A 281141-nucleotide genomic window follows, 5' to 3' on the forward strand; every position below is an offset into this window, starting at 1 on the left:
TTCTGTGGAGGAACAGAAACAGCTTACAAGTAAAGAATAATACTGAGAAGTTGAAGAACATTTTTGTCAAAAGCAGATATGAAATATCTGTTTAAACTAGGAAAACCTGAATACTAATAAGAACAACATGGATGGAATAGAATCCAAAATCCCTTTAAGTACTTGTTTTCCTTGTATAGAAATACCAGACCAGAGTACTTTGGATAATTTGCAACCATGGGCAGGAAAACTAATGGAATACACAGTCCCTGCTGGAAGTCCCCATTGCTTATTTCAGCAGTGGAATGCAGATTACCATTCTCTTCCATTAGGGACTCCCACATGTAATGCCAAGAGACATGGCCATGGTGCAGCTCAGTAGTGCAGCAGCATCTGTTCCAAGGACTTTATGGGTAGCTGGGCAGGGAACAAAAGGACCAGAGGGAGGCACAGAGGTACAAAGAGGCTGTGCTGGCAGCTCACATCCAACAGCTCAGTGCTGCAACCCCACTTCACAGATCGCCTGACTGACCAAACCAAACAGCATTTCTCTGTGGAACCGACAGCAACACTTGTTTGCAAAGCAGATGTAGTTTTCTAACTTTTAAACTAAAATCTTAATTTTCCAGCATTGATTCCTATGCAGGTTAAGGGGTTTTATGCACAGTGCTCTCTGCATTTCTTGGCAGCAGCCTGGGGAGGAGCAATGTGGAAATCATGCTCAGAACTACCCTGAACTACAATAATCTATTTTTATTTATGATGACATGCCCATCTGTTAGGCTGCTTTTTCCAGTGAGGCAAGAAGGGTTTGGCAGTCTATTCCTCGTCTACCAAATGGCAGGTAAGGAAAGCTCCTGCATGCTCTTCTTAACATTCCCTTTAGACCAGTTCCTTTCCCAAATCAATGCACTGGCAGCAGTAGGCCTGAAACAGGGAACAGGAAACACGGAGCACTGCCAGTTTTATCAAGTATGAGTTGGTTACAAAACACAGGTAACAACTATCACAAGTTTTTGAAAGCAGGTTGTAGTTGACTCTAAACTTTGAACATTTAAAACCCAACCTGCAACCAAACAGGATGAAAATTATCTAACCACAATACCATTTCTGAAATAATTTCTACGGAGATAACAATCAAAATTACAGTTCAGCAAGAACATAAAATAAGCTTTTACTTTCAGTAATGAGTGGTTTTGACCTTTCTGTTGCAAATACAGGTGGCATGAAAATTTCCATCTCCATTTTTCATTCATCAAGGCAAAGTTAGCTTTAAGACAAAACACACATTAATATGAAAGGGAATAAAGATCAACCTTTTTCAGCTTAAAAAAACCAACTCAGTACTTTTATGACTTGCGCTAACATTTGTACAAGAACATTCTGAATTCTACAGCCAAGTAAACTCCAGCTTCTCCAAACTTTTTTTTGTGACATCTAAAATTTCGTTCCTCTGCATGTCCAGAACTATTCTGTGAGTGGGCATAAAGGAGATCTTGGATCCCCAACAATACTGGAACAGCCAGTATTAAACTGCCAAATAAGAAAGCAATAGAATGTTTAACACATATGAACTAGGAAAATCAGAATGAGACAAGACTGGGTAATTAGCACTCTGTACTGATTAGCAGCCAAGCAGACAGGAAGACTACAACAGCTTTCAAACAAAACAGATGCAAAATGTTATGTAACTAAGGTATAACAGAGAACAAACCTCTCTCTCTGGTCCCCATCACTTTACAGGTATGCATTTCAGTGACAAATAAAAACTCCAGGACCCCCAGTTCCCAGCCAAACACCCCAAAAGAGCCTTAAAGTACAACAGTTCTTCTTAAGGACATCCACACTGTAGTAGGACACTGTGCCACAAGACAATGACCCCAAAGCTGGCTCTCAGTGACTCTGCTGAACATCTGAAAAGCAGTCAGTCCATCAGCTCCTTCAGTCATACTCTCAACATACCCAGCTTCCCACAACCAACCAGCATGAGCCCAGTGCCAAACAGCTAATAATGGTCCTAGGATCCAGCCTAGCTAGTCTGGAACCAGCTCAAGCATCTCTTCATGGCACTGGATGATGCCATTTCAACGAACCAAACAGGATGAGTCCAGGAGGAAAAAAGGCAGTAACACACTGACACCAGCTACCTTCCTTAAACTTACTACCTTGACATGACAAATTACTTTCAATGTGGTACCTGATATAACGTGTTTGCAATATGACTAATATTAATACAACCACATTTTTCAAAGAGCTTTTATTTGTCTGCTTCCTTTTTTGGATCTATGTAACACAGACAGCACATAGATTTTATGTTGGTGCATCATCCAGACATGAGATCTGAGTCCAAATACAAAACTCAGTGATCCTCTTTGCTTTGAACCAAGAGGTTAACTTCCTATTCACATGAAATCAAGTATCAGAATCCCTCTAGACTGTAACATTTCTGGAAGCAGAGTATTAAAACCTAGTTCAGAAATACATAATGTCATAGTACAGAAAATATATTACCTTTACAAGAAAGAGTTTTATAAGAATTCCTTCAAAAAAGTAAACATTCGTGTGAGCCTCCACTCCATCAATCTCCCCAAATCTACTGTAGTCAAAGACCACTCTGGCTGCCTGCGCCTTCTGGCCATACAGCCATTTTAGAACAGCACCATCATAACAACAAAATTGTCAGTCAACCCTTTAGCTGTCATAAATATACTTATTTTGTAATTAAAAATACAGGAATCTCACATTTCTCAATTACAATTTTTCAGCTTGAATAATATATATATATAAGCATATAAAGGACCCTCTAGCACAGAAAATCCACAAAGCCCTTACTGTCCATTGTAAGCAAAGTCAGATCAATGTTTTCACAAAACATAGTATTCCTGACATAAACTAAATTCTAGCTTGGCAACAATTGTGGTAAAAAACAGGAAAAAAGAAAAAAAAAGTTTAAAGTAGGATATGTAAAACCTGTGTTAAGCAGACCATTCTGAAGTACATCTCTCCAATGACCAGACTCAATGATCTCACAGAAACAAGCATAGAATGTTTCACAGGAATTGTTCAGCACTGCAAACAACAGCACTCATGTGCTCCACCTCACTTTCATTAAATCACAGGTTCTAATAATTCAAATAATTTATTATCCAGATTTTAAAACCCCAAGACATCAAACATTAAATGTGCACAGGTTAGTTTTAAAATTCTGTTCCCAATCTTAGCACATATATTAAAATGTGCTATTGAGGCACTGCTGAAAAATCCAAGCAGGGATTGATTGTCTTATATATAACCATCAACATTCAAGAAATAGTTGGTCTATTTTGTGTTCAAAATGTCAGTGTTCCCATGAAAGGGAAGAGTCTTGATGACTTGATGTGCTGTATTCTATAAATGTTACAGTCAACGTTAACATACAAAACTAGAACTGCCTCTTTCAGAGCCATACAGTCTCCCCGTGCACTGTAACCTACAGTCAAACATAATTTCCAACTGTGCTGGAAATTTTCTATTATTCTATATCTGACTTTTCTATTAAAAATAAACGTAGGCTGGATTTTTGTTTAAAAAGCCTATCTTCCCCCACAACTTGAAAAAGAAGTATCAAAAAAGAACAAACAGCAAAAATAGAAGAAAGAAAGACGTTGTGCTAGTTATGAAGCTCTGACACCTGACAGCCACGCTCTGAGGAACATTTAAAAAACTCCTATATACAAATTTTATATACACACTGAAAGCCTAAGAAAATTACTATATCTGATTTTGCATTTATTTCAACCACTCTGCTGCAGCTGCGACTCATGCAAATGCATTTTGAAATGTATTTTTGTGCAATATCTCGTTGATATGATCTGGCAACAGAATTAGGGCAGCACTTTTACCTACAGGTATCTGAAAGTACACACTTCTTGTTTACAAGCTAGGCTTTAGTTTCTTGGATAAAACATGGCGTATTTAGAAGTGCGGAAGCCAAGCAGGTCTCTCATTTCATTGCGGAATTTCGACAGGTCTTGCCGCAGCTCGTTGAGGTTTTCCACAGTTGCCTGATCCGTACTTTGCATCTTCTGTCTCATGGAAGTCAAGTAACGGTGGACTAAGCAACACATCACCTTTTGGTAATTCTCATCTCTCTTTTGCTTCAGATTTCTCCATTCCTTTAAACAAACATCACACATTTACCGTGGAAAAGTGAACTTTGAGCCCTAAAGCCTATATACAACTATACAGAGAATAAATATGAATAACAAAGCTATTTTATAAATACATGCCGATGTGCACAAACATACAATGCATCTAAACTGCCTGCAAAATTTAAATTATAATCTGCTGTACCATCAAAACTGAAATTTTTTTATCTACCTGTCTTGGTAATTGTCCTATGAGCAATTAAGAGGTTCCATAGTCCTGAATGTCTCTCAGTGCAAATTCCATGAAGTGTTTTAGTTTGTTTATTTAATGCTATTTTTGTCAGCAAGAAGATGCAAAATTAGTATGCAAAATTACAGGGTACAAAAAAAGTTTATTTAAGAAAAAAAAATAAAAATTCCTCCCCCCAACAACGAAAGGCTTCAGTGATCGTTTTCGGTTATTTATTTTGACACTTCTGTAATGTGTTTAAAACCAATTACCTTCCCCAAAGAATACTCTAACCTCACCATTTTTGAGATTAGCACATACTTCCCTGAGGTTTCTATGTGTTTTCATTCAATCAAAGCATTTTTTTCCAGACTATTTTTGGGGGAACTGGGTTGAAATTCCCAAACCAGAAAGTTATTAGAACCTTACTTAAGCAGAAATAGGTGCCACTTATTTATATTTCAGATGCAATACACATTATTCTGTAGTTGGTGTTAATCTTAGCAGCGTTCACCTTATGACATTTCATTTTAGCAAGCAGGACCTCTCCAGCTTCAGAGCCTGGAGCTTTCCCAGTCATTCCTTACCTTCAGGCTGTTCTGACGTTTCACTTTGCCACTTGATGTATGAGAGCAGATCCATTTACTGAGACTGTTGAAGAGGTAACAGATAGTCTTGGGAGAAGGGATGACATTGAAAGGTGGGGGGAGTGTGCATTTGTCATCAAAGTAGCTGAGCCAGAGCTTGGCACGAGCAAACTTCCACTCCTTGTCTTCGTGATTCTAAAGCATCACAAACATTAACAGAGAAAAGAAGCAAAAATATTAACAGGATATTTTTTAAGTTTTATTTTCTCATACCTGTAAACTGACCATAATTTAATTTTGGTTATATAGCATTTTAAGATATAGGTTACGTAGTATTTTAATAAGCTTGTTTTAATATTATAATATTAAAGACATAAAATAAGTACACTCTCTTTAATTCACTATATACTTTATGTAAGTATAAAATTCAGCCATGAAGGTATAACCCCCTTATCAAATGCCAAAGCACCACACATATCAAGAACAGCATCTTGAACAGCCACTGTATCAAGAAAGTCATCAATTCCCAGCAGGCCAAAGCCCTGCACACGTTCAACGTGCAAAGCACCCATTTTATTTGGATCAAAATAAATAAAAAGTTCTTATTTGAAAGAAAGATGACCCTTGTGAGCTCACTGACAGAGCTCAGCCATGAAGGTCTGTAGATTAGTCTACACATCACAGGAAGAAATTTGTACAAATCCAAACATACAGCAAGCAGTTATTGGAAATTAATCAGAAACCACTTACTGCTATCAGCTGAAAACTTTTATGAAGCATTGCCACAAGGAGTTTAGTTAATACTATCACAACCACCACGTTGTAGGTACCAACAATAACAGCCCCCACAAATGACTGTAATTCTTCACCATAGCTGAAACGTGTGACAAAAATTGCTACATGTGCCAGGGAGAATATGTACCAGAACAGAGCAAAACACGTGCCAATGAACCTGCAAAACCAAGAAAAACAAAAATCTGGTTAGGGAAAGCAAACACCAAAAGTTTTTAATGTAAAATTCAAGTTCATTGAAAAATTCCAATTTTGTTTAATTACTAAAGAGTAAGGGGTAAAACAATCAGCTATTTTATAGATATCAGACTCACGAATGAAATGTGTCATTGCTCTGTTGTTCACAGAAAATACCCGCACAGTCCTTTTCTTCATTTACAGTAAATCCTTTATCATAAAGTTGTGTCAATCCAATTGTGAATGAGAACAAGACAAGAAGAAACATGCCCAGAAATTTTCCAAAATCTTGCAGCATCTGCCCCATTGAAATCTGTGAAATAGATTTATTTCCTATTTTAGTAAAACATGTAGTTATTATTTGTATTCTCTCCTTCAGCCTCTAATCAGCAAAAAAAAAATCTATTTACATTTTAAATATTTAAGTTGAATTTTCACATGCTTAAACAGATCTCAAAATCAGGAGATATCCTTGTACTATTTTTCAAACTAAAATTCTAGATACTAAAAAGAAAATGTAAGTAGTTTTAACATCACCTGATAAGTTAATATCCTACATATAACCGTAAGCAATGGTATTTAGACCTTAGTATTTATCTGCAGTACCAATGGTAGTAAGGAACTCACAAGACAACAGACAAAAGCAGTAAATGAAATGCATGTGAACATAAATGCCACCATAGAAAGCTAAGAAAATACTTATAAGGCCACTGAATTAATCAAAATATTTGGAATCATAATTCATCGCTAATAAAAAAAATTTTAAAAGTAGTATACCAAAGCCCATCTGCAGAATACAGTATTAATTTACTGTACATTCTATGTAAGATTTTAAATAAACGTGTGTGTAAGCACATAAAAACTGAAGGATAAAGTATAGAAGGTATGACAGGAAATTCTGATCATTAGTTTCCAATTCAAAATATCCTATACAGAACTTCGCAACATTAGTACAACAGCATCTTTAAAAAAAGTTACAATATATGCTTATGCCTTTTTCCAACACAGAAAAGACTTTGCTTTTGACATAAGGATAAATTTTTACACAGACACAACATAAACTGTTTATATAATTTAATTACTGTTCCTAAGAACTTCTTGAGAGCAATATATCATTATAAAGAATGCAAATATATAAAAAAGGATTGGGTCAATGTAATCTTCTATATAAATCAGCATGTGGAAAGCCTAATCCTGTATGAATCAAAACTGTACCAAATCATAGTCCAGAACTGTAACACAGCTCAGGTTTTGCAAGTACAACTTCACTGGGAGATGAACTCCTGCTCCTGCTCCCTCCCATGCTGCTGGGAACTCCCCGAGTCCCCCCTGCAGCACAGCACACCCTGAGTCTGTACAGTTTGTCACAGTCAGGGAGACCCTGCAAGTGTAGCAGAGCTGTGCACCAGTTATATGCACATCAGTCAGGATGACTGTCATCCCCATCCTATTTTTTGGTCACATCTAAGCCTTTAATGGAAAATAACCCAACCCAAATCCCAACAACAAAACATCTACCCTACACATCTACACAGTCCCAGCCAAGAGAGAGACAAAGTAGATGAAACAGGAACACATAAGAAGTGCAAACCACCCAAACTATTTTGTTTGGAACAGAGTGTAATACCCATCCCAAATGCCAGTTGCTTTCTTCATATATTCATGCTTGCCCTCTCTAAGCATTTACAAGTTCTAAGCATCTGAAATCTAATTATCTAATCTAGGGGAATATTATTCTACCTTCTGTTAATAAAAAACCACCACACACAGCCAACTTACAAATCTGTATTATAATAGGTTTTACTAACCAATGAGTCAAGTAAGTGAATGCTTAAAAATAACTCTAATAGCCAAGAGACCGTGGTAGCTGCCTTCCCCCACCCCCACTGCTGGGTTTCCATGCCATATTTGATTACCACCATTTGAACTTTGTGACCTACTTTCAGAAAATACTGTAGGAGTTGTTGCACCAGCCCTACTGGCCAACAGTAATAACATAAGCTCCTGTGTGCCTCTGAATGGGGCACTGTTGACTGTTTTTATTTACTTGGAGAATTTCATAACAGAGTCTCCTAATAAAAACTTGTGCAAGTTCTAGTACATAAATAAATATACACATAAAACAGTGAATCTCTTTAAAATGTGGAGAGACTTCAGCGTTCAATCAATTTGTACAACAAGCCTAATGCTTAATGCAACATCAAGACTTTAGTATTTTTTTCAAAGTATGCAAGTACATTTCCACCTAAAATGTATAACAGAAAATTATGTCATTGAAACGTGGGGGTTTTTACTCTCATCATTACTCACGGGAAGGCTCCAGCAAATTCCAAGTAAGAATTTGTAAGAAACCTGTTCTCCCTTCTTATAACTGCCAATAAATAGATGATTATTTCAATACTCTTGAGAGATTTCTATTTTTCAAACAAAAGCAACGTGCACAACTCAACATGCAGCTTCAATGAGATCACAGACAAAACCAGAAAGGCTTTTGATAGCTCTTCCTTGCTACACACCTCATTCAGCCATCTCTTTAGAGATAAGAAGTTAAGCCAATTATTGTATACAACTTTCAAGAAGAAAATGATCCTTACACTTTTCAAACTGTGGACACTTATGCAGTATGTTAAGCTTACAACAGATGAAAACAAAAAGACAGTATAATTACAGTTATCATGGAAAAATATCATAAGAAAGTGAACTACACAAGGTCTTTCACTCTTTTTCTTACCTTTTCCCATCTCAATCATGTTCTACATGAGAGATTGAAAAAAAAATCAAACTTCAATGCAGTATCACTTCTTTCTACTTTTCACTTTCCTACTTAACTTTTTTTCATTTATTCTCAATAAGACTCTTGATGGCAAATTAGGTTTAATGTTTTCTCAGGCAGAAATGATACTCACCTGGAGTGGTCCCAGAATAGAACTGGTTGTGTACATAAAGAAGAGACGCAGGTAACTAAGAACATTAGCAAAAGCAAAAAGTCCTTCTGCTACTAGGGTAGGATGGAATGCATCCCAGTCCTTCCTTTCAGCATAGTCATGGAACTGAAACATGAAAAGGACAAACAGAGATCAGTGACATTACAAATACAGAAATGCAGCCATGAACCACTCCCTACTTCTGCCTCCAAAACAGGCAAGAGCATAAAAGAAATTAACATGTATCATTCATGTCTCACCTCTTTTAGAAATTTCATTCTTTTTAGACAAAGGCAGTTTAAAAGGCATTCCAGAGGGAGCCAGAAATCAGACAATTTAAATTCAACACCTAACTCTGCCACTCACTTGTTGAAACCATTTATTCCTCTATTCTGCCTCCTCTGTTTTGCATGCTTTGTTGAAACAGGGACTCATGTACTTCATAAACATGTGCATATGTGTATAACAGGCCTCAGTCAAAAACAACATTAAGATGCTGTAAAGAAAACTAACACACACAGGTGCGATTGCAACATGGTGACAGCTGACCTTAACCAGCTTTAGAAACACTTATGACTTGGGGTTCCTTCAACAGATTTTGTGAATGGCTACGGAGAATGGAAGTCACAAATAAACTGTTGATGTAAACACACCCTTCAAGTACTATCCACTAGGTACTACTATTCAACTTATTCATGGAATATCCACAGATCCCAACTTTCGGCTTGGCTGAAAGCACTCAGCATTTATATTACCAGCTTCTGCTGCCTCAAAATCGACATTCAAAAACTAAGGAACTCAAAGCTGCTTTAAAATAACTTGCCCAAAAATCTGCTGCATAAAGATGGCAAGAAACAGGGATAAACATGTTTTCATATATTGCATTTGCATGTGTACAAATCCTCCTGCTACAGAGACTCTTCCTTTACTTCTTACAGCTTAAGTGCCTATAACATGGACCCAAGATGTAAGACAAACATTTTTATTTGGATTCCTAAATGATTTATAAACCATAAAAATAAATTTTGTCATATAACAGTGGCAAAAAAACCATTATGTGCCTGTTACATAGGAGTCCTGCATCTTCCCAAAGGTTACAACTCGAATTAGCAGCAAAGGGCTCTTATCTCAGCAAAGGAACTGCTACTCGAGACATGCTGGTTGCAAAGCAAATGGCTGGGAAGGCAGCCCAACATGGCATTCTCCCTCTATTTTTTTTTCCAAGAAATGGAGCCTTCCTTTCCAAGTGATTACCAGTCTCTGAATCAATCCAAGGATAGGGAAATGAGCCAAACACCAAGTTGGGAAGAACTAAACCAGTTTATTTCCCTCCCAACTGCCAGACAGCTGTCAACTTACAGTTTGCAAGATAAAATAATGGTGCTACTGCACTGGCTTGAATTTTGCTAAAATTGTCACATTCAATTGGTCTGGCAGCTTGCCATATGCTGTGTGGCAAACAACACATGCAACAGAATGGCAATGATGGTCTGCAAAACTCACATCTTCAACCAAATCCAGATGGCTTTTCATAGAGAAAGACAAGGCTCCTCTATGGTCTCGGGGCTTTTATCCTTACTACCATAAAAAACTCCAACCAAAACAACCCCACCAAGCCAAAAACCAATTAAAAATCCCCCCACGACCACTTAGGACATTTGAGTATATGTAATCAAAAGCTAAATAAAACTTTCTGTAACAAAATAGCATTAGGCAATCCAAATGCAGAGATTACTCTTAGCTTTCTGTATGGTACTATGGACTCGGGCAAGCTCAAATGCCACATCAGGTGAAATGCACTTCCCTGAACAAAAATCAAGCCCCTGGAAGACCAGCCAGTTCTTACAAGGAAGACAGTAGCTCTGTTTGAGGTCTCCAAGTACTCGGACATGTCTAACTCCTATCTGCCTCATCAACTTCTCTCCAAGATGCAACAAGACCTGAGGTCTTGACAACTACATGGCATATACCTCATAGAACATTTAACTCCAAAGCCTGAGCTGTACCCACATAGTAGGGCTGTTGCTAATGTTGTGCCCTTCACCACAACCTGCTGCTGCCAAGACATCACATGTAACACATCTTCCTGCACTGTGCAGCACTGCACTACTGTCAGATGTGCTCAGAGAAATGGATCTATGAAGACAAGTGCTCACCTTGTTATGGGCAACGACCTTGAGGGCAAAAGTTGCCAAATACAGGGAGTTCATGACAAAACTAAGCTGATTACGGGATTCTTCTAAAAAATCTTCTAAACCCTCATACCAGAGTCTCTTAACATCTGACCACACCATTCCTGCAGGAAAAACAGAAAAACCCAGGGAAGTGAAGCCATTGTACTGAACAGATATTTTTTTACATACAATCACCATGTATTTTACAGTGAATTTGTTACAGAATCAGTAAAAGGAGATGGAGAAGATGCTACAGGTGATGTTATTTACACACACAAGAACTGGAGTTCTGTTGCTTTATTTTCCTGTGGAAGACACTTGTATGATTTACGCTCAATAAATTAGAAAATTACTTTATTCTTGATTTTGAAAGTTAACCTAGAAGAACACAAAACTTACTACTAACTTTATGTGTTAGAAATTCTGCTGTGGCCATTTTGACATTGGTTTTTAGAACGCATTTTAATGGAACTATGGAATATCATTCGGAAAATGGAATATGGTGAATCCTTGTTACTTGGTTCTTTTTATTCCAGCTGATTTTGTAACACATTTTCTAAATACATTATTTTTCAACTTACTGAATATTTGTAAATAATAAGTACAATATGTCATTACAAAAAAAGCATTTAAGCTATAAATGCAATTACTATTTTAAAAATCTGTTAAGATTCAGTAATGTGAAAAGTAACCCAATTTTAATGATTATGTTGCTCAGAGGTCATATTTCAATCTTACTTGAAATCCACATTAGAATGCTACACGAAGAAAATAAAATGTTTATAGTCAAGACCACCTAAGGACACACTTCATCTACAGTAGATTTGATGGAACAAAATCATTTCTAAAATCAGATATTTAATCTCAAAGTAAAAGAGGAATCTGTTTTGCATTCAAAAGTTGAAGTTTTCAAGCTTTAAGACCTGCCTGTGTTTGTGGGGGGTACTGAGTATTTCCAAAATCTGCATGAACTACTCAACATTTTTCATGTAGCTCAACAGTGAAAGAAATCACCATTACACAAAAAACCCCACCCTAAAACATCAAATAAATCACCCAGAACTATTTAGATAAAAAATCTGTTGTTTTTTTTTACCATGTCATTGCTTCTTATGAGTCTGGTCAAACAAATGATACATATCTAATCATCACATTAAGGTAAATTTTAATGTAAAAACAAACACATGCCATCCAACCAAAAATATGGTAAAAAGTTTTATGAATTTTCAACTGAAAGTTCCTGAGAACTCAACAAAAATGATACCTGTGCTCCCTCTGCTGCATCAACCAGAACTGACATGCAGCCTTTCCAGTAGTTATGATAATCAGTGGCAATGACATTCAGAAATGGAAAACCATACCTTGAGAAAATACTACTTGTTTCTGTGTTTTAAAACAAGCACGAGGTAAATGCACACCTTCAATTAATTAGACTAAGATGGGGTATGCATGCAGACATAAACATATACAACATGAATAACATGCTGGTTTCCTAAGAAGGTTACACAAGTCATTACTGTGCCATCAACATCAGCAATTGTCTTCCAATACACTCAAATCACACCTACCAATTAGCCAGATTATCAGAAGATAGTCTATTCTCTCAAGGGCTGGTCCCATTGTATTCTTCTTATTCTCATTGTAGACAAGGGAGTACAAATTAAGTAATAAGAGAAACGTGAAATATGAAGCTCCATGAATAATAAACTTCATAAAAGGAGTGTGAATCATTCGACCAACTCGAGATTTAGGAGCTAACAAGTAACACAGGGACAGAACTGGCCAGAAAATGCCAACCATCAAAACAGTCAAGATCTTCTTGCAGGTGTGCTTGCGGCGATAGCCGGCCATCTGCCCGAACCACACCGTGTTCAGGAACTGCTGGCAGTTTGACTGGGCAACAAACTGGGGGGAGAAACAAACAAGAAACCAGTCTCAGGTTTCTTACTACACATTACTAATTTACATTATTAGTTTTCAAACTATGTGTAGATACCAATTAACAAGAAAAGGCAAGAATATCAACTTGAAATAATTATCTCGTAAGATACCAAAGCAATATGGAAGCCTAGCCATGATGATGATGATGGAACCACTATGCATAAAACCAGCCATTATTCTAAGAATAAGATATTGTTATTGTTGAACACTATGTACAATGTAAAACACAAAACATTGTAAGATGAGGACCAAAGTGGTCAAGCAGTTTTATACATATGAGTTCTTAAAATCACTATGGCCCTATTCAGCAGGGTTAATTTTACATCAGAGTAAGTTATACATATCAATCCCTCAAAAAAAGGCAAGTTTGTCCTGAAAATTATGTATATTATGCAAATATAGTTTTAAACTTCAGGTGCTTATCTGCGTGAGTTACAAAACAATGTATTTCACCAGAGAATGGTCTGTCGTTTAATCAAAGAACCTTGCTGTTACCATAATATTCTATAAAGCATCATAAAAACTGTCACTACAGTAAACTTGCCAGGAATAAAGCACATTCTGCAGATACTTTCCTCATACCACAGAAAAAAGTTGTTATTTTCTAAGCACTGTGGTAAAAACAAGCTATGCTCAAACCCAGAAGAACATCTGAAACACTTTAGTGTGCTTGTTGAATGCACACCAGAAATATGTAATGCTGCTTCTAGGGCATTCCATAACTATGGCTTATGCCTTTTAAACATCACGTGTTTCAACAGTTTCACAAACAGTTTAAACCCAGACAAGTAGAACAGACAGAATTATATCTCCTTCTGCAAATGCTAACTAAAAATGGATTTTGCATGGAAAGCAAACTTTCTGTCCTTGGTCCTTGTACTGGGAATCCCACAAATACCCATTTGCCTTCTAGCACAGAAAACTAGAGTTATAATTTGTCAAGGGACAAAGATGACAATAATCTACTGCATGAAATAAGTTCCATATTGGTGGCATAAAAAGCACTGCTATTCTGGAACAGAGGCACTATTCAGTTATACCAGCACAGGTCCAACTTAATTACTGAACAGCTCCAGCAAGGCTGAGACAAAGCTGAACAGTTAATGACTAGTGAGAGGATGATAAATCATGTTTGGCATCTAAGGATCCATGCCTCCCTAGGCAAGGACTTAATGAGGATCTGAACAAATAATTACACTACCAGAGCTGTTCATAGAAAAGCAGTAGTTTATACTCCAAAACAGAAAATACCACATATTCTTCTCCACAGTAAGTACTGAAGAAACACTCAGTATCTTGCAGCATCACTTCCCTGTTTTACATGCTGGTACTCTGTGTATTACCATCTCTTCTATAACTCCTGCACATTTATTTCCATTTCTATGTCTAGAGGCTCAACAACAAATTAAATTAATTACTAGCAAAATATGATATGGAAAGTCTATCAAATTACCGCAAAGACAAACCTCTTTTTGATTATACTTGATTGCAAGTTTTAGGCGGCTTAGGTTCATCCTCTCTTCCAACAATCCTCGCTTGTCTACGTGTTCATCGCTGGATGTGTGATTCAGAATCACTTCCAGCTCCCGGGAATTCCGTGCTTGTGCAAGCAGATCTTTAGCAAAGGTTTTGCACTGTTGAGCGAGCTCCTCATAATCATTTCTGAAAGACACAGAAGCAGAACGTACTATTACGCTGTTCTGATATTATCCGTTAAATAATTAACTACCCATTTTTGGTTGGGATTGTCTGTTATGTTCAGACAAATTAAAAGAAACCACCCCAAAAGTCATGTGTCAAGGTCCAAGCACTCCTAAGACAACTCTGAGTAGTTCTCACCACGTGACATGACCATTACACTTCAGTTTAGTTTGCAAGACCACTAGAGAAAAACTGACAAACAGACTTACAGTGTACAAATTCTCATCTCATGAGTTTCATATACAAAATGAAAGCTTAGAATTATTTCCAGGAGATAAGAAAGTGTGGTAGGCACAAAACATAGCACTGCTAAGTAATCACTCGGACTTGCCACTTGACAGGAAGTTGTTTTGGGTTTTGCTTTATTCCTGTAATCTGAAAATTAAATTCTATTCACTGAATACTAAGTATTAATACAATAAACACAGGAAAAGAAACCACATGACTTCCTTGTCTCACCTTGCACACAGTCCATTTTAGTGCCAATCTGTACCATAAAAATGCAACAATTGAGCTCTTTTTAAGAAAGACCAGCAGATAAAACACAGAAAATTCACATGTTGTTTAGGAAAGTAGAATTTTACCTCATATAAACACTTGCTTTCACATTCTTGGAAAGCTTTTGTGCTGGTAAGTTACAAAATGGTAGAAATCTGCATAGTTCAAACATGAAATTATACTGACCATTTGTTCATTAAATAGAGCATTTTCAATATGAAATCTCCACATATATGCATATTTCACATATATATATACACAAATGCACTGTTCAAAGTCTTATAAGGGGCAAACTTAAGAAACAATGCTCTAAACAACTCTCAACATGAGTCAGATCAGTATAAACAAGTTATTGCATATTTCTATCTTGATACAGGAAAAAATGTGCAGAATACTGGTGAGATACTGATATGATTAATAGGTGTGTGATTTTCACATAAGTCAGCCTTTAGCATAATTTCTGTTTTTCAGAGTAGAGCTGAAATTTGAACTGTAGGTGCAACTATACAGATTGAACTGTCTACACCTAAAAGAATTCAAAGTCATTAAACTGTCAAAATAACTACCAATGAGGCATAAATTATATTATATAACTTGTTATTATGTCTATCAGTTTAAACACTCCAATTAAAAAAAATTAAGAATAAACCTTTTCTAATGCCTACACATTTCTGTACATGTAATTTCATAAGTATTAAAATTAGTTTGTATTTTCAATTCCTACCTGAATTCAACCTCAACAAGGCTTAATTCTTTCAAGTCTGCACTGAGTTCAAAAGCTCGTAGGATTGGATCCTCCTCTGTCAACATTATTAAAGCAGGACTGGCCAAACATCGATAGATGTCAAGACGAAACCTGTGACAGAAGGACAGCCAGCAAAATGAAGGTGTTTCACTTCATTGGCAGTTTCAAATCAGAACCTATTCCAAAGGTCTGCATAAGCAGCTGAAAGACAAAACAATCTGCTTTCTTAAAATTAGACACTACAAGCATTAAATGTGGTATGTCACGGAAGACACAGTTCCATGATATATTTAGAATCCTCAAGTACCAAAAATTGGCCAAACTGGTTCCCTCTTCTTTTCCTCACTACTTTCCCTGTTATCAGCACAGCAGCAGAAAGCCATCACTCAAGGTAAGAGTATTTGTAAAATTCAGACATTTTAAGTCAGAGACTGGATGTGGCACTTGGTGCCATGGTCTAGTAACCACGGTGGTGTTGGATCAAGGGTTGGACTTGATGATCTCGGAGGTCTTTTCCAACCTGGTTGATTCTATGATTCTACGAAGTAAGGAGCTTTAATGTGCAACACAGAAAAAACATCAGGGAATGTGTTTGAAGGGATGTTCTCCTCTTGCAAACTGAGTGACTCAAGAACACTGAAAAAAAGGATGCTATCTGTTCTAGTTTAAACTAAGAGCTGCTATCTCAAATGTTTCTATTTTTTGTCTGCTTGGGATACCCTGACACCTTTTCTCATACTGAAGCTGACAACATGGGGTATACGATGGAAACCAGACTGTGGCCTGGAGTAGCCAAATACCAGTAACAATTATGTTTTCACTTCTCTTATTTTTTAGTATTTTGCATACATACTGAGTGATTACACAGTAATTAACTGCATATTGTAATTGCAGTACCCTTATGATCTTTGAGCTCTGTGATTTTTCATCCCAACTCTTACATATAAATTTTATTCAACCTTCACACATGTTGTCAAGTTAACCAGGCAAAATACTTACCAGACTGGTAAATCCCTCTCCTCACCTGAATCTTTATTAAAAAGCTTTCTACTTTTAAAAATACTGAAGAAAAAAAGAAAAAAAAAGTGTTTGCATACATCAATCCCTGATGCAGAATTACCTACCTCCTCATTCTGGTTCAAAATCCCCCAAATATTAAGTAATTTGAGAAAAATTTTATTTCCATAATCCCTATGCTCCCAAGCCAAAGGTAGCCAGAATGTTTGAGACACAACTGGTAGCAAGGAAAGGCATGTAGCTTAATATGCACAGTGACTAAGAGTATAAAACCAAAATGGAAAAAAAGCCACTACTTCTCACTAGCCTTTTCAAGCACAACCCATCTCCAAGAACTACCATCTCTCACAATATGGGCTACAATGTATTACAGGAATTCACTGGTAAACTTCACCTTAAAAAGAAAAAGGAAACATACTGAATCTGACCCAAGCAATACCTGAGGACTGAGAATTTTTTTATTAGGGACTATGACTGCTGAGTCTCACCTGGAATGTCGTAGACTATCTTTCTTGTTCTTGGCAGTACACAGTGTGCATTCACAGCCTACAGCATGAGGTTTGGGCAAGGATATATCTTGCTTTAGCAGCATGGTGAGAATTTCATAATTGTTCCGATGAGCAGCTAAAATGACCGGTGCCACATCCATGGTCGTTGAGTACTCTGGGTTCTGAATGCGTTCCATTAACTTCTGGAATAAAACATGGCAAGTGTCTAAATTTATTACCCACAGTTCTACTACACTGTTTACATGTAAGGGTTTTTTTGACTGTTTAACAGTGAACCTGCTCTTCAAAATGCTTTCCAATGTTTCGTAACACAAGAAGGAAAAATTTGCAAAAACATTCAAACACCTCTCAGATAAATACTAAGAAAGAGACACAGAAATGTTTCTGATTTATTTACACAGAAAATCTGACATTCAATGTCTGCCTTCTCCAATATACGTGTGATATTAAAAATTGTTCTCTTGCTGTAATATGAGAAAAAATTATTTTATTGACTAAGTGCAGAAAAAATACCTTGAATGTGTCGTACTCTGTCACACAATACCTTATTCCTTCCCTTCCTCCACCTCTAGTTGTATACTTTTAAAAGTTCTCTGACAATTAAGCATTGCCAAGTTAAGTTTCAAGTGATTAATTTCAAGGTGAAGATCTGACATTTATAGATTTGCTCAAAAAATCTATGAAGCTTCAATACATGAATAAACCCTTTCTAGGTCAAGGCTGCTAACCAGCTCGCAAACAGGCTACAAGAAAAGATTTATAACCACTGTTTTCATTCTCTTCCAAACTAGGCACCTATTAGCACTGGCAGGTATAAAGGTGCTGTATTCCTTAGGCCATAAAGCAAAACAATGTATTCTATCTTTCAGACAAATCAGGCTACAAAAATGATCCTCAGTGTCCAGGTTCTATCACCTCGGAGATGCAGAACTTAAGAACATTGTTTTAAATACCCCAGCTACCCAGAATGAGATAGCCCCCACTCCCCAACCAAAAACCAAGGACTAACAACACTCAACGACAATGGTTGGTCTGGAGGATCTTTTGGGCCGATGATTAAGTAGAATGTCCACAGCTCCCACCACTTCCGAGTCAATAGCCACCAACAGTGCATCCGATGACTAAGGAAAGAAAACAAATCATATGTGAAAACAGCAGTAACTTAAAACAGCAGAAAGAGTCAAATGCAAGGCAAACTGCATTTTTTAATATACTATTTTAAATTCATATTTCAAGTACTAAAACAACGTTCTGCATTATTACCAGGCCAGTGATCAGGATACAAATGGGGGCTGTCATTCCAGGAGTTCACAGAGCCTCACTGACAATTTGTTTCATTGCACAAACAGCAAAAGAACAAACTGCAGAAACTGCTTTCCAGCAAAGATGATGCTGAATACTTGCAAAAATCAAGTTCTAAGGGACAGTTTCCTGTGGTACTAAAAACGTTAAAAGCAAGTGTCTGTGTGACACAGCTTGGGCCTATGAGATACTTCAGCCCTGCATTTGTAGTAGCTTTTTCTTCTTGGCTGGTAACTCCTTCTGCAACTTCTCCTAAGCTGAGCTAAGCAGCTTTTCATTTTCCCTTCAGTTGATATTATTCTTTTTAATTCACTTCCAAAAATTCAAATTTTCACTTTAAAAAATAAAAGACACAGCTTTTATTATTGCCACTGATCCAGGGAGGGGAAAGCTTGTTGTTTTATTCATGCCCAATATCAAAAAATGTAGTAAGAAATGCTACTTCTCCCTGTCTTACTTAAGCCATCATAGCTTCCACTCTCCCAGCAGCAGCAGAGATGCTGCATACAGTTAAGGAAGCATTGCTGGCAGGGAACTATTCTGCCATCAAGCACAGATCAACTTTAATAAGAAAGCACTTGCAGCAATGCACATTTGTCTTAACTTAAAATCAGCTAATATAATGTGCATTTTTCCGTGTTACCATTTAAAAAGTTATTATACTTCATAGCCAAAGGGATATCTGCATTTTACACTTTTAACATGATGCACTGACTATATACTGTTTATTTTGCTTAAAGATAATGCATGCATTTTATCTGCAACAGGAATAATATTTAAAATAAAATTCAGACTTGTTCATATGACTGAAAATGTTACTTATACATTTATATATACTTACAAAAAAGTAAAATTTTGTGGAAAAAGCCCACTTTTGCAATTATTAAATGGAAAAAGAACTGAACTGCCTATAAAGGCAGATTGTATTCCCTTCCAAATTCTGACAGATTAACAGAGAACATATATGACTACACAGAAAATTTTCAATAACGTGTTGTATACCTGGCAGCCATAATCCAAAAGGAGCTGCAGTATGTCCAAGTTTTCATTTTCAATGGTTATGGTAACAGCATTTCGTCCAAGCACATCCACACAATTTATGTTCATTTCCCCCGAGCTGTTTTCCTCCAGGAGTTTCTTAACCATATAATAGTCACCTGCACAAGTAATGCACGGATATCATTCTGTATTACCATAAAGCATGTGAACATTTTAAGTACCAGCTACCCACAAACAAGACAGCATTCCATAGCTGACAACAAGACACTGACAGACAAGCAAAAAGTCAAGGTAAATAAGCATTCTCTCATCAGGCAAAAAACTAAAGATTTACGTCTTTTCAGGAAAGCAATAGATAAGTACTTCATCTACGCCCTTAGTTCCAAACACACACAAAAGCACGGGTAGCTTTCAAAACTGTCTCAGGGGTAACCCATTATTTTGCAGCATAGAAGACCATGATCAAGACAGACCTTAGTGTAGCATACTTACAGAAGTATATATAGAATACTTCTACGTGGAATAAAATACATAAAGAGCCTTCAAGAGCACTGAATCAGCTGTTATATGGACAACTAGGTTTTCTACATTTTTTTTACCATGCATCATTTTAGATCCCTCAGCCCCTGCTCATACTTAAGAGAGCAAGCTGTGGCTTCATCCGATGTTCGGGACAGCCTTCACGGGCAGAGCACAGTTCCTAAGCTCGCTGGCTGATGTCACCGCAGAAATACTCCCACGGGTGCGAGCAAACCTAAACTCAGGGCCAGCACACATGTCAACACCCCGCAGCCGTGCCTGTGAACCAAGCACGAAGGGCGGCGCAGCACATCGGTAAAAGCCAATCTCAGAGTCCCAACATTTCAGACGTGTTAACATCAGTTTTATTTAAGACCATATTTCTACTCGAGGGTAACTAAATACAGGCATAAAGAAGCATATTTTAGAAAGGAAAATCTCTGCCCGTCCATAACCACGGATACAAATCGCAGGATATCGATCGCGCTTATTGCAGTGATGTTAAGATAAGCCCCGATTTTACAGCAGCTCCACACGCACAGGCTCTTCTAACAGCGAACGCAGCAAATAAATACCTTACGAATTGCTCTGGCACAAACCGAACTCCCTCAGGAGTTACTTCCCGGCAGAAGGACCCGGGGCCGCTGGCTCTGGGACAGCGGGAGGCGGCGGGGCCGGACCCGCTCGGGGGTCCCGCCGCCCCCGGCAACAGGCGCGGCCATGGCGGGGCTGACCCCCGGCGCCGGCGGGCAGGGGGGATTCGGGCCCTCGGGGCGAGCGGCCAAGGCCTCGCGGGGGGGGGCCGGGCCGGTACCTTTGTCGCAGGCCAGCAGGAAAAGCTTCTCGTCCAGCGTGGTCTCCTCCTTCACCTGCCGCACGTCCTTCAGCGCCAGCAGCTTGTTGGGCGAGGCCGAGGCGGAGGGGTCCGCGCTCTGGTACAGGGCGGCCATGGCTCGGCCAGGCCCATGCGGGCGCGGGAGGGGCGCTGTCGCGGCGCGGTCCCCGGTGCCCACGGGCCCCGCGGGGAGCGGGGCAGTGACCCCAGCGCGGTCACCCCGCGGGCGGGCGGGCACGGGGCAGGGCGGGCAGGGCCGGGCAGGGCAGGGCCGGGCCGGGAGGCCGCTCCCCGCCGCACTGCGCAGGCTCCGGGCCCCGCGCTGAGGGCAGCGCCGGCGGGCGGGCGGAGCGCGGGGGCTGCGGCTCAAGGAAGCGCCGCTGCCTTGTGGCGTCCGCGACCCCCCGACCCCCGATCCCTCTCGGCAGCGCTCAGAGGCCCGCGCCCCGCAGGCTGCCTGCGAAGGGAGCACGGTGAGGCACGGGGCGCACACACCGCGCCCCCCGCCTGACCACTCTCAGTTCTGCGTTTTCCCTTAGAGAATCACACAATCAGTTAGGTTGGAAAAGACCTCTGAAATCATCTAGTCCAACGTGTGACCCAACACCACCGTGCCAATCAGACCATGACACGGAGTGCCTCTTCCGCTCTTTAAACACCTCCAGGGACAGTGACCCCACCACCTCCCTGGGCAGCTCATTCCGGTGTCTGATCACCCTTTCTGTGAACAAATTCTTCTTCACGTCCAATCTAAGCCTCCCCTGTGCAGCTTGAGGCAATGTCCTCTTGTCCTGTTGCTGTTGCCTGGGAGAAGAGGCCGGCCCCACTTGCCTCCCTTTTGGAGCTGTACAGAGCAATAAAGTCACCTTTGAGCCTCCTTCAGCCCAAACACCCCCAGCTCCCTCAGCCTCCTCACCAGACTTGTGCTCCAGACCCTTCACCAACTACATGGTCCTTCCCTGGGCCCACTCCAGCACTCAGTGTCCTTCCTGAATCTCTTTTATCCCAGCTGCTTGGATCCAAATCCAAGCATTTAATTCTCTGAACTACCACTTATCCTCTTATATAATAGAAACTGAATGGATGGATCTCTTACTGTTGATAAGTTGTGTGCGAGATACTGAAGATGTAAAGCTTAGTACAACTGTTCACTCATCATGATTCTTGGGTTTTGCCACACTTTGAACTGGTTTCAGGAGCTGAGAGAAAGTAGCAGCTTCATACTTTAAAAAAATTGCTGTCATTTTAATTTAGTTGTCTTATTGTTTGGCTTCTGGTAACAACTTTATTAACTGTCCAGCTCCAGCAAGTGAAAATTTACAGCTGCAGAGAAAGGAGTACAAATACATACTTTAAAACTACTAAGAAAATAATTATGGACTTCATCTCATCCAGACAATGCACCAGTCTTTCTACACAAAACCTTTGCATCCAAGATATACAATTTAGGAAAATCAAAGGAGTGACCTGTAAGGAAATGCAGTACAGTAACATGAAGCCCCAAACTGGACTAGCCAGCTCTTTATTGTTTTCTTGATACAATATTTTATGAAAAATTAAAAAAAACCAACCAAGAGATGTTTAGTCCAACTGCAAAACTTAATACATATGCAGACCTAATGATGACATGACATTTCTGCCTTCTATTGCTGTTTTTTTCATATGACACAGACTGTAAGAGTTCCTGCAGAACAAAACTACTACTTTTTTTGAAAGATTATTCCCACAAAAAAAAGTTTCATCAGCTTAATCAGTATTCATTAGTTTTCAGACATTATCATAGGCCTTCACTTGCTCTCCCTGAAGTCAATGACAAGACTCTCATTGTCTCCAACAGGAGTGAAGCTCTCCGAGAATAAGGCAAGGATGATAACTTCTGTGCAGTTTGGAGTAATAGGACAGGATTGGAATGCACCTTGAACCGTGTATGACTACATGTAAGTAACACCCACAAAAATCAAACAATGTTTCACAATTGGTCCTGAAATAACATATGTAAAAAGATGCAGATTCTTAAAATGCTATGAAAACTAATACAAATGAAGCTTGATTAATATGGTGAGGTTTTTTCCAAGCAATACAAATCTATGATGTTAATTTGGTAATGAATGGGTTCTGAAAACAGCATTAGCCATAAATAATCCATGTGTTATGAAATGGAATAAAATTAACTAATATAAACACATTATTAAAAGGTAATTGATGAGTGTATTTGTGCATACACTTTTTCTCATTTCATACTAAGCTTCAGAACTCTGTAAACTGTGAGGCATTCATCGTGTTTAACGTGGCAGAAAGTTATATTACGGGTCTTCATTATTTTATTTTGTTCAGTCCTCTTCCCATCAAACATGCAAACACTGTCATCACCATTTTTGGCTTCACTTCAACCAGATCATCTGGGAGAGCATAAATACGAGCACCAATTTTTCGAGCAACCGAAATGGCATACCTTGAAAACGAGAGAAAACAAAGACTGTCATTTGTCTGGCATCTCTAATGTGTCACGGTCCACAACAACAAAACGAGATTTTAATAGTGGGATACATCTGCTCAGTCAGTACTTAGGCTCCACTAGAAAATGGATATTATTGTTTAGAAAGCATATATTAGCAATTCTACTGGCAGATGTTTTCCTACTGGCTATCAAAGCATTTATTTTTGTCAAAACCAATATGGGTTATGGCAGGCTATTCAGAAACCAATTGTAGTGCAGTGGTGGGAGGTCATATCACCTGTGAATTTGAGTTTATATTTTAGATACTCTAGAAAAATAACTCAGTAATGTTAGAATTTATAATATATTCATTTGAAACACATCAGTTAATATTAGTGTAATCTCTCTCTTAACAATTCAGTAAATCGTTAATTACACCATGAATTCATGCATTTCCTGCATTTCAGGAAAATACAGTGCATTCATTTAAAACTTACTTGGCATTATTCAATTTGTCTTGGTAAGAAAGGTCTTCCCTCTTAACCATTTCTGGACGAACTGCTTTTGGTGCAATGGCATCTATTAAATCTAGGACAGGTAAACTAGTGCTAATTGATTTGTCCTAAAAGAAAAAGACTCAATAGATTAGTTTAAGGAATTTGCTTTGATTATTCCATCTTCATAATGCAAAAGACTCTACAGCACATCTTGCATACATACTGTTTTGTTACTTTATAATGTGAAGGTTTTCCTCACTCTTTATGAGATCTAATGTTCTTTTCTGCAATCAGAATTATAAAGTTCACTGTGCTGATATGATTATTACACCAATGGTTTAAATTTATTTGATGAAACTTCCCCCCTTCCCTAAGGAAGGAAGGGAATTTTGATAGAAGTCCAAGGACCAGACTTTCAAGACAACATCAAGATATTTACATTCCCCAGTACTTTTGGTTTTCTCTTTTTCTTGCCATGGAACTGTTTTCTGCAGTAGTTTATGGCTCCTTTTTATAATTTTTCAACTCAGATGGTATTCTGAGCTACTAGGAGCAGTCTGTGTTTCGTATTTAATACACAGACATTCTCAAAAAAGCAAGTGCTGTTGCTGCAATTATTCCTTCCCAGCTGTTTGGGCAGAGAAGGAGCTGCTGATGCCAAACCAAGAGCAGACAGCAGCAGCCAAGCACAGGCCACGCAACACAGCTGCCTGTCACCAGGTCAGAGCTATGATTCCCAATTCAGTGAAATCCCACAGAGCCATCATATTAATTATACATCTAAAAATACTAAGATAATTCTGCTTGAAGACATTAAATGCATGGACTATATGCCCAAGACCATAGGACACACCTTTGTCATTTTTAGTGTCTGAACTAATGGCAACTCAGTAGCACTTGGCTTTCATAGTCCACAGTAAAATATCAGGCATTTCTGCATTCTCTACTATCTGTTTGCCATAGTAATGCCAAAATCCAAAGAGTGATAGACAATATATACGAGAATATCGTAAAAAAATTAGTAGTAAAAAAAAAAAGAATATTGAATAATGTCACTTTACATCAGTACCTCCTTATCTTTAGTGGTCAAGCACCAGTTGAATTATCTTAAAAACACCAGTTGAATGACCTTAAAAACAAGCAATGTCCTACCAAAAACACAGGCATACCAAAAGCAAGATATTGGGACAGATTCCCTTCAGACTTTCATTTATTTAATACCAACATTATTACAATTTATGCAGAAATAAGAGAAGCAGCAATCTCTCTTAAGAAAAGATCTAAGTTACCTCCTAGAATGAAAATGGAATATTTTGCTCTACAAAATTATATTACCTGTTACCTAATAAAGCTTACCTAATTAAAGTTCATACCACAGTGAGCTCTCAAATATTTAACTTACATTCCTGTTGTGGATCACAGACATAACTGCTGCTGATTATACAATGAACCTGTATAAGAATATTATATTTGCATGCAAGTGCCATTATTAATCTGCCATTTCTAGAGATTCACACAGCATAACACATCTGGCACACGTCTGGCTTCCTTTGCGTTTAGCACTTTAATAATGTGGAAGGAAAGCTTCCTTTATCAATTTGTTCCTATTTGCTGCATGGGAACAGCTCCTGGTTGACACAGGGCTGCTGCACGTGTCACAAGACACAAGATGTCGCTGGTTACCTTGGGCTCCCTCTCCTGGCTCTGTCACTCTGAGAACACCTTTTTAACCAGCTCTCAGTGGAACCGGTGAGCCGCCCTCAGCATTTCCTAAATTGTTCTTCATGCCAGTACGAGCATGTGTCTATATCTAAAAATTTGAAAGATACACGACATGCCACGCCCAAAACATTGGTAACTTCAGGCAGAAGCCCCTTTGAACGCTTAAACTTCTTTTTCTTTTTTTTTTTTTGTTGTTGGGGTTTTTGTTTTCTATCTTATTCCAGCTATTAAATTTCTTTTTCTTATTAACAAATTCGTAAAATACTTTTGAGGATTCACAAACTGTCAGAAACACTTCCTTAAAGAATTATGATAGCTGATGGGAGAGCCACTGTTAAAGCCAAACTGTTAACATACAGGTTTAAAATCCCAGGTGTGATTGTATATGGAAGGAAGAGTAAATAAATTTGATTACCTTAAAACTTGTAATTGAAGCTTTCTTATCTGCTTTTGCAAGTGTCTGATTCACCCACTTAATAATAATTTCATCATTTACTTTTTCCCCCTCTCCAAGGTCTGATAGTACATTCAAAGTATACCTTCAGTAAAGAAAACAAGAGCCCAGGTTAAAACAAGTAGTAGAACTCAACTCTTCAAACAGTACAAAGCTACAAGCAAAAGTAAAATATTACTTCATCACAGTAACAATGCCAAGTACTTCTCTTCATAAGGTACCCTTACCTAATAAAATATTTAGTACTTTAAATCACTTTTTCAGTGGTTGCAAGAAAAAAATAGTATCCCAAACCTCATAATATTCACTGTAACATCTTTTTCATATATTTAACTCAGCACACCATAATTAATTTTACTTTATGATTTTAAATGGCTCCCTACCATCCTAGTCACCTTGAAAACTGAATCACAATAGTCCGAGGAAAAAAAGTATTAAGTGTTTTGCAATCAGTCTAAGAAAACTGCCTTGTGGAAAACATTTGAAATAAAAAACTTTATTGAAATCACTTTATAATTTTTTTTTTCTTCAGTACACTAGCAAGATTTTGATTTTATGATAGTTACGTTGCTATAGCTGTGATAACCTACAATTGTTTTTACCCTTTTAACTTCTATAGTATAAATTACTTCTTCCTTGAGTTTTACAAATATTTAAATTACTCTCTACTTACAGAAAGATACATGGAATCAACATGAAATAATCTGAGCTCTTTTTACTTGCTGTAGGATTTATAATTTTAATCCCAGTTTCTAGTTTATAAGGTTTTAAGAGTTGCTGTAAAATGTTTTTCAATCACTACACAGTATGGAAAATTACAAAACACATATAAAAGTTTATCTTTGAGAAGAGGGATATTTAGAGATCGTTCTCTAAAATACCCATGGGGTGAACTGACCACTGGCCTTAATTTGCCTTGATATACAAGACACATAAAGGCATGCACAGACACATATATACACATTTATCATATATTATGCCCAGCTTACCTTCTCATCAGCTGCCATACCAAAGCCAAAGTCAGAGTTGGATTACCCTCATTTAGATCGTGTCCAGCAATACCAACCAGTGAGAATTTGGCTTTTGCCTTCCCAAGTTCCACTGCATAATTGCAATTCTCAATCTAAAAATAAATTTTGTGTGCAAATAATGAAAACACCTTAATATTTCTGCAATACAGACCTATAATCTATGTGTATTTTGAATAACATTGGCTTACTGTTACCTATGGTGAGATTTGAAGCTAGAGAAGGATTTCTGTTCTACCTCCTCTGTGATTAAAATAACACAGTTTTTACTATAAATGCAAGTGTGTAATATTCAAATGATTATATTTTTCCCACATTTGAAAAAAACAAGTTCACTTTCACTAGGGCGGTGAATTAAAATACACCTATATCAAAACTATACTTGGAAAAATATTTAAATGTGTTCTTCTTAAACATACAGTAATCTTTATCCTCTACAGTCACAAAAGTAATGGAAAACTTGGATTCTGCAAGTCCTGCACAAATCCTCTGGGCAGCTGTGAGGAAACACCTCACAGGATAAGAGCACCACGCTGTGATAGCTGTGTCAGACCTGAAACTTTCACTTATATATCCAAACCAGACCATAAAATACATGTTGCCAAAAGGTGTCCACATTTATAAAGTGATATATGCTATAACTACTATTTATTCCTTGGGATAATATCTGGAAGATATGCTTTCTTCTTCTTCCCCCCCCCCAGGACTGTCTCAGTAGCACACGAATCCAGACAACACAATCAGCACAAAGGAGACAGTGAAGCTGGGCTGTGTTCCAGAGCATCTACCCACCTTTTTCATATTCCCACCGAGCAGTGAGTAAGGAGGTTTGTTGACATGGTTCCAGTCAACCGGCACACGAGTCATATCATACAATTGGAAGATGATTAAAGCATCAGAAAGGTCACTAAACCAGAGGAAAACAACGTTTTAAAGCACAAAAGCTCATACTGGTAATGAAAGTAAGTACTTGAGACTCCTCAAAGTGTAATTAGGTCACTGAAAAATTCCAGACATTTAAATAAAAATGTGTGTTACTCTGTAGAGAAACTGGCCTATATTCTATTGCTTGATTTCAGCAATTATATAGATCCAATTCTGCATTTAATTTCATTATTTTCACAAATCTTAGTGAAGTAAGCTCACCCATAGGCTCTACCAACTTCAATTAAATAATTACTTTCATAGAGTGGGCACAGACAAAATAGCTGCTAAAGAGTTTTAATTTATTGATCTAGTTTTAGTTTCCTCAGGACTTTTCCAAATGTTAAATACTGATGCTTTATCTGCATCTACAGATGTATTTTGCTAAAGAATAATCAAAACCAAGGTACTTATCTTGTGAAAAAAGAATAGTAGTAAAAGTATTATTTTCCCATTATATATTGCATTCCTGATAATCCCCTTGAGCTACTCACTGAATGAAATTCTCCACGTTAAGCTACCTACAGATCGCTTTACAGAGGTCAGAAAACAGACACAATGAAACCTAACAGCAAATACACATGGAAGCAGATGCTCCCAGTTTCTCTCTGTGTCTCATCTTTTATTGACAAGATTTGAATCAACTGCTGGCACAATTTGAAAGTGACCAGAAGCATCTAAAAAGCATGTTATAAAGCCCTTCCTTTGAGGGAATACCCCACTCTGCACTGCTCCTTACAGTCTACTGAGAAAAAACCCCACGCATCATAAACCACAATTATCTCAACTTCTAAAAAAATGTAACTCAAAGCACAACTGAGTGACGGGACAACATAAAAACCTTCTTAGGTTTTCTAGTATTTCTAGATGATGGCTAGACTAGTCTTGAAGTTCCTATCACATTGTTTGGAAACCTGGAAATCACCGTTCTAGTAGAAATACAACTTCCCTCTCTTCTTCCCTTGTTTCTTGCCCTGTCATCCAAGGGAAGTCCAATAATTGTTTTAAAAAACCCTTACCTGTATAAATGGTTAACATATGGGCTTACACCCAGTGAATTCATCCAGTTTCTGAAAGTCCTTTCTTCCTTACTTTCTCCTATGGTGACAAATATAATTCTCAATAAATTATTGGAGAAAACACTTTAATAAGCAATCTTTAAATGGCTCTCATACTCCTCATACCCCCTTCCCTCCCTAAAATGAGTTCATACTTTCCCTAACAGTGTCTATACTGGGTAACACATGAGGCAATAGTGTCCAATTCGGACTCACTTAATTCTGGCCACAGGGACAGAGGCACTAGTGGGAGTACTGTTAGGCTACATTTTTCTGAGTAAATACAATTTGATGAATTAAAATAGACTTCTTTTGTTATATTTTATGTAATTAATATATCATGAAGAAAATAGTGATGATTAATAATAATTTCCTAAAACTAAAATGAGTGACAATTGCATTCAACAGTATGGTTACATCTATTTGAAATGGCATCTTTTTATTAAAAGTTAGTACTAACACACATATTGCAACTGCTCCAAGCTGCAGACACTACAGCTCGACTCTCTCCACACAGAAGCTGCCAGGGTTAATTTGTGAAGGGCCTCCCAAAAGCAACAGAATTCACTTTTTTAGTTTTTAGCACTGGAGACTTAGCAAGGCAGTGATGTATTGGTTACATTTGTGAAGCTGCCAAGGGGACCAGTTACCCTCACAGTTTTAACCAGCAATTCTGCTTATGAGAACTGCAGAAAAGTAATTAGGAAGTAAAACCCAGCCTTCACTTTCCTGACTTACATTGCTTTTATCCATTGCCACCATGAGTCCTAAACCAACCCTCTTTATAAAGTTACAGCTTGTAACAGTACATTGACTTTCTACATAAACACTACCTAAATTTTAACAATGTAATTGTGGCCAACTGCCTGTGAATCAGTGCTGCATAAGCTGTTTTCTCTTACAGCAAAGAAGCACACTTAAGAAAATATTTTGCCTGAATATGTGAGCTTGGAATAACCTCATCACTTCATTCCTACAGTTAAGAAAACAGAGAGGACACTGAGGAGGGAGAAAACCTCCCCAAACAATGAAAGAACAGATTTCTCTGGACTGAAGCACAAATACCTAAGTAAGATTTTTCTCTGCTGTTCTCATTTGCTCCTCAGAGGGTAACGATACCAAGTTTGTCTGATGAGGTTTATATAGCATGACAACTGTCTCATTTAGTACTGCAGTTGGAGGCTGACTACACAATAATGAATGTTTTTCCAAAATGAAACTACTGCGTAAACATGTACTTATGTTTAGACTAGAAAGAAAACCTCTTTAATATTATTTTTCCATGCATAACATTGTCATAACATTGATTTTTACATCAAGGTTACAATTTTAATCTAGGTCTCTTACCCTTTTATACAAAAAGCTCTGGACTTCAGAAATTTCAGCTGTAGTTCACAATTTCTAACAGAATAAATGTTATTTAAAAAGTTTCAGCCAGCTTACCAGTTACTCTCCTGTAATTATGAAATAGTTTATATTCATCCTACTGACACATTTTCTAAATTATGAGTTTTTTCATATGCAATTTGAACTAGTGTTTGTTTCAAATATTTACTTGTAAAAATAACTAAAGAGTTACTGATGAATATATGCTGAAACAAGGAAAAACACTATTTTGCAAGGTCATCAGTCAGCTTTGTTTCTCATATTTCTTCCCACATTAAAATTTAAAAGAAGAATCACATTTTGTGACAAAGTTTTTAAAAATATCAGTTTCCTATTTTAAAAAAAAACAAACATCACAACTCAAGAATGAGATATAATTTAAGTTTATAAAGAGTATTTTTAGAGGTTATAGTATTTTGAAGCAAGTACCTTTTGCTTTATTTTTAAAAGTGTTTAAGGTTACCGAGCATTGAGCAGCAGTACCTAAAGTACTGATGGCAAAGTGCTTTTAGGAACACTTGTCCATTGCAAGGACAGTACCAGGGTTATTTAATGAACTCTTACTAAACAGTTTAGCTACAAAAACACATACTCAGCAACTGCACTCAGAGTGAGAGTTTTAAAAGGCATGCTTAACATTGTTGAAAGAATCCAAAGAAGCCAAGCAGGAGCAAGAGCATGCAAGTTGGGCTGGACCCTTTTGAATAGTGGGAATCCAAGAACTAAACCCAGCATACTATATTTAATATGCCACTCTGAACAAATCCCTTTATCATGCAACACATAAGCGTTTGTAAGTTTTCCAGATGGCTGAGAACTGATCAATTTTTTCTCTCTATTCTTTTATTCAAAATATACCTTGTGATCCTATCAGGAGCATATCTTCTGCTGAGTGGTGCAGCAGATAGCCAAAATCATTGGAAAACTGCAGAAAGGGGGCAGAGCTACACAAAAGAGAGAGGAGCAAATTTGGTAGTATCCTTTATATTTATTGCCATCTCTTTCTTTGAGATCACTATACCATGGAACTGAGTGGGGAGTAGCCGTAGCGCGGGGGTCAAGAATCCAAAGAGCTGCAAATACCTAAGATTCTCTCTGGAAGACAACAGAGCTCAAGATGCAATTGCACTCTAAATTCAGCCAGCCTGAGTGGCAGTAATTCACAATAACAGCCCTGAAGGCTGCAGTAATCTAAGCAACAGCAGAGGACATTGACACTGGAGGAAAGGTGGGTGGGGTGGACACAGGTCCCTCCTCTTCCTCCCCCCAAGAGCTCAGCTTTCTGTATGACCTCATCTCCAGAGTGCTGAGGTTCCTCAGAACAGGAGCAACATGCAAAGGTTGTGCATTAAGTGAAGTCAGGGCTGTCCCCTCCACCCCCACACAATGTCAAGTGTTCATTTGGTTGTGTCAATATTCCTGAGGGATACACTCTCTCTGTACAAGTGCACATCACCAGGCTTGTTCACTATTATCAGGGCAGATGTCAGTTTATGCCCAGAATTCATTATCTGAAACTCAGGAGAACTGCCACATCATACCCTTTGGGTGGAGCAGTCACTGAAAAGATGGAATTTATGCAGGAAAATGAAGACTTTCAGAAAGCTCTACTCACCCACGCATGCCTACAGCTTGACATCTTGTTCATGGAAAGCCCTTACTGGCTAAACCCACTGAAATAACTGTATGGCATTTGACTTACTGCAACTCTTGCCCCCATTTTATGTGCATCACACCTGTGGGGTTTTTTCCTTCTCTTTTACTTATGACGGCATATTAAAACAATAGAAACATGTAAGAACAATGCAAAAAAATCAACCAGAAAAGGACAGAGATGATTAAACACTAGGAAAAAAAAAAAAAAAAAGAAGAAAAATTGCAGAATAAACACTTTTATGGAGTACAGAAAAGTACTAAATACAGTACCTACATTAGGAGGGGTCAAATCTGCATTTCATGAAGCAAAACAGGAAAGCATTATAAATTATGAGTCAGATTTCAACAGACAATCTATGATGAAACTATAGAGAAATTAATGTCATATTTTATATCACTACCTTGAGAAAATAACAGTAAAAACACAGGACTTTATGGAAAGAAAATAAAACATATTAACAGAAAAAAAACATTAACAACATTGTCTTTTGGCTAAAATAACTGTTTTGATGGTTTAGGTCTACATGACACCATGGGAGTTGTTATTTGGGGCAAAGAAGGGTCATCTACTTGCCTTTGAACAGACAGCATTGGCATGATTACCCATCTCTAAAATATCTACTATAAATAGTAAGTTAATTTTGACCAGTATTTACCATTACGAAATGGTAGTCTAGCATTCAGGTGATTTTAAGTTTTTACAACTGTTTTTAGCTGAGATTTGATCTCATCTAAATATTTCAGCAAAGTCCAGAAACTAGTTCAGCTGTTTTTTTGCCATGCCAATGAAAACTTCCAAATTTGACCAAGTTTTCAGTGTTTTGAATCACATCAGCAACTTTGTCTTCAGAACACAGAAGCTGAACTAAACATATTCCACGTCCACGCAGCTCCTGTATCAATTTGCGAGAGCATACATTTCTAATAAAATTGCAGCAGAGGAAGACCAGACCTTTCCTTCAATCATTTGTCCTGGCCAGCAGGGACTGCAGTGACTGGGGATATCACAGCTGAAAAGGGAAGACTGTGCTCTGATACCTCTATCACAGCTGGCACCCAGCTGAAGCGAGAAGAGCAGGAAGCCTGACACAGGAGTGGTCTGGGGGATACAAGATTTGTGACACAGGGATGCAGCAGCACAGACAAATTATGAAAAAACAGGAGCAAAGGAAGATGGACTCACCTAGATGGAAAGGAAACCTGATAGGAACAGTAAGAGGAAGGCAGGAGAAGGCAGTGCAGAGGAATATGTGAACATTGCTGATGATTCTCCCGAGTGCGGCACCCCTGATTCTCACATTCCTTTGAGATCAGTGAACAACTGTGAAACACACTGGCAGGAGCCATTTCATTATCCTAGATTAGCTGGTCCACAGCAAGGGCAACAGCCAAAGACTGTTACCAATCATCCCTTTATCTCTAGCATTAGAGATCTGAACTGTACAGTTAAAGGCCAAACTCCCTGCTACAATAGGATCTATACAGGTTGTTGATGCAATAGATTAATATAGGTTGCTGATACAGAAGCCTTTTTTTAAAAGAAATTTCCTGCCTTAAAAGGCAACAAACAAACACACACAAATATATATCAGTGAAGTATGGGAAAAATACTTTTAAAGACTATTACAGTTGCTGTGGGAACAAGTTAAGCCAGCAGCACCTGCATAAAGTTAATTAGAATCAAAAGGGAGTGTTTCAGCCTTGGAGCTGAGAAAGAGTGTGTGAATCAAAACATCGAGTTTGCAAAAAGTCCTGGGAATTCTGGTTAACTGAATTCCAGGTGCTACTGGCTTAACTTGTTCCCACAAGCTGCATAGTATGGCACTGTAAATTAGGAAAAGCTAGAATTTGTGCATCAGCTAATATATAAATAGTATGGAAAGAAGCATAGGAAACTGGAAGGAAAGTAGGAAGATAGCTTTTGCTCCTGCAAATGAATAATAGAAGGTTATTCAGGAATAACCACTTGGTCAGGCTAACACTTGGTCAGGGAACAATATACACAGCAACAGGCACTTCTAAGGTTTATATTGATTGCTAGTGAGAAAAGACAGGCACCATCACACAGGGATCCTACATCACAACCTAGAAGGAATACTTAAATATAAATCACTAATATTCTTATCTTCTGTATGCTTAGTAAGTTGAGTACCTTCTAATAAATTGAGATCGTAAGATGAATTGTCAGGCTTGTGTAGGGCTGGATAGGTGTTAAAGAGATTTGCAACAAAAGCTAAATTGAGTTTAGGGTTGCCTGCAACCACATCAGCTGAAGTTACAAACTGCCTGCAGCCCAATTTATCTGCCTGCTGGAGCATGTATTCAGCTCTCCTCAAGTCATTTTTATCCTAAAAAGAGAAACAAACAAACAAAAATTAATTTGCAGTGAGTAGCTGCACATTTTCGGTTTTTTACCAGATCTTCAGGTAGGAAAATCTTTAAATGACCCATGTCAGTTCCTCCCTCATTCCTCAATGCCTGAGCTGTCTCTTGCTGATGATGTGACATGACAATTCCCCTCTTCCTTCCACCTTTTTTCTGTCCTTCACTTTTGTGGCTGCCAGCACAGCATTCCTCATGAATCCCAGCAACTGCAGCCAGAACTGTAGTGATTATGTTTCCATTTCCAGACTGTTGATTCCCATATTACATATTTTGCCAAAGGTTCACCATCACTGCTTTAAACTGATATTCTCAAGCACAGTAATTACAGATGATGCCCAAAATCCTAAGAGAAAGTTTGAATGCTTCAGGCTTGTCTTCCTTTTAATATTTTTGCCTCTGAATCATCGTAAGTTGGCAACCTGTGTGTTTTGTACATTGGTATTTATTATTTGTATTGAGGCTTATAACTCAGAACATGATCATATAAACTGTAGGAAACTACATAGAAAAACTAACTACTATTCTTTCTCACTCCCCAAAAAATCCAAAGCAAGAGCAAACAAAGAAAACAGAGCTCTCCTTATGAAGAAGTTTGAGAGAACTAAAGCCTGTAAGCAAACAACTTTGCATATGGGTTTCATTATTATAATGAATAACAAGATTCTACTTTAGATTCTGATTGATATATAGATATCTCAGGCATGCAGTTCAGCTTTGCATCAAATGCATTCTCAGAACAACCCTTCCAATGAGCACCATATTGCACCTTAGGCAAAAGTGTTTTCACATCCATGTAGGCTGGTTTTAGACCCTCTATCCCTTTACAACTTCAAGCTTGATGGATGTCACACTGTCCTGCTAGTTATTGGAAGGGCTCACGTGTTTTTTCTGAAATCTGTTTGAGGAAGGATCACAAGGTTTGTGAAGTCTACTCTTTTTCCTTGTCTGAATTCCAAAAGAGGAAGACTGAGCAGGATGTTGTAATATTTGTGTTGGATGACCCTGCTGAAAATAAACATACACTACTCCAAGTAAAACACAGCTCCACACTTCAGACTGCAGGATGCATTATCCTGTTTCGGCAGCACTCGGGGACTTTACAAGTTTTTTCCCATTTAAGCCTTTGTAACACTGAGGAATCTGAATTCTTGCACATGTTAGAAAACAAAAGAAGATTCAGGGGCAGCCTGGTAACCAGGATGTTGGACACATACACAGAGGTCTCAGATAATTCCAGTCTATTTTCCCATTTCTGGATACTCACATGAAATCCTGAAAAGTCAATTTTAATGGGCAGTTGATCAATGTCATCTCCTTTGGGTGCAATCTGATTTAACAGATGGTAGTATGCTCTTGAATCCTAAAACGAGCAGTGTAATATTTAAAAAAATAAAAAGCAGCAAGTATGTAGCCTTTCCTAGCCATTTATTGCTCTAATAGTCCAATCTAAAAGCCACATAAGTAAAAAATACAGCACCCTAATTTCAGTGAATATGAAAGAGGTCATACAGCCATTTTACTACACTATTTCACATAGAAGTTATTTAGCCAGATGACAGAAAAAAGGAATGTCTGCTAATTATTCTGGACAATGCTAGTTTTATTCTGCTGAATATTAACTAGACTGTTGTAATTCAGATATTCAGGGCAAATTAATATAGAAAAATACCCAATTTGCATCTTATATTCAGTGTTGGTATTTTACACCTTTACTGTCCTTATCAAATAGACCGGTTTATAAAAATTTCTCTTTCTTAATCAGTGAGGTAATGGAAATTAAAAAAGGAGAGTAAGGTGGTTCTTTTAGGATGAATCTATAGTGACAAAACAAATTATATTAATTTGATGCAGTTTTCAGTGTGCTTCTGGGGTCCCCCCCAGTAAGAAACCAGGAGAAAAAATAAAACCCTACTAGTTTTAGAAGTATTTAATACTTCTCTTAAACAGCATATATTTTTACCATAGCAGCAGTTTTCATATAAAACCTTAGTTAAATGCTTGCTTTAATAACAGCTTTCTTGGTGGCATTTCAAAATACCTAACTAGCCATTAATGATATGGTTTTCTTCAGTGAAAGGAGGTTTTATCACCTTAGGGAATCTTCCTCCTTTGCTTTTAGTTTTAAAAAGTTGGTGTTTTCTCTCTTCAGCTGGACTACTACAGAACTCTGCACACCTTATGCAGAGTGACTGAAGAGAGAATTATGCAGCTCTGCCACCTGCCCTGAGGAGCAAGCACACCTTTCAGTCCCCTCTGTCAGTCACTTGGCACACCAGCATAGCAGTGGCTGGGAGTTATTAGTTAACTAATAAGGTAGTGCAAATTGTCCTAAATAACTCTAATCAGCACCTCAGAACATTAGAACTTCCCTGAATATGAGCATGTTGGAAGTGTCCACATTGTGACGTGATAGTATGAGCAACTGAATAGGATGTGTGAGATCAAAACTCTTTCAGAGTTGAAAAATGCAGGGTGAACCTATAGCTAGAAAAAGCAGATTACTATTTTATCTAAATTCTTCTGATCTGACTGATTTGTTTTTATGCATAGTGTGCATAATATTTTAATAGCATTATGTTCAATTATCAGAGCAAATAACTACAAACCTTTATGTCTTGGCTGAAGTTATTGATTTTCTGCCACCCTGCATTGGCCAGATGATAGTTCACCCAGCGTAGCAAGAGGTCTTCTGGGGAAAGCTTCATCAACTGATCTAGTTCTTCCCCTTCATTTAGCAAGGCAATAAGAGCTAAAAGCAAGTTTGAAAGAAAGCTGAAATCATTGCTACTGTGGGCTCAGCTAATTCCAAGTGGCTGACATTGCTGTACCTGGCACTGCTCTTACCTTCATTTCTGGAGAGCTCAATATCAGCAAAAAGACCAACTTTAATGATCTGCCACAGGAGTCCTAACACCAAGTGTGGCTTCCCTTCTTGCAAATCTTGTGATCCAATATTGACAACTGTACAGCCAATGGCAGATGCTGAGTTCAGAGCCAGGTTTAGGTTTTCCTATTTGGAATATCATTGTTTGACAAACTCATGAGGCTGTAATTCTTAGTAAATTAGTTCATATTAAACTTTGGAAGAAATAATGCATTAGTTCAATAGAAAACTGCACTCCAGAGATTTTTTGTGAACTACCTCATATCTTACCAAAATTTAGTAGAAAACATTATTAATACTGTTTAATACGGACTCACAAAAAATTGTGGACTACCTTCTGCAGCTTGGATCACTGAGGAATACTCTAATCAAAACAATTTTTGTAATTCATAAGTATTAGATGTACAAATTAAACAAAACTGCTCAAAATATCAGTGGCCTGATCCAGTGGAAAACCATGTTCATATGGAATTCTGCGCTGTGCAGAAGGCTACTGACATCACTGCCATCCCATCTTGAATCTTATACAGGCTGACACACTCAAGCAACTGTAAAACTGGAACTGAATGGAGAGCATAAGAAAATCATGACAATTCAACACCCTGACACTGAAAGTAAAGCCAATGATTGTCACAGATGAAACACTCCAAGGAAAAATAGCTGGCAGCTCTCATCAATATTACGATTTTGTTGTGTCACATTTTAACTATCTACAGAGACAACATAAACACACATAGTATTATCTTTGCTGACAAATCTTCTTAAAAATAAGTAGAGATTACAGAACCCACTTGGAGGATTTAGAACATAGTATGGTTTAACTTTTTGTATTTTAACGTCACAGCCTGAAATGAAAAGTCTGCCAATTAATGGAGGTTTTTAATCAGTATTTTTGTCTCTCTGGGCTGGTAGCTTATGGATCTACTTCCTCTTCCAGACCTATTTTCTTAAACCCAAGATCATAAAAACTGTTTCTCTCAAATTTTTTCATTACTTCATACACGATTAAAAATTGAGGTTCTCATTTTTTGTCCAAGGTGCTCTCCACTTTGAAGATACATCATCCTGCCATACAGCCATGCAGGTACTTTCTGCTTTGCTAAAGTACAACCTGGCCATCTACTTGGAAGTCTAAAATTATTTTCTTCAGGTACTTAGTAAAGCAAAACAAAAATAGTGAATATGGGAAGAACTAGGGAAAGCATGAAAAATCCAAGTTTTCCTGTAAATCATATAAGAAACAGGAGAATTTAGCAGAGTATTAGAATATAGAATTTCATGCTTTACGATTTTTTTATTATATAGGAGTTTTAATTATTTTTTTTTCTCCACCAGGAGAACTGTCACTAAATCAGAAAAATACTTTTTCATTTGTGGCGAGTTCCTATCCATGCAGTACTTACAGAAATAGTGAAAGGAGTGAGTTTTTTCTTATTAATAGCCCTTTCATCAATTGTATCTGGTTGTGAAAAATTGATCATTTTGCTAAGGAAGAAAAATCAAGAGTTAATTCAAACTTTCATTTTACAGAAAATATACTATTTGATTATAAACTTGTAACACTTCAAACTAGCTGAAAATACTTATGACAAGATTTAAAAAAACCCTCATCATCCTCTAAATCTCCTCTCCCCGTTAAATACTTGCACATTCATTCAGAACACCCCAGATAATGTTGCTAAAAGAAACTCGAGCATTTGGCTTTTATAATTAATAGAGCATGTCTGTACTGTCACAAAAAGGTCCTGAGAAGATTATAACTGTAAACCAAAGTCAGTTAAATGGTCTCTACTGACAAATTTTGTAATATAGTCAGTGTATTTCTGCATTGCATTTTTGTAGTACCTTGTATGTACATGGATCTCAAAGACTAATTCACATCAATACTAACATGCTGATCCCTTCTTAGCATGGTGTATGAGTAAGTACTATTAATCCACTTTAACTAACTAGAAAGTTACAGCAAACTGAAGTTAAGGGACCTACTATATGCTCTCTGTTTTGCCATGGATTTAATTCAGATTTCTGTTCCTCCCGTTCCATGATTTAGTGACTATAATAAGTAACTTCTAAAAATATTTTAAACATTTTCTAATTATTTCCACTAATGAATATATGAACTGCGGAATTATCATCTCCTTTATAAACAGCCTGCACATATCTGACGAGCATAATTACAGGTGTGAAGTGGAAAACCACTTCTATAACATATGCACAGAGTCATATAAAAAATTTGCTAAAAATCACATTTCTATGGGCAAACAGATTTTCCCCATTTTACACATTGGTTGAAATATTTAGGAGTGGAATCTTGATGTTAAAGCCTATCAGAAGTTTTCCAATTCATGTCACTGTGATCAGCATTTAACCTTTGAGATTAATTTCTTTTCTTTCTTGGACTCACCAAAGAAGGATGCCATCTGCAAGGGATTTAAACAGACTGGCATCTGATGGGTTCATGGGGAGGAGGTGCTTACAGTCTGGGTCATCTTGTAGAGCTTTATTTATCCAATTAACAAAAGCAACTTTTTCTTCCTCTGAAAAAAAAAGACAGCATTAAAATAGTGGATTATCATTTCCATGAACACATACTACTAAACATCATACATGGGTCAAAGAGGTTCATCTGCAATAAAACCCCTGAGTTTCACAGAGGCCAATTATGAAAAGAATCAGACCAGTGGGAAAGAACACAAAAATGGCAAGTACAGATTGATCTTTCTCCTACTGCACCCTGGAAATATCTGGTGATTTTCTGAAGAACATAAAAATCAAAGGGACATCATAGGGAAGGCATCCTCGTGGCTGACTTCAAATTCAGTTTCTCAGCAATTACAAAGAAAAGAGGAAGATTTCTGATCAGAAATGTGCAACAACAGAATTTATACACCATTGGTTTAAAACACAGCATTTCATTCTGAGAGACTTGCAATCTTTTTGAGACTCTGATCTGGACTGCTGAGCTGTATTTAGCTTTGAGAAACTTAAGAAGTTTAATATCTCAGTTTTAAATTCTCTTTATATTTAGTGCAGAATTTATTACTGTGTATCTAAGAAAGCTTATCGGGATAACAGTCAGTCAAGTATCAGTATCCACATTCCCAAACAGCACAGGTGGTATTCCTCTCACCTCAAGAAGCAAACAAGAGAGGTACCTACACCTGACTCCTTACACTTCTTCTACTGTCAGTGGGAAACAACGTGAAATTCTAGTGCACCCTTCATCTCATCATAAATGAGGTGGTGATGAGGCCAGGCCACATGAACTGCACTTCAGTGGGGTCTGTTTCTCTCCACCAAAAATGAAAGGGAGTCTAAACCATTACCTCTGATGCCCTACAGGCATCCTTTGAGATGGAACATATTCCCAGCTTTGGAGATCTACCAAGTGCAGCTGGTGCTATAAGAATCATACTGAAACAGAGGGTATTGCCACCTCTGGCTAACCAAAATGATTCTTTCTCATATATGGAATCTTAACACAGTCTGGAACCACTGCAAATTCCAGACTCAAATCAATCAAAAAAAGTTGCAATATTGCTGATAGCAATGTGATCCTGGAAGGTGGTTAACACTCTGGCCAGGAGCTGCAATGCAATTAGGCACAATTACCAACTTAAATTACATGCAGCAGGGGGAGGCAGAAAGAAACGGATCAAATATTAAAAGCAGCTTCTTAAGTGTAAGAGAGGCTATGCAAAAACCATGCAGGACTGAACAATTCTGTAATGGCAGAGACAACTGAGGGGGCCATTCCACCCACAAAGGATATATGGTGGTTTGTTAAGGGTTTTTTAGTTTATGCTATTAACACTGTGGAAATGAAAATGAGAATTCATTTTTATCTGAATGTAGGAATAAGAGTAGATTAGCATGTAATGAAGGCAAAAGCTTGACTACCATTACTAGAAGAAGGCCAAAGGGGCCATTTTTCTCCCCTTACATGCTGTCACTGCTTGTTTTGCTCTTTTGCTCTTGCAAAGAGTCCCACTTGCCTCCAAGTACAGCATGAAACTAGTAACAACTGAACATAGCTAATAAACTATTGTCCACACTTGTCTATCTCCACATACTTTCTCTGTGTTAATTTGCTTTCAACACCAACATTTTTCCATTGTTTGGTTTTTTTGTCTGTAGTGCAAATTTAAAGAGTTTCCTCCATGCAAAATTTGCTCATGTTTCATTATTTCTTACCCGAATAAGAGTGCTGTGTCCCCTCACTAGAGATTGCTGATGTTCCTCCAATCGCTGTAATACCTTGCTTTTTGTTTATTGATTTTCGGAATGATTTGCTGACATCTTTACTTTTCAATTCCTGAATTATCTGAAATCAAAAGAGTAGAGAGTATTTTGTGATTGATCATACTTTCAGATAACTAAGTGTTAATTCATATAAGTACTCTAGAGTTAGTAGTTAACCTGACTGCCTATTTACACTGACTTCTGTTCTAAAAGAAAAATTTACTGTATGGGTAAAACTAGTTTAAACCCTCTCATGAAACTTGCATAGTGGATGTCTAACATATTATTTCTCAGTGAATAACTTTATTAAGCCATGGTAACTAAAAAAGTAGACATACAAATATTTACACAATTTTTCCATAGATGTTTTAGTAAACTGAAACACACATCTAAAGATATGCACATTTTCGATGCCTATAGCATATTTCTCCCGCTTATTTCACCACATGCTGCACAGTAAAAGGTGACAACATGACAGTTACACATGTCCTTAATCAAGCTAATACCATTTATTCACCTGCCTGCAATGTAAACCACATCCTAGATTTGCCAAAATATTGTAGAGATCTCAAACTGACAAGGAAGTAATACAGTTCAACATGTGGAGGCAAATATTTGCATCTCACCTATGAACCACTTCAAATTAGAATCTTGAAAGATCAATAGCTAGTTTAACAAGCATCCTGCTGCAATGAGCTGCACTACTCCAAATTGGAAGCAGAAAATAATCATCCCAAACACACACTAATCAACGGCCTGATAAGCTTTTGTTTCTTTTAAAGCCCACTAGTGAGTAATCCTCATTTAAGAAAGTCTAAACCTTTGAAATTTGTTCACTGAAAGGGAAAAACTGTGCCTCAGTCCCAGTAATAAACAGCCTTTAGCACAGAGATTAAGCATAGTGATAGACTAATGTTTGCACTACTAAGAGCATTCAAAGCCTGGTATCTAATTGTCTGCTCTTTTGTCAGAGCAAGGGCTGGCCCAACAGCTCCTAAAATATGTAGTCCATCTCTTCATCTTTGAATAAACAAAACAGGACTATTTCAACTAAGGCACTCTCACATGCTGCTCATGTCAGATCTATTAAATTAAAAAGGAGAGTGAAAGAGTAAAATAACTATATAGGATATTCTAAATTGTCACAGAAAACTCAAAATAATAGTTATATCTATCTAAAATAGTACTTAGTTATAGCACTTAATTCAGTTTTCTATCCTAATTCTTAACAGGTAGCAGACAGTAGAGAAACATCCAAAGAGAGTGTCTTACAGAGACAAATTCTTCGAAGTTGATTCTCCCATCCTTGTTGCTATCTGTCACTAAAATGATTTTTTCTACAATCTCCCGGACTTTGTAACCAGGCAAGGGCAGACTTGCTTCTTTAAAGAGGTCCTGAAGTTCATAATCGCTGACATACCCACTGTTGTCAATGTCTGTAAAATGAAGGCACAAGTTGTTACACTTACATAAAGAACCAAGTGTAGTAACTGTAAAGAATAAATCAAGTGTGAGAAATGCAGTTCTAGCAGATAAGTATTTCTTTTCCTGGCAGACATAAGTAAGTATGAAGGAATGCTTGTGGATTAGAGGGACAACTGTCTGGGCCTGGTGCCATCTTGTGATGTACTTTCTCAGGAGCTATCTTATGATCCAAAGCATAGCTATAACAAGATAGCAAATTTTCAAGTAGTGAAGTTGAAGCTTTTTTTTCTTTTTAAGACGCCCAACAAAATTATCTATAAACCTTCAAGTGAGAGGGAGAACAATTAATATATGCTTCCTGTCAATATTATACCATTTGCAATCAGGAAACTCAGACCTGATGCATGTTGTTATTAGAAGAGCACACTTACACAAGAAAAACTACTTACACAAGAACTCTGCCTGACTCTGCATTTTGTTTCTTATCCTAGTATCTGATAGACATTTTCTGTTCTTCAAAACTTTTGATGTGGTTAGGCTTACCTGTGAAGAATAAATCCAGGATGATCTGTATCTGTTTATTAAAGGTGACCTTCCTTAATCTATTAACTAGCTCTGTTGGGAACAATTTGTGCTGCCACCTTCACTTACACTTGGCTCCCAAGACCACATGGCAAGAATGTTCAGGTACAGCAAAGTATTAGAATGCTTTTTTTTCCAAAAGAAGTACAGTACAGCTTCACAATTGTGGAAAGAAATTAATGGCTGTATCATAAAAATAAATTAAGAAAAACTGAGTATAATTTGTGTTACTCATCATGAATAATGCAGCTGCAGAGAAACAATCAAAAATACCCTTTGTACTTTCACCTTAGGCCAATCTCTGTGCAGAAAGCTGACTTGAATTCATCTTAGTATAATAAAGCATCATTTTACACCTATGTTTTTACCCAGAGTAACATATAAATGAACCAACCACATTAACTGTTCCTGTTTTTTTAAATCTATGCATATTTCCATATATATGTATACACATATTTATACAAGCAGAATTTGAATATGCCAGTAAAATAGCCTTACCTGTACCTGTAGTGCATTGGCTATACAATGGAGAGAGGTACTTTTAAAATCAGAAAAGCTATAGTCCATACACAGTATAGATGAAGTTCAGTCAAATACAAGAAATCATATCCAGCCTAAGTAACGCTGGATATAATGCCCATCATTTTATATATTTAATGTTAATATTTTCCATGTTTGACAATAATTTACAATGTCTACGATCATATTAAAGCTCTTGAAAAATATTAGTTAATAGTATTTTCCCAGCTCTACCAACAATCAATCTAAGGGAAGCAATTTAAGAGAACATCACAGTCAGTCAAAAAGAGAAGCAGATGATGTGACCACCTTTCTGACTTATCAAGGTGCTCCCACTTTTGGGTTTTTTTTTTTTGTTTCCTAGTTAAAAACCTCTCTTCATATTGTCCATGGTATCAGAACTCAGCCAATAATACCACAGTGGATGAATGTGCCTCTCACTGCAGAAAGGCAAGCAGAGAAACATGCTTTCATCTCTAGCCATAATTGATTGCTGTACAGTAATTTTCTTGTATTCATACTACACTGTGTAGCTTCTGTACAGCTTCACAAGGCAGCCACATTTCACTGCTGACAAAAGGCTAAAAACACCTGATTAAAAAAATAATTTTGTGTTTTCAATACTATCAACAACTCATAAATCACTACACAGACAAATTTTATGTCTGCAACTGCATTAATTCATCCACTGGCTTGCAGACATGTAAAACTACAGGTAATAATAGGGATGGTCTAAACAGCAGAGGACATGCTCATGAGCTCACTCAGATTACCAGCTATTTTATTTCTCTAGGTTCATCTTTCACGGGGGGTAAGTTTCCATGATGACAAGCTGAGAGTTAAATACATGCCTTCTCTCAGTTTACCAATGTAGCTGCAAGGAATTTATCCATAAAGACATTGGAAAAGTAAAAATGAAAAAAAAAATAAAATAATGATGCTTAATGTCTGTATTTTACAGAAAGCATAAAGAAGAAAGTGCTTTTCAGTGAACAGGAGCAGGACAGACAATTCTTACAGCAGAAGTGTGAAAACACACAGGCAGGAAATGGAGAAAAAGAAGGAATGCAGATGGTGAAAAACCAACCAAACAGAAAAGCAGTTAGACAACACCAGTGAGTATCTACCTATCTTAACATCTCCCTGATGTTACACTGATACAGGTATACAGTGCTCTTCCCTTTGGCCTGTTGTTCCAGCACCTCCAGGCTACAGATTCCTTGAGCTACAGATGTCATGAGGAGTCTTTAACAGCAACTCATGAATTACCTTCCATGGATGTATCTTTCTCCTTTTAGGATTTCTACTCTTTTTTGGTCTCGAGTCAATGGGTTCATGGTTTAATTATTTATAATGAAGAGAAGTTACTTCTTTCTCTTTTAAGCTTTCTGACTCTATTGAGCATCACGTGATACCTCTATTGACAGAACCTGCATAATTCCTTCTTCACCTCCTCCTACTCATTGTCTTAAATCTCTAACATACAGTTTCCCAATAGCTTCTTCACCAAGCTAAAGACTCATAACATTTAAGACTTCTTGCCTGACATTCCCCTGTTCCCCCCATTATGACTGAATGCAAACATGTCTGTTTGATTTCCTGAGCTGCAGTCACACATCACCCCCCAAAACTGCAGCAAATAGGAAATAGAGCAGACATGAACTTTAACAACAGCAGTGCAATCTGGAAATAAGGGTTAGTTGCTATCTAATTTCTCACTCTGTTTACTCTGATTAATCTGTAAACATCCTGTCAAACATAGAAAATTGTAGTTATTTATTAACATCTGCTAGCTACAAAAGCAAGACTAAAAAATCTGCAAGTTTGGCTTACTTAAAATGTAAAATCCAATAGAATAAATGAAAAGAGGAATTATTAGTTCACCAAAGCATGAAAGTAAAGTAAAACCCAAGTGCCAGTAATCTAACATGAAAATATATAAGACCCGAAGCTTAATCAAACTTTTTTTGCAGATTTAAGGAAATCAAAAAACTGAATTTTGAGACCTATTATGTAGCATATGCAAAGGCACAAATAATGCAACTGCCCAGCAAGAAAATACATCTGTTTTCAGTGCTGAAGGTGAAAGAAATTAACACACATAGTTTTAGTGAAAATATGGGGCTCTATGCAAACATTCTTATTTTATTAGATATTACCGGCAACACAGAGGGAAAATACGTCCCTATCAAAATAAGGTGATCCATAAAGATTTCTTCCACAAATCATAAAGTTTTGCAATGTTAATGGCATCCTTATTGTTTTATTATTTAAAACATACCTATTTTGCCAAATGCTTCTCTTAGTTCTTCAAGCTCTTCCCGAGATATAGTAGTTATGTTGTTTTCCATCTTTGGGCAGCAGGAACTGTTGTCCTCAATTGTCTCTACCTAATAATAATAAACAGGAAACATATAAGGCTGTAATTCCACATACATATAAGTTACTGACCTTTTCAACACAAGGTACCAGAACTTGAATGACGTGTCCAGGCCTAGCACACTTAAAACATTACAAACAACACTTTAAAGTACCTCAAATACCCAACAATTCTTTTCACTCAGTAATAGGGACTGAGAATTCACAACAGCAGCACCTGTTCACATACACTTGGTGCTTCCATTTGCATATAAGCACGGACCAGTAATCTACCTCCATGCTTGAGTGGTTTTCCAACATTAAAGTCTCCTCACACTTCAACAAACAATTTTTAGAAACATCAATTCCTAAGTGCAGTGCAGTATCATTGCCAAGTAGTGGTTAGTGCTAGGATCTAGTCCTGCCAAGCACTGAGCATTCCAGCATTTACACAGCAATAAACCTCAGTGGGACACTTTCAAGTACCTGCCTACAATCTGTGGGTGAACACTGAGGAGCCTTTTCACAGCTCCTGACCTGCACCACTCTTTTGACACCCTGTTGTCTCATAACACTGTCAAAGAGCCGAATGAAGGCTTTTACTGAGCAAAGACTGGAGTCTCAGCGTGAATCTTTCTCTACTGACCTCCATAAAAAAGCAAAACAAAACTGAAGGCAAGAGGTCAATAAATCCCCATGACAGATCTTTGCCCATTTCCTCTTATTGAAGCTTTACTGCAACAGGATGATTCAGACTTGTTGGTACTAAGTGCAGCTTTGTACAGAAGTCACACACAATTGTCTCAATACACAAGCTTGTATTTGCCATTTCCCACTGTGCCCGTGCCATGGGCACACACAAGGCAAGCCAGGGCAGCACCACCTGCCTGCACTCAGCTCTGACAGCACCTGGTTGGAGACAGAGAACACAACGTGCTGCAGGTGGGGCTGTGCCTTCCATAAACATCAAAGTTTAATCTTTGATTTTACCTTATAAGCCAAAAGGGGCAAAAATCCACCTTACATAAGTATTTCCATCAAAGTTGCTCTATACTTGTGAATTATTCCCCTTCTGGTTTAGTGGTTTTGCATTAGAGCAAGAAAAAAAATAGTCCTGTAATGACCAAGCTATCATTTGCTCATAGTAATTAAATTCAGATCTGCTATATGCAGCTGCTTGTTCCCCAAAAATTGTGCATATCAACAGAACAGTACTGTTACCCACTGGACAAGACTCTAGAAGGGGAAACCTGCCTTCAACAACTAGTTTTATTATGGATCATGCTGGATGCCCTTGGGAAAGACTGTCCCTTTGTTTCCCACCTTTTGTGGAAAGTTTTTCTTCCACGATGCTATGTAAAAAGAGTTCTTAAACAACACTGGGTTATTCTAAATAGCTCCTGTCTGCTTTACTTGGGTTAGTATTTTCTGTGTCTTCACTGGGACTGTTCCTGCAGGTCACACAGGATATGGCCTTGAGAGTGGGTGGCAAGTTAAGTCTTTTTCCTTCATGTCACTAGATCTTATTTAAGTACTAAAATCCTACTTATCCATTTTGCTAAGCTTACCAATAGCATGTACAGTCTTCATATTCAAAAGAAAAAAGATATTTAAAATATATATTCAGAAAAAAAAATTACCCTTCACACAGATGTTTCTGGAAGTGCAAGTACCTTCACTGGAAACCTGGTTTGGCAATTAAAGAAATAATGAACTGTGGAAAAATTGGTGAAAAAATAAAACACTTAAATCCAAATTACTAAGGAAATTTAAAGGACTCCAAATCTGCAAAAAACCAGATGACAATTCTCTGAAACACAGAAACAACACGACAAAGCATAAGTGAACTATTTAGCCATGCAGGTGTAAAAGACAACATCTCTTCTGTCGTCCTATTAATGTTTTTAACTATTTACCATTATTATGAGTCAGATTTTATGAGAAACAACTTCTGAAAAGTTGCAATGCAATTAGTTTCACTGCTGCCCTTTTATGATTCATGATTTAGATTTCACATCATATTCTACTTCAGAAAATAGCAATCTTTGATTTCCAAAGATGTAGATTATTTCAGTTACACAGTAGAAACATCTGTTCTTGAATGAAGCAGATAAATAAAGCTAATAATTCTGCTCTAAAGAGACAGCCTTAAATAGCCTATGATATCATTACAGGGTAAATTAGCTGGTCAATTAAATGGCAGAAGTACTGCAATCATGGTTCTGGCATTCAGGAGAGACAGTTTGAACCATCAGAGACAACACCCAAACTAGTCAGACATTTCAGACAATTTCAATACAGAAACAGGGACCTTCTATCTAAGCTAATAAATACCTTGCACACCCAGGCTTATCAGCACCCAAGATGACTCAGTGCACAGGCAATTCTGACAAGATTTAGCCTCCAAAGGTACCTGTCTTGGAACTATGACTACCTGTTGGAAAGTACATTCGTTTAGAGAGAACGTTTCTCTGTACTCTGGTGGCGTTCAGATGACACTTTGATTGTCTGTAGTCTGTGCTTACATCTCCTGCTGTCCCAGGACAGGGTAGGTACAAACACTGTTTTAATGATGAAAAGGCACCCTTGATCCTCTTTTTAGTCCTTGACAATATCCTTAACATGAACTGACAATATTCATGTATCCCTAGCCTGCCTTCCACGCCTGGAAGGCTTTCTGTGTCTAAAGACAGTTCCCTGGAGTCTCCTGGAAATTGTCCACATCCAACACAACACAAGATACCAACCATCGTGGTATTTCTCTGTGTGCAGTGGAGTATCTGTGGCTGAGCAACCACACAGGATGAAGTGAATAGGTCAAGGAGCAGTTCCTGCCATTTTTTTGACCTGTTATCAAAGCTGTCAGAAAAAAATAGAGCAGTTAATTGGCAATCAGGCCCAATAGTTGTCTCCATCCCTGCAGGCAAGTGGCAATTTCTTTTCCAGCTCTTCATTTCAAATTCTATTTGCCTCATTTCCACACGCAGCTGCTACTGCAATGACAATGGACTTTACAAATGCTGACTCGAGAGCTTATTTTCTTTTGTCGCTGTTCTTTTTTCTGGCATCAGGGACACACCTCCTCTGTCCCTGCTGCAAATACCATCTATTGCTGCATCATCCTTAAAGCTGTTGTCTCTAATGACAGTCAAGATAGCCTAATTTGCATATACAGGTTGTGCTTTTATGTCAATAACCAGCTGGTTATTACTATGTACTGTCTATAATTACAAAACGTGAAAATTCTGCTTCTCTTGTTGGGCTTTGAATCAAACTGCTATAGATTTTAATAGAAAAAAATCCCCACAAAAATACATGGTTTAACTTATAGTATTCCTGTGTTAGCTATCCATGATTCTTTAAGTCGATGTGATGAGAACAGAACAGCTTTTGAGCACTACTACTGTTTTTTAATCTCTTGCCAGATTGAACTAGGAGTTCTATCCATTCTCAGAAAGAAAATAATGCATTATAAAGTATAAGACACACAAAAAGAACTTTAAAGCAAGAATATGCATCACATATTCCCTTTGGTCAGTAAGGATAGAAGAGGAAATGCTAATTAAAAATTAGTTGAAATATTTGCATATAATAAAGATTTGAGCAGTGAAACAGAATGTTAGCTCAATATGAACACACAAAGGTTTCTGATGTATTTTCAAGAAGATAAAACTTCCCAAGTTTGTTTGTTTTATGTTTTGGTTTCCCCTCCCAAACTGAGCTGGAAAGATCTTTTTACTTATGCCAAAATTATTCTTGACCTCCAAGTATAAAGACGATTAGTGGCCAAATAGATCAGTTGTTTAACAACGTGAAAGCAAAAATGATTGTATGTGTTTCACTAGTGGTCTGTAATAAAACAGCAGTGGAGACTAACTCTTTTTTAAACTTACTAGAGATTAACTTTTTATCTTACTGTGATAATGCTCTTAATCTTTATGACAAAATGAATAATCATTAGACTTCAGTGACTTCATAATTTTTTTATTATTATTATTGTTTGCACTAGCATAGGATATGGAAAGATAGCTTATCTTTCCCATATCTGTGAAAAAGCTGCAGGAGACATTCATATGAGAGAAATATACTCTATGTTATCCAAAGTGAGAGAAGCCTTGACTGCAGAATACAGTCACAGAACCACAGAATAGCAGGTTGGGAAGCATCTCAAGGATCACCACTCCGACCTTCCTTGGCAAAAGCACAGTCTAGAAAAAATGGCGCAGCAGCCTGTCCAGTCAAACCTTAAAAGTGTCTAGTGTTGGGGAATCCACCATTTCCCTGGGGAGATTATTCCAATGGCTAACTGTTCTCATTGTGAAAAATACTCCTCTTGTGAGCAACGGGAATGTCCACAGGAGCAACCTGTACCCATTACCCCTCATCTTTTCCATGGGATTACTTGTAAGGGAAAGTCTCCATCCACTTTGTAGTCACCCTCTAAATATTGGAACATTGTAATAAGGTCTTCCCTAAGCCTTCTTTTCTCAAGGCTGAACCAACCCAGTTCTCTCAGCCTTTCCTTCTGTGGCAGCTTCCCAGTTCTCTGATCATCTTTGAGGCCCTTCTCTGGACCCTTTCCAGCCTGTCCTCATCTTTTTTCGTGAGCAGGAACCAAAACTGAACACAGCGTTCCAAGTGTGGACTGTTCTCTAAACATAGAAAGAACTAATCTAATACACCTGTAGAATAAAGAGCACTGGGTCTTATAAAGGAAGAAGGTACAAAAATAGATCCACTCCTAATGCAGCAAAGAGGATGCTTGTAAACCCTAAAAACAGGAGAGCAATATACAATTAGCTATATGCATACATATACCTGCATATATATAAAAATGAGATATTGCAAGCACATTGCTAGTTTTTGAAAAAAGAGACCAGGTATAATTATGGTATCAGTTACAGTTATTAACAGAGTAGTATAAAGAGCAAATGTCTTTACATACCAAACACTCAATCTGAGGCTTCACAACCTGGAAGACTCAGAGTAGGTTTCTCAGCCTGGGCTTGTAAACATGGCTGGATACATTTATGACAATCAAAAGCATGTAATTACTACAAGTTAGATGATTACAATGAAGAAATGTTGCTCTTCAACATACAAACTAATAAACCACAAAATTTTCCTCAGTCTTTTATCCATAGCGTTACATAGTGAATAAGGTGCAATTTAAGGTGGGAAAAATGGTATTTTTAACTTCTTCCAAACTGTATGTACTGATCTTCGCTAGAGGAAGGCTATCAAACCAGCCACTGTGATAAATTCTGTGTCCATGAAATATGTATCTCTTGTAAAGAGGACTAGATTTACAGTGAAATTAATTATTCACTCCATATTTATCGTAGTGCAGTAACTCTGGTGAATAATAAAAGCAATATCTCCACTATGCCTTAAGGATAAACCTGGATGACTTGTGAATAAAGGGTAAAACAAGCCAAGATATATGTTAGACTGGTCGTGGGCCTGATCTGAATTCACTTACTCTGGTATAGGAACGGATTAATTTCATGAAGCTCGGGTCAGGATTAAGAGTAACTCTCTTACAGAGCAGATAAAAGCTTACTTCAGAAAGATACCTTTTCATCCAAACAAAATGCCTCCAGCTTCCTCTGGCTGCCGGGATACAGAACAGCCACGCAAATGTATCCCCAGGATCAGTTTCAGGCCGTTTCCTCTGCATGCATCATTGACGAGCAGCTCAAACTGCCCGGGCTTTGGGTTGTTGCATTCAGGACTCCAAACAAAAAATATCAATGGAAACCTTACCTATGCCAAAGGGACCACTTCTAGGCAAGCAATTTTGGAAAAAGGCTATTGCATGCAGAGTTTGTGGAAGCAGCTTTCCTGAAACGTCCTGCAAACCTCACATGTTTACAATCTAGCAACACCAACATTTTGGGTTGAATTTGCCCAAATGGATTATCTCAGATCCCATTCTGCTTTGGTTAACTAGGAGTTTACAAGTTTCACCTGCCTCCAGCACAGGGCTGAGACTGTTGTATCCCCTGTTGTGACAGCAAGAGCAAATCTGAAATAGTGCCATTCTCTGTGAAACTGGGACACTGAGGTGACACAAGTCAATACCCCCAACCCTGCAGAGCCATGAGCACAAGTTACTAGATTCTAACTGTGTTTTCTGAGGTTTATAAATACAGTCATTCCTAACACTGGTTGTAGTTAGATCACTTCTCCAGGTAACAGAACAGCAAGTTCAATTTGTGTATTTCCACAGTACAGTGTGTCCAGGGCTCCCTACTGACAGCAAACCATTTCCAGATGAAACATATGTGAACAAAGCTGCTTCCAAGCCACAGGCAGATTTTTCTTAGGTAGTTGTCAATTCCAGGCAAACCAGTGTTAGGAATACAAAACCAAGATTTTTCTCACAGATCTGTTGATAAGAGGCAACACTTCTGTTTCTCAGAACACAAAATCAGATTGGCTGCAAAACCAATATACCCCTTAACCTGAAGCAAAATCATCCTACTTTTGAGAGGAACTTTATGTTTTACATGATGGAAGTGTCAAGACTCAGTATTCTGGACAATCTGCATATTTTCTGTAATTTAAACATATTGCCTTTCCAATAAATTATGGCGTACAGAATCAAAGTGTACATAATAAAAGAGTGCCATAATAAGCTACAAATTAAGGGACACAAAAATAAATTTTCCCTGCATGGAAGTAGGGAAGTTTTAACATGGGTAGATTCAAAAAGCTCTGATCCAATGTAAGGGCTGGATACAGTAAATCTGCTAAAGGGGCACTTGCTTTCGGTTTTATTACCAAGAACCTTTGCCTTGGTAAAAGTTCAACACCAGCATGTACATGGTATCCAACTTCTGTCAAGAGAAGTACAGGCACACAGGGAAAATGAAAGCATAGTAAGAACTTGAATACACTCACACCATAAGTCTTAATTACCTTTTATGCTATCTCAACATCTTTCATGTTTTTCATTCCTCAACAACATAAATACATTCTTCAACAAGATAAATATTTAATCAGGAAAAAGAACACAAAAGGCATAAGAACTTAATTTTTAACATAAACATACCAACTATTCTCTAGTAAGACTGTTTTCACTAAAGTGTTCTCAGAACTCATTGTGAATAAAAGCAGCCTATGAAATAGAATAAACAAGAATAGAGTTGCTACATTTTCCAGTGGGAAAGAATGGTCCTGTTATGCCTTTTAAAGAAGTTTGAGCCTACTACTTGTAGGCAAACAGCTTGGAAACAAGTTTAAATGTATGGACATCAGACACTCAGGTGTGCCACCAACCTACAGCAGTTCAGCTCTGGAACACCCTAATCAAGCCTTCCCGTTGCTCTAAAGGAGATTAGTTACTTTTGCATTCAGGTGCAGGACACCCATCAGAGGCTCACCGTGCACTTTATCGCATATTACCCCAGCAAAGGTACCAGAGTACTGAGAACAAGTTTTTCAGTCCTATTCCAACAATTTCAGCTGGAGTCAGCTGGATATGTGACTTTCAGCATCTCTAATAATCACACTATAAATAAGCTAGTGAAAGACTTTAGAAACAAAAATAACTCAAGTACAACATAACTGCAATTAGAAGGAGATTGCAACTGCAGGAGAGAGAGAAGCAGCTCTTGTTTGGTGCTGCTGTGGAAATGCAAGTGTAAACAGAAAGGTTCCTCAAAGTCTCAATTCCATAGTTCATTATGCACACAGAAAGTCACAGACATACTAATATTTTGATTTTACAATAGGTAGGTCTTGCATCCAGCAATAAAACCTGCACACTGTTAATGGCACACAAGGACAGGAAACAGCAGGCAAAAACAGTGTCAGGAGAAGTGGGCCTGGGGAATTCCCTTGGGAGACACAAGATTATGCAGAAGACCTTCCATTTGTTGAGGACATCCTAAAACAAGTGTCTCCTCAAGCCTATTGGAAAATGTACATTTGTAGAATCCACTAGGATTGTAATACGTGTGACCTTTGTGGGCGTGGTACTAATGCTGCCAATGTAAATCATTTTAGTGTTGCTTTAGCTTTCACCTTACTGTCCAGAGTCTAGAATAATTTTTATCTTTTACTGATACAGTTCAAACTAGTGCTCACAAAGGAAATCCACAGGTCCTGGTATAAAACTCCTGAAACTTGCCACTCATTCCTGAGCGCTGTGTGGCTCACATTTGAGAGACCCACTTTCACCTCTGTGATTCTGGTATATAACATAGTTACAATTGGGTCTGCTCCTTCTCACAATTAAAGTCACGTGTATTTCCAAAGAAAAACTTTATTCACACTAATCATTAATGTGTTTTCCTTAGACAGCTCAAAAACACTACCAAGCCCGCCCACAATAACCCAAAATAATAATGGTAACAGAAGTGAGGCAACCCCATCATCTCATCTTTTTATCCAACAACCTGAAGCGGGGGTTTTGAATATAAACTAAACATTTGAAGGCACTGTTCTGAAAGCAAAAATCATGCTTTTCCATTTCACATATGGCAGTGTCTGTATTCAAGTAATCCATTATTGCAGAACTACAGTCAGATTAATTAGCAAGAAAGTAACAGGATTAAGGTGAAATCGTGGAAGAAATTTCTTTACATGTGTAAACATAATAGTGTTTACACTGGTCCAGGAAGCATCTGACTGAGCCTTGAGCAGAAATTGTCTTTGTTTCAACAAGTTTAATCAATTTAACGAACTGTTTCATTTTATGTGATCTTTTCTTATCTCTTCTCACCAATCTCACAATATCATTGGCCCTCTGGATGGAGCATTTGCTCCTCTCCAAAAATCAGTCTATTATACTGAAACCTGTGTTCCAGGCTAACTCATCATTTGGGCTCCCTGTCCACAAGCGTGCTAGACCCTTCTTCCGGGGCAACTTGTACAGGCTCCCACCAAGCACCTCTTTTGCCCTTCCTATTTCACAAGGCTACCCTTACCTCCCTGGCTGGGTCCCCATATCCCCCATCTTTACCCATATGAGTATCTTGGCTTGCATATCCCTTCTGAATGCATCCACCCAGTGACCAGGAAAATGCCCTGTCTCTGGAGGGCCAGAGTTGGCAAGGATCATGCTTTCCAATTAGCACTGGAAGCTGGTGCCTCAGATGCTGGGGCCAAAAGCAAGGAAAAAATACAGTTTGTACCAACAAAACAGCCACCGAAGCCAGAAATTGTGGCAAGAAGAATTCCTACTAAGGTCAAAGCATCATAGGAGTTTTAACATGCAAATGCATGTTAGATGGAAAGAGTCTGTAATTAACATAGAGAAAATTTGATAAGAAACTATGAAACAGTTTCTCATAAAACCCATTTGATTACCAGTAATTGCTCTGAAGAACAGAATTATTATTTTAAGTCCAAACTTGGTGTCTCCGTGGCATTTCATTAGAGCAAACCACACTAAAATATAAATGGAAAGGCTACACTAATAAAAGCAAGTTCGTTCAGGCACTCCATTCTCAAGTCACTCTTTTGTGCCTAGGCTGCTGTTACATATCAAGTTTACAAGAGCAAAAGAGAGCAAGTTAAAAGACACACCAGCAAATGATACTTAATCTCTTTCTTTCTCTGTCTAGGTTTAAGAATATGCAGCTTTTGTTAGCATGCAACCACAATGAAAAATAAAAACTGCATTATTTTTAAAAGAAATTTTGATTTAAAAAAATCCTGAAGTTCTTATTGAAATATCTGCATCAGTAAGAAATTCATGCTCAGAGCTCATGATGTGTTGACAGGATCCTCATTTGACAAAGGGGCTTTCCGGGTGTCCCAGTACTCTCAAATAAGATTCACAACTTGGAGTTTATGTTTTAATTATTCCTGTACTTCTCTAATAAGCTATAGCACTGCTAGCTAATTACTATACAGAAAAGCTAACCAGAAGCAATAGTCATAAACCCAACTTTTCAAAAACAATCACAAGTCAGAACCTAAGCAACTAAAAACCCCATGAAATACAGAATGACATCTGTCTTCTGTTTTCAGATACTTCTCATTATTATAAGATTAACTTTTCAAGCTTTTCTTTGTAACTGGAAGGACTAGAAATTTGTTTTAAAACTGTGACAAATTACAGTTTCGCTTGTTTCACAGTTTTTCAGAGTTTGCTGGATTTTGCATTCCATCTACTACAACCAAGTGTACTCACCTTCGACTGTTTAATCTGTCACAGTGTCACTGATAGTTTTACAGTAACTTTTGCAAAGCTGTCAGTATTTGTCCCAAGCCTCTATTTCTTCCAGATTCGGTGCCGCTGGAGAGGTAGGACATACTGTACTCTCTACCCTTTGCTAAGGAAGAGGCTTTATCCTTCTATGGCATTCCTAACTTCAGAAGAGTATCCTTTTCTTAAGCTAACTGGAACATTATGAACCATTTTTCAGTTCTCTGAGCACGAAGATTACATTTAGTTAGCGTGTAACTTAAAAAGCAAAACTACAAACAAAGCTATTGGTGAAGAAACAGCCCAAGAGGCAGAAGGGGAGGGAGATCTTAAAACAGCACAACTGCAACACTCCAGAAAACTATTGCCTTGATCCTCCCCTGTGCTGCTCTCTGGTATCCCAAAGCAGGAAACCTCAGCTTGCTACAAATAGTAAAACTCCAGCAGAGAGACACAAGCTAACTCTTACTAATGAACTTAGTTTTAAGGTCACCCCAGAAGTTAATCATGTGAAGATCATTAAGAGTAACAACAGACATGCATTCATTCTGCCCTCAGCAATTGAATTTACAGCCACATATTCTTCATACTCCAGCTAACTGCAATTACAAAATAGTACCAAATAGATGTGTGTTGCCAGAGTATTTTCCCCATTTCCATTAATTATCAGATGGCAGTATGGCCTTCTGACACCCACTAATGCCTCCTTCAGCTCCACATGGTTCAAAAGATTATTAGATTAGACTGATCAGCTACTATACTGCAAGCAAGCCAGGATTTTCTGTCATGGAAAATTCATAGGTTATTTTTGGGTTTCTTTTTTCATTGGTCAAGCTGGAGAAAAAAGGAGGATCCTCTACAGTACATGGCAAAAGCAACTGGCAGCATTTCAAAACCCGTCTCTGCAGAGTCCACAGATGCAGAAGTGCTACCTGTTTGCCAGTTGAGAGCTTTAAGGAGCTATGTTTGCACAAGTGCTGAGGATAAAAGCAGCACATTAGTGAATCTGAGTAACTAAAGCTAAACAGGGTATTGTTGGTTTGTACCTTCCAAACTAGAGGACTATCTGGGGCATGCATGAAGTTCATTTGCTGGCACTGTAGTTCTTAATAATTACACCAGAATAAAACATCTACGGTTGTTGTTGCCAACTGTCATTTTTAATCATATTTTGAAGATGAAAAATAATTAAATTTCTGAGCAAGTTTTTTTAAAACTAAACTACTCAAAATCTCAGCCTTAGGATTCATATGATTAGGAGATAGCATCATATTATTAAATTAAAACTATTTCTGATGCTTCAGTGAAAACTTTACCATCTTTCTTAAAAATATCAGAAACCAAAAAAAAAAAACACCTTTAAAAATCCTGGGTTTAAACAATTTTATTTTTAATAGTTTGAGCTGGCAGCATGAACAGACATCCCTAAGCATTTAAACCATACATTGCAACTATGCAACAAAGTCATGAGTTTAAAAAAAAGAAGTCTAAATATAAGATATATCCATGCATTTCTACTGAAACAATGAAAATCTAACATTTTATTCATCTGTTGCAAAACAATGCATAAAAGTGTTTATGATTTTATTAACTAGAATTTCTATTTCCTTTTTACAAGTATCATAAAAACATTAATCTCACAAAAGAGTGTTAGGTTAGTAACAACCCTTACCGACCAAAAAATCATAGTTGAAAAAAATTACTTGTTGCTTTAAAATTAATGACCTAAAGTCCCATAAAGTGACTTTTTTTTTTCCTGTGTTGTTTTCTTACAACACAGAAAATACTGTAAGACGGATTACCTCCCTAAGGAGTCTCTCTGAAACATGAATTCTGAGTATTCCTAAATTTAATGTATTTACATTTCCTTTGTAGCCATTTTAAGATGGCCCACGACAAAGTGACAACTGTTTGCTCTCACAGCCTGCAGTACATGCTACAGTGTTCCCAAGTTGCCAGATTACAATCCAAAGCCTTTCCAAATTGTAACACTTTCAAAGGAAAACCTTACCATTTCTTACACCACTTGTAAGTCATAACACTTGTTAGGACTTTGAGAGCAGATTTCCACATGTTCAGCAAATGAAATACATAAATGATAAACTGTGATCTCTCAGATAAATCAGCTTGTTGGTAAATCAGCTCTTTTACAAGGACAAAACCTGTCTCTGAAGGGGATCTTATCAGATAAGCATTTTATTTCACATAATATTTTTAATGAGACATTTTGTATTTTAAGCTAGCTTCAAGTCTGCACAAGGAGCTCATGTTCCTCCCACAAAAACTGAGTAACTCTGTCACACTGTTTACTGTCACTTTACAGTGACAATTCATGAAAAATAACTCCTATTTCCAAGTCTCCAAAATTAATACTCTTAAACAATAAACAATTATCTATACTTAAATACCTATTTTTAAATTTCTAAACATGACACAGAAATACTCATTGTGCTACTAGAATCAATTAGCAAGTCGGTGCCATGCTCACCTTCCCAAGCTTTCCCACTATTGCTGGTCTGTCTCCCGCTGGGTGAGGAGTCCAGCAGGAAGCAGCACAACTGAAGTGACATCTTAATGAAGCACTTCTTAGTGCCCACAGACCATATAGCACCCAATCACTCATCCCACATATGCCTGTTTCCTTGAGGAGGACTGATATGGATTAATCCTATTGAGTTTAAATGCCTAGATCTTAATTTACTTAGTAAAAAGCAGAATGGTAGCTTAAACTACATGGCAGAAGAGTCTGTTCCACAGATTTATCACCACCAAAAAAAATGAAATTTCAGGAGCGAAAGCATGCAGAAATTTTGGAGTGCAGCAGAAATATGTGCTTCTATTGTTATAGACAATTTCATAATTTCTCCTTTCCCCAAGGCAATCAGTCTATCAGACAGAACCAGATTAAAAATCCCAGTGTGGCTGACCCAGCAGCTCTTTCCCCACAGCATAAGAGCTGCCATTTTAGGGTGCAAACCACCTTATGAAAACAATCACAGCACACAGTGCCAGAAGTAGGGATTTGCTCTGGCATGACAAACAAGTCTTGTGTTGCTGCCAAGCTTCTCTTGGGAGCAGCCTTGGTAGGACGTGACTAAACCACCTTGCCCATGGTGAAGAGACCAGTCGGGAGGTTTGAGTTTCAGGCCTCAAAGACTTTGGAAATTCTGAGGAGTGCACACATTAGTTTAACTATTTTTTTAAATCTCTGGTAACAGCAGAATACTGAAATCCCTTTGGAAAGATCAAAGATACATAAATGTCAATGATTAAGATGAACAAGATATCAGCTTTTAGACAAATTTATCCAACAGGCCTTAAACTAGTGAAACAGTTATTTGTGTATGCAACTCTAAGCCCACAATAACTAACTCTTTTAAAACGAAGGAATTATTGAGAAGATTTAAATTTATGTGCTATAACATTTTATAACTTGGGGTATGAAAAATATTCTGCCTCATACAATTAAGTATTCAGACACAATTAAGTGCCTGATACAGGCAATGACAAGTAAAATGAAATGTATATTCAGTTATTCCTCATTGAATATATCATACTACCTAAGGGGGGAGAAAAGAAAGAATGAGAGTCCATACCTGATGCCAGCTATGTCACTGGTAAAAACCTCACTAGCTTCAATTAAATATATCTTGATTCTATACACCAAGCTTGGAAGGACTAGAAACATTGCAGAAGAAAAATAATCAGCTCAATATCATCCTAACTTTAGTTTCCCTTTGTTATAAGGGGATAAATTAGTGCAAAGAGAAACAGCAGGACACGTGCAAACAAAATGGGAGAACGGGAGATGTGGAGTTAAAAAAAGGAGCTTGATAAATCAGCAAACATTCCAAACTATAAAAAACCTGGAAAAGAAAACCTATCAGGGAATACATGGTTTGAAAAGAGCTAGGTCCTGACTCTTACATAGAGATAAATCCTTTAAATTGCATTCAAGTAAATATAATCTTGTCAGTAACATACAGCCTAATATTTCAGCTTTTCTACATGGCAGTGTTTTTAATCAGTCTATTCTACCACTGATTATTAACGAGATGAAAGGATGAATACACTAATTGAATGAAAGTGGGAAATACTGGATCTAGCATTATTTTTTTTTTGGTAGTGCCTATTATTATTAAGGAAACATCTGCCAAGAGAGCCCTGAAAGTGGGTTGATAATCCTTTTCTCACCAAAAGCATGCATGTAGAAGCACACAATCTGCTTTATGCATAATTTATTTCTGAGGCTTAGCAATACCAGTCTCTCTGATGAGCTATTGTGAAGAACTACCTTTATCCTCCTTGGACACCTGGATGTAACAGCAGTAACCAAGTACACACCTCCACATAAAAAAGCTACAAATTCATCCAGTTACATTTAGAAGCACCAAAACAAATAATTATGTAAATAATAAAGCCATGACATACATTTAGCATTCCCTCCATGTGACCAGCTGAATCAAAGCTGAAATCCTATAATTAGTAATTTTATCACAAACATAATACACTGGAGAATAGAGAAGTCACTCTTACTGCTTCATTTTCAAGCCCCTTCTGAAAGATTTAGCCACAGCAAAAAAAAGCCCTTAGTAAAGTAACCAATAATGCAGAACTGGTTGTGTCCATAACCTGGAATTCCTGATCCATCTTGAACTGACTAATGTTAGTTGCTCTTTCCATTGTTAGTGTTGTTTGGCACATCACACCACCATCACTAGTCAACTGTTGCCCTTTGAATGATGTCAAGGCTGCGATGAGCTAATAACACAACATCTCACACAGAAGGTCTTCAAACCTGCAGTTTAGGTTGAACAGCAATTGCAGTTGCTTAGCTCAGTATCTTTCCCCAGAACTACATTTACAATTTATTGCTTCCTTATTACCTGCACAGTCCAGTGGAGCCTTTCCCAGTAATAATTCTGTTTGTTAGGGTCAGATCCTGTTACTCACTGGTACTCCTCTTCTACATTTATTTAATCCATTTATGTAGACCTGGTGATTTTGGGAGTTTTTATGGCAACAGTTATCACTGATATGAAGTATTTCACACATCATGGTGAGTGCTATGAAAGTATTTTATTTAAATAATTACTGCAATAAGAAGAGTGGAACTAAACATTACACTCAGACTTTATGTGATGTGTTAAGTGTAAGGGTACCTAAACTTTCTAGTTTAGGTATTGTATTGCATGCTGTTAAGGTGATGTTCTGTTTCACTGACACAATCCTCAAGCTCCAAGTACTGGGAAAATACTCACCAAGGAATATATCCTCCTCCAAAAAGTAATGAGTACCGTTCCACCATATACAGGTTTAAGTTATTTGACTTCCAAAAAAAGAGGGTAAAAGGCCAAAAACATGAATCCCCCTTCTCTCTCCTCTATTGCATTGACTTCTGTGGTAAGCCATGCAATGGAGAAGGTGGACATTTAGCAATATTCCCAGGTATAAACTCTATTCTAGTTTTAATCAGTAGAGAACACAGAATCAGATGGAAAATTTTATCTCCTAATAATAAATCTCTCAGAAAACAACATCTTTTCACTATGAAAACTGTAGCAACTGTAGCTAGTACTGTTTTTCAGATTTTCATTGAAGAAATATTTGAATAAAAGAACCTACATAATTTCAACAGCCACAATCTTCAAATGTACTTTAAATGACATTTTAAATGCATATTTCTCCTAGCATGACTAGTACAGAGTTTTGCACTTCATTAAGGGATTTTTAAGCATCACTGTTACTACAAGTTTTTAAAAAAGGAGTAATTTCCAGATTTTGTAAATTTTGCGCTAGGAAACTAAATTCCAGGCATCTTACCTCTCATTCAAAAATGATCAACTCAAAACGTCTTGATGTTATACACTGATCCTGCTAGTAAAAACATTTCAGTGAGTCTCCTCCACAGCTACTAGCCTCAGGAATAATACTTTTCTAGAAACACTGGGAGGCAAGAATCAAGTAAGAAAAAAAAAGAAATATATAGGCAACAATTTTTAATAGTAGTAAAATTTTTGAAGATAAGCAAAAAACAATCACTCCTCCTACACAAATAATAACACCATGTTCCAGAGGAATGTATACTCTAACGTGCTATCTCTCCAAATACTCAAATACTTTACTTTGCATTATCAGTAGTTTCAAGTACCTAACCAGATCTATTCACAAAAAAACCATGGATAAATGCTTGCAGGACTAGGACCTGTTGAGATTATACACAGAAGTCAAAAAGATTTTAACGTTATATGTTTTCTTTCCTCACTTTTTTCCCCCTCTTTTACATGTTTTAGTTTTTGCTTAGTAGTTGGGTGTACATAATCCACTTTTAGGTTTCTGGCTTGCCTGTTATCCTTACCTTTTTTTTTTTTTAATCAGCAAACCAATATTCAAGTTTTAATCTGTGCCACTCCACTCCAGCCCAGTTGATTAAGCAGCCCAGGCACAGATAAAACCTGAGAGTGCTGCAACACACATTCTTACAGTGCACAGGAGCAATGCCCTGTGTCCAAAGGTCAGGCACTGTCTTGACAACCACTCGCATGACTCTGGACAGAAATTTGTCTTTGAGTCACCACCCAGCCTGTGGGTGTCAGCACAGCAGCCGTGGGGATGATAAACTGTCAGATACCTTGATATTGAAGGAAATGACTTAGCACAGCTCACAGCATCTCCCTGCACCATCTTGGCTGCATTCCTCTGACCACCCTTATCACGTATGTTCACATCTCACAGTTCATGAGGAATACACTGGTGCATTTACATGTCTTTAGTACACTCATTACCTACCTGCAAGACAGCTGACATCAAACTGCAGTTACACTAACCACCATCTCACACACATCCACAGAGTGGATGAGCCCCAAGAACAACAGCAATTATACCTGAGAATTAAACAACAGAGGGAACAAAAGTACAATTAACATGCTCTTGTACTGTCGGACCTGCTGGTCCAAGGCAAAGTCTCTCAGGATCTTAAAATAAGTACATTGACCTGCAAAGGCATGTGGCAAAGAAGTAATGAAAAGCCAAAGAAGACAGAGGCCTGGGTATGGAAGAATCATGCAACTATACAGTGAGAGGACTGCTCAAGTGGGGAATGGAGAAGAAAAGAATAATTAAAAAAAGAGTAACCTCAGTTTCAGCAGAAATCTTGGTAGTGCCGCATACTCTGAATTTGATACTTAGTTCTACCTTTCCACATGAGCTTCTCTGACCCGTCCCAAGTTCTGCAAGCTGGGAGCTCTGCACACCTGACTCCTTTCACCAATATGAACAGCTGCATTGGAGAAAAGAATAGAGAAGGGTCTCAAGGCACACTATTTTCATAAACAATTACGTCACTCCCTCCAGATGGATGATAACACACCTCCTTCTCCTGCTGGGGGCCAAGGGACCTAAAAGTACAAAATAATTAGATAAGGAGGAAATGAGATGATTTAAGAATTTATTGAGCTTATCATGTGCTCAAGCAAAGGAAGAAATGAAATCAGGTGTTTCAGTTGCTGTTTCTGTGGAGGACAGATTTTGTGAGTGCCCATGAAAATTTTTATGGAAAGCCTCTAGAAGACTTCTTATATCCTCACAATACAATGGAGTTGTTATTATGGGCAGTCTCACGTAGAGTTTTCCAAAACCATGGTAGCTGGAGGAATTTGATGATATGATAAGAAATCAGTAGATGGGAATTCACAATTGCAAGGGAAAATAAGCCTCCTAACTTCACTCCCAGTGAAGACTGGGGAGCAGGAGATCTCTTTTTGGTGAATTGTTAGAAATGCTCATTACCAAAAAAAAAAAACAACAATCCAAACCAAAAAACACCTGAATTCCATGTTTGGTAAATGCTCAAAGAAACTGCACTACAAATTCATGTAGCATTCTACTTATCACAAGTGAAAGCATTTCTACAATACCTATATTAATATGATCTCACTGGTGACTCAGGGCAGCTCCAAGCAAAAGCATTTTTTTTATTAAGCACTTCATATGCCCCATTTACACTTTACCAACAATAATAACAACAAAAAAAACCCCTATAATTCAATAAAGCCTGTTTCTTAGGATTGAAAGCTAAAGAATAACACAGGCTGCTCCAACTCTCCTAAGATACCAACAGCATCCTACTATCTTTCTTAAGTTCATCAAGGATGACCCTGGAATTTTAACTCCCCAACAATTTAGCAAGCAGTGCAATTTACACCTTTCTTAGTGTGATTGTTGTCTCAGGCTTGGAAATTCACACTCAATGTCGTTTTCACAATAACAGATATTTTAAATTGAAACTATGTAGAAAATTTCGTGTTCAAAATAACATCGATAACAAAACCCAGATGTACTTCGTCTTCCTGGACCGTTAAAGTTCTACTTAACAGAATATACAAAGCTACATGGTTCTTGCTTTCTTTCTAGGAACTACTCTTGGAAGACTAGCATTTTATAAAGTCAGCTGATATAAGACATTGCAATATCTACTGAAAAACAAACTAAGATAAAACCCAGTTATGTTTCGTGAAGTTTCTTGAAGTACTTCAGGTTCTTGTCAAGTTACCAGCCTTTAAAAGGCCAGGAGAATTTTAATGAAATGACATACGTATATCTCATAGGACAAAAATATTCATCTATGAACAGTTAGTAACAGGTTCCCTTAAAACATCCACTTGACATGGTTCAGTAACTGAAACACACGCACGCTCCTTGTGGGCTCTTTTACATGCACGAGAAAGAGCCCTAGCACAGTGGAAACAGGCAACAGAATTAGAAGCCTCCGAGAGGATTTTATTTCAGCCCAGAAACAACACTAAGCAAACTTCATAAACAAATGCAGAACGAGCCGTAGCTCCTAATGACAAAAACAAAGCTCAGAGCTCGGTGTCCACCGCACACTCTCTCTGCTGTTCCTCCCCGCACGCAGCACCCGTGTTTCACCCTGTTTACCCCGCTCTCCCGCAGCCTCGCTGCCCAGGTGGGGCACACGCGGGTCACCGGCACCGCCCGGGGCCGCGCCCGCCGCTCCCTGAGCCCCGCGCTGCTCCAGCGGGCTTCGCCGGCACCGTCCGAACTGTACACGTTTACACGTTTCGTGAAAGAAACATAAACAGAACGCAACATATGGTAAAAAGAAAAAGTAACGGTAATAAACCAGAAAACCAGTAGTGTTTTAAACGCTGCTTACGCACCGCTACCTGCGGGGCGGAGCGCCGAGCCCGCACCTGCCCAGCGCGCCCTCCCGCTGCTCCGCGCCCCGCTCGCCCCGCACACGACGCGGGGGAGCAGCCGGGGAGCGGCCCCCGGGCCCCGCTCGCTGCCCACCTGGCCGGCGGCCGCAATGTCCCGCACTGTCCCGCACTGTCCCCGCAGCGCCGCCGCCGCCACCTGCGCTGCTGGTGCGGAGGCCGGGCCGGGCGGGCGGGGCGATGGCAGGGGCGGGCCGGGGCGGGGGTCGCTCGGGGCCGGTCCCCGCGGGGCTGTCCCGCACCTGACACCCAGGTGCGCCCTGCGGGGGCGGGCCGGGAGCTGCACCGAGCGGTGTAGAGGCGCCTCCTCAGCCTGCTTCGAAGTTTTTTCTTCGCCGCCCCTCACACTGGGGCCGCTCTGCTCTCCTCCTCACTCTCAGCCCCCCTCAACACTGCGATGCTTCTCCCCTCCAGTCCCCTGGAGCCCCGTCCGTCGTGGCTGGGCTGCGGCTGTCACTGCCGGCGGCCCCTCAGTGCCCCGGCTGGGCGCTCCCCGTTCCTGCCGAGCCCCGCGGGGGCAGCGCGGGGGCAGCGCGGAGCCCGCGGGAGCCCCGAGCGACCGTGTGCGGTGACGAAGCGGTTAAAGCCGAGCGGCTCCGGGAGCGGGCGGAGGTTTGTGCCGTGCCGGCCGCCGTCCCGCAGTGCCCGCCCCGCGGAGCGCCGCCCGATTCAAAGCGCAGCGATGGCGGAGCAGGGCCTGGGCATGGCCTCCATGATCCCCGCGCTGCGGGAGCTCGCCGGGTAGGACGGGCCGTGTGTGTGCGGGGCTGCGCTGTGGGGCGGGGGAGGAGGAGGAGGAGGAGGAGGAGGAGGTTCCTGCCCCGCTGCTGTGCGGGGTGTCCCGGAGCCGGGCCCGCGCCTGCCCCTCAGCGGGACAGGTCCCCTGTCCCACCACCTACCAGGGTTTGTGTGCGCTCACTGTAAATCAAACGACCTGGAACATGTTTGGCTCTGAAGTTTTAGTGGCAGCACGAAATGCGCAGCTTTGTTCTATATTAGTCAGGGGGCTGATGTAAAGGCACAACTGTATGTTGATGTGACCTGAGAAGAGCTGACTGCCCTCTCAGTCCCCTGAGCAATCGCTGCTGACACTTCTTACCCGGTCATCTGTACCTGGTCAGTTGAATAATTCTAGTTAGTTCAAAAAGTGAAAGAGGTTCTTAATCTTGCTTTTTTTCTGCACCAAAGCTGGTTTCTTCCATGGGGATAAATCCTTTGGTTTGTTAGATGTGGATTTAATATATATCAAACATAATTACATAACTAAAGGCACTTCAGGTCATTATAAAACTTTTGTACTTCTGAAGACTAAAGAGAAGGAGTGACAGGCTGGTCACTAAAACAAGAAAGTTAAAAAAAAACAAAACAAAAACAAGAAATCAATTTGTGTTTCCTTTAGAAGACTCTAGAAGAAAAAAAATCAGTGTTTAATATTGTGTTGTTGAGATAGACTTCAGATAATTACTTTGTACTTTAAAATTCATAACATCAAAATATTGTACTTTTAATTTTAGTGCTAGCCCAGAAGAATACAACACAGTTGTGCAGAAACCAAGACAAATCCTCTGCCAGTTTATTGACAGAATTCTTACAGATGTAGATGTTGGTAAGCATTGCATCCCTGTCTTTTAAAATTATCTGCTATATGCTTTAAGTAATTCCTGCCAAAAATACAAGTTACAATTCTCATTCTCAGAAAGATTTTGTTGAATACAATACCCTTTGTGACTTATTTTTGTAATAAATTCTGTATTTTTTGTTATGATGTGAAGTTACCTAAGTGAAAAAAACCTAAACACACACACATACACACCCCCAAAAAAAGGAGGGGAAAAAAGCAGTGCAGGCTTGTATGAATACAGGTGCTGGCAACACTGAAAAGCAGGAGTATCATGTACTGTGATTGTTAATGAATAATATAGCTTGCAATTCTTAATAATCACATGTGTTCTTTCAGAATTTAAATACTTGGATGTAAACAGCTTTATTTTTAATATTAGAATTCTAACAAACTCTTATTTTAGTACTCCCTAAATAATGTTAAGGTTCCAATTATTACAGTATTTCACCGGCATTTTGATAATTATGAAATACATACACTATCAAAGTATCATTTCAATTATCTGTACACTTGCATCCAAGAGAATCAGAGTAAGGATAACTTACTCTTTCCAAGCTATAATTTCTTGTAGCTGTCTCAGTAAGACTGATACTTTCGCTAGTGAATTGATCAATTCATGCTCATGTTACTCTGTAGGTGATGCATTCATTAATTCTTTTATAGTACTGAAAGGAAAGGCTGTAAAAATAAAAATCCAATTTGCTTTATATAGTACTTTGAATACGTAAGTGTTGTATTTTATCATTGCCATATCAATTTTCTGGGTAACTGCTGTCTGAATCTCAGATAGTTTCCTTCTTGTGCTAGCTAACCCTGTGGAATTCAATGTGATTCAGATACCCTGTTTCAAAGGAGCAGCGTTAGATATGTTTAGTGTTTTGTTAAACTTTCTGCTTCAGTAAGCTGGATTTACCATTTAAAAACTTGTATTTCCTGAAGATTTAGAACAATTCTCAGAGTTGTTTCTCTACCAAGACTATAAACCTAGGGAAATGTTAGGTATTTGCTGTTCTTCACTCATCACACAGTTGGATAGGATGTTAACTGAATGTTAGTGCATGTGGTGTTAATATTATTTAGTGAGGAATTTATATTTCTCTTCAGACAGTTGGGAGTCACACAGAGGGTTGTACATATGCACAAAATCATCTTCATGGATTAAAAAAGCATACTCTCAATAAATAAATAATTTGGGAGGTTCAAAACCATATCATAGTGTTTTATACATATAAAAATATCCTCATTAGGTGTGAACAAAATTTGTGAAGTTGATTTATTACAATGCTAATTCAAATATTCTTGTCTGCTTTTTCTTTTTAAAGTTGCTTTGGAACTAATTAAGAAATCAGATTCGCAGCCAAGTTCTGTAATGTTGCTTGATTTTATTCAATATATCATGAAATCTTCCCCCCTTATGTTTGTAAATGTGGATGGAAATCAGGAGGAAACAGAATGCAGTTGCATAGGTGAGTTTGTTGAAAATGTTATGTTGAAGCTTGGTATTTTCAAGATTTAAAGTTGTGGACATCATCCAAGAGAACAGAAATGGGAGAAAGGCAGGTGTGGAAGTTTGTTACAAATTTATAAGTGAATATGATGATTAGACTTAGAATATTGTGAATGGATTTGCACTTGTGATAATGGCAGTTTATTGGGACAGATTTTGATGTTACTCATTCCCGTTGTGTAGTGGTATTACCTGGCTCATGTTGATGAGAAATGCTGTACTCATTGCCTGAGGGGTTTTTTTAGGCAGAGGAAAATGGCTGGAACCACCCAGTGAAAATATGTGTCTTCCATTCCCACCCCAACCCCGGTGTGCTGCTCCCTCCTCTTTTCCTGTTTTTCAGTGGGATCTGCTGAATAAATGTCCCAGTGAAGGCTCTGTTTACTAGGCCTACATGCATTTATCTCAAGTTTTCCTTTGTTTTACTGATAAGCAATATGCTCCCAGGGAGGTGCTCATTAGGAGACGGTGGGTTTTATCTTAATAATTTTCCGTTTGCTGTTTCTCTTTCATTGTCCTAGAATTTAGTAACTGGATCATAACAAGGCTTCTACGAATTGCTGCAACTCCAAACTGCAACACATTGCACAAGAACATTTGTGATGTCATTTGCTCTCTACTTTTTCTGTTTAAAATGAAAAGTTGCTCCATTTTTGAAGTACTAACTAAAGACTTGCTGCAGCTTTTCCAAGACTTAATCATCTTGCATGAAAGAGATGCACAGAAACATCCCAGGGGAAATGGACTGATCTGGCCAGTGACTGTAAAGAGATTTTCAAGCAGTATAAGTGACAAAGTGGGATATTTAAGATTGGCACCATTACAGCTGATGGGTATGCCCAATGTAGAAAGTTTGGAGGTTATATTAATGTCTATTCTGACAGATATTGTTGCAGATGTGTTTTTTGTCAGACAAGATATTATTCTCTGGGGGATAGGCTGCTCCCTGTTGGAGTATGGCAGTCCTAAAGTTAAAACTTTGGCAATGAAGTTTCTGGTGAAGTTAATTCATTTAGGAGGACCTCCAGAACAACTGGCCAGTGTTTTCTTCACAGTCTTTTTTGAAATTCTGCAGTCAGCCCTTGAAATGGATACTGAGGAATCAGAACTCTTTGGAGAACCCTTCTTACTGTTAGTGAGGACATTGTTGCCTTTTGAAGCAGATTCTTACAAAAAGATTGAACCTGTCTACTTCAATATGCTGCTGGAGAAGCTCTGTGCACTGTTTGAAGGGGATGTGTTTAGGTGTCTTCAGTCTGAACAGCTGAAAACTACTTTTTGCCATATACTGCAGTATTTTCTGGAATTCGTTCCAACTGGCTATGAATCTGCCTTACAAGTAAGAAAAGCCCATATCAGTACCATATGTGGGATTTTTGTGAATGTGGTTGGAACTCAGGAGGAACAAGAGGTAGGTTAATTTTAAAAACAGTATTTGTTGTGTGAATAGATCAGATACAAAAACCTACACCTATACAAAGAAGAAAATTCAGGAAATGCTATTTTTAGTTGCATATTTAGGCTGATACTCCTTGTTTTTTAACTGTTTCATATGTTTGTACAGGTCAGATTTCTTTGATCAGTGGAATGTAGCTGGACTCTTCTGTTTTTTAGATGTATTGAACTGTTGATAAGCTATGCAGGCAGAACTGTCTGTAATCATAAATAACATCAGAAAAGTATAAAATGGGAGTAAGGCCCAGAGTACACTCATATGAGGGCAGCTTTATAAGTAATTTCCATTCTTCTGAGTTCTTACTTTCTAACCATGTGATTTTATCATGTTTGTTAGGGACAGGAAGGTGTTGATGTGCTGAGTGTTCCCTCTACCCCATGCATTCATGTGTGTATTGTATCTGTTGTCTCTTAAACTTTGTGTGTCTGTCCTGATGGCTTTGGTAGCAAGGTATTATGGCAGGAACTGGGAAACAGCTGTACAAGCTGCATCCTCTCTGGTAGTAACACAGGAAACTTCATTGCTTATAAGAGCTTTCATCTTATAATTAAGTTTTTGGACAGAAAGGTTTTTAAGAACTTTGTAACCATAATATTTTGAAATTTTGTATTTTAAGTCAGAAACAATAATAGCACATCTTTGGGAAGTAAGGCAGAGCATACATCATGGTGCCTCTGTTGTTTGTCCATCCCAGTATCTGGTGAGTCCACTTTATACGGCGTTAAAAACACAAACAGAAGAAATCCTTCAGGAGCTTCATGAGAACCAGCAAGAAACTTCTGACACTGATGGGTGGAGCAGCAGCAGTGATGAAGTTCCAGAGAAAAGGCGACGACTAAGCCTGCCCACAAAGCATCCAAAGAAATCACCCACCCCTTCAATGTATGACACTTACTCAATAAGTACTTTTGTAGTAATTTGGCTCTTGAATAATAAATAACAACTTTTTGAGGCAGTTAGTTCTTAACAGCCACATTGAAGTATCTTCTGGGGAAAAAAATCCAAGTGATATTTTGAAGGATCAAAATCTACAGTGATTTTTAAGCCAAGCTTTAGTTAAAGAGACTGTATTTTTAATATGTTCAGTGGAAATTATTTTCATTTTTACCTACTGAGAACAGAAAAGCTGAGAGCATCCATACAAAGTGACAGAATCATGTGTTTGGCTGTGCTATTAAGCAGGATGTACTTAAAGCAGATCTACTTAAGTCAGGTTGAGAACAGGTAAACAAAGCCAGTTCTCTCAGCCTCTGCTTGTGCTGTGCTTCAGCTCCCTGATTTTCTTGGACTTGCTCCAGCTGTTGATCTTTCTTGTATTTGGGCACTCAAAGCTGGCTTCATGCTGTACTCCAGCTGTGGGCTCTTGATCAGCCTTCATTCCTGAGTACAGCCCAGTATGACCTTCTTTGCAACAAGGTCACACTGCTTATAGTCAACTTTTCCACGAGTCCACCGGGCCACTTTCTCCAAAGCTCCTGTACAGTCAGTCAGCCCCCAACTGGTTCTGTTCCATCAGGAATTTTGTGTCAGTTGCAGGACTTGTCCTGTGGACCTTCATGAAGTTCTTGCCGGCCAAGTTTTGTAGCCAGTTGAAGTCTTCTGAAATAACAGCTCTCCTTTTCTCCACAGAGCTGCCTCTCTCAGTGTGGAAAGAAATCGAGGGCAGGATTTGCCCCTGGTAAATTTGTAATGGCCATTTACAGTCACCTTCCTGTCCCTCATGCAGGTAGATATCAGTTCAGGGAAGACTTTTTCCATAACCTTCCCTGGGACTGAGGTTAGGCTAACAGGGCTAGAGGATTCCTTGGATCCTCTTTGTTTTGCCTTTCTCAAAGATGAGTGTAAGTGTTTGGCTTTTTATGGTCACCAAGACCTTCCAAGGATTGTAGAGTTATGGCTTTATAGCCTTTCAGATAAGTCTGATTTGAGTCATACTTAAATTCAGAGTTAGTCTCTTTTCCTCCCAAAGAGCACATTTAAGCTAAAGCTTCATTTGGTATATTCCTAATCCTGTATCAAACATGGCTTAGCACTGGTTTTGCTCTGATGATTTATCTTTTCTGAAAAAAAGTATGTGTTGGAAAATAATTAATATGGTCAAATTACAGACGTAGCCCTGTGAACGTGAAACTGAAGAGCTCTCTCTGGAATGCCATCACTGAGAAAGCTGCATCCTTAATATCCATCCTTGAGAAAGAAGTTCTGCCAGTGGATGTTCTCCAGACTGTGGAAGGGATTGCTGTGGTTCTGCGACTGGCTGCTCTGGGCATAGTTCATTGTTCTCCCCCAACAAATTCTGCCAGGTAAAGGGACCAAGGAGAAACTGTGAGACCAACAGTTTCTTGTAACTGTCCTTAAGATTGGCATAGATTACTTTAATGCTTGTCCATGTATCAGCATAAGTGTTGGTAAGTCCTGTGTGTTTCGAAGAAATACACTTTCATAATAACTTCGCTTGCAAGCAGTACAATATTAAATGTTTATAATCTGTTGAATTGATCATGTGATTTCTGTTTTAACAGTATAGATCATAAAGTATTTCATCCGTGTAACTCTGGCACATGTAAGAGTTCTCCAAGCTCCTCAGATTCAGTGGTGAATACACAGTTCAAGTGGATTTCCTCTGATTTTATCACAAGAGTAGTGAAAGTCTGCAGAAACCTGTTAGAGGCTGCTACACAGATTGTTAATCTAGAACAAGTGATTGACAGAATAGTGAAAATCTTTGATGCCTTGCTGTATGCACAAGGTGAGAAATCCTTTAAACTAACATGTCTTTTACTGTATTTGTGAATTAGGAATGCATCCGACTGTGTTAGTCTGTTGTGGTAGAGGTACTGAAATTCTAGATCTTGTGCCAGTATTCAAAGTCTTGTAAAAAAAAAAAGCTAAATAAAGTAAAAAAATAACATTATTCTCTTTTAGGGAGCTTAATTTGCATTCCTTTTTGAACATGTTTTACTTCTCTTTGTCTGTACTTCTTTTGATTTTTATCTGACCAAGAGAGTAAACGAGGATAGTGAAAATACATAAGAAAGGAACAAACTTCAGGCAGTTTTCTTTTTAAAACACACAGAGGCAGCATGCCTTATTATCTTAGTTCCACTCAATTTCCAAGCTTGTGACCAGCTTCAGCAATGTGGCATGCAGGAATTGTACCAAAAATATAAAATACTTGCATGTTTTTTAAAAAAGTAACCAGGGTGTAGGATGGAGGACAGACTCTAAGACTAAGAGTTATTTTGAGTTTAGCTTTTTAGACATCCCAGAGTCCACCTGAGAGTCTTCACACAAATCCAGAAATACCCAACTTCATTCTGCTGCTCATGTATTACATTCTGTCAGCTGTTTAATGAGGTTTTTAGGTTATTTTGCTGTAGCACTACAAGATTTATTATTACATGTCTAAAATGTAGGATATCAACATGTGGGAATAGTGATACTAATCTTCATTGATAGAAAAAGTAACGTTTTGTAGCAAATTAAGAACATAAAATGTTTTATAAACTATACAGTGCTGAAAAAGTATATTTTTCTTGTTGTTTTTTGGTTTTTTTCCCCTAGTGAAAACTCCACTGAGTGATCAGACTCTTGATACCTTATGTGCATTGCTGTCTCTGCCCTGGATTTACAGCCATCCTGATGATTCTTGTTTTAAGCCATCCATGTTTGGGTTTGATCCTCTAGTTTTGAGTCAAAAAACTGCACAGAGTTTCTGTAAGTATGTTAAAGTATATAAAACCCAATATCACTTTGGAATGATTTTTCTAAAGCAAAATTATTTTCTTTACCCTCTTATGGTGATTGATGGTATTAAAAGTTTAAATCAAGTAATTGCTTGCTTTGTTTTTTCCCTTTAGCACTCCGAACTCAGTCATACTGTGTGCTCCTTCTGTCTCTCTTCCCAAGAAACATTCATCTGGATTGGAGAAAATCCATTTATCATTGGGCACTACAAAGTCCCCATGAAGTAATTCGGGCTACTTGTGTGAAAGGATTCTCTCTTCTGCTTCATCCCACAAGTGTGCAGTCCTGCAGCACGATTCCCAAAGCCCTTTTGTATGTATTGATGCTGCTTTTCTGGGTTTGGGCAAGAAGAAAACCAGAAAATAAGAAATGTAGTACAAGCACCAAAAAAAAAGTTAATTTCTATTAAATCCAGACTTTGTTAGATCTCAGTTACAGAAGTCATAAGATATCAACAGGATAGGTGTGTGTGATGTCTATATGACAGAACAGTGTTCAACTACCATGTCAGTATGCAAGTTCCTTTCCTGGCTAGAGGACCCCATTTAAATTAAAGAGAGAAAGGAGCTATCTTTGTCAATGAAATCTATGCCATATTTGTCCATGTGTCTCTTATAATTTTTCCAGTTTCTTTACCTTTTGTATATATGTCTTGGTGTTCTCTGTCCTTTTGTGTTAGTCTTCAGTTCCTGTATGACCTGCCAGACTCACCATGCCCAGTGCTATTTCAAATATTTAACAGAATGTGAGGGTACTCTGAAAAGGACAAAGATAATTTAGTGAGACAGATCCTTAAATTGTCCTGATAATACTGTCAGTATAGTTAGAGAATTCAGACAGTGTAGAAAAACAAATTTCTAGGTAAATGATCTACTAAAACGATTTCATTTTTGTTTCCCTTTCAGAAATCAAATCAAAGATGAGTCTGAGCTGGTCAAGGAGGCTTGTGCTGCTATAGTGGGGAAATTATCTTGCTGCCTTTCTGGTACATTCTGTGTACAACCCTCCTTGGCAGACTCTGCTATCAAACATGTTACTCATGATATTCTGTGTAGCAGCCTCACTGTGACTTCTACTCATGGAAAAACTTGTTCTGTGCAAGCCTGTGTTTTCAAGCCATTTCTTGTTCTCCTTGAGAGTAAAGCACCCAGTTCAGTAAAGCTAGGTATGTGGCTTTACCTTTATTAACATTTTATACTTCCATATGAGGTACTAAGTCACTGCTTCTGTACCTTTCTCCATTCCTTTTATTCTATATTGGGTTTTTTATAGCTATAACTTGAAGTGTTATATTTCAGTTGATATCACTGCTAATGTTTAATATTGTCATTAATATTCTTTTAAACTACCTTGGCTTAATTTTGGTCTATGACTATATCTAAGACTGTAATAATTGATAAAATCTGAGTTTTAAATAGCTTTTCTGTTTTACAGTGTTTACTCTTTTGATTAAAAAAAGTATAGTGTGCTTTATGGCTCGCTTGCATCACTGTTTTGTGCACTTCAGTAGATTTTGAAAAGGTATTAAAAATATATTTTCCTTTCCTCCTCCAACCATACCACCCAGCATTTATAAAAAATATACCTCATCTTTGCAAACATCTGGATTTTAACACTGATGAGTCCAGTGTGAAGATTCTTGTTGGGTCTTTATTAAATCTAATGGAAGATCCAGACAAAGATGTAAGAGTGGCTTTCAGTGACTGTATAAAGAACATACTAGAATCCTTAGACTCTGAGGAAGGATTCATAAAAGAGGTGAATTCATATTTATTTTTGGGTTTTTGAGTTTGTGTGTCTTGTTTCACTAATGTCAAACACTAAAATTATTTTTTTGTTTGTTTTCCTGTGTACCAGCTGTTTGTTTCAAGAATGAAAGAAGCCTATACAAATGCCAAATTATCAAGAAATAATGAGCTTAAAGATACCTTGATTCTCACAACAGGAGATATTGGAAGGTATTTTTGATAGGGTCTTGAAAATTGCCCAGTCCTGTCAGTTTGTGGTGCAAAGTAACCTTTTGTTCAAGTGTAAGATTAAATTACTGATTTTGAAGTCAGCCTTTGTCCAGAGCCTGCTGCAACTGCACAGAGCTGTTGATTCATATGGGCTGTTCCTCAGCTTCTTCTGCCCTGCCATAGGAGGTGCAGATAAGCCTTGCAAGTACAATGAAGAGGCATTTTGCGTATTTCTTTTTCTTCTGCTTGCTTTGTAAGGGCATCAAAAGGAGAGTTGGTGCCATTTGCCCTCTTGCACTTGTTGCACTGTTTGCTGTCCAAGTCGGCTGCCGTGGCCGGAGCAGCGTACGCAGAAATCCGCGCCCTGGCAGCAGCCAAGGCTGTCAAGCTGCAGGCTTTCTTCAGTCAGTACAAGAAGCCCATCTGCCAGGTAAAAAGATGGTGGTTTAGAAAGGCATGTGTTTAGGTTCTTTCTGTGTATTTTGAAAATGGTATTAAAGGTAAAAGTTGCAGTATTTTTACGAGGTGAAATCTCATAGGTTGAGGGAGATGATTTCAAGAAAAAAAAGCCCTACAAATATTCAGGAAGGAATGAGAAGTCTTTGACTTTGTCTTGATCTTCCCTCGACAATATTGCTTCTCCGTTTTATTCCCTAGATGCTGTCATTCCGAATTAGAGGGTCTGTATAGTTTCTTGCATTATGTAGTTCTATTGCTGCAAGACACTATGATTTAAAATTGGAATTGAAGTCAGCATTTTACAGGCATGATTCTGACATGATTGATTTGGGTTTTTTGTTCTACCCATTACCTAAAGACAAAAGTTCTCTTTAAAAAAAAGTTGTCAAAAGCAAACTTTTCTAATTTTGAATTTTTTTTTAAATAATGCAATATTTGAATCCAGGGTTGCAAAATTGAATGTAATTATTAAGTGGATGATAATCCACTTCTATTGCAAAGTAATAATCATAGATCTCTGCACCATAAATGAGAGAGAAAACCAGATGTATAGAAAGGGGAGTAAAACTCTTCTGTTTAGTTTTAGGGAGCGAACAAGGGAAAAATAATACTAAATATCTATTTCTTCATGCTTAGTTTCTAGTGGAATCCCTGCACTCCAGCCAAATGGTGGTGTTGGGTTCTCCATGCCAGAGCAATGAGCTGCAGAAACAAACAGCTGATCACCAGAGAGAAATGGCTCTGGACATGTTAACTGAGGTTGCCAGTGTGTTTGATTTTCCAGATCTAAATCGCTTTCTCTCGGTAAGTTGGTCGGTCCTTTTTATTTTTGATATTTTGTCTGTGTGCTTGTGAATTTCTATTTTAATGCACAATTTTTCTGTGATTGTCAAAGATCTGGGTTTTTTTTCTCTAGTTACTGTTGTTTGTTATAAAACAACATTGTGATTGCTGCAACTGGGAGCTGAAATACAGAGGATCAGTTTTATCAAGGAGTTAGAGGGATGGCCATAATGCTAATTCAAGTGTGACAGATAATGAGCAAAGATCTAGAATACTCATTAAGTATATCTGTATTAGTGATCTGGTGCTCTTGGAGGGATCCTTTGTGAGGTGTGATTTTTGCATGGTTTCAGCTTTCTTGTTTCAAATGAGGAAAGCTCCTATTCTGTAGATTCTGCTCTTTCTGATCTGGTTAGATATCTGTTTTACTGGAAGACTAAGTAGCTTTGTAATCATACTTGTATTTTGCTTGTTAAGAGATGAGAAATGCACAACTGTTAACTAGGCAGTGTTCTAGTTGAATGGTAGGTTGGGGGAATACGTGTACATGTTTTATGTGGGCATGTTGGTTTTTTGTTTTGTTTTGGGGTTTTCTAAGATTTCCGTATGTGGAGAATCTGACTGGACACAAAAAATGCCAGCTCACTTCTTGCTTACTTGTTTCTTAGTATTTGATTAGGTGAAGCAGCTCCTGAAGTAATTAGTTCTATCTGCATTTTTACTTGATATTTCCATCTTATTAAAGTTCTTTATTAATACCCATGGTCATACTTATGACCAGAGATGCGTGTTGTGGTGCTGACACAAATGGAACTAAGCTTAATCCTGGGGGTTTGGAGGATTTTTTTGTTTGTTTTTTTCCACTAACTGCTGTTCTTAATTTGCCAGCGGACCCTGCAGGTTCTGCTTCCTGACCTTGCAGCCAAGGCCAGTCCTGCAGCCTCCACACTCATCCGAACCATCGCAAAACAACTGAATGTCAACCGAAGAGAGATTTTAATCAACAACTTCAAATACATCTTCTCTCACTTGGTCTGTTCCTGCACCAAGGATGAGCTTGAGCGGGCACTTCATTACCTCAAGGTAAACTGGCGTTTGCTCTATTCTACCTAAAGATGAGGAGCAGCAATTGATGCAGAGTGACCTTTCTGCTTTAGTTAAGTTAAGGTATTGCAAAGCATAGAGTGGGAAATTGTATATGCAGAAGTTTTGTTCTTGTTATTTATAATCAGTTCCGTTGGCTCTGAGGAATGGTTATAAGATACTTTATGAACTTAACAAATTCTAAAAATGTTTTCTGTCTGGCATTTTGCTGAATGGAAGCTTTTTCTTTGGTTTCCATAATAAATCAACCAGAGCCCAATGCCTCCTGTTTCTCAATGTGCTAATTTCATTGTGATTAAATGAAGACTTGGTTTCTGTTTGCTGTTTGATTATAGAATGAGACTGAGATAGAACTGGGCAGCTTGCTGAGGCAGGACTACCAGGGGCTGCACAATGAGTTACTGCTGCGCATAGGAGAGCACTACCAGCAAGTCTTCAACGGCCTGTCGATATTGGCTTCATTTGCCTCTCATGATGATCCCTATCGGGGACCCAGAGAAATAACATCACCTGAACAGATGGTGAGGACATCAAAATTTTCAGGTTCAGTTTTGCTCAATAATTGTTTCTTTTTGTCCGTTGTGAGAGTGAAGACATTTTGCCATTATTTGAGACAAAAAGTGGAGGAAAGGCTGGCATTTCATATTAAGTGTTCCTGGAACAGGGAGATACATACCAAGTATGCATAAAACCAAATCCAAACAAACAGTGCCCAAACAAACCCACAACGCACACATGCAATTCCCAAAACCCACAGCCTAATAGGGATGTGTGTCATTAACACTGGTATTTAAGTAGCAGTGAATGTATTTGGGATTTTTCTCGTTTGTCTTTCAGAATTAGCATTTCATACCTGCTTTTTAATTTCTTAAGCTTAGGAATGGGTTGATAGTAAGACTACTTGGTTTTTTTACCCTTTTTTTTTTTTTTTCCTCCACAGGCTGATTATCTGCAACCTAAATTGCTTGGTATCTTGGCTTTTTTTAACATGCAGTTACTGAGTTCCAGTGTTGGCATTGAAGATAAAAAAATGGTATGTAAAATTAATTTTGAATATTAAAACAAAAATAAGCAAGGGCTATTTTGATATTCCAGACTTACTTGTGTGGTCATGCAACTGTCACTGAAGTCTCAATGATACTGAAGTTCCAATATGATTCTTTAAAACTGATGCTGTTACTTTTTGTTTTGTTTCTTTAATGATCAGATAATGTACTTATTTCAGTCAGACATGGTATATATAACAAGTCAGTCAACGAGGAATTGCAGAGGAGGAAAAGTGTGTTATTTTTAATGCGTGAAACAAACAACAGTGGAGGATGAGGGAATACTGGAGAAAGCTGGAGTTACTGCAGGGAACAGGCTTATATAAGGGCACCAAAGGGCAAAGGTAAAATAAGATGCAAATCCAAGAGAAACTGGACTTTATTAGTTTTGCTTCTCACAGAACAGCTCCTTTAAGCTTTACAGTAATTTAGAGAAAGTAGAGCTCACAGCTCAAGACAACGTGTGAAAATTCTGCTGAGGCAGTGCTTCTAAGCACAGGACTGGGCTTGTAGCCACCTCACAGAGGTAGTGCAGGTGATTTCTGCAGGAAATTTTCAGTGCTAGAGTGGATATAACCTTTATATTGATAGACTGCATTTTCTCTGGTGGTTTTTTGCTTCTCAGATATTCATGTTGAAATGCTCTCATTTTCGTAGCCCCATGTCTTCACATTTTATGAATTTCTTAATTTGTATAGCATTTCTTTTGCTGCACCTGCTATTATTTCTATCTTTTCTTGTTCTGTTTTTTGTTCTTGATGAGTTTGCCCTTGTATGACCTTTCCTCAAGCTCAGATTTATTCCCATGTTACTGATCTCTCATGCTGGACATTGTACTACCTTGTTAGGGGTAGTGTTACTGGGACTGAAATATCTCCTGCGTCTCAGTATTTCTCTTCTGTCAGTGACAACTGAGCTATTACCTGTTCCTGATGCTTGCAATCACTTCTGCTAGAAGTTTTACGTCAATTCTGTTGGTGTTTTCTTGCTTTGCTTGAGTTGGGTTTGGGCTTGTTTCTTTTCTTAAATGCAAGTTTATTTATTTTCTCTCTATTTCCTAAGCCTGCTCTTTTCAGCTTTGGATATATAGTCAATCTTGTCTTAGAACAGACATCTATAATAAGTAACTCTCCTTTGGTGTCCACAGTTCTTCTTCATCAATTTGTCAATAGCCTAAATAACATGGTTTCTTGTTACAATTCTATCATTAGAGATTTCCTTTCATTCTCTTTTTTTTCTAAACCCGAATTCTATATTGAAACATCAAACTGATTTTGATGTCTTATACAGCATGATTTCTTAAACAGAGGTACCCTGATTTTTTTAGAAAATATGGCTTGTACATGTTTTCCTGAGTATCTAATACACTAAAATGCCTTTTCTCTATGTCTAGGCTTTAAATAGTCTTAGGTCTTTAATGAAGCTCATGGGGCCCAAACACGTGAGTTCAGTTAGAGTGAAGATGATGACTACACTGAGAACAGCTCTGAGATACAAGGATGACTTTCCAGAACTGTGTTGCAGGTGAACTGATGGTGTACCAAAGCAGTGGCATACCTGCTGTTTCTGTCCTTCAATATACTGGTTTGTTTTGTTCTGGACAATAATCTAAACTACAGAGCTGAAACAGCTTAAAATGCTTTTCTTGACTCACCTAAAATGTCTTATGCAGAGAAGAACCATTGATTACTGTTGTTTTGTTGTCTTTTCTTGTTTAGAGCCTGGGATTGTTTTGTTCGAAGTCTGGACCATTCATACCTTGGCTCCTTGCTTAGCCATGTGATTGTGGTGTTATTGCCCCTTATTCATATCCAACCCAAGGAAACTACAGCAATATTCCACTTCCTCATAGTTGAGAACAGGTACTGTTCAAAATATTTTCACTTATATGGATTAAATCCTGTTACAGGAATGGAGATAACCCTAAATTTAAGTTGTCCAGAACTGAGATGAGAACTTGTTTTTCTGCTAAATAGTGCATCTTTCTCTGAAATGTGTTTAGATCTTGAAATCTGGCAAGCAATAGCCTCATCTGAAAAGGTGTTTTTATACTGTCCTTATAAAAATACGTGATGCTGTGGCAAAGTTACAACCCAGTCAGACACTTAACCCTGCCAGGTTTCCTTGAGTCTGTTTTTTCTGCTGGGATGGAAAATCACTTCCCTCTGCAGAATAATGATGATTGCTTACATATGCTCTAAGCTAGAGAGAAGTGTAGAGAGTTGGAAATGGGGAGGAAATGAGTTCTTTGTTTTCTTCAATAATTAGAGTTATAATTATGAAGTGGACAGTTTATAATGTTGAGTAAGATTTCATACATTCTCTTCAAGTGGTCGCACCAACTGAAAATCAAGGTTTAGTAAAAAGTAATTTTTTTGACTTAACGTTTTTGAAGATAATGTTGAGTTAATTCTTTTTCATCTTATATTTTATAGCTTAAAAGTATGTGGGGGTTTTTTTCTGGTAGGAATGTTGATAGTTATTATCTTGATTACTTTTGTTGGGTTTTCATTTTTTTTTACTTTGTATCATACCAACAGTTTTCAAAACAAAAGTTGGCAATAGGAATAATAAAGTTCTTATCTAAGGATTTGGATGGGTTTTTAAGAATTTTCTGATCCAACTAATGTTTGCTATATTCTTTGCAATATTTTTGGTAACTATTAGGGATGCAGTACGAGACTTTCTACATGAAATATATTTTCTGCCTGACCTTCCTGAACTAAAAGAAATTCAGGTTGTCCTTCAGGAATACAGAAAGGTACAGCTTCTTTTATTTAGTTGGTTGGTTTGAATGCATCAAATGAATTCATGACAACTGAGGAAAACATTTAAAGTTTATTGCTAAATGGAAATAGTATTTACCTGCTTCCTTTGTTTATCACAGGAATAGTTTGAAGCAGGTTCTGATTCTTCTTTAGGAAGGAAATATACTCATATTCAACATTCTTGTTTCTATAACATCTCCTGAACACAAACTTTTCATCTTTTTGTGAGACTAAAGAGATTAGAAGGTTAAAAGTCAGCAGCATTAGCTATGGCAATGACTGTGTTACAAGAAAAGCTACTACTTTTCGTTTGATCCTTTTTCCAAACACAGGGAGCAAAGTCTGTCTGTTTTTAGCAGTACTCTGTGGTCCATTTCTGTTGCTTGCCCTCAGAATGATTAGGTAATAGATGGGAAGTAGCAGTTACTTTGTGGGAATGAAAAAGTAGAAATTAATTTGGTTTTAGATAGACTCAAAGCAAAGCATTTTCTTCCGATTTTATAATTTTTATTTACACCATCATTATATTTACCCAAAAGTGTAAATATAGCACCTTTTGGGAAAAACATTTTAAAAAACAGGCAGAAAGACAATGGTTTATGGGTATAGGTGAGAACGTAGGCAATAAAGTAGTTGTTTCCATGTGTTCTCACTTGTGTTCTTTGAGATGCTGCTTTATCAGATTCCTGTTATGCTTAACTTGAACTTCTTATGTCCTGTCTTGCTCAGGAATCCTCCAAAAGCACCGACTTGCAGAGAGCACTGCAGCTGTCCATGAGAGCCATTCAGCACGAGAATGTGGATGTTCGTATCCATGCACTCACCAGCCTGAAAGAAACATTATACAGAAATCAGGTATAGAAAACATCACTCAGCAGAATTAAAAACAAATCAAATCAGCACCTGGAGCATCAATTTAAAGCTCCTTACTGTTGCAGGCTGTTCCCATGAACTGTGTTACTCTTCTCAGTTCATTAAGCTGTTTCTTCACATAATGGGGGAAATGGGTTCTTTTTCATGACATCTCCATATGAGAGGACTTTCAAATCTTCCAGATCTTTGTGATGTTGATTCAGCAAGGCTAGTGGTACATTTGCTTTTTTTTTTCAACTTTGAGGAAAGAGATATTTCACAGCAATCTGTTTTGTGGGCTTATTCTCTGTTAGAACATTTATAGCTTTTGCATCAGGAGCCTAATACATAAAAGCCAGCATTGTGTGTGTGTGTAATATCTGGAAGAACTAACATGTTTGACCATCTCATACCTTCAGTTTTTTCCTCTTCCTTCTTTATCTTCCACTCTCAAAAATTTGAATCCATTGATCCATATTCAAATAAATTTTATAGCCACGTACAAGTTGAAGATAGTGCTTTACAAATCTGTGTGGTTATTATCTCAAAGGGTGACCTGTTAGGAAAAAATAATAAAGCTGTCCCCTTAGTACCTCTAAGATTGTGGGACGCTCTTTAGTCAGAAATTTAAAAAAAAAATTGTAGCTAAAAGAACAGTCATTGTGTAAATTCCTGGCCAGTCTGTAATTCTTGTGGCTCAGGTCAGCAAAATGCTGCTGTGTCTTGCTTAGTTAGAGGTCTAGCAAAATAACTGAGGCAAATCAAACCCAATTAGTTCCACAGCTTGTGGAACTATTTGCTCTGTTATGTTGGCTGTGGTTTCAGTTTTCATTAAACATAACAATGGCAAACATCTCCATTTCTTTTCTGTATTTGGACTAAATGTGGAACTGGGGAATAAAAGATGGGCCAAAACAAAAAAGAAAGGACACCCAATTAAAATGATGGACATTGATTAAAAGACTTGAAACCCTGGGCTTTGTAGGATACGAGAGTAAAGAAATGGCCAAGACATGGCAAATAAGAATACAAATGGCAGCAAAGCCAGAAGGTGTGACAACAGCTGCATAAAATAAATTTGGAGGAATTCTGGAACATAGGAAGAAAAGGGACAAATAAGTGAAAAAGATAATGTAGAAAAAAAGAGAGGTTCTTGGTGTAAGACAAGGAAAGAAAATGAATTTAGTAGAGAGGTGTATGATAATGAAATACATTATTGGCCATGACAGCATTATTAATTAAGGCCCAAGTCCCTTATTCATTTGTTTAGTTCTTCCCAGGGCAACAAGCAATTCAGTGCAATGGGGCTGTAGTTAGAGTGAGGCAGGATTGGAATCACTGACCTAAAGTCATGGGCACATGAAATCGGGAGAAAGAGTAAGTTACAGATAGGAAATTTCCATGATTATTTACCATAAATATGGTTGTAGAATAACTCATCTTTATTTTTCAACTTCCTAGGACAAATTGATCAAGTATGTAACAGACAGTGAGACTGTGGAGCCAGTCATCTCCCAGCTGGTGACTGTACTTCTCATTGGCTGCCAGGATGCAAATCCTCAAGCTCGACTGCTTTGTGGAGAATGTTTAGGTGAACTGGGGGCCATAGATCCTGGCAGGCTCGATTTTTCAACAAGTGAAACTCAAGGAAAACATTTTACATTTGTGGTAAGAAGCACTGCAGTAGTGTTTTGTTTAGCATTAAGGGTCGTTTACAAGTCCTTGGGAGTAGGGAACCTCTTATCTTTAGACCCTTTGAAAATCTGTACTTACTTTCTCACCTAAAACAGTTTAGAGTTAAGCTTCCAAGTGATTATTTAGAGATTAAAGACACAGCTATTACTCTGTTTTAATAGAACTGGCGTTCTGTTTGTGTTTGAGGCTGGTGTGGAAGATCCAAATTTTGCCTATGGATTATTAATGGAACTGACCAGAGCATTCCTTGCTTATGCTGATAATGTTCGTGCTCAGGATTCTGCAGCATATGCAATTCAGGTAAGACACATGATAGATCCTATTTTTTCATCACAAGTTATTTCTATAACACCGAACTTAAAATTGTGCAATATAAATGTGCATTTTGAGATGCATGTTTAAGTAATTGAAACTTCATCCTGTACAGCTTTAAATTAGAAGGTACACTTAAAATTCTGGGGAATTGTCAAATAAAAGATAGATTTGTTTGCTTCTGTGTCACAGTATTTTAGCAGACTAACAGAGGTAACTAACAGTCCATTCATTATGATTCAAGGAGTAATCCTGAGAGTGACTTAGAATTAGTGCTGGTTCCCCAGGAAGAAATGAAAAGAAGTAAAGATCACTAAGATAGTTTCTGCTTACACTTTTAAGAAGCAACTGAAAGGGAGTGTACCCTTATTTTCAGACTCTGGTCTTTGCTGCTGGTTTGACAAGGAGGAATCAGACTTAACTTGTAGTCCTGGTTTATTGGCAGATGCAAAGAATATGAGATAGTGTGGTCCAACCAACTGGACAGTCTGGGAAATCAACAGTTAGTTGAATTAAGCATTCCATAATTTCTATCTCATTGCTTATCATAGAATCACTAAGGCTGGAAAAGACCTCTAAGATCATTAACACCAGGTTTGGTTACTACTGTGGTTGTGAAAATTCTCTGTGCTAACATGGTCATGTAAACCTCGCCTTTGCAGGAGTTATTATCCATCTATGACTGTAGGGAGACAAACATTGACTGCCCTGGCTCCAAGCTTTGGAGGAGGTTTCCTGAGCATGTGCAGGAGATCTTGGAACCTCACTTAAATACACGGTATATGACAACTTAAACAATTTCTTTTCATAACAGATTGATTTCCCCCCCCCCCAGGCTACTATTAACTTCATTTGGTTTTGTGATTGTCACTCTTCTGGGAAGAGTGATATGTATAGATACAAACTTCAAATAAGGTCCTTCTACATAAAGCTGAATTAGCACTTACTTAAATGTAATTCTCTATAAATGAAACAGGCAAAGTTAGGAGCTCATACTTTGCCCAGATCTGCCTATTTGTCCCTAGAGCATTGGCTTATAAGATGTTTGAAGGTTTTGTTTCTTTTTTCTTTCCTCTGTACTCAGATCTATTAATATCCTGTTACTGCTACCCTTAATGAGCTCCTCCTATTATAGAGTTTTAATTTGACTTTACATTTTGTTGAAGTCATGATAAAAATAATGTCAAGAAAACTTCAAACTATGTAGTTATGTTTGTGCCTTAATTTGATTCCTTTCTATTTCCTCATGAAGACAGTCATGCTCATCTGTGATAAGCTTTGCCTTTTCAGAAAACAAACTTTTGGTCTTTCTTGCCTTTCATATATGTTCTGGTTTTTTCCTGTCAAGAACATAGTACTGAAATATTTATCAAACTGCATTTCTTAAAACTGATTTGAATACCACTTTGAAATATACTTAACAACCTAACATGTTATGAGAATTTTTATTTTGTGTTTAATTTTAAGAAGCTTTAGAATAAAAGATGTTGGCTACTGAAAGTGTTTTCTTAATTCTGTTTCTAAAGATTCCAGTCAAGGAATTTTGTTTATTATTGTTTATTATAGCAGTTTATTATAGCATTTTATATGTATATTATAAATAAAAACATTACTTTTATTAAATGGATATTTTAAAATTGCAGGTACAAGAGTTACCAAAAGGCTGTAAATTGGTCTAAGATGAAGAAGCCAATTTACTTAAGCAAATTAGGTTATAATTTTGCAGAATGGTCAGCAACTTGGGCAGGTTATCTTATAACAAAGGTAAGAGAATAAATCTGCTTTCTCTATTGCTGTTTACAGCACAGTCCTTGAACTGCATTTTTGGTTTCTGAAATGGGGGGTGGATGAGAGAATACGCCTCTTAGAGGACTTACCTACTTCTTCAGCAGGGTAACTCTGCACTTTCCCTCCCCCAGCACTGTTTCTTGGCCAGGCTTCCCAGATAGTGTCAAAGCTAGAAGCCAAAGGAACTTGCCTTTGTCCAGAGACTTGTAAAACTGAAGGCATGGGCAAATGCTTCTGAATTTACCTTCTGTTTTGGAAAGATTTCCCCGTAGCTCCACAGTCCCAGCACATAAAAAGTACTTATCTCTTCATTTTCTTTCCCCTTTCTAATATCTAAGTGACCCGCTGAAAATTTCACTTCCAAATCAACCACTGTAAGAAGTGAATTGCATTACAGTAGCTCAGTAGCTACACTGTCCTCTTTCAGACAGAGAAGAATGGAATGTCTTCATTAATTTCCTACTTTTTGAGGCTTTTTAGGGCAGAAGAGAGGCTGAGTGTAGTGGTAGACTCTCAGCCTTAAGGTTTTTTCTGTTAGCCAGTGAAAGTTCACAATGGTGTAAAAAACATGGGAAAGTGGAACGTGTAAGCAAAATCCCCTGGCTTTTTGTGAGATCCACAGCTGATACGTGTAATAGCAGCTGCCATTGGCCATCCTTCTTGCAGGTTTGAATCTGATGAACCTTCTGTATGAGACAAGTATCTTAAAATTATTTAATGGACTAGAATTTGTGTTGTCAACAACTATTAATTGTTCAGATATTTGCATTTTGTAATGGTACTTCTCCTGGAAATAATATCTTTCTGTAGGTGCGACATGACCTTGCCAGAAAAGTTTTTGATTGCTGCAGTATAATGATGAAAAATGACTATAAGGTGACAATTTATCTGCTGCCACACATCCTTGTCTATGTTTTGTTGGGATGCAGTCAAGAGGATCAACAAGAGGTGAGATGTATATTACAGTAGTGCCTTCTATAGGAGTGGTCAGCTGCTCTTCCTAAGAGCTGTTCAGCTCTGCAAAATTACTGTAGACTTACATGAATAAATTGTTTAGGTGTTAAACTCCTTTTTGTGTATTAATAATATAAATTTTCTGACAGGGTTTTGAATATGCTCATACAAGTTTGTGTTGGAACTGCTTTTCTGTGCATTTCCATCTCTCTCTTCAGTTGGGCCTAGGATGAGATACCATCTAGTTAATTATGACTGCAGGAACATCCAGAGCTGGAGTGGTACAAAGAGGAAGAGTGCAACAAAAACAACCAATAAATTGAACTTGTATAATTCCAAGAATTCAGACCCATAATTTTTTCCTCTCCTTTGCATACAATTGCAGTTTAAGTGGATAAACTGTTTAACTACCAGGTTCATGTGGAGCAGGATTTGTGGCAAGGCAGGGATATGAGAGTTGTCCAGAGTTTTTCTTCAGTTTGCTGCAGCTGTCACTGCATGTGCCTGTGTGCTGCCATATGTGCTGTGAGCAGCACATATGTGTACAGAGAGATGCAGGTTTGCAAGGACTCTTTTGTAAGCATGTCCTGGAAGAAACAACAGAGTTAGAGAGAAGATACTGAAAAATATAACTTAGATTTCATTACTTTGAAATTTCACTGCTAAAGTATCTGTGTTTAAACATTGTGAGTGTGTGATGATTTTTCTTATGTGAACAAGTATATCCACAATAAGCCTCTGTTATGTATGTTAACTCATATTCTGTGGACTAAACCAAACAGGAAACAGGTCTTTTGGCATTGCATTTACTTAAATATAAGCAAAAAAGTAGATCTGTGATCTATTAGCCAGTAGATAGCTTTGTTCTTATCAAACCCTGAAGTATTGTATTTGTAGAAGAGATGCAGTAGGATTTGTTGTGTGTTTGAAACCTAAAGGCTTTCTCCCTGTATGGAATATCTGGACAACAACTCCTACTTGGTTTGCCATTTCTTCCTCTTGAGACTGTGAGAGAGAGAGAGCTTGGAGAGAGAGACAAGAGCTTAGAATTAAGCCCTAAATTATTAAAATATACATTTAAAATATCTAGTATTTTAGTTTGAGTTTTGTTAATTGCTGTTTCTTACTATTTTGATGCTGGTAGGACACTTCTGCCTTTTATCTTAACGTTTGTGTAGGTTTACATGGAGATTATGGCTGTTCTGAAACACGATGACCAGTCCACCAGGAGACTTGAAGACAGTGCATCTGATCTCAGTCAGCTGAGCACACAGACAGTCTTCTCCATGCTTGATCATCTCACTCAGTGGGCTAGACATAAGTTTCAAATACTTATTGCTGAGAAAAATACTGGCAAATCTAGCAAAGACAGGAGTGATCTAAAAAGTGAGTGATACTTATTTTATTTAAAATGGCATTGGCATTCTTCAAATAAGTATTTGCATTTGTGGCTTCACATTATGACCACTTAAGAATGCAGTATTAGCGTGATATGTAAGTCTGTTCTGTGACTTCTTAATATCATATTGTGATTTCCACCCCCTCCCACCCCAAAAGCCTTGTTCTGATTGCCTGTTACAGGAAATACAGATTCAAAATTCAAATAATTAAATATTAATTTCTTGGTAGTTTTCTAAACATTTAGTTTAACATGTTCTGTGCTGTCTTGCAAGATGGAGGAAGTTCACCAGGATTGTTTGAAAAAAATATTGTTGACAGAAGAGAAAATGTGTTCTTAAATTAATACAATTATCTCATTAGATTGTTAAATGACTTAATTGAATTTCAATGCATAAAGTAATTCTTATAAATGAAACCTCAGTTGACAGACTTTTTAATATGTCTTGTTTCCAACAGCATCAAGTGAGGACTATGGAGAATATCAAAATGTGACCCGTTTTCTGGACCTCATCCCTCAGGATACATTGGCTGTGGCTTCCTTTCGCTCCAAGGCTTACACAAGGGCTGTGATGCACTTTGAATCATTCATCACAGAGAAGAAACAAAATATCCAGGAACATCTTGGATTTCTTCAGGTTCTGAAGTTCTTTTTGGTTTTGTTTTTTATTTTAAAATGAAAATTTACATGATTAATAAAGCTTTGTCAAATTCTTCTTTGAGATGGGAAGAAGAAAACAGGTAGTTGGGCACTTGCTGTTGGATGCAAGTGTTTAGTCTTTGAGCAATATTTAGTACTTCCTCTGGCTTGGCATGTTTTTACATGAAAAGGAATAAGTAGCTTTCTAGTGTATAATAAGATTGTAAAATCCTAAAAATAATTCAATGTAGTTTTGTCAAAAGTATAACATTTATTGGTTTTAGGTAGCTCTGTGCCTTTTGTCAGAGAAAACACAGACAACTATAATAACAAACAAAAAAAAAGCCAAAGCACATTTGAAAAAAATCCAAGTGGCTTATTCTAAAGTAGAAAAAGAGCTACTGCTAAGGGTGTTGAAAATTATTTAAATCATTTTCAAGTAGTATTTGAACCTATGACATGATCCTGTTTGTGGTTCCCTATGGTTTATGTTCCTCAGTGACATTTCAAATTTTAAAAAACTCAGTATGTTGCATTTCCACCTGAAGTAATCTGCATCTTCATATTATACAACTTTATCATGTCATAATAGGACATTTATTTTGCCCCTTCTACAGATCATTTCTGGTAACTTAATGTGTTATTCTGTCCCTAGTATAAGATCATGAGTATTATGGTATGGTGAGCAAAAGTAGGGCTCAACTTTGGAAGCAGCCCAGCAAAACTGACATGTTCCATGAAAGCCTGATGCCAACAAGTCTTACAGAGCAGTGTGTGCTCCACTTTCCAGAAGATATGGGATTCTGAACATGTAATATATAAAATAAATTCTTGTTGTCTTAGAGTTGCTTTTAATGTCCATTTCCATTTCTGTTTGCATAAAGAAATTGTATGCTGCTATGCATGAGCCAGATGGAGTGGCTGGGGTGAGTGCCATTCGGAAAGGAGAGCCATCTCTCAAAGAACAAATCCTTGAACATGAAAGTATTGGCTTATTAAGAGATGCAACAGCCTGCTATGACAGGGCTATCCAACTGGAACCTGACCAGGTAAATAGAAAACTTTTTTTTTTCTTTTTCAATATATATGATTATTATTTTTTAATCTCACAGAAGACTAAGTCAAAAAAACCTCTTCGGAATATTTAAGTAAAATAGGAATATAAGAGTTTTTTGTGGCAGTTGCTGAATAATTATTGCTACTGAAAGTCTTATGAGCTGAAAAAAATCTCTTACTGGATTTTTTTTGAATGTTCATTTAGCTTATGGTGCAATTAGTTATGCCTTTTCCTATTCTAAAAAGCACCCAGAGGGACATCTTTCCTCCTTCCGACTGCCATGGATTTCATTTATGTATATGTATGGAGGTTTTATTTGTTTTGTGGTGTTTTTTCCCCTATTTCTAGATTATTCACTATCATGGTGTGGTGAAGTCCATGTTAGGCCTTGGTCAGTTATCCACGGTCATTACTCAGGTGAATGGAGTGCTGGCAAACAGGTACTGTAAGCATCTAATGCAAGGTTTCTTTGAGTAATATAAAGCCATTTCTGCTCATTAACGAGCATTTGAGGCTTATCAGGAATATCCAATTAGCAATGTGAAGCTACAAAACCTTGAGTGCTTTATCTATAAATTATTGCTTTCAAGATGTCCAAAAATATTTGTAGTTCTTGTCTGCACTGGGTGCAGTGCTGGGATGTGCTTTAATTTGTTAGGTAGACTCTTTCATTATCTCCTATGTTATTGATTCCATAGGTATTCTGTAGTCTAATAGGATAAATGGATTGAAAGTTGGTAATTTTTAAGGAGGGCCATGGAAGTTAAATACGCTGTTTGGAGATTGCATTTGTGGGGTTGTGTTGCACAGCTCTTATTTGTTATCAGTGCATGTCCTTTGGTTTTATTGACTTTCATTTGAAGCAAGCTTACCTTGCTGCTTTTCAAGTAAGAGAAGTTTTATATAAAGAATATTTGCTAGGATAATGTAGGATTAACAGGGGAGACAGCATGAAGTTTTATTGCCTTTTTTTTCTTTTAACAGGTCTGAATGGATTTCTGAATTGAACACTTACAGGGTGGAAGCAGCCTGGAAACTGTCCCGATGGGATTTACTGGAAAATTATTTAGCTTCAGGTAAGTTATCATGATATAAAAATATTAATCCTTCATTGCATTTCTGAACAAGTGTATTTTTAGTTTAATCATCTTGATTAATAGGGGCAGCTATTGTAATTTTTTGGTTTGGAATTTTACTGTTTGGAGGGTTGGTCCTAGCAGCCTTCTGGTTTTTGTAACTGTATTTGATTGTAAACTGTATAGTCTTTGAGAAGTTTCGAGTGTGTGTAAGGCCCAATATATTTTGGATTTTTTTGGGTGGGTGGATTGTGGAGTGGCATTATAGAGTGTTACTAAAACTCAATTAATTAGTTCTGAGAAAAGCTTATTTTTCCAGTAGTATGTTAAGAAAAATTAGCATGTTCAGATTAAGCTGCTTAAAAAAATAGAGGGTTTGTTTTTTTTCTCTGCAAAGACGTCAAGTCCACTACTTGGAGTGTCAGACTGGGAAATTTATTGTTATCAGCCAAGAAGAAAAATGAAGCTGCTTTTTACGAGACACTCAAGGTTGTTCGAGCAGAACAGATTGTGCCCCTTTCAGCAGCAAGCTTTGAAAGAGGATCCTACCAGCGAGGATACGAACACATTATCAGGTTTCTCATTTTCATGTCACTATTTTCAAATCCAGAAATCACATAATCAACTATGTAGTAGCAAGAGTTTTGCATTTCCACAGTAAATGGTACTGATGAGCATTTTTTGTCACCTTTTTTATACTCACCCAACTGAAAACCTTCAACTAATTGGGAATTTATACTTATCCCCCATGAAAAATATTCATGAAAAATTAAACTATTGAGTCTAGTCTTTCAAAATCAGCAAGCAAGTTTATGTAAACATTTTTGTGTAATAAAAACCAGCAGGTAATAAAACCAGCAATCTAATTCCATGCTTGAATTGGTACATATAGGCCAGTAACTCCATTAACTTAAGAGCATTGCTTTTAACCTGTATGGAGGCCAAAAAGTGCTCTCTTCTTTTATTAAGAAAAGAGCAGTAAGAATTGAAACCCATCCCTTTCAGTAGTTTTATTTTTTCCTTTATTAGTAAACTTTCAAGTTGGCTGTAGTAGCCTAAAAAGTGAGTAGCCTTTTTATAATGAAAATGCTTAACACTTCCAAGGCATATCCAAGCACAGGTTTGCAGCTTTACAGTGGCAGCTAATAACAGTAATGGTATTCTAAAATAAATGGGATAACTTTATTTTAGTTAACAATGTATTGATTTTAAAATGGGACTTGTTGAAAATATCAGACTCTTTGAAGAACTGCTGCTAAAAGTAATGGATAGAAATACTCTTTCTAAAGATTGACTTCCTCTCTAAGTGATCCTCATTGTCTCTGTGTTCAGAAGCTTGGCAAAGGAATATAACCAATTTACAAATCCTTGATTCTGTGTGCTTGGTTTTGCTGAATTCTTGCTTTAGGGACAACTTTTAGAAAGAAAATGGCAAAAGCTTTGTAAAATTTGCATATATCTCAAACAGCAATCAATTCTGAATGATTTTTGCCTTTATTTTGCTGGCACAGGTTGCATATGCTGTGTGAGTTGGAGCACAGTATTGGGCCAATGTTTCAGCAACCAGACGGTGACCACAGCAGAGATACCCTGAATTGGTGTGCTCGTATTGAAATGACCCAAAACTCTTACAGAGCAAAAGAACCCATTTTAGCTCTGAGAAGGGCTTTGCTTAGTCTCAGTAAAAGGTGAGAACGTGACTGTTTCTTGTCTGTGTTGTATTCTCAGTAATACTCAGGGTTTCCATATATGTTAGAAGAGAGAAGATAAAACTCTGGAAATTTGTTGTAAACAAAAGTAGTCCTCTCCAACATTATATACCTTCAAAATTAGGAGGAAAAGTGGTGTCTATAGGAACGATAAGGGAAACAGGGAGAAAGTGTATTTGTTTCTAGGCCTAAATGGGAAAAAAGGTGAAACAAATGTATTAAAAAAATTGTAAGTTATCATTACATGGTATAGAGCTTACTGAGAAATTCACTTTCTATTTCAACACATTGTGATATATATCATGACTGAAACGTTCCATTTCCTGCAAAAATGTCTCTGCAGCCAGGATTACAGTGAGCTTGTTGGTCAGTGCTGGCTCCAGAGTGCGAGAGTTGCAAGAAAAGCTGGTCATCACCAGACCGCCTATAATGCTCTTCTGAACGCTGGGGAATCTACACTCTCTGAGCTTTACATTGAAAGAGCAAAGTGGCTCTGGTCCAAGGTAAGGAAAATAAAAATGGAATTTAATTTCTTACAGGCAAGGAAATAATATTTTTAGTTTTCTTCAAGAAAAACGGGCACACAATCAGCATAGGTAAAACAAGGTATGTCATTTGGGGCTATCAGCACATTCTGGTTGGAGCTGAGCCACAGGAAGTTTTTACCTCCAGCTGCTACTCAGCCCTTTTCTGTATTTATTGATTTTTCTGGCAGCCGTGTATAAAACTGGTGGATTACCTGCCTCTGTGAAAGCAGCCCAGGCAAATTTACATTATCTTAATAGTAGATCTCTCCTTAGTTTGTTTCCTTTTAACTGACAGAAGTAAGCAGCAAACATCAGAGCAATTATTGTGGTACACCTAAAGGCACAACAATGCTGAGATAACAAGGGAATAAAAGAAGCATTTGAAGTCAGTAATATTCAGTTACCACAGCCAGAATGGCCTAGAACACACTTGGGGACAGAGCTCTGCCTTAATAACAACTGTAAGATGGAAGTTTTGCATCTCTCTCATTTCAAGTGTATACAATGTTCTCATCTTTCCCTTAGGGTGAGGTTCATGAAGCACTCATTGTTCTCCAGAAGGGGGTTGACTTATGTTTCCCTGAAAATAAAGCACCCTGTGATAGCAAAAACCAGCTCATCCATGGCCGGGCAATGCTGCTGGTGGGCAGGTTTATGGAAGAGACTGCCAACTTTGAGAGCAATGCAGTCATGAAAAAGTATAAGGTAATTTGGATAAGTGTTAACAAGACAGTGGTTTTGAATCCCTTAAGTAAGCTATCATTATGCTCCTGATGATGTCAGCCAAGTATAACAACAGTGGGATTAAATGGAGTATCAATGTGTAGGAGGGAAATAGTTCTTCTTGTAAAGATTTAACTATCTTAATTAGCTTTAATGTGGCACATCAGTACAGGCTGATGGGAAGGCTACAGTTCCCATCAGTGAGAGCTACAAATACCTAATATAGTTCTTCTAAAAGAAAAAACAAATTACAGGAGCATGGCTTTTTTCTCATGCTTGCACAGATTAAAATTCCTCACTAAAATGTGGACTACGCTAAATACAGAGTTGACTTAATGACATATTGCACTACTCTTCAGTGTTATTCCTCTCTCTGGTAGTGACTTATAACTGTGCTTTAAATATACTTTCAGTCTCTGAAGAACTAGGAAAAGGGACACCTGGTATGTTTTTCTTGAACAGCACAGCACTGCATGCTTCCTCTTGTGATGCCTGTGAAATACTTCTTGGTATTGATTAATACGGCCTACTAAACCAGTAGGAGATGCAGATCTTTATGCTTCCTTAAAAAGCAGTATGTCTCCTATCCAAGCTTTGGCATTTGATACTGTTAATAGTTGCTGCTGTCTTACTGAGTAACATCCTTCTGTAACAGTCATTTAGAGAAAAATCTAACTAATGTAGTAAATCAAATGATGGTTGAAATAGTGGAAACAAATGAAATTTCATTGAATTCTATGAAAATACTAATGTTCAGAACTCTCTGCTGTCTAAGCATTGGCACTGGAAACAAGCCAGTGTTATTAAAGGATGGATATGCCACTCACCAGATTATTTATTTTCTAATATATCACACAATTTTTTGTTTTTCTTTAAACATCATGATTTAGAAGGAAAACGGAAACTTGAAAAATGTAGAGTCATAGATTCATTTAGGTCAGAAAGATCATCAAGTCCAACTGTTAAAATCCTGCTGTTTCATTTTTCAAAAAGCTAAAAGAAACTAAGTATTGAGTTTATCAGGATCAAGAACTTGATTATTATCTTCTTAATGAAAGTATAATATTTCCTAGATGAGGAATTCTGTATCGTCTTGTCCTGAATTATTTTGCTGTCTCCAAATCCAAAAGGTACTTTAAAAACAGACTTCTAGTTTGTAGGAGCAATTATTTTGGGGCAAAATTACAATTTTTGGAGTTACAGAGTTAACAATTAATACTTGTTTTGCATGTACTGTGCACAACATAACTAATACAAGATTCTTGTTTCTTGAGAATCATTTTTTTATTTTCAGTTTAGCATCCTCTCAAAAGTAATTATCTCATTTTATTTTGTTGCAGGATGTTACAATTTTCTTGCCAGAATGGGAAGATGGACATTTTTATCTTGCAAAATACTATGATAAATTAATGCCAATGGTAACTGACAACAAGATGGAAAAGCAAGGAGACCTGATTAGATACATCGTTCATCATTTTGGGAGGTTAGAGGGGAACTTTTCTTAGTTTCTATAGAAGGATGACTATTATACTGGGAAAAATATTTTTATAGGAATACATTATATTTCACCAATTCAGACTGACTCAAATTTTTATGCAGTATTATAAAACAAACTGCTGCATGTTTTCTTTTTGTTTTCATGCTAATTAAGTTTACTTCTTGCTAAGTCTGTCTTTTGTCAGACAGTTATTTATTTCACCTGCAGTTTTGATTAATAAAACCAAAACCTTTGTATATTTGTAATTTTTGGTTGTTGCAGATGCATTAAAATGCTGACATAAATTTCTTAAGTTCAGAATGGAATGTGAAATGATTGAGAATGTAAAATTCTTATTGCTTCCAATATGTATCATTAACATACTTTGATTTAAACATGTAATCACAGGTCTCTGCAGTATGGAAACCAATTCATCTATCAGTCGATGCCAAGAATGCTGTCTTTGTGGCTGGACTTTGGAGCAAAAGCATATGAATGTGATAAAGGTAGAACATTTTTCCCAATACATAATTTCTATATATATTAATTCTTTTAAGTACATGATTGAAAGAACAGTGAAGTGTATCTACAGTTCTTTGTTTAGACTTATTGCCTGAGATCATATGGAAGCAAAAAAGTACTACTATTCTTTTAAATTACAGGTTGTTAATATGCAGGAGAGTATTAATTATTTTAATTAAATCCTCCAGTATCTTCTAAGTTGCCTCATGAGTGATGAGTAGTGTAATTGTATACACTTGCTACAGTAAAGTGTTAGGCTTTGGGGCTTTTTTCCATGTTTGTTTTGGTTCAGTTGTTGAAGGAATTTTACTGAAATTTTCCCCCTCGTTTTACCAAAATGAGGGGAGAAAAAACTCACGTTGGCAGACAGCAGGAAAGCATGTGGAACTAACACCAGAGATGCATCTTGGCTGGGAGATTTTTGTACAAATAAAAATGGCAAACATTGCCTGCAGGTCTGGAGTGAAGTAGACAGTTGTGGCTCCTTGATCTTGACCTCGTTCTGCACACTTGTGTCAGCTGTGCTTGGCTGCAGGCACATAAATCGTGTTCCCTGTGATGGTGATGTGGAACTCTGCTGGATCCTCAGGGGCAGGGGTGGAGATAGGAGCAGATGTGCTGATTTCAGCCCATGTAAAGACTTCATTTCCTGTCCACTAAAGAACATTGGAATCCTTTTATCAGGCAAACATATGGAGTGGGTTTTGTTCATTCTATGCTGTTGCATCATTTTAGAGAAGTAATTTTAAGAGTGTAATAAGAGCTTTCCTGATAGTGCCTGGCCCATGTTCTGTGCTTGGTAATTTCTTGTTATTCTAGCTAGTTAAATAGCATATGTATTGAGTCACTGTATGCTAAGTTAAAAAGAACTTTACAGCCTTGATTTAAATGACTTTACATTTCCAGTGGGGAAAACCAGGAACATAGTGTTGTCCTTTTGTTTTCCAGCCAGTCGTTCAGAACGTGTTCAAATGAAGCACGATCTGGCCAAGATAAATAAGGTGATTACAGAGCACACAAACCACCTGGCACCTTACCAGTTCCTGACAGCCTTTTCTCAGCTCATCTCCCGCATCTGCCATTCCCATGATGAGGTCTTTGCCGTTCTGATGGTGATTGTTGCGAAAGTGTTTTTAGCCTACCCCCAGCAAGCAATGTGGATGATGACTGCTGTGTCCAAGGTACCTTGCTATGCATAACTGCACCTTTATTAAGTTTACAAAACTTGTTTTCATCAGAGAGAAATGTAAATATAACCTGTTTAGGATGATAAGGAATTGAGAGTTTCAGTTTTTGTGATCCAGTGTTATGGAAGAGGATATTGATGCCATCACTGCAAAATATTTTATTGCAGTCTGAATTCAGATATTACAGTTTAAATGTTCCAAATTAGAATGCTAATAGGCATCTGAACTTGTATGATGTATTAGGAAAGGAAATTTGAATGATAAATAGCTGATGAATTCTGTAGTTATGGGCAACAGATTTTATTGCATTTAATAACTGTGTAATATTACTTTGAGTTTTATAATCAAATAATCGACTCTGTTCCTTGATTAAGGTAGGATAGATGTACTACTTAATCCAAATAATTACCTGGCAGTAAGGTCATTCCCAAGCAAACTGGAAAGCATGGTGCATACTGTTTCTTTAGGCTGGTTGAAATGATGTTCAGGATACACTGGCATATTCTTGAATATTGACCTTTATGCTGTGGGACTCACAAGAATGGTTTCAGAAAGAATAACACCCCCCCACACCCACACCAACCATACCACTTTAGTTTGTCAATTGGAGCACATCCTTCTCCAGATGACAAGCAGTAAGTAGAGGAAAGAATATTAATTACTGGGGGAGGGGGGGATTTTTCAATTCATTTGACTGCTGTTTATTAAATTTTAACTTTCTTTTTTTTTTTTTTTCAGTCCTCTTACCCTATGCGCGTCAACAGATGCAAGGAGATTCTAAACAGAGCTATTCACATGGAGGAATCTCTAGGGAAATTTATTGGAGATGCAACTCGCCTCACAGACAAGCTGTTAGAACTGTGCAACAAACCGGTACTTACACAAATAAACAAATTAATGCATGGAATAAGATTATTCAAAAAAGCAAAAAGCAAAAGCTTCTTCTGATGACTTCCATTAGCCAATTCAGTTACTGCAGTTTAGCAGAAACTACTCTAAATTGTAGAAGTTGGGGGTTTTTTTTACTTAATAAAAATGTTTTTAAAAAAAAGTAGAAAATAGCTCTAAAGCGAGTGCATTGTAAAATCTTCCAGTATGTAACAGTACATTTCACAGTGCATGGGCTTTACATTGGTTTGTACTTTCACATATAATTCATTCCCAGTAACTTTCACAAAGTTTTACTGTAAAAGTAGGCTGGTTGTGCTTTTATGAACAAATTATCTTAATAATAAAGGTAAAACTAAAGAAACTCTTTCATTATTCTGTATTTACGTTCAAAGGGAAAAATACATCTGCCATAATGGCCACATATATTTACTTTTCGATTATTTATTTGAAGTGTAACTTGCTATTTTTCTTATTACCATAAGCATTTGTTATTCTATTCTGTTTATCAGTTAATGTGTAATAGCAGTGTTCTTTTAAGTGTTTGTTAAGGGTTATTGTTAACTTTATCAACTTTTTTCAAGGTTGATGGAAACAGCTCAACATTAAGCATGAATATTCATTTCAAAGCACTGAAAAGATTAGTAGAAGAGCACACATTCAGTGAAATCCTCATTCCCTTACAATCTGTAATGATACCAACTCTTCCTTCAATTCCTGGCACCCACTCTAACCATGACCCTTTCCCTGGATGCTGGGCCTACATTGCAGGCTTTGATGACACGGTAAGGCTCTAGTTGGAACCTGGGTTTTAACTTCATGTCAAACAAATGTAGCTGCAAATATATCTTAGTTCTCTAGAAATGGAGGAGTGAGTAGGAAATTCCATAATTACTTCCACGGAAACTGAGTGGCTTCTTCACAACAGCCTGGGGCAGGTGGGCTGAGCTGAATATGCTGCAGCACCGTGGATGTGCTGACATGACTGGTTGCAGTGGTTTATCACAGTTACACTCCTAATTTTGTATAATCTGATGCAGATGTTAATTAAGAACTTCATTTTTCTCTAGGTGGAAATTCTTGCCTCACTTCAAAAGCCAAAAAAGATCACCTTGAAAGGTTCAGATGGGAAATCTTACATTATGATGTGTAAGCCAAAAGATGATCTAAGGAAAGACTGTCGGCTCATGGAATTCAACTCCCTTATTAATAAGGTTTGATGAGTGAGACAATCAGATGCATTACACTTATTGACCAGGATAGAACAGTGAACTATCTAATAAAAGAGCCAACTTACCTTGAGATAAAGCTCACTGGAAGAAAAGTAAACTGGTGTAAAATATTTTATTTCAGCAGAAAACAGTAGCAATTGATAATGTATAACTTCTTACAGACTTGTGAAAACAATAACAAAATATAACATTTTGCCAAAACAATTGCCTATTCCAGCAAAAATAGGCAGGAAAAGTTATTTACAGTATATAAATACCTGCAAATTTTCTGCTTTCATGCTTAATATTTCTTGTTTAGTGTTTTGTAATATATTTTATAGAAAACAGGTAAATTAATCTTTTCCTACTGGAAGTGTTGCCATACTTCTTATTTTAGTTATATCTTGCTTCTCGGCAATATGATTTGGGCTAAGGTACCATGTTTTCTGTGAGGTTAAAGCAAATGACAGCATCTCTGAAACACTAAAAGACTTATTTCAAATACCGCTTTTAAAGGTTTGAGCGACGTACAAGTTAGGCAGTTTGACTATGTTATTGCAAAATCCTCTTTTTTTTAATTTCCTTTGGGGAACAGATATACACATTTTACTTGTGTTTGACCTACTGCAGACTGTGAAGCTTAGAATTATAAATTCTAGATTGTGTGATTGGAAAATAGAAATAGATAGAATGGTAAATGCTGTTGATCCGTTTTGATCCCATCTGTGTTATCTGTTAATCTTTTGTGAGCAGTGCTTAAGAAAAGACGCAGAGTCCCGTAGGCGAGAACTCCACATTCGAACCTACGCAGTGATTCCATTAAATGACGAATGCGGCATAATCGAATGGGTGAACAATACTGCTGGGCTAAGAAATATCCTGATAAAGCTTTATAAGGAGAAAGGTACAGAAATGTATTATACTACAATGACAGCTTTTTGATATTTTTAAAGGCTTCTATCTTAATAAGTAAATGAAACAAACGGTAAGAATCAAGCTAAATTCCGAGAAGGTGCAGTCACATGTATTTTTAACTATCTGCAATATATTATTATTCATATGTGCGGTAGACCTTTAAATGGAAGAGAATTGATGCTTGCAATGAAGTTCCTTACAAGAACTGATAACACAGTCATCTTAATACTTTCTTGTAATAAGATGATGGAAATTGTTTCAGCAGCAGTGCCAGTAGCACAGGGATGTGTGTGCAGCACAGACATACATCATAGAGCAGACTGTGGATTTTTTCTTTAGATTTGATCTGTTATTTTTCATTTCTGCTACATTTGTGTGAGATAATTTAGGTAATATATAATTAAATCAAGGTTGAGAGTACAGTGACTTTACTGAGAAAAGATCAGATATGTTTTTTAATTTCTTGTTTAAAAAGCAGATTTCTGGTCAGTGTAATAAAATTTTGGGGAAAAACTTTGCACATTATCTCTATGTATGCAGATATTCTGGGAGTTTGGAACTCCAAATGTGAATTAATATAATGAATGGCTTTGTGAGAATAGGTTCTTTTCCTGTTTGTGTGTTCCCCTCCCTCACTCTACCCCGTGGTAGCTTGTTTGCCAGGTCTTCACTGTCAGTTAACATAATGATTTTTTTTAATTTACTTTCCAGTAAACCAACCAACACAGGCTATGGGTTATTTTTCACTTGTTCATTTATTTCAGCTTTATGGAAATATTTATTTTCTCTGAATTACCATATTGTGATAGTACATAAAAGGCTTTATATTTGGGGATTTCTTTTGCCTAATTGCGGAAGTCTATTGCAGGGATCTACATGACTGGAAAAGAATTGCGGCAGCACATGCTTCCTAAGTCAGCACCTCAGCCTGAAAAGCTGAAAATGTTCAAAGAAGTCCTTCTGCCTCGTCATCCTCCTCTCTTCCATGAATGGTTTCTTAGAACGTTTCCTGATCCTACTTCATGGTCAGTGACTGGGGTTGGACTGGCTCAAGAACATCTTTGTGTGTTTCCCTAAGCATTAATGATACTACTGAATAGAGACAGACAAGCCAAGGAAGTGCCCTAGACACTCCCAGTCCTTGTTCCCACAGGTACAACAGCAGGTCTGCCTACTGCCGCTCCGTCGCGGTCATGTCCATGGTGGGTTACATCCTTGGCCTGGGGGACCGGCACGGGGAAAACATCCTGTTTGATTCTTTGACTGGGGAATGTGTGCATGTGGATTTCAACTGCCTTTTCAATAAGGTGAGAAATGCCACTTGCTGAACTTGTTCTTTATTTTATATGCATGTAAGTTAGAAACTTCTACTGTCTTGGGTTTTTTCCACGTTATTTTACTTTAACATACTCGTGTTCTGTCTCTCACTTTGGCTCTTATTATACCCAACAAACAGTCTGGGACATGTAGAGTCTGTGATCATTCTGTATGCTGCATTTAATGAAAGCCAACTTTTTGATTTAGCCACTATCAATGACCTGATGTGGACACACTGAAATAGCCCAAATTCTAGACTGTTTATGTTTTGTGATTCTCCTCTCTCCACTGTCACCTTCCAAACAAAACTAATTTCTACATTCAGAATTCTGCTGCTGTGGAGAGTTTCTCTTTCTTTCTCACGCAAATTCAGCACAAAAATTCCAAAGGTTCTGTAAAGGTAAACAGCAGAAATTGCGGCCGGAGTGGGATTTGGAGTGTCAGTTGAAAGATGCTTTTGCTGTGGGACATGTGGCCTTTTTAATTCAGATAAGTGAGGTAGAGATAGTGTTACGTTATTTCCCCTGCTTTCTTTTTAATAAGTCTAAATTGTCCTATATAACACTTAATTAAAAAAATGTTTTTTGCAACTTGCATATATGAAAAAAAAGTAGCATTTTGCATGAGACTATAGAGCAGTGGTATACACTTAAGAACAAAATTTTATATCCCATATTAGTGTGTTAAAACATGGAAAAAGGTTATTTGGACATTGGTATCCTTTATCCACTGTAATTTCCCCTTAGCAGCTAAGCAGGACTGTGTCAGCCAGGAAACTGCCAGAGACAAAGGTGGGGGAAAAAACACAGTGCAAATGTTACTCTTTGCATAAATAATGCTTAAAGCACTCGAGGTATGCCCTTTTTTATCAGCATACTCTTTTTTATCAATGTACAGGGAGAAACTTTTGAAGTTCCAGAAATCGTTCCTTTCCGCCTCACTCACAACATGGTGAATGGAATGGGTCCGATGGGAACAGAAGGTCTCTTCCGAAGAGCTTGTGAAGTCACCATGAGGCTCATGCGTGATCAGAGAGAGCCCCTAATGAGGTGTGGCAACTGCTTGTGCTGCAAACTCCTGAAAGCTGCCTGTAGTCTAAACATGGGAAACAGGAACTGCTGCCAGTTCCAGCATATGCCCATCGTGCAGCTCAGTCTCACTATGACATGCAGTTAAATATATATTTATATATCTTAGTCTTATTTTTTTATTTTTAATTTATTTAGTGTCTTGAAGACTTTTCTCCACGATCCTCTTGTGGAATGGAGTAAACCTGTTAAAGGGAATACAAGAGCCCAGGTGAACGAAACTGGAGAAGTTGTCAATGAAAAGGTTAGTTTAAAACAAGCATAACCTGAGGTATGCAAAGGTCAAATGTCCATTTTGGTTCTATATGAGTTATATATTTTCTAACTGAAACCTTAACTGTCTTCTTTTGTTTCTTTGATTTAAAAATTTCTCTGGTTGGAGGTTCTTTAGTATCTCTGTGTTCATAATTTTTATCCATAAAGAGACTTCTTTTACTGATAGAAAATGGAATTTATCTACTAAAGAACCAAACAAAATGCCTACAATTCCCTTATTAGTGTTATTAAATCAAGGACAACATCAGCAGAAGTGATGGATCTTGCTGCTCCTCACTCTGACAGTTGCACAGTCCTCCAGAGGTACAGTGATGGTAACATCTGGAGTCCTTCCCATGTGTGTTTTTGTGCTTTTCCTGAGTGGAAGTTTATTATTGAATAAATACGTGCCTTGTTACATGTCAAGGATTACTTGATTAAAATTAGGATTTCATATATACTCTCTTTATTAACTGCTTATGAAGACTATATTATTTGTCCAAAATATAGCTTGCACAGCCTGTAGTATTTATTATCTTTCTTCTTTGCAAAATTTCTGATTTGTCCCTTTTTTTTTTTTTAAGGACTACTTAATGAAAATAAATGTGTAATAGCAGATAATACTTAGGGAGCACTGACAAACACAGCACCTAAGATCAGGACAAACTACAGTACTGAAGCTGTGTTACAACAGAAAACTTAACTGAGCTGTTTCAGCACAGAAAATCTCCTGGTTTTCAAACAGTTACTGACCAGGCTGTGTCTACATAACCTTTCTTTTAGTTACGAGACCACCCACATAGTTGTATAAATTAACTGCTTTTTCTGGAGAGGTGCCAATGTTATGCTTGGGCTTTAAAAGCAAATATGTGAATATAACTGGTATGAACTAGCGGCTCTAGTGGGCTTCGGAACAGCTCATTTTGAGATGCTCAGCACAGCCTCTTTAATTAGACTTCTGCAACTTCAGTTGCTCATCATTTTGCCCTAAATTTTCCAGACTTAAGTTTTATCCAGAATTCCAAGAACAAGGCTAGGAATATGTTGTGTTTATTTGAAAGTAATCGTATGAAATAAAGCTTTCTACCGTTCTCAAATATATTTGTATAGCTCTTTTAGTCTCTCTGGTAACTTTTATCTGTAGAAATGTAAGGCAAAAGTTATAACTTGACCAAAAATACATATATTTTAGGAATTGTTTTTAAAAGTGAGTAGCCTTTATTTTCAATATATCTGGTATAGACATCTGGGTTTTGTATTAAATTAAAATACAATTTCAAACGTGTTCTAACAAATACTTTTTTTTAATTTTAAGAAGTGGAAGTTCATGGATAGTAGCAATATTATTTTTTTCTTTTTTTCCAGGCCAAAACCCATGTCCTTGATATAGAACAACGGCTGCAAGGTGTCATTAAGACTAGAAACAGAATAAAGGGATTACCTTTATCTATTGAAGGGCATGTCCATTACCTTATTCAAGAAGCAAGTGATGACAACCTGCTCTGCCAGATGTATATGGGCTGGGCTCCATATATGTGAGATTTGTTCCCTTTGGAACAATACCATTCACAAGGGATGTAGCTGTAATATTGTTGGGAAGGTCTGACTCAGTGAGACCTGGTTACTTCTGTTGATTCCTGATTGTGAGCAGCAGAACAGTCTTGTGATCATCTGAAATCTGTGTAAACTGCTTTTGCAAGGATGCCATGAATGCGCTCACAGATGTGTAAAGTGTTAGGACTTATGTTTTGTAGACTGTAGAAGGCAGTACAAAAGAACTGCTTAAAAAGTTAGACTGTGCAAATCTCTGCAAGTGTCTTATTCTGTCTATATAAAAATTTTTCACGATATTGAAAGATGTATTCTATAAAGTACTGTATTTTTTTGTAAAGTTTTTTTTCTCATTCAGCTTACTTGTAGATTAGAAAATATGACATTAAAGTTTAATACTGATATGATGTAAAGTGGTTCTTTTAGCTTTTTCTACTCATATTCACAAGGGCTTTCTAAAAATAACCAGCATTTCTTTCCAGCAGAAGACCTTGAATTTTGGTTTTGTTCAGCTTTCTTCCATGTGGCTTGGCTATGTCTAGGAAAATAGTCTGGATCTTACATCTTACCGTGAGTAAACTGGTAAAGTGTTACTTTGTTTTGAACTTCTTTCCTTAGCCTGCAGTGCTAAGAAACCCTCCTGAAGGACCTGGCACAGAGCTGGGTGTTGGGGGCCCTGGCCTTAGGGCAGTGCAGGGGGCAGGCTTTGTAGCTATGACTGCAACAGGCAGCTCCCGACAGCTCCGGACAGCCCGTCTGCTCCCCCTTGTGAAAAGCATGGCCATAGGAGTGTTTTTCAGGCTCCATTTCAGAAAAAGTGTTTTAACGGAGACAAGAGTAGATTAAATAAATAAGGACAGAAAGCAAATACTAACTTACAGTACTGCTTCTTCAAGTAGGGAAGGGGGGGGGGGGGAAGAGAGGGAAAAATTACGCTCTTTTACCCTACAGTAGGCTATCGTTAGAATTTTGTACAGTATCTGTACAGTTTCTGCTATTCTGAGAGACAAACAGTCCTGTCGGGTTTTGATCACAGGCTCCTGATCACAGGCGTGAGACTAAAGTTTCAGTTCTGTTCAGCTGAAGTCCAGAGGCTCGGGAGAGTAAACTTGAATAATGGGGATTGCAACTAGTTATAGTGGGTTTGTTTGCCTGTGAACCTCGCGGGTGGTCTTCTAAAAGTGTTGCCACTGTCCCATAAACGCGAAGATTTTTCAACGTAAAAATCTCTGGAACATACTCCGGTCTTTTCTGGTGTGGTATGCGAGTGCTGGGGTTCTGTTCCTTTTCCCAGGCTTTATCAGTTTATCACAGCGCACAGACCTGCCCCGGGAGCTGCTGCTCCACGTACCGCCAGCACGGCTCTGCCGCCCACCGCGGGCACGGCGTGGGAGCTCCATAGAGGAGCCAAGGAGGGGGCGAGCGAGGGGCGGTCTGAAGGGTTCGCTGTGAAGGGCGGGCGCTGCGCCCCCAGCCCCGTGTGGCGGTGACGTGGCCGAGGGGCGGCCCCGCCGGCCGGGCCCGCCCCGCCCGCCCGGGGGTGCGGCGGGCGCTGGGCCGCTGTCAGCGCCGCGCGCCGGAAGGAGGGCGGAGCGCGGCCCGCCGTGTTTGGTTCCGGCGGGGCTGAGGGGGCGGCGGGGTCCGCGGCCATGGGGGTCCCCAAGTTCTACCGGTGGATCTCGGAGCGGTACCCCTGCCTCAGCCAGGTGCTGAAGGAGCATCAGGTGAGCTGCGGGCCGAGCGCCGCTGCCTGACAAGGGGGCCCCTTCCCGGGGGGTCCCGAGCGGCCCCTCGACGGGACGAGGCAGCGGGAGGAGCGCCCGGGCCTGTCCCCGGCCGGCCCTCTGGGGCTGAGCCCGAGCCCGAGCCCGGCCGGCTCGCCCGCAGCTGGGGCGGCCGCGGCTCGGGGGAGCCGGAGCTCGGGGCAGCCCGAAGTGCCGGGGTGGCGGCGGGCGATCGCTGCGGAGGGGACAGGGCGCTCGGTGCCCCCGGACGGCCCGGCTGTGCGGGCCGAGCCCGCCGCTGGGGCAGCGCCGCCCGGGGCCGGGGCCGGCGGCACTCGCGCCCCTCGTTACGGCCGGCGATGTTTCCAGCAGTCCCGGACCCAAACCGCGCTGTTCCCGCAGGGAATGCCCAGCCCCGGCGTTCCCCTGTAGTGTGGCGATGCCCGGCTCGCTCCCCTGCTCCGTCTCCCCGTCGGTAGCCCCGCGGTGCTGCCCCGGCGGCCCCGCGGGGAGCCCCAGGTTGGAGTTTCTTCCTTGTTGGGCTCAGAAAAGTTACAGCAGCTGACGAAGGATGGCGCAGTAATGACGAGGGACGGGTTTTACAGCCCTGTTGCGTTTCCTTGTTGTCACCTGCGTCGAGCAGTTTGTGTTAACAACAAAATCGGGAAGTAGGTTCAAGCCTGGAAAAGGACAGTGGTAAATGATGCTTTTAACAGTAGGGCAAAAAAGTCTTGTTTTCAGGGAGGCCACGTTTGTACCTGTTAGGTACAAGCTCTTTATCGTTTTCAGGCGGTGTTATAGATGTGGTTTTATAGTTTGAGTAAGGATGTTCTGAGAGGGGTGACAGTCGAGGGCATGTTTGAATATTAATACATTTTCCCTAAACAGCTGTGATTTTTAAAGATTAAATAGCTGTTGTATCAATGTAACTAAGATGCCAGGTTCAAGTGATTCCAGACCTGGATATTTGACCCTTCCTGCTGGTCTCAAAGCAGTTTTCAAAGCTGAGGTCTTTGCTTATGCTTTACTTGGTCCTGCTGTCTGTGTAGCCAGAGGCAGCAGTGTGTGCTGGCTTTTCTGCTGTCTGCTGAGGAGTCTGGGCTGCTCACCGGAGCTGTGGAACCTTTAAGCTTGTGCTGAAGAGCTGTGGCAAGCTGGAGCAGCAGTGTCTGCTTTAACCAGGGGGTTGCAGCAGGGGGTACAGTTGTAACGAGAGCAGGGTTTTTATGAACAGTCATATTGGTGGATTAAAGAACAGATTTGTTTATTGCAAATTGATCTTGTGTGTGCTTGGTGGGGTTTGGTAACAAAAAGATAGTAATAGCCCCTTTGCTTCATGTGTTTAACAGTGTTTTTGTTGCTTGTGTACATTTGGGAAGGTTTGTTTTCCCTTAAAAGAAAGTGTGACTGCTACAGATAGGGCTGTTAGAGGAGCAGAGAACTAGAAAGGAAAAAACGCACATTTGGAAGTGTGGGAAAGAAATTGATGTTATCACTGCTAACTGTGCTGCTTTTGGTGGTCATTGCCACTCTCCAGACTCCCAGTTGGCTCAGAGCACTAAAGAGGCAGCTTGCTGTGGGCAGGGGAGGAACTGGCTAACTGGGAGAACCCTAAAGATTCTTAAGCTGGCTTTGCTTTGGAAATGCTGTTGGAAATTGCATCCTCAGTTCTGTAGTTTTTATTGTTTGTAGTACAGCTACGGAAGACTGAATCAGGCAAGTGTGTGGGGTTATAAAAAGGAAATAAATGTTTCTCAGAAGAGTGATTTTTGTTTGCTTTTCCCTTTTACAATGTAGAAGACTGACCAAGCACAGGGACAAAAGTCCTGAGGTTCCAGAAACAGCCAGGATAGGATAGGAATCTGTTCAGCTGACTTTGGTCACTGAGAAAAATCATCATAACAGATTGCATATGCAGGCAAACGCATATCCAGAGGAGATGTTCTTCCTTAGTGTGTTGGTGTGCAGCAGGTTCCAGGGAGATTTTCTCACCTCAGCTGTTTCCAGAGTTCCTTGCTCTCAGCTGTGCCTCAGGCAGTGATTGCAGTGCTTCAGCTTCACAAGTGGGGACTGACTGTGGCTTTTGCAGATTCCAGAATTTGACAACTTATACCTGGACATGAATGGCATTATACATCAGTGTTCACATCCAAATGATGATGATGTTCACTTCAGAATCTCAGAAGATAAGATTTTTGCCAATATCTTCCACTATTTGGAAGTATTGTTTCGCATTATTAAACCGAGGAAGGTTTTCTTCATGGCAGTTGATGGAGTAGCTCCAAGAGCAAAAATGAATCAGCAGCGTGGGAGACGTTTTAGGTAAGAAGATTAGTTCTGTCTTGAGGATAGTAAACACTTAAAAAACCCCACTTACATGTATGCCATAAAAAGTAAAATAGATTGACTGGTTGTGCCTTTGACAGTGATTTTAACTTGTAGTTAAATGAGAGTTACTGCCTGTAAAACTGTTAAAATGAGGATTCCGAAAAGGAAAGTTTGCTTGTCACTTAAACTTTTATGTGTGTGTGTGGCACTTGGGGACAGGGGGAGCTTTTTCTTACAACATTTTCTGTGAAATAAATCTGCAATGGTGCTCTTGCAAATGTTTCCACTGGCTTCATAACCTGGGAGCATCTTTGGTATTTGTGGATGCTGGTTCTGGATATGCCTTTTTGGTAACTGTAACGGGGTGTTCTTTGACAGTCATGGAAGAAATCAAGTTTCGAATGAAACTGATTCCCTGTTGTTCCCAGTTCCCAAGATACATTCCTCAGATACAGAGCTGCAAGTAGATTCACAGTGTTAAGAATTATAGTAATGTTTTGGGAGATTTGGAAGCTTTTTTTGAGATTGCTGTAAGGAAAGAAAGCCAGTGGTCAGACAGCACAGGGTTGGTGAGTGAAATGCAACGTAAACAAAATGGGGGAAGGGACAAGAGAAAATATTTTCAAGCAACTGGACTTTTTTTGTGGGGTTTGTTTGATGAGTTTTTTTCTTTAGGGAGAAAAGGAGGTTGAGAGGAAGTAGAGATTAAAAAAGTTCTAAATAGAAAATTGTAGTGGAATTGAGAGAAGGACAAAAATCTAAGACTTAGGTGATTTCTCTATTTGTAGTTCAAATGGTTATGAAATCATTGGCCAGGAAAGGCTGGGATAATGTTTTTAGTTTCTCCATTACTGGTGATGATAAATTGTTCACTCCCCTGACTCCCTTGGTATTCCAAACCTGCTGCTTTGTTTCACTATGTTACCGTTATTTTCTGAGATAGCATTTGCAGATGTTTAGATCCCAAATATTCCTACTGTTTCAATAGTCATTGTGATCAGCCATTGTATGATCATCTAAATATTAACTGTATCTGAGTAGTGACAGGTTACTGTCAGTACCAGGAAGAAAAAGCTATTTTTAAGGCTTCCTTGTGGGATTGGAAACAAATTCAAACTATTCAGGAGTTAAATTCCTCTTCCTTTTTGTTTTAATACTCTAAAAAATCAACTATATTTATTTTGTCAGTAAAGCTGTACTTAGGGTATTAACATTTGAATAAGATGATTCTTTCTCTGCTCTCTCTCCAACCCTGTTTTGTTTTAGATCAGCAAAAGAGGCAGAGGACAAAATAAAAAAGGCATTAGAAAAGGGAGAAACTCTCCCTACAGAAGCCAGATTTGACTCCAACTGTATTACACCAGGTAAGATAATTTCTCAGTTATTTAAATTTGTGTTTAGATTTATGTTTTTGCGTTTATATTTTGGTAATCTTTTTCTGTCTTAAGGGTGTTTTTTAAAAAACAGAAGACAGAATTAATAAAGGCTTAAGTTGAGGACAGAAGTTTTAGAAACTCAGTAGGGTTGGAGTATGGTCTCATTCTAAAAATTTTTTAGATTATTATGTAAAAAGTGAAATGTCTTAGGAAAAAAAAACAGTTATCCCCTTCATGTCTGGTAGAATTTTTTGTTGTTTTTCTTTTCATTAATACTTCTAATATGTAAAAACAAACTAGTGAAAAGCTTTTTTTGTAACTTAGATTTCTGTTTTCAGGAACTGAATTCATGGCCAGATTGAATGAGCATCTTAAATATTTTGTAAATATGAAGATTTCCACAGACAAATCCTGGCAAGGAATAACAGTCTACTTATCGGGCCATGAGGTCATTGCATTTCCTTATTATTTTATTTGAAATAAATTTTTATTTTATAGAAAAATACTTACTGCTAATTTTTGTTTGTGTTTGGTTTGGTTTTGTTTTGTCCAGACTCCAGGGGAAGGTGAGCATAAAATTATGGAGTTCATCAGATCAGAAAAAGCAAATCCTCATCATGATCCAAACACAAGACACTGTCTCTATGGCTTAGATGCTGACTTGGTATGTGCAGTTCAAATATGACAAACAACAGAAATTTGTCAAGCCTGTACATCTTTGATATCTTCCTAAGCTTGTAGGGTTCTAAAATGTTGTTAAACAAGCATGTAATTTTGCATTCCTGCAAACTTTTGAATTTGTAATGAAACACAACATCAACATTTCTTTATACTGCTTCGTTTAAAAAATGATGAAGTAAGACCTTTCTAATGTCTCTTTGCAATAGATAATGCTGGGATTAACAAGTCATGAGGCACACTTTGCACTCTTAAGAGAAGAAGTGAGATTTGGTGGTAAAAAGGCTCAAAGGTGAAGTGATTTAACTTTACTCCTATTTAATATATGATGAAATTAAATCCAAAAGATACTGGGTGACTAAAACAGGTTTGTGTTCGGTAGTTTGTTTGGGGTTTTTTTATTGATTGCATACTAAGTTAATAAAGTCTTAGTTTATTTTTTGGGTTAGAAAAGTCATGAAATTAGAGAAGTCATCTTGTTAAATTGTGCATTTAGATTAATTTACATGACAAAATGTATGCTGTCAAAACAGCTGATAAAAAAATCCTTAAAGCTTTGGTGTGTTACAGTTTTTTTCTTCATATTATTAATAGGCAACCCAGGCTGTAGTGACATTGTTTCCATAACTGTCTTATGCAGATACTGACTTTTTAAAATGTATATATATCTCTGAGGTTTTGTGCTTGTAAATAAGTTACTAGAATAATTACTAAAATGTTGGCTACTTTATGCCATAAACAAATGGTAGGTTTGTTATTCTTTAGTGCTACATTGAAGCCACTAAATAATACCTATGGAGCATATTTTCAAGTTGAGCATATTCTTTTCTTAGAAGCATTTCAAATGACTACAAAAGTAACCCATCCAGTTTAGATGTGAATCTGTGTACTCTCTATTTATTCACACTGGTTCTAAAATACCTTAAAATTTGTTGGGCTTTGTGCAAAGTTAGATTAGTTTGTCCCTTTTTAAAACAGTGGGGTAAGTACTTAGGAAATAGTTCCTGCAGGATGGAACTCCACAGAGCTGCCCTGCTTTCTCTAAGTTAGCTGTTCTCCACACAGTCACATCTGGTCTTTAGGAGATTCTACTGCAAAATTTTATAGACCAAACCAGATTAATCCTAAAATAGATTCAAGGAAGTGTTTATACATTATTTCTCCTGTAAGGATACAATCCTAGTAAAAATTCTTGGGGTTAGGTAATCTTGGACTTATATTAATATTAATGTTGAAAGTGTGTTTATAAATAATTAACTGGGTGTTTTGAATAATTTACAGAGCATGTGCACCAGAGGAAACCACATTTCATTTACTGCACTTATCACTGATGAGAGAATATATTGATTATGAATTTTCCCCAGTAAAAGTAAGTTCTGATGGAGCTGAGATTGGAAAAAAATGCGTGAGGTCTTTATACGAAAAATTATAATAAAAATTATACTCCTGGGGTTTTTTCTTTTTTTTCCTTCTTTTTTCCCTCCCCCCCCCAGGACAAGATTTCCTTTGAATATGATATTGAAAGGATAATAGATGATTGGATCTTAATGGGTTTCCTTGTAGGAAATGATTTCATTCCTCATCTACCTCATTTACACATAAATCATGATGCACTGCCGCTCCTTTACAGAACATACATGGCTGTCCTGCCAGAACTGGGAGGTAAGAAAACTAAGTTCAGCTGTGGAAAGCAGAAGCATTAACATTCCTGCCTTAATATTTGTTGACCTTTTTAACCATTTTAGAATGTTTAGAATTTACTATGCTTTCTTTAGACAGCCAGCAAGATTGCATTCTATTATCTGTGGGGCATTTAAATATTAAAATTTTAAAATTGTTAAATTGTTAGTTTAAAAAACATACTTAATTTTCACAATAGGTTACATCAATGAAAATGGGCATCTGAATTTAGAACGTTTTGAGAAATATCTCACAAGATTGTCAGATGTAAGTAACTTTGAAATTGCACTGTATGGAATGGTAAAGTGTGTTGAATATAAACTCAATATAGTGCCCTAAAATAAACCATACTGTAGTTTTAGTGAACTGTCAAATGACTGTGTTTTACAGGTGGTTTAGTCAGCTGTTTTACCATTTAGCAGATGGAATCCAATCAGTTGTTATCTGATCTTATCATAGTATAAGAGGAAAAAGATTGAATCATTTGATCTATGCTTTAGCCAGCAGCTCTTAGTACTTTAATGAGGATTCACCGGTAGAGCCATGGTCCTCAGTTCCCATGGAATAGTGTGGCAGTATTAGGCAAAGCTTGCCACAGGCAGCAGTATTCTCTGCTTCCCCTCCTGGTACAGTTTCCTGTGGGGTAAGCTGTGTCTGAAGGTCTTGGGGAGGAGCATTGTTTGCAAGTTTTTCATGAAAATCGTTGGTAAGGAGCAATGAAGCATTAGTATCTCTCAGGGGCATCAGTGTTGGTCATGAACTAACTGGTATACAGGAGACAGTCCTGTTAAGTGCTAATGCATCCTAGAAATGAGGTAAGGTGTAGGCCATATAGAAATGGAAAGGATTAAGCCTTCTGCTGACCTTGGAAGGAGGGAGATAGCTGTTGCCCCTGCTTTCAGCCCTGTCCTCTGGTTCTTGGCTAGAGCTATGGCAGCATTAGGTCTGTGGCACGAGGCTGTGTTACCCAGACCCTATATACCTATATATGTATTGCTTCTAGAGTTGATAGTGAAGTGTGGAAGTTATTTAACTCTTTTTATTACCCCTTGCTGCCTTACTGGAAGTAAATAAATTATGGCTTGGCTATGTTACATATTGCTGAGAAACAAGATTTTTACTATTAATCTCTTGTAGCTCTAGGGCAAAATGTTTATGGACAAATGACTCTACATGTAATCTAATGCACATACTAAAAAGACATTGTTAATTTAGTGTTCTGAATTGGACAGCCCTCAAATATTTGCAAACTTACTTCAATCTTTCTGCACAGTTTGATCGTGAACACTTCAGTGAAGTCTTTGTAGACCTAAAATGGTTTGAAAGTAAAGTGGGCAATAAATACCTCAACGAGGCAGCTGGTATTTCAGCAGAGGAAGCCAGAAAAAATAAACAAAAGAAACAAAAGGTGAGTATTTTACAGGCAGAATTTCAGAAAGTAGAATATTACTTTTTGCAAATCAGTATTTTGATCTTAGACAAATTAAACGGCATAAACCTCTGTTTTGAGATTTTTTTTTTTCCAAATCAGAAAAGATAGTAAAACCAGGATGCATTGCTGGTTAGGAGTGATGAAATGGTTAAGTCAAGGTCAAAACCAGGATGCATTGCTGGTTAGGAGTGACGAAATGGTTAAGTCAAGGTCAGGTTCTCATGAATTCGGAAGTCTCGTAAACCTGTAATTTAATGCTTTGCTGTTCCTCAGAAGCAGCAAAACATAGTTCTGGGTGACTTAAGGTCAAATCTGCTCAGCTTTATAATTTTACTTTTCAATGCAGAACCCGCTGCAAGTTTTATGTACTCCAGATGCACTGATAGATGAGTCAGGTGTGTCTTGGTATTGGCCAATTATTTGACAATGAGTAGGTAAATAGCAATTTCATCGGTGTGAGCTATCTTAGATTAGTATTAACTAATTAACTAGTAAACTTGCAATTCTAAATATAACTAATTAATAAGGAACAGCACCTTTCCCGTATCTTGGCTCTGCCCCAGTGTCATGTTCCCCACCACCACTTCCATTGGCTGTCCCTCAATACGTGCCTTCAGCAGGGTGTAGAGTAGCAGCTGAAAATTCCTCTCAGTTTAGTCAGCAACTGTATATTGTTATCCTGATCTTTAGTGCACTCTGAGGTTTGTAAGGGTGAGATGTTAACTCTTCCTTGAATAAGGTGTGCTGTATTTGTGGTTGGTTTCTGATTTGTCCCAGAAGTTTGGAGCAGTGGTGTAGTATTTAGCCAGCCCTCTTGACTGATGCTTTGAATGGCAATGACAGCCAGGAGCTGGCACACCTCAGGTACAGGAGGGCCAACCTAATGACTGTTACTCAGTGCTGTACACAAAAGACAGTGCAGTGTGGGAATGAAGTGAATATTTGGCTTCTTTGACTCTCTAAAACACAGTTTCTTGTATCCTAACTTCACACAAAAGTAATTTGAACTCCTGAAAATTTACTGATGAGAAGTTTGACTGCATACTGGTGCTGTAGAACAATGCATGATGTAGGTAAAAATGCTTAAATATGTACTGAACAGTTTTGGAAAATAGTAGCATTTTGCAAAACAAATATTCAAGTATTTTTTTAAGAGTAGTTAAGGTTTTATCTGAGGCTGCTCCTTGTTCTAATCTGTCCTTTTTTCTGATTAAATAATTTTCTCTAAGCAATTATAGGGGAAGGAAATGGGTTTTATAATAACAGTATTTATACATTTTGATTATAGCATTTTGAGTTGCATATTATATGGTATTGAATGAGACTTCTGCATATTAACCTGTATGTTTACATTATCTCAAATACTAATTTAATAGGCTCAGGAAAATTCTATATCTTTGGCTGCTTTAGAAAAAAATGAAGATGAAGTGACCCCTAAAAGTAAGTGCAAATATTTTTTCCATATACGTATAACAAAACCCCCATGTTAAGATGTGCGTAGATTTGGAAGAACTGTAAGAATTTCATGTCAGAGATGACCTTAATCTAAATGCAAGACTTTCATAGTCAGCTGTTGGGAAGTGGAACTGCTTTGGAGAGAGAGAGTGGGGCTAAAGCTTTTGAGGGTTTCTTCCCTGGCCTGGATTTCTGTGATGAGTTAAAGGAATGAATGAGCAAATCTTCAACAACATTATGTTTTTAATAATTGTGTGTCTGGGTTTTTTTGTTTTATACTGGGGACAGATGAACAGATTTTTCTATGGCTTTAGGGTTTTTGGTTGTGGTTATTTTTTAAAACTCATTCCACTTGTAGGAAATATTTTTTGCTCATGTTTTGAAATTAATTGTCAAAGATATATGAATAATACTCCATGATATGAGATGGTGTTACTGAACATAGTTGAATTTTAAAATCTATTTTAATGTTTTCTCAGATTTTTTTCTGGTGGCTTATATGTCTTGTCTGCTCTTATAATTGAGCTAAAAAAATGGGCTGCCTGTCTTGAAAGTTCCAGAATTTCTCTGGGTAAAAGATTTTGTTTGTTTGTGTCATGTTACTTTCAATGCAAGGAAGGTATGAGCACCTATAACTTTGAATCGAGGGATAAAATTAAGTCAGTAAGTGAAAAGTGAGTGGTTTTAAACCTATTATAGTAGAGAAGTGAACATTAATCCCTCTTTTTTATTTTTCATGCCTGCTTTTTCAGCCATGTTGGAAGATGAACCAGAAGATGATGATCTGTTTGAAACTGAGTTTAGGCAATACAAAAGAACTTACTACATGACTAAAATGGGTGTAGAAGTAGTTTCTGAGTAAGTGTATACTTTTTCTTCTCTCTTATTCTAAGCCCTAAAGACAAGCCTTTGTAAATATCTATTAGAGGGACTATTTACAAGAGCGTGTAGTGACAGGACAAGGCATAATGGCTTCAAACTGAAAGAGAGTAGGTTTAGATTAGATAAAAATGAATAAATTCTTTACTGTGAGGGTGGTGAGGTCCTGGCATAGGTTGCCCAGAGAAGCAAGGCCAGGCTGGATGGAGCTCTGAGCAACCTGGTCCAGTGGAAGGTGTCCCAGCCCACTGGGACCCTGCAGAGGGGTTGGAACGGGACCATCTTTAATGTCCCTTCCAACCCAAACCATTCTACAATTCTAGTACAAGACAGAATATTCTTCTGTGTTGAAAGCAGAGAACATATGTAAGACTGCTGCAGTGGTGATAATTTTGCCTAATGCAACTCAGGTTTTCTGTAATACGTATTTGAGGACCAAAGAGAAGAAGTCCATTAGGATTAAATGAGTCTAGAAAATGATGGTGTATTAGGTTCCCAAAATGTGCTATCTTCATTTCTTTGTACAAGGTGCTAAGTACTTTTTGTATATTGTGAAAATTAGTATCTTTCCTTTTTCTTTTAAGTGACTTCTTGGCTGATCAAGCTGAATGTTATGTCCAGGCAATACAATGGATTTTGCATTATTACTACCATGGAGTTCAATCATGGAGCTGGTAAGAAAAAACATCAAATGAGAAACTGCTGGAGGACAGAGTGATATTTTACCTTGTATGCTGGGAACATTTCATGTGATTTGGTTTGGCTCTGATCTGTGAACACTACTGTGCTATAATTAAGTAACTTAAGAGGTTTTTTCCTTGCAGGTATTATCCTTATCATTATGCACCTTACCTGTCAGATATTCGCAACATCAGTGAACTCAAAATCCAGTTTGAACTGGGAAAACCTTTCATGCCATTTGAACAGCTTCTTGCTGTACTTCCAGCAGCCAGCAAAGATCTGCTACCTAAATGCTACCAGGTAGGATATAGAATTAAACTGCATTATCTATCTATTGCTTACTGGTTGTTTGCTTTATTTTATTTTACTCTTTTGATGTTTTTGCATGTCTTATTAATTATATTCTATCTCTAAATTTTAGGTGTATGGATAAATATTCTACTTGTTACTATTCTTACTACATTGTAAAGTTAGTAATAAATAAAAAGTTTTGCATTTGCTAAGCAATTTCTGACTAGGACAGCTAGGGTTTGAATTCCTCTACAGCCCTGAATTGGTTTTAATACCAGCCTTCCTCCATCTCTTCTTACAGTTAGTGCTACATTGTCTCTGATATTGTCTCTGTTCTATTTTCCTAGCATTTGATGACTAGTCAAGACTCTCCTATTATAGAATATTATCCACCTGATTTTAAAACTGACCTAAATGGAAAACAGCAGGAATGGGAAGCTGTAGTATTAATCCCATTTATTGATGAGGTAAGTTCTTTCAGCATCTGCTGTCTATAAAAGCTTCATAACAAATCTGCTAACTTTCTTAATTAGTCAACAGTTAGAGAAGCAATTAAGTGGAAGTTCTGATTTACACTTGATAAGATCAAAATAAAATGTAGATGTTAGCTGCCTGGAGAGTAAATCTAGATTAAGTTACCACAAGCAAAGTGGTAGCTTGAGGAGGCAGAAGTCCTAAGTAAGGGCTGTGAACTTCATGTTGTTTGTTAATGTTTTTTACCCGTTATTCAAGTATTTAGTTTCAGATTCTTTGAGGAAAAAAAGTTCAATTCCTATATACATAGAAAAGTACAGAATGTCTGTATGTAAAATAGAAGAAACACTTGAGGAAAAAAAAAAGTGTATTTTTACAGGAAATCTCCTCACATGAACACCAGTAACAGGGGGCATTAATGGAGTAATAATTTTGCATATAGGAAAACAGTATTAGATAAGGCTACACTGTGGAAACAGATTTGCAAAGAGGTGATCTTTATTCTCCAAAGCCATTCCATGGTAACTTGTATTTTTGTCAGAGAACTGGGACATGAGAAAGGGTGAGGCTGCACTTGGAAAATGAGCACATGAACCAGAAAAGTGCACACATCCACTTTCCCAGGGTAGATGTTTCCATGCTAATATTTGTTGCCAACTTCACACGTGCTGATTTCTGTGAAATTTAGAAACGACTGCTGCAGGCCATGGAGTCCTGTAACAAGGGCCTGAAAGAGGAGGAGAAACGGAGAAACACTCACAGCCCTTGCCTGATGTACTGGTATGAGAAAGATGTTGAGTTTCAGTACCTGTCACCATGGCCAGAGAAATTCCCTGCAATAGAACGATGTCATACAAGGTAACACTGGCATAACTAGTTTCAAGTAGGCTAAAAGTAGTTGGAATACTTTTATTAACATTTTAACCAAAGCTTGCATATGCCAATATCTACACTGGAAAATGTAAAACGTTGAATTAGCTGTTACTTGTTTTGGATGGCACAGTAAAAGTATTTGTCCCTTCAAATGTTACTTTGCAAAACAGATGAACCGATGCTAAATCATTGAGAACAATCTCGAGAATTACTAAACTTCGTATGGCACAGAGGATGGTACAAATATTTGATAACTAGTGGTGAGTTATCAGCATGATAATTCCAGAGTATTTTTTTAAAAATGAAAGCATTTGGATCCAGTGCAGAGTGGAACACAGGTGTGTTTTTCACCTTTCTCTCACTAAAAGTAGCCAGCTTTATTTCACACAGGCTGAGGTTTCAAGATAAATTGGAAACATAAGCTTAATAGTAGTGAAACTTAAAGCAGAATAGAGGAGGAATGCCTGTTGCTGGATTACAGTCAGTGAAGAACGAGTAATTGTGAAGATAAATGATACCATTAATACCATATGGAACCACTGCTAGTTTAGAATTTGATAATAACAATTATTTAAAAGAGTGAGTTTGGCATGTATTGTGAAGGTTTGTCTTTTTCCTAATGAATTGTCTCTTCATAGCAATAGCATGGGGGGTTTTTTATAGTCCTTTCTATAGATTCCAAGTGACTTAAATTAATTGCTGGAACATCAAAGGGTTTGTCAGTTAATGAATATTTGAATGAGTATTGAGCTTTTCTAGAGCTGAAGGTCAATCTGTATGAACAAGTGTTGTGCTACTTATTTTTTAGATATAAAACAATACCTTTGGATGCTTGGCATGTAGAAATAACCCACAATAAGATAACTAAAATCAACAAGAGTGCATTATATTTTTGTGGATTTCCTACTTTAAAGCACATTAAGCACAAGGTAAAAGATACCTCTCTTCTGACATTTCAATTGTATTTAATAGATAACTATGTAAGAGTTCAGGTTTTATGTGCTGTTTTGTTTTTACCCAGTTCTATCTTAGAAAAAGTGGTGTACAGGTGTTTCAGCAAAGCAGCCATGGAGAGAACATGATGTTAGAAATCATAGCTGATGAGAACTCCAAAGATCAGGTAAGCATTCAGCTCCTAACAAAGACCAAAACCTTACAAAAATCCAAAATCAACCAACCAAACAAAAAAACCCAGACAAAAGCCTTGTCATAAAAAGACTGAATTAGGTAAATATTTAGATTTGAAATGTTGGTTATTTATGCCTTTTTAATAGTGTACTATATAAAGAAGAAAGCTTATGGAGTAGTGATGAAAAAAATTTAAAACCCAAGCACTTCTTAAAAAAGAATAGTTAAACATATTGAATTTAATATCTTTAGATTTTTTTAAAAACTTTATTTAACTAGTAATACTTGATGTCAAACCAAGCTGTATGTATGAGTTGTTAAAATTTGATTATTAGGAAGGAAGGTGGTACCCAGCTGTATACTCCAGGCCATAGAGTTAATTGCATGAGTAAGAACTCTGGAGTTCTTAGCTCCCAGCACAAAGCTGAGACCATTAGGTGGTCATATATTTATATGTGAGAGTATATATACGTGTATATTCTCAGTATATATTTTGAAAGTCCCAGCTGAATCAGTTCACTGAAAAAACCAATGGTACTTGTTCTCTCTGAAAGTTTTGTCAACTGTTGGAGTCAATAGTAAAAAAATAATGTTTGTTAGGATTAAAATGTTAAATTTGTGTAGGAAACAGTCTAGAATTTTGGGTATCTGCTGAGAGATTTAAATTTATCCAGGCTTCACAATAGGAAGTGTCAGTCTCCTTAGCAGAGTTTCTGGCATTTCTCTGTGGTAACCTTTGGATGTCCTTGGGTAAGGAGTTGGTAGCTGACTAATTAATGGTATAAATGCCATCTCCAGGCCAGTGCTGTTTGACTTTTGTGTAGCTGAGTATATAGACACTTTTTCACTGGCCCCTTTTCAACAGCAAAGCAGACTTAACACTTTCCACTCAAATGGGGCTGTTTGATAGAGGAATTAGAGGGAAGAGTCGAGGTAGCAAAAGACAAATGCAGAAAAGAAAAATGTTTCAGAGATAAATAAAACCAGGAAAGGAGAGAGGAGGGAAACAATGTGATAGCATCTTACAGTAGAGAGACAGAGAGAATGTGTATTTAAGATACCTGGCAAGAAAAATTAAATAAGCCAAAATAATGTATAAAAAATAGCAGAAACTCATTAGAAAACCCGCAACATAATGTGAGATTAAAATTACAGATGCTACAAAGTCATGGTCACAAGTGCTGTTCCTTTATTTCAGTGAGGTACAAAATTAAAATCTATGGTACAAAATATTTCTCTAATCTCAAATTGACATTTTGATTTTTGTGTCCCAGAGACAAAAGTAGTTCTAAGTGATTTAACAAAAGTAGTACTCAGCCCATATCAGAAATGTAAATCAGTCCAGATCTTACACATAACATATGCAACATGCAAAGAGCAACATTTCTTATCAGGTATTGTGTAATCTGTATCAAATATATTTTCATAAGATAAAATGAACTCTTTATTCTGCAAGAAGCCTGTTTTTTATCTGGAGTAATTTTTATTGCAAAAACAGTTTGAAAATAGTGTAACAAAAATCTTTTAATACATTAAACAATTAGTAATAGGAACTTCTGGTTTTTTTCAGATGGTAGAAAATGTTGCCAGTTTGATACTTGGAAAGCGAGTTTTTGTTAACTGGCCCCACCTTGAAGAAGCCAGAGTTGTTGCAGTGTCAGATGGGGAAACCAAGTAAGAGCTGTCTAATGCAGAGTTATTTGTTGTCTTTATTAGTTTTCAAATTAAGTTCCTTGGGCTGTACATGAAAATGTCAGTTTTATTGTAATGCTGACAGCAGATTAGTCCAGATGTAGCAAAGGCTGCTTTGTCTGACATTGTTCTGAGGTTTGTTGGCTCTGTAGCAGTTCTAGTCCTTTGCTATTTTGCTGTAGTTGTAGAAGCTTGGGAGAGCTCATTCTTAATTTTGAGGGAAAAATGCATACACAGCAATCCACACAACTTTCCTTTCAGCACATGTATTTTTGATAAAAAAATATGCTGTGTGGCCTGTTGTGGAAGGGATTGAGAAAATGATGCTGCAAGTTTTCTACATCCTTAACAACTAATTTCTGACTCTTTTAAGTTTTGCTCACAACTAGATGAATCTTACTTGGTTAAATTCATACCTGTCATAATATTCTCAAGGTTTTATTTGGAAGAACCACATGGCACACAGAAGCTTTACATGGGAAATGCAGTGCCCCCAACCAAAGTGGCTTATGTTGGAGATAAGGAACAAAGCATGTGGGTAAAAGAAGTTCAAGGCATTTCAGAGCAGTAAGTAACTTCGAAAATGAAAGTGTAACTTGGCATTTTATATCTTAGCTGTGTTTTGTTGCTGTATTACAGACCTAAGCAGCATAGAAGAGCTGCTGCATACTTGATGATAAAGGTTAATTGAGTCTGCTGGAATTTTAAAAAAACCAACACAAAAGAGCTTGTGTTGAAATTTCAGAATATGTGGAGTTAGTCTCTAGGTAATTGAAGTTAGATGCTGTTACAAAAGAACTCAAGTGAATGAGTTTCAGTATTTACTCTCCCTCTCAATTTTCTGTTCTGGTGTTAGTAATCTTCAGTTGTAGGAAGTACAGAGAATGAAGTTATACAGTATCAACTGGCAACTCAAATAGCTCAGCATTTGAATACAGCTCTTGCAGTTCTAGAGTGTGGGTGCTCAGTGGAATATAACTGAGTTACAGTAGTTTGGCATTTTATTATCTGTCATTTGAGTTAAATGCCATAATTAAACTGACCCCTTCCACTGTAAAGATAAAATGTGCTTCAGTTAATACACTTAGCTCTGTAGTGATGGCTGTGCAATAGGGGGTAAGCAGTTGGTTAAGCCATTTATTCTGGGTATTTTTTATAAAATAGGAAGCAAACTATTAGAATCCTCTTTTAAAGAGGTTTTTTTTATTTTATTTATTTTTACTTCAATACTTGGTTCAGTTCTGTTTATTGTAATCAAACTAAATGTTCTGCTTTGTATTCAGCTACCAGAGAAGAAAAGGAATAATTATCCATGAAACATCAGTAGTTGTATATGCTCAGTTACTCACTGGGAATAGGTATCAACTGAACCAAAATGGAGAAGTTTATTTGGAGAAGCAGTGGTCCAAGCAAGTTCTTCCTTTTGTTTACCAAACGGTTGTCAAGGTAAATATATGAGTTCAGTGTCATCTTCTTTCAATAATTTCAGATTCAGATAATGTTTTAGAATAAGTGTCCATTTATATGAACTTTGTTATTATTCTGTTGGAACTGCATGGTATTTGAGATTATAAATTTTGTCTTTTTCATGTAGGATATCAGAGCCTTTGACTCTCGTTTCTCAAAGATCAGAACTTTGGATGATTTGTTTCCTCCTGGAAGCACAGCCTTCATGCTGGGATCCCCTTACTACGGCTGCATGGGAGAAGTTAGTTCCAGTAATTTAATATTTTTTTCCCTGTAGATTTCTTCATTTGTAAACCTAAAATTGTCTAAGATGTTGTGTGACAGTAGTGGTAGTTTGCCAGCTAAAATTTTGAATCTAAGATTCCCTGGTGGTTTAGTCAGAGGAAGAGGGAGTTCTTCTGTTGTCCCTGTCATCGTTGCTGGCATAGGAGTAAAAAGCATAGCAGGAAAGCAGGATTATTTTTATTAATTCTTGGGGATAATTTGCAATACATAGAGTTCCCATTTTGTCCTGTTTTCAGTCCTGGATTCCTTTGATTTAATGCTGACTGATTGCCTCTCTGAGGATGCAATGTACAGGCCAGGGCAAGGTGATAAATCCCAAAGTATTTCTGTGCCTACTGCAGCAAAATTGTTGATCAAGTAGACTACAAGGTCTAGTATCCAAAGGCTGCTGGTTTTGAATAGCATTTTTAATGTGTTGTGTTTCTCTCCAAGGTTCACGATTCCCGTGATGTGATCAGAGAAGGCAGAATTCGTGTAGTTTTTAACATTCCCTGTGAGCCCCAGCTTGATACTTTAATACAGAACCAGCATGTAAGTGCTTCTACTTTTCTAGTAAAAGCTTAAACCACGTATCAAGTAGATTTTGAAAGGGTAAATGTCTTTAAGGGATGTTTCCATATTATTCATTTGCCCTTTGTATAAAAATCCTTATCCTTCAGGAATTGCCAATATTTTTTATTTGTTTGTTTTAAAGAAATATTCTGTGAAATACAATCCTGCATATATTTTGGCCAGCCGTCTTGGAGTAAGTGGATATCTTGTCTCCAGATTTACAGGGAGTATCTTTATTGGAAGAGGATCGAAGAAGAAGTAAGTTCTCTTTGTGAATTTTGACAACTCTACAGAATTTCTGCTGTGTTTTAAGTGCATACACTCTTATCAAGTGTATGCTATTTTATGATGTGAAACTTTCTTTAAAGTATTATTTGCTGTAAACTAAATTGATATGCAGTGGTTTTCTCTCCGATCATAAATGTGTTTTTACTTTCTGTTTACTGGAGATGTCTGTTTGCTTTATATTGTAGGCAGATATAAAACTGATTTTCCTGGTTAGCTGTTTGCATAATTGAATTAGGAGTTTAAACTGACTGTGCCACACTGAGAATAAAAAAGTGAAATTGGGATCTAATTTACTGTACTTATCACTGCTAGTATAAGGGGGTATTAATTGTACCTGTAGCTTCTTCTAAGAAGTATTTAAGACTGCTTAAAATAAAAAAGGGAGGCAATCCATATAGTCCTCTGAACGTCAAAATTATGGTTTCTTAGGACAGATCTCTAAAGATGTTTGATGCATGAGCATCTTCTTGTGATCTAATGTGTACATTTGTTCCTTACTGGTTGCTCAAGGACATTCTTCTACAACTTGGTAAATGCCAGGTAGTTTGTGGTTGATTACATCTCAATTAAAGAAGGGTAAAATATTTCCTACCCTCCGTTGCAATAAAGTTTGGGCCCACAGGTCGTCAGCTACCATAGCACAGCTTTTGGTCTGGAACATTTTTGACACAATGCTAACAAGTAAACAATACAATTAATTTAATTTTTCTCTGGTTTAAGGCTGAGAATGTATGTTTATGTGGGGGTTTTTTAGTGTATGTACACACATGTGTTACTGCAAGTTAATGAACTTTTTCTTGCTTCCAGTCCTCATGGAGATCACAAAGCAAATGTGGGGCTAAACCTGAAGTTCAATAAGAAAAATGAAGAAGTTCCTGGCTATACCAAGAAAGTTGGAAATGAATGGATGTATTCCTCTGCAGTAGAACAACTACTTGCTGAGTATTTAGAAAGGCAAGTATTGGGTATGAACTTCATCCAAATTATCCACCTTTGTCTCAGTCTTTGGATTTTGTCCTCTGGTCACAGTTCTTCTAAGAACTGTTGAGTTTGGTTTTGGAGATTGCTTGATGGCATTTCTTTTATTCCAATTTTCTCCTTCTTACAGTCTCTTTTTCCAAGGAGAATCATATTTTGGGATAGAGTAATTTTGTTAACAGCTTACCTTTGACAAATGAACCAAATTAAGTAAAGAATAATTCATCTTGGCTCCACAAATTCTGAAGCCCATCAGATTTTGTTTTGATGAGGCTTTTTTGTGGTCTGTTGACATGAAACAAAAGTTATCTCCCATTTATTTATTTTTATCAGGGTGCCTGAACTATTTAATTATGTAGCCAAGAACAGCCAGGAAGATATCTGCTATGAAGATGACATTTGGCCTGGAGAGGATGAGAATGGGTAAGCCATCTTGCTCCTTTTTTTTTCTAGAATAGGGAGAATAAACATGGACAATTTTGAAATTGGTAGTTTTGGCTGCTTTGTAACTGAAGCTTTGGTGTTCCTTAAGCAGCATGATTCTTCAGCAATGACTGAAAGAATTCCCTGAATGCTGGACATTGCAGTTGTGCAGTGCAAGTGTCTGTTTCAGACTCCAGTCTCAAGTTCAGTAAATATAATTTTCGATGGCTGCATCATAATTCTTGCTTTTAAAGTAACCCTCAGTAGACACAGCTATGACTAGTCATAAAGATAATTTTTTGTCAAAATAACCAATAATTGTTGTAGTTGTCTAAAATCACTTTGAAAAGTAACTCTTACAGAATTTAAACTACTTTGCACATTATTAGTATCCGTTTAGTCAGTTCCATGGGACACAAGTAGCAGCCTTGGTTCCAGATACACAGTGGTCACATGAAAAGCTTTAATTATCAGCTGGTAGGGCCTGTCCACAGGCTCCAGGTGGTAAGTCTGTGTGACACTGTGCCCCACAGGACTCTTGACAGGTGGGTATACCACTGTGAGGCTCTTCTCTTAGAGGAGTCTCAGGTTTGTGCTCCATTTTACCAGACAGACTTGCCCTGTGAAGTTCTTTCTTACAGTGTTGAGAGAAACAGCTGGTCACAGAACCTGTAATCACATGTGGACATGGGTTTTTGATTGGATGTAAACATAATTTGCTGAATACTTTTAATTGAAATGAATTTTTTTTTTCTGAAACAAAACTTTAGGCTATGGTTTTGAAACAGTATTACATGATTCAGATTATTTTTTTTAATCCCTGCTGTAAACTCATACAGAGCTCTTAGGTTCTGTTACTTTATGAATATATACAGGCATTGTGCCTGTATCATATACTGTGACTGATTAAATTAGGGAACGTGGTAAAATGCCTAGTTTATGCACTTAAAAGCACTAATTCGTGTCATTTTTTATTCAGAGCTGAGAAAGTGCAAGAAATTGTTGCCTGGTTAAAGGCACATCCTGTGTCTGCTTTGTCTCGCTCATCTTGCGACTTGCAAATTTTGGATGCAGCCATTGTTGAGAAAATTGAAGAAGAAATAGAGAAATGCAAGGTATGCAGCTTAGTGTCATTGTGAGCAGGGGTGAACAAAAAGCAGCTGCTCATTATCTTCCCAGTTCTTGAATTAGAATAAAACCATTGAAGATTACTTCTCATTCCAAAGAAAAAGGATACAGACTGTAATGTAAAATCTGAACTTGTAATGTGAATTATCCCAGAAATTCAGAAGAGCTCGTTATTTATCTTTGTAATTGGCTCACCCTTTTGGGGGTGATTTAGCAGCAGTAGGCTGTCCTCTGAACTGTGCCTTTTGGTGGTTTCATGAAGGAACACGTACCGGTGTATATATATATATATATATATATTCAGAAATACTAAAGTGCTCTTTTTCTAAGTACAGAAGAACAGTCCCAGCTGTTCTTCCCTTGCAGTTTCTCTTTGGTCTGCAGAAAATTAGAAAGTTGTTTTCCAAATACCACAGTTGAAAAAAGTGGGCAAGGAAATTACTAAAGTAAAAGCTAAGGGCAAAACCACATGAAATAGTGGGCTAATTTTTTTGAAATAACTTGCAAGGGCATCTTAATAAAATTGGTGTGAAATCTGGAATTAGACAAGTAATGCTTTGGTAAGAAATCCACCATGTTTAAAAACTGGACTTATTTTAAACACTTCCTGAAAGCTGTTACACCATTATCTAAAAGAAATTAAAAGAATTCTGCATGATCTTTTCAGGTGGTTTGTTTTACCTGTTCCAGTGCTGGTTCCTACTCTGGTTTGTACTGACTTTCTGTTCCTTTTCTTCAGCAAAGAAAGAGCAACAAGAAGGTGCGAGTGACTGTGAAACCCCATTTGCTGTACAGAGTAAGTGATGGGAGAGGAGGGGGTGGCCTGGGGGTTTGGTTTTGTTTGGGGTTTTTTTTCCCGAAAGTTTGCTTTATATTTTGCCTCAGGTGCTGTTATAAATGCATTTTAATTGTAATCCTTATCCTTTTGCCTACACTAACACAGTCTTTTGGTTCTTGTCAGCCATTGGAGCAGCAGAAGGGGGTTGTTCCGGATCGGGATGCAGAGTACAGGCTGTTTGACCGTGTTGTCAACGTGAGGGAGAACTTTTCTGTTCCAGTTGGTCTTCGAGGTACCATCATAGGAATTAAAGGAGGTAATATTTTCTTTGTGATTGTAGCTATATAACAGCTCAGCCAGTGATGGGAAAGCAGCTTCAGAACAGTGTTTTGCAAAATGGTTGTGAACACACACAGACTTCTCACTCTGCAGCATATACAACATAAAACCATTAATGAACATATTTACTGTTTTTAATTCAACCTACAGGTATTCTAGTTTAATTTCATGTGTTACACAGCTATTCTTTGCATAAGAAATTACCTGCCCTTTGTTCCTTCTTAATATGAATAAGAAGTTCCCCTTTGTTCCCTCTTAATATGAAGAGGACAGATCAAAAATGGAACAAAATTAAGTTATGTAAAGATATGAGTGAAATTAAGAGAAGTAGACATAAAAACAAGTGTTAACTTTAATACTTACATTAAACATTAAACTTTATCAAATATGATTTGTCTTAAATTGTTTTATTTTGAATTTTTTTTTTTTGTTCTGTGATACTCCATTGGCATGGATTTATACCTTCTTTGACAAGAAGATTAACCATAAATCTATTTCAAGTAAATAAAAGGATTTATCCACTTCCACTGAGTAGCAGTTTGAGATCCAGTAATGTAAACTGTTTTCTTACCTGGCATTTCAGTAGTTGCTTTCTCATGCAGTTTGCATCTAACAGAATCTCAAATAGACTAGACTTGGGTGCAGCTTTTCTCTCTGTAATTACAATATATTAATATAATTTTAAAGGAGTATTAGTCTACCACTATGCAGGAAGTTAATATTAAAGCTGTTGGTTTCTGACTACCTCAGTGTAAAAGTGACTTATATCTCCTCTGTGGCAGTTTCTGACAGCTGTGACATTCTGCTATAAATTGCAGTTCTATTAATGCACACTGGTAAGATGTTATGCATGGTACATTTCTGTTGAAACTGTATCTTCAAGGGCAGACATACATGACTTTGAGAAGCATTTTCAAATTTCTGTTAATGAAATTACTCAGGAATAAATTGGGATTTTCATGTTAATTTTTGGTCTTTTCATTATTTATTGCATAACCAGTATAGATGTTTACAGAATTTAGATGGAAGTAACTAATGTACCCTATATAGGATGACATTTTACTTTGTTTTCTATAGCCACTAGAGAAACAGATGTGCTCTTTGAAGTTTTGTTTGATGAAGAATTCCTTGGAGGCCTCACTATAAGGTTTGTGCAGGGGGGTTCACAGTCATTTCATGCTATTGATATAGTTGCCTTTGGTTTGGTTGAGTGTTTGTAATGCCTCTTCTTGAAACTTTGTTTCTTGATAGTGTTGGTCAGTTTTTATTTCTTTTGTGTTTCTTTATTCTCCTTGAGTATGGATAATTTTTATGCAGCATATTATATAGTGGAAATGCTCTTTAGGCTCTTTCTGGTGTATTTAAAAACTTCTGATTTGTCGAAAGCAAATATGAACCAGCAGAATAAAGCACTAGTTCCAAGTGTCTTTTTAAAACAAACACGTAGAAAACAGGTTATTATCAGTATGTTTTCAAACACATAGATTAAAAACCAGTCAGTAGGCATCTGCTCTTCTGAAGGAGAGACTCTGTAGTAGTTGATACTTAGGCATTGAATTCCAACCACCATTAAAAACTTAAACTGTTCTTCAGGACATGGAGGTGCTTTTGTTTTAAAAAGTGTGATAACTCCTCTATATTTAAGCAAACAGCTAAACTTCTAAGTGCACAAATTTATGCAGCAGGCTTCATTTTACCCTCGTTGTTGGATAAATTAAGGTTTTAATGACAGAAGTTAGAGTGGATTCTTACCTATTCCCTGCATTCACAAAGCAGAGCACAAGTATAGCCCTTGCAAGAGCGTGTCCTGTAACACAGACAATATTCAGCATTCAGAAATGCTGCTTAAATTCAGTTTATTATTCTACTACTGCAATTTAAACTTCAGTTTTCATTTCTGAAAAGGAAAAGAAAATATTGTTTACTGGTTCTTAATCTTTTACAGAAATATTTACTACAGAACTATGGTAAAAGGATTCACTCACCTTTAAAATTTCTTTAAGCTCACCACTGAAGGGCACAATCTAAACTCAGAGTGGTAATTACTGTTGTTTGCTGGGTTTGACAGCCAGAGGCCAAAGGGGGCAGTGCAGTGGGATTAAGGTTGTGTATAATGCTACTAGATTTCAATATTGGACAGTTTTCAGCCTCTGTTGTTTAAACTCATTATCTTTTGGCAACAATGAAGCTGTATGAAACAATGGTGTAATTTACTTTTCTTAAGGTGCTCCCCTGCCAGAGGTTATCGCCTGCCATCAAGTGCCTTAATTAACCTGTCTCATGGTAGTCGGTCAGAAATGGGAAATCAAAAACTGATGGCCATAGTTAAACCTCAGCCAGCAGTGAATAACTACAACTCATATGCATCTGATCTGTCGTCTGTATGCTCACAAAAAGTGCATCTGGGAGGCCTCAACCATTCTCCTCGCTCCCTTTTTGTTCCTACTCAAGTAAGACTTTTCTTGCATTTGTACAAAAATGGTTTTCCCTCGAAGCTGAATTATTGACATGATTGTCTTCACTGGCCCAAACAAAATTTAGTTTTTGTGTCAGTATATTAGAAGTAGGATAATTCTTATTTTGGAGAAAATAATTAATCCAATAATGAAAGGGACTAAGATTTCCTATTGACAGTTGTTTTGCTTTGAGTAACTCCAGTTGCATTTCTGAGAGACAAATACTTAGTTTGGAGCATTGACACCACATTTGGTGTCAACAAATAGTGTGTTTTGGGCAGAGATGCAGTTATTTCTTTAAAGTTCTGTTCCAGTTAATGCTTCCTGTAGGCCAAGTTTGTCCATGCTCAGAAAAAGAGGATGTGATTTCCCTATTGGTTTTACTTCTTGGTTACAATTTACTTTGAAACTGCAATAAAGGAGGAAAAATTATAGGTGAATTGGGGTTCTTAGTGGTTTAATGAAACTTTATTTTCTTAATAAGTGTCTTCTTTAAAGTCTGTACAGGAAAAACTACTTTCCAAAAGAAAACTTAGGACAACAAAACACTTCTGATTTATTTTTTTCTCTCAATAACTTAGCAACTGAATGGAAGACAGCATTACAATCTCAGGGCTGAAAATCAGGGCAACTCACCCCAGAAAGGATCATTTCTGAGTGGCAATCAGAAAAATAAAGTGAGTGTTCTGATTCATTTAGTATTGGACCCAAATGTCTCTATTTTGACCCTCTGTTTAAGTGGGTGTCCTTTTCTCATGATTAATAAATAGCTTTGTTTTAGTATTTCAAATGTTTTAGTCCAGATACAGAGTGGAGCAGAACTGGTCTCTGTTCTTGAATGGCTATAATATCCTGTGTTATCCTTGGTTAGATATTAGATTTTCAGAAGTGTTTTTTGCATGTCTGGGCTTCAATTCTGTGGTAACATACCTGTAATGGAATGAAGCAGTTGAGCCTGATTGATAAGGCCTTACGAAATAAGTCATTAATAATAAAATCTTAGACCACTACGAGTATGAAAGCATGCTTTTGAAACCTTTCTGAATTGTTATCTGAGTTTAATTGTACTTGGTCTTCTTTCCTGTGTTCATAACTTGAATTAATAACTAAACAACATTTTCAGAAGTGATTCTTGGTAACAGTTGTAGTACAAATGCAACTTACCACAATAGCTTATTTTATAAACTAATTACTTGCAACTTGTACTGGTGTCGTCATGAAAATATCTCATCTGAGCTATGTTAAACTTGGACCTTACAGTTTTGGGATGTCTTGGTATATGCTTAGCTTTTCAAAAGCTGAATTTATAGCTGCTGAGTTTGTTGGGGATCTTGTTTCTTATTTTGTCAGGCACAGAGTAAGCAAGATGATGAATTCTGCAGCATATGGCAGTCGTTGCAGAGTTCTGGGAAGTCTCATCACGTTCAGCAAAACATGCATGAGAAGGTTTGTATATAAACTTTAAACAGATCCCTGGGTTCAAAATATGGACATTTCACATAATTTCATATATCAGTTCATTATATCAGAAAACTTTTTAGTTTATGCTCCAAATAAATCCTCTGGATCACAGTATTGTTACACAGAGCATGCACCACTCTGGAAAGAGGTGGTTGTATGGGGCTGCTTTGTAAATGACAGAGACACAGTTTTTTGGTTAAGCTTTGTTGTTTGAAATCCTAGAGTGCAGTTCTACCTCAGGAAATCAAGCTGGGAACTGGCCATCAGTTTTATAAGCCAGGATTCAACGACAGCAGCTTTAAATGTCAGCAAAGAAAACAGGAGCCATATAAAAAATGTAAGTACTATAATTAGAAACTGTTCAGGAAAACTACTTGCTTTATCTGATCTTCACTGAAATGTCTGTTGAGCTTTTTGGCTTTCTGTAGTTATTGACAGGAAATAATTTGTTGTAGTTTTATAAACACTGCAGTGCACTTGTTATTGTCAGATGTCCCTGGTGTCCCTATTAGATTGTTCCGTCCTTAATCCTGAATGTCTTGGACATTCTGTGTTCTATTGACTCACTGCCCATCTGATATAAAAACAAAACAAAAACCCACACAATGTGTTTTTGAAAATTTGCTTGTGATCCTATTAGTAGAATACAAAATTAGACATATTGTTCCATATGCTTAATTTTATTTTATCCTAGAAGAAAAGCATATGCCAAATGCCCTATAAAGTATGAATTAAACATTTGATAAAACCATTCAAATTAATGCAACTCTGTGTACTTGTATGGAGTTAATATTTTTTGAGTCTTGATTAGTATTACAGTTTTTAAGAGTGTTTCAAAAGAATACATTCTTTTGTAGTTAAAGAAGATTCCAAAGTTACAAGAGGTGAAAATCAGCCACATAATAAAATATCAAACCAACAGGTAATTTTGTCTGTACTGAGTAAATGTGTTCCTTTCTTGTCATTTTACTCTGATCTGATTTGTCATTTTACAGATTTGCCTTTAACTGGCATCTTAGTTGATTCTTTTAATAGGTAAACTTTATTTTTGAGGTTTTTCTTCAGTAGAGATTATACAGACAGAATATGAAAGTGTGTAAGATGTATGATCATAGCAAGCTATTTTGCTATTCCTCTCAGACTCTAAAGCTACTCTGTAATGGGAAAACAAGTGCTAGGTTTTCAGTAAGCTGAAATCCTCTAAGGATATTAGCTTGTGAAAGCTGTTTGCATAACATTCCTAATATGATTGGGTTATAACAAGTAATAGAGTATTCAATAATAATTGCTGCGGTTTATCTCAGAATTTTGCAGGTGTGAATAAGTACAATGTCAAACTTCTGAAAAGGAATGAAAATCCCAACATGCCTGTAATTCAGAAGGCTGCAGTTGATGGTCCCTGTGCAGGTGGAAAGGTAGGATCTAGATAGTTGATTTTCTTGTGCTCTTTGAATAACTTCAGTTTCCAGTCCATTTTGTTCGAGTTGTTCCTGGTCACTTGTGTGCAAATTCATGTTTATAACAGAAGACGAACTTGTATAACTTTGACCATTCTTTAAATCTCTGTTCCTCAATACTTGCATATTTTTAATATGCAAACCTTGATGCAGTCTCTGGATGTCTGTTCACAGAACAAACATGACTCTGACCTGCCCAAGCTAAGAGAAAAAAAATCTGAATGAGAATGAAATTAACCTCAAATTAATATACCCTTCCTCTGGCATCTACTTGTAAATATACTAAGTTGATATACCTTTTTTCTTTTTCAATTTAAGAAGGACAATGAACTGGAAAGCCTTCTAGCTTCTTTGAAAATTTCCAAAGAAAATGAAGTGCAGACTTGTTCTAAGGAAGCAAGAGCTACAAATGAAGAACATCTGTCACCACAGTCATTTGCTATGGTCTGTATACTGCAGGAATCATTACATTGCAGTTTTGCATCTGCTATCTTAGCATCAATGCTTCTATTTAAAGAAACTCCATGAAACCTCATACTGCTTTCTAAAAACATATTAATGAGGTTTTAATTAGCTATTCTTAAAGAAAATTAGCAAACCTTTTTTTATGCTAGGATGCTGTTATCTGTGTTTTGATAAAGTGTAACTGACTGCAAAAGAACAATTCAGATTCTGTTTCCAAGTATGATATTTAGTGTTAAGAAGGTCATGGTGTCTGAATGCCAGCACTTCCCTGAGTGGTTTATTTTGTTTTTAAAGAAAGGAACACGGATGCTCAAAGAGATTTTGAAGATAGATGGCTCTGATCTGGAAACAAGAAATGAAGTGAAACCCCAAGTTAATGATGTTCCTGCTCCCTCTAGTAGACAGGATTGCCATGGAGCTGCTGTGCAATACAGACCAACAAAAAAAATGGGTATGTTTAGCCATCAGCTCATAGTTCAGAGCTTCACTCTGAAGTGACATTTTAGAACACACCTTACAGCATAGTACTGTTTTTCAAAATGCAGTTAATGTTCATCTTTTTTTCAGTTTTACTTCTTTAGATCTAAAATACTCTTCATATATAGTTTCCTGTCTTTTGTTAAACAATCGGAAAACACTGGGGAAAAAACTAAATATACTTTTTTTTTTCTTTTTTCCTAATAACCAAGTTGCCATCCTTTCTGTGCAGGAAATGCTTGTGATACAGCTTTTTTTTTTCGTTTTCCCAGCTGCTTATATGAACAAGCCTTATAGCCCTGGAGGCCCTCAGAACACACCAGCAATAGAAACTGGAGGTCACCCTTTCGCTTGTCCACAGCCTGCACTGTCCACTGTTTCTGAACTGTCTCGTATTTGTTCTCTTCTTGGAATGTCACAACCAGATTTCTCTTTCCTAAAAACACCACAGGTAAAAAGCTTTTCCTGCAAAAGTTCAACTTCTCAATTTTTTATCAACTGTCCTATATTAGATATTTAGACTGACCACTGAAATACATCAGAAAATAAACCTTAACTCCCTCCGTCTTTTTAAAAAACAACCAAGCAACCAAATCCTCTGTTTCTGTCTGACAGTTTGTCAGCAATATAAATTCCCTCAAAAATCTTCTGTCATTTTTCTAGACCATGACAGTTTGCCACATCAAGTTGTCGAATGGTTTGTTGGTTCACGGGCCTCAGTGTCATTCCGAAGCTGAAGCGAAGGAGAAAGCTGCGTTTTTTGCTTTACAGCGTTTGGTGAGGATGTAAAGAATCTTTTAAAATCTTTGTCTCTCTTGCATTGCATCTGTTTGTAACCCTCTGGTTCCTTCTTCATAGAGTTCTATAGGAGTAAACTTTGCTTCACCTCCAGCAGTGTTTCCAAATTATCAACCACTTGGAGTTCCTGTACCGCCTGGATCAATTCCTCCAGTATTTGCACAACCCCCTGGTAAGTATTTGACTGGAACACATTTCAAATAATATAATGATATTCTGTAACTGTAGCAGTTCTTCATATGAAAATGAATGTCTTCCAGAACTGCCATTTTTTGGTCTTCATGCGTGTGCTTGTTTGTCTGAACTGTTTTGAAAACAGTTCATGAACCTCTTCTCATCAATATGCAGATGAATTCAATACAAAGAATCATGTCTCTCCCAGTTATTTCTTTTCCTCAAGAATGTATTTATCCATTCAGTCTTAGGTGCTTTTTCCATTTTGGCGTTTTTTCCCTTTAAAACGACAGAATTAGTTCAAAGCTGGTATTCATAGTCCAGATTTCATAAGAAGTGTCTTCCATGACTTTCTACGTGGATTCCCCCTCTGCCCCCATATAGTTAATGTTTATCCATGCATTAGTTTTTATTTGATTATACCCAACTTTCACTGAAGTGCTACGTCACAACCCTGTTGTACACAGCCAAACATGAGCGTGGTAAGTAACCCCCCCAAAAATTGCTAGAAGTCCTAGGGCTGTTTCTGGCTCCCAGCTGTTTTGTGTTCTACTGAAGCTCACATTCACAGCTAGTAATTAATGAGTCAGCACAGTTGTAGCATCCTAGAAACCCACATGGCAGCTGCTACATCTCTTTTCCCCAAGGTTTCTCTGTTGTTGACGTGTTTTTAAGGATGGCCTGAGCTTGCAGCCTTCTGCTAATACAGTTCTCTCTGCTGAGGATGTGAAGATCCTGTGCTCTGTGCACTCTGGAGTGCAGATGCCATAACTTAGTGCTCTTAATTGTGCTGTCATCTAGGTGTAGTTCTGTAAAAGCAGAGCTGTTTGTTTGGTGTGGGAGGATGATAATAAATACTTAGCTGTTTTGAAGTAAATATGAAGAATTACGAGGCTTTATTGGAAAGGTAAACAACATGAAGACAAATGTAGTTGGGTTACTCTTGGGGAGTTTGTACCCTCTTTTTTGGGAAAGTGAGCTAAAAGTTCCTTGTTTTCGTAGCCAATATGATGCCTCCTCCATCATCTCATATGTTTGGTCCAGTGTCCTGGGGAACTCCAGTGCCTAAGCATTATTATCCGGGCTCCTATCCAGGAAATGTGTCCCTTGCAGGAACGATACCAGTTGGTTCTCACAACCAGTTTATACCTCTGCAGGTAAGACCAGCACGTTTGTCTTAATATGGTATTTTTGTAAAAGATGTGCCTACGTGATGAATGCAATAACACCCCCCCTGTGAAGTACTGTTTGGTATTAGAAAATTATTTTAAGAAATTGTGTGCATGTTTTCTGAAAGTGGAATATTTTTTTGAGAATGCATTCTGTTAAATAATATTTATTTAATTTAAAGGTAACTAAAAAAAGGGCTGCTAGCAAGAAAAACTTTGAACTCAAGGAGTTTCAGAGTTCCCCTCAAGCTGCACCACTAAAGAATGAACAGCCAGTGTCTTCTGACCACATTCAGCAAGATAGTTCTTCAGCTCCTTTAAAATCTCCTCCAGCTGCTCAATCCACTGTTTCATTTCAAGACAATGTGGCTACTCCAAGTGTTCCTCATAACAAATCAACACCAAACACTTCCAGCAAGCGAAAGCCAAGAAAACTGGCTGTCAATTTTGGCGCACCAAAATCTTCAGAATAAATATGGTAGCTAGGTGTATTTTATCTTTAACTCTTCCCCCACTGTTATGTTCTATCATTTAAAAAAATCAGAAATCTCTATTAAAAAGACCAGCCACTTTAAGTATAATATAGAAGGAAATACATTTTATTTGCAATGATTTTCAGGTTGTCATGAAAACTCTAAAAATTATGTTAAAACTTATTTTTATTTTCACTCAAATTAGCAAGAGCCAGGAAATGCTGAGTTCAGGTTGCCATGCTCTCCATTGTGCCTAGGTTTCTAAACAGTGGCTTACAGACTCTATCGGGTAAGCAGCAATAACAGTGGCAGCCTTAACTCGGGATTGCTCTGCTCTTGGGGAGGGATGTGGAGCGGTAATAAGTTGGGCATCTAACACTGTTCAGTGTGACATTTTGTACTCTAGCTTATTTTTAGGTAGTCTAAGAAGACAGAAAGGAAAAGTCATTTAAATGCAGCTTCTATATTGGCTCTCCAGGTCCATCTGAGTTGAATCAATGTGACTCAGAGCTAACTACAGTGTAACTGCCAAACCCGCTCTAAGTACGAACTGCTGGCGTTTGTGCTAGAGGGCAAGGGCTTTACAGCTTTCAGAACACAGGTGTTATTGTGTGTCTGGTGTTAGAGTGGCAAAAAGTGATTGCTGATGCACAGTCTGTTCCAGGAGATTCATTTATAGGATGTTATTGAATAACAAAAACATATTTGCAAAGTAGAGACCTCTTTGGTAAAGTACATTTAATTTTTTTAATCTATCAGTTTCATTTTTTTCCCCGTGATAAAATGACATAGTTATCTACTACATATATGGATAGCTTCCTAAATGCTAATGATATCCTGATTTTTTTCTAAACTGTAGAAATGGCCAGAGTTTAAAGATGTCCATTTGTGCCAGATAGCTGTCAAAGTTATGTTTACTTAGAGTCCTTTTCTTCCTTTAATAGTCTGTGCCCTGAAACCTTCTCTATACTAGGTTATTTTTTGTTACTAGTTACTTTTAATATTTATTTTTTAGTTTTGTGATAGAAGTTCTGGGTGGCAAAATTGAATTATCAGAAACTATTACTATTTGTTCCATAAGAATATTGAGACAAAAAGTTGAATTGCATTTTTGGACAGAACTGTCATTAGTTCATATAGGAAAAAAAGAAGGCTCAAAGGTCCTTGTACTATTTTTAACTGACATATACCATTCTTATGGACATTAATGTGAAATCTTTAGTCTAGGAAAAAATTTGAAACTCTGGTGCTGCTTGCTGACGTGGATTAAATTTAATTTTTCTTCTTTATTTTAATATGTTCTAGAGAAAATATTTTTCCTCGTAAGGCCCAGGAAACAGAAATAAAGCATACTTGAGTGATTCATTTTGTTGCTTCCAAACAGGTTTCATGCTGGATCTGCAAGTCCGTAGACTTTCTTTCATTTGTTCTTTGCCTCTGTTTCTGGTGTAGTATCAAGTTTCACATTTTTACTGTGTTATAGGATTTTTTAATTTTCATTTCTCCAAAACAGCAGTATTTGTAGAATAGCAGCCAACCTATAAAAAGGATCACAGAGGCAAAAACAAGGTTAAGAAATTTTATATCATTTAACTTAGTATCACAAAACTATAAAGTCTATATGTAGTCTTAAATTACATTGATTTTGTTGTTCTCTTTGTAGTCATCTGGTCTCAAGAGGGTTGGAAGGGAAAGTTGTATTTTTTGGTGATTTATTGTCATTAGCAGCACGAGACTGACGTGATGTTGCCATTTGAGAAGTGGTTATGTGAAAGTTAGTTATGAGACACAGGTGTTAATCCCCCATATCCCGTGTGAATTATCGGGTCATGAGAGAAAATCCCTGTTTAGAAATTCCCAGGATGGAGATGAGACCGTGTTAGATTCTTTCATCACAGAATGTTGATGTATCTGGATAGCCAATTTATGCAGAGTTTTTAGAAACAAAGTTATGAAGGACACTATACTCTTGCCAGTGAACACAGCAGTTTTTATTAATTATTCTACTTCAGACTAAGATTTCTGCTCCCTCCTCAAGTGGAATTGCTTTATGTAGTATTTATAGAGGTTAAACACTTTATTCTGTAGCTGCTGCATATTGTATTAGTCCCTGATTTTTAGTTGATCTCTTCTCTGATACCGCCTGCCTGGTGCCCAGTTAATTACAGTTCTACATGTCCTGGTAGATGTGACGTTGCATTGATCTCTGCCATGTCCCCCATGATTTCATTTTTATATTTTAACAAGGTTGTTATGTTTAATTCATACAGATATAAATTTAAGCATTTCTTTTTCTCATAGATAAAAAGTATTTTGTAAGCACTGGAGTTTTTCATTAGATCTTATACAGAGCAGTATTTTACTAAAAAATCCAAAAGGGAAGACTTTTATGTGCGTGTTTTTGTAGTTTCTGATTTTTTTAAAATAACTTTTCATTGTTTATCTGCCAAGTGAAATGTTTAAAATTTGCATATAAATGGATACAGAATGTATTTTTTGTGCTGTTTAGTGTTAAGTGTGCATTTGCAGATTTTTAGCATGTAGTTGCACAAAGGACTGTGCAAAGATATTTTGAAATATGAATATATGCTACACTGAAGGAAAAACATTCATAAAAGTTAAATGCTATATAGAACTCTAATGCAATAGAGTAATTTTATAAACTGTGTCTGTGTCTGCTTGGATTAAATATTGAAACAAGAAAGATTACCTATTTTCACTGTTTTATTTCCAAATACTGTATGGGAACTGCTGTATGCTCCAACCCAAAAGTTTAAGATAGAAATTAAATCTCATGAAGCCCAATTTCTGTGATTCTCAGAAGTAGCACCTGCCCTCCTGAGCTGTTTCTTGATGACTTTCAACTATAACTGAGATAAAAATACAAGGTTTTTTCAAAAGGGTGTTGGTCACATTACAATTAAAAGCATTCAACAAGATACTGATCTTCCAAAGCTTCTTTGCCCTTTGTCATCAGTTAGATTAAAAATTTAAAAAAAGCTATAGAGAAGTCAGTAAGATTACTTTCCAGTAAGTTCAGTTCTAGTGATTCTGAACAAGGTGCAAAACCAGCTGATGGCTGAAAAATAGGAGAAGCCATGGTTACCAGGAAATGTTTGACTCTATTGCTGTACCTGAAGCAAAACACTGTGCTGAGACTTTTGCTAGTTGTTAAAATCTGTCTTTTGCCAACTGCAGCACCAGCTTTTCATGTAGAGAGATGTTATTTTCTTTCCTGTAGATTACTGTGTGAATTAGCTGGTTTAAAGCAACTCACACAAAGAATGGAGTGCGCTCTTGGCGTGACCAGCTGCTGCAACTTTGTGTAACTGTGTGTGCAACGTGGTGTGTCTGTAGGGAACACTCTGGTTGTGTACACACTCAGGTCATATTGCTCAATTTGAAGATCCCAAGATATAATCTTGCATTTCTTAAGCTCTCTTTAAATTATTATTCAATGAACTTTTAAGTATTGCAATTACCCTGCATGGCAAGTTCTGCCCCCTTACTTTTCTCTTCTCCATATATAGCATTAAAGAAAGTAAAAACAAATAAAGGGAAAACTTGAAAATATATTGGTTAGTGCATAATAAATCTTTTGTGGATGCTCCCCTTCAAAAATTAAGGGACTTCTGTTCAATTTCAGAATTTCAGAATTGATCTGAACTGTACAGGGGAGTGAGGACTCTCAAAGAAGGAATTGTTACTTACAATAAGGATGCTTTTTATTCTTTTTATTTGCAATGTGATCTCCATATGTATTCCATAATCAACCTTCCTTACTACTGAGAGACAGTTATGTTCTTCTCTTTCTGTCTCTGGAAAAGGGGACACAGTGACACCAAGGGCATAAGGGCAGTCTGAATACACACTCTTGGCCAAAAGAATTCAAATTCAGGTGCATGAGGACCCATGACTATTGAGACTGTAACTGATAAATGTTTTGAAGAATCGAATCTCATGAGGTAAGTAGCTGTTGTTTATTAACAAAAGAATCTGTGGTTCCAACAATGGTTCCTTACTGCTGCCACTCTTTGATGGGGTGCTTACTCTTATTTTTTTATAATGCACAAATTTTCTGTTTTATTTTTGCTTTGAAAGGCAGTACCTATCAAAGCAAAACAGAAGGAGTTGCAATGCCATCAAGTGCAAACACTAAACCTGATTCTATTACTTGACAGGACAGAGCAATTTTCATTTTTTTTTTTTTTCCTGGTAGAACTTGCTCAGTAGCATCACTGCATTGGCAATGTTTTATGGAAGTTGATGATCACACCTAGTCCTTTATTTTGTGTAACTGCAAGAAAGACAAAGGCTGGCAAAAAAAACCCAACAAAACCAAAGTGTAATTTCTGTGCAAGTAACAATAAAATTCAAAGTCATCAACTTTTAGCATGTTGAGGGTACACAGCAAAGCAAGAGTGTGAGTCCAATGCAACTACGTGATCTATTTATGAGTAACTTAGCATGTTTTAGATTTAGCACTAATTTGGGATAGAAGGTGACATATAATGTTAGTTCCTGGTGTTTCTTCCAGTACCTATTTATTTGAAACAGCTGAAATGTTTTGTCAATCATCAAAACTTAGCAGAGTAAATGGAGGGCAGTATAGGCTGCTGGAACCTGTGAGTTTACTGAGCTGCTGCCTTCTACATTTTCCTCAGTTTAATTTTTTTTCCTTTTTATTCCCTTTGCTTTCTTTTCTAATTTTTTTTAATGGCTATGTCATATTGAAACAATAGTTCTTAAGTGCTTTTTCATCCCTTTAGCCTCTAGTATATCCATTCTCTTCTTCTGACTAAGCCTCATTGATGGGCATTTTTTTCTGTCTTTATTTTTAGATTTTTTTCCTGTGAATTTCTAGACTTGAAATCAATGTTCTTTTAAAGAGCTGTTCAGCCCTGAATTTTCTAGGTACAAATGGCTGTCATATGTATATACACACACACATATACATATATACAGGAACTCAACCTCTGTAAGAAAGTAAGTTGTTCATTGTTACATCATTTTCAGTCCACGTAATAAATCCTTAAGAGACATCCAGAGGATGATGGACATTATCTTGTTAATACCAATTGCATATCTCCAAATGTAGATATTCCTTAGGCTGGGTAAAAGTAATGGGCAAATAATGAAACACTTCACTTGCTTTGGTAGATAAATTCTTGGCTTAAAACTTGATTGTCCAAAGTCCACCTCATTTCCTGTTAAAGGTTTCTTCTGTTGCAGAGCTGGCAGCAAGGAAAGCCTGCCTGTGCCTCAGGCACAGATTTGATGTGCAATTCTCTATTGAAAATACAGGCTTAACCAGTCTCTTATTACTTGCTCCCACTGGGTCATGCCAAACCTTTTGAATAGCCACATTATGAACCATATCAAGGAATTATTCTGATTGGAACTCTTTCCCCTATGTTATTTTTCAGAGAGTTCATTGTGGAGCCCCAAGACCAGCTCTGTTGTTGCAGGTTTTGTAGCATCAGAGCAGGGTGATTAAGCAAGAATGGAACTGCTTAAGAAACATCCTATGGCTGCCTAAAGCTGAAATGACACACAAATCTAACGTGATATATTAAGTCATGTCATTGTATGTAGTTCTGTCTGTTGACTTTGAGGAGAGGAGTAAATTCTGGCAGGAGTACAGGAGGAACTGCTGAGAAAGGGTCATATGGTAAATTATTGCAGCATTTGCCTCAAGATCATCACTTTCATTTTGGGCTATCTGTTCCAGGTGAGGGTTAATGAATGATGGATGTGGGCTGCACCAGCCAGTGGAGCAACAGAAATTAGTGGGCTCTTTCTTATTTAAGTGCAAAAGGACTAAAGGCCCTGAGGTCAATGCTTTCATAATGTTAAAACTTGTTAAAAAGTAGAGCTAAGGAAATGGGTAAAACGGTAACTGAGTTTGATGAGGCAGTAGAATAGATGCATCTTGACAAAATACAGCTAAGGAAGAAAATATAGAGAAAAAACCCCTGCACTACAAGTTTTGTGTCTTGCTCTCCTAGATTTCAATAGCTGGAATCCTGTTAGCAGTGCCAGTGACAGGTTTGATTGATTCATACTGGAAGCCTGGGGTGAATGAAGAAGTTTCTATGTATCAGTCACAAAACAGAAATGCACCCTAGAATACCTTTATTTTAAAGAAAGAATAAGTTAACTATCTGAAATACAGTTTAATTAATAATTTGGAAATTTTATTTAATAATCTGGTCCTAGAAAATGTCTAGACTGTCTCAAGATCATGTTTTCTTTCTGGCAGTCTGGTCTGCTGGGTCTGTATCAGTCCCATCTCTCAGGGCCTCTGGGTAACTCCCTCTTGCTTGGCATCATCCTCTGAAGTGTATTTCTTGCTGACTGAAACATGCTGAGTGTGATAACATTGCTTACAAATATTCAATATAAATTACTCATAAATTGCTGTCCCTGCCAGCCATGTAGGATCTTCCTGACCCTGATGTTCTGCCATTTGATTGGTTTTCCTTAATTACTCTTTCCTTTGCTACAGCATTGGACAGGTCCTTGGAGTGCCTCCACTCCTTCATTTGGTTTGATAGTCCAGTAAAAGATAAGACCAGTCACGCTTTCCAGAGATCAAAGAAACTGAGGATTTCAGCAGAGAAGATGCAGAAATACAGGACACAGCTGCTGCAGTGCTTGGTATGTGGCCCCAGGTGTGTCAGCTCTCTGCCTGGTGAGCAGTGAGGTGGCACCTGCATGCTCTCACTCCAACAGGAGGACATAGGGTGGTGGTAGAGGTTACACAGGCTCATTATCAGCGTTGCAGCACAGTATAAAAGGAAGGAGTCCATACATTTTCACTTCAAATTGAATGTTTCTTGTCTGTGCTAAGATTTACTTGGGGGTTTTATGAGTATTGGCGATAAGATTTTTCTCTGAGGGTGACAGAGGTTTTTGACAGGTGAAGAGTGTGTGGGAATGGTATTATTTATGACAAAACAACAGAAGCTAATGCCAGATAAGTCGTGTGTGGACAAGCTATGCATGTCTGAAAGCCCATTGCCTCCTCTATTGCATTACTTTTATCACACTACAAACAGAACAATAATATAAAATTTGTATTTCATAAGCCTCTCATAAATGAAGCAATTTTAATACATGCTGCCTATAGCTGAGATTACATATGCAGTGCAGTTTTGCAAGTTGGTTCATGTTATCTTTTTCCACCATATACACATCTAAGTTCTTTGTTAAGATATTACATAGAATTTAAGATCTGCAAGAAGAAATCTGCTTACAGTCACTTCCATGCAATCAGAAGGTATTTGTTACATTAAGAACTTGTAAAAGAAGAAAGTAACCTGCACCTCCATTTTCTTTTTGAAGTTTTGCTTAATCTTGCAGTAAGACAGGTCCCACTTGCACTGATACTGTAAAAACACAAAGGATATCTAGATGCATTTTCCAATTTTTTTTAAGGCTTAGTTTTTTAGTATTTGGAGAGATTTTAGCCTTTCATAACAGTTACATGTGTTGAATCTTATTGAGGGAGCTTTCTTTGGGAGTTTTAAATAATTATTAATATGCTCTTTTGATAAATTAGTTTGGAAGAAAGTAGTCTTAATCAGATAATGAAGTGCTTGATACCTTTCTTTGACATACATCTATTAGCTGTATTAACTTGTCAAGTTACAGTGAAAGAGAACATAAAAGCCAAAGAGATTGTGACTTTTTAATGTTGGTCCTTAAGGAGGAGAGGTAAAGCAGTTATTCCTTGGTTTTCTCTTTCATGTGCCTTCACTTCCCTGTGATCCAAACCTTTGTCCCAGTGACCTCTGCAGCTGCCCATGTGAGGTGAGAAGCCTCTTCTTAATGTGGCTTTCACTGTCATTAGTATTCCTGGTTTAAAGATCCAATCACATCTGACTGTTATACCACATAATACTGTTTTGTTTTTCATAATAGAGTTTTTTGTAAGAGGGGTCAAACCAGAAGTGCCAGGGGAAAATATTTTCAGTGTATTTGCATTTGCTTTTTCTGCTCTAATTAAATGATTTAAAAGTAATTGACTAATTCTTCTGATTAAATTTGGGTTAAAACTAAATTCTATTGATACTAGTTTGGGGTTTAGCATCCTGAATTTTATTGGTTAACTAAGAATATTTCTGGTTGTTTCTGTTAAAAACCACAGCCCCATCTCAGGGCAATACGAAAACATTTCTGGCAGTAACTGTTCCAACAGTGATTTTAAACGCGGTTCCCTCTATGAAGCAGACTTATGGCACGAGTCGATGACTTTGTGTAATTACGTGCAGTTTGTTCGCTGATGCTCATTGCCTTCAGTGACAGATCCCGGGAGCGAACACAAGTCGTTGTTTGCTGTGAGGAGGAGCTGGGGTCAGGCAGGCTGTCCGCCGGGACTCAACATCGCACCGCGGGCACATATCCCAGCGGCTCTCGCTGAATTCCGCCTTTCAGAAAGCCCTGTAACATTTCGTGTTTCACTATAAAAACCTTTTACGTGCTTTTGCTGGATTTAGAGACTGCACAGACGCAACATGGGGCTTTTCTTTGGCGTTCCTGCTTCGTCCGTGGGCCCCGGGGCCGAAGGCCCGTTCCCGCAGAGGGAGCGAAGGGCGGGGCTGCCCCTCCCGCGCTGGGCTCCGCCCCGGGCCCGCGGCCTGCGGAGGCCGCCCCGACCGCCCCCGGCGGGCGCCACCTGCCCGCCCGGCGGCCCCGCCGCGCCGCCCGCGCCCATAGGCCGGCGGGTTGTGGCGGGCGCGGCCGCGCTCACTCCGCGCTGAGCGCCGGGCCGGGCCGGGCGATGCCGTGCGGGCAGCCCGACAGCGGGGCCGCGGCCGCCCCGGCGCGGTACGTGCTGGGGGTGGACGTGGGGAGCACGATGGTGAAGTGCCACGTCTATGACCGCGCGGCCGCCGTCAGGGGCTCCAGCTGCAGGAAGGTGAGTCCGGGCGGGCTCCGCGGCGCTCCCTCAGCTCGGCCCGGCGGGAGCAGCCTGGGGCGGCACCTGCCTCGGGAGCCGGGCGGGGCCGGACGTGCCCGCTCTGCCCAGAGCGTTTCTGACCCGCGGGACCCGGCGGGTTCCTTGGCTTGTCCCGGTGCGCGGGCATCTCCCGGGCCCGCCCCTGCTCCCCCTTCCCAGGGCCCCCGGGGTGAAGGGAGCCCGCAGCACCCGAGCCCCGCAGGTGCCGCCGGAGCGCTCGCCCCGTTCGCTCCCGCCCACCCTTCCCTGTTACCTTCGCTTCAATCGCTTCTCGACTAATTCCTCTGGGAACAAAAAGACTTTTGTTAGAAGGGCATAGCTGAGGCTTGCGTAGGACTTGGTGTTTACCCGCGTCCCATCGCGTAACAGTGCCGCGTGAAAAAGTGTTAACTTGGGAACAGGGATTTCGGGCTGCTTTTCGTTTGTACTGATCGTGATTTTGGGATCAAGACAGTCTCCAGAATTAACTTTTTTACAATTAGGAGAAGTGTAAAAGTCTGATGAATTTCAGAGGTGGAAGGGGCTGCTCTCGGTGGAGCTGACCCTCTAGTGGGTGATCCCTGCCCTGCTGACCGGGGTGCTGATGAGGAGCTCAGAGGCATCCACGTCTGAGTTCAGCAGTGGAGCCAAAAGGCTCTCTGAGCATCTGCTTTCCAATCTGCAGCTCTGAAAGGAGTTTACAGCCTCTGAAGTTCCTGGGCGTTTGGGCTTCTTTATTCCCTCTGAACAGAGGAAGTCTTCTAGAGATCACACATCCAGATTCAACTATGTTCTAAAAGTTACACTGTTGTTTCTTCTCATACAAGAGATTCAGAAAATTAAGAAAAAAAAATGCAAAGGCAAATTTGTTTGCACCAAGTTGCACAAGAATGGTGGCTTCTGTGAACTAGGGATCATAAAAATGTTGTTTGTGTTTCCTGAATAGGTGGAGTCGCTTTATCCTCGTCCTGGATGGGTTGAATTAGATCCTGAAGTGCTGTGGAGTCAATTTGTTGGTGTAATAAAAGAGGCTGTACAAAGTAAGGGCTTAAAGCTTGAGAAATTAATTATTTATTTATCAAAATTAGTAAAAAGTCTGTTAGATAATAAGATTATTTTTAACTAGTATTGAAAATTCATCACTGAGCACAAGTCTACAACATGCTTTAAGGTCTATTCAGTCCTTATGTAAGATAGGGCACTGGAATGACCTTTTTCCTTTCAGTTGGGCCAGATTAGGATCGAAGTAGAAGCAGTGAACACTAGATTTACACATCAGTGACAGCACCTTGTTGCTCCAGCTTTTTGTGTATGCATCCTTCCCCAGTGTCCCTGTTCCTGCAGATGCCTCTGTGTATGAACAGAGAGTAGGCTTGTTCCCCTTCCAGTGCCCCGTTATTCCACTGCCACTTCACACCAGTATGTGTGACTGCAGGTGTATGAGAGCATAAACTCAGGATGCTGCAGGGTTGTACTTCCTCCATTACAACCTGATGTTCCCACTTTTCCCATTCAAATTACGGACAGTTCTTACCATCCAATTTCTGTATTACTCTTCTTTTCTATTTGTACTTTAGCCTAAAATTTCCTAGTACTCTACACACTAAATGCACACAACTCCCTTTTTTGCCAAACTTCTGATGTGGGTTTTTCCCCCCTTTTCTGAATGCTACTCTGACTCTACTCTTGCTGTGTGCAACTCCCATAGCTTTCACATTAATCCAGCTCCAGTGTTCTACAATCCCGCATGGATCGCCTTTGCTGCCACGCTGATGCTGTGAACCTGTCAGCTGCACCCCAGCTTTCCCACATGCCTCAGCTTCCTTGGCCTGTGTGTGTACATCACACTCTTGCGTCCACTGCTTTAAGTTCCTCCCATTCAGCCCCTCTTGCAGTTTGGTCTCCAAGTGTTGCTCTGGCTCAAGCCACAACTGCTTGTCTCTTCCTTTGGAAGGCTGCCTAGGGAACAGGGAAAGTAACCATCACCAGGTGTAAGCTGATTATTTTGGGCTCTTGGTTTGTTTTCTCAGCAGCCACAACTGTCACGAGAATAGCAATGCCACCTCAACCCCCAAAAGACCTTACTGTCTTCCTTCACTCCCGTTCTGTGAGGCAAATCAGGAAGCAAGATTTTTCAGCTAGTTTTAAAAGGGGAAGGTTGTCTTGTGGCCAAGCTGTGTGTACTGTCGGCAAGTCATTTTTAGGTCATTTTAAAGTCATTTCTGACCTCACACTGCTGTCAAAAGAAGCAGTCCCACCCTCCTCTTTACAGGATTGTTTCAAGTCTGGAGCAGCTTCCTGAATCAAGTCACTGTCCGGTTGTTTATGCCAGCAGAGCTTCACCAGTGTTAGTGCTGGTGCAAGAGAGGGTGTGGTACCAGGGGCAGGAATGACTGACTGGAAGCAGGAGGAAGGCACAGCTACACTTGGGTTTGCAGGGCTTGTGAAGCTAAACGTGTGATTCCACGTGCAGCTGGGTGAGCTGATGTACTCCAGTCCTACCTAAAGGTGGAAACTTTTGGCTGCACAGTCCCACCCCCCTCTCTTACTCTGGTACTCCATCCAAAAGACAGCTTAGCTGAAAAATATCCATGTTTGTCTTCTGGTTTGTTTTTCTCTTTGATGGAATTCCACTCCACTCGTGTAGGCATCTAGAGAGCATGATAGCTGACGCAGGGAAAGCGATGGGAGCATGCAGGTTGTGGAGATGGGAAGGAGTAACACATGCCACTAATCTGTAGTGAGCTGTGGTAGTACTCCTGTGGCTTTGCCTGGAAAAGAAATGCTGCTGTTCTCAAGCCACCCACTCCCAGGTCCTCCTCCCATACACTCCTGCTACCAGCAGCACTTGTGCAGGCAGGTGGAGCAGGTTGCCTTGCGAAAGCACTGGTTTAACTTTCAGCTGATTGAGGGCTTGATAGCACTGCCTGCAGGAATGCAAGGGCCAGGACAAAGGAAGGTGCAGAAGCACAAGTAGAGTTTGGCTGCACAGGATGTGCCCTTTCCCTGTGAAATCCTTTCTGTGATTGTCACTGAGAGGGTGGCGGGTGTAGAGTCCCCAGGATAGGCTCACACAAATGTAACTTTGGATGGGAAAGTTGACATGAGAACTTGTATGAGCAAGACATACTTAACCTGTGATTTGTTCAAGTAGCTGCACTGAGAGCCCCTCAGAGTAACAGTATTTAGGACAGAATAGGTAGTCTGTCATTTAAGAGGAATTTCTTAATGTATATTCCCTTCATGTAATTTTGCTTCTGGAAGCGTGCATGGAGGTGCTTAGCAAGCTGACTAGAGCTGCTACGAAAATAGCTGTGGACATATTTAATTATTTACAGTTATATATATTAGAAAAAATGTTCTATAAGAGTTATTTGAAGGTAAAATTTAACAGCAAAGTTGGTGTGTACCCAAATGTACACTTTTGTACTTCTGATTTTGAAGTATACTTTGCATTCAGTGGTACGTGGTTTAAGCCAATTTGTTCTTAGGAATTCTGAAGGGTTGCTTAAGAAATATTTAAAGTGAGACACGTCATTATCAAAGTGATGTAAAAAATCAGGCCATATTGACATTAATCTCTTTACTGCCTACAGGATCGATCTAGTTTTGTTTCTTTATGAAAATTCTTTTTGTAAGTGTAAAGGTACTTCTGTTTGTGCTTTCTTTTGCATTCATCCCTGTGAAATGCACATTTTAATTGATTATATAGGTTTATGCAATCTGCCTGCCTGTCTCTGGGATTATTCATGTAGAGTATCACCAGGCCTTTCAGGAGGCAGAAAGAGTCAGTGTGCCACAACTGCTTTTAGTAAATACATAGGTTTGTTTATCTGCTTTGGAATCAGTTGTCTGACTCAGAGTTCTCTAACATTTCACTGCTCTAGCCACTTAATTGGGCAGCCTGTAGAGATTTATATTTTCTTTAGCTGTTAATTTCCTAAGTGTTCCATAGATTTTTATAATTATATTGAAGAAGCTGTATTTTTGTTTCTTTCTTCAAATAAGTGCTTTTTTTTTTCATTTGTTTTTGGTTTTTAGCTGCAGGGCTTCACATGGGGCAAATTGCTGGTCTTGGCATCTCCACACAGAGAGGAACTTTCATTACATGGCACAAGTATGTATATTGTGTGTTGTTTCAAACTATTTTGTGTTTGTTTACATTCATGGACTGGATGGGAGCAGGCTGTAGAAATGTTGAACTGTGTTAAGTCACAACCTGAAAGTAAAAAATGTCAGTCACTCACGTTCCCTTGTGTTTGCACAGCCACACCTTACACAGTTCAGAACAGTTTGTAAGTGTATGGCCTTTTCGTTCTTAATGCTTTGGAAGAGCTGAACACATACTTATTTTTTATTTTTGGTGAGAAGTCTAGCACTCCAAATGTCTGTGTGCCTATCTAGTAACTCCTTGAATCCACCAGGAGGATATGCACTTATTTTGGGAATTGACCCAGTGTTAATTGTCCTGATTGGAAATGGTGAATGTTGTTGAATTTTTTGGGCAGTCTGTGTTCTGTAGTTTTAAAGGGGAAATGTCCAAATACTGTTTTTCAGGAGGACAGGGAAACCTTTTCATAATTTCATAAGTTGGCAAGACATAAGAAGTGCTGAACTTGTGCGTTCCTGGAATAAGTCCCTTCTGCTGAAGGTAAAACTCTGCTAATCTAGATACAACTTGGACATATTAGAGCTGTCTCATTTTTATGACAAATAAGGGCAGTATATAAGTATATAAGTCCTGTTCAGATGGTAATGTGACGTGCTGTAGCCTAAAAACATTTAACTGAGCAATACTAGCATGGAAGATAGTGCCAAGAAAACAAATGCACTACTGATAGCCTGTAGGTAATTAATTATGGGAAAAGATACCTGTAGTTCTAATATTCATTTTGTTACTTTTTAGTCTCTTGTTATATTAAAATGTTGCATGTTAACACTGCTACAGCACAGTTTTTGCATGTTGGTGGGTAGTTCTTGGTTGGCAGTGCTTTGGGCTTTTTCTTTTCTTGGGTGTTTTTTTTTTTTACGTACTCTTTGCTCAGATTACCTGTAGAAGGTGTATTTTATGCTGCTCATGGCTTGTGCTTCATACCTTTAGAAGACAAAGCTTTGCTCCAACTGGAAAAACAGAAGTTACTTTTCCTCTAAGTGGAAACTAACTAGCACACTCACCATAGGAAATGAAATGCTTGGGCTTGCCACTTATTTCCTTTTTGAACGCTTGATTAATGATTAAATTTTGCTAAATATATTGTCATGATCGAGCCTGTCAACTGTAGAACTTTCACTGGAATAAGAGTGTGTAAAGCTGTCAGCCACATCAGGCATTGTACTCATGTAGGTGACCAGTGTTGGTAGTGCAGAGAAGTGTCTGTGTTCCAGCAGAACTTGGAAAAACAGACTTTAGTGCAGCTGCTCTTTCCTGTGGTGTGTGTTGCAGGAAGGCTGTCTGTTGATTTAAGATCCCTGCTTGATCCTACACAAGGATACTCTAACAGAGTTTTAGCTTTCTAAATCAGCAGCTTTCACCTGTGTTGTCATCCTTTAAAGATAATTGATCAGAAACCTTTAAAGGGTGAGATTAAACATTAAGTAACTGTTTTCTTTTGAAACAGGTAATCCATGTTATTTTTACAGTGCTTCATTTCTTGACTGGGAACGATCGATATTTGGCACCAAGTTTTCTTACTTTTTCAACACAACAAACTTCTATGAAGTTGTCATGGGTTTTTAAAAACATACCTGAGGTAAGCTGGAAAGGGAACAACAACAGCTTTCTCGAGTGATGATAATGGCAGGTGACTTGGAGGTGTTCAAGGCCAGGTTGGATGGGGCTTTGAGCAACCTGGTCTAGGGAAAGGTGTCCCTGCCCATGGCAGGGAGGTTGCAAGTAGATGATCTTTAAGGTCCCTTCCAACCCAAACCATTCTATGATTCTGTGACTGTTGGCTGTAATTTCTTCAGGTTTGTCTTGTTCTTCTCCTCAGAAGAACCAGAAAGACTGTCATCTGTGTTAATGTTCAAAGCCTGTCCTCCTAAATAGTGACTTGTATTCATACAGCTTTTTCCTCTGATTCTGGAAATATGTAGTAGAAAAAAGCTTTCTTCAGACATAAGAAACATAATCAAATCACCTTATTTCATTGATATAATTATACAATTAGTAGAATTAGTAATTTTACTTTGTTGTAAAGCTATTTGCACTCTAGTTTTGCATGACAATTGTATTTATTTTCTACAGGCACTCTTATCTTTCCACTCTGCATTATCCCAGCATTTTGCAGCATTTCACAAATAATATCGTATATTATTTGGTTTGCATTTTGTTATAGTGTGAATTAGAAAATGCACATAAAGTAAGTTATGCTGGAATAATCCAATGACCTAATGAACCCTGAGCTATTTGTTGCTATATTCATTGCTCTAATCTGTGCCATTTTCCCTGTTTCTACCTATAGCATTTATAACTTTAGTCATCGTATGTTCTATGCTAATTTTCAAGTAATTTTTAAAAGAAAATTGTTATCATCCATTTTCTATCCAGTGTAAAGAAACCCCAGAGTCTTTTGAGTTCTGACTGTCCCAAAGCTAACTATTGAGAAGGTCAAGTATAATTTCTTACAGGCATGTTTTTGTTGGACCTGTTGAGAACGTGAGGTGTGAATCTGGAGGATTATAAAAGTGAAAGTCACGCAGCTGCTGAGTTTTCTGTGTGAGATGAACGTTCTCCCACGTTTTTTCAGGCACTGATAATTAAAATATGTGACTATCAAACCAAGAAGCTCAGAAGATTATGTCTCTTGATAAGAGCCATGTATTCAGCCATGTTTTGAGAGAATTAGTTTGTATGTCTATTTATGAATTTTGTAGTTGTAAACATTATCATTTAGTGGAAATTAGATGAAACCCAAATTTCCTATTTTAAAGGGGAATAAGATCCTAAGGAAAATAACATTTTGAACTCCTTACAGAAGTCATAAACAATAAAAATATTTTCTCATTAACCATGAAGAAAATGAGAAACGGAATTAGGAAGTATGTTTCTCTTTATTGTATCCAGTTCTAAATACTTTTTGTTTGTATGTATATTTTTTCCTAGGCTGAAGAAGCTGCCAAAAAAAACAACTGCTGCTTTGGGACAATTGACACATGGTTACTGTATAGATTGACTAAAGGTGAATGTTACAGTTTCTCTTAAATATTAATAAAATGCACTGGAATCTAAGAGATAATGTTCATGACTTGTCATTTATATATCCTAGAATTCAAATTTTTTTTTACAGTTTGTGCTTTTTGATAATTGATAAATATTTTAATGTATTGACTGTTAAAAAACCCCCTAAATTAAATATTCTTTGGGCCCTGCCTGGAAGGGAAATAATTATTCAATGTAATCAACCTTTTAAGAGTATAGGATTTAAAGAGGACTAACAGAACTAATTGGTGTTGATTGAAGAAAAGTAGCTGTGAAAGCAAAAAACCAAAGAATTGTTACAAATGTGAAAGAATTACAAGTTTCTGTCCTGAGGGCTAATGCTGAGCAATCAGATGGATTATGATTGAGAGTGATGCAGTTGGTGTGGGATGTGTTGGCTCTTCTATCCAGGTTCATGAGAGGAAATAAGGTCATTATTGCCATTGCAGTGAGCGGCAGATGAAGTCTCTGTGCCCATGGTATCACTGTGATTTTGCTCACACACACTCAGTTTATATTTGATGGGAGCCAATGAGATGTTTACAAAAAACTCTCAAATGTCTGAATATCTACAAGTCTTACTTTGTTCTATGTTTTTTCCGTGGTAGGTTCTGTGTATGCTACAGATTACTCCAGTGCCAGTTCTACAGGCATTTTTGAACCCTTTACGGTATGTGCTGTTCTGGGAAAAGGTTGTTGCTATTTATTGTGCTTCTGAGAGGATTGCTGGCATTTTTATGTTTTCCATTTCGTTTCAGAAATGTTGGAGCCCCACTTTATGTAATCTGCTTTCTCTTCCAAAGTCTATTTATCCACCAGTGAAAGACACGAGGTAACTATGAAGACATAATTAAAAGAATATAACTGTTAAATTAATTGCCTTTATAAAAATACTACATAATCTGCACAGGCCAAGTTATATGCAGGTACACAAAGTTATTTGTATATGCAGTTATACTTTATGTAGAAATATATGAAGTCCAAAACTTTATTTTTACTGTAAGTGTTTCTGACAGTAGTTAGTGATAGTATTAATGTTTTCTTTAAAATAAATCAGTAGCATCACCTTTCAGATGTGGTGCAGACTCAGGCCTTATGTACCTAGATTTCATTTTAACAAGAAGTTCAATTTAGTATTGTGATGTTTCTCCATAACATTTGTTTTAAGCTTCAACTTCGGATCAGCTGACTCTGAAATATTTGGGGTACCTATTCCAATAATGGCACTGGTGAGTGAAAATATTTTCTTACTTTAATCTGTATATTTCTACCTACACTATTTATCTGGCTTTGATTTGGTACTTGCTTCCTTTGCTATGACTTAACTACGCTAGAATTGGTTGGTGAATTTTTCTCCAAAAACTCAGTTTACACCCTTAGGGGAAAAGGAAGAGAGAGGAATGGGAAGGGATTTTTAGAGGTTGAGGTTCATTAAGGTTAGGGACGAAATGGTTAAGCACTGAATGTAGGACTCTAAGCTCTGGTAATGTGTGTGTCTCTGGCTTAAAATCAGTTATTCTACACAGGGTTGTGCAACAGAGTCCACTCTGCCTTGACTTCAGTAAGACTGCACAAATGTAAGAGTATTTTCTAATAGATCTACTTGTGGTCCCTTTTATGTGGTTTTTTTTTCCCCACTAAAAATAAGTGGCAAATAACATGTTCTTGCCTCAGTAGTTAGAATTTGGAAAAGAAAACCTCATTATTTTTTAAAGTGATGACTTGTAGCAAAATCTGCTTGAATTGAGCTAAGTGAAAAAACTGTCACCTAGATAATTTGAATTTCTTCTGCTATTTTTAAAGAACTGTAGACTAAATTAATTTGTAAATTTCCTGTTTCACCAAGGCAAAAACGTAAGTAAATACATTTAATAACCATTATTGTTGTTGAAAAATTGAGCATGGAATAATTTGGTACAGGAAGGTTATCAGAGAAAAAGGAAGGCAAGACCTCAAAACTTCAGCTTTCTATTTGGAGAAAGAAGAATTCAAGCCAAGCTATTCTGTTGTGCTCTCTGGGATTGCAAATGCCCCATTTATCCTTGTCAAACATTAAAACATAAAATATTGCTTTTGTTTCCGTAACATTTTTCAGTGTTGCAGGTAATGCTACAGACATTCCTGTTGTGTCCAAACCTGGTGTAATTTGGTGCTTGTGATAAGTCTGACTGTTGGAGTGGCCTGCAAATACTTAAGAAATTGTGTATGAATCCTCTCTGAATGCTCAGTTCCTTTCTGAACAGTTACTTGTATTCAGAACTCTGAACCATTTGCATCGATAATTTAAAACCTGGCAGCATGGCAGGTTGGTGGTTGACAGCTAACTTGTCCCATTGTTTTTGTTGCTCTGGCAGGTAGCTGATCAGCAGTCAGCTATGTTTGGAGAATGCTGCTTCCACCCAGGAGATGTTAAACTGACAATGGGAACGGGAGGTTTCTGGAATGTGAATACTGGAGAGCGTCTCTTTGCATCACAGAGAAGTAAGACTGAAATTTGGTTTTAGAGTATTTGACACACTCAGCTTTTCCTTGATAGCTGTTAATGATGAGGGTACATGAAGGGATAAAATAGGGCTGTGCTTTTCCTTCTATCTTTAGCTGTAAGAAACCAGCTTGGGAGTGTGGGTCCACAAGACTGTGGAAATTTTTAATTAGAAATACACATCTTGGTTATCCTGAAATATGCTTCTCAGGAAGAGAACTTAAGAACATGATTATGTCTGCTACCCGCATCCCTCCCTCTTTTTTTTTCTTCACCTGTTCTTGATAGCAGTATTATACAGTAGAAGAATGAAGAAAAGAGGGATTGGTCCTCTGGCTTCTCACATCAAAAAGTTGCAGTAGATCAAGTTCCTGCCCTTGAGCCCTTATGCATCAAATTACCTGCAGTGAGATAATGCAGGATTAACAGTTATTAGTTTTCTTTTAAAACACTAGAAATGGTCAACATGCTTCTAGTGTTTAAAACCTCATTGTCTGAACATTTGTGGTCTGTCAAGCTTGTTAATTTGTCAGAGGTGGCTGTTTGTCAAGAGAGCAACACATGATACGGAAGTAAATTTGCCCACACAAGCTCTCTCTGTCTGTCATATTTTTAAAGAGTTACTAATTTTGGGAAGTCTGCAACTTAAAGTGGGATGGGTGGGGCTGGGAAGGAGGACAGCAGTGTGCTAAGGAGTCTTTTACCAGCTCAAGTCTTGAAGGACCCTGGCAAATAAATGAGATGTGTCAGAACTGAATAGCATAGACATAGAATTCCCTATGAATGCAAATGATTTTAGGCTAATTAATCATGTCATTAGGAAATCATACATATGTAGTCTGTGGAAATCTAATAGCAAAAACCATGCTGTAAGGTTTTTCCATTCTGTATTGTTTTAAGGAAATACTTAGCTGTGATCTGATAGAAGTTAAAATCTTCTAAGGCAGTGCTGTGAAACTTCTACTGCTTTAGGCTGATACTTATGCTAAAATGATTTTCCCTATGTCTTTGGCAGTCATGGGGACAGTTAGTAGGACAAATTAAGTACCTGGCTTTCTCAGTGCCCTGGGCATTAAATGTAATTTGTTCAGTCTTTAAAGTTGACATATGTATTTAAGACTGCAGGATTAATCCCTACAGCATCTTTGTGCAAGCTGCTCATCAGCTGCTGTTCTAGTTTCTGGTCTACATTTAGCTCTTATATATGACAGTTTAAAAAAACCAGAAATAAAGTAGTTCCTTCAAGAACAGCACTTGTCACAATTCAGTGATGGAGTCATGTTGTACAGATGTAAAAGCTGTCCCTCTGGCAGTCTGATGGTTCTTAGTAACTCCGGTTATGCTGAGTGTCATATGGATCCATTGCCTAGAGGCAGGATTATTTTACACTACTGGAGACTCTGGTGAGAGCATCTTCAGGAAGGCCACCTGATGGAGGGACTTCTCTGTCCCTAATTAGCTGTCTTTCTTTAGGACTTTTGGCTCAACTAATTTTTTGCTCTTTTTTCATTGTGACTTTATCTTTGGTGAAAAAGAAAGATCGTAAGGCACACCTGTACCAATGGTCTGGAGATATGTATATCACTTTTTCCCTTTCAAGAGACAAATACAAACTGTAATCTAAATAGATGCTGCTGATTGGTTTGTATTGGTTTACATTGTAAGCACCAGAGTGCCTCCAGCAGTAACCAAATTTCTGGAACTGCACTAGTGCTACCATGCAACTCTCTTGGACACAGGTAAGCAAACTAGGGATGATTCTGTGAGGAACACATCTATCAGCAAAGTCACTTTGAGAAAGCAGAGAGAATCCCTAGATTCTTCTGCTGCATTTCTGCTCCTCGTAAAGGTAAACTGGGACTCGTTTACCTTTGCTGCATTACCCCTGATCTCCGAGTCCTGAGCAGGGTCCCATGAAGTCTGGGTGATTCCTTCACTCCAACAGTTGCCGAGCTTGATTGGGTGAAGTTGTTGTTGCAGTGGCCACTGATTGCTGAGGTTCTTACTGAGTGACCTGAAGAGCCCTTTGTCCAGCTGCAGTGCTGGGGGACATCTGCAGTCAGCTCTTTGAAAGATGCTTTTTGTTTTGGGGGGAAAAGAGTCTGACTTTTTAGAATCCCTTGGGGAAAATTGGATGGACTTAAATAGGAAAACATTGATAAATTTATAGGTATTCACAATCTCTTATCATATAAAAAATAAAAGTAAGTACAGATAACTCTTCAGTTTAAAGGGGGCTTTTTTGTATTTTGATAGTGATTTTTTTTTTTTGTTAACTTTGGTCCAACAACCTGTTGCTCAAGTCTCTTGTAATCCCATCACTAAATTTTCAAACAATATACTTAACCTCTATTGCTGACTTTTTTTTTTAGCTTCAATTCTGCAAAGGGATTGAATAAATGTTTTTTTTTGTTTGGTCTTATTGTGGTTAATGCTTGTATATGTTTTTCTGGAAACATTTAATTTAACTAAGTGGTTTTCTTTCATGGAAAATAATGAAGGTCTATATCCACTGATTGGTTGGAAGATTGGGAAAGAAGTTGTTTACTTAACTGAAGGCACTATATCGGACATTGGCACTGCCATAAAGTGGGCTCAGGATATAGGTAAGTTCTTTATAGAGGGTAAAATATATAACTGCTTAAGAAACTTTTTTACAGGTTCATAGTTATGTTACTGGACTTGGTTTTATTATTCATAGTTGAATAACTGAATAATTGAGTAATTCATAACTGAAGAAACCAGCCCACATGCTTTGGGCAGCAAAAATGCAGTGTCTTAGTTAGTAGGTTCTGTGCTGGATGGGTTTGCTGCAGGGAGTTGGAGTTTGGCTTGTACAATCATCTCCTCTTCAGTCTCTGCCTCAGACTCTCCTACCTATGGAGGCTTTTATCTTCCTGAAACATTTAACTCCTTGCTTTCTCTTGAGCACGACAAACTTCCTGATTCCACAAGCACTTGCTGCAATGCTTTTGAGAGATCTCAAGCTACACATCTCAGAATTAATAACAGGCTTGATTTATATGAAAATAACGTGGAGAACTTCTCAAGTAATGGTACTGTCAGTGTTGCTTCACATAGAGGTAATGTGCCTGTTGGCTGGTATTATTATGTAATGAAGGGCTTTGCATTCCAGTTTAATGAAAGACTAAGAAAATAATAGCTCTGTAGTAGCTGACTACTGGTTGTTTATAGGACAACTGTTCTGAGTGTATTAGAAATTTACTTGGCTTACTTAGAAACTTAGTACATTTTTACTAAGATGCAAGGAAAGATTGTCTGGGAAAGGTTTTCCTGAAGTGTAGCTCCCCACAAAATTTCCTATTTCTTGAAATTGTCAGCTTTTGGTGCATATGGTGCATTTATGTTCTCTGGTATGTGCCCTTGAGGGCTAAATGTGACTCAGGTTGGTCCTCAGGTCTTTGTCATCCAACATTTGACTAAGCCTGGAGAGCAACAGCCACGAGGCTTTTGAGGAAATGACTCAGTTCAGCACTGTAGACTCAGCTGTCAGTTAAAATATGTACTTATGCATATCAAACTTATCCATACTTAAAATGGATTTTATTGGTGTATGCACAGTATGAAGGATTTCTAGCTAGTCAGTAGTAAAATGGTCATGACCTACAGTTGCTACCACAGGAAAAAAAAAAGGGAAGTTTTAGAGGGAGATTAAAAAAGGCATGCTGCTTTAAACACTGTAACAAGTAAGACCTTTATTTTCTGAAAATATTATTGCAGAGAAGCAGAATTCAGAGGCTTTTATCAGCTTTAGAGAATGGTAAAACTTTTGCTCTAAGAAGGAATTGGGCCAAAACACGAGGTAAGCCTCAGTAAGGGTGGTGAGGCTCACCATGGATGAAGATGAGGCATAATAGTGGTAAAGGTTTGGAATCAGGAATTTCTGCAGCAAGGCAGACTTAGTTTAATTTCTTTTAGTGTGATCATATCACTTCTAAGAATTTAGAAGTAGTAGTATATGGAATTTCAACATGAAGTCAATCTTAATTTTTTCTTTTTCTGTCCTTGTGTAGAGGTACTATTTTTATAATTCAGTAACAGCAAAGACAACAAGAAGGAAAAGGTGTGATTTGGGTTTATTAGTTTGAGCACAGTACAATCCAAAGTTTTCAATCAAATTCATGAAGGTTACAAAGGTAAATTGAAACTCCTGATAAGTTACTAGGATGGGTTTTTCAAAGGTAAGTTTAGCTAGATTAACCTAATTTATCTTTAATAGGAGAATTCACTTTTTTGACAAGAAAAAGCAATAGATCTCATGTACAGAAGACCTCTAGTCTTTTGTAAAAACATGTTATGTGGCCACATAAGGGCATTATTAGTTAAAATTATGAAGATTGGTGTTGGTACAAGAATTGCATGTGGGTGAAGAACAAGCTAAAGAGGAGTGTCAGTAGAGTTATGAAAGAAAAGTTCTGGCTGGACAGAGAATAAAAGTAGGTCTATCCAAGAGGTGATGTGATAAGAAGTGATTACCTTATTTAAGTGTCAGTCACTTGTAAAGATACTAAGAGTGGTGATAAAATATGGATATTAAGGACTTCCTCTGTAATTGCTTGGTAGTTGGGCTGACAATAAGAACATCTTTTTGGGGAGAAAAGCATCTCATGTGTTGTGAATTTAAGGTTTTAGCACTCTTAGGGTGCCACTGTTACCAGTCTCAGTTCCCATTTCTGTCTATTTGGAAATATAATGACCTCTTACAGGATGTGAAGATTAAAAGGCTACAGCACAAGAGGTATGAGAGGATCCTTTTGAGTTTAGCCTTCATCTGAATAGTTTGAGTTTTTTAATGTGACTGATGGACATGAAATAGAGGAGAAGTGCTCATTTCCCTTAGAACATGTAGTCTGAGAATATTACAAAAGGCAGTAGTCAACCTCTAGATTTCTGTCTCTTAGCAAGACAAAATGAAGAAATTGAAGTAAATGTAATAAAAGCACACAACTTATGCATCCTTACAGATCTTTTCACCAGTGTAGATGAAACAGCAGAAATGGCACAGAGTATTGCTGATTCTCAAGGCGTTTGTTTCATTCCAGGTCTTCAGGTAAAATTATTAATTTACTAACCTAATTAAAACTTCAACTTTTACATGTTTAAATGTAATAATTTACATCCTATCACAGTATTTATTCTGTACTACTCAGGTTCTTACTGTCTGTCGCTTATCATGATGTATGAAGACCATTGTCAGAATGCATAAACACCATCCTCCCCTTGAGAAAAACCCTACCAAATAGAAAAATTAGTGAAGGACAGATAAACTGAATGATTTGCCCCCAGGAACATAGGCAGTGCCTGCAGAGACAAAAACTGATCCCGTAGCTTTTCTGCCTCCTGCAGAGCCATCACTGAGACAATACTTCTGAGCACTGTTCTAAAATAATTCATTTTATTCTACCTTTTCTCAAGATGTACGTTGCAATTCATCAGAATATTTACAAACAATGAGCAAGATTGCAATTCCTGGTGTTATGAAAAATGAAGATAATGTTTAGACACTTCTCCTGGGAATGATCAAACTCAGTAGGATAAACATCTCTCTTAGAAGTCTCAGTGATTGATTGGTTTGAATTACCTCATCTCTGTATGTTTCTAAAAGTTTTTTGAGGTTTTTTTAAATCTTCATTTGTCTACCATACTCATTTTAATCATTCCCAGGACTAGTGGTTCTTTCTGAAGAAACTTAACATCTTTAACCTTCCCTTTGTGTAAGTCCTGAAGAACAAAGCAAAGAGGAATTTCATTTCTTCTCCAGGTAGCCCAGCTCCCTGCTCTCAAACAGCCACCCCAGTCTCTAGGGATATAGAATTTGATTGTGCTAAGGGGCCTCTGTTTCGCATTTACTGGGAGTAACTGTGCTAGGAACAAGCAAGTGTTGAGCTATGCTAAATTCCAGTATTGGCAGGCAGGAATCCTGAGGTAGACAAATGTTAGTCTCAGTATTTTCTGAAGTTTTATTTCTATTAGTGTTCAAGTTCTAGAGATATTGGCAAAATTTCTTTTTTGTTTGTATCTTTTTGTTTTGCTTTGTGGGTTTTTCTCTCCCTTGCTTTCTTGGCACTCTCTCCATAAGGAACCCCAGCCAGCTTCCCAGTTAATACTGATTCAGTCTTTCTCCTTAATTCTGGTATTCCCAGTCCAAATTTAGAAGCTGTACTTGGATAACTGAATGGATTTCTCTTTAACTGTGACATCTAGCAGCCACTAATAGTCCCCTCCAGTGTGGGTTTCTTTGCTTTTTAAAACCCCTGCTTATTCCAGTGGACCGTGCAGACTCAGTGACAGACTGTGTGTCCACTTAGAAACTGAGGGGATTACATGGTGTGAAAAGGGACATAACAGAGTGGAACACTTCTGGGCTGTAATGTGTCTGTGTAGCTCCACATGGCTAGATGCTAACACAAATTGATTCTATTATAATATTTCTTAGTCCTCAGAATGACAGCCCTTAGAAAGGGTTCTTAGAAAGCTCACGTGGCCATTTCCTACACAAGGTAAAATGTTCCTCTACTCATCCATAATTAGGCAATAAGAACAAGTGTCTTTCTTGCTGGATTCTACTGCTGTGGTGCAGTACACAGAGAGGAACATCACTGTGAAATTATATTTAAAATGGGGTGAATATTTGCATTAATAATTTTTTTCCTTTTACTCATTCTGCTAGAAATAGGTTTCCAGGCTTCCATTTCTGTGGTTAATAGTAACAGCAAAACTGTAGGGCTCTTCAGTGGGGGGTATGCGTGGATGTGCATGCTCTTTTCTTCTTTTTTTTAATGATCAATTCTTTCTAGATACCCTTATGTAGAATATGAGTCTACACCTTTTAGATTATCTTGTACGTGAAAAACGTTAAATTTAGAAGCCATGAATCCTTATTGTACTGCTGAGCTGGACAAGTGGCTCCATTCTCAGAGTGGTAAGGGTACTTTTATGTGGAAACAAAAAGAATATTTTCTTTGACGCAGAAGTTTCTTCTATTTAGGAATTTCTCAAAATGCCAGCTTTCTTTTTGGCTGTGTCCGCCTATCTGTACACTGGTGTTTTGGGTTTTTTAGCATATGATAGCATTTTCCTAACTATAAATATGTGTGTATGTATTTTATAAGCATGAAATTCAAACTTCTGGTAAGTGTTGTCATAATTGATACTTCGCACAATACAACTGAAAAGGATTGTTTCGGTTTAAAAGTTACTGTCTACACTGAAAATAAGATTGAACATTGTCACAAACCAGGTACACATCAGCCAACTAATATTTTGTGATAAAGTTCATCAGAGTAGTGGAGGAGTGGAAACAGAGATTCATACATTAGTCCTCTAGTTCTCCTGTAAAAACAAGAACACTTAGAATTTTTCTTGGACTGTGCTTATTAGTGTAACTGATAATAGGCTGTAGTATACATTAATAAAAAGTATTATCATCCATTTCAGTGTTACTTTTAAAAGTCAATTAATCTTTCTTTCAGTAGTTCAGGAAGGGGTGTGTGAAATCTTGTTGGAGAACAGCAGTATCAGTGTGCCCTGTCCTAGACAAAATGTACCCTGTACATATTTTGAAGATAAATCACATAGCTTAGTCTTATTTAGTATGTCAGATTTGAAATAAGACACTTAAAACTTTTGCTCTTGAAAGAAGCTATTTAAACTGTTCACTGAGGTAGCTACAATAACACTATATTCCTCTTACGTATTGTTTTCAATTTTCTTCTCTCACTGCTGCCTGTAATTGTTGTAAGTTATTTTTTTCTTCTTACTCTTTGACTCCTTTCTTAAAAGCCTACAAACACAATTCACTGAACTCATGGTGACATCTGTTGTGCAGGTTTCTGTGGATGGCACATATTTATGTGCCTCTTTCATGGGGCTGAAGCCTTCCACTACCAGAAACCATCTTGTACGAGCTATACTGGAATCTATAGCTTTCAGGTACTGTTTGCTTAATTACCTGGCTTATTTCTTACATTTGCTTTTATTTAGATCAGCACCATTAAATGGATACTTGGACTTCTGCAGATTGTAAAATATTAATAGTAGTGATCCGTTACTGTTATGCTGGAAAGGAGTTTCAGCTGCTTCCTTTTTTCTTAACACTTTGCAATTACACTTGTGTATGTTTGCTAGTTCAGAGGTTTTTTTTATATAGTAACCATATAGATTGTTAAATTATATTGTTTGTTGCATGTTCTAAAAATGTTTTCTCTTTGAAGTTTGTCCTTACTCTGGTGACAGTGTTTTGTCAGAAGCTGTAGCCCATTCCAGCTATGTTTAAAGTACCCCTGAAGCTCAAAGTTTTATATTATAGAATCATGGAATATGCTGAGTTGGAAGAGACCCATCAGGATCATAGAGTCCAACTTCTGCCCCTACACAGAACTTCCCAAGAATCACACAAATAAATAGAAAAGAGTAGAGATCCTTTGTGTTTAGATTTTCTCCCATTAACTGAAATGTTTCAGAACAAGTCAAACTTGAAGCCTTCAGATATTACCCTTAAAAAATAGCTGGGTGAACTCCAGTTAACACTCTGTTGGCCTACTTGCCTCACTCTAAGTGAGGAATCAGTGATGGCATCTTGTCTGTAGAAACCTGTCGGCAATTTTCAGTGGAAACAGTGAACCTTCCACGGTGACTTGCTATAGAATGGGCCATGATTTAGCCATACTTGTGCCTTTGTAGTAATGATAAGGACCAAAGACCAGTTTCAGGGGGTTTGGTTTTTTTTATCTGTGCATTTTAGAGACTCACTAGCTATTGGAGCAGTTCTGACAGAACTGAGGCTTTTTTTGCCTTGTATTTTATTTTCTGACTATGTAGATACTGGAAACACTTTATGGAATATATAATGCTTAATTCAACTGAATATTTTTTTTAAAGAAACAAAGTGCTTTATGATACCATTGTGAAGAAGGTGCACATTCCTCTTCAAACCATTCGGTAAGTTCTGTGTAACTTCTAAATTTGATATATGGGAATTTGACTTTAGGTCGATGTGAACTTTATTATGCATTTTATCTTACTGTAAAAATTCTGTTGTTGAGAAATGGATGATTCCCAAGTCAAATGTTAATGTAGCTTAAGCAGCAGTAGAGTCTCCCCACACCTATTGGCATTGATGATTGGCAGTAGGGGAGTAACAAATTGCTCTAATTATTAAAACAATAATAAAAGAGAAGGCAAATGCATGTTTTCAAGTAGCACTAGAGTGCACATAGCAATGCCTACCCCAAAGGTCATTTTACCCTTTGTAATCATTCTTTCATACTGACACATTTTGTGCCGGGTCTTTCACAGACTATTTTTTGAAGACATCAGTTAAAACTATTTGTTCTATTTGTGAGGGAAAGAGGGAGAATATTTTTACAATTCAGTTGTTAAGACATTGGTTTTGCTTTAATCTTTGAAGAAGCAGATCAAATTTAGTGAGGTAACGGTGAATATGCTTTCACAACATTTGATGAAAATTTAACCGAATTATACATTGCTGGAAGACTACAGTTCACAGTTCAGTAGGTGCTTCCTCTGAACACAGCAGTTGTCAGAGCCTCCAGCCCTCTGGGGCTCAGAAGGCTCTCCGACAAAATTCCTCCTTCGGGCAGCCAGGGGTCAGCACGGCACTGTGATGAAGAGAGAGGCAGCCTTCCTATCCCTCCTGTGCCTCTGCAGAGGAAGGAACAGACTGGCAGGCATGTGGACACAAATCACTCTTGAGTAGTGGAAGAAAACTGAGAGTACAAGGTGGGAGGTGCTAAAAGTTTCTCTTTTCCATCACGTACTGGAGCAGAGTAGGCAAAGGTGAAGAAACAGCCAGGCTTGGGGGCTTAATGGAGACAAAAAGATTAAAAATATCTGAATTTTTGATTCCTTAGGAAACTTTTTTACATGGAAAATTGCATCCAAAATTTGAGAAGTCACATTAAGAGTGGAAACTGAAAAATGGGAAGTGTGGAAGTACAGCCTAGGGAACATTAGAATTCTGATCCCACTTATGTTGTAATGTAAACTTTAAATTGTATGATCGTTTTATTTTTTATTCATCGATAGAAAATTGCTGCTTCATATAGTGACTAATAGTTAACTAGCATCAGTAGCAATTCAACTTGTGGCTTAAGCATTAGAAGATAATGAGATAAACTCAGTGGAGTTTTCAGTAGAGTTGTAAACTGCTCTCCTATCCTTTTATCTGCACATCTTCAGTATCTGTCAGTTACTTTTGATTTTTTGTTTTTGCTTTTATCCCATAAATAGTTTCATTCCCTTTTTAGCTGTTGTCCTGTATCCCTTGTTCTTTCCCAGTCTCTGGCTCTTACAAGCTCCTACCAAGTTGTTGTTTTCATTAGTCCTCTACTTTCCTATTACTTCTCTTTGCTTGTCTCAACACCATCAAGGAAAACACAGAGAAAGAGCCCTCACTTTATCCCACCTGTCCTGTGGTGTAACACCCTGCAGGAACCTTTATAAGGATGATCCTGGTGGTCCCTGGAGCCCTGGAATGTTCATGTGTTCTGTGAAATAGCACATCCCTGGTCAAATGGCACATAGGAACTTGGAGCTAGCAGATGTACAGATTGAATCTTCAAAGTATCCAGCAGCAAAATTTAGCTAAATGTAAAACTGAGTATTTGGAAATTTTTAATAGTATGAAAGACTTCACCTGGCATATTTGAATTGAAGATCTTAAAGCAATTAATAAGTTTTATTACCCAACACTTTCTATAGCAATAAACGGTAGAGGTCTTTTCTACACCACATTTGATAGAGCAACAGCTCCATGCTTGGCTGGTATTGGAGTCCAAGAGCATAATGAACCAATCTCTGACATTTCAAAGATTGCTTTTTGTCACAGTTACTTTTGTTTGCAAGTGCGATTACTTTGTACTCTCAGATGATTAAAGATTTCCATTGATAAGTTCTAGTTTTGTCCATTAAATTGGTCCCCAACATGATGCTATTAGGAAAATAGATAGATGGAAGCCTCATTCTGAACTTCCTCATAAAGAGAAGCAACAGTGAAGGCATTTTAGCTCACTAGTACAAAGATTTGGTAATAAGGAAAGGGGTACTCTTCCAGATCTGAGAGCACCTGAAAGGGTTTGTTTAGTGTAATGGTTTTGACTATTGTCATGTTGTGGTGGTAACTATGTAAAGGTTCTGTTATAAACTCTAACATTTCAGCCAGGATGATTTATGGTTTTAAAAGACAGAGCTTTCAGAGCTTTTGATAGTGTCCTGTGTCCCTGTCTGTCTACCGTTCCTCCCCCAGTTTAAACATTCTTTTTTTTCATGGCACTTTCTTCTGGCCACTAAACTTACCCACAAAGTGGAAACACATTTGTGTATGGGTACAGGAAGATGTATGCATAGGTGTGGAACACCAAGACTTGTTTTCTGAAATGCCAGCAATAAGCATTTGAATTTAACACATTTTTCTAACTACTTTTTCCCTTCTCCCTATAGAGCTGATGGAGGTGTCAGTAATAATAGTTTTGTTATGCAGATGACTTCAGATTTAATTAATAAGAAAATAGAAAAACCTGCAAACGCAGATATGTCTAGTCTTGGTGCAGCTTTTCTAGCAGGCCTTGCTTCAGGTATGTAGACATTAAAAAGGTTGTTGTTTTTCCCTTTATAATGCATTTTTGTAAATATGAAGAGAAAAAAAAATCAGACAAAAAAAGGGCATAACTTCAAATAATTGTAAGAACTCCCCAAAGGATTACTTTAGCCTTTTTTGTGGGAATCCAAGGTAAATAGTGTTTGCTTCTCTGTACAGTACAGTTAGAAGGATGTACTGGAGAAGAAAGAGGTGAACCCTGTCTTTGCTGCCTCCTCTTTCTTGACTCTGTGTCCATTCCCATATTTGTGCTGCCTGAGCAGTGCTGGATGGGGGTGGATCATGTGCACTTACCTGCAGCCATGCCATTCCTGCTGAAGTTGTGTCCTGTCATCTGTGAGCTGAGCCTCTGTTCTTTAAGGTTTTCATGGAAATGGAAGTAAAAAATAAATTATTAACAGAAAAAACAGCTCTACTCACACAGAATTGTTCTATATCATTCACCAGACTTAAAACTACAAACTGTCAATGGTTTTGCTGAATATGCACCTACAAAATATATTTTCATTAAATTGCTCTGATATGTAAATAACACAAATGGAAGATAAAAACTATGTGCTTGAGTAAGACTTATTCACCAAATAAAAGTGTCAGAAAGTTGGGGCCCTTGACAGGCAAGAATGATTTAATAACATAAATTAATTTGAATCTGTAACACCAGCTGTTTTCTGCCATTTATGCAATTTTTTAAGACAGTAGGAAAGCAGTTAAATCTTGGGGTTCGTGGCCCTTCTTCATTGAGAAGGGCCTGCAGCCAAAAGCACTTTGTGGATGAAACCTAAGGGAACTTCAGTGCACCAGAGCTGGTCCTTGGAAACCATCCCAGTTAAGCAGATGCATTGTCAGAATTCCAAACAAGTGGATCCTATCGGAAAGGATTTTCACAATGTTAAAAATATGCTTCCCTCTGAGAAAGTTGTTGGTTGAGTAAAGAAAAGCTGTCATGATTTCTTACTGTGTTTCTGCTTTGGATCTCTTGGAAATAGATTAAAACAACTCAAAAATAACATATTTACAGTTGAGCTGGAGAATGAATTTTCTGTTTATAGGATTTTGGACTGACAAAGAACAACTAAAGAAGCTAAGGAGAATAGAAGCAGTGTTTGAGCCCCAAAAGGACTCAGAGGAATACAGACCTGCTATGGATACCTGGCTACAAGCAATGAAACACTCCCTGCACTGGTAGAAATTGGCATTTTAATTACAGAAGAATTAAGATGTTTTAATTCATATTTATAACATCTTGACATTAACAGGACAGTGAAAACCACAACTGGAATTCGTGATGGTATCTATACGAGTTATGTGGTACTTGGTTACCCCCCTGCTGCTGGATGACTTACACACTGTAATGACCCTTCCCATCATCCCTGTGACAGCTGTGGTCCAGCTGCAGCATTGGTGTCCCTTCCATGACCTCCTCCGGGTGGCCCAGCTGCTGGAATCCTACCATGTACTGCACAGGGGGTGTTCTTCCTATGATGGGTTTTCTCCTGAGGAGCTCACCTCCCTTTGGATCTCTAAAATCTTTGGTATGCTAATCATCAAGGAAGGGTAAAAGGCACATACACTCCCCTAGGCATTGCTGAGAAACTTAAAATGATTGTTGGGGGTGGATTGTGATGAACTCAATTGTGTAGAAAGACATTTTATTGATAGTAGCCTGTTACCAACTTCTGGCTGACATTCTAAGAAAACATTTGGCCCAGCTCTGTGATGACACTTCTGTGCACTAAATTAAGATGAAATACAAAAGCAAATAGGCTTTCAGCACTCCATTTAAAAGAAAAATCCAGGATTTTTGTAGCTATTGTTCCTATCTAGCTTGTAGCTCACTTTTTAAAAAATTTTATAAAGACGAAAAGCGATCTTATCTAGCATGGCCAACCCATATACATTAAAAATACTTCCAGGTATGCTATCTAACTTGTAGATATTTGTACCATTAATATTTTCAAGGCCATTCTTAAATCCTGTTATTATTAGCTAAAAGGGAGTCAAAAGTCTATTTTTGAAGCTATAAATTACTTTTGTATTTTTTAAACAAATAAATTCTAATTAAAGAAATGTGTAGTTAATTATTATGTATTTGCTTATCACTACTCTTAAATTATTGTAATTTTCTCAGGAGTATGTGTAAATCAGCTTCAAAAATTTAAAATGATTAAACATTTTCATTTCAGAATAATATTGAGTTCAAGCTGTGGGTGATTGTATTCCACAGACACCAGAGACAGGAAATTGTCTTTGACTTGTCAGTTGTCATTGAAGAGGGCTGAAGGACTATCATTCACTTTTTCTTGTGCTGAAACGTGGAAGGTCAAATTGTACCCTATTTCCTCAGTTTGTTTCAATCATATACTATGAGTTGGAGCATCTACTCTAGCTGTGTTCTTCAAACTAGATCTCATTTGCTTGTCACCCCTAGCTTAAAATGCCTTTTTTTTTATTCTTCTATTACTTTCTGCCCTTCAACCCGTGCTACATCTTGGCAAATTTTTTTCCCTCTGGGTGTCCTTCCAAGTTGCAGAGACCATTCTCTCCTAAACCTTCTTTAATGGGAATCCTTAAATGAAGTCCAGAAACAGGTCTGTTTGCTGATTTCAAGTAATGTGGCAGGCTATACAGTCTAGATATACCTTTTTTATAAATGGTGCTAAGACTTTAATATAAATAGTCCTCCTCCTCCTGCTGTGAAGTAAGAACCTGCAATTACAGGATATATGAAACGGTTGCTTTGCTTTAACTCCTGTGTTCAGCTTGTGACTTTTCTCAGTCCTCACAATGTCACTGCTAAAGAAAATACTTGTTAGCAAGAAGGTTCTCCAAGGCCGAACAGAAAGGCTTTCAGTGTGGTATTTTGGGCTGGAGTTTGTGCCTCAGTTGCTGGTATTTTAGACTTTGCTCTCACTGTGAAAGAGTTTAGTCATCAATATCTGCCCTGGGATAATGTCCATCTATTGCCCTTTTGACGAAAGCTCCTTAACTTATGTCCACTTGTTAATCTTGTGGTTTTGCTGGGCTTGCTCAGGCAGTGTTCCTTGATGGAGCTCCAATGGGAGCTGAGCCTGATCCTGTTCAAATCACTTTGCTGAAGGTAACTCAGCAGCCATGGGCCTTAGACTGCACCTTTGCACGGGGGTGTTTTTCCTCCTGGCAATAGCACAGCTAAAGAGATAGAAGATATCCAAATACTCAAGACATTATATAGTCCTCTTGCTCTAGGGATTGTCCTACAGGAACTATTCAGGATAACCATTTTACCACTGTCACTGTTTTATTTTGTGAAGCAGGAAATTTCACCCGTTTTCCTTTCATGAGCCTCAAATCTACAGGAGAGAAACTTCACTGCAAATGAAGGATGCAAAAAAGCCTCAGTACATTCACCAGCTGACCCATTCAAATGGAATGCAGAGTTTTGAGTTCTGTTGTGAAGAGGTTCAAACTAGTGAGTAAGTCTCTGAAACAAACAGGGAGGTGTCTTTTAGTCTCCCAAGATGGAGGAACCTTTGGAGGTTAGAGAATCTGCTGCAGCTCGTGATGCACAGTTGCCCAAAGACTAACCAGACTAATAGCCATCTTGAAGAAATTCAGATAGTGATCAAAGTCTCTTTTGCTTACCTGTTACAAGAAAAATTGATCTTCCCAGGAATTTTTTAATGTGCTGATATCTAAAAGTGGTACCTGTTAATTGATAATGAATTTGAAATGATTTTACAGGTGCTGTGCTGTCTTAACAGAAGGGCATGAAGACCACTGTAGAACCTCACTCATATTAACTTTTATTTAAAATAAGACAACCTTTACTGACAGGTTCTGGAGGGAGATGTGAGAGCTCCCCACAGTGCAGGCTGGACTGTAAGTATCTGCTAAACCCATGCCTTAGCATATCTAAAAAACCCCAATTCTAAGCTGTTTTTAAGTGCAGCCCTCACTCTGGGATAAAGTTTGGGATTTGTGAAAGTTCTGAAGGACTGATTTAGAATGTTACCTCTGTAGTGTCCTTACCCTCATGTGAACTGATAACTGTCTCACCAGCTTCAAACTCAAGGGTGTGTGTATATATATATATATATATAGTTATTCTGCAGTTTGCTGTAGAAAGCAAATGCAAACTACAGGAGTGACTTTTCTTTCTCTCCTTTGTGGTTAAAATGGCTATTTTTCATACATTCATAATCAGTTCTAGCATCTGACTTCAGCTCCTTGGTGTTTCTTGCAGAAAGGTCAAGACCAATGAACCAGAAAGAGATATATGAAGCCCAAGTGTCTTTATCAAGGTTAGGTTTGAGTTCAAGTATTTGTTTAGCTCAGGTAACTTATTGAATACTGCAATAAACCAGCCACCCTGGTTTGCTTCCTTTTCCAAGGCAGTGCATGCCTTCTGCACTTGTGTCAGGGCGGGCATCACGGTAGCAATTGTGGTTGTACCTGCTGGAGGGGGTCTGCAAGAGAATACACAACAGTTTGCATTTTTTTAGTGCTTTCATGAATATATCTTGCATAACACTACAAATATTGGTAAAAGGTCTTGTTACATGTGATGGAAGTATTATATAGAGGATGAAAAGCAACTGAAACCACAAAGTCAGCAAATTCCTGGGCAAATGCTAGTTTTTCAGTTGTGAACTGCCACACTGAGGTAAACATACAGGTCTAGCTTGCTAATGTTTTCCTTAGACTGACATTTAAGAACTCTGTTTTATGGGTTGAACACCTGTTTTATGACGTTCCTTGTCTTCTTAGCGAAGGGGACAGGATCAAATGTGTCTTCCTAGAGCATTTAATGTTGTCTGTAAAGCAAGAAAAAACACAAGTTTACCATGTTTAATCTAGTATGTGTACGATCTAGAGGTACCTAAAGCACCTAAATATTGTTTCTGTGTCCCCATAAACCTTGTTTTGCTCAGCTTGTTCCACAAATGTGAAGGATGGGTAGCTGCGAGCCTTGGCCCTGTGCCCAGCTGCCCCGGAGAAAGCCTGTCCTAACAAATGTTCCAGCGTCGCTTCCAACGGAATTAGTGCCCATTTTATTTTTTTACTCCTGGGCGTGCTTTCTATTTGTTGTCTCTGTAAAGGTACTTAATCCCGCTTTGTTGAAATCAGTTTTTATAAAGGTAAGGTCTCCCGGCTGTGCCAGGGTGCGGAGCTGGGCCCGGCTGTCCCCGCCTGTCCGGGGCCGCCTCGGGCGGGGCCGAGGTGCGAGGGCGCGGTCGCTGCTGCCCGGCCCCGCCGCTTTCTGCGGGGCCCGGGCGCCTTTGTTCGCAGGAGGGAGCTCACGGGGCTGGGGCAGAGCCGGCCCCGGGAAGGACGTTCCTGCTGCCCGAGGCGCCGGACCCGCGGCGGGGCTGAACTTTGCATCCCGGGACGCGGCCCCGCCACCGCCTCGAAAATAAGCGGCAGGGCCGGCGGCCGCAGACAGCGCGGCGCCGCGAGCTGTGTATAGAGACAAGTCTCTCCCTGTATTTATTTATTTATTCACGTCGCACCGGCCGGCAGCACCAGCAGGTGCGGCCGCGGGGGGCTATGGCGGGGCTCGAACCTACGGCCCCGCGATCCGGACAGAGCCCGGCGCGCGCCGCGAGGGGCAGGCGGTGGCCCCGGTTCTGGGTCGGCCAAGCCCTTCCGCCCCGCCCCCCCGGCCGCGGCGCCGCGGATTGGCGGGCGCTGTGTGTACACACACGGGCTCGGGCCAATGGCGCGGGGGGGGCGCCTGACGTCACTCGGCGCGGCGGCCAATGGGCGCTGCGGGCCGGCAGACGCCGCCAAGCTTGTGCGGGGGAGCAGGACCGGGCAGCGCCGCGCGCGGGGCGGGCGCGGGGGGGGCGGCGGGGCCGCGCCGGGCCGGGGGCGCTGCGGGCGCTGCTGCCGCCGCTGCCGCCGCTGCCGCCGAGCTCCGGGGCCGCCGGGGCGTCCCGGCTCCGCGGCCTCCACGCCAGCGCCGGGGGCGCGGCGCCGGCCCGGCCGAGAGGCGTCGTCGGCGCGGCGCGGCTGGATCGCTCCCCGCCGCCGCGGCTGCCAAGGGACCGTCGCCGTCTCGTCGCCTCAGCGCAGCTGTCTGGGCCCGGCCCGCGCCGCCGCCCGCCATCCCCTCCTTCCCTGGCCGGGCCTGCGGGTGAGTGGGGAGCGGGGGGCGGGTGTGGGGGCTCGGGAGGGTGGGGGGCAGTGCGTTTGTTCAGCGATCAGCTTCCGCCGCCCCCCGGAGCCGCGGGCAGTGCGGTCCCGCCGCCGCCCCCGCCCGGTGCCGCCGCTCGCCGGGCGGGCGCCCCGTGAGGGCGGGAGTCGGTGCCCGACACCTGCGGGCGGGCCCGGGCGGCGGTGACAGCCGGGGCACCTCCTCCATCGTGGGAGCGGTGGCCGGGCCGCGCCGGGGCCGTGCGGGCTGAGCGGGGCCAGCGGGGCCCGGGACCCGCAGCGACCGGCCCGGCCCCCGGCCCTGCCCCGGGGTGCTGGGAGTTGGGGCCGGGGCGGGTCTGACCCACGGCTCTGACCCGGAGAGGGTCAGCCCGGCACAACAAAACTTCCCCGGCTGCCTCTTCCTGGGAGTTACAGGCCTGCCCCGGCGCCCGGCTGGAAAGGGCTCCACGGCAGAGGTGAACCCGGAGTAAACACCGCCTGTTGGAGCTGGGAATACAAACAATGGGAGGAAAATACGGAATAAGCAAACTTCCTTGAAATGTGGGAGAAAACCGCAGACGAGAGCGTACTCCCTCCCTGAGTCAAGGGGGGATGCCGAGCTCTGTGTCACAGCCCTTGCTGTTCGCTGGGGAAAGGACTTTGGGTTTCATTTTCTCTCTAAATTCTTGATTTGACGGAGAAAATGAGTGGTTTACATTGATATGATTTATCATGCTGTGTAAAATTTTTTTTTAAATTACTACTCGATCAGTTTTTGTAATTTTGAAATTAGTTAAATTATTTTTATGACTCTTCATTAATACTTTTAACAGTTGACTTTTTTTTTCAATTGCTATCACTGATGTAACTTAATTGTGCTGACAGAAAACAGCAAAACGTTGGAGGTTGTGTGATGCTGTAAAAAAATTGCAACTTGATACAATCTTTGATTAAAAAATAATTTTATGCTAGTAAAAATGGGTACTGTTAGAAGAGAAATGAATATTTTTTTCTCAATTTCTTTACCCTTCCCAAATTAACTTCAGTGAATTGATTATATTATATCCTGCCAAACACAAGTAATGTATGATCTGTATACATGGGACAAAAGCTCATGAGATGACCAATCTTACAGGACAAACCCAGAACTGTGTTTCACAGCCCATGCTTGTGCCAATGCTATGGGTACTCAAAGATGTTTTGTATGCAGTGAAGTGCTGAATTTCAGGAACTTCTGTTTAAAATAGCATGTAGAGTGCTAACTACAACACTTTGAAAAAACTTGGAAGAGTAAGGAGAAGTTTGAGTTCTAGGAAAGAGAAGACTTGGCAGGAGAGATGGTCATTAGAGGGGACAAAAATTTTCTTCCTTTGAAATATTTCTTGTTGTGAAGTGACTCTAGTGCCTTTAGAAGAGGAAAGAGTAACAGGTCAAATGATTTAGTTTTATACTGGGGAAAAAATGAAAATTATTAAATACTAACAAGATTGTCTCATGAGTGAATTTAAGAGTGATCTTATTTCACTGTCAAATTATTGGGCTTTCTGTTAACCACTTCCTTTGGACAAAAATCACTAATGCAGCACAAGAAACCATTTGACTTGTACTACATTGATGTAATTAATTTTATAGAGAACACACCAGTGATAGGAATGCTCTTCATTGCTGCAGGGAGTTCTGACTGCCAGCCTCACTGCACAGAGTGATAAGGTGCAGTTTGCAGTACAGGATCTTGCCAGCAGCTCTCCAGGGTAAAGGGGGTAGACCAAATAATTCAGCTGGGCAAAGGCACAGAGCAGTTTGCAGGGCTGTCAGTAGTACAGGACAATTCTTTGTCTGCTCTTGTCTGTAGACACTACTGAAGGGGCCTCTGGAGCATCTGGACGTACTTCCTGAAGGGTTGTGAGCCTCCTTCCAGGGAATATCTTTCAGTGGCTTTGGCTAAACTTGTTACAGGTGTAGCGAAAAAACAGGAACCAAAACTCCGACATTACATCCCTGTCTAGGGTTTATTATGTTACTGGGTTTAAATGTGAAGGCCTTGTCACTGTGCCTTTGAAAGCTGAGTGTGAATCTCAAAAGCAGAAGAACAGTGACTTGCCATGGACAGGAAGGGCAGCTGCTGCAGCCCAAACTGTGGTAGTATTTAAACTTCTGCATCCTAGCGTGAAGCAGAATGAGTTCTAGTTATAGCCAGCCTAATTCAGTTCTTGGAATTGCATTTCTTCTGATGTACTACCTTAAAATAGTGTTCTTAGGGTTGTCTTTATTAAGTGACAATTTCTTAAATGGTTTGCTTTTTCTATATATTTTTGGGTGTAATGGTTAAGGCTTTCTCCTCTTCCTTTCCAATTACATTCACAGGACAGGACTCCTAATGAGGCAGCAGTGAATCTTGAAATATTGAAAATAAACAGCCTAGTCTGGTGCAAGGAAATATACTTGTGGATTTTTTTGTGTGCAAACCCAAGAAGTCACTGGAATCACACAGGTTTATCCCAAAACTTCAGGTATTAGGTGAAAAACAATCTCAGTGTCCCTGTGTGGTAATAGTACACATACTGTGTCAGAGCTGAAATCATAAATGCCTATTGAATGATCTGAGAAACTTGGTATCTGCAAGGAAATACTGTAAAAGGTGCAGGTGTGGTAGGGAGTGACAGTTTTATAACAGCTTCCTGGATTGATTGTGTTTTGTAACATCCAGTAGTAGAATGAAATGAATTCTTTTTTTCCCCTGCTATTTGATTTGGAGACTACAGCTCTTTTGCAAGAAGCCGAGACAGTAATAAGTGACCTTACTTTCAGAGTTTCATTAAAGGAACTTCTTTGCTCCTTGGTCTGGTTTCCTGTGTGCAGTGATAGTTTCCAGTAAAGGTCTTTACAGGCTGTTCAACTTTACTTTTATACCTTTTAATATTTATAGCATAACAATCAATCTAAGCAAATCAAACTGCAGGCCTACGATAGTTCACCTTGCAAGACTACTATATATGTTAATATATGCTAATGTTTATACTAATATGTTTGCATTAGTAGAATTACAACAAAAGCACAGCCTTTTAGAATATCCTACTTCTAGTGAAATACAGAACAGTAATTAAATGAAAAGGGATGGTGTTTGGAAATAATTCTAGATCCAGCTATTCCCTTAGTAATGCTGAAGAAACTCTTTGTCTTTCAGAACAGAGTTTGCAAAATCCGCAGCCTACTGAAGCCACTTTTGAAAATATTTGTCTTTACTGAAACCTGTAGAAACTTTTAGATTTTTGCACCACTAACTTGGTGATAAAATAATGCTTTATCCAGCTCACATCTAGTATTGACTGTCACAATGGGGTCTGGAACTAAGCTGGGAAAAGACGAGTGGGTTTGTTAGTGTGCTTGGTTGAGAACTGCAGCAGTTCAGGTGTTGGCAGTTTCATTCTTTCTGACTTGATAATGTTTAAAAGAGAAGTAGAAGGCGACTTGATACTGTTACCTTCCCAAATCACTTGAGCCTGAATTCTAGAGGAGCCTCCTCCAGAGGTATCTCTGAAGGCACCATCCAGAATTGTTGTGGCACTGTGATCTTCCTGGTTTACAGTCCTTAGGATATTTGATAGACATTGAGCAGACAGGTTTTTCACAAAACTTCTGAACATGCTGTTAGTTAACTAAGCTTCTAGAAATAATCCACTTTATAAAGGTGATAATCCTTTTCTTTTGGCTGGTTTTGCATTATTTCAGTCAGTGAGATGTGCCCTGACCGTCAGGTTTTACACAAACAGCAGTAAGAGGAAGCAGTGATGGTAGTTGAGACCGTACTTCTATTCCTAGATTCTTTCCTAACAGTGAATGGAGTGCTTGTGTCCAAAACATGGAATTTTTAACTTCTTTAGACCCAAATCCATTTGTGAATGTAATTCTGGCCTTGCAGCTTAATTTCTTTTTTCCTGTGGAGGGTAGGGGATGCTCCTCTGTTTGGCAAGTCCAGTTTCTCCTATTTTATCAGATTCCTGTTGCTGCCAGATTTGTCTTGATTTAGGTGGGAATACAAATGATTAGCTCTGTCTTACAGCCTCTTCAGTACTTTAGTTCCACAGTCCCTCACTAATCCCTGTTGGGTGACTGTAACACCTGGAGGGTGTATGGGAAGGTTGTTTTGATAGGAACTCATAATCCATTTCCCGGGGGTGGTGTTAGCAAATGTTTTCTGTGAGAGTAAGGGACCATTTTCATTCACTGTTTTGTTATTGTGAATTTCAACCCAAGATGTAAGTGGATAAAAAATAAATAAGGTCATTTGTTCAGAAAGAAATTAGGGAGTTGTGACAGGTACTCACTATCTTTAAGACTGTGAACTTTTAGTGAAGTTGTATAGAGGAATTCTTCAACTTGGTAGCAGCTATTATAGTGGTATTTGTGGGAATTAAAATCTTAAAGCAAATGTATCAGTATTTGCTCACTGAGGCTTGTGAATGCCGATGCCTCAATGCATTAAAAGTCACTTGTGAACCACAATGGTCATCCAAGTATTATGATGGTAACATGACCAAGAATTGTGGATGAGATTAGAAACTGTAAGTGAAAGTGAGCTCATGTCCTCAGGGTGCAATAAAAACCTTCTCGTGCGTGGGCTCTCTATTCCTTGGGAGGAACGAGCTAGGTAACCTTTCCTTTTATTATAAACTTGACCTTGAGACTTGAGAAACATGAGCAATATATTTCTCTTCTCTTAAATGTGCAATCAAATTGTCATAAACTTCAGTTTATTTAAACTTCAACTTACAATTCCAAATACATTTAAACAATTTTTTTAAATCAATATCTTCATACCTACAGCTGATAAAATTTCAAGCTGTGTATTGATTCGGTGTAATAGCAGGCTTCTGTCTCTGTCAAAAGCAAATTATTCATCCCACTTCTTGCTGTATAAGAAATTGGGAAAGCTGTGATCTGAAGACAGAATACCCCCCTTCTTCCTAGCAGAGTTTTGAAGCAGGCACACACTCCAGTGACCTCTTCAAAAGCACGGAGTAGTCTTTATATAAACAAACCATGTCCAACCTTTTGTCACATTTCAACTCATCAGTAAATTTCAAGGAGATCATAATTGTTTTTGTTTAAATGGAGTCATGATGTGGTTCTGAAAGCCAGACTGAGCTGGGCAATCAGCTTGTTAATTCTGAGGGTTGGTCCTGTCCTGTGCACAGGCCTGGGTGGCCCTTGGAGCTGTCAGTGGGTCGCAGCACATGGAGAACTTTCTTCTACCCCCTTTCAATCCTGACAGTATGAGAACTGAACTGGCTCACTGAGAGGTCAGGTAGGAATGGGAATTGTTGAGACCATGTAGCCTGGAGAAGAATTGGAAAGTGGAAGAAGTGGGTAAAGGTGGAAGATCCCTTTTAGTGATGTTAGCAAGGGGGGGATCTTAGAGCAGTACAACGTCGTGTGGAATTGTGTCCTTCAGGTCATTTTGTATGCTGTAATCAGTATTTGTGAACTTGGGCATCACTATAAAAATCCCTTTCTGTCTTTGTACTGAATTATAACTATAGAAGTATGAAATTTTTTGTAACCTTTACCCTTCAGTGCATACTGTCATAATCTTTAATCCATGCGAGAGTAGAGTTAATAATGGCTTTAAACTAGAGCAAAGCTTCTAGCAAATTAGAAGGAAAATGTAAGAAATAGCTGCTAAGTCTCTTCACCATCAAGTTTTTTATCCCTATATAACTTGGTGATCTTTAATTAAATGCAAATGTAAAATTATTTTCAGTTCATTGATGTTAAGATCCTTCCAGCTAAGGGATGTAGACAAAAGTATATCTCAACAGGGTGGTGCAACTGTTCCATGTATTTGTCAATGTAACAATTTGTCAAGGTAACTCTAGAAATTTAAAATCTCAAAATTAAAACTCATTACAAGACTAGATTAATATCTAGAGCATTCTCTGATGTATCATACAGTATATGAGCTGGTGTGAAGAAGCTTGTGTGAAGTCTCAGTAGTCAAAAAGATGCTGTTTTCAGCTCAACTTAACTGAGAGAAACCTAGTGAGAGAACAAAAGATGAGCTTATAGATTGGCTACTTAAAAAAAACTGCAGCTACATTTTTGTTAATTCCAAATGTAGCTATGCTGATAAAAGTTGTATATAAAACTGTCCTAGTTAGAACAGCTAGGACCAGTTCATCACTGGATGGGTGTAACCCAAAACTGTGTATTCTATAGCCTTCCATGCCATTTCCCAGAAACTGTTGTCAATAGACACCCTCTGCCCAGAGCAGCCTGACTCCTCAGGCTATAAACTAGGTGTTAAGAGGCCTGTGAGATAGGAGGGTGCTTCTGTCCTCACACCCTTTGTGGAACTCCCCGCCCTGAGGGAAGTACTGAGCATTCCTGCCTGAACTGGAGGATATATAATCTTGGAGTCTTGGAACTTTTTTTAACCACTCGTGGGATCCAGAGGAAGACTGCAGCCACCACTTTTCAACCAGACTGCAAACCACCACTCTCGACCGGACTGCAGTCACCACTCTTGACCAGACTGCAACATCACTCTCACCAACAGGTTTTCCCCTCTCCTTTTACTTTGTACTCAGGGGGCCCAAAGAGCACCACTCTGTTCATGCCCCAGGGTGCTGAGTTATATATTTGGATTTTGTGGGTTAAAACCAATTGTTTGTCTGTATAATCGTACTTATTGTATTATTTTATTTAATTATTATTCTGACTTATAATCTCTCTTTTGAGTTGAGTTCATTTCCCCTGCTAGTTTATCTTTAAACCAGCACAAAAACTCACAAAGATATTTTAGATCATCTTGTTTTAAGTGCTGCATGAGTGTTACTCCCTTTTCTGATATCAGACCCTGGGTACTTTATCTTGAATGACAATAAGCTGGTTTGGGGAATTAAAAGAGCCTTCAAAGGTTCAAGTACTTGGGAATTATACCACATGTTTAATGTAATGTTCTCCTTATTTGGGCAATAGGGGACATGCTTCACCTCATTGATTTTGACATAAGCCATGAGTGCTGCTCCTATTCTTAGACATAAAGTTTACTGCTAGTACTGGCATGACATTGAGCGTGTCTGAGAACATGCCTAAGAAACTAAGTCACTTGAGGGCAGGAGTATCCAGTTCTAGGTTACTGGGATCTGGGACTCGGCACTGTCAGGACTGGACAAGCAGCAGAACTTGAGGCTCAGCAGTGCAGTTCAGTGCATGGAGACTTTGGGCACTTGCAACTAAGGAAGAGTTTGAATCCAGCTTTGGATTTTATCCCTGTGTTGTGTGTCCTTGTCACGTGTGCATCCACTCAGACCTGTCTTCATCCCTGGGATTCAAGATACTCAGTAACCTCCATCAGTGGTGCTTGTGGCAGTCACGTATATCTGTACAACATAGTCACGTAATACATACATCTGCATATAATATGTACGTTGCTAGTCATGTAATAAGTACAACAGTGAGAGTAAATACAGCAAGTGGTGGGAGTAGTGGGGCTGTAGCATTTGGGATCGAGTCTGAGAGTACTGACCATGATCCAATTAATTTGGTGCCCCGGGATGTGCTGCATGAAGTCCTTAAAGGGGCATTTCCCCTGACGTGCTTTGGGCAAACCACACTGGGTGGTGGCTGTTCATTATACCACTGAAGTGCTATGGTTTATACTCATTGAACTTGTGTGGTAGGCCTTGGCTGTGTTTCCAAGTTCTTTGTGCTGTGTAAACTTGAGTCATAATTACTGCTGTTGTCAGGTGCCAGTTGATTTGTTCTGATGACACGTTGGGATTTTGCTCAGTCTCAACTACATGGTGAGATCTTTGCTTTCAAATTAGGTTCAGGTAGTTTTATCTTCCATTTGCACCTTGGTTTAAGGCAGCCATTCTCATTTCATTTTCGTGTCTTGTAGGAGGGAAAACTTTGGATTCATAGGCTGCAGCCTTTTAAGTCAAATAAAAGTGATTAAATGAAGCTTTTAAACTCACTACTCTTCTCAAATTATTTTATTTTGTTAAAAACTTCTAATATCATTTAGTGGTCAAGTCCCTTAGTTTTCCTTTGTTGAGTCTCTCTGATCACCTTGTCTGTTATCTCCTGGGACTTTCTGAAGGCATACCGTTGCTCACAGTAAAAGCTGGAAAAAGAAGTTACACCTGCAGTTCCTCCATCATATACATCATGGTGGGAGTTCCTTTCAAATGCTTCCTAAGAGCTACTTTCTACCATTGTTTTCAAAATACAAATTACTGTGTGATAGCTGAAGGTGGTGACTTATTTCCCACTCTGTGTGTGACTCGTTGAATATACTCCTTTTTGAAGTGCTTCATGAAGTGACAAGCTGGATGTTACGTGGTATTCCTGCCTTTTGCAGTTTGTAGGCTGAGTTTATTTCTTGTATGTGTATATGAAGGATAAAACTGGGACTAAGTCATCTGAAGAGGACTCAGAAAAAAAGTTGGCAGATCAATGGAATTTTCTTATATGGATACAAAATCTGTAATTTAAATTCCAGAAATTTGCTAACAAAGTTACATTTCTGTTGCGTGGGATACCAAGAAATGAATCTTACTTGTACATACAGATACTTTCACTAAAATTGGTCTTTTTTTAATCTCAATTTCTTCAAAAAGGAGGTAGATATTGAAATTTTTTTTTAGGAACAAGATAGGGAAACGCTTCCTGGGAGCAGGTGGAGTTCTGATAAGTACTTCATAATTTTGAAATTCTACTGGTCAGAAAACTGAGACAAAGAAGCAGCATATGTGTAACAGGTGGTCTAAGCCATGTAGATGCTGTGCATAAATTAGTGGTTTAACGCTGAGCCTGTACTGATTAATAAGGAATCTTTTTGTTACCGCTGTCTTCTGAAATCAGCCTTGTAGTACCATAGCTTGGAAGTCAGTACTATGGAGAGGGGTGTGAAGAATATAAATTAATCTCTAGTGGAATGCAAGTTTCTTTTTCTTGAAACTGATCACACTTTCCTCTTAGCTGACCCGTTACTTGGAATAATTTTCATTTTGCAGTACTCTTGATCAAGTAAATGAAAAAAGTGCTCCTTGTTGATGATAAAAATCATTCTAGTATCCTAAACTATCTCCTTTTTTGATGTGTACCATGAAGATTTAATGTCGTAACAGTTCGAGTAATTATCCAACAGTTGTCTTCATTTGTAGCTGTTTAGTAGTGATGTAATATTTACATAAAAATGACACTTCATGTGGTGAACTGGCCTCTGGCACTGAGGAGGATCTTGGTGTGGTGCTGGTCTATGCGAAGGTCTGATTGTGAAGTACTGATAATTTGAGAAGAGAAACCAGGATAAGTGTGGTAAATCTTAATTTTCAAGGGCAGAGTGTTTTGTTACGTAACTTTATTCTTTTCTACTATTAGGTTTTACTCACTACATGTGCCTTATAGGGACAATTGAACAATAAGACTTTGGACCATAGAAAATAAACATAAGAAGGAAGGTAATGTCATTCTGCAGATGACTATTTTCTGGTTTGTTTTGTTTCTGGCACTGGGATTCAGCTTCAGTATCACAGAAACTTTACAATAGATTTGACTTTTAACTTGTAAGGAGAATAGGTACAAATGAACAACAATTTTGTTGTAGCTAGAGCTTGATTATCTGGGCTTTTGTAAATTTAATGCTCAAACTGGTTTTTTAATGTCATTGGCATAAGCAATTAGGAAACAGATGTTCTATAAGAAGCTACAAGTCAAAGTTTACAAAGTCAGACAGTTTGGTTGGCTCCTTGTACTGTGCAATATAGGACCAAAAGGCAGAATTATGGGAGCGGATTATAAACCAAGGCTTAGATAATGACGGGGCAATCTTAGTTCAGATAAAGCAATCTTCGTGTCCCAAGTGCTTTGGCTCTGAACTTGTCTTTATGCAGCTTCATTTCAGTAGGAACCAGCTAAAGAACAAAAAGGTCGAGTTTTATGTTTTTCCATCTGTGTGGTGCAAGCCCAAGCAGCAATTGGGGATGAAGAGAATCTCCATTTTGAGGCCATCTGTGTCGGTTCTTTTGTCTGAACCTGACAAGAGGTCATGGCAGATGGTGGGGTCACAAAGTCTGGCTTCTCGAGCTTGACAAAATGTGTTCATAAAGCTGGAAGAATACCAACTGTTCATACTGGCTGAAGAGCATTGTGGAGAAGGACTGTAATAGTTTATGGACAATACCTTCTGGATCACTAAGCTTGGCAGCAAATAACTTGTTAAAGATGAACCTGGTTTGCTTATATGTAAATGGATTAAAACTGCTTAGCAAATGTGTTCTTAACTATGGTTTATTTGAGTAAATTACTTGTAAAGCCTCTTAAAGAAAGAGAGGTCAAACTGCATCATGAATTTTGGCCAGAGCTCCAGATGATATATTTGGAGAGTTTGTGTGGAAGGATGAGAAAGGTGAAAAAAGAACAAGCACAAAGATCATAATTTTAAGATGCAATGCAAAAATTCAGCTTTTGCTCTTTTCCATGACCTCTGTAGCCTTGAAGCTTTTCTATGACTCTTCTTCAGGTTTCAGGATTGCTGCACAGATGCAGTGGCCCCTTTCCCCAGGCTGTAAATAGATATCTCTCAGTAGCACCTTCTCTGAAGTCAGAGAAAAATTATTCTTATTTTCTTGGATGTTTTGTCGTAAAAGTGAAAAGTACAAATTTTCACAGGAGAATATCTTAGTAGAATTGTGTGGTGTTCACATGCTGGAGCAACTGCTTAATCGGCTGCAATAAATGGAGGCACTAAGGATTAAATACAACTCATTCAGCAGGAAATGGAGGACACCTCTGTGTTGAGTAAAATGGTTTTCCACTAAAAGTTTTATTGATACGGTGGCCGAATAAACCAAGACATGTATAGAAACAGCCCAGAATTTAATATTCTGGGCTGTCCAAAACTAGTAATGCAGTGATGGGAAGTGGTGGTAGAGTGCCCCATGAGCTGTGCACACACTGGAACAATTCCTGGCACTTTCCTCGAAGGAGGTGAAGGCACTGCCTGTTCTCAAACCTCATGTAGGTTAAAAGACAGAGGAAGTAACATGAATTTCACCCTGCTTTTGTAGTGGTGAGTTCTGCTGTAAATGGTTGTGACTCATATTTGGTAACTAGTTTAGGTATCTTCCTAATTTTACTGAGTTGATTCCACATTTGAAAGTGTGAACATTTCTCTCTCTCTTACACATCCAAGTGCAATTCAAATGTCTTTTATAGTTCATTTTTAACTGCAGGTAGTACTTATAAAGTACTTTCGAAGTACTTAAACACTTTGTCAAGTTAATTCTATCTTTAAAATGGTTTGTGCTGCCAGCATTGATTTGTAACTTTTCTTCTGTTCTCTCTAAGACTTCTGGAAGCTTTCATTTAAAAAATAAGTCACTTTTAAGTACTTTTCAGTATACCAAAATGTTTGTCTTTTCCTGGAATTCTAATATTATAATTCTAATTACACAAATTTAATGAAATATTTAAAAGATGAGTTTGAACAGCAATGTTTTTTCTTGCATGTTTCCTAAAAATACTGAATGTTTTCCATATATATACATTTCATTAAAACCTTTATCTGTTGTTGGTGGCTAAAGACACAATGGAGAGAAGTAATTCACTTCCCTTTTATAAAGACATACTCTGCATTAGGTGCAAAAGATTGCATGGTTTTAATTAAAAAGCTTCAGTAATGGCATGACATGCTTTGCTAGCACATTAATGTAATTAGGCCTCTCTTTAAGTTGGTGTCTGTGTATAGGATTTCATCTCTGCCTGTCCCAAGCAATGTACATTTCTAGTATCTGTGAAGAACCTGACTATTGTGGTGATTGATTTTATCAAAAAGTGGGGTTTCACCTAAGATATTTCATTAACTTTCTTACAGGATGTTCATTTTAAAGATTCTGTGAAGATGAAAAGGGATATCTTATGGTTTTACGAAATATAAAGCAATACTGTCTGACATGACGGCTAAAAATGTAAGTATAACTCTGCAACATGTATTACTTTGTATATTGGCACGCTGCCAGTCACTGCTGGCTTTCAGAACTGTATGGACAGACATAAGAAATCAAGCACTAAGACCTTCAAATTGAAAAATCTTGTCTGATTTTTGTACACCACAAATGTATTATCCCATCATCTTCTGCCGTGTTTTGATAAAGTTAAACTGGCTTGAAGCTCTTTAGGATGTGGAGTCCACTCAGCTGTGGGTCAGGTTGATAAGTGAGGCAACCCTTCCAACTTGAGATACTCTGTCAGTCTGTGATTCTTCTAATATTGCTCCAGACTCACCTGAGAGCTGCTCATTGTGTTGAATCTTGTCACCTTTGCAAAATCCTTCTACTGAGTCTGCCTCAAAACTCAAGAAAGAACAGAAAGACTGCATGTTTCTCTACTTATGTCAGTACACTCTTGGTTTCTAGAAGACCGAGGCTGTTCCTGTTTCTTCTCTTGCTGCATTAACAAGCCTGTAGTGTGGTGTCTGGAGGCTCCATGTTTGACTCCTCTATCCCAGGTTCTTAAGGATGCTTATGAAGTGTCTAACATCCTGACCTGAATTTTCTGCCTAATTGTGCTTCCTGTGGTACACAATTTGTATAGAGAACAGTTCTGATTAAGTTTGGTGATCACTAAGTTGAGCATGACTTTGGGCCCTGGGCAATTTGCCTGTTGACAGCCTTTGACAGGGCATCCTGAAGTCTGGGTAAATCTGAACAGGTTCAGGAACCAACCCCAAAGAAGTGCCCCATGATAAAAGTGCAGGTAGCCCAGAGTGGTGCTCTGTTCAGTAACTGCAAAAGCTTTTGTGCATGTTGGGTTACACTGGTGCCAGGAGCATAGTTTGGTTAAATTAATTCTCAACTCTCAGAAGTTTCTGTTGGCTTTATTAGTAGCTTCATTTGGTGTTTAGTTCCAGACTTTGAGGTGTCTTACATCTCACTTTTTGATTCAGGCTTACCAAGACAAGATAATTTGATATGTATATGCAAAGCCTTTTGACTTATTATTTCGTAGGTCATCTTAATCTCTAGTTTCAATAAGTAGTTCTACTGATGTATGTGGAACAGCTGAACAAATCCAGATCACTTGTGGTTTTGACCTTTTGTTTGATGCAGTCAAAGGATAAATACCAATCCCAATAAAATCTCTGGAGTGTTGCGTGATGGAGTCAGAGTGGCATAGGTTGGAAGGGATCTCAGGAGGCCATATATTGTGCTGCTTTGTGTAAAGCTCTTTGATACTGGGATCCAGTGGCTTGGTGCTTTGTTCAGTCAGGGCTCTGGGTTTTGAAAGTCTTCAAGGACAGACGTGAACCTTCAGTCTGGGCAACTTATTCTTGTGCTGAATACAGACATGTGGTTTTGCAAGGCTATGGTTACTTTATAGAAGAGATGTTTTATTGGTATGTATTTTGAAATTTTGCATATCAAACTTAGGCAAACCTGGTTATGTATCTAATGTTTATGAGTTTATTTTTTAAAAAAATATTACTGTGGTGCAGATGAATGTAGGACTCAGTTTTCATGTTTACCTGTAAAAATGGTGGACATATGCTTTGTGTCCTTATTTGTAGCACTTCTTCAGGTTTTCCAAACCTTAGTTAGTTAGACTTGCACACTCAGGGTAACAGTGTCAGCCCTAATGTTTTCTGATGTTGTTAGAAGGCCCAAGAATTCTTCTGAATTTGCAGAGTTGGGGGGTTTAGCATATGCCTGTTGGTTTCTGCAGTTCAAAACCTGTTTCAGATGCAAGGTTAGTGTTTGTCTGTTATGTTGTTGGATATGGTTTAATGATCTGCAGAGTGAGCTGAGGGAGACAACTTCTCTGTGAAAGTATTTCTATCTTTTTTTCCTGTATCTTGAAGCATTAAGGAAAGCGAACTTCAAAGTACTGGAACTTGGGCATCTTCCTGAAAACTCTTAAAGGGCACATATCTTTCATTAAACTTGTACACACAGGGAAGCTGCCACCTCTGTGTTCTGAAATCACTGCCCCCAGCTGGGACAGAGTCTGGGCACGTTTGTGATCCTTCTGCATCACAGCCAAGTGCAGTGAGTTTAGGCTAAAATGGCCTTTCATCTCCCATGCCATAAGCTGTGGTGAACAGCCTTCCCTCCAAGGAAGCTTGTGCTTCAAGCACATGCCAGAATGTTTCCATAGATTGGATGTGTATGCAAGATGAATAATGTTCCCCATCACTGTTTTTCCTTCCTAACTTTTTGAGTACAGGATTGGAAAATTATCAAGACTGGCTCACTGTTCACTTCCTTTAAATGCAGGACACTTTCTACCATCTGCTTGTGAAATATTGTTTATGGGTAATTTCACCTTCCATAAAAAACTAATCCAAACAAAGCAGGTACAAATAATAAAATGTTGAGTAAAAGTTACAGATTCTCTTGGAGATGAGATGTTGTGTATGTATAATATACATTGCACCTGGATGTAATTCTAATCACCCTATCTTATTGGGTTATTTCATTCTTTGCTTATATCATAAAATGTGTTTTTCTTGCCTGTTTTGTACTTCCATTCCCATCTGTCCTTTAAGTAAGATGGCACCAAAACAGAATTGAGAAATGGAGGAAAAAATGAGCAAATATTCATGGTAAACTTATTTTTAGGACCAAATAAATAATATGACTAAAGCAGATTTTTTCAATAAATCTGTTAGTTTTGATTGTTGGCTCTGAATTTTTATCCATGTGAAGTTATTTGTCACTGCTTCTCGGGGTGGTTGTCTTGTTGTAGATGAGGTCAGTGAAATGGGTGTGATAGCTCTCCTTTCACATGTCAGCATGGAGGAAAGTTTAACTGCTGCAGTTGGTCTAGGAGACTTGCCCTGAGCAGTATGTCAAGCCTTAGAGAAGGCTGGGAAGCTACAAGAGCTTGTTGTGATTCTTTTTTCCTTTCCTCTCATCCCATTTGGACAATTAGTTGCCTGATAAAAAAGGCATAATACTTCAGTGGAAGTATTTAACAGTGTGCAAAGGCCTGCTAAGTGCTTTCTCCATCTTACTTCATGACTGGGCTCATCATGCCACAGATGGACAGGAGCAGCAGTGCAGCTCCTGCCATTCCCAGTAATCCACACTCTGGGGCACTGTTATAAAGCAGAAATATCACAGGAGACATACAAAAATAACAAATTATACCAATTAAGCATTGGATCGTTTGCTGATTTTAGTTTAGGAGTGGTTAAATTACAAGATCCCAGAAGCAGTGGGATCCAGATAACAACCTGGCCTGAGACCTCTGAGATGGAATACTGTGATGGTCTGTTCTGCTGCAGTATTGTAATATTATATCACACATTGCTACTTCTGAGGGCTTAGTTATGATTATTCCTCTGTAAGAGAAGCAAATTCCTTTAAGTCTGCCATATTTTTCATTTAAGTTCTCACAAAATTCAAGTTTCTTTTCAAACTCTTCTAAACTTAGATACAAAGATTATTAAATTTAGAAAAGTGCTGCTGTTTATTGGATGCTCTTTATAAATGTGCTCTTAGGACCATTGTAATGAAAGTAACATATTTATGTGCAAACTGAAATTCTGCTATAATCTTATGTCATTTGGATAACTGAAGGACAACATACACACAAAAGCCCCTCAAGTACTTTTTTATATTGCCTTAAATATGGATTCACTTAAATAATCTAAATCTTTCAGAGAATGAAGTGTGTTAGACTTTTCATTCTGACACTGCACATGTACATCACCTTCAGTGTTTAATTGAAGTGCTGATATGAATCAATAGGGAAATGCAGTTGTAAATCTAGAGCTGAATGTTCAATTGTGAACAAATTGCAGTGGTGTCCTTGAGGATGTTCATCATAATTATTATCCCTTCTCCTGAGATGAATTGAGGCCCTTTTCTCTAACATGATGTTTATCCCTGTGGAGCCCTGTTCTTTCTCTGAATTTAGAATTACTCCTGTTTGTGTTCCTTCTTGCAGAGGCAAGGGGCCTGGGGAGAAGCTGTTGTTTGTGCAAAGGCAGCAGTAGCATGATCCAGGAGTGCCGGCTCTTCCCTTGGCAGTGGAATGGCCTTCCAGTGCTATTCACTGTGCAGTTACCAACCTCTCCAACCTCTAGTTTAAACTTCTCCTCGAGAACACATTTCAGTGTGAGGAACCACAGCGGCTTCTTGCCAGACGAGCTTTCCTTGCACCCAAGCACCTGGGGGGGGAAATACCAGAGTGCTTCAGTTTTCCATATGGATCTGCTCCCAGATCGTGATAGGAGAGGTTTTGCTTTTGTTTTCATGCCTTCATTCCCTTGCCCTGCTCCAATCCCGGTGTTCCCTCCCCAGTCCCGCTGCATTCTGCTGCACTGCTGCCGCCTGCTGGGAGACAGCCTGGGAAATGGGGAGGGAACATGGGACACACTTGCTCTCTTTCAAAACAGCTTCTGGTGGTACCATCGCCTGCAACAGCCAAAACACCTGACTGCCCCTGGGAAACAGTGATGAGAGTCTAGAGGGGTGTGCCAGGAAAGACAGGCAAGGGCAAGTGGGATACTAACAACGTTTGAGATAAACTGGGGGACTGCACTGAGCATCTTTAGGGCTTGTTTACAGAAGCACCTAATTAGCTCATTTAGGCAGTGTTTTACAGTCAGAGTAGTGCAGCAACAGTTAATCATTTAATGTGTCCCCTGATGGTGAAAAAATCTTGATAGAAATAGTTTCACACAATGCCGTGTGCAGTTTTTTCCCTACAAAAATTATTTGCTGAATACAAGTTCTTTAGTGGAACCAAGCGTCTGAATGCTTATGGTAGGTATTTTTCATTCTTGTGTAGTTTATTTTAGTTACTGTTTAATTTGTCTAAAATTAAATTATGTTCTAATCTGAGATTATTAAAATTCTACAAGCGGCCCTAACATCGGTTCCATTGTTGCTACATACATCTGTAAAATAAAGCAAATATTTGATCCTTGACCATATAATTGTTTTCTTTTAACTTGGATACCAGACCCCTTTGTCCCAATTACTTACAGAAGTACTCAAATTTTATAGTGTCTTAAAAAGAGTTTTTTTGTATTTAGTTTAGTTGCCTAATGCCCCAACAGAGCTCAGTCCCCCAGTGCTTCTCCCAACTTGGAAGCAAAAGAGAATGCTTTGTTGGACAGAGGTTTCTAAGGTGGTGTGAGCATAATGTGCTGAAAGTGCAAAGTGCCTTACCATTACTTGCTGCTGCTGGGCCCATCCCTTGTTAGCCGGGGTACAAGGGACTTTCCGTCTCTTCCCTCCCTCATCCAGGAGCTGTGATCTTACATTTTTCTGTACAAACTGCACCTTTCTATGCTTTGTGTACCTGCCAAAATCTGAGATGCACCATTCTGTGTATGATTTCAGTTCTCCATGTATCCGGTAACTTACCCTAAGTAAGTATTATTTACCTCTTGCCCACAGGGTAAGTCAGTTTGTCTCTGGAAGCTGGGGAATGTATCTAAAATGCATCAATAGTCACATCTCAGACCTGTAGACCCTGTGCAGCTTAATACCAAGGGTTCTGGACATCAGGCAGGTTTGTGCTGTTATTGGTGGCAGCTGCTCCATTTGACTTGGAGGGGACAGTGACTTACACCATAAGAGCCAGAATGGGCTGCTTGGGTCACATGTAGTGCAGTAGCAGAATATAATTGAACTGAATTCTTTGCCTTGAATCTCATGCTCTTGTTATACTCTACTGTCCATAGGATTATGATGGTTCATAATGCAGAACAGATTACTTTCATAGTATTGTTAGTTGTGTATTAGAAAACAAAGAAAGGTTTATCGTATTTTAAGACTTCAAAAATGTTTTGTTCAGGTTGGTGTGACTTCCACAAATGGAGACTTGAAAGGATTTATAGATCAGAACCAGAGTCCAACAAAAGGTAAGAGAATTCTATTTGTATACGTAGAAAAGAAGTGTACATTAAGACTTATTTCACTGTATATGGTTGATTCACGTTTGGGAGACTCGGAACTTAAATGGTAGATGTTTTATTACTGACATATAAGTGTCAGTAGAAAAGATTGGAAGATCTTCAGACTTTCAGAGGGGAAAAGAGGGTGTAGTAAAAGTAATTTAATTAGAGGCTAAAATAAGCCCATTTTTTCATTCCTTCTTGGTGAATAATATGCCGAATTTCCTGATTTCTACTCCACCCTTGAAGTTCCCATACTCTGTTGTCAAAATGGCAGAGAAGGTTAAGCATGACTTCATGCTTTTAAGTGTTCTGCACAATTATATTTTGTCCTGTCCTGTTTCATCTTATTACTTCTAGATTAATCACTTTTGACTCAAAACCAGTTTATGATCAGTCATAACAGCTACAGTATTCCAGTAAAAATAAAGCTGCAACCCCTTATATATATTAGAAAACTTGAGGATTTGCAATTCAGAAAACATTTCAATCAACCTTTCTAAGTAAAGTTTGCTGTTATCCACTGCAATAAACAAATGCATGTACTAGCTGGAAGAATGATTTTTGGCTCAGGGCATCAAAATGAGAGAGTCTAAACAGAAAGTGGCTAAAGCTTCAGTGTCTTCCCAGTTTTCTAAGCTTTGCAGAACATTACAGACTGATGGTAGGCCTCTGAGAATTATTTATTGTGCATTGCTGAGATAATTGCCCTTTGTGCTTCATTATTTTGTGATTGTTGTGTCATGGTTCTAGGGAAAAAGACTAAAATAAGTGCAACGTTTTCAAATAATTTCTGAGGCAAGCAATGGATTTATACAGAAAATAATTGAATAACTTTATAAGTACAGGACAATATTGTTAGTAGTAATACCTCAGTGATCCTTATCCCACTCTTTATAAAAAGACTTACTGCCTAAATCTGAAGGGAACCAGATTTTTTTTCCTAGGTGTGTCTAGAAGAAACATCACAGTGCTCAGCAGAGCATTAACTCAAGTGTTGTTCACTTTGTTTAGTGAACAATTCCTGTTCAACAGACAATTTACTTCCCTACATTTGTTGCCTTTAATTCCTAGGCAACAGGCTCTTTTGGCTAAAAGCCCTTGTTTGGAGCTTGTTTCCTCAGCTTGAAATGAATACTCATTGGATCTGAGAGGCAATGCCACATGTGGATGGCTTTTGACTAATGACCAGGGGCCACTTGTACAAGGACCACCATTGGGTGAAATTTTAAGTAGCCCATGTAGCACAGTCTCCTTTCATTTAGTCTTTGGTGTTGTAGGTTCTTATTGTTACAGTCAAAATTGTTCAGTTCTGGCGTGCTGGGCTGGCCATGCTTCACTTCCTTACCTGAAATTATCCGGCACACTAGTGGTGAAAATGATTCTTGTAGGAGACCTGCATTTTAATTCTCTCAGAAAAACAGTGGTTCTGGTTCTCATTTAGTGAATGAATTCTCTTGGTTTGCTGAATGCAAAAGGGATGCTTCCTCTCAAGTTTTGGAGAACAAAGGTGGCTGTTGCTGTTCCTGGCCTTGGGGATTGGTCTGTATGTATGTGTCAGATATTCTTCTAGTGTTTTGTCAGGGATTGTGCCTGTTGGGAGAAACTCCTGGTATGCTCCATGCTAACAAGACTGTTACACTCCTAGGTGCCAACAGAACTTTGGTGCCTAGCAAAGTTAACTGACAGGAACTAAGGTATTCCATCATTCAGGGAAAATCCTCGTCTAAGTGGCAAGATGTCTTTGTGGAGTTGGCCCATTCTGTTAAAAATATTAAGTATAATAGTTCCAGTTAGTCCTTAAACAGGTATAATTAAGTTTGTGATTGAGTTGAATAGTGACAGTTCTGTTGTGGTTTTGGGGTAATTGTTGCAAGCTGTGAATGAATTAGATCAGACAAGCAGCAGAGTTCATATTAAAAAGTCGCATGTGTAACCAGAAGAATTTAAAATTTAATCTGTCTGGGAGACATTCCCAGTCAGTAATTTACACGCTTCCAGTTTTGTAATCCTGTTCATATATATTACAAAAATGGAAAATCAAATCTTTTTTCCAGTCTTTCCAAGCAGAGGGCATGTCTGTATTACCACTTGCCCCATAAAACCACCTCACCTGCCCTCCGTGCATCCACATGGATGTCTGTAGCTTTGAGGGCTCCCTGCTGATTTATACAGTCCCAAGGCTGCCTGATCTGCTGAGTGTTGGAGTTGCTTGGGCATGAAGCCTTGTAATAAAATCAATGTTTGCAATCAGATATTACTTGCAAAATCATTTTAGTGGTCAATGGATCTTCATCAGCCCCGTTGATTTCCAGGCGCTGCTGCCTTGGCCGCACAGCAGTGTGTGAGTGGCCAGATGGAAAAGTCCGTTTGTATTTCGGGAGAGCAGCGGGAATGCCAGTGTCACATCTGCACGTGTGGGGAAGGAGAGGCCACCTTAACGTGGGGTGGGACTGGGCACAGCTCCTGCTGCTGGGGCTGCTGGCAGCACAGGATTCTTACGTTAAAATCTACAATGTAGACTAACATGATGGTTTCAATGAATCATACTGTCCTTAGGTAATACTTTTTTGTTACTATATTCCCAAATTCTATGCATTTACATGTTGTTCTCTGTTTATTGCTGTGGAGGGAAAAGGGAGTCCAGCCATAGACCACCAGTCTTGCAACAGGCTCCAGGACAGAGGATATGTTAATCATACTTGCAGAGAGATCGCTTTGGGTGGGAACCTTAGCTTTTAATACAAGTTCACAGCGAACTTTGTTTCAATCCATCTTTTTATTATGCTGTACTTGGGCTTATTGCACAGGACTGCTCTAATGGAATGAACTTGTTCATGATGTGCTTGAAGAGACCTGCTAAAATGACCCAGACATCAGAATTGGTTATCCACAGAGTTGTGCCCAGTACTTTTGGATTCATGCAGTTGTTAACTCCTGTAAATTTGTTTGAAATTGAGCAGTAAAAGACTGAAAATGTACTGTTCAGTTTAAGCCTAAAGTACACTGAAATATTATCTGCCCCATTTTGCTTTTTCTTTTCTACAGATCTCTTTGAGGTATTTCTAGATATGTACGTGCTTCTACAGACTATGGAATTTTTAAAAGTTAGGTTTGTGGCCCAGTAATTTTATGCAATGAATAAACAAATAAATGTCCCAAGAAAATACTTGTGTACTAATAGCATGATAATAATTCGGGTTTTCTATATGCTGTTATAATAGCTGATCTTGGAGATCAGTTTATGCTGTAGTGTAATAAAGGATCCTGAGGGCACATCACTGTGTTATTGCAAAATATCCTGATGGACTGCTGATATTTCACAACTCTGAACTGGGGTTTTCTGCCACAGGCTGTATTAATTTAAATGGCTATTCATCGAGACACTTTTAAAATGTGGACACTTGTTTAGAGCTCTGAATATGAAATCCAAATTACCAACACTTCCCTGGTGTTTTGTTTGGAAATTCAAAAGCTTTTTTTGTTGATGTAGGCATTGTGTGTAACCCCAGCTGGCTGGGCTGTGCTCCCCATCAGCCATGGTTTCCTTCAAACTGGCTATGACAGATTCTATAGATTCTCCAGTTGACATTGTTTCTGATTCTCTTTGCAACTAAGCTGCAGACCTAACAGATTTAGTTATACAGGAAGAAAAATCACTAAAATCTCTTTAGTTTCATATTTGTATAGAAATGCATGTTGTTTGTGTGAAGTTAAGCTATTTAGGGTTCCACATAATGATTTAAAGTGAGTCTTGTGGGATGGTTAGTGTGTGCATGTGAGTGTACATGTACATAAACATGAATAACTTTATCTGTGACTGCTTGAAGCTGAAGATCATTTAAATTGAATTTTTCTTTGTGCGTGCAAGTAAAAATATTGCACAAATGCCAGGAGGATTAATAATTATGTAGTGATGATGTTTTTTTTAAATATGAAATTATAGCAACACTGATTTCTCTCCATGAGAAACAGCAATAGTGGTGACTGAGGGATGGAAAAATAATTTATGCAGAAGCAAAGTGCTTTTGTTCTGAGAGAAACATACTTACGTGCACTGGCAGATTTTTATTTTGAGTTTGCATCAGTGAGGAGCAGGCTCAGTTTGGGGTGGCTTTATGTGCATTGCAGTTGAAGCTCCTCGATGAGAGTTTTAAGTCTGTTTCTTTCCCATGTGCTTGGGTTTCCATAGGTAAATGGGAATAATGACACTGACCTCCTTTGTGCCTTGAAAGTGCTACTGAGAAACATTATATAAGAATTGAGTATTATTATACAAATCATTCTAGTTTGATCCATCTGAGCTGACCTTTTTCATCCACGCAATGAGATTACCGTGACTCGGAGGCTGATGGGTCTCATTGTGTTCAGCTTATCACTGTACTCACTGCTGTTGTGCCATGGGACATAAATCAGTGTAATCTTTTTTGTCCCCAAATGATGGGTGTTATTAAGACTTGGCATTTATTTAGAATTTGGTCATGTTTAAAGCCTTTACGGTTGCTTTGTGATAATATATATATAGTTACTTTGACCATATTTCTGCTTTCAGTTGAATACAGAAATCTGTTGAATGTTTTGTGGCATCTACTTCCTCCTACTTTTTCTGTGCTGTTTCGTAAATAAGACTTGAAGAGATTGCTCTTGTTGGTGTTTGCTGTTCTATAATACTACTTTGCCTTCAAAACTTTAGAAATTACCAACTCCTCAGCAAACACAGGTGCCCTAATCTCAAGAACTTGGTGTAAAATACAGCAAGTCATCTTAGCAAGCAAGTGCCTGTTCCCTCAGCTGGTTGTACTTGTGTTAGCAGTTCTCACTTTATGGTGATGCTTTTTCTGCTCTGGGACTGGTCCTGGCCAGCTCCAGGTCTGGCAGTGGTTCCTGGGCTGCTGCTGTGCAAGGGCTGTGGGCAGGGCAGGGTGCTCTTGGAAGCTGCATTTCTCTTTTAGAGAAGAGCAGTGACTCTGGTGATCTGGTCTGCAAGATCTGTCCCTTCAGCCTAGGGTGCTGATGTGATCTGTTTGGAAACACATTAACTTCTTGGAGCAACAACGTGAACCAGCTGTCCTGTTTGCTGTGAAGGGACATGGAGAGGTGGCCTTTCCACCAATAGTATTTGTTAAATATTTGTAGCATTTGAGTATGTGGACCATAATGCTATGTTTGAGAAAAAGAAAACAATAGGGAGGGAATATTTTATTAGTAAGTGATAAAGCTTTGTTTACTTATTTTTCAGCTGCTGACAAACACTTAGAACAACTTCTTACTCCTGTAAAACTGTAAAATTTGGTTGTTTTTTCTTTCTGTCCACAGTGGATGAAAGAGACCTCACTCATTAAAAGAAACTGGTCCCTTTCTATCCTATCTGCATTTAAAAATCTACACATTCACATATTTATATTTACCCATGGAGAAATTTAAAAGGAAGAACAAAGGCAGGGAAACATTTCTTTGAGCGCTCGATCAACTCTTAAGATGATTTTGACAGTGCTGCTGCCAAATGGGGGATTTGTGTAGGGATTAGAAGATGAAAATCTTTTTTATTGACAGCAACTTCAGCCAAAAAGACATTTAAACACACGCCATATGTAAACTGCTGTCTTTTTAAAATCAAGATCAAGTAATTTGAACGACCCTGGTACATCCTGAAGTTGCCCTAGTGGTGACCATGTACATTTATCTGCGGAGCCCTGTAAAGGAAGGCACAGTGCAGCAGTGGCTACTAATTGAGCTGCTGTGCTGACTGCATAGTGCTGTAAGTCTGACACATCTCACTCTTATTCTGTGAAACATGACATTCCAGTGTCTCTTGCAGGGCGGCAGCTCTGTGGTGGAGCCCTGTGGTAGAGCTGGAAGCCAAACCCGGCATCTCAGAATTTTACTGCACTTTGCCATGTGACCTTATGCTGTTGGCACCAGAGAAAGTAATTTATTTCTTTTCCCTGGTAAGAAGAGGGACAAGAACAAATAATATGAGAGCTGATCTTGGAGATAACAGGGTCAAAAGTTTCAGCTGCAGCAGAAAAGAGGAAAATTCCTACAGCAGTACTGGGAAGTGACACATCATTGATTGCAACAGCCCGCAGTGAGGGGGGAGACTGGATTTTGATGAGAATATGCTGGCACAACTTGGGAAATCCCAGGCAAAATCCTCCTGCAAAAGTAAAACTGACAAGTAGGAGAACTATTTTGAGCTCAGAATGGGAACACAGTGTATGTAAATCATGAATTGCTGTTTTGTGCACTCTGGCGCTACCTCACAAAAGATGTTTCATAATAGAGCAAGGATTTCCTGGGGGGGTGAGTTTGGGATGGTGTGGTTGTAAGTTTGTTTTTCTAGGTGAGTGAGGTGACTGAATAATTTATTCATTTTGTTGACTAGAGAAACAAGCAGTTTCTGAAGATGTTTTCAGATACAGATCTGCCTTTTGGAAAATTTACACAGAACAAGAAAACATCCTTGCCTCAAATTGTATGTATTTCTCATATCTCTGATTTTTTTTTATAAAGGAGAGACTTTGCATATGTCTACATCTTTTCTACTTCTGTGCTGTAACTACAGAAGATAAAATCTTTTTCTATCAATTGTGTTGCTCCTGCTTGCTATTGCAGAGAAATTACATTATTGAATGTATGATTTTTCAGTTACCCCATGGCAGAACATAGGTGTGCTAGCATAACTTGTAAAAGAGAGACCATGATTCAGGACCAAGTGAGAAGAGAAAAGTGGGCAGTGGAGGTGAACTGGTGATGTGAGAAAAGACCAGGGATGTCTAATATCAGCTTGGGCCCATGTGGGCTGAACTGAGTGTTGGCTGCCTCCTGTGGGAGGAGGGCTGGTGTCTGTGCTGTGCTGAAGGAACCTGTCACCTCAGATGCCCTCAGTTGCTGTCTGCAGTGCCAGAGTGTAAGGAGTTCTCCAGGAGCCAATCCCTGTCCTCGTGACTCAAGACCCCAGCTAGACTCAGGCTGACTCTGGATTACGAGGCAGTGGCAGCTCTTCCTTACATTTGGTTGTGCCTGCAGACCCCCCACTGTCCCTGCCCCTTTCGAGCAGGGCTGTGTGTACAAATGGGGGCTGGTGTTTGATCGATTCCCAACTCCCTTGCTTTGAAGATGTCCCAGAGAAAGCTGCTGCTGCTGCCACAATGTCCATGGATAAGCCAGTGATCTCACTGCTTGGAGTGGCTTGTGCACAGCAGTTGGAGCACTCCTGGGCTGTAACACACAGTAGTGCTGCAATGACCATTTTGATTAAAACATTCAGTCCAAATAATCAGTATTCAGGATGCGATTTGGGATAGAGGAGGAGCAGCAGTATTTTGAGGCTCTCAGCGTTGAGCTGTGTGAAGGCAGGATGGGTTAGATCCGTAAGCAGTCCGGGATCACAAAAATGATAAACATCTTGGGATGAGAACATGGTGGCGTGGTTGGCTTTATCTTGGCATCCAGCTGCCTGCTCTGCTACTTTAGGTAAGTTGTAAAGGCATCACTTACTCCGTCTGTACAGTGGCAGACTGTGATTTGCTCACTGCAGTGGTGTTTACAGAACACTCTAGTATAGGTGGATGAGGAATGGTTAAGGCTAGGAAGGTTTATGGATACATATTTTCTACACGTGCTTGTGATTATAAATAGGATTTGTATGCTGGCTTCTTGTTGAAGTATTCTCATTAATTTTAACTTCTAATGCTGAGCTATTGCAGGCTGTGTGCTCTTTGTCTTAGGCAAGAATAAATAAATTGTTTCTGGAAATAAAATACGTTTAATTTTAAAGGTAAAATAGTGAAGGTCTAGTTTGGTGAGGTGTCCTTGTGACATCTGCTGAAAGGTCTGGAGGCTGTTACATGAGCGTGTGTTTGCAGTGAATGAGGCAAGAAAACTAATCTGGTTCCAGAACGTTGAAGTGGTGTGAGAATTTGCCAAAGTGATTTTCACAGGTTACTAAGGCAGTAATTTAAACCTCTCTTTTTACCACTCTCTTTAGGTAATATTTCAGTAATTACATTGCCAGTTTCCAGCACCAACTCTCCGACTAAGATTTTGCCAAAAACCTTAGGACCAATCAATGTGAATGTTGGACCCCAAATGGTAAGTGTTGCAACCCTGGTAATGCCAACTTGTGTAACTGCCTGTGTGACTTCCTGTTGGTGTAATGTAGAAACACAAAAAACAAAGATGTGAACTGTGTGAGGAACTTGCTGCTTCCTGCCCCAGCCACAAAGTGCCCCACCTGGGTGGGAGGGGGGGGACGTGGGGGCACAGCAGGCTCAGCATCCCAAAATTGCCACTCCCAACAACGCTCCTGTGTTTGCCCTTGGGGGACACCCATTTGCCTGGCTTTGAGTAGAAATTAAAACAGCTTTGTCGGCTGACATTTTAACAAAAGTGTATTAAGGGAAAAAGAAATCTCATTAAGAATGTTATTGATACTCTCCAGCATTGCCAGAGAGTGCCTCAGATGTGCCACGAGAGATTTAACTTGTTGAAACTACTCTTCCTGTCAGTGATAACGGTATATGGGCATATGTTGACATTTCAGGGATTTTGGATCTAGTTTAAAAAAAAATTTAGGTTTTCTCGTGGCCAGAGAGCTAAAAAAGCAATACCTAGAAACGTGAACAGTTTCTAGTGACCTGATGCCCAGCTGCCAAGCCCTTAGCCTGAGTACAGAAGCATTTGGTATGTTTTATAAATAATTGTGTTGGGCCTTTTTCCTGTCAGCATTACTACTGTTCTTTAGTGGGTTGCACCAAAGGACAGCAGTACACCAAAGGGGCACACACATTACAGCCACCCTCCTTCCCGGCATTCCCTGCTGTGTGGAGCTCTCCATCTGGAGCACTGGGCACAGGCTGCCAGGGAACAGCCCTGGAATGGCCCTGGAACAGCCCTGGAACAGCCCTGCTCAGTGCGTCAGTGCTGATGCACGTCTTGAGGAGTGTGTGCCCTGTAGCATTGCACTGGAATAGTTCTGCCACAGAAGATGTTTTGTGAGTGCAATAAATAGCCCAGACCAGGGCAGAGCAGTCTGTTAATGCAGTTCCTACTCTTACAGGTGACTTCTCAAGGCCCTGCTTTTGGTTTAAGTGAGCCCTAGTTGCGGTTTAAGTTCTATAGCAGATAGAAGTTGCAAAAGCCACTACCTGGTGTGAGACACACAATTTTTATTCTTTTTTTTCTTTTCATTTTTTCATTCTTTTATTCTGCTGTTTTGCAAGGATAGATCTATATTCAGAAAACATTTTCTTATTAAGTAGCCATTAAAGCAGGCCTTCTAGGACACCCAGGGTACAGCTGTGTTATGCCAGGCCATTGAAAGGAGAATGCCCACAAGCTCTCAGCAGTGCCAGTGTTAGCGCTGCCTCGGCCTCCCACCTGTGTCAGCAACACCCTGCTCTGGGAGGGGCTGTTGGCTTTGTTTAACCACTGCTCCAGGTCCTTCAAACCAGCACAGCCCCCGGGATCAGTGAGGTGGCTGAACGGTGACCACTGGTCTGAGTCCCCCGGGCTGTGGCTGTGCCAGTGGTGGAGAGGGCACTGTTGGCTGGCTGGGTTCTTGGGTACGACTGTTTGGTCGTACTAAGGCTGAATCTTTAGGTGTAAGTTTAACACCGTAAGTGTTCCTGATGAAGTGTTAGTGCTCGTTCCCGGGGGCCGCCAGGTGGCACTGCGGGCCGGGCGGGAGCGGCCCCGACACGGGGACCCGCGGGGTCACGGCGGGTAACACAGCCAGGCGGGCACCTCTGGTGCTCCGGGATCCACCAGGAAATACGGCACTTGTACCACTGCTTCGGTTTCTCTAAATTTCTGTTTTCACTTGGTTCTGTCGAGCTGTCCGTTTACAAAAATAAATGAGATGAATTTATGTCTTTAAGACAAAACAATATGCATTATGATTGTGTGGTGTCAGGAGGGATGTGAAGTAACACTCAATGAGCTAAGGAAATGGGAGATTCTTCACATATCATTTATTTCTACTTGTTTAAACAGTATTGATGGATACCAAACAAATTCTGTATATTTATTTGTTGCATATGTGTGTATATATATATATACACATTTGCTGTATATATACACACATTTGCTGTATATATATACACATTTGCTGTATATATACACACTTGCTATGTATATATATATATGCTGTATACTTACAGGGTTGTTGGATAAGTTAAATAGTAAAGGAAACTACAATGTTTAGTCCAGTCAGTACTAAACATGTTACTTAACAAATGGAGTAAAGTAAAATTAAGTTTTAAAAAGTGAAATAAGGTATATGAGTAAAAAGCACTGTCCAAGAAACCTTGGTATGAATCTTATCATACTGGAATCAAAGTAATTAAATGTGTTTTATTTTAAAGATTAAGTAATTAATGCTGTTTGATCTATAAATACTATATAAATTCTTCTGGTGACCTACTTTGAAGAGTGAACTTGGATGTGATTTAAAAGTAGAGACTAGGTGTCTTGGTGTTAACCACTGTACCTACAATTTCACCAGGTTTGTGTAAATGTAAATTCTTTCTACAGTACAGACTTTATGTTGAGTTCCATAGGTACAGTGCTGTATTATTAGCTTGCCAGAATGCCCTGGGATCTTGTGAGTGCTAGAAACTGCAGGGAACACTTTGCCTGGAGCTCGGTTTGTCTTTGGTACCAAAGACAGTTACAAGAGACAAATCCATTGGAAAGAAAGAAGGTTTTATTGATTACAGGGATCAAAACATTGCCTGGATGTACTCGTGGAGAAACAGCTGGGTGTCTATAGGTACAGATCCTACCTGCCATACCTAGGAATTACTTCTATTTGTCTAGTTCTTGATCATATGAATAATACAGTAATATGGTACAATTAGAAAACTTAACAGTGTTGTAATTACTTTACTGTATGAAGATCTTCTGATGACATCTCTTCTGTATATTTTGACTGCAGCTTGCTTCTGGTACAGAATTATTACTGCTTTTCTTAGTGCAATGCTTAGTATTTGGGGCTGTGGTAACCTCTCTTTTCTTAAGACAACAGTGTTTTTTATTCCTAAATTTTACAGATCATAAGCACACCACAAAGACTGACCAATTCAGGGAGTGTTCTGATTGGGAGTCCGTATAACCCACCTCTAACAATGGTCACACAGACACACATAACAGAAGCTTCTGGCTGGGTCCCAGGGTAAGACTTTTACCTTATTTAAAGATGTCTGAGGGCCTGTTCTGATCTTTTCTGTTATTTATACTGTTGTATCTGTGTGTTGGCTTACAGTTTCTAGTTCTTGCACAGCTAAAAGGAATATGGAGTGTGCTGTCTAGCCTCATATGCATTTCTGATGTCTGAAGCATGTGAACACGAGCTACAAGCACTGATCACTTCACTGTCTGCTTTAATTGTGGTTTGTGGCAGTGTCTGTTTCTCTGTGAAAATGGAGTCGCAAATTCACGAGTCCTGTTATAACAAGCTTTTATTTTTTTCATGAATTCATGGTCTATTCAAGTAGTGCTGCTGTTGAGCATAGCAGTGGGTACCTACAGGGGGAGAGACTGTCAAAATCACTTCAAGAGGCAATTAAGAATAAACTCTAATGGAAAATTTTGAATGTAATCAGTGTGGTATTTTTATTACTATTTTACATTAGCAACAAGTTCCATGGGTTCTGAGGTACTCCAGAGTAACATGACATTCTTTATCTCTTCTAATTAAATCTGGTCTTTACAGTATTTCTTGGTATTTTGTTTTAATACCAGTACTGCTGAGCTTAGCTGTCTCAAAATAAAGATGTAGAGCTTTGCCTCTGAAAAAATAATTTATTTCTGCATCTAGGTTAATTTTTCTAATCAGTGATGAATGTCAGTAGTACCTTTTCAGCTTTAGACATGAGAAATGGAGCATCTAAGAAACAACAACTCTGTAAGAAAGGACTGTCATAGGCCTGTACTTCCCCATCCCTGTATTCCCACCACAGAGTCGATAAACTGCAGGCCCAGCTGAGCAGTTTTTAAGCTTTATTTTTTGCTGACTTTGTGTTCATTTCCTGAAATACTTTTTGAATGCACTCAGTTCTGATTTTATTTGAAAAAGGAGTTCACAAAGATTACTTTGTTTCTCCACATTTTGTGAAATGTGGAGGCCAGGCAGATGTTCTTTCAGTACCCAGAGGAGGGACAAGCTCTACTTGTCACAGCAACTTGCTAAACCAGAGAATCAACACCCATTGCTTTCCTAAGCTTCATCCAAACCCAGTGATGGGGGTTCCTGGAGCAGCCTCGTTGCAGAGCATCAACCTCCACCACCAAGGAGAAGAACCATCCTTTTGTTCGTTGACTGTCAGAGTCGAGACACGGGATTTCCGAAGAGCCTGACTCCTGTTTCAGCCATTTGAGCAAGATGACTCCAGGCAGACCAGTTAATACTGATCTGTGCAGAAGTCCATACCACAGGTCATGTTTTCATCTGAGGAACAGAGGTGAGGAAGGGTCCGTGGTGTTGCTGAATGGAGGCGGTGAGCCCTTGCTGAAGACAGTTCCACAAGACTGCAAGTCCAGCCTACTTGCTTTACCCATCGTTTACTCCACGGATTCCAAATTATTTCCAAAATCAAATGGGATGAGCATATTCATTCTCAGGGCTCCACACAGCCCCCAGCAGCCTGGTGCACAGACCAGGGGCCAGCTCTTCTCTCGCTCTGCTCCAGGGCCCTGCCCAGGGAAGTGCTGCAGCCCCCGCCCCACCTGCACTCAGCCCCCAGTTAAGCACCATGGACAGGGGTCGCCGAGGCAGAAATCCCACTGCTGCTGCCCAGGGAGAGGCCTCCTGTGCTCTGCACTGCAAACCAAGTACGTGCTGGCTTTCAAGGCACAGGGCTTCAAATCCATCGTTCCTGTTCAGCGTCCCTCACAGCAGTGTCAGGTCTCCAGCTGTGAGTCTGTGCTGTGGGGCCGCTTTGGAAACACAGGGAAACAATGGAATGTAACTTCCCAACACTCTCAGGCAATGTACCTTGTGTGAGCTGCAGGAATAAATGCGAGTCTGGGACACAGCTCCTGTTTGCTGTGGGTGTAAATGGGACGATAAGGAACCACCAGTGACTGCAAACTGCTCGTCCTGTGCAAAATTCACACCAGCTGCTTCCTCAGAGTCTCTCTCTTCAGCTCTGTCTGCATCAGCCCTAATATGAACATGTTTAGTGGTTTACTTTGGTTTTTGTTTAAAGATTTCAGAACATTCAATGGCCTGAAAATACAGGATATATGTTAGGCACTGTTTAAAGACATTTTTGTTCCACATGGAGGAATTTTAAATAGGAATTTTCAAAGGAGCCCAGCTTCTCCTTTTTGATGGACTTTGGTTATCTAGCTCACATCAGCACTTTTGTAGTTCCAGGTGAAGTGACTTACCTAAATTTATATGGGCAAAGCATGGTAAAATTGGGAATAGAACTTGTCTGGCAGTGAGCTCCAACAACCTCCTCCAAAAGCCCTAACCACCTTCTCTCAGATTTTGTCAATCTCTGTGTGTCAGATTTTTCCCTTTTGGGAAACATGTAACAGCAAACACCAGATCCAGCAAGGCCCTGCATACTGTGATTTTAGTGGTCTGTAGATATGATGTTATTTTCATCTTAAGTTTGAATTGTCTTTTCTTAGGGAGCGAAAGCGGACTCAAGAAATTATAGAGTCAGATTTTTCAGAAAGGTGAGTATTGCTGAACATGTATTTTATGTGCACAGTCATACCTGTTTTACTTCAGATCTGCCCTTCAGAGAGATGGGTGTCCAGTTCCCACTTTCAGTTTTCACTCCTTCACATAAAAGCTGTGTGGATCCTTGTAGTTATAATTCATTCCTTTTAGCTTTATCACTTCCCGATAAATAAATTTGCTGTTACAGAAGATACCAGGAGTTGTGAAAAACAGATTTTCAGAAATAAGATTGTTCTAGTTTTCCATGTAACAAATACTTCTAAACAAATGATCTTTTCCTTTGCTTCTGAAACTTTTTTTTGAAAGCATTCAAGGTGGTTTTATTTGTTTACCTGTTGAGGTTGATCAAATTGAATATCTGTGTAGGGATTGGAAGTGTTGGGGTTTTTTTTAATCTTCTGGTGTTCCTATTCTTTTTTTTTCTTCTATGTTCTGTTTTCTTAAATATGTTCTAAATTTTGAAACCCATTCTTTTATGTTAATATTTTAATATTTTCCTTAGCTTGTTACTGCTGGCAGAACTAGGCCTTTTTCTGTAAAATAACAGATCTCCCTGAAACATATTATCAAATGAACTTTTCAGACTGTAATTAAAAAAAAACCCAAACCCAAAAACAACAGAGCTGAACTTTTTAAAGGCTTCTGTTGTAATCCACATCCAAATCTAGTTTGTGTGAGAAAACCAACTGCTCCTGTTTTTTTCTATTACTATTAGCTAAGCTCTTGCTTTTTTGGAAGAAGAAGGTAAATGGAAAATAACCCTGACAGTTGCCAGTTGTTAATTTGGCACCATAAAACTCAATGAATATGTACTTGTTCTCCACTAAAGAAATTCTTGTACCTCTGTCTTAACTATGATGGCACATAGTTTAATTCCCCTGATGGGCAAGTTTAGTATCTCTTGCTGTATTTTAAATATTTAAACAGGGGTGTCTGAGCCTTTCTATTTTAGGCACACACGTGAGAGATCCCCATAAATCTGGGTTCCAGGCACATAAACACCCTGTGAGATTTTTTTGGTTGTTCTTTTGTGAAACTACCTGAAGATGAATTCCAAATCTATTTTAAGCATCTTCTCGCAGCATGTGTTCAAATACAACCCATGTAGAAATAGCCAAGGAAAGGGAAAGGGCTCCAGTGCACTTTTTTGCCAACTTGTAAGAAACAAGAAACTGATGCAAAAAAGCAGAACAGTTTTGGTTTTAATTTAAATGGTCCAGATTCCTGTTGCAAAAGGTAGACCCTTTACTGTGTAACACAGTAGCTTATTAACATTCAATGTATTAAAATAATATTTTTCTCTTTCCAGTAAGAGAAGCAAAAAAGGAGATAAAAATGGGAAGGGTCTGAGGCATTTTTCAATGAAAGTTTGCGAAAAAGTTCAGCGTAAAGGAACAACTTCGTACAACGAAGTGGCCGATGAGCTGGTGTCAGAGTTCACAAATTCCAACAGCCACTTGGCTGCAGACTCGGTAAGCGAAGAGGGGGTGAAACTGTTATACCATTACAGATTTGTCTTGTTTATCGTGGGGTTCTGTTCCTTCTGCTTCTGCACTATCCTGCCACAGTCCATACTTTCCTTCACTTACTTGACTACTTCTCAAATATAAAGACTTATCCTCAGAAATTCAAAAACAGAGAATTAAAATGAAGAATTGAACTCCCTCTAAATTATAAACAAAGTAGACAAGTCCGCCAAAATAATTAACTTTAAGAAAAGGCTGTTCTTGCACCCACCATGTGTGGTCTTGTCTGGCTTTTCAATAGTGACAGACTTGCCATGGTGGGAATTTCCTGCACAGATGCTTCCAGCAGGCCTGAAGCTTCCACCTGTAGCCAGACATGCTCATGTGGTATCCAAGGAGTAGCACAGGTGAAGGATCATATTTTAATAGCACTCTGACTTGAACTGCTATTTTGGCATTTTATCTTCTACATATCTAGGATGTGCTCAATTGTCTTTCCTTTTTTAATTCTTTCACTGTAATTAATGCTGAATTGTTTTCTTAGCAGGCTTATGATCAGAAAAATATTAGACGGAGAGTTTACGATGCCCTCAACGTCCTGATGGCAATGAACATCATTTCAAAGGAGAAGAAGGAAATCAGATGGATTGGCCTTCCTACAAACTCAGCTCAGGAATGTCAGAATCTAGAGGTAAGGGGAGGTACATGGGAAATTCTGTTTAGTTCCCAGGTTGTGATAATGGAGTTGCTCCTCTTTACAAGAGGGTTTTTTTCTCAGTTTGGAACTGATTGGGTTTGATTCTTGCACACTATGAAAATACAACTTTTGATATTGGAATAAACTGAAAGGATATGTTTGATAAGCTTAGTTCAGCTTTGTTTATTTAGTATGTGTTACATAAAGTTTTTTTAAACCCCAAGCTGTTTACCTAACAAAAATGGACAGTGGTGTAATAGCTTGAATTAACCAGAAGAAAGTCAAAAGAATAGAAGTCCAATTCTCTATTAATGTCTGTACTTGGAAATATGATTCAAAGGAAATTAAATTGAAAAGTAATTCCTGCTAGGGTGTCAAATACTAGTTATGAACTGCCAGAAAAACAAAAAAGAAGTTTAACTTATTGGTTATTTCCATTATTTTTCCAGCAGGCTAAGAGTTACAGTGGTTTTTTGCAGGGATGCCAGAATTTATATGCACAAATGTTGCTTGTCCTTCAGGCCAAATGTGCTATAAATAAAACCACAAGTCACTGTATTTACTGCAGCGAGCTGTAATGGCTGTTTGCAAATACATCTTCATGTTTACTAGATTTGTGATATTTGTGCAGTAGGTATCTTAAGAGGTGGGTGGCGCCTTTCCAGTAGAGAACAGCTCTTTTTGTGCAGTCATTTACATCAATTGTCTTTCTAGGTGTGGTAACAGAAAAGCTTTTGCTGTTCTTGTCCACTACAGCACTTGGCAAATACACTTCCCCAAGGAGAATGCATGTGCTCAGTAATTATACTCCAGGGTGGGTTCTTTAAATTATGGATAAATTTACCCTTTGCATACATTCATGTGGATGCATTCTCTTCAATATATGTTATTGTTACAAATATAGAACTTGTGTTATCTTCAATGATCATATGTGATTCACTGTTTCAGGCTCTAATTACATATGCACAAAATGGAAGCCAGGCATATTTTTTTTAAAAACGTTGCTTCCTCTGACATAATAGAAGAGAATGTAAAATACAGTTACATTTTTATGGTGTGAAAATCAGAATTAATTTTGCTTTTAAAGCTGTACAAATTGCCAACTCTTCTTACAGTGTAAATCCTAATAAGATTACCAGTACAAAAAAATTGTTATATAGAAACCATGCCTAAATGAAATCTGCACTGTTTATTGGTTTTAAGAATCCCAGGAAAAAAAGTCATTTACTGTGCTCTGAAGGAAGCATTTTAAACATTGAAGTGTGTGAGGAGGGAACCACCACAGAGCAACACCGTAAATAGGACGGAGGGAACCACCACAGAGCAATACTGTAAATAGGACAGAGGGGTTGGGCCAGCTGAGTTTTAAAAGACTGTATCATTTATTTTCAGTGGTTGAATGAAGAGGTAATTTAAGGGTTTAATATTTTGGGGAGCAATGATACAGTGCTGGCACCAACAGGATGAGGAAGAACCCCTTGTAACCATGATGACACTTGTCCAGTTCTCTCCTGTTGCCCTGGAGGACATTCCAAAAGCTGCTGTACCTGCAGGGCCCGAAGGCATCCAGCACTCCAGCTCTCCCAAACACTCCACACACGGGGGAGGATGGCTTGGCCCCAGAAACTGCCATTAACAAAACTCTTGCAAGAGAAGGATTCTGTGCTCATATAGAAAATGTTACCTCTACCCCCTTTTTGGGGTCGAGGTAATCACGAGATTTGTTCCTGCAGTCTTGTGAGTTTAATGGAGTCTCAAACAAAAAGAGGTCACTGGAAAGGTGGAGGTGATGATCCTGAGCCCAGCCTCCAAACATTTATGTCTAGTAGGTCGCAGTTAGAACAGTGGGACGTGCACAACTGCTGAAGAGTGGAGGGCAGAAGGAAAAAAACCCCAAAAATAAAAAACACAAACCCCAAAGCGCCCCCTCAAGCAAGTGTTTGATTTGGTGCTAATTGGCTCTCAGTTCACAGTACGAAGAGCAATGGGTGGGGAGATAATAGTCTCTTGTAATAATTAATTCCTTACTGGAGTTAAAATTGTTGACAAAGAAAGAAATTACCGTTTGACAGACCTGTTTACTGGAGAAACTCATATGACCAGGCAATTCACCCCGTTTTCAAAGAAAGCCTTTCAGTTTGCACAATGGAACAGATGAGGTAACTAAGGAAATATCTTGATGCATTTACATTTATCTTTTAAGATAGAAAAACAGAAGCGGATTGAAAGGATAAAACAGAAGCGAGCCCAACTGCAAGAACTGCTGCTGCAGGTACATTTAATTTTAATTTTTTTTCTGTAAATGAAAGTACATTTCCTAAACCCACACATTTTCATACAGATGCAGTCAGATATAAGAAATCAGTAGACAGTGAGTGGTGTCACAAACAGCACCTGTTTAATAACTTCCAGAGAAGAATTTCAAAACTAGTTCTTCAGAGAGAGAAGTGGGTGATAAAGGAGAGGGAAAAGAGAATACAGATCATGGGAAGAGGGGGGATTTTTGTTAACTTTTGTTTCAGTGTAATGAGCTCCTAGTCTGAGGTAATAAGGCTTAAAAAGTACCAGAGAAGACCTCGGACTCCAGTGCCCTTTCTAAAGGAATGGGGAAGCTTTAGTGCTCCTTTATTGTTTCTTCTCCAGGGAGTGTGAGTGGGACATAGTCATTAGGATATGTGTGAGAAATTTGCCTTTAACTTCTGTTCCTGGTGAACTTCACTGTGCAAAGAGAAAGTCAGGCCACAACTTACTTTTTGACAAAATAAGGTATTGAGAGTTGGTAAATAAGACCTATGACATTTCATTTCTTGGAAACACTGATGTCTGCTCTTTTATTGTCAGTGATCTTTTTTTTTTTTTCGTACAGCAAATAGCATTTAAAAACTTGGTACAAAGAAATCAGCAAAATGAACAGCAAAATCAAGGCCCTCCATCTTTGAACTCCACAATACAGCTGCCCTTCTTAATAGTCAACACTAGCAAAAGAACAATTATAGACTGCAGCATATCAAGTGACAAGTGAGTGTTTATGGAATCAATTTTTACAATTTTATTTTCTTTACAGACTGGAATTTTTCTTAAAACAAACAAGAGAAATTTTTTTAGCTTACTAATAGTAATTATTGTATTTTACATTTGCAGCTGTCACTCCATGGGGTTGCTTGTTGTTTTGGTTTGGGTTTTTTAATATTTAATGCAACTACAAGAGTAATAGGAATGAGTTTATCAACACTGCTTTACAAGTTAAGAAAGGTCAACTGTCACTTTATGAAAGGCACTTCAGGCTGACATTTCAAAGAGCATCCACTGCACAGAAGAAATAACCGAATGAAACTATATACCAGGACAGCATCACCTTTTCATGAAGCCATGGTACTGCTTCTGAATATTTACTCTTCATATACCAGAAAACTGTACACAGTCAGAAACAAAGGTGATCCATGTGACACAAAAGTAACGTCCTGGAGGTGATGATAACAACTTTGAAAGTGTCTTTTAGCACCAAAAAAGGGGCACTTAGTTCTTTGAAGGAAATTACATAGAAATTTGAAAGACTGTCTTTGTATGCAAACTGCTATAGTTGTATTTATATTAATTTGAAAATATTCCAGTTACATAATTCTGGTGCTCTTTGTCCTGTGAAAATATGGCTGAAGTGTGAGGTGCTGTTACTTTAACTGGTAATCGGATCACAATAGTTTATCAGCTGAGAATAGCTGGCTTTGCTTTAATACTGTAGATTACAGATTTCACTCTTGGTGTGCAAATCCTGGACTGAACTGTGTCAGGCAGCAAAAATAGACAGGCTCTAGTAACCTAAGCACCAACATGCAAAACAGCAATACTATTAAAAGTTGAATTTTTGTAGAAAATTGGACTGAAGTCCAATACATTCTGTGACAAAACTTTTGGAATACTCCCATCAGCACTGCAGTTAACCAAGCTGGGAATTTCAGGATCAATTTTGGTTTAGCATAATTATGCCCTTATTTTATAGTCACACTATATAGTTCTTTTGAACAGGGCTCTATATTGAGCTTTGAAGTTGTTAAGAAGTTGAACAATTCCATACTGAAACTTCAGAACTGTTGCTTTGAAGTTGTCAGAGGTTAAACTGGCATCTGGGATCTAGAGCAGTGTAGCACACGTGTAACAGCCTCCAACTGTATGAAAATGCTGCTACTAAAAGTGAGCACACCAAAATTATTTAAGTTGTCAATACTTCAGTTTATATAACCTGCTTTGGTATTACTGTCACCTGGAGGTCATGAAGTGTACGACCCAAATTAAACAAGCTTTCCACTGTGGTTATTATTTGTGCAACTGATTAGTGGCAGCAGCAATATGTAGATAAACAGTGCCAGAATCTGCTCTGTTTTAAGCACTGTTACCTTGATCTGTTTAATAAGGCAGTTAGCAAAAGTGGGCACTCAGTTTGGAGAATTCACGTCCTGTAGTTTATTGGAGAGTATTTGTGCTGCTTAACTCCATTACTGGTCAGCTTGAGTGCTTGCCCTGCACTTGGTTCCAGTCCCAACAGCCCACTCTTTAAAGGGCTTTCATTTTTCTTTCTTCTCCACCTAACATTTATATAAAGCATTGATGTGAGTAAGTCCAATGAAGAGCAAAGCTCACAGCATTAGCTGCTCAAAGTTGTGTTTACAGAAGATCTTCTAAAGGAAAGTAATTGTTTGGAAAAGTCATACATATGAGGGTGATGTCGTATCATGAGGCACATAAGTTTGGGTCCTCTAAGCTTTTTCCTATGCAAGAACAGGCTTTATCCAGCCAAAAGGGAATGAAATTTCTCCCAAATAAAAATGAGAGGTTATTGGGCAAGTTTTGTTTAGAGTTTGAGAAGGTAGATGGGTGCCAAGCAGCATACTGGGAATGGCATTTCTGAAGTTGGAGTAGGAAAAGCAAAGTTTTCAGATAAAAAGGAAGTGGTTATAAATTATATTGAAAAGATGAGGCACAAGAAGTCCCAAGGTACAGTGACACATTTTCCCTCTTAATGTGTTTATGCTGGAAGTAATACAGGTGCAAAACCAAGAGATTTTACAAGGAATACAGGATGAGTCATAAAAGAAATGGTGCCTGGAACTGACAATTGCACCCAGCACAAAGCATTATAGCACCAAGTGAAAATTCTGTGCACAGGCACAAGAGCTGTAACACTTCTGAGCTTACTGGCTCCAGGTATGGGAAAGCTAATATTAGGAAAAAAAGCCTATCAAGAAAATGGGCATGTGACGTGAGCTTGGAGAGCAAGTGGAAGACCCACCAGTGAGTTATCTTTCAGAGATTGTATCTCATGGATGGGATAAAGGTCTTGTCAGCAGCAAATGAGGGACTGGGAACCAGCCTTATGTTGTGATGCCTGGAGCAGCACGGTCCAGGCTTTTAATAGCCTGTGATTGTAGCTTAAGGCCATTCTAGATGCCCTGCTTTCCTTAAAGCTGTCTTAAGTTTGTGATACAATGAAGTATCACAATTTCCACTTTTATATGCAATCAAAAAGATTTTCAGAGTCCTGCAGCAGAAGTGGTGTGTTCAGGACTGAACAGACTGCTTTGCTAGCTGCATCCAAAAAAGCAAAATTACACCAAGGTAAATAGGTCAGTTCACAGGAGGAGTGTTGCACAGTAGAACAGAAAGTGAAATGTAAAACAAAGCAAAAACAAAATAGTTATTTTGGTGACAGGGCTGCAGGTGACCTTATTGGCTTTAGTGCAAGTGAAGGTTCATGTTAATAAGGCCTTCCTCTTCCCCTTTGAAACCACTTAATGAGATTGAAAATTCTAGACTTTCTTCCTGCAGTGGTGAAATTACTTTAATTGAGAAAGTGCCATTTTAAACCCTGTAGGCAGGAGAGAGAGAGCATTTGTTGCAGTTCTCTTTCCCTAAGGACCCTTTACAGAAAATGAAGAATCTAGACACTTACCTGAGTGCATACAAAAAAAACCAGAGAAAAAATAAGCAAGAAAAGCACAGCTGTGCTCTTTTCAAAACCATCTCACTTCTAATTTTTTACATGCAGATTTGAATACCTCTTTAATTTCGATAACACTTTCGAGATTCATGATGACAGTGAGGTGCTGAAGAGAATGGGAATGTCCTTTGGGCTCGAAGCAGGCAAGTGCTCAGCTGAGGACCTAAGAACTGCAAAATCACTGGTGCCAAAAGCTTTAGAAGGCTATATCACAGGTAAGTTAGATGGGACTTTTAAATGTTGTTCCGGATCAAATCCATAACCTTGGTTAACTGAAGCAAATTTAATTATATTAACCTAAGTTTTATGGGACCTAGTAGGGTTGGTATATTGAACCAGTTGTTTTGCTGTTAATTCTGGAAGCTGTATCATAGTTGTCCTGTAAATTTAATTCACACTGATTTATAACAACAAACTTCTAAGCGAGCTGCATTATGAAGAAAATATTTCTTAAATAACTAAATTGATACCAAGAACAGATTTTCATGCATTAGTATTAATTTTGTGTAACTGGATGTATGGAGAAGCAAACTGGAAGAAGGCAGCTCCTCCCAAGTTGAGGAAAAGGAGAGAAAAAGAGCATCTGGAACGGGTTGAGTGTAATCCCTCAGGTGCCAGCAGATGCCATCTGAGAACTGAGCTCTAAATAAATCAAGAGGCTCCGAAGGCTTTGGGACAGGAGTCTCATGCAGAGGCTTTTACCTCCCCTGTTAGAACTGGTCATGCTTAAACACACTCAAACCTAGAACTCACTCAGTGTTGCATCACTGGACTAGAGCTGCTAAAATTTGTCATCACTTCCCTTAGTTATTGTCAGAGTGTGTTCTTCTTGCTCTACCCACAGCTTGAACTTAGCCCAACATTTTCTCAGGTTTCTGGAGGGACTTTATCTGTAAAGGAAGTGTTACCCAATGAATTCCTGTGTAGAGACCTTGGGTTGTGAGCAAAGGGAACAAAGCTATTGCCCTGACTTCCCTGGTCTTGTTTAAATTGCAGTAGTATAAAACTGTGTCTTTCACAGGAAGGTTGGAAACTTCAAACATTTCACTTAATTTTTTTAAAACTGTCCTAAAATTGATTTCCTTCAGTTGGCAATATTTAATCTTCATGTCAGGATCTTTAAAATGCAGGCTTTATACTAAAAAAAAAAGGCCATTTTGTTTGCTAAGAGAAATATAGTTAAGTGGTCAGGAAGTTGAACACATGTTTTTGTATTCTTGATTTAACTGTGTGAAAGAATTAAGAATGAAACAATTCCTTAAAATTTGTGATGTCAAAACACTCGTGGATATAACTTAAATTCACATTCAGTAAAATTAGTACACTTTAAATAGCTTAACATTTCAAACTACATCACACATGCTTACGTTTATCAACACTTGTTTGTGTTTTCCTGGTCCTCTTGTCCTGTGCATTTTAAAACTAAGATTTCATATTTTAATTTTGATCAGTTTTGAAATTACACTCCAAGTCTCTATAAGACACCACTGGTACCAAAAAGAGAAGTTGAAAGAAATCTTGATTTGTTCCTTGCAGATTCTTTCAACTAAAAATTATTTACCATCAGCAACGTAAGAGAGGGGAAAGGAGTAGAACCCACATCTTTTTAATAGTGTTGCAATGCTTAAGTTACTTAATTGCTCCCACATGTCCAGGATCAAACTAAAATTTCTTTTTAATTTTAAGCCTGTGTTAATTTACCTTCAGAGAACAGAATGGTTTTTTTACATTTGCACAAACCCCTGTGTCATTACACTATTTCCTGAGTATTTCCCTGGTAGCAGACCAGCAGCCAGGAACCCATAGAGCCTTTAATTCACAGGAAATGCATTGGGTTTATTTTTCACTCAAATTGCATTGAGGCAATGGGTCACATCCAGATGTGGGTTACATTCAGCTGTTTCAGCCTCTGAAAAAATGAGTCCAGAGGTGCTGCTACCAGCACATGGACATTTATTTTAAAGGCTTCTTCTATCTGTTGTTTGCCACTTAATTACACAACACTAATCTACAGCTAAGATATGAATTGCACAGTAGTGGTTCCTAATGGCAGTAAGTGACAAATAAGGGAAACAGACGGAAATGTTTTGCACAGTACCTGAAAATCCAGCATTTGCTTGCTTATTTATTTGTGGTTAAGTGTAACTTTCCATTTTAACCTTGGGAGTCTTTAAACATTGTTTCTTACACTGCAGGAGTAGTGAAATAAAAGGGTCCACTGGTTTCTAGAATCCATGGTTAGTTCTACAGCTGTCATGATGGCCCTTTTAACTACATTGGCTTCAGTTACTACTATACAGGAAAAACAAATCAAGGTCTCCTATTTATTCCCCAAGTAAATTTATTGTGATCAAGATTTATTACAATCACAGTAGTCACTCCATGAACTCAGCTGCTGTAGAAGCCAGTCCTGTTCTAATATGTCTAAGTAGGTAAGTAATTTCCTGTGCAATGTTAGTTTGACCTTTGCCTGGTCATAGTTTGTACTGTGATGCTTGCCAGTAGAACTTGAGGAGCAGTTGGAAGAATCCAAGTCTAAACCAGTTAGATTAAAGAAACTTAAAATAGACAAAAAACCTTGGACCATCTCAGCTTTGAAAAGAAATAACTTCTATTTGCATTAAACAACCAAATAAATTGCTTGGAATTGCTGAACTGATTATGTGTGCATGAAAACCTTATTAGTGTATTTTCTTTTCAGGAGGATCATGTATTTTAGCCATTCTTCAAGTGCCCAAATTTTAAAAGTAGTGTCTTCTAGGTTTGCTATCAGTTTCATGATGTCTCAGCAAAAAAAGTGTTGCACTTTTGTAATATGCATTTTAAGTACTACATTGGTGTGATCCTCAGGTATGACTGCCATTGAAATCACCCAAAGCTAAGGCATATTAACATCACAGAGTAATATATTCTGTATATCTTAAATTTGTTTGTTACATGCTTTTCTGTTGCTTGACTGTCCTAACTGACAACATCTAAAACAGGATACTTGCACCAGCTTAAGATGCATTCCAGGGTCCCAGTCCTAGTTACACATTCCTGCCCATTTCATTTTGAGCCAGGTACTTTCCTGTGTGCTCTTCCTGAGCTGGTTCCAGGTACTGAACTACAGGCTTTTTGTCTGGCAGAGGAGTTTCTGACAATTAAACCAGTAGAACTCTCCAGCCAAGGGCTCAAACCAGAACAGCTCATGTGTGAAGGAGGGAGTGAGGTTGCTGCATGAGCAGAAATACACCACTGACTGAGACAAGCATAAACTCGTAGAACCATATCCAGAGTAACATCCTGTGCCTTTTGAGCCATGCACAAAGTTACAGGCATACTACTGGCAGTTAATGCAAAACCAAGTCCTGCCTTTGTTAGTTGAGTCCTGACTCCTAGAAATGAGACTACAGATAAAAAAAAGCAAGCAATAAAAGTTCTGAGGCACTAACAGTTGGAGTAACAGCATCCCACTTTGTGGATCCCACTAAGGCAGTGGGCAGAGAAAGTGGTGCAGTTTAGGACCTCTAGATTAGAACACTTCTTTTTTCTTCCCTGCACGAAGAAGTGCTCTGCTACGTACCTGTATAATAAGCCTTGACTGGAAGACGGGCTGGAGTTGGAACTACAGAGCCAAGAGTACCCCCCTGACTGAAGGAGTCTGTTGAGCCATCAACAACAATCCTATGCAGCACTTGTACAGTAACTACTAAAGCTGCTCAGAGTATTGCTTTAGAGCCTTCTCATGGAAAGCACAAATTTCTACCAAGGGTATCTGCTGCAAGATATGCCTAGTTCAGAATAAGAATGCCACTCTTAGACTGGACTTCAGGAAGGTTTTTTCAAGCTGCTTTCCCTGGTTCCTAAGTGGAGCTATTAGTAATTGATCCACTCTGCTAGAAGAAATAAGTCTTTCCTTGTAGGCAGATTTCTATTGTGACAGACTTTTCTATACTGGAAATGGCTTCAACTCCCTGTCTTTCACAAACTTCCTTTTTTCCCTGGCTCCCCAGAGCCCACTGAAAAATAGAATTTAGAAATGTAAGGCAATGAAAATACAAGGCAGGGATGTGCATCTATGAACGACCTTTCTGCCTTGTGCAAAAGCCACACTTTCTTTTACCTTGCTCTTATCCAAAAATGTTAATAAACCACAAGATTACTAGCAGTGTCTTGTTATTCTTCTGGAATATTAAGCATGTACACACAGGTACACTCCTTCATAATACCAGGAAACAACACTGTGATACATCTCTGTTAATCTAAATACAATGCAGTCATTCCAAATGGCTTAGCCTCCTCCTGCAAAGATAGGAGGAAGCTGTCAGAACATGTTCTCTGTAACATCAAACCTACATTTAGGGCAATCTTAGTGAAAGCCATCCAGCTATGTCCACATTTAACTATCCTCATCTATTCTGTCCTCCATAGATCACCCTAAAACTGCCACTTATTAATGTTTGCTGTCACGTTCCAAGGGCTGCTGGCAGGGACACCACTCTTGCTAGCCTTGCTTTGTGACATGTCATTAATACCCAGCTGCTAACAGGTTTCCACAGCACAAGGTAGCCTGTGGATCCATCCCAGTACGTGGTGAGCCAGTTTTACAGGGCTGTGTCTGCCTGTCCTAGGCAGCACACTGCCAAATCCCAAGGAACCAAAGCCTAACAAGAATGTAGAAGGACAAATGAGGACGTGTATGTAACAAACACATTTAATTATTCCTCTTACCTGCTCTTAGAGAACAATTCCAGATAAATATGAGCAGTACAGTCCCACTGTGCTGTAAAGAACAGACGTTTTGTTAGGAATAGAATTAATAGTAAGGACTCTGACTCCTGGTTAATGCATCCAGCTGGAACCACATGCAAGCACCATGGAAAAGAACTAGACAGTCTTGGTAACTGTTTTGATGTTAACTCTGTGTTTAGATGGAATTTGGGCAGGTCAATAGAAATACCTTATCTAAGAAACAAAAACAACCTCCCCCCCCAAAAAAAATCCCACAAGTGTAATTGGGTCAATGGACTTGTTTTGCTGATTCTCTTGGCAGAAATGTGTGTAATTGGAAACAACTGACAGGTATTACTTGTTAGGGAATTTGAAAACAAGTGCTATGAGGGTTGTAAGTTACCTGTTCAGGGCCCTCAGGGGGCTTTTAACAAATTACCTGAAGAAATTCAGCATTATTGCAAGACCATTTTAATGGTTTTAACCCTAACACTTCCTATCCCCCGAGAGGAGACAGCCTTACATGTCACACATACAATGTACAACAGGCTTTCTCTTCCCTACTTTTGGCACAAGACCTTTGCCATGGTCTGTGCTTTCCACAGCCAGCTCTGTCTGTGGCAGAGGGATTAGGATTAGGTAACATTTCTGCACCACAGCCAGCCAGGAGGGCACCAGGATGAAACTGCCTTTGGCCCCAGAACACACACAGCCAACACAGAGCCCACCTGGGTGACTGCAGCACCTCTGCCCAATAAATACAGTTGCAGTTGAACTTCACCAAGCAGAGCAGGAGCTGTTGGGGCATTTCATAGGCTTGGTCTGTAGCAGAAAGTCCCCATGAAGGACTCCAGAACTCCTGTTTCAGTACCTGTGACTCCATATGGCTGCCAGCCAGGTGAATCCTCTTCAGACAGGGGGAAAAGCTTCAGAGAAATAGGCATAACTGTGAGGGGGGAACAATGCAAGGCTTGAGTTCATCCACAAACACAGGCGTTAAGTTCATCTTGATTAACTAGGACACATCTACAGTATAAAACCAACTTGAGCTACTGGTACCTTCTAAACTAAACTATGGAATCCTAACTGCAAAGTTTAAGATTGTAAAAGGAAGAAAAAAATTTAAGTAGCTATCATAAACACAGTTATGCTTTCTTGTAGATATGTCTGCAGGATTTTCATGGATAAACCAAGGGTTACTTTCAAGTTCAGCACAAGTAGTTTCACACTTAGAGGCAGCTGGAGGCACTTGCAATGCTAAATCAAGGTAAATGAAATAATTTTTTATTCAAGGGTAGTTATATATGCGTGTGGTACTTTCAGTAACCTCCTGTTTCATACCACTTTCCTGAATGAATTGAGATGTTTTCTTATTATGGTTGATTTTGATTGTGAAAAAGTCTCTAATTCTGTCTTCCTTGATAATTATATTTGAAAGGTCAAATCAAAATGCTTTGAATTTTGAACATACCAGCTATGTTTCTTAAGAATAGAATCACTTTGAGCCCTTTTTCTTGATTAACCTTAAATTCCTGCCTGGGCATGGCCTACAAATAGGTAATTACATGTGGATATAAGGCTGTTAATATTTCTGCAGAATGCAAAAGAATGTTTGGTGTCTAAATGCACTACTGCTTAAGCTCTCACAAAACAAGTTTAGTCCACAAAGTCTAGTAATAATTTAAAATTAAAAACAAACAACCAAACAAAAAAACCACTACCAGTAAAAACCCAATCCAAAATACATCTCAACAGCCATACTTTGCTTGGAGGTTACCTGTACCATAAAAAATGGAGATAAGGATTATTCTGGAACAGGTTCTTCATTACAGCTTTAATAGCTTCATTTCACATTGCACTTCATGCATTGACTAAACTGATGGGTTTCTTCTTTAATATTTCTTCAGCTTGAGCAATTCTAGTTGTTTATGGGAAAAAAAAAGTGACTCAATAATCTTTTCTATGCAACTTTGCAATGGTTTATCAGTTTTCACTGTATCACTTCTGGATTTTTCCTTGTTGGCAGCATTTCTTTGACTAAAGGAAAAGCTGAGGCCAAAAAAGAAGGCTTAAAACCTCATGAGAAACCCTCTAAACTTGACCATTTCTGTTGTTTTGATAGTGAGAATGCAGGGTTGTGTCTGGATGCTGAAGTGGCCTTAGCAACTGGGCAGCTCATTGCCCTGAGCAGTCAGCAGTCCAGCAGCGCAGCGTCCCGCGGGGAAACGCCCTGCTCCTTCAACGATGAAGATGAAGAGGATGAAGATGAGGATTCTTCCTCCCCAGAATGAGGAGAGTAGAAAATGGAATATACAAAATGCTGCTCAAATGTTCTTAATGGGAGTTCCTGTTTGGATTTTACTGGTTTCTTGCCTTGTTTTGCACTGTGTTCAGTGAAGCAAAATGGACGCTTCAAAATCAACTTATTCATAACTGAAAAACTTTTTGTAACTGAACACAGAGTGACATGTAGAGACAGAGCAAAATGGGTTTTATCAGCTAAAACCGAGGAAAAGAACAAAGTTCTCAGAGATTTGGCAAAGCAAACCCCAAGTTTACCTTTTCCATTTTGGGACTTAAGTCTCTGTCTTCCCCTTGTCTTTACCAGATGGAGAAGAAAACGGAGTGAGTCAGCAAATGCCAATTCTTGCATTGTCTTTTGGCTGTGCTGCCTTTAGAAAAAGGGGGAGGAAGAGCACATGCAAATGCGTTAAAAAAGCTATTTAAAACTATCTTATATGAAAATGGTTATAGGGAAAAGGGGCTGCTAAAATGTTTGCTTTTTTTCTGTTCAACTTGCTGTATAGAAGATTCTTAAAGTAATACAAATTGCAAGTGATTAAATGGATCTTGAAATAGTTTAAATCCATTTTAGATACTCTAAAAGTAACAGTATAAAAGGTTCGTATGTTCATTTATACTGCAGATCTAATTTATTATAAATAAGTGAATATTCTTAGCCATTATTAAAACAGTCAGGAAAAATCCAGTATTCTCTGCACCAGCTTTTTTAAGGAAAACAAGTAAAAAAAATTGTATTTCTAGATTACAATGTATCCAGTGTAGCTTCTTCTTTACTGTTCTAACTTTATATAATCCCTTTGATGTTAGAGCATGTGTTGGATTTTTTTCAAAAAAGCCTCCCACCATGTTAAGGCTCTCAGGCAGCGTGTTTTCAAGGCAGTGCTTTCAAATGTGGGCTGGGTAGGTCACATAACTTTTTTTAAAGTCATAGGCTGAGGTTCTTAGGAAGAAAATAAAATTTCAACAATATGTCATTTCATGTTTTGCATTCCAGTCAGCTTGGATTCTGTATGACAGAAGAACTGTCTTATCATTAACTTCTGTTGCACTCACCTTGATGCGCCTTTGAAAATTTTATCAAACCACTTCAAATAATCTGTGCCTCAAGTTACACAACACGAGTCCCATCTGAACTGTTGAATAAGACTTGCAGCAGGAGGCTGTGTGTTCCATAGCTAACATCACATCCAATCATAAAGGCCTTTTTTTAAAAAAAAACCACTTCAATATCAGTGCACAATACACTGCAGATGTACTCTTCTCGTGGTGGTCTAACATCCAGGCTTTTAACTAGTCTAGAAATTAACTATTTTTAATTAGGTAAATGCAGTTTAAAATAGTGTTACTTCTTTCCAGTTTTTATACTGTATGTAATAGTTGTCTCAGCAATGTTACTATGTTGGGAGAGGAGGCAGCTCATCCCTCTGTTCCTGCCTGAGCACTGACAGCAATTGCGCCCCCGGGGACTCTCCCGGCAGGGGCTGTGCCCACTCACCTCTTACAGCCAGACCTGCACTCAGGCCAAAAGCACCAAGCCTGAGCTGCACAGAGAAAATGAGGCTCCAGCTCCTGAGCTGCCTGGCTGTGACCAGGAGGCAGCACAGGACCAGCTGCACCCAGGACAGGCAAAACTGCAAGGAGCAGACAAGCACATCTGCATGTTTACATTAAAAACTAAAGCATCCGGAAACTTTTCACAGATAGTTCAAACTCCTGCACTTGAGGTAGTTAGGGCAGCACCAGTATGTAAGTACAGCTCTTGGCTGAGCAAGTAGAGCTCTCTAGCTTACACAGCTCAGTTACAAATGCACAAATTAAAAGAATTCCTGTATGCCTACCATGTTATTCACCCTCTGGGCAAGACTGTTAAGACTATCCTGTGCTCATGGCTCACAGGCAAGAGCAGACTGAGGGCTTTACACCACCTCACTTTGACCAAATCTGTAGCACTACCTCTGTACCAAGGAAAGCTTTACAAACACAAAGTAATATTCTTGCTGAGAGAGTCAATGCACCTGAGCTAAGCAGCTCACTTTGGAAATAGGAGGAGGAGAGAACAGGTACTCCAGGCATGTTATTATGGAATTTGCAGCTTCATGAATGACATCTCATTTAAACAGATAATCACTTTTATTCTTATAAACCCATTGCTTTTTCAAAAACTGCACTGTCAGTCAGCTTTCATTGGAGAGGGCAGATCAAAGATACCTTTATGCAGGATCCTAAGGAACTCTTAAAGAGAAACATCTTCTAAATAATTATCCCTCAGCAATACATTAGGGGCACATTTAACTTTACACTTAATTCACACTTCCCACTCAAGATCTGTGTAAAAACTAAAAACAACAAAACACTAAACAGATCCTAAAGAGCAGCACTTTGAACTATAAGAACCTGGGAAAAAAAGGCTTCCTGCCCAGAAATGGAATGTATTTTATTAGCAGTCAGTGTGCTTTCTGCTTTACGGGAGGAGGATCTGAAATGATACCTTTCTTCCACTGATGTCTGTGCCCTTCAAAGCAGCAGACTGCACAGCTACTTGCTTTCTGGCAAACCTCAAGCTATCAAAAGATAAAATATAAAAAAATCTAGGAGCACATAACAATCATTTAGACAGTTGAACCAAATCTTTAGAAGTTATTTTTCTTGGACTAGTTGAATACAAAGGACAAAACAAGTTACAACATTTAGAAGAGACTTCAAAAGTAAATTCTTTCCTTGGGCTTCCTTGTGCCAAGTTCCAGTAGAGGATGAAGTTCAACTAAAGCACTGTGGTCTTGTGGCTACACTGAAGTCTGGGAACTAGGAGAATTTTGGGCCTTATCCAGCCATAGTCACTCATGTATGATCTCAGACAAGCCTTTCAGTCATTCCTGTTGATCTTAGCTGACATATTTTAAAAAGAAACAAAACACACACACAAAACCCACAAACCAACATAGGTAAATGCAGGACCTCACAAAATGCAGGTGTTGTATCTGATTTGAGCACTGAGCAATTGTGAGTAACAAGGGGGGTGAGAATATTAGCTCACCACACAGCTCCCACGCAGCTCGTGGCAGTGGTTGTGCTCAGCTGCTTCAACACACAGGCCCTCCCTCCCCTGAGAGCCAGCAGCACTTTCCAGAATAAAATGGTCATGAGCAAGACTGGTTTTCCCATTTTCTGTTCAGTTACCATCATCCTCTCCTGTCTCATGCCATACCCCTGGCACTCATCGATAGGAAACAAGCAGCAACTAGTACTAGATGATATCTCTGGTAAGAAAAGGTTAACATTTCAATTGTCATGCAGCTTCTGTTTAAGTGACATGTTCCTGTGTCTTGGAACACCCTCTTGGTTATACATTCAGGAGGCACTTGGCTGCAAGCAGTGTAATGCTGCATGTAAATGCATTTGCAGTTATATTGCAGTAAACAGCTTTATTCCTGGACTTACTCTGTGGTGCTTGAGAAATCTAAATTTGACTTAGAAAAACTTGTAAGCTCCACTAACTAGAGGAAAAAATATGAGTAGGAGACAGCATTTTTCTGTTATGTGGAAATCTGACATAATGTTTGTGGATTTTGGTTCTTAAAATTGTATTAAAGTCCTTCTCATTTTAACACTGGAATTATTGGCAACAATCCACCTCATCTCAGAAAGTGTGTGTATCTAAGCAAATGATACCAGTTTAACTGAAGGTATGACTTAAATGACTAATGTCATTAAAGCCAGCACAATCCACACTGGAGATGTTTCCATTTTGTTTAAGGGCTTTAGTTTTTTAAACTACAGCTTGTAAATACCCCTAATCCTTTTGAGCAGCTGGAAATTGCTGAATACAAAGAATTCCCACAGAAGGACTTTTGCTGATCAACATGAGCCTGGAGTAACATTATGTAAAAAGCCCTAAGACCTTCAAGTTCATAAATGAAATGCTGCTTTAATTTAGAATTCCACATTTAAGGTTTTAAATCTCAAATTCTCTTTTTTCTGACCACATCCACCATTTTAATTCAAGAGAATGGATAAAACTTAACTACATTTGAACTCTGGGCAATAATCCTTTTTATAATTAACTGGCCCTTTTCAGCTGAAAATAATCCAGGCAGTTGATTGAGAATAGTGAGCTAAAGATGTTTGGGGTTTGGTTTCATTTAAAACAAAGCCAGTAACCACAGGGTATACTACAAAGAAGACAGACCAAAACAAGTTATTTTCTGCCTGATGCACCTCATTTTCATTACAAGAATCTCTCAGGGACATCAGTGTATATTAAATAGCCAGATGTAATGAAGCTGGGGAAAGACTACATGAGCTTTTTTAATTTGTGATTTACAAAATTCTAGTGTTAGCCATACTTTGAGGTGACATCCTTCTGCTTCAGCCTCCTTGGCTGAAGGTGCTTCAGCAGTACCTCTGGCAGCATTACTGGGGAACAGGGGAAGGTTAAGGACCTGTTTATGGAGGGTTTGTTCTTTAGAATATGTTCCTTGAATCCTGACCTATGTCTACAAGCAATACACCAATGAATCATTTGGAATTTGTGGCCATCACACACCTACCCGAGCATGTGAACAGCTCTAAATAGTTAATTTTCTGCTGGCAGGTGCTCACATAACCCAGTCCTGATACCATAAAACTTCCTGAAGCTCTCATTCCTTAGACTTAACAAAGTTCCCAAATCAGATTATCTTTTTCCTATTTAGCTGTTAGAATTTAGTCTGGTGAGTGTTTTTAAGAGGCTGTGAGCAACTCTGCTCCCCTGGATCCAGGTATATTGCCAAGAAAATACCCACAACTAATGTTGTTCATTCTATCTGCTAAGGATTACCATCCTTTCAAGTCACTGTAGAGCTGCAACTACAAAAACCTGCCAGCTCCTCCAACCTGATTGCCTGAGTTGGTATCCCTGGATCCCTCACCCAGCTGGCACTGCCAGTGAGGGGAGGGAATGCTCATTAAAACAGCCCAACAGTAACAACTGCAGGGGCTGTTGATCGCAGCTGTTCAGAGACTCCACACTCACTTCACACCTTTCATACTCCCACCTTGTCTGGCTACCCCAGAGAGCAGCCAAAACCAAAATGTTTTCTTTCTGCTTCCATATTTTTGACAGCACCCAAGAATCCAACATTTAGGACATCCACATAAGCTGCAGGACCACCAAAAACCCTTGCTCAGATTTGGGCAGAAGTAACATCCGAGATCTAACCATCCAAATCCCAGGAGAAAGCCTCCTGCTTTGGAACAATATGGAACAGATAAATACATCTTCATTTATCTAAGAAGGAAAGCAGACTAACCTGGTTCAGGGCCATAATTCCTAGCAGATACTGGAACCTCCCAGTAGCCCAAACTTGCACCTCTTCTTAATATTCTGTATTGGCTAGAATAAGTGGAAATTACTTAAACCTTCTGACTTCTCTAAATGCCATTCTTAAGTACTCAACACTCTCCAGGCACAGACACTTCAGATATATGGACACCATGGGATAGCAGGATACAGCTATGTAAAATTTACATCCAGTTGGAGATGCAAATCAAACTCATCTATGCAGAAACTTTTTCTGAGACAAAAATGAGTCTTTAACAGTGAGTTGGTTTAGCCTCTTCTCATTATCCAGGCTGAGTGAAACAGAGACATCCATCCCCAGCACTGCCTGGCTCTTGTGCTGTCCATGAAGCAGCAATGGCTCCCCCATACAAGGCAGGCAGCAAGAGGGAAAAACACCATATCCACAGCCCTTCCTGATGACATTTTCAGGTCACAGCCACAAAAGTTAAAACATTGATCAGAAAATAGGAAGTCCACAAAATCACTCTCCAGGCTTTTTAGTGGGTTTGTTAAATTGCTAATGTAGCTTTAACAATTAGTAGAGTTGGTTGTGCTAATGCAGGGATTAAGTGGATCTCCCAGAATTTCCCCAGGAAAACACCAGCTGAATCACAACCCAGCATACAAGTTTCTGGCACATTCCCTTGTCTTAAAGGCCAGGCTGTATATATGAGAAATACTTCAGAGAAGTATATGCAAATGTTATGACACTGTATCTCACAAGCACCTACTGTGAAAAAGTTAATCCTACTTTGAGCAAACCTGTAAGAAGTAGGGTATGAGTTTGTCCTTGTTCCTCAGGCCCTGACTGCAAACAATGCCCCGGGACCAAGGCAGCAGCCTCTGTGTTTGCATATCCTACATGGCATCAGGAGTAAGCAGCAAGTACAGGCACAGCTTTGCACCAGTCTGTCTGTTGGCAGTGGGGGTGCTCTGGCAGTCGCTGAGTGCCCTGGCAATGAGGGAATGCTCCTGTGCCCTCAGCCCCTGTTCCGGAGCTGCTGCAACATGCAAAAGGCAGGGCCGTCCCTCCGCCCCCCGACAGGAGCACTTTTTAATATCCACTGTATTCTACATGGAAGTGAGTTGTAGAGATGCTTCCTTTTTATGTTTAAATGGAGAAACCACTTGAAAGTCCATTAAATTTTTAATTAAATAAAACTTATTTTTTTTTTTTTTAAGAATGAGGCCAGCCATGGACAAAGCTATTTTATGACCTCCTTCAACACTGAACTCAAAGTAGGGTTTGTAAACGTGGTGGGTGGGAAGAGACAACTCCAATATAAGGATGCTAACTACTTGAGATTTGAAATTCTAATTATTTTCTAATCTACTCATCTTGCTCTCCCCCTCTCCCAACACAAAGCATCACATGAACCCTTCGGTGGAAATTTTTCTTCCTTTTCTTGTATTAAACTCCAGTGACTTCAGGAAAGTCCAAGTTGCCCATTCATTTTAATTTTTCAATTCTCCATAGATTTCTTTCTTTGCAAATACCTATAAATTATAAGCTAAAGTTTTATTTTTGCAGAAAGTCTGCTATTAAGCTATGCTGATTTTTTTTGTCCTGATCAAATAGTGTTAATTTCTACTACCACATTGTACATGGCTAGGAGTAGTGTAAAAAAAATGTGGTAGTATTTTATGTGCTTTAAACACTGATAAAGATATAAAGAGAAATGCATATACGGAGTTTTACTTTCCTAATAGGAACACTGGCATTAGCAAATAGTATATTTGAACCAATAGGAAATATTACTTTGTAGTAGAAAACACATTGTAAATAAAAACTTGTTATTTTTTTAATGGAAATTTTATAGAAGCTTTTTCTGTATACTCAATTGATCCCATGTTTACTGAAAATGCTGCAAGTGGGAATTGTACATTGCAAAATGGGGGTGGGGAGCAGACAGTCTAACTGAGGTGAAAGTTGTGCGTGCTTTGGAGAAAAACATCCAGTTGTCTGTGAACAGAAATGTAAAGCTTAACTGTAGAAGAACCAAATAAAAGACTTTCAAGGCAACAGGATTGGGCTTGTTTTTGAGAAAAACACTGCAGAAAAAGGTTGCACAAGGTTAATGCTGACAGTATGTACCTTATAAAAAAAAAAAAAAAAACACCCTATTTCACATAGGAAATATTGCATGCTTTGGTTTTGAAATAAATATCAAAATCTAGCAATTGCATCCTCAATAGGTTCATTATCCAGGGAGAGATGCCAGACTTTGGAAATTGTTCCATTTTGATAACTCACAAAATTCTTAAGGATATTATTGTCCCTGTCTATTCAAGATAAGCACCCAGTCTAAGAGCATTCTAAGTACCTCAGAAACAGCTCAGCAGTTTCCATGTCCAGCTGAAGGCACATTTCACACAGGCTTCACTCTTCCTATGGAACAGTGTTTCCTCAGCACGCTGTACTCCAGTCCTCTGGGTGCTCCCCATGTCTCAGGCCAAATCCTGTGAACACCCTTCAAACACCTATAGACTGAACTTACATCCTTCTAAACCCTTTCCTCATATTTTGTTAGCAAGAATCCAAATCAGACTAATTTAAGTAGCATTAAATACAGTTCCTCTTCATCCTCTGTGTTGGTTTTCCAGCTCTGCCGAACATGAAAACACCGAGTAATGTCACAGTGCTTGTTTTTCCCCATGTGCACAGAAGACCCACGACTCACTATTCTTAAACTCAAACCAGCTGAAAGTAAAGGTTAAAGACAATAGCAGAAGACTTGCAAAACCATGAGTTCATTCTTCTGTAATAAACACAAACTATCACAGGCCCCTTTCACCGAAATGCATTGGTATATTTGGGAAGGCATTTTCATTAACAGATTTGGCAAATAACTAGCTAAAAACTCCTGCAGTGTCTTTTTCATAGGAAAGAAACTGAAGAGATGAGAGGATACAATCTTTATCTCAGCAATTGAGATATTTATGACTTATTTATGCTTATTAAAAAAAAAAAGTTTAAGAATCCGTACCTTCTTTTGTGTCAGCACTGAATAAGTTGCTACCAGAATGATTCTGAAACATTAAACTGATGGTGAAGCTGCTTGGAATATTCTCCTCTAAAGAACCTAAAAGGAGAGGTTTTTGTGGTAAGCTACATTATTTCTTTGTGCTTTGTTTTCACCTGGGGATCTCCTCCCCAAGAACCCAACACAGCAACTGAGAGAATTGAGAGCATAAAAGCTCTTTTCATCTTTCTTCTTCTAAGGAAGAAGTACTCAGCATGGATCCCTAAGAATGGAGGAGTCTGCAAATAACACTCTCTGAAATTACAAATGCTTTTGGTTAGAATTTGTTTGACTGTCCAACCAGACAACTGCTGCAGCATCAAGTGCTATTCTGTGCTACAACAAGTATTTTTCCTGGTTAAAAATAACACTCTTTAAAATTGTATCTTGCTGAATTCCACACATTCTGTTATAAAGCAAAAATATCTCAAAATATTCAGACCCCCCCCCCAAATTGTGTAGGTTTATTATTCATTAAACTTTGTCTCAACCCCAAGTGTAGGATAGGAGATCGATGTGAACAATACTTCACTGTCACAGTGCCCTGTCACGAGTGCTGTCCCTGGCTCCCTGTGATCCGTGTAGGTTGCTCCTGAACGCAGCTCAGCTCCAGCACCGTCCTTCGCCTGCCTGGGAGGGACCTGGCTCTGCTCTGGGGGTCCTGCCTAACACCAAACCCTGTTCTGCTGCTCTGACTGTAAAGTATTGAAAAGGCTGAAAAACCTCGTGTCCGTGGGACTGTCCCCATGCTGAAACCACTGTTCAGGGGTAACAAAACAGAAGAAACTTTCCTATACATTTCACAGAACTCCTCTGTCACAATGGCTAAAAAAACCTGCACGTTGTTGAAGGGTTTGCATTGCTGCCTGCTGGGTCCTACAGCTGCCCCCGGATAACCCACTGCAGGCTTGGTTTTGTAACGTTTCAAGAATCCCTCAGCAGCCACTGAGAGAACTCACAGACCCATTAAAAAACTGAAAACCATTGTCCCAGGCAGAGCCGAGCAGGAAGTGATATAAAAGCCTGCAACAATGAGATGACAACAAAAGGAAGAAGTAGGCAAACAGAAGGGTGTGTGTTCTTCAGCATAAGGCAGCAAACAGAGCCACAAAATGACAAAATTATCTAAGCACCATTTTGCAAGACATGAAACTACACAACCAATATCCTCCTTTGGTTCAAATGACCATTGCTAACCCAAGTTTTCATCATCTTGACATTAAAGTTCACATTATGCAGCAATGACAACATACAAATATTAGATTTAACTAATCTATCACCATTATCTGAACAATAGTTTTCAAATATTAAATAACAGAAATTCCATTTAACACCATATTATGTTAAAGCAGCAGACTGCATTTTTTACAGCAGCTGCTGGCACAAGTAAGATAGTTATTTTTAATAAATAAGCACCACAAGGACATAAATGTCTTGGCACATTCAGCAGTTAAAAACCATTTCAAACGAGTAAAGCCCACGACCATGTCCTAGCATTGACCTGTGTACAATTCCTGCCTCCGGCTTTGCAGAGTGAAATTCAAAGAGCACGCAGAGCTCTCAGCGCAGGCCCAGGCTGAGGGCACGGACCACGACAAGTCCCTGCAAGGTAAGGCAGGGTGTGAACGCCCCAGCCAGCCCAGCTCACCCACGGCAGGGTGAAAGGCAACTCACAGCCCCAGAGCAGAGGCACGGCGGCCGCCGCTGTCCTGCCGGTGGCAGGGCGGTTTTCGCTCCCGTTTCCCACAGGCAGGGTCTCCTCCTGCGCCCTCACCCGCGGCACCACCGACCCGCGCAGGTTCCGAGCGCCTTCCCCGCCCGGCCCCACGGACCCTGCGGGCCGAGCCCAGGCGGCACCGCCGGGCCCTGCACCGCCCTCACACCCTCGCTGAGGCGCCGGCCCGACGAGGGCGGCGGTGGGAGCCCCCGTCCCCGTCCCTGTCCCCGTCCCTGTCCCCGTCCCTCCCGCCGTACCCGCGCTCCGCCCGCCCCTGAGGGGCCCGCGCTCGCCACTCAGCCGGTACCGGCCGCAGGGGCGGCTCCGGCCAAAGGAAATGGGGCATAGAACCCTCCTCCAAGGGGCCTGAACAGACTGAGAACTTGGAGGCAAACAGCAGCTAAATCCACCTTTCTATAAGCACTCCTGATTTTTGAGGAGTTTGGAATTAGAGCTTGACGGGAAACACCCCTTCACGCAAGGGAACCTCTGAGCACCAGCCCGTGGTGCTGCAGCAAGAGACCCCAGTGCCAGAGCCCCAGCTGGTTTGGAGATGGCTCAGATGAACCCTCCTCTCCCGAGGATCCCCTCCTGCTCCCTCCTGCACACAGAGGCACAGACACCCTCGGGAGCTGGGCCTGGCTGCCATGACCCACTCTCACAAGGCACATTGCAAACCCTCCATCAGAATTTAGGACTTTTATAGGAAATTCCAGAGCCTGAAGCATGCTGTAGGTCATCACTGTCCAGCTTTTAAAATTGAGAGCCTAGTTTTATTTAAAAATAATTAAGAAAAAAAGTGGCCAGTAACCAACAGTTTCTCACAGATGGTTCGACCAACTCTTCTTTTAAAGCCCTCCACAGCAGTGCTGGGGACTTGTCCAGCTATTAGTCTTTTTATGGACTCTCTGACTAGATTGACGGAGCCACTGCCTTAAAAAAAGTGACCTCTTACCAAAAGATTGTTACTTCAAAATTCTGAACATATGATCACTAATACAGAGTAATCATGACTGGAAGAAAACATTAATATGAAGTGTGTGAAATCTGTATGGTATTAATTGGGGAAAAGCAAATCTCTGAAGGTGAAAATCCTTAACTGTTCTTGGAGAGAAAAAAATACAAACAGCTCTAGAGAATCTGCAGACAAAACCTTCAAGACGGAAAAAGATGCAAAGCACTTTTTTTAAAAAATTATCATCATCTTAACACAAAGATAACATTTCCACATTACCATAACAAAGTCATTAAGTATTATTAATACTAAATTAACCAAATTGTAGAAGCAGCTGCTATACCTATTGCTAATAAGGTACGTTTGTGTGAGATGTAAATTAATGCAGCTGCTGGCTGTTTGCAGTCAGGCTGGCCAGGCTGATGTAAGCCCGGGGAAAGCCCAGGATTTTTATTGTTATTACTTTCAAGTCTTCTCACCTTTGATATTTTCTTATCACCTCATTAGCATGACTAAAGCCAAGTTCTAAACATTCTATCCAGGCTTACAAACTTTTATTTCATGTTCTGCCAAGCTCCTACCTACCGTTTTCTGTCAGCAGGCAATATATTAAGACTATTAAATTAAGATTGAATGTGATAGAGTTGTTCTGTCTGGGGTCCATTGCCAAATGACTGAGTCAACTATATCAGAGCACTTATCAGACCAGTATTTGTTGGCCTTTGAGCAGCAAAATGAGGAGCAGAAGCTTTTGCACTGGCCAAGACCTGATGAGGTTTGTACATTAACTGAAGACCCTTCCAGCCCATCTAACTGTCCAACTGTGTGTTCCTGACATGGCTGGTACTGAGCCATCTACTTATCTATAGGAAATGGGTGATTGGCACAATGACAGATGGGTATATATACCACTGGAGATGCAACAATTCCAGGAAATAAAGCAGCCCTGGCTGCTGAAGATTTTTCAGAAATAACTGCACAGTTCAAAGAATTCTTGCCAGACATTAATTAATTAACGAGTACCCCTATTTCAAACTTTTGGAAAAATACATCCACCAAGCAGTACGTTTTCTGACTAATAAACTGTTCACAAGTAAAAAAATACACTGCACTAAAAGATAATTAAAAATATAAAAATAATTTTAAAAGATAATTGCAGCTAAGATGTACTCCACTCTGATTACTAATGAAATAATCCCTTCCCAAGTAGGAGTTTTCTTTTCTATTCAGCTAGTTAAACTCGCGTTAGAAAAAGCTGATATGAAAATACCAGTAGCAAGAAAAAAAAGAATACAAGAGACTGCCCTTACCAGTGTTCAGACTCCTAAAAGATAAAAAACCTGAAAATGTAGTGAAGTACAAGGGCATAGAACAGAGTGGGCCAACAGACATTCCTAACCAAGCAAGTCTGGCTCCATGGGCACAGGAGGCACATCCAGCAGAACAAGCAGGCACACAGAAGGTGATACTAAGTACTTCCAGAATTTATTTTCCTTCCCATTTACACGTTTTTGTAACTCTGTAAAGAGGGTAAAATACTGCATGAATTGAATACCTGGGAATGTGCTGAAGTTATGAAACAGTCCCAAAAAAGAGGGAAAATGCCAGTACTGTGTCCTGCTCAGTGCTCCCCCAGCACGTTGGTGTTAAACTGAACAGCAGTGGCCGATCCTGCCTGCAGAAACTGCAGAGACTTGTGCACTTCCCCCCACAGACGCCCACTGGCCATTACTAATCACCAGCAACCATTCAGTCAGAGGAAGAGCTATTACAGATTAACTCTACACGACTTTCAGAGTACCGTGTCTGTTTGCTCTCAAGAGGAGCTCGGTAAGCAGGGAAACACAGAGTGCATCTCTCGCAAAGGAGTTTGGAGTCGTGCGCCTGAGCTCCCTGCAGACAAGAACAATGTGAAACCCCTGACAAGCCAGGCAGGCAGCTCTGGCTCAGCAGATAGCAGGGACACGAACTGAAGGGGCAAAGACATCTCGCAATTCCACAGCCATTCATGTCCTAGGGAGATTTCGGAGAGCTCTCTTGTCATGTTTTAAGCCGTGGCTGCATTTCTGTTTGTCAGAGTGCATTTGCTAGTTGCACTGCTGAGTTGTTATATGCAAGTCAGCCTACAGCAGTTTCCAGTAATGGCATCTTATGCAACTTCTGACCTACTTTAACACATTGGAGCACTTGGAAACACGAGATCCACTGCAGCAGCTTTTTGCTTGACAGTGTTACACTGCAGCAGGAAGTAAGTCTTTAGACAAGCACATGGATCCAAAAAAATACAGATGACAGACATTAATTTTCAAGGTATTCTTCAAACCATTAGGAGCATCCAGATCAATCATCATACCTATTATTCTTAGCTAGAGACAGTTCACATTATTTAAAAAAGGTCAAATGTTCAAAAATCAGTAAATGTTACACATGCACTGACCTGTGTGCTCTTTCTCAGCCTGTCTAGGCTGCAGCTTCCTGAAGAACACCTCAGGGAGGGTTTGTGTGTGATGGGTGATCAAACACAACAGGCTTTAGCAATACAGAAATCTTTTCTTTTGCTCCCCCAGCCAGATGTTGCAGAAGGAAGTTGTCTTCTTCTACATATCCTCCCACACTCCAGCAATAAATGAAAGGTCTTTGAGAACTAAGGTCTTATCAAAGAGGATCTTCGATACTCTTATTAATTACACTACCAAGTGTGAACAGCTGGGGACCTAAACACTAGTAAAGGAAAGACAGCAAATAGAATTATTTCTACTACTAATCAGAACTAAGCTTTGAAGAGAAGTAGTAAGAAAGAATTGAAATTAGTATCCCTTCCTTCTCCCACATAAGAAGCAGGACTCTGGACACATTCCAGGGTGTGGAAATTTCAAATTTGTAATCCGATTAAGGTGTCTGACCAGTTACTTGAGTGGGCCTGCAGACACTTGTCACTGCAAACTATGTTAAAGTTCAAGAGCACTGCAGATCTTCAGACCAATGCTGGAAAGGCTGCTTTGTTTTGTTGTTTCCTTTTGCCCTCCCCAGGTTCTGTTATTAAGGAAAGGCTCAAGCATGGCTGAAGCAAACACAACAAGCGCCATCATGATTTCTCCCATGCAGACAAAACAGTGAAGTCCAAATGATATCCAGTATTATTCACCAACAGCTGCTTCACCTTGTTTCTTTAATACATACTTATCACTCTTGCCCTGCCATTTCAGTGTAATTTGTACCTTATTACTACAGTGCCCAAATGATCCTTCTTTTACTGTTTCCCTGCAATGCCTTGGCTTTAGGTGAGGTAAACTCTCAAAACTACAAGCATTGGGTACACTCTTAGTTTGGGGTCACTACTTCTCTGTCAAATTGAAGGGGTTTTATGTAATGAAGGTTGCTATTCACTGAGTTCTGCTTTTGTGTCCTTTAAGATAACCAATAAAATTAAAAGGTGTTTCAGGCTTCACATGTAGGTTAATGCATCACCTTGAACCACAGTGCAAACTCTTCTAAGCCCGTCAGCTTAAAAACAAGGAAGTTACTATACAATTCACTGAACTGTATATACACCCAACAAGGAAGTTACTATACAATTCACTGAACTGTATATACACCCAACAAGGAAGTTACTATACAATTCACTGAAGCATTACAAACCTTCCCTGTCCTGTGCCTGACACCCCCCAATTCCTAACCACTCCATGGTATATCCTCCTTAACAGCTATTGTGTTACCTTTGGGAAAAAAGTCTCCTCTATCCACAGCCACATGGAGCTATCAATCCAGACTGACGGAACTACCTATAGAAACATTTCCCCTCTTTCAAAACTTACATCCTCCTGCCACACAACCTCCTTTCTCTTCCATAGCACAAGGGTTGTCAGCCTGGAGATGACACTGCACCACAGTGAGCCTGCAAGGCAACTCCTCCAGCTCACGCTGAACCGCTGCCTCAGGAGACAGCACTGCTCTCGGCAGGCAGTGGGTATCCATGGATCAGCCACTGGAAAGACAGATACAAGACATCAAGTGAAGTAACTAAGACTTCCAGCTACCTGGAGATATTTATCTGAGTCCAGCTTTGGTTTTTCAGAGGCGGATTTATTTTCTCTTGTTTTCTTACAAAGTCAAGAATCAGACTCAGATCAAGAATCCCATTTCACTTTCTTTAGCAGCTGAACTTCTCTGTGCTTTATTGGCTCACTGTGCTGGGCTTCAGTCACTTGGAATGCTGAGGGTGGGTGGGGGACCAAGGGAAAAGTCTCAGAAACTTTACACCTGTGGTTAAGGCTGGCTTTAAGTGAACAGTTCCGTGAATTTTTGAGCAGTTTGCCCAGAGATTCAGTAGGGGAACAAAAGGACAAGACCATGAGCTGTTACTGTACCTGCTACCTGAAAAGAAGGTAGAGAAAGAAACTCCTGCAGTTTTTCTTAAGAGCACATTAAGACTTGTAATCTTATCTGTGGATTTTTTTTAAACTAACATTTAAATCAACTGGTCTGAAATTTACCACCACTTATAAGTAATGTTTAAACTAAGCAAATTCTCAACACAAATGTAGAGAGGAACTTACAGGATTACAGATGCTGTGCTAATTATATGCTAAGCTCTCCCAAAAGTTAAAAGGCAAAAGGAAAAAAAAAAAAAAAAAGAAAAAGTCAGGTGTTAAGCAAAAACAACTCCTTACACTAAAACTCGCCCAAGCACTGTTACATTATGATTTTTCTCATTCACAAGAACATTTGAAACGTTTGGACAACTTGGTACTAAGCAAAAGCCATTAAAATATTTATAGTGTTAAGTAAGTGCATGTGTTCCTTTTCTAATTAAGAGTGAAGTGGCAGTTTATGAAGTTTGAATCTGCAGCCACAGCAGGTTTAAGAGAGACCTTGTTAGGGACAATAAACCCTAGAGGAGTTATCACTGTAGGGGCTCTCTTGTGCCAGAAAAACAGAAATAGCAGTAATATGCTCCCAAGTCACATAACATTTGGGTGCTGGAAGGACACGTTTTTATTCCGTACAATGTAAAGCAGATTCAGATGATAGTCCTCTCTAACACATAATACACACAGCTAAGTGTACTTTGTAAAATTAAATATGGACTTATTGTTTCAAATACATTGATATCCATCAGCTCTCTTAAGGAATTGTTACCAAATCCAGATTAAACTTCCTTCAGGAAATGCAAAACTGAGGCACTGCTTCCACAGCTCCATGCAATACTCACGGTTCAGAGCTGCAGCACATAAGAAGATTTAAGTACAGGTTAGTGAACAAAACTTGGAAATTTTCTTTATTGGCTTTCCTTAGGTACTTGCCTGACATTTAACGAGACAAAAAAAAAAAAAATCTTACTTTTTAGTCGTGAATTATTAGAGCTATCTGATCCAAACAAACTACACAGTGACATGCAAGCTTCTGATAACCCTCATGTTACACTGATTTTACATCAAGAATCAGTGACAAATTTAACAGACTTAAGTCATCTTAAGTTTAATCAGCTTAGCTTTTCTCCAGTTTTCTTCCCTCCCATTTAGACAGGAAGAAAAACTGTAGGAAGGATCCTACAGAGGAACTCACTCTGATCTTCAGTATTAAAATGCTCTTCTAACAAGACAATGACAGTTTACATGTTTTAACCAAAGGGCAATTAGTTCAAGTAAAGCTTCCAACACAGAAGGGATATTCTTCAAAAGGAAGCTGGAAGAAAACCCCACATGTTCTTTATTGTTGCCTAAAGAAGTAAATATCAAACCAGAAAAACAAGTCAGTATTGATGTGGAGGGTGGGCTGAACTAAATGAAATAATTTCCCCCAGTGTACATGGGTAGAACACAAAATCACCTCAGATCCTTTCCAAGTTTGCAACAGCTTGTAGCAAAGGGAGACCAGTTCTGCTCATTGTAGGTGAAGTTTCTTCTCCTCTCACCAGGCAGAGCTAGATCTGACCTACAGGCAAAACTGAACAGTTGTTTCTGAACACATCTATGCCTTGAATATTTTATTAACACAGTGAAAAAAAAAATCTATCTAAATTAAAGATTTTTCATGATAGATGATATTAACAGAATGATTTTTTTCTATAAAAGCACTAGTTTTCAGGTATACTGACTACAAACATTAAAAAAAATTCATTAAAAAGCTTCAGTAATTTGACAATAGACAGTGTGAATGCTGATGTGTTTTAACCAAGTGCCCAACCAGCAAGATGATGCTTGTTTCACTAGCAGGGAAGACAAAGCTCTGAATAATTGCATAAAGTTAAAAATTGAAGCTTCAAGTATTCGAGGTTTTGAAATCCATACTCAGAGCTGCCCACATACTTTTAGCATCTACTATTTTTCCAGTAAACCTTAAATTATACGATTAAATCTTCTTTCTTCATCACAGGAGACCCACCTCATTTTGTAAGAAGACCCAAGAGTACACTCTGAGTGCTTAAGTATGCAAAGTTCCTGTTCAGCTTCAAGCTCTATTTGACTCATACCCTCCAAAAGTTATGATGAGTAAGCTTCACAGAGAGGTAGAAAAAAATCCTGAAATAGGGCAAATTCAGGTTCAGTGCCAGGTTCCTGAGAACACTGCATTTAAAAAATTGCAGGGAATCAGCCAGCAGGGCTTGGTGCAGAGAAATATATTTTTTCATTTCTAAATCTCCTATTACAGAGGCAGGGTATTAAAAACACAAAACCCAGTACCCCCCTCCCCACTCCTGTTTTTGTTTCTATACTGATTCACAACTCCTTTAGTCTGCAACTCTTCCTTTGCATTCAGATTTTCTCTCTCTACTGCTGGGGAACTACTAGAGCAGACATTTCAGTACAAAAGGAAAGGCTTTTCCTTACTAGTGTCCTAGAAGCAGCATCATCCCCCGCTGGAAGTAACTGTAAGTCAGGGCTGAATGTCATCTGTCCTCAAGGGATCATCTTATCTACTGCATGATGGATGGAAGTAAAGCCTGCAGCTGACTTTGTGTCTCAACAATCTTGTCTCCAGCTTCCCCTCTAACCCCGGGGGGGTGTTCACGGGAGGGATGGCAGGGAGAAGGTACCTCAACTGACTTGGACACCAGGGGGTTGTCAAGGTGGTATGAAAAACAGAACCTGCAACAACAGGCAATTTCACAATGTTTAAAACTAAAAGACACTAAAAGTTACCAAATAAGTAAGTATTTAACAGTATAAAAGTTAAACATTTCAGGTTTCTGGTAACAAAGTAGTAAATTTAAATCTTTAATCATAATTTAAAATGAAGTCTAATTTACTGTAAAATTCACATGAAGGAAATAAGGAATTGTATTCTATCCTAACAGTCTATACACCTGTTTACTATTAGGTAACTGCTGCATCATTTACTTACTTGAAACCCAGAAATAAACATGAGAACCAGTTCAGTTTAATTAAATAGTTTAAGACTAGACTCATTACCTACTTAGGTTTTACATGCTAATTTTGATAGCTGAACCCTTTCAAAACTTTATTTCTCCCCCCTCCCCCAACTGATAATCCTTATGTGTTTAAATTTAAAAAAAAAAAACAAAACAACAAACACTTGTACAGAATCTAGGGAGAACAGGAGTTTATTGAGTTTTACCTGTCTGAAAAGTGCTGGTGAAGAGTTGCCATTTCATGCTTTGTCTATATAGATAAGTCAAAAGAGAAATTGTTGCAAAAAACAAGCTCATTTGAAAACTGAGTGTTTTTCCAGAAGTTCTTACCATTCCTAAGTGAACACAAATGTGAAAAGTTTTTACATGAAGTGAATCCTTTTCATTGTCAGATGCAACATCTACATTTAAGTTCCCTCACAACTATTAAAATACTTTCAGGCAGTATTAATACACGGAGAAGCAATTAGTCATATCTTCAAGAAGCCAGGTATCCCAGCTCTAAAAGTGCATCATTTAAAACATTAGTAATGGAATATTTTAAAAGAACATCTCATTCAGTATTAATGCATGCCATTATTACAAAAATATCCATTGCATATTGTAGGAACAACAACTTTCTTTTGTAGACAACAAAAAAGCATGCTGAATGGTATCAGATCAGTATAAATCTATTTTTAATGAGGTTTAAGACACTGTTCAAGTCCCATTAAGAGCAGCTTCCTCCAACTGTGCACCAGTGTAAACTTGCACAGCTGTTAAAAGTTTTTCACTAATGTGGCTTAGACTGGACCCAAACTTTTTTAAAGCAGGGCAATAAGATTGGATCTTTAATTTTAGAAATCCTTCATTTAATTTGTTTAAATAAAATATTAAAAACCACTGTAACAATTAGGTACAAAAGCCTATTAAGTAACAAATTTAGGCCTAACTAGCAGAACGTACAGGTATTTACACAAATGCGGATTTGCTGTGGTCTTTAATATTAAGAAGACATCAGAATGTGGACCATGTGCTCAAAAAAACACACCCCCCAAGACCTAAACAAACAAAAACCCTGGGGAAGAGTAGCATAAATCACATGTCAGCACAGCTGCCGAAGTTACAGCCCAATGGAATGGGTCAGCCTGGTTTAATGTGAGCATCAGGCACAAATAAACCAGTCTGTTTGTAGGCATTTTAGCAACTGCCTTTGGAGTTACACTGCAGGTAATCCACTGCAGGTCAACAGGATATTTCTATGAAGCAGCTGATGATACCAATTTTCTAAATGGATGATGATGAAATACACACAAAGTCCAAGATGAAAGAGCAGATGAAGACATGAGACATGTTAAAATGATGCAACGAAACAGATATATAAATTAAACAGGAATGTTTAATCAAGACAATCCTTTCTTTTTCCTTTTTTTTTTCATAAACAGAGGTTCTTCGGAAAACTTTTTAATTGGAAAATGAAAGCCTATTCCCACAATAGTGAAGCCACTTTTTTCAAGCAGCTCTGTTGTACAACTGTTACCATGACCCTAAACAATTTAAACTGTTTGCTATCAATATTTCTGAACTAAAAAGTTTTAAAATATTGTATAGATTTTATTTGTGCTCCACATATTACAAGCAATTAACAACACAAAGAAAGATTCAATTCCTCAGCTAGAACACCAAACTCTATACCAAGTATTACATGTACACAATACTTGCACAGTGACAAGCACAAGGAAGTACTAGTTGAGCACTTACTTTCAGAAATCCATACCAACTCTTAAAACTCATTTCAATTCTCCCACGCCACCCAGTCTACAATTTAAGGCATCTCCACTCAGCCATCCATCCACCCACCCACTCCCATCCACACAATTTACGTTGGAGGTGTTTACTCTTACAAAGAACTCACTATGTCAATCAGGTACCATTTATTATTTATCCCTCTAACTGTGTCAGCATTGAGATATGACAGTTAAACCAGTGTTAAATCAATACAATATTTACAGAGCACAGCACATTAAGCTTGAGACACTCACTTGGGGGATAAAACCACGTTTTAGAACAGGACAAAGGTCACCATTATTATGTGTTTGAAAACAGCTATTTACAGGTCCCTATGACATAACTATAGTCTGTACACTGTTCCAATGGGGCAGGCAAAAGCAGGATAGGCATTTATTTTAAGGGATTTTAAACATACAATTTGGAAGCATATTATTATGCTACCCTGAACGCCATAAACCACCTTAACATTCTCCAAGGTGGTCTCATATCCTAAGAATGGCATGTCCAGCTGATACAAAACAGACAACACAACATTTACTTTGTGGAGAGTATTTACTCCAGCTATTCAGACATCTGAACTTTGAAGGTAATTCGTCCCAGAAACTTGTCACGGTCATCTTCGTTTTTTAAATTAGGTGAGCCCAGGATCTTGCACTCAATTGCTATTTCTTCTTTGGTACTGTTGGGGTGAATTGCTAGTTGAACAGCCACTAGAGGCTGTAAATAGTGAGCCTAGTAAACAGAAAGATGGGGAAAATATTTGAGAGACCAGAGTAAGTTAGCATTAAATTAACATCTAATCCTTCAGAACAGTTAAGAAAAAAACTAATTAAGAACCCAACTTTTCAAAGCCCAACCTGACTCAGGTAAGACACTTTTTTTTCCAAGTTAGTCAGGTAAACATTCTTCATACTACTTCTTAACTAATCCATTAAAGATAATTTAATTCATACTATCTTCAAGAAGCATATGTCTTTACCCTTTTCTATTATATTAGGTCCAGTTTTTCTAGAAACCTCCACTTGAAACAACCTCAGAAATTAGCATCTTCCTTCCTATCCATTCTGTTGTCTCTTCTGCTTGTTTTGGGTTTGGTTTGGGGATGGGTGGGTGTAATTGCTATAGAACCTAACTTTTCTAGCAAGGTTTTAAGTGTGATTCAACAAATGCCAATGAACCAGCTTCCCTCCTACCCTATGCCATTGTTGTTTGTTCAGCAAGAAACCATTCTAAAAGGTGTTCTCTGATAGCTTTACACAGAGACCTTTCCTTGAATATCTTGACAGTATCCTTCCTGGTCAGTCATATTTGGTGGAACAATTACAACTGCTGACTTTGCTCCCTCATAATAAAAATTAAAATTTAAAAATGAGAGCAGAACCAATTCTTTTTTTTTTGTCAACACAATATTATACCCCACATCCAATTCCATTACTCTTGTAAAATGCTTATGAATTAAATAAGAGCTTATTTATTATACATTGTTAAGGCAGCTTTTCATCCAATGTTCATAAAGTATTTCCATAACTTATTAATATTTTTAGGTCAATACTGCTGACTGCTGATTAAGCAAAATTATTTATTTTCCTGGTAAGAATTCATAAGTAATGGACTAAATAAAACACTGCAGTATTATACAAACATAAGCCTCAAATTTTAATTGAACAAAATCTTGTGTTAAGATTTTTTCCCCCCTCATTAACTTAAAGGACTCTTTAATACATTTCTGTTGGTTTTAGGCATCTTGTCTACCAGAGGAAACACTACAGAATACTCAGTCTCCTTTGCAAAAAGTGATGTCATGGAAGGGGATGTGCTAAAATCTTTAATATGAAGTACTAGAAGTAGATTGAAGTAACTGCTTTCACTGGATAGTGGTTTTACTACATCAGAAATTTTCCTGTGCTCCAATGAACTTCAGAGTGGGAGGGGGAAATGCAGCAAGGCAAGGTACCCTGAAAACTCTCCAGCTGTAAGGGTGATACCACACTTGAGGTACTGAATTTTCTGAAAATCAGAACTGAAATTCCCATGTTTCCTCAAGGAGAGAAGTCTTGTAACCACCAAGATGTTTTGAATAAGTACACAAATTTTTATGATGTTCTGAAAACAGATGTACTTTTACTCAAGAAAAATTTGGGGGAGGAGGGAAGAGGGTCAGCATCCTCATTAACTATATCAGATCATCTAAAAAAGAGAACTTTCTCTAAGGTCAGCGAGTCTGGCTCATTGTACTGAGCAGCAAAAGACAAATAACCATCCTGGACCACAAGGATATCAGTGACTAAAAAAGAGCAGATGCTCTCAGTACTGATGCTATACAGCCACTTCTTCATTAGGACAATGCCCAGATTATTTCCTCATCTCTGAGAAAGCATCTCTAATCTCATCAACCACTGTGCCATTTCTGCATATCAAATATTCCTGATGAGTACCTCATTACAAAGTTCAAACTTCAGAATCAATCTGATCTTGCTAACTGTAAATGCAAACAGAACCAAAACATTCACCACATGAAGACCATCATTAAGGCAGACTTACATGCAAGCTTTTCCCATAGTATGGAAAGTACATCAAGTCTATCAGGCCATGAGGAGGAAAATAAGTTATAGCAACCATGCCTTCATCCTGTAATTGGAGACAGCAAAAAAAGCAAAAGTTAACATCTGCTTGCATAGAATTGAACACAAAATTAGAATTATAACCCAATGATAAAGCACAAGATACCTAAAAAAAAAAAGGCAACTGACCTACAAACTTATAGAATAACTTTTAAAATACACTTATTTTTGGCAAATAGTTACATGCTGCACACATCTGCTACAGTAAGGATTAACAGTACTATTTAAATTAGCAATCAAGACAGCTTGCCTTCATGCTTTTCTTATGAGTCAAAGAAATGGCGAAGGGGGAAGAGGACATTAATTGTAATGAATAATTTAACAACCAAAAATCACCCCTATAACTAAAATCCCAAGCATCCACAAGCAAGCCTGGATGTTTCCTTCAAATATAGGTCACCTAAAAAGAAATCCAAGTTTAAAATGGTGATGTTACTAGACTTCTGTGTGTCATCACCACCTCAGAGGAACAACATATACACATGCATGCCTTCTCACTCAACTGTCCCCTACAATCCCAAATTTGGGAATAAGAAGTAGCTACCTACAAAGTTGCTGCCTAATTTCTGACTAAGGAGTCGCTCAAAACTGTGAGATATACCAAATATGTGGATGTGACTGAGCAGTCCAGACAAAGACACCTCTCCCTACACACAGTATTCTTCAGGATTGTGTATCCTGGCAGGATGTCAAACCACTAGGAAATGCCCACATCTAACATGACTTTCTGTAATAAGATAAATATATTACATAATCAAGGGAAATGCCATTAAAACGATCCCCCCAATACTAAATGTATCTTCAGACCATCACTGCTTGTTCAGTGTAATACACAAGTTCAAAGTGTATCAGCAACTGTCATGGCTTTTCCTATACTACCACATACAACAGCTGTGATTATGAATAGGTACTCTACAAAGTTCAGAAGACAACTCCAGTAAGATCAAAAAATAGTAAAGAACAAATCACAGTTTAAGATTACCTTCTTCTGACCTCCTTAAAAGAACGTACTATATGTTTTTTAGGATATGGCCACATTCCCATTCCTTTGCAGTCTAAATTATTGCAATTCTTCAATATATGTTTATTAAGTATTTTGAACCTTAAGCTAGCAAATAAAATCTCTAAGTACAAATGTGTTGCTTTTCACCATTATACTTTATTTGAAGCTCATGCAGCTGAAAATACTAATTTTTCAAATATATTTTTGAAATAACGGTTAAATAATCAGAATAACACAGGAAAGATAAATAGTGCTTTCTGGAGCAGCTAAACACAAGGCATGCATGCAGTCAGAACTATATAGGCATTAGGCTACCAGTGCAACAGCAGAGGGGTTCTGGGACATGCAGCTGCCTGTCTCATGCAACTGCTGTGGGGTCTAATTAATATCCCTACACAATTAAATAAAAACAAACCAAAAAACACCCGAACAAGCTGCCTTTGCTGAAGAATCAGTCCACTAGGGAGTGTCACTTTATCTGCTTACCCTTTAGTTTCCACAAAGAGTTGCTGACAGTCAGTTTGCTGACAGCAAAATCAGAAAATGTAGCTGGACAGATGGACTTTTACCTCACTAACTTGGTCTTTATTAAAACTGTGTCTTAGAAAGAATAATTTTCCAGATATTAAAATAATATTCAAAGACCCAAGGAAAGACCTTGGGCAGGAATGGTCTATTAATAACTTGAGAAGAAGAAATGGTATCACTGCATGAGATAAAGAGCAGTATGCATTAGTGGAAACTGTAAACCAACAAAGATTTCTGTCACAAAAAGCAGGTTAACTCAGATCCTGACTATGCTGACAGGAGCAAGGCACGTAGTGTCGTTCATACAACCATTCTTCATTCTTGTACACTAGGAAGTGATACCTAGTACAAAGTCAAGATGGTCACTAAATAGAAGAAATTAATGTATTTTGGAATTAAGGTTTTTTTTCTTTAGTTAAAAAAAAAACTCCCATCAAATCTACCAGTTTTCAATAGAGGTAAGTTTTAACTTGAAAGAATATTGCAAAAAAATGTTCCAGTGCACCTGAAACTGCACATCTCCAGCCTCAAACAAAAGACCTAAAACGCTGATCTTCAAACTTCTTGGAAACACCATCTTGTGTTGGTTTGTTTCTCTTTGTGGAGATCAGCAAGACTACAGCAGATCAGTTCCTCCAGGGTGCAGAAGGAAGAACCAGCTGTAATTAGTGTCTGACACTGCAAACAGAACCTACAGAAAATACTGTGATGATGGACACTACTAAAAGGGCAGAGGCAGAAGCATCTCCAACTGTAAGTGTGCTGACTTTGAAATCGCAGATCTACCTTTTTAATTTTTCCATTTAAAAAAAATCCCATAGAAAAAGTACAGGGAGAAGAAAGAAGAATTGCCTCACAGGAGAATGCCTGAAGAACATAGATTTCACATTGAAAAATTTAAATGATATTTCAGGTGACAAAGACTGGCAGGATGTGCAGAGAGAAGCTATTAACCTCATTTTGTACGTGAGAGACTTGTAAAAACTAAAGTTCCATTTAAAAGTCAGATGGTGCTCAGTCCAGGCAGACACTCAGTACTGCTCTCAGTATACATAACAGTGATGCACAGGAAGTTCCACCTGACCATGAGGAAGGACTGTTACTGTGCAGTGACTGAGCACAGGTTGCCCAGAGAGGTGCTGGAGTCTCCCTCACTGGAGATATTCAAGATCTGTCTGGACCCAACCCTGTGCCATGTGCTCTAGGACGACCCTGCTTAGCTTATCATCAGACAACTTCTAACTATATTCTATCTTTATTAAATAAATTCGCTAAGTAATTTGTACTTACAGAAAAAAAATACATATTATTTATTTCAAAGTATCTCAAAGGGTAAACAAAATAGTAAAAAAGCCCATCATTATCAACCAAGTTGTTATCAAACTTATTCTTTTCCTACTGAAACCAGCTAAGAGGATAGAAAAAGGATCATCTGTAATTTGCTTACTACAGCTTCTACCACTGTCTCATAGAGCATCCATACAAAAAAGCTGAAGAAATAGAATCATCATAAAATAGGATTATCATCAATATTTTATAAATCACTTGAACATTAGCTCTCAACACACCACAAGGCATTTCAGGTGGAAATGAAGATGGACCCCGTTCAGTGTTTTCAATAAGGACTTGTGAGATGCAAAACTAAGTTAACTCACTGATGGGCCCAGGCTGTAAGTAGTGCAAAACACTTCAGAGAACTCGATCCCTTTAAAATGATGATAAAAAATTACAGAGCAAGGACCAAAAATCGTAATATGAAATTCAACTTCAAGAACTGACATCTACAAATACAGACTGGGAAATAAACGAAAGAAAGATCTAAATATTAGAACAATTAAAATAAAGACTAAGTGTATTACAAACAGCAAATTCACCTTGAGACACTTTTATTATTTCCAATGTGATTACAAAGGGAGAAACTGTGCCATTAACCATAGCTCAGCTAGAGGACAACCTCTGTCCAGTCTGGGTTATCACATTATGAAAAAATTATAAACTAGACAAGTCAAAGAAGAAAGAGACTATTAGAAGAAGCTTAATTGCTTTATTCTAAAAACCAAATAATTCCTTCAAGAGAACAATGTCTTTTTTGAGACTGGAAGCAAAGAAATCAGTTTCAAATAAGAAAAGGAATCACCTTTGCTTACAATGGACTGTCATGGAGAGATCAAAACTTTCAAAGACTCCACAAAAATCAAGTATTAAAATCTATGCCTACCGCAGGTACCCAGGAAGAAGGCAGAAACCTTACAAGTATTTGTCTCGTTAACTGATGACATTTCCCAGCCCACATTTTTACCAGTCACCTCCAGCTAAAAGCCAGGACTGCGCCCTTCACTCAAGCTACAAACTTACCAAGGCTTTCACTGCTCCCCCAGCAGTCTAGGAAAAATATCCCTAAGTCAAAGTAATTATTATAATTACCATAAAACATTCTGTAGAAATCCACTGGTACATAACAAATATGCATAATTAGCTGTTATTGTGAGTAGTTTATACTTGATTTGAAGGCAATTTTTACTTGAGCAGTAACATTAGTTTCCACACACAGAGTCTTACCCATCATTTACAAAACTGTCTAAGGTGCACTTGCAGCATGGAGAAAAAATAAAAATATAGGTTATGAAATGAGAAAACAAAATATAACTCACAATAAATAAATAAATAAGACCACAAATAACATATATGTATTTTCCACAACTCTACAGCAAAAAACAGGTAGCTAAAACACATCTAAAGATGAATGAACAACAACTGAAAAATATTTTTATAAGTACACTGAAGAAATTAAAGACACTAAAACTAAATTAGACATACAGCAAGATGAAAAACAAACAAAAATACAAAGTCTCTAACAAGAAGGAAAGAGTGAAATAAATTACTTCACTATTCGTCCTACTCATAAGGAAAATTAACTACACACTTATTTCTTACATTCAGGACTGACCTTAGGTGTACACTGTATACGTGGTTCTCCTTCGGGCTTTAATCCAATTATCTAGAGGAGAGAAGGTTACAATATTTACAGATGTTTTTCCCTCTTTCCAATTTTACAGACTGAATTTGACTTTTCACCTCATTAAATGACAGCATTCATACAGGGAGTAAATCTATTCAGTGTCATTTTTACCTGAACACAATTTTAAATTAGGACAAAGATTTAAAGTATTGTTAAGTTAAATAGTTTACTCAAATTAACTCAAATAGTTACAGTAGGCACAGAAAAGACTGTTATTTTATATTCAGCATGTAGCATTAATGGTTCAACCAATTAGCAATTCGAGTAATGTGTAACATCACCGAAAAGTCAAATACTTAGTGAAGTTTTCATCACCTTTCATAGTTTAGGAGTTACAGAATGCATGACATCCTAGCTAGATTTCTGCACCACACATATGAAGTAAAACATATTTTACTTGCAGAGTGGTATAGGATCCATTTTACAGAACAGTAAGCAAAAGCAAAAAGCAAATTACTTCTTAAAACAGGGAATTCAGATATTTTGATGCAAGTAGTCAAAGCCAATACCTCTAAGTATTAGAAAGCTCAAAAAGCTCACTTCACTCTGCTCTCTGAAAACATGAATTGCCAGACCTTTCAGTAAATTACACTATTCTAGAAATGCAAATATCTCAAGTAGCAAACTGAACACATATTTCAGTCCTTTCTACAGTCATTTTTCATACAGCAGTAGTTGGGAGAACTTATACTAAGAATTAAAAAGAAGCAGGCACTTACTCTGTTCATTTTCACAATCACACAGGGAGTTCCTTTGGAATACCCAAAATTCGTATCTTCCTTTCCAGAGCACTGCCCCAGATCAGAGAGGTTGAATCGACAGGCCTTTTTAACAGCAACATCATTTTGCTCAAAAATCTTTCCTGGTGTACAATCTATGTTTTGGGACTGCTTTGACTCATTGTATGCTATGAAACAGAAATAGCTTATAAGTCAATTGGTAGAAAACAAATAAGCAGCCAAAGCCTGCTGATGCCTATATAAGTATATAATTTGACAAGTGTTACTTGTCAAAGAGTTCTCTCAAAGAACTATTTTCAGAGCACTGTCTCTTACATCCATCTTAAACACTTTTTTGAAGTCTATCAGGAAGTGGCACTGCACTTGAATGAAAGAATAAAAAGAGTATTATGAAAGAAGTAATACTGTCTTGCTTTTCAAATTGTAACAATAGTCACAACTTCATAAATTCCTGTACATAAACTTATTACATGTTCTAAACTAATAACGTATTAAAATATAAACAATCAATTTTTTACCTGGAAACTGAACCAGTTTTTCTGTCTGCACACGTTTCTTTTACAAATGCACAGGAAAACTTCAAATACTTCAGTAAGTAATATTAAATGGTCTCTACATTTACATCAGGTAGTATAATTGGTTTTATACTAAGATCCCAAATTGTTTCTTTGTGTTTTGCAAGTACACAGATCACACTGCCACAAATGCTAATCTATTCACATTAAGGATTTTTTGTGGGGTTTTCCCCTCCCTTACCCTCCACCCCACCTCATTAACAAAGTAAAATGGAGAAAGGGAAAGTTCATCCTCCATGCAAGACCCACAAAACTGCAGGAGGCAGGTAATCATGACATGCAGCATTCCTCCCAGGAGCCTTGGCTCAGCTCTGAAAGAAAATCCTACTCATAGAAGCTTTTAGTAGGCACCAAAACTATGAATATGGAGAGATTCAAGAATAGCTTGTGTAGCTAACAAAGCAACTCATGCACACAGCACCTTCTCAATTCTGATTTACAATTTTTAAGGGGTTAAACTTACTAATATTTTAATTGATTTCTGTATTATTAGAATAAGTGTACATGCAGGCACATACATAGAATAACACATGACAAACTAATGATTTTGCCATCCTTCAGTCTTGCCTGTGTTACCTTTTCTCCATGTTCTAAATTCAGTATTTTAATATCACTGCCCATAATACTATGTATCGGGGTGAAAAGTAATAAATTGCAATTAATTTAATCTTTGTGTGCCTTATTTTTTCAAATAGACACTTAAGGTCTTAAGGCTACGGGATTCTCAGTTATCAAATCATTTAGATTAATTAGGTAAGTCTTGATAAACTTTGCCTCCAAATACATGATGTATGTTATTTTACATTATATTCTCTTGGCACATGTAATTTCTACTTACAGTATTTAAATAACCATGACACCAAAACACTGGACTAGGAGACAAAACTCTCCATTATGTACTCCATTATTCCTCTTGCCCAGGGCTCCCTGTCCAATACAGGCATCAATACTTACCTTCTTCTGCAAAGCATATACTTTAATAACACATATCTGTAGTAATCCTGAACTTGCACAAGTCTCCATTAGCAACTAGTAACTACAGGCAAAAAATGAAAGTAATGTTCTCAAGACAAAGATTCCTGAATTACTTGTGGAGTTTGAAGTAACTTACATTCAAGGAAACTTTTAAGTGTAGTAACATATTCCAAATATGACTGGCTGTCACTCTTGTTAAAGTAAAATTCCAATGCGGTGTCTGGCTTTGGTGAGATCATAAGTCCTTAAAAAGAAAAAGTGCAAGTTAGGAACTAAACGACTTCTCTTTCCTACACCACTCCAACCTATTCAATATACCCATAAATTGGAAAATGTCCATCTGTAAAGAAACATCAGCGTTACCCCTACATTCCACAGTACTGGAAGGTAGTTTGTGTTTGAAGCCACTTATCAAAATCAACATTACATTAATTAATATTTAAATCCAACCCAGTGCATAGCTGCAATTCACAAAGCAAACCCAAGTGATTAGGAAAAGCGAAATTAGCAGCTTAATCAGCTTTAATCAAAGATTTTTACTAATTCACTTCCTATTTTCCATACTCGGCAAATTAAACTTAAATAATTGAAAAAATACCCAAAACCACACCCAGAAAGCCTTCAGTTCAAGCAATGGTTCAAAGTTTCAGGCAGTATAGAGTGAAGCTATGATTGTATTTTTTTCATAGAAACTCACACAAAAAAGCATTTTAAAAATCTTGATTGTGTGTAAAGATGGCTTGAAAGTTACCCCAATCAAAATAGACAAGCCAAGGTAGTTTCTGTTCTTCTCCTCCACGTCCTCAAACAGAAAGTTTAGGCACCATCTGTTTCACGGAGAACACAAGACACTTCATGAAGCCCCTGGGCCCGTGTCCCTGGAGAGGTGTATGGCTCAGCCAGGCCCCAGGAATGCTCTGGAGCTGCCTCCAGGCCCTGCAGCACCAGCGTTCCCAGTGGGACTATGGCTCCACTTGGCTGCTGGCTCTGGGTACCGGAGCAGGAACCCCCCCAGCCAGGCAGCCAGGGCCGGCAGCACAAACACGGACGTGGATTGCCAAGGGCTGGAGGGCGGCTTTGGCTGACGGATGAAAAAGGCACACGTGGAGTGTGGGCCCTTGACAGAGCTGAACTGTCCTTTCTCCCAGCACATGGCTCAAGAAAGGTGCAGTGTTAAATCTTAGGGATTTTTCTGTAGCAGGTGAAAGCAAAAGACACACTCCTTGCTAATACCCAGCCTGTGCCATCAGGAGTTTGTCACTAACAGAGATAGCCAATGCTTCTATTATTCATCACAGCTTCAGCAGCAGATGAAATAGCACCACACCACCAGACACTGCAGAAGAGTTCAAAATCTCTTCAAAAAAGGATGTGTGACTGATTGCTTTATTCACAGCACCTTAGGGTAATTTTTATTTAATATAAATAATTAGCACAGATAAAAACCCAGCAGCTGTGATTAACAAGTGAGTGTCCATGCATCTGTCTCTTCAAGTATAGCTGAGAACTGACAGTGTAGTCCCACCAAAAAAAAAAAACAAAACCCCACACACAAACACAAACCCCCAAAATACCAACCTATATTTTATCAGATTAACTTTTTCCTAAATCAAATTTGATCAAAGTCAAATCTGGCATAAAGAAGTTGCAATTACAGCAACCAATTGTATCAGCTTAGGATGCCACGTAGTTTCCTATTATCTGGCAAAACCAATTAGATTCCCAAATGAATAGAATTTAAGGCAGAAAACAAAATTCATCTCCCCCCAAAAAATTAAATAAATCAGGCCTCCTGAATATAAACTAAACATTTAAGATGATAAGAGCGCAGTGGGAAGATAAAGATGGAAAACATGTCTTAATGTTGGATTCTTAACATGTTATACTGCAGTTAATCAATCACAGTAAGGTTTTTGAAAGCATACCAGAAGTGCAGGTCTAAGGCTTCACCTATAGAAGTGACCAAGTTTCTCAAAAGAAGGCAGGATTCACTTACAAATACTTTCAACTGAGAAATAATAAAGGTATATACTAAACATTTATCACAAACATCTTTCAGATTCTAAAAAAAATCCAGATATAATTTAATGCTTTTTTACTCTAGCTCTTTTGTAAGATTCCCAATAAATCACAGATCCTCTTTTCTGCAACAGCAGCAGTTAAATTATTTCCATGGAAGCCACAACTAAATGCTTCAATGACTGACAGTCCATGTAAACCTACAAATACTATTTTAACTGCAGATTACTTTGTACCATTACATTTTCTGGCCTTTACACTGATCTGGGATTCAACAAAGTACAAGATAATTATTAGCAGGGCTGAAAAATCACTGAAGGGGTTTTACACACCAAGGGCTTTTGAGGGATAAGAGATTATTATTATCTATGTGTTTTTCAAAGGGAATAATGACAAAATAATTCAACCAGTCATCAGTGAATGAAACAATAATTTGGAGAGATTTATTGCTTCAGTGAAACTTCAGAAACATCCTAGGAGGAAAGGACTACTTGAATTTCAGTGGATCACAGTCTGCCTAAAGACTATGGTGTAAATTCTACAGAAAAAGCTATATGAAGGACTGATGCATAGACTGAGAGAGATGCAGGATTTGGGCTCTTCTAAAGGATCAGAATTAACAGCCTCAGCACAGGATCACATCTAAGACTGTAAGAGAGATTTTACATTATATTACAATTCCAAGAGGGATTTTAAAAAAATCATCTGGATTTGATTTATATCCCAGTGTACAAAGCAAGTAAAATAAAAATTATAAAATAAATCAATTGTGAGATTTCCAAATATGTTTAACAAGAGTAAAACCATTGACCTACGCCATCCAGGTTTTGTATGTAGAATTTGTTTTTATAATTTAAAGTCTTACAGCCCGGAACATTACATGTTTCACTGCAAGTGAAAAATGACAGAGTTAAAGAGGAACACTGAAACAGAGACAAGCAATTTTATTAACTTTTATGTATGAGTTACTAAAAATAATAAATGGTTAATAAAAAGATTTAATTCAGAAACATTATAGGAATTCTTAAATTAAAAACTAATTGTGGCATACATAACTTTTTAAACAAACATCCCCTACGACTTATTTCAAAGTCAAGGAAAATACCCTGAATTGCAAGAGAGAAATGTCACTCAAGTCCAGCATTAAGTCACAGCTCCTCACAGTTCCATCCACTACCAAGGTTCTGACTTCCACAATGGAAATGGAGAGAAATGGTCAACTAAGCCACCTTCTTTTTTTCCTCATTTTTTTCTTTTTTTTTTTAAATTATTCTTTGCAGCATCTAGCCCATTCTTAGCTTGAAAAACAACACAAATCCTCAAAATCCCTTACAAGACAACACTTGTTAGAGAAGGCCAGAATACTACACCACACAAATTCTGTTCAGAATCCAGAGAAGTTTATCACGCTGGTCCAACTGCAACTTGCTCACACAAAGATTACTGTATCATCTTAAGTGTGGATGCAGCTACAAGATGTTGGTCAATTTTAAGAGTTTTGAGTTTAGAGAAAGGGAAGAGTATTTTTAAAAATAAAGTTGTCTCACTTCCACCAAAATATTAATATTGCACCATTTAGTTTTGTGTTTTAAACATAAATTTGGTCCCTAAGATAAGTTATTAGAAAAACTGAGATATCAAATGTTCAAGTGGCCAGACCATTTAAGTTGCATATACAAATCAAATACTTACACATTCTCCAGAAACAGTAACTAGAACACACTAATCTCTTTGGTCTAGTTAAAGTACACAGAATCAATTTTTAAATCTTTCAGAGTGAAAATTCTTAATATTTTTCCAATATGGAGATATACCAAAACAGAGCCTATGTCAGAATTTTGTGATATATTTTAAACAATTTAAAAAAAAAAAAAAGTTAAAAAACGGTGGAAGGGGGGAAAAAAAAAGACAACCACCTTATTACTCATTCTTACTTGTGTAGAGTTTTTGTCTGTCACATACAGCTCTCTGAACCAGCCAGCAGTGGGTTCAGATGGGCACGTAAACAAAAGGAGCATCAGCTCCAGGAAGCAAGACACCACCTGTAGTGGCAGCTCCATGTTACGTGGACTTGGCTTCATCACACAGCAGGACCCTCTCACTTTAGTGGATCCCCACAGAACAGGCCAACGAGCCCTGAAATCCAGACATTCCACGTCAATTGAAAACTACCTAATTCTGTACTAAAAACTCCAGAAGGGCCTCCAGCCCACAGTCCTTATACAGATCACACCCACAGCACAGCCTTCCTGTACCTTCTTCAAAGTACCAAACACTAATCAAGGTGGCTGTCCATCTCAGCCAAAAGAACTGGTTTATGGTACCTTTAAAGCAATTTGATTAAATTATAATCCCACTTCTCCAACAGCATGTTCTCTGGATTTGCAGGTAAAATTGTGTTCTAGATACAGGAAGAATTCAACTGAAAAGAACTTAGAGGAAAACACAGTAAAAGTTAGCACATACACACAAAAAGCTACTGACTGAATTTATCCTATAAGCATATATCACTTGCCTCACATCAGGTTTTACCTTTGCAATCTGCAAGTAATTGAGGAATAATCACACTTCCAACAAGCTCTCAAATGAAACTTAGCTGTTAAACCAGACAGAGTTTTATGAAAAAATAAATACAGTGTTACCTGGACTAGAAATCCGGTCACGGTATTTTGGTATATCACTGCTCAGTGTCTGAAGCATAACCCACATTGTAAATGTGAAGAGTGCTGCTAGGAAGCCATAGAATACCAGATAGAACAGTAAGATCAATCCTGTAAAGAAAAAATTAAAATTACTATTTTTGTTTCATCTAATTCCATTATCTATTTTGAAAATAAAACCAGGAAATAAGCAATACAATGTCTGTAGCTGTAAATATGCCTCCAGCATACATATATAATGCACAGTGCACAACAATACATACAAAGAGGTTTTCTTAATACTTTCTGATTCTTAAAACTTACAGGGCATTTTAGCATTTATATTTTTAAGAGAGCAGCATTAAAAATTGCTCTATGGGCTACAAAGGAAAGCTGGCAAAGATGACTAAGCAATGCATTAGGAAAAAAATTAAGTTTCACTTGCTTAAGGGAATCATAGTTTTGTATCTGGAAAGGAAAGGGTGGCCGGGAAGATGAAAGCAGGTTTAGATCCAGTTTAATAATTATATCTCTTCACTCAGTTCTTTCATCTTCCAATTGCAATTGCATGAGGAAACTCCACACAGAGCATTCATTCACACATGGATCCTGTTACAAGAGACCTTCTCAAGGTGAAAATGCTTTCTGCTGCAGATTTTTGAAAACAAAACCAAGCCTTCTATTCAGATTTATCAAGTCTTTGCCTAACACATCCACCTGCTTTACCAATCTACCTCAGAGACCCAGCAACCTCAGTGGAATTCACCAGTTACACAGATGTTACCAGCTTCAACTTGTTTCATTACTCTGGTGTACAATCCCAACCTAAAAGAGTGCATGATTCTGTTTCAAGACTGAGCACCTGAGACTTAAGGACACACGCACAGACATTGTCAAAAAGTACTGAGGAAATCAGATGCTTGAACAGAGAGCCATCTTCAAAACCTTTCTAACTCAAAAACATAACCAAATGATGACAGAAATTCAATTTTTATAGAATAGTCTAGCTATATAAGGGTGCTATCAGAAGCCAGAGATATAACCCAGGTAGAGAAAAGCACATAAAACCATTACACAACATCCTACCACTGACACTTGATTAAATGCAGTATTTTTCAGCCTTCCATAGAAAAGGACAGAGCAAAAGCAAACATGACTGTATCACAGTGATATGTACTGTCCACTGGAAGATGACAGAAGGAAGCCTAATCCTTGGCTCCTGTCCCAGAAACTATGATTGCATTTTGCACTGAAATATTCAGTGCAAATATAAACCACAGTAACCCATGACTGCTAAAGATGCAAGTACCTGTATTACTTCTGAAAGAATTCAGTGTACATCTATTAAAATAATGTGGTGATTCCCAAATTATCTTTAAGATAAATTCTCTCCAGAAACCAGCTGAACGTTATTGGATTTTTGGTTTGGTTTTAGTTTTTGATTTCATGTGTTGATAAAGTTACTTACCCATCTGCAAAAGTCTGAGAGTGATCAGGTATTTAAAATATATTTGGAACCAATAAGATGCAAGATTCTATGCAGAAATTAGAAGTAGGAAAGTATGCAAACAGAAAACCAAGCTTACTCTATAATGAACAAGAGAGCTTGACATCTACTGTAAACTATCTAAGGCTACTTAGGTGCTCAAAAGAGAATATAAAAATAAATAGTAGAAATCCTAGTCAACAAAAATTGCATTTGTATTTGGCACACCAGCAATTTGCTTTACTTATAAGGTTATAATTGCTTTAACTGGATCCAAAACAGAACAAGGATCTTCTAATTAATACTCAGTGTATTCTGGGCATCCCAAACAAAAAAGCTCCCTTACAAAACCTTTGGTAACCTCTCACTTGGATCCCTGTAAGTTAATCAATTATTGAATACACTTTCATCAAGCTGTCTAGAAAGTACACTTCCCATCAAGTGACCAAGACATTCATCAAACAGTTCCAATGGAACAGAAAAAGAGTTTGACACGTAAGACGAGACAAGCAGTTTACATGGCAATTAGTGTAAAAGCAAGAAAGTCAGGGAAATCTTTTTTTCATTGAGCTATTTCATAATACATCGTTATTTTAATCTCTAAAAGATTATGCCAAACTTCACTGGAAAAAAACCCCAAATTAAAAACAAACCCCTGCCCACTTGTTTATTACTGATGGGCACAACATCACCTGGTGTGCCCCTCTAAGCAGACGTGGCCCTAAGCACAGTCCTGCTTTGGGCCGACACCACCATGGCACCTGCAGGACTGCCTGGGGCCTCAGTCGGGAGCTCCCCGAGGAGCAGATCCAGGCCTGCTGCAGCTCCTCCTTTGTGGGGATGGTGCCCACCCACAAAGGCCCCCTACTGCAGTGGGGCAGGGGGTGCTGGGACCCCCTCCCCTCCAGCAGCAGGGGCAGGGCAGAACCGCTCCGTGGGCAGTCCCTGGGGAGCCCCCCATGCCCAGGGAGGGAGCGCCAATACTGGGGACAACAGCGCCAAACTGGGGATCGACTCCGTGGGGGGACCACAGTGCCCACAGGGCCTCACCCAGCCCCTCTCCCTCCCAGCAGCATCCCGTCCACCGGGAACATGCAGCAGGATGAAGGCTAGAAAGGCTGTTTTATTCAGAGCCCTGAAACTCTGCTAAGCTCTCCCAGTCCAGCAAAGCACGTGTGTGTGTACAAACACATAGATTATTTTTAATTCTTATTTTAATATAGCTGGTAAATGCACTGCACTGAGCACTAAGCTGCCCCATTTATGCTACTTTGCCACATTAAAAAAGGGAAAAAACCCAAACAACAACAAACTTCTCTGCAACTTCCAACAGCCCCGAACTGAGTAAGCTGCTCTTTGTGAGCCTATTAGTACTAATTATCCTAAGCTAATCACAATGAGCAAGCCACAACCTGTCAAGAAACTCTGCCAAAATAACTTCACATAACACTGGATTTCTTGTCAGAAAACAAGATGTACCCAAGTAACAGTGAAAAGCTATCCTCCACATTTACTCCATGGAAAGTACAGCTACCACATCACGCAACTCAATTCAATTGTTGCAGAACATCTCGCTACATTAAAACTATAACATAAGAAAAACTAAAAACAAAATTCTGCATTACAATTTACCTAGTTGTTTTGGTTTGCTTTTCTTTTTACAGGGCATCACAGTACCAAAAAACCCCTTCTTCGTGTCCTAACCACACGAACAAGCAAGTCAAATCTGGAAAACTGCCATTTCCGAACCAATGTGCTGGTACCATCATTAGCTGGAATTCACTTGCAGGGATCAAAGCACTTCTCCACTGTTAAAATTAGAATTTCTGACTGGTGAATGCAAGATATCACCTGGCCATCACTTCCATGATGAACACACACTTTCCACACTTTACATGGCAAAGCTGATAAAAAAAAAGCATGTCAGTCTGGCATTAACCAGATTGGTAAATCTACCTCATGCAATACATAGGTAGATATATCCAGGTATCAGTACACACACTGACACAGACATGGAAGAAACTATTCAACATTACCTGTAACAGCAAAAAATTAAATGCTGTCTCTTTCTGGTTTGTTGGATCCCATGCTGCATTGATCCTATCACCTGCATGACCATTCTTCAGCATCTTTAACTAGTGGGATTTAAATACCCAAGTAATGTTCCTACTGACTACCACCAGTGCCAGGAACATCAAGGAATTTTAGTCCACCTGCAGATGGATTTCTTTCCTTAAACTAACATAAGTATACATTTTAAATAATCACTGATCATGTTTCAATTTTATTTTTCACACACTTGAGAATTACTGTTTTCTAGATCTGAGGAACAGTAGAGGGAGGAAGAGGAAGACTTGGAAGAAATATAACTTCAGTCCCAACATCACAAGAAGCCAGGGCTCCACATATAACATGGCTACACCTCAGGAGACAATAAAAACCATCAAGTGCAACACTTGCAAAGAACCACAAAAGCCAGTGTCTGATGCCATGATTAAGCATTTAGAACACAAAAAACCCTAACCCCCCAAATACCCTCACTGTACCACTAGAGCTTACTGATACCTGCAACAAGAAAAGGCAAGATGCCTTTTTTCAGTGATCTGCACCAGGAAAAATATTCTACTGCAATAGCAGACAGTGATGCCAGAATGTATAATATTACATTACTGTAAAGAAAGCCAAATTACAATAAAACCCTGCTCAAAACACTGAGAGAGAACACAGATGATTCAACTCAGAAAAGCAGCTAAAACTTTAACAGTCCTGTATGTGCAACCAGGAACTCAGTGAAGACGAAACAGAAGCAAAACTGGATCCTTTGCTATGGCTACCAATCAAACTGTATATCCACTGACATGGTGGAAAACTTTCCTAAAAATAAGGTGTTGGGTTTTGCTGGTCAGGTTTTGTGTTTGTTTGTAATTACAAACACGTATTGTGCACTGAAGGATGCAACTACCCATTCAAAAGAAAATTCAGTAGGTCTGAATTTCTATGTACTTCAAGACAATGCCACCTCTACCTCAAATACCTTGACACAATCACCTTTACAGAAAGACTTAAATACACTTGACATCACATCTAGTGTGACCACAGGTGATGTACTAGAGTCTGTATTGCCTTTCTTTTTTGGCACTACTTATTTTTCTGTAACCTTGTGTGAAAAGAATTCACTGCCTATCCTGTAAGGCTATGGACACACCTGACTGTGTGGTGAGCACCCCATTACAGTATGTTCATGATGATCTCACTCCATTCCTACTCTAATTCCAGGCAGACACAGCACCTTGCCATTACAGGCAGAGTCAAATGCTGATCTTCCTTTTACTTGCAGAAAGGCCCCATATGGCAGTCTGCCAAGTGCTCCTTTCTCTGCCCTACCTGATTAAATTCTGGGTGGACCCCAGCACTGATCCTCATTCCCTTCACCTCTGCAAGGGCTATCAGCACCCCTCACGCCTTTCTGCTGGGAATGCCACCACCTCAAGTCATCAACAGTCTTTCCAGTGTTTTCTGTCTCTTTAATACAACAAATGATTATGCCAAATAATTAAAAATAGGTTTGGGGGGGAGGGTGTGTAGGTGTGGATACCAATTTGTGAAAGATTCAAATTGAATTACCCCTCAAGTCTGCAAAAGATGTGAAATTCCCCAACTATTTTCCACAAGAGGAGACATATTACGGAGTTTTCACCAAATTGAAACAGGCAACCCTTTACCAAACTCTAAGAGGCAACATATCTGTGTTGCCTCACAAATATGAGTAGAGGAGCTACTTGTGTTTGATCTCTTCACAAATTGCTGGTGTAGAAATGGCAGACAGAGGAGTACTCCAATGCCACAGCACTGGGTTTCACAGAGAATCACTGCCTTGCAGTTCCAATTTACATAAGCCCGGGGGACTGTCTCAGACTAGGGCAAAACATGCACATACTGTGAATAATTATTTAACAGTTTCTCTACTGCCTGTGTCTTATTTCTGCAAGGAAGATGTCTTGAGACGAGAGAATATGCACAGAAGAACCAGAGCCAACTGAATTCTCATCGTGCTGCCCCTGGAGACATGAAAACCCAGCAGACTGGGAACCAGAGCTTTCCTCTTCTACCTCCTTCACCTTTCAGCCGGGAGACCAGCAACAGAAGAGGAACACTCGTCAGTGAGACAGGTCTAAGCTCACACCGGTACTGCAAGGGCAGAAACGAGACCAAACCCTGCATATTCTTCTGTGCCAACAGAGCCACACAATTAGTGTCCTGCTATTAAAAAGTGAAACCAAACACAGAGCCACATGCCACATCCCAAAACAGTCAGACTATAACTAAACTAAATTAAACAGGCACAGTATGGTAATCACAAAATGACAAAACAAATATTGATGAAAAAATACACTGAAAATTTATAGTGACACTAAACATTCACCTCCTAATGTCCAGGCTGAGGAAATGTTATATAGCACTAACTACATGCCAATCACCTAATCCACTAAAGAAAACTTATTAATGAAGTACAACTATTCCAATTGACTGCACACAGTAAAATTATTCAAACTGTCTATACATACTTTCTCAAAAACATCTTTTATCTAGTAGCTGTAGAAACTCAAATACCAACTAAGTAGTCTCACTTATGTTTCAAGTGTTATCTATTGGTCTGGGACTAACACAGACTAGGAACGTCCTAACTGACTTGCCCTACTAGACAGGTTTAAACAGACAAGGTGGTTTCATCTTCACTTTTTGTTGAAAAAACTTACAAGCTATTTCTAACATGCCTACAGTCTGTTCTCCTCAGACTCATGACACAGCCAGACTTCTGCAATCCACACACCCAGCCCACGCACTTGAGGAAACCTGCCTGTACAGAAAGATCAGTAGACAACAGCATAGTGGAAATTTCCTCTCCTTTGCTATTCAAATGGCAGAGTAGCTGCAAGCTCTTATTTCCATCTGAATGGAGGAGAACTCCTGTCAGAGCTCGGGCCCTCTCCTGACAGACAGGAGATACTGGCACGGCAGAGAAAGCACACCCCATGCACAGCCCGCTTAAAGCTCCTCCTCACTATTTCAACATTAGTATTCATTGAGATTGTGTCAAGGCCAAGGATGTATTGGCCTGTTCCTTTACACCACGCTGAGATTCTTGTTGGTTTTGTAAGGACAACGTTTAAGTATCCCAACTACATCCAAGTTTTGGGAGGAGACGCAGCATTTTCTAAAGTCAGTAAATATGTCCCATGAGGGCTGAAGAAACATCCTAATATTAAGCATTTGTACGGTTTAATATGAGAAAACACATTCGGAAAATATAAATATTTTTACTGGAAGCAACGAGATTATGATAACATGCTTTCCAGCTCAGAGGAAAGCAATGGGATGACTACCTGAAAATGGGAAAACAAACACTGCCTTCACAAGCTTTACTGGAGAGCCTTCCTTTGAAAGCTTCCTTTAAGAAAATAAAAGGCCCAGAAGCCCCACGCTGGAACAAATTTAGCACGATGACGCACAACGACAGACAGCGCTCACTCTGGAATCGGGGCTCATGAACTTTTTTGGGGTTTGGGGGTTTTCCTGTGCTCCCCCTCCCCGTCCCACAGCTACAAGTACAAAGGCGATTTGCGCCCATTCATTCTGGATTCCCTGCGCCGCTGGAGCGCGGGGGGGGCGCGCTGGGAAGGGCTGGAGCGGCGGAACTGCCCCGGCACGCGCGGGCTGCGGGGGCCACACCGCGGGCGGGGCCGCCCCGCACCTCGCGACCCAAGGCCCGTCACGGCCGCACCGCGGCGGCCCCCGGGGCGGCCCGGGCGAGGGAGGAGCCGGCGGGCCCGGACCGGTGCCGGGTGGGCGGTGAGTCGGCCCGGGGGGCGCTCCGGGAACTCCCCTTCCCATCCCCGACCCCCGCCCCCGCTGTCACGGACGGCGCTATTTTTAGCGCGGCGGTTGTAGCGGGCGCCGGGCGCGTGCGCCGCGCGGGGCCGCCTCACCTGGCGCGCGCCGCCCCCGCATCCCCCCGCGGGGAACCTCCCGCATCCCGCCCCCGCACACCCCCCACCCCCTCCCCTCTCCTCCCGCGCTCGGCCCCGCTCCCCGCCGCCCCTCGGCTCCGCCGGCGCCGCGCCCCGCCCTTGTGCCCCTTAGGGCGGCAGCGCTCACCCCAGCTCTTCGCCGTGCGCCCCAGGAACTCGCCGCTGCTGGGGTTGTAGATGAACTGCCGCCACTCGGCCATGCTCTGGCGGAACGGCTTCTTCGTCTCCTTGGACATGGCGAGGCGAGCAGCGGCCGCGTCGCGCACCCCGGCGGTGGAGCCTCCCCGGCAGAGAAAGCCGCAGACAGCGCCCGCTCCCAACCGCTAAGTAAGTGCGGCCGCGGCGCCCGGCGGGAGAGCGGGCGGGGGCCGGCGCGCGGAGCCCGTCCCGGTCCCGCCCCTCGTCCCTGGTCCCGCCCCCGCGCCGGGCGGGACCCGCCGCGCGCCGCCCGCAGCCAATCCGCGCCCGCCGCGCGCGCGCCCCCCGGCGGCCCTCGCCGCCCGCTGCGGCCGCACGCGGCCCTGCCTCGCGCCCGCCTCGGCCCCGCGCGCGCCGTCCGTGAGGGGAGCGGGGAGTGGGGGGACGCGGGGTGGCCGCGGGGCCTCGGCGGCGCCGGGTACGGGCAGATCCCAGAGGAACGGAGCGGAGCTGCGGCCACATCGCTTCCCAAACGGCACCTGCTCCCCCCGCCCTCCAGGGGGTCTCGCTCCAGCCCCTCCGGTCCCCTCCCGGCCCGGGTTCCGGGCACTGCGGACCCCGGGCGGTGCAGGACGGGGGTGCTGCACCGCGGGGCGATTCCTGATGTCTGACCATCTTAGGGAAATACCAGGGGACACGTGTAATCCGCATTTCGGCATCCCTGTGATCCCGCACAATCCCGAAACAGCGGCAGAAAAAACACGAATATGTCAGGATGCTCTAGAAGGGCTATTGGTAATACGACTTCTGGAGCGTAAGGCCTTCAAAGCTCACTTGCTGACGCCTTCCTGAAGGTCCAAGTCAGAACAGCACATAGCCCCATTCCCCATCCCCCGGCTGGTAGCAGAGGAGCAGACTCCATTTACTCCTTGGCGTGGATCAAGATCAAAAGCCCCGAAATTCTCTTTCCTCAGTACCAAGCGCAGCAGTGCCAGCCCCTGTGCACACCCCCAGCCCTGAGGGTCAGCTCTAATGTGTTCTCCCTCATAGGGTCCTCAACAGTATCAATAAAGGCATTACCTGGAGACTTTGCAAAACTCAAGTGTAAGCAGTTCTTAAAATAGTCAATAAGCCAGAGATAAAACCCGAGTGAAAAAGCTACACCAGACTACATCTTAAAATGTAAGAGAAACAATATAAGAGATAAACATATACATAAACCATAGATAAACCATAAACAAGAGGACTAATTAATGAAAAGGAAATACATGTTTATCAGCCAGTGTGGCTAGTTTTAATTTTTATGATGGTTGCAGTATAATTCATGCCAGAAAGCAGTAAAGTATAAAACAGAATAAACCTATTTGCCTCTCAACTGTCTGATTCCATTAGCCTCTTCTGTTACAGTACATCAGCCAAATCATTCTATTTGCTGTAAAACAACAGCAGAAAGTAGCCATCACTCACTAATTACGCTGTGTCATACTGATCAGCTCACAGATTCCATTTCAGGCCAAAAATAAGCTCTGTCCATTTTTATTTTTCTTCTAAATGTCACCGAGCAAAAGACTGACTGTCATTCCATTCTAACAACTGCTTTGCTGAATTATTTTTCCCAGCTAATTCAAATAGGTATCCTACACTCTTAGGGAATAATATGTCAGCAAAATGTACCTATAACCATCTTTTGGAATGGGACACCATACTAATTCAATAACATTAAAGTTTGCTAGATGCAAAGACTGGGGGAGTTAACACAGATTAAAAAAAACAGATTGTCTCTAAGGAACAACCAAGCCCTGCATTATGCAATGAAATGTCAACACCTAAATATATTCATATTAAAAAAAATTAAAGGAAATGTAAAGCAAAGTATTAAAGGAACTAGTATTACCCAGCAACCACTGAAGCTTTTTGGTCTGATATCATAAAACATAGGAATCTTTTTGTGCTCTGCTCCAGTGAGTTTCAGAGGCTTAGTTTTAGTGTAATTGCTACTATGCTCATTTTAAAAATCAGTGATGTCACACAGCCCAGCCTGACCTGGATGGAATGGTGGGTTCTCACCTCCACTGAAAATCAAACTGCTTCTGAGATGCAAAAGGGTCAATGTTCTGACTCATGGGCATACAAACCCATTAGCTGGACACTGATCCCAGGTGAAATAATGGAAAGGCCCCTCCATACTCCAGTTAATACAAAGTACTGAATGAGGACAACATGATCTGCTATAGGGTTACCCACAGGAGCCCTGGAGTTGGGGTCCAGATGGGCAGGGCCCTGGCCAGGCGTGGGCTCAGCCTGGGCTGGGGACCAGCACACCCCTGGCAGTGCGAGGTCACGGGAGATGGAAAAGAACTAATGCAACTGAATGTGCATAAAAACTTGTCTTCTAGAAAGAAGATATCTGCACACATTGGTGAAGAAATGGTACAAAACCACCTGCAGCCACTTTTGGTATTTACAAGAGCAGGAAAATATTAGTGATAGTTCAAAGAATACTGAAAGATTATCCAGGGAGCAGAAAACATGCTGACTTAGAATATGGAGCTTCCACATATCAGCTTATTTAGCTTCTGAAACAAAAAAAAACCCTGACAAGAAACTGGATTACTTTGAATAGGTACTTAAATATAGAAAAGAGATTTTGATAGTATGACCTTTCCAACCTTGCTGGCAAAGGCAATGATATCCATTTGCTGGAAACTAGAACTAGACAAACCTAATGTTGACATTTCCTGACTGTGAGGGCAATTAAATATTTAAATACTTTATATCAGGAGAGATACTAGGTACACATTTGCTTGCATTTTAATAATGAGATTAGATATACTTTTTAAAGACAGCTTTTAACTCAGCTTTGGAAGAAATCCAGTTGTGTGTGTCAGATGGTTACTGAAATATTTGAATTGGTTCCACAGAGAGAAATGAGTGAGTGACACTGGTGGTTCTGAACATAGGTGTCTGACCATTGACAAGTTTGGGCTTACCTCACAGACCATTCAACACTAGGAATGCTCCTCAGAAACAATTCCCTGATTCTCTGGAAAGGCCACTTGATCTGCATGGCAGATCTTTGTGTAATTGGTACAACCAATTGTATTGGTGCTTCCCAAAGCACAACAGGAAGATAACCACCTTGACTCACTCTCAAGAAAATAAGGGATGATGATGATAAAAATGTAAACCATTTAACGCAAAAAAAATTCCAAACTTTAAAAATTTTAATTGTCCAAACATACATGCTAAGTTCTTTCAAAAAATTGTCATGCAGAACTTTAGGCAAAAAATAAAATATGATGGGAAGCAAGATTGCAGTCGTACAGTACAGAAACTCTACAGAGGGCAGTTCTTCAGCCCAAGTTAATTTTTTCTTGTGTTGCTAAAGGGAATTTCACTTTGGCCCATGGGAGAATTCCTGAAGATTAGAAAGCCACCCCCTTCTTTTATAGTTTGGGTCTAGGGTGGACCACAGCATGACACAACTTTGGCACCACTTGGATAGCTCCCTGGGGCTGCTGTAACCTCCACAGGAGCCTGCCCAGTCTCGTTTCAAAGCAGCTTTTGAATTGCAAGAGACGTATGCATCAGGCTCAAATCTGCTGCTTTATCTTCAGCTAAGTTTTAAGCTGGAATTAGAAGATACATGATAAACTCAGGAAAGACCAACTTCAAAAATACTATGACTGAGAAATACTTTCCACTTCACTGTACAAAATACCAAGAAACATAAGACACACATTTTCATGAGAAAAAAAAAATACAAAAGACTTCCCACTAAAAATGAAAAAGAAAATGTGTGTCATTGTGAGAGTAGAAAGACTACAGAAACAGTTCTTGTGTTTGGGAGTTTGCCAATGCATCAGAAAGGGCTGGTAAAAATGCATTCATTGTGCAGAGCCCCCTCACTCTTGAAAAAACTCCTTTATTCACAGAGACAGGATTCTGCTCTCATATAGCACCATAACTCCTGTGAAGTCAATGGGAGTTGACTTGCATTACGCAGAGGAGACTTTTGCCCAGATATTCAGCATTTGTTTACAGTAGGAACAAGAGCCTCTAACTATTGTTGAAAACTATTTCACTGCTTATTTTTAATACAAAGGGTTCAAAGCGAGGAAAGCTCAATTTGTAGGAATTTCATAACTGTTGGGGTTTTCATCCATTTTATAACACATGCAGTCAGAGTTCAGTTTCAGATTTTTGTTTTCATGGACAAGTAAAAGAGCTTCTTAGTTAAAGCTGGTTTGAGAGAAGTTTATAAAAATGAGGTATCTGTCTTAATTGCTAAACATTTTTCTCTCCTCTTGAGCTAATACTTTGTAAAAAGCAATTGAGTGAAGGACCACAGGCAGATACTGGTAAGGTCTGTCTGTGCTGCATCAGTGAAGTACTGGTCTGATGCAGAAAAAAGCAGCTGGGCAAGACAGCTGGCATTAGTTGATGGATGTCTCTGGGAAGGGAGCAGAAAGGGCAGGAGCAAACAGGAACTCATTCGGAAGAGGGGCTAAAGAGGGAAAATGAAGCACAGGAAAGACAGGGTGAGGAGTTTGGGGCTGAAAATGAAGTTTAATGATGAAAATCACATTAATTATCAAGTGCTGCTGTAAGAGAATAGTCCCTCCTCCTCTTCCTATTCCACTGTCCCTTCCAACCCTGACTGTGATTTTTAGCATGTGTTCATTTTACCCCATGATGACCTGATTAGGAGAGCTGAACTGAAAGAAAAGGATCTATACAAGTTTAGTTCCCTGACTCAGCTCACAGGGGAGATCAGGACAGACAGTAGGAGGAATGGGACGGACTACCCCTTTCAGTAGCAGCCCACAATTAGATTGGCAGAACCACATCCTGAGTTCAGCAGGGGACTCGGGCAGCAAGCCAAGGAGAAAGCCAGCACTGGCTAAGGCAGGAGACTGAGGCTGAAACGAAGAGTGTATGAAGACAAAAAACTGTTGAAAAATTGATGTTAGAGGCAATGAAAGGCCTAGAGAAGGGAGGTCAGGTTTGGAAAGAGGAAGAGGGTAGAAAGCAATTGCAGGAGTCTCTGTCCTTGCTGGAGCATTCTGTTCTGCCCTTGAAGACATATTAGAAAATACTAAATTTCATTATTCCTTTACCACCAAATTTTATGATGCCAATTGTGAGCTAATATGCTAATATGTCATTGCCTTCTGTTATCACAGAAGATGACAAAACTCCTTAATCTTATCAGTAATCAATGCATGCAGCAGGGAAAAGTCTTTTGCAGTCATCTAATCTTACTGATAAAAGAAGTGGTATCATGCTGACATGATAGTCTCATCATAGTACTGGCATGTCTCTAGGTTGTTAAAAAATGGGAAAAGGAAAATATAATTAAACAACAACAACAAAGACAAAGGAACACCTGTAAATTAGAAAAGTCCTGGAAAAGAAAACAGTTTTTAAAGGTTGGCTAGTACACAACTAAAGACGAGCAAGAAAGACTCATTAAAAACTTTTCCTCTAAAAGTGATACCTACAAAACCAAAAAGCTTTGGAAGACAAATTTTAATTTAAATTTTTCTTTTCTTTATCTGATGTGTCTGTTAAGATATCTATCACATGAAAGTGTTCATTTTTTTTGTTCGGTTTTCCTTCTGCATCTACATTTTCCCACTGATGTAAATTTAGTCTATACAATGCAGCAGTTTGTGCAGATGACTCTGAAATACAATAGGTTGCCCCTTAATTTACTTAAATGCTACTGAGAAATTGTCCCACGATGGGAACTAGTATTTTCAGTTTTCCCAGTCCAACTTTCTTCCCCCAGTCAAGTCACTAATTCCCTTAGTGATCTTGAACAAATCATTTGACTTAATTGTACCCATATCAAGCCAGCTGGATAACTGGAGTAAAAAGCAGCCCTTCACTGAAAACCAAACGCTGTGTCGGAACTGTGCCTTCTCCAGAAACCAGACACGAGTGAGAGTAACACATTTCCCCTTGGGACCACTGTGAGGGAGTCAAGCATTCCAAATGTGTTTCAAAATCTACAAGATGGGTTCAAGTTTGGTCTTGAAAGATATTCTTGCTAATCCAGTAATTAACATGCTGGTTTTGCATAGAATAAAGAATCTTAAATATTTAGAGGCATATTATTACAGTGTTTTTAAAAGAGTCACTATTTCTTAAAACATATTAATTTACTTGTTCACTTCAAACAGACTGGATCTCAACCGTTATGTTTTTTAAACTCTGGTGGCTTACTTAATGAATGCTTGTGACTCACAAGGCCTATTATTAGTCCTTCTGAGCATACATTAGCTAAAAAAAAAATTATAGCAAGCCAGCTTTTATGTACTGTTTAGCAGAAAGTTCACAGTATTATATAAACCATTGAAATGTAGTTCCCCTTTAACTGTTAAAATGTATTGTAATCTACTTGTTTTGGGTATGTTCTGTTTTACTTCCTAATCCAAATAGTGTGTGTTACATACATACACCTTAGTGATGGTGACATCAAACTGAAGTTATAAAAATATTTAATATTTAATGGTGTATAGGAACAGCTCTTAACCAATCTATTTATCTGAGGTTATTTATTAAGTCTTTGTGAGTATTTCTGTCCCTCCCTGAGAGCTAGAGTTGTTAAAAAGCTCACCACCTTCCTCCTCTCCTTAACCACAAATGATACTGCAAATGCTCAGCATTTTTTCCATTAAGCCCTACGTCCATCTGTTCCTGATAAATTCATTTGTAGGGAGTATCCCTATAGTAAGTGCAATTGTGGAATGTCCACAGAGAGTCACAAGGCTTACAAATTGAGATAATGTCCACTTTTTATGCTAGGCAGTCAATCTGTTTATTTATATGATTTTGAAAGAGGAAGTTGAAAAAAGAAGAACTTTTGAAAATGGAAAATGACAGTCAGCATTTTCTTTCTAGTCTGAATGTGTGGGAATTCCACCATTACTCTATTTTTGGTCTGACTTTTTTACAGCATTTTTGGTAAGATTATACTACCTCCCTACAGCAAACTATCAATTCCTTTTAAACAAAATTATAAACTCTCAGCAGTTGATTTTGGTTGATTTTTAACTATCTGTGGTTTCAAAAGAGCAGTAGATACACTTTGTAGTCTATAACATAGGTTTATAAATAAATATAATAGGAATAATATAAAAGAATCAGAGCTACATTGGATCCATATGCCCATTTCTTTTGATTCTACAGGCTCCTGCATGTTTCATTCCCAGTAAATGCTAGCAGATTTTCCCCAAAGGGCCACCAATAAAGGTTTTAAATTAGTTTTAAAATGTATTTTCCAATTTCTCTCACACTTAAACAAGCAGATACAACAGGCCTCCCTTTTCATTGCCTCCTAATCATAATACAATCAAAAATGTTTATTCTGCCTCCTACTGCCAGATGCAGTCCTTTAAAAGGAAACTATACTTAAACCAGAACATTTAGCTGATCTCTGTATACTTTAAGGGCAACAGTGGTTATTACAAGATGATGGTAAAATACAGGTTTTTTAATACATAGTGGCTGGGGAAGGTTTTTTTTCAGATTCATACTGCAGACAAAACCAACAAAAATCCACACTTGAGTGCTCACATAATAAGCAAAACTGCTGTATCTTCTCCACATGCTGGGAGAGATACTTCCCATACACAAATGGAAGTGTTTTGAGTAGAAAAAGCAGGATATAGTTCACTGAAAAACTGAAAGAAAACCCTGTCAAAATGTGGTCTGTTATAATCACAGATACCTATAATCACAGAGCCTATGAGAAAATAAAATCTTAAACTACAAACAAATCATATTAAAACATAGACTGAAATGTTCTATAGTCTTTTTTATTGCAGTTCTCTGTTGCTGTAATTGTAATGGGCACTTTGCGCTCTAATACCATCAATCTTCATTTTTTATTTATCTGCTAAATTGTTTGCTATCAGAAGAAAGACAAGATAATTTACAATAAAAGCCCATCTGCATAGATGGGCAAACGTAATTGCACATTCTAATGCTCAGACCAAAGACATATTGATTGTAACTGAGAGATCTATTTGTTAACAAATCTGGGGCCACAGGAATGGATTTTTGAAAATATAGTTCCATAACATGAATAAAACAAAGTACTTACAGCCATCCTAAGGAGCAAATCTGGTTGTGATTTCTGGCAGAAATCACAGTGCAGTTTCTTTGTGTCAAAGGTGATTTGTGAAGCTGGTGAAGGAACTGTACTTCCCTTGTGCTATGGAGACTGTTCTCAGCATTTCAACACAAACTAAGATAGCTGGGCACTGCACTGCACACACCTAGAGTTTTAAGGCTGATGTACAGATACTATCCTTGCACTTCACGTCAAGCTGGGTTTCTGAAATTTGGACACAACAAAGGTTATTAACAAGGTTATTAAAGGTTAGTAATGAATACTTGAAAGGAATGACTGCCCTGTATAACTACAGCAGAAAAATAAGAGTTAAATTGCATTTAAAACACTCAAGTGACTGCAAAGAAAATGGTCATTTGTGTAAACTGTAGGCAGTGAATTCATACTCTTAACACAATGTATGCTGTAGAGCTGATTTCTCAAATCTATTATATAATGCCCCAAACAGTGTTCAAATAAATACCACACCAGGAAATACTAAACATCTGCCTTAAGTTTGACCACGAAATACAATTTGGTCTGTTCCCTCCTCTTTAGTAATTGTCAAGTGGTTGAGATGATCTCAATGAGAGCAGATTTTTTGCTAGATTCTAAGTCATTGTGTCAATACCCACTGTGAAGTCAAGGTAGGGCAGCTACCATATGTCTTCTAAATATGCATTCTGTATTTTAAAATATTCTTAGAAGGAGAATTAATTTCAAAACTTTGTATTAAATTAGGTCACTTCACTTAATCATTAATAATTCATATTACCAAGATACAAACCTAGTTCATCTTATCTACATCCACTGCTGTATGTATACATACATACATACCCTGAAGTAAACTGGAAGACAATAAGCCACAAATTAGAAACTCTGTATTTAGGTGGGAGAGGAATTGTTTATGCAGCATACAAAACTGCCAGCAATTATTGCTAAACAATGTTCTTGATCACAGACCTAAGAAATTCTGGATTTGGGGGAAGCCAGTGGGGATTCAGGTTTCATGTCTTTCTGCTATAGAAAGGGCGCCAATAGCAAAACCACATTTGCAATCTCAGCTGTTAACTTTGGAACAGTTCGTATCTCTGTGCAAAAATAATTTTAATTTTATGCATTGCATTTTTTTTACAAAGCTTTGAGTATTCTACTTCTCTCGTCACTGTCCTTCCATTCCAATTACGTTTGGGGCAGACTTCTTAACCTGTGATTAATGTGCAGGTGGGAAAGTAACGCTGAAGAGTTCATGATGAGCCAAAGATTGTATTTATTGTACTGGCTTTTACTTTGCTTGTGGCTTATGCAGAGATTGTACATGCATGTATTATCTGAATGGCACAGCAAGCTGTACTACCCTGTCCCTTCTCCTGCAGCCTTCTGGGGAGAGGGGAACAGCCTGGAGAAGCACTGACCTTTCTGGAGCAGCAGCTCTGGAGCAGAGGGTGGGGAGGGCAGAGGCACAGCAGGCAGGAACGCTGGAATGAACAGGGTTTGCTGGCAGCAGGGAAAGGGCTCAGAACCAGCCCTAGAAATAAGGGTGTTTCTCCAACAGGGAGCTGTGTAAACTATGTATGCATTAGGAGGCTGCTGAAAGCTGCCCAACTGGAAGGCAAAACTGAGGAATTCACCCCGTAAGGCACACTGGCCAGGAGGTTACTTGCAAACTTTTTAATCCAACTCCACTGATAAGCCTCAGCTTTCTCTGTAAAGAACTCTTGCTTGTGTTTGTTGTTTTGTGTGCTAATATCATCTCACTTCAGAGATGGGAAGCTTTTGGGTTCTTTCAGCAGGTTCACTTTAAAAAAAAACTGAGTTGGTCTGCTTTAAAGCCTTTGGTAACTACGGGGTCTGTCAGTTAAAAGTGATAAATATACGATATATGAAAATTATATTTATGAATATGTAAATAGAACAATCAGCTAAAGATGCTAATGACATGCATTATGATCTATATTCCCAACAAGAGTAAATTTAATTTCTGAAATCAATTTAACCATAATACTTCTACTGCAGATTTTTCTTTTCTATTTTAGTACATTCTCTGTTGAATTGTTCTTCAACAGCAGTTTAGCAGCAGAAAAAACACAGCAAGGTTCATTTAAAAACTAAATCTAGGAGATAAATTTCCAGCATTGGATGTCTTGAACAGTCACATATGATCTCCATTATTAATCATACAGACATTTCTCCTGGTTTTAATGCTAGAATTGTAAACTCTGAAACAAAATAGAGTATCTTCTTTTCTAACTTGGTTTCTGTAATACCAACAGAGATAAAATCCCATTGTGACATACATACTCTTCTGTTTCCTAGACATAAGATTTCCACTTCTTTTGGGTCAAATCATACATTATTAATCAATTTCTAGAGAAAATTATCTGATTAAGATTCCTATTAATTAAAAAATTCCTTCTTTCATATTACTCACTTTTCTAAGTTTGTGTGCAGTTTGAGTCAAGTAGTGCTGGGTTCAGTACACTTCTTGTTTTGTTTTTCAGCTACTTATTTCAGAATAAATCAATTTGGCATCTGGAAATCTGAAGTGTTTTGTCACTAGAGCTTATGCCTGTTGCTCAAATCAGAACAGAGGGACCATGTTTTTTCAAAAGGGTATGTCCTCCCATATGGTTAAAAATATTTTTTTCTTTAAGACTTTTCCCTGCTCTAAAAAGGGTTAACATTAATCAAAAAGTAAATAAAAATGCTGCTTTCTGAACTCGAAGTAGCAGAATAGCCACAAAAATCCTTAGGGTATCACTCAGAATTACAGATAAGCATCTGTGACCACAGAGACTCTTGTAAAAAAGAAAGTATTTTTTAATTGAGTTCTTCAGAGCACATATACTGTGCTCTCAAGCTGTTTAAGTGCCTCCTTGTGTCTCCCTCCCCATTGCTTTGCTTCTTCAGTGAAATGAAAGCCCTTTAAGTTGACAAAACCATTTGTTTTCACTAGAAACAGAAAACTATACAAATGACCGTGCAGTAGTCTTTAAATTGTATGTTGAGCAACTGAGAAATGGGTAGGTAAACCATCCCTCTGGGGATGGATACACAGACGTTCATTGCAGTCAGCTCTGGGTGCACCATTAAGTTGGATGTTGCAGTTCTTGCCTGGTAGTTGGAGGCTTCATAAATGTTTTCACTTACTATTACAAAATAAATTAGTTTCTTCTAAACAGTCCAAATATTTTCATATCATCTAAGTGACCCAGAGATATGTGTCAAGGTCTGAAACATTATTTCTTCATTCTCTTATCAGCTATATAAAAGAAAAAACAAATTAATAGAGGGTTGCTCACTTGATTTACTATAAGTTAGAAAGTATTTCCAAGGGAAAAAAAAAGATTCAGACAGCATATCCTCTCTTGCTATTGGAAGAAAAAAAAGAAAAAAGTCATTGTTCATTTAAAATAATAGCTTTTACAGAATGGGTCTATTTTTTTCCTTACCGGAAGATTGCAGGAACAAAACACAATTAATGCATTTACTGCCACTCCTGATTACGGTGAAGATTTAAGGTCCTGCATATCCTGTCTTAACTTGATTTTAAATGTCTATTTTTCAGATAATGTCAAGATCATGGTCATTTCAGAACAACAGTTTACAGTCTGGAGCGGTGACTGTTCCATGGATCTCAGAATAACAGATTATCCCTGTGTTCATCCAGACACAAACTGGAAGATGTTTGCTAATACAGCTCACTAATTACAATTTCCTCCCCCTCAAAATTAGTTATTTCCATTATTGTTTCAATTTATAATTTTTCAAATAAAAACTTTCCCTCTATTTAGTAGATACCTGTAGCTGATCAATGCCTTAATTAATTAGCCTTACATAACTATGATTGGGACAACAGGCTGAAGGGGTGCCCAGGATTTATGCTTTATTACTCCACAGCAGACAACTTGATCACACATGTCTGGTCCCAGGCCTATTAGCATAATAAAACTAAAAACCTTGTGGTATAGTATCCATGGCCAACCTTTGACTTCAGACCTTACCATCTTCTTCTTCTTCTCACTGGAAAAAGATAAGCAAAATATCTAAGAACTTGTGCTCCACGTCTGCTTAGAGACTGCTCTGAAATCACTCGTATCAACACCAAGGACATGATGTAACTGCAGTAACTCACCAGTTTTGAGGGAGGCCAAGTGTCAGAACTGATGCGTTCACTTCAAATGAGCTCAGTTTCTTAAATTTGGTAAATCTCAAATAAAAAAAAAAAAAACCAGAATATGTGGAATCCTGAAAATCAGGGTCATATTTTATTCAATAGCAAAAGCAGTTAAATATTTTCTGTGCAGTAAGAGATCAACATTCACAACACCAGCAACTTTCATGTACTTGGAGAAAAAAGTAAAATTTGGTTAGGGATCACCTGAGGTCACCCCTGCCTGGAACTGGGTGTGTTTTCTGGTACATATCAAAATTTGAAAGTGAATTGGTCCACACATTGACTAGAGTAGATTCTGCCAGCACTGCCATTCTGCAGAGCCTTGTTCCCTGCTGTTAGTTTTATAGACCAAAAGGAGCTGTTTAAGGTGAGGAAACTGCTGGCAGCAAAATAAACCAGCTTGGCAAGAGATCAGGAGGCTTCAATCTCTTGGCAAGAAATCCAAATTTCCTTCCTTTCTTTATTTAAAACACTTGATCCACTATTCTCTGTACAAGGCATATGGAAAATTCTGAAGAGATTATCCATTTCTTTACTCTTTTTCCTGCCCAGAACTGGTGTAACATAGAGCCTTTAGAAGGACCAAATACTAGAGCACATACTCAGTTTTAGTTCTCTGGGAGTAGATCCTGCATTAGGGTTATGAGTTCACGAATTATAGGACTTTTCATCCAGCATCTGTCACCACATTTTCATCCACATCAAAAAGAATATAATGTTTTGATTTAGTATTGACACAGAAAGATGGGGAGAGGAGCAAAAATGTGAACTGCAGAAGTGGGAAAATCACGTGGAGCACGGAATTTAGGAAAAACAGTATTTGAACATTAATCCATTGCTTGATTTAATGGAGTAGAATTCTCATTATGGGATGAGAAACTACTGATTCTTAGGTTGTATCAGACAATACATCATTATTGGATTATTTTAAGCAGTGTACAAACTATCCTTACAATTAAATAAGAGTACATTTTCTGATTTCTTCCCCTGTACTTGATGAAAAGATGCCACTGAGCAATACAGCTATAGAACATAGCTGCCTACATTTCTTCAAAAAGTACTGAGAATGTTGCTGCTTTTGCTATTTATCAAATAAAACCAGATGTGAGTATCGATAGATACATTACTCAATCATTACACCAAGTCTCAGAGAGTTCATCCTTTTTAGTCTGATACCTTAAACTTGAAAGGTTTTATGCAAGAGTGCTCTGACAGCTGATTAGTTTGGTGCTGGGTTCCAGATTCCAGCACTATCATTTCTCACTTTCACTAAGTAAGCGTGGGAAACCAAAAGTTTACATACTTGTACATGCTGTTGCCAGCACAGCTTAGCTGTTGTAATCAAATATCCAGCATTAAGTCTTTGCCTTCACTCTGGGCAGCAAGATATGTAGATCAGTCTCTTCAAACCTTACTTAATATTAGGATGAATATTTATTATTATGTGGATGCTGATTAAAATAGCCTGCACCAGTGATACATTTTATTTATAGACATGTACAGTAATTGTACTAAGGAACTGATGTGAGTTAAAATATCTCGTCCTTGCTTAGAAAAATATTTCTTAAATTATAGCCTAATTTTTGATATATGTTGATTTCATATTTTTCATCTTTTTGGACACCAGTTCATTGCTGATGTCTCATTATCTTCTCAAGATAGCTCTGTTTTTACCAACTCCATCAAAGTTTTGGGGCCAAAAATATCCTCTTATCTGTTTGCAGAATTGCATTAATGTATCAAGTTCTAATGGAGAATAGCATAGAAGTCAGTCTGGAGGAAGGAAGGAAACATACCTTGGAAAGAATAAAAAGAAAAAATTCCTGTATTCATCAGAAAAAACTTCTTTGCTTAATGACTATTTTCAAATCAGCTTTGTAGTTCCTGCAGAATTAGGATAGATTAAAACAGATTTACAAGCCAGATACCATATTTGAGATTACTATTCTGCCAATTGTCCTGTGCAACTTCAACAGAGTTTCCTCCTGTTGTTCATTACATCCTGCTGGTATTATGTTTTGGGAATAGAATCAAAATTCTTTGGGGCTTGTTTGTAAATCAGGCATCTCCCTCCAGTTATTGCAGAGAAACAGGCTAAATTGGTAGTTGGTACTAGTGGTTCTTCTTTATGATCATGATGTTTTTGTTACTGATAATGATAAAAATGATCCATACTTTTTACTATGAATCTAATTCCTTCAGACAAGGAAGGGCACAAACAGGAATGCTTTAGGGGCCTCCCTTTGGTCCTGTTGCTGACATTATCTCACTGGTTCCACTCTGATCATTCCTGTCTGTCAGGAACCAGCTTTACTGCCACTGGATCCAGAGAAGCTGTTCCCAACGGTGGGACCAAACTGACTCCATCCATTGGGCAATGGGACTTCTTTTGGTTTGCTTTCATACTCCCAAAGCCACTTCTTGCTTACATGCTGGTGATGTCAGAAGCAACCACTGTGGTGATATGCTCTGCTCTACATCCTTCTGAGAAGTCCAGGCTATGGAAAAAATTTCTTTGTAGTTCCATCAATTACTGAACTGTAACTAAGCACTGCAGAGCAGCAATGCAATTAAAGAAACCTTTCACCGCTGTCCAAAAGGTGTTCAGTGGGAACAGCATGTATTGCTGTAGGAATGCTTGTGGACAGGACTGATTAACAAATCTGTTCTTACTTGCAGTAGCCCTTTTACTCCAGCGATCCAAAAGTCACGAGACACATCTAGCACATCCCATGTCATGCTTGCATGAAGTATTGCAAAGAAAACATGACTGAACATTCCTGTACAATAGCTGTTTTTTTAAACAGTTACTCCACTATTGTTAACTGAACTACAAGTTATGACAAGTGATATATCCATAGTCATCCCTTTGGCATTCTTTATAAAAACATGAATCACGGAAGCATTCATGGTGAGGAACTCCCATCATAAGGCCATGTACACAGTGTGTCGTTCAGCCTCGCTGTATCTTTCCACTCTGTAAAATGTAACTGTCAGAACAACTTCAATGAATTGTATAGGCCAACATGTAGGTTTGGTAAAGAACAACTGATTAAGCACATGTCAGAATTAATTAGTTATGTTTAACTTCACATAATGCTTGTGCACAAAAGAAAAATGAAAATTTTCTTTCTTTTTAAGTCATTCTACCAAACACCACAATAGCACCATATTGGTGTATGTTAACCAGAAAACAAAACACTTGGAAGGACTGACCTACTAACAAAGCTCAGACATTGAAAAGCATGGATAAAGAGCATACACAGGATAAAATAACTGCTAAACCAGACTGTGCTTGCAGGAAAGGGAGGATTTAACCACTGCAGCTGCCCTGAAGTTGTCAGAGGGATAGGAATAGACCTAAGATACCCAGAAGCCCTTCCAAAGAGACTCATAGGGGTTTTTTTCCCATGTTTCTCCCTCCAAAAGCCTTTCACCACTTGGAGTAGCACTTGACTGCAATGATGTTGACAGCTATTGTTTATGGCACCTTTTGTCTGTCCAAGCTACAGAAGTAACATTAAGTTTCTCTGAAAGTTTATGGGGCTTCATTCAGAACTGTGCCAGCCTTCAGGAGGTGACAGAAGAGGGTACACAACTGGGGTGAATGTAAGGACCATATGCTATGCCATATAAAAGGAAATGAACTTAAGAGAATGGTGCTACCTACAGACATCACCAGGCATATTTTCCCATGGATGAAGGTACTTGTATTCCAAGAGACAAAGTGCCACCCCCTGTGTTCTTGCTCTTCTTCTTTTCCAGGCAAGAGATGCCCACAAGATTTCCACTCCCCTATGAACACTATTTATTCACACTTTTGCAAAGGCAGAGAGGTAAGCAGTAAGAATTTTCTACTAGCTCTGCTCAGGTTCAGACAGTTATATAAATGAAATTCAGAGAAATACCGAATGATTTCCTATGAAACAATTTTTTGGTCTATTTTTTAAAAATTAAATACTAGATTGAGAGGTTTTGCTGTAATAATGCAGTACCTCATCATAAAAGGTCATATGCTTCATTGCATTTGTTTTCAGTTTCTGTCCAGGCACTCCCCACTGTGCCTGTACAGCTCCCCAAGGCCACTGTAATGCAAAGTTTCAAATGCACTCCCTAAGCCACACTGACTGTAGGGGACCTTTGCCCATCACATTACATGTGTCAGATCTCAGACTATAAAGCACCAGTAATTTCATCTATCTGCAGATTTCAAAATTGATGTGTTTGTCATTTGGGAAAAATGTATGCTTTGCTTTTAGCAGAAGTCCCAGAACTGGTAGGCTTTCCAGTGCTTTTGTGGTGCTATGAGCCACAGTTGCTAAGATATTAATTCTTAACTGAAATCCTATTATAGAGAAAAAATACTATGCATAATTAAAATACTTTTTTACAATTCATTACCGCATAAATAAAAGAATTTAAGTATTTTAGTATTAAAAAACCAATAATAAAAAGATAAAAATTATTGTCATAACATCAAAGAAGCAATTTATATTTTTTAAGGTAAATAACATGAACATACTCATTCTAATCATAGATGTGGATATTCAAATGAGAAAAATGTTACATATATATCATTAAATGCTGTAAAAGCAACAGTATTTTAAACACAGTATTATAAGCATGTCATTTCTAAAAACTATGCTGATATTAAAAGTCCATAAAACCATGCATCACTTTATAACTACAACTGCACATTTACAGGCATCTGCTCTAACTAGAGATCTCATCTTACTTCTGTTTTGCATCTGTTTATGGTTGAAGAAATAACTACCTCAAGAATTACGTTTGCTAAGATGCTCTTAACTGAATGTAAAGTTGCCTTCCCTAATACAGGATGCTACCCCATAGCCTGGAATTTGCCCACAGGTTCCAATCACTAAATCTGTTTCATATTGGAATAGAAAAGTGAACTACTTGCTGCAGCACAAGGTATTTATTGACAAAATGAGCCTTTACCGTGAAACAACTGAAGGTACACAGTACCACTGAGAAATAATCTCTGTGAACAATGATTTCATAAGGTTAACATTAATGCCAAACATCATTTTGTCTCTGTGCTCAGTGAAATTAGTGGAATAATGGTAACAGGGATAGTATCAAAGAAAATTTGGACTTGAGATACAACGGAAAGTTCTTCCTTTTATACCTCTGAGAGCCAGCAGTGTTTATTCAGTGTTGTCCAGCTTTAAATGATGTTCTTACAAGAACAGATTTCAAGCTGCTACAAATCTCCCATTTCAGGCTTGTACAGTTCAAATTATCAAGCAGTTCTAAGAGCTGTACTGAGTAAAACTGGGCAGGAAAGACAGCACTGGTAGTACAGTCCCTGCAGAGTGGCCAGGGCACTCTGTAACCTTACACAGATGCCATTTAATGCAATAGAGTTTGCAATTTAGTTTTTTAAATTAGATTAACACTTGAATGCAAGTTATCTGCTGCAAAAAGAGGCAGCCAAGTGAGACACCACAAAGCTGGCAAAGCAGGAAAAAGAGAGTCAGCTAAAAGAAAAAAATCGCAGTTTCAAATTACGTAATTTTCTTTTGCCACAAGAACTCAACTCACAACCACAAGGTTATTTTCCTCTCACAAATTCATCCCTCTTTTCCTACCATAAACATCCAATGTCCCGATCAATACTTTTGTCTTGGGCCCTGATCTTGCAACACTTGCACATACATTCAAGTTTACTCACGTGAGTAGCATCCTTGGTTGCAGTAAGACAGTTCATTGAACATGTAAATCTTTTGGGATTGCTGGCTTTGTTTTGTTAAGGTGAGGCAGGTTGTTAAGTAACTTTGCTCCTGAAAGTTTATCAAGGAACTCTACAGTGGCAGGAAGAAGAAAAGAAGCAAGCATTTCACAGATTCCTTAAAAAGAAGCTGAAGTTAATTTTTAAAGACCCACTGAAAATTCTAACAGGAATACAGAAATAATCTTTGCCCTGCCCCCCTCTCCACAGTGCAAAGAGAAGTTCTTCATGTTGTGAAGGAGAATTTTGAAAATATTAAAATGAGTATTTCAAACTAACACATTCTTCTCTGTCACACACTGTGCCAAACTGTGCATTATCAGACTTCTGATGTGCTACTTTGAATGATTCATGAGACACTTAACATTATGGTATCTCAGTGATACACATCCTGGGATTCAGTGACACCATAACATTTCTAAAGCTAAATAACCTAACGTTATGTGCCCATAGCATCCTGAATTCACACATCTCAGTATTGCAATACATTTTGAAAAACCCAGACTTGCAACACCTGGTATCACAGGTGATATG

The 281141-nt window shown here is 38.7% G+C and overlaps 7 protein-coding genes and 4 long non-coding RNA genes across 30 annotated transcripts; 6 read left to right on the forward strand and 5 right to left on the reverse strand.

The window, feature by feature from the left end:
- Window positions 1-1128: 1128 nt before the first annotated feature.
- On the reverse strand, window positions 1129-21385 carry TRPC1 (transient receptor potential cation channel subfamily C member 1). 2 transcript variants are annotated; one of them, XM_027739600.2, is made up of 13 exons: window positions 21035-21385; window positions 19705-19859; window positions 18420-18521; window positions 17380-17582; window positions 15854-15985; window positions 14397-14592; window positions 12558-12894; window positions 10972-11111; window positions 8798-8941; window positions 6029-6204; window positions 5673-5874; window positions 4923-5117; window positions 1129-4133 (listed from the first exon to the last, which is right to left on the reverse strand). In XM_027739600.2, exons 1-13 carry the CDS (start codon window positions 21168-21170, stop codon window positions 3906-3908), a joined length of 2346 nt encoding a protein of 781 aa, XP_027595401.1. In that variant the 5' UTR covers window positions 21171-21385; the 3' UTR covers window positions 1129-3905. The 2 variants fall into 2 exon arrangements, with proteins under 2 accessions (XP_027595401.1, XP_027595420.1); XM_027739619.2 differs by lacking the exons at window positions 19705-19859; window positions 21035-21385 and having other exon boundaries at window positions 18410-18517.
- A 23-nt stretch (window positions 21386-21408) lies between these two features.
- LOC113997632 lies at window positions 21409-45331 on the forward strand. Its single transcript, XR_005566615.1, has 8 exons — window positions 21409-21528; window positions 22893-22992; window positions 26226-26382; window positions 27898-28155; window positions 30080-30244; window positions 31436-31536; window positions 43767-43840; window positions 45220-45331. It is a non-coding gene; the product is annotated as an uncharacterized LOC113997632 (long non-coding RNA).
- On the reverse strand, window positions 22544-66541 carry PLS1 (plastin 1). 4 transcript variants are annotated; one of them, XM_039389731.1, is made up of 17 exons: window positions 66087-66541; window positions 63909-64053; window positions 46536-46644; window positions 43001-43164; window positions 41681-41810; window positions 39891-40023; window positions 38890-38971; window positions 37447-37612; window positions 37209-37351; window positions 35867-35962; window positions 34370-34565; window positions 29137-29215; window positions 27986-28100; window positions 27155-27288; window positions 26127-26250; window positions 23990-24114; window positions 22544-23507 (listed from the first exon to the last, which is right to left on the reverse strand). In XM_039389731.1, exons 3-17 carry the CDS (start codon window positions 46603-46605, stop codon window positions 23372-23374), a joined length of 1893 nt encoding a protein of 630 aa, XP_039245665.1. In that variant the 5' UTR covers window positions 46606-46644; window positions 63909-64053; window positions 66087-66541; the 3' UTR covers window positions 22544-23371. The 4 variants fall into 4 exon arrangements, with proteins under 4 accessions (XP_039245665.1, XP_027595423.1, XP_039245673.1 ...); XM_027739622.2 differs by lacking the exon at window positions 63909-64053; XM_039389739.1 differs by lacking the exons at window positions 63909-64053; window positions 66087-66541 and adding an exon at window positions 48253-48359.
- Window positions 66542-66666: 125 nt separating this feature from the next.
- Window positions 66667-106008, forward strand: ATR (ATR serine/threonine kinase). Its single transcript, XM_027739879.2, has 47 exons — window positions 66667-66751; window positions 67525-67616; window positions 68954-69097; window positions 69660-70549; window positions 71289-71476; window positions 72703-72897; window positions 73117-73343; window positions 74159-74311; window positions 74455-74653; window positions 75247-75506; window positions 75909-76099; window positions 76199-76299; window positions 76558-76729; window positions 77395-77562; window positions 78430-78624; window positions 78981-79166; window positions 79586-79678; window positions 81085-81215; window positions 81410-81553; window positions 82359-82452; window positions 83189-83314; window positions 84773-84979; window positions 85193-85306; window positions 85981-86096; window positions 86962-87082; window positions 87917-88054; window positions 89239-89446; window positions 89918-90096; window positions 90983-91147; window positions 91504-91595; window positions 92140-92231; window positions 92629-92806; window positions 93743-93919; window positions 94284-94443; window positions 94993-95172; window positions 96531-96673; window positions 97076-97173; window positions 98138-98370; window positions 99115-99249; window positions 99849-100049; window positions 100335-100478; window positions 101229-101379; window positions 102259-102415; window positions 102544-102697; window positions 103605-103756; window positions 103934-104039; window positions 105416-106008. The coding sequence occupies exons 1-47, from the start codon at window positions 66693-66695 to the stop codon at window positions 105587-105589; spliced, it is 7983 nt and encodes a 2660-aa protein (XP_027595680.1). The 5' UTR covers window positions 66667-66692; the 3' UTR covers window positions 105590-106008.
- A 1216-nt stretch (window positions 106009-107224) lies between these two features.
- On the forward strand, window positions 107225-140169 carry XRN1 (5'-3' exoribonuclease 1). Of its 5 annotated transcripts, none has more exons than XM_027739551.2 (43): window positions 107225-107325; window positions 109415-109647; window positions 110920-111017; window positions 111368-111477; window positions 111583-111693; window positions 111917-111999; window positions 112989-113076; window positions 113201-113369; window positions 113587-113654; window positions 114661-114795; window positions 116196-116259; window positions 117027-117132; window positions 117738-117827; window positions 117978-118134; window positions 118473-118592; window positions 119288-119457; window positions 120281-120401; window positions 120494-120592; window positions 122171-122274; window positions 122728-122859; window positions 123576-123738; window positions 123887-124000; window positions 124477-124575; window positions 124739-124854; window positions 125692-125838; window positions 126196-126285; window positions 127265-127400; window positions 128153-128209; window positions 128375-128507; window positions 129608-129677; window positions 130755-130980; window positions 131568-131663; window positions 132337-132432; window positions 132670-132784; window positions 133305-133369; window positions 133752-133862; window positions 134223-134348; window positions 134664-134820; window positions 135119-135297; window positions 135510-135623; window positions 135705-135816; window positions 136821-136975; window positions 137170-140169. In XM_027739551.2, the coding sequence occupies exons 1-43, from the start codon at window positions 107251-107253 to the stop codon at window positions 137458-137460; spliced, it is 5301 nt and encodes a 1766-aa protein (XP_027595352.1). In that variant the 5' UTR covers window positions 107225-107250; the 3' UTR covers window positions 137461-140169. The 5 variants fall into 5 exon arrangements, with proteins under 5 accessions (XP_027595352.1, XP_039245715.1, XP_039245724.1 ...); XM_039389781.1 differs by having other exon boundaries at window positions 134226-134348; XM_039389785.1 differs by lacking the exons at window positions 107225-107325; window positions 109415-109647; window positions 110920-111017; window positions 111368-111477; window positions 111917-111999 and having other exon boundaries at window positions 111612-111693.
- An 88-nt stretch (window positions 140170-140257) lies between these two features.
- On the forward strand, window positions 140258-169910 carry GK5 (glycerol kinase 5). Of its 4 annotated transcripts, none has more exons than XM_039389800.1 (16): window positions 140258-141425; window positions 143969-144120; window positions 150446-150521; window positions 150962-151055; window positions 152023-152154; window positions 153507-153582; window positions 154211-154272; window positions 154361-154434; window positions 154771-154831; window positions 155957-156083; window positions 158586-158690; window positions 161070-161155; window positions 163934-164037; window positions 164986-165045; window positions 167566-167699; window positions 168772-169910. In XM_039389800.1, exons 3-16 carry the CDS (start codon window positions 150460-150462, stop codon window positions 168906-168908), a joined length of 1314 nt encoding a protein of 437 aa, XP_039245734.1. In that variant the 5' UTR covers window positions 140258-141425; window positions 143969-144120; window positions 150446-150459; the 3' UTR covers window positions 168909-169910. The 4 variants fall into 4 exon arrangements, with proteins under 4 accessions (XP_039245734.1, XP_039245739.1, XP_027595390.1 ...); XM_027739589.2 differs by lacking the exons at window positions 140258-141425; window positions 143969-144120 and adding exons at window positions 146175-146383; window positions 147351-147444; XM_039389805.1 differs by lacking the exons at window positions 140258-141425; window positions 143969-144120 and adding an exon at window positions 144135-145275.
- Window positions 169911-171978: 2068 nt separating this feature from the next.
- On the reverse strand, window positions 171979-172981 carry LOC120324916. The gene is made up of 2 exons (XR_005566620.1): window positions 172619-172981; window positions 171979-172515 (listed from the first exon to the last, which is right to left on the reverse strand). It is a non-coding gene; the product is annotated as an uncharacterized LOC120324916 (long non-coding RNA).
- Window positions 172982-173668: 687 nt separating this feature from the next.
- TFDP2 (transcription factor Dp-2) lies at window positions 173669-227970 on the forward strand. 3 transcript variants are annotated; one of them, XM_039389813.1, is made up of 14 exons: window positions 173669-173837; window positions 185721-185814; window positions 191657-191723; window positions 198142-198231; window positions 199747-199850; window positions 202811-202932; window positions 205401-205448; window positions 206765-206927; window positions 207466-207612; window positions 209822-209890; window positions 210485-210636; window positions 213659-213825; window positions 219485-219590; window positions 220446-227970. In XM_039389813.1, exons 2-14 carry the CDS (start codon window positions 185800-185802, stop codon window positions 220612-220614), a joined length of 1419 nt encoding a protein of 472 aa, XP_039245747.1. In that variant the 5' UTR covers window positions 173669-173837; window positions 185721-185799; the 3' UTR covers window positions 220615-227970. The 3 variants fall into 3 exon arrangements, with proteins under 3 accessions (XP_039245747.1, XP_039245742.1, XP_039245746.1); XM_039389808.1 differs by lacking the exon at window positions 198142-198231 and having other exon boundaries at window positions 173671-173837; XM_039389812.1 differs by lacking the exon at window positions 198142-198231 and having other exon boundaries at window positions 173671-173837; window positions 207469-207612.
- Window positions 204102-230838, reverse strand: LOC120324919. Of its 7 annotated transcripts, XR_005566634.1 has the most exons (10): window positions 229503-230233; window positions 228935-229030; window positions 228272-228418; window positions 225916-225998; window positions 220883-220995; window positions 220101-220241; window positions 219195-219269; window positions 218324-218375; window positions 205490-205633; window positions 204102-204922 (listed from the first exon to the last, which is right to left on the reverse strand). It is a non-coding gene; the product is annotated as an uncharacterized LOC120324919 (long non-coding RNA). The 7 variants fall into 7 exon arrangements; XR_005566632.1 differs by having other exon boundaries at window positions 204102-205633; XR_005566630.1 differs by lacking the exons at window positions 204102-204922; window positions 205490-205633; window positions 229503-230233 and adding exons at window positions 216092-217894; window positions 230472-230838.
- Window positions 230839-239188: 8350 nt separating this feature from the next.
- Window positions 239189-262819, reverse strand: ATP1B3 (ATPase Na+/K+ transporting subunit beta 3). The gene is made up of 7 exons (XM_027739501.2): window positions 262546-262819; window positions 254907-255035; window positions 250382-250489; window positions 248675-248862; window positions 247884-247934; window positions 243326-243412; window positions 239189-241516 (listed from the first exon to the last, which is right to left on the reverse strand). The coding sequence occupies exons 1-7, from the start codon at window positions 262652-262654 to the stop codon at window positions 241346-241348; spliced, it is 843 nt and encodes a 280-aa protein (XP_027595302.1). The 5' UTR covers window positions 262655-262819; the 3' UTR covers window positions 239189-241345.
- Window positions 262820-272866: 10047 nt separating this feature from the next.
- Window positions 272867-274476, forward strand: LOC120324930. The gene is made up of 2 exons (XR_005566639.1): window positions 272867-273291; window positions 274247-274476. It is a non-coding gene; the product is annotated as an uncharacterized LOC120324930 (long non-coding RNA).
- Window positions 274477-281141: the final 6665 nt, after the last annotated feature.

The sequence above is a fragment of the Pipra filicauda genome, unplaced genomic scaffold (assembly GCF_003945595.2).
Source record: "Pipra filicauda isolate LSUMZ 115617 unplaced genomic scaffold, ASM394559v2 scaffold126_size2276778_pilon, whole genome shotgun sequence".
Lineage (NCBI taxonomy): Eukaryota > Metazoa > Chordata > Aves > Passeriformes > Pipridae > Pipra > Pipra filicauda.

Coding starts and splice junctions, on each gene's coding strand:
- TRPC1 (XM_027739600.2), bottom strand. CDS start 21,170: ATGGCCGCCCTGTACCAGAGCGCGGACCCCTCCGCCTCGGCCTCGCCC. Junction 6,205..8,797: donor CTATTCTGGGACCACTCCAG/GTGAGTATCATT, acceptor TCTATTTCACAG/ATTTCAATGGGGCAGATGCT. Junction 5,118..5,672: donor AAAGTTTTCAGCTGATAGCA/GTAAGTGGTTTC, acceptor GTGATGCTTTAG/AATCACGAAGACAAGGAGTG.
- PLS1 (XM_027739622.2), bottom strand. CDS start 46,605: ATGGAAAACAACATAACTACTATATCTCGGGAAGAGCTTGAAGAACTA. Junction 28,101..29,136: donor TATGTTAACCATTTATACAG/GTAAGGGTTTTT, acceptor CCTCTGGTTTAG/TGACCTTTCTGATGCTTTAA. Junction 27,289..27,985: donor TCGGTGGGAATATGAAAAAG/GTGGGTAGATGC, acceptor ATTTATTTTTAG/ATTGAGAATTGCAATTATGC.
- ATR (XM_027739879.2), top strand. CDS start 66,693: ATGGCGGAGCAGGGCCTGGGCATGGCCTCCATGATCCCCGCGCTGCGG. Junction 81,216..81,409: donor TTTCCAGAACTGTGTTGCAG/GTGAACTGATGG, acceptor TTTCTTGTTTAG/AGCCTGGGATTGTTTTGTTC. Junction 87,083..87,916: donor CAGGTTATCTTATAACAAAG/GTAAGAGAATAA, acceptor ATCTTTCTGTAG/GTGCGACATGACCTTGCCAG.
- XRN1 (XM_027739551.2), top strand. CDS start 107,251: ATGGGGGTCCCCAAGTTCTACCGGTGGATCTCGGAGCGGTACCCCTGC. Junction 120,402..120,493: donor TAAAGCACATTAAGCACAAG/GTAAAAGATACC, acceptor GTTTTTACCCAG/TTCTATCTTAGAAAAAGTGG. Junction 133,370..133,751: donor ATAAAATATCAAACCAACAG/GTAATTTTGTCT, acceptor GGTTTATCTCAG/AATTTTGCAGGTGTGAATAA.
- GK5 (XM_027739589.2), top strand. CDS start 146,246: ATGCCGTGCGGGCAGCCCGACAGCGGGGCCGCGGCCGCCCCGGCGCGG. Junction 147,445..150,445: donor AATAAAAGAGGCTGTACAAA/GTAAGGGCTTAA, acceptor TTTGGTTTTTAG/CTGCAGGGCTTCACATGGGG. Junction 158,691..161,069: donor AAAGTGGGCTCAGGATATAG/GTAAGTTCTTTA, acceptor GCATCCTTACAG/ATCTTTTCACCAGTGTAGAT.
- TFDP2 (XM_039389813.1), top strand. Junction 191,724..198,141: donor GAACCAGAGTCCAACAAAAG/GTAAGAGAATTC, acceptor TTTGTTGACTAG/AGAAACAAGCAGTTTCTGAA. Junction 213,826..219,484: donor TTTAGAAGGCTATATCACAG/GTAAGTTAGATG, acceptor GCTTTCTTGTAG/ATATGTCTGCAGGATTTTCA.
- ATP1B3 (XM_027739501.2), bottom strand. CDS start 262,654: ATGTCCAAGGAGACGAAGAAGCCGTTCCGCCAGAGCATGGCCGAGTGG. Junction 247,935..248,674: donor TGATTGTGAAAATGAACAGA/GTAAGTGCCTGC, acceptor TCTCTCCTCTAG/ATAATTGGATTAAAGCCCGA. Junction 243,413..247,883: donor GTATACAGTGTACACCTAAG/GTCAGTCCTGAA, acceptor CTCCAATTACAG/GATGAAGGCATGGTTGCTAT.